General features: G+C 42.9%; 1 protein-coding gene and 1 long non-coding RNA gene across 2 annotated transcripts; one reads left to right on the forward strand and one right to left on the reverse strand.

Annotated features, from left to right (window-relative positions):
- Window positions 1-10,415: 10,415 nt before the first annotated feature.
- ERCC6 (ERCC excision repair 6, chromatin remodeling factor) lies at window positions 10,416-199,653 on the reverse strand. The gene is made up of 20 exons (XM_030203175.1): window positions 198,847-199,653; window positions 187,022-187,142; window positions 185,425-185,539; window positions 171,463-172,210; window positions 147,083-147,211; window positions 129,659-129,817; window positions 127,195-127,330; window positions 102,644-102,814; window positions 101,030-101,206; window positions 89,965-90,081; window positions 86,560-86,655; window positions 71,614-71,832; window positions 60,938-61,048; window positions 59,804-59,923; window positions 48,053-48,147; window positions 46,879-47,024; window positions 37,334-38,011; window positions 35,479-35,668; window positions 22,142-22,214; window positions 10,416-13,275 (listed from the first exon to the last, which is right to left on the reverse strand). Exons 1-20 carry the CDS (start codon window positions 199,254-199,256, stop codon window positions 12,841-12,843), a joined length of 4,446 nt encoding a protein of 1,481 aa, XP_030059035.1. The 5' UTR covers window positions 199,257-199,653; the 3' UTR covers window positions 10,416-12,840.
- LOC115470205 lies at window positions 167,978-183,410 on the forward strand. Its single transcript, XR_003942141.1, has 3 exons — window positions 167,978-167,988; window positions 174,580-174,583; window positions 183,319-183,410. It is a non-coding gene; the product is annotated as an uncharacterized LOC115470205 (long non-coding RNA).
- Window positions 199,654-288,358: the final 88,705 nt, after the last annotated feature.

Genomic DNA, 288,358 nt, shown 5'->3' on the forward strand with positions numbered 1-288,358 from the left:
TCATTTTTTTGTCATTCTGTGCATGTGTGTTGCGCTGGACTTAGATTATGTGTATTTCCTCTAGTTGCAGCCTGAGACCCTGAAGAAGCAGTGAAATGCTGGCCACCGTTGGCTCAGGGCAGCAAGTGAAGGACCGCATAGCGGAGAGCAGAGAGCAGCATCCAATGAACATTACTCAACAAAGATAAGTGCAAAAAGTATATATTGGATAGCGCGGTATGCTCCAGTGGTGATCTATGTACAGAAGACATATTGTTATTTCTTTAAAACAGCACAAATTTTTCTTAAATTTGTCTTTTGACCACAGAAAATAAAGTTTTTTTCAGATCTGTGGTATCAGGGTTTTTTTGCCTATGATGAAGAGAAGACCATTGTGTCTGCTTAAGCTCCGTAGGATTGATGTTTGATCTCGGAGCTCTTTGAGGCTTTTTCCCTGCACACAGAGTCATTTGTCATTTTTTGTGGATTGTTTGATTGTTTTGGAGATTACAAAAGCACTCCATATATAATTAGTCACAAACACATTGGGAAGATCTCAACTGTCTGTCACCACGGTACAGAACCACAGGCTGAAGTGTTATCACACTCATTTTTAAGAAAATATTCCCACATAGACAAAGGATGCTTATTTACAAAATAGATGAACAGGAAACGCATGATTAGAATGCAAGCTTATGTTTATGCTTAGATGCTGTAGATGACAAATTGCTGTGAAACTTGCTTGTCAAGCAACATTCAACAAGCGTAAGCATTTCTAAAAGTACAGAAACAAGATTAGTAAAAATGATCACTGATCTGAAAAACAAAGTTGACAGCAGCTAAGTGATAATCACCAAATTTAAACTTAGCTGGTATATGCCTATCATAATCAAACAAATCAGTACCAAAAGGGCTGACAGTTGTACTTAAAGTGAAACCATCTGCTTCAATATAGGTTCACAACACAAAATGCAATCAGTGTTAAAATGTATGGCTAAAATCTTAAAAAGATATTACTGGATTTGTGTATCCTGCAAGTTTCACACCTATTTGTCATCCAAGGCATCTAAACAGTGACACTTCAGTCTGTGGCTCTGTACCGTGGTGACAGACAGTTGAGATCTTTCCAATTTGTTTCTGACTAATTATATATGGAGTGCTTTTGTAATAATACATTTTGAACTTATATCATTGTTTTTCAGTGAAACCGTTGGTATTTAAAAAAAAAATCCCCTTGCCCATGGTTCACCATTCACTCCATTACATTACAAGAGGAGTGATTTCTGTTACAGTAGGGTCTTGAACTGGGTGGGGTTTTGTAATCACACTGATGACACAATAGCAGTATTTATGTTTTACCCTTATTGGTTTTAAAAAGTTATTGTGGCAACTTATCAGTATGACATGATTATTTCTTCTTATTATTTTTCTGTACTGATTTCTGTTCATATTTTTGGTTTATTTCATTTCATTTTCATTTAATTGAATTTATATTCTGCTTTTGTCCAAAGCAGAGAATAAAATAACATAAAACATATTCCACACAAAATCAGACGATGGACAACAATAAAAACAAGGCAAAAGGCAACCAAATAGTGATTCTACAGACATTGCAATCATAATTCAAAAACCAGCCTTTGACAACAAACGCTGTTTTCAGCAGTTAGTCACTGTCAAACGTTTCTGCTTCCTAAGAGCAACAGGTAACTTATTCCATTCTGATGGACCAGCAATGGAATATATCCTCTTCTGCGTGTATTCAAGCCGAGAGATTTGAAAATTAAGCACCTCCAGAATACAGGAGTCCTTAGACTGGACAGCTTGTCGTGGTCTATACTGTCATGCTAGTGAGAAGTGAGCCCTTGGGCCACTGCCGAGGAGCAGCAGCGGCAGGTAAATCACCCAAACAGGAGGCAAGGCAGACCACAGACAGATGGGCACAGGCCAGACTGGAGCAGCTGGACTGGAGCAGAAGCACTAAGCAGAAGCAGGAGAATAGTCCATGAATCACGCAGAGTCTTACCGGCAGGCAGCAAACCAGCAGGGAAACCAGGAACCACACAGAGTCTGTAGGCTAGCGGCAATCAATAGTAAATCAGGAATCAAGCAGAGTCTTGGGCAGGTGGCAGACAGTAGAACAAACCAGGAAACAAGCAGAGTCTTGGGCAGGCAGCAGACAGTAGAACAAACCAGGAAGCAAGCAGAGTCTTGGGCAGGCAGCAGACAGTAGAATAAACCAGGAAGCAAGCAGAGTCTTGGGCAGGCAGCAGACTGTAGAACAAACCAGGAAGCAAGCAGAGTCTTGGGCAGGCAACAGACAGCAGAATAAACCAGGAAACCAGCAAGGTCAAAAACAGGCAAAACAAGCTTTCAGAGCAGGAATCGCAACAGACCAACAAGGACAAGAACAGGACTGAAGACCTCTGTTGCCAAGGCAAAGTCTGAAAGTTCCCAGGTGCTTAATAAAGGCCACATACAAGGGAGTTCACCAGGTAAGGGTGTTGCTAAGTTCCAAAAATCCCAAGCCAGTCTGGAAGGCTGGAAGATCCGGACCGGACCGGCATGACTTCTGGAACATGGAAAACAGCAAACAGACAGTCCATCGCAGCCACCAGGTCAGACCACCAGGTGGTGAGATGAATGAGAGCATGAAACAGGGGCACAACCGTGACATATACTAGTGAAGACAATCAGGGGTCCTTTTACTAAGGTGTGCTGAAAAATGACCTGCAGTAGTGTAGGTGCAGGTTTGGGTGCACGCAGATCCATTTTTCAGTGCGCTTGTAAAAAAAAAGGCCTTTTTAAAATTTTTGCTGAAAATGGACATGCGGCAAAATAAAAATTGGCGCACGTCCATTTTGGGTCTGAGACCTTACCGCCAGCCACTGACATAGCGGTAAGATCTCACGCATTAACTGGGCAGTAATGACCTACACACATAGCTGGTGCACATCAGAAAATAAAAATTCTTTTGCGGATGCGTGTCAAAAATGAAATTACTGCAAGGGCCATGCGGGTAGCTGGGCAGTAACTCCACACTGGGCGTGCATAGGCACCTACCCGGCATAGTAAAAGGGCCCCTCAGTCAGGTATTGAGATGATTCCTGGTATAAACTCTGATGAACCACTAGCAGTTTAAATCAAGGGTAACCAGTGTAATTTCGTAAGAAAAAAGTACTCTTAATTGTTGTGGCTCTTGGGTGATCTATTTAGACTATAGTTTTATTTTAAATTTGTATGTATTTATATTTATGATGTTTTTATTCATTCAGTTTATTTTTAATTTGCAATCAAACACAAGTACTATGCCTTTTTCTGCCTTATGTCATTTCCAGTTATGTCCAAATGTTTTATTTGCCTGGTTATCATAAGTTTTGTATTTCATTAGATACTAGACTGATCAATTATTATTTTTTTTTTACAGTTTGCTTGAAAGTTTGATATTGTAACTTTGAAATTAATACAGAAAGCTTTGTACTGCTGTGACTACTATTTGGTATTTATATTCAGATTTGTTATTTTTTTTTAATTATTATTAATGTACTATTATTCACTATACATGTTAATTTATCACAATTTTAATACTTTTATTTTCATAATTCCTTACATTTTATTAAAAAAAATTTGTATTGGTCCATATGATTTTAGCATGCAATTTTAACATGTTAGTGTATTTTTATGTGTATAGATCCCTGATGCAGGCATTTACCAAAACATAGGCTTTGTCAGGTACTCAAATAAAATCTGCATTCGCTGATCCATGGCTCCTCCCTGTTGTTATATCTGCCACCCACCAAACTGTAATTCATCTATGTTTGGTTTGTGTTGTTGCTTTCTACGTGTATATTGTTCAGTGTTTATACTTAATAACGTAGGAGGATATTTACTAGTACAACTAAATTCCTCTATATACCTCCCTTACCAGACTCTTCCCCCACCCCAACCCCTGCCAAGGCACTTACAGGGTAGCACTGGTAGTCTAGCAGATGGGGTATGAGCTATCCCCCTTCTGCTCCCGTTCAATGGCCAAATGGATTATAAATGGTGGCTGTGACATCTGGCAGTAATCTTGAAATACTACCAGTAGTGGTCAATCTGTTTATTTAAACGGTAGTACTATGCGACTATAGCTAGGGATCATAACCACCATTTTGAACCCTGGAAGCTATGGGAAGGGAACAAATAGGGATCACTCCTTATCATCCACTAGGACCAGTAAGGCTATCCTGGTAAATGCCAGGGGATGTGTTGGGGTGGGGGCAAGTTCTCATTTGGGCTTTGAAGGGAATGTACTCCAAGGAGGAGTGTCTTAGATGAGTGTTTATCAGGTGAGTGGGGTTTGTCTTGTGAGATGCTGATTGGTTTAGGGGTTCTGTCTTGTGGGGTGCTGATTGAGTGAAGAGTTGGTCTTAGTAATGTACTGATTGGGTGAGCTTTGTCTTGGGGGATGCTGATCTGGTGAATTCTGCCTTGGGGAGGAGGTGGGGGGGTCTGATGATGGGGATAGGGTTTTTTTTTTTTTTTGTTACAGCGGCCATGCTGTCTGCTGTAGGTAGCATAGCTGTATTTAACACCACCTCTTGAAGGAGGGTTAAGTGCACCCATGCTATCAGTAGCCCTTCACACCTCTCCCCTTAAGTGAGAGACCCCGGACTGCAGCCGCCACAGACCGCTGATTAGGCCTTGATAGTCCAGTGTCAGGGTGGTTCTGGCTTTTCTTTCCTGGAGAGGCCATCAGCTTTGCCATGTTCATTGCTCTTCCGGTGCTTAAAAGTTTTTACGACACTCAGTACATGCTAACAGTTTTAATCCTGTATGCTTCATTTTATGAATAGTGAGGAATATCTTGACAGATTTTTACCACACTCAGCACATGTGAATGGTTTTACTTGTGTGTATTCTCTGTTTTATTAGCTGTGATTAATAAAGCTTTTTCTACATTCAGTGCCCATAAACAGTTTCTTCCCTGAATTTATTTAGATTTTGCTCATACCTTTTTCAATAGTAGCTCAAGATGTTACATTCAGGTACTCTGGATATTTCTCTGTCCCAGGAGGGATCACAATCTAAGTTTGTACCTGAGGCAATGGAAAGTTAAGTGACTTGCCCAAGGAGCAGCAGTGGGATTTGAACCGGCCACCTCTGGATTGCAAGACTGGTACTGTAACCACTAGGCCACTCCTCCACTGGATTCTATGCTGCTTTGACAATAATTTCCAGTAACTGAAACTTTTCTTCCACTTTGTACTTGAAACTGGTGTCTATTCTTTGTGAAAGTTTGCATTTCTTGTGGCGCTTTCTTCCTGGTTAAAGGTACTGTCATAACCAGGACATGAAGATAGTCTATTATCAGTGTTTTTCTGATATTCTGTAATGTTTGCTTTATTGATACAAGTTTTCCCATATTCCTTACTTGTACAAGTTAAAGTTTCTTTACTACTTTTTAGGTGCTGTATTAGCTCCTCTTTTATACTGTAATCTTTCTCATACTCAGAGCATGCAAAATGTGCCTCTTTTATACATGTTTCCTGCTGTTTTAGGTTCCCCTTTTGACTGAAAGAGTTTTCACAGTCTGTACATTTAGATGGTCTCTCTTCAGTGTCAGATCCCTCTGATGTCTCTGCTAGGAGGTCAGGTATGGGCTCACAATCCTGACAATCTTCTAGTGGACTGCATACAGCTAGTACCATAGCTATGCAATTTGCATAGGCTGTTAAAATGCACTGCTTTCGGTCTTGAGAGTCTATAGATATAACATAGCTTGTATCATTCAGGTGCCTTATGACTTTGTAAGGTCCTGCCCAATTAGCTTGAAGTTTATTCTCATGAACTGGGACTAAAACAAGTACCTGTTGGCCCTCATAAAACTCTCTATTTTGGGTCTTACGATCCTACCAGGTCTTCTGCTTAGTCTTGGGTGCCTGTAAGTTATCTCTGCCAAAGCCCCCAAGTTCTTCTAACCTCTGCCGCATATTAACTACATATTCAATTACAGGGGTATCAGAGGCATCAACTTTCCCCTCCCAATATTCTCTTATTAGGTCAAGGGGCCCTCTCACCCTCCAGCCATATAGCAATTCAAATGGTACTTCTCTGTATGCAAACAGGAGGTAGGGTATTTTTCCCAGTCTTGGTCTCCTGTTGCTACTATTTAACATGTGTTCTAATGTACCACTAAATCTCTCCACCAACCCATTAGTTTCAGGGTGATATGGTGTGATACGTACAGATTTCACTCCGCAGTGTGCCCACAGATTCTGGATCTACTCAAACTCTGTCCCTAGGTCTGAGAGTATTTCTTGTGGCTAGCCTACCTGGGAAAATATTTCTAGCAGGGCAGTGGCAATTTTCTGATTCTATGGATGATAATGCTATATATATATCTTTTCCCAGTCCGCCTAGGGACAGCTAGAGGCCCTACTATATCCACAGCTATTCTCTCAAAGGGCTCACTGCTATTAGGTAAAGGGTTCAGGGGAGCTCGGGGGGTGATCTTGGGTCTTACCCACTCTTTGGCACACATCACAGGTTCGACAATAGACAGCTATGGCTCGAGGTACTCTCATACAATAGAAGGTCTGGGTCAATCTAGTGCGTGTATGTTCCACCCCCTGATGTCCTGCTAGTGGAATATCATGTGCAATCTGTAGAAGCTGTTCTCTGTGTGCCCTGGGCACTATAAGCTGCTTGCCTGTCTCATTGGTTGGCTGACCAGCCCTCTGACTCAGGGCTTCCAGGTCAGGATCAGAGCGCTGGGCTTCCTAAAAAGCATGTCTCTATCCTATATCAGTATCCATATCTGGAAGGATCTTTGCTGGTGATTCTGACAAATCAGAGACAACAGTCTGCTCAATAGGTGTGTCATTTAAGTTAGGTTGTTCTATAATCACAACCCCGGTCACCTCTGGAACTGGTGCTGCTGGAATATTTGGCTTAGGGCCCTGGCTGCCCTTAGATACTGGCTGCTGAGGATATGGACGGCTTCTCTTTGATAACCAGGGATGGTTAGCCATAAAAATGTCTGCCAACTCATCCACTTTCTCTGGAGTATGGGGCTGGTTATCTTGAACACATTCCCTCACCTCTGGACAATGATGCAGAAACTGCTCCAGGACCATTGGGTTTTGGCAGTCTTCCAGGGTTTTAACTTCAGCTCCATTGAACCACCACTGGTGCTGGTATCTTAGCTGAATCACAAACTTGCTGTATCATCTGCCCCCTTTTGCAAAGTCCGGAAGGTTAGTCTATAGGTCTCGAGCGTAATGGCATAACTGTTCAACAAAGCTTTGTGCAGCTCCTCAAACTGGGAACACATCTCCATGGACAGTCTTTGGAACACATCAAGTGCTCTACCAGTAAGCTTTCCTCCCAGATAGTGCACCCAATCTTTCTGAGGAATCTCATTGAGGCAGCAATTTTTTTTCAAAGGCAGTTAGATATCCATCTATGTCACCTCTGGTACCATCAAACTGCGAAAACAAGTTGGGTCTGATCCGGGCTGCGGATTCTGCCTCGGGCCTTGGTGCAGGGATTGGGTTGGAGCTTTGGATGTGTGCCATGTTCATCTCTATCTTTAATTTCTGCAGCTGGAACTCCTGCTCCTCACACTGCTGTTCCCGCTCCCCTCACCACTGTCCTTCTTCCTATTTCTCTCGCCACTGTCGCTCTTCCCATTCCTCTCACGGCTGCTATTTCTGGTCCTCATCCTGCAGCTGGTCTAGCTGCTGTCGCTCTTCCCTTTCCTCCTGCTACAGCCAGTCTTTTCCGTTCCTCTCGCCGCTGTCGTTCTACCATGTAGATCTGTCAGATCTCAGCTGGTGTGGCATCTGGCCATGCCAACTCACAGGCCTCTCTGCCCACAAGGGGTCTGCTCTCACCCCAGAACTCTGCACAGGCCAGTCCTGCAGCTCCTTCTCGCTGAGAACATCTGGTTCCTCTTGTGTTAGGATAGGCATCTCCAGTGCCTGCTGGCTGCTGCCAGTCACCATCAGCACACTGCTAATCTAACACTACCAGAAAAAACTCTGAACAGGAAAGGGACCCTGTTACTGCTGCACTTGTTCACTGTGCTCTGTGTTTGGAGGTTACAAATAATAATAAAAAAAGACTCTGAACCACTCAGTGGATGGTGACTCTCAAGCCACACACTGAGTCTGAAAATCCCACCAGGCTGCCACCATAAAAGGATAAAGGTCTGTCACAAAACGCCTAGCCACCTGCCTGAGGTTACCCCGTGGCCACTTAGAGGGTCTATCCCCAGGATAGCTCAGGTCCACCTGCACCTGCTGCTTGTGCTCTACACTAGCACCCTTCTCCCACCAACTGGGTCACAACCGCCTCTGGGTGAGTCATCCCTATCAGGTTATCCCCAGTGATTTCTAGGTTACTGGGGCCACACTCCCAGTGTTCCCAAAGTTCCCAAAAAGCACTCACAGACCCAACACACAAACCACCAGGATTATTTATCAGTCCAGACAGGCACAACAAACAAACTGTGTTTATTCTCGGAACAGTGGACAAAAATGAGCAATTGGCAAACAGTAACAAGTAACTAAAAAATTAGAAAACTAAAACATTGCATACGGTTTAAACAGTACCTAGCAAGACCAGGACATATAATTGTTCACAGAGCCTTAGCAAAGAGATCTGTGTATTTCTTCTTCCAGGCTAAGACTGAAGCAACAGTCCATACTTTCTAAATGGTATACTTTAATCACTCAATTTTCTCTGTGCCGCTAACACAGAAGGATAAATAATACGTCTGGACATTTCTTGCTCATAAAGGAGCCTGCCCTGCCTGTATCCATTGTAACTATCAGCACAGAACGTAGGTATGATCAAACCAATAGAAAGGCAGTGGGGGCACATGCCTAGAAGGCAGTTCTAGTCACCAGAAGAGAGGTGATGATCTGGAAGAAGTTTTTGTGCTGTAGAAATGAAGTTTCTGTATGTGGCAAGGGGGAAGATAAATTAACCCTTTAAAAAAAATGCAACAGCTGCAGTATACATACACTGATTCACACTAACTCAGAGGTCCCGATACTCAGAAGCAACTGTGGGCGCCAGAGGCCATTAGCACCGAACTAGTGTCTGCGTTTGCTGGCGAACCATGCTTAGATGTCTCTACAGTGGGGAATAACGAGCGTACCAATGGATAACACAAATAGCATTTAAATTACATTAAAATGAGGCCATTCCCTATTCCTCCCCATGCTCAAAAACCAGCACAGCTAACTAGGGCATCCTTACTGCTCAGAGTTGGTATTAGGGTTTCCGAAGAAGCAGTGGTAAGCAATCAAGCAGCAGGTTTACAAACACTGTTCTTCAAGTACATCTTCTGTTCCACTGTCCACTCTCCCCCAACTGCAAAAACCAAAATCTGGAGAGAAAAGCAAGCACAGGTGCAGGAGCGGCGGGTCTCCTCTTCCTCTCTGTACAGCAAGTTTCTTTCGCTCATGGAGCATGAGACAGTCATGGACACAGTTAACGGGTGGGGAGAGGCCATCACAGTCTGAGTGGAGGGTGAAGGTGAATAAAACTCACAGCTTGAGAGTGAAAGAGGGGTTCAAGACTGCTTTCTGATTGGCTGCCATATGGAGGACAGAGTCAGAACGTTGAGCTGCAGATACCATAGGTAAACCTTGGGAAGTCTTTGTGCTGGTCTTGTGTGCATATGCTGGGCATGTCCCCCTTCCTTACTTTCCAATGCTCAGTGCTAACAGTGCACATAAAAGTTGTATACATTAGCGCTGAGCACTGGGAAGTTCTTTTTTGGTGGTGTATTGATGGTAAAACAGTGCTGCAGTTTTGAGCATCTGCCTACTACTGATCAAGGAATTGCACCTTTCAAACTGCCTTCCATTCTCAATGCCTCTCCTTATCACACAGAAAACACACACAAATGTAAACATACACACATGCACACACCCATCAACTATCCCTCCCTCCCTCCACACACATATTTACATGCAGAGGAGTTACAAAATATTCAATGAGCCATGCTTTCCCTACTTGCATAATTTGAAAATTTGATATGCAGTAGTTGTTAAGGTGTATGAGCTGGACCACAACTGGTTGCTCACCCGGTGATCCTGATAGGGATCAAGGCTAAATATTTTTTATTTTTGTTACATTTGTACCCCGTGCTTTCCCACTCATGGCAGGCTTACATGGGGCAATGGAGGGTTAAGTGACTTGCCCAGAGTCACAAGGAGCTGCCGGTGCCTGAAGTGGGAATCGAACTCAGTTCCTCAGGACCAAAGTCCACCACCCTAATCACTAGGCCACTAAATGTAAAAAATAGCTGAAAGACAAAAGCACATCAGTTCAGTACTAGTCAGAGATTCCTCTAATAAGGGAACATAAATTTATCATCCTAGCATATTTTGTCCAAATTGTAAACATACAGATCCATTTAGTTTCAAAACACATCCAGATTAACATTGAAAATGTGTATATGTGGGAGGAAAAACTGCATGAAATAAATAGAACTTAGGCTTTGAAAATAAAACTTTAATGTTTCCCCACTATAAAAATGTTTCTCCAAAACAGCAGTTTCACCAAAATGGTAGCCAGGATATATCATAACAGGACCACAGAGGACACAAGACATTTAAAATAGTAAACTTGCTATTTTGAGGATGAAGACACTATTAAGGATACAGACTTCTTTGTTAATTCTGGTATTCTAAAAATGCCCATGAAGGTAATGTCCAACAATGTGAAAAGGCATGTTTTTAATAAAAACTGGCATTATCTTGTGACAACATCTGATAACAAACAACAAACTCTCCATTTCTTATTGCAATAAAATATTATGTAAGTATATTCCATACTTCATACACATTGTTAGTAAACCTTCCTTCCCCTCTAGTTTTCTCTCTAAACCTAACTGAACACACTAATTCTTAATTAAGAGGTCCCCAAACATTTCAGAATGAGGATCATACTGGAGCTTTCACATAACTAATCTCCTTTGAAGTTTGTTGAATGGAGACAAGGCAAACATTTTGCTCTTTGAATGATTTCAACTGATGTGGAATGGGAGAGACAAGGGGGCAAGGGGTGTGGGCTGACAATATTTGTAGATTTACAGGAAGTGATAACCTTCCCCCACACCTGTGATATAAAGCAATATTTCCCCAGTCGGTCCTGATTTGATTTGCATACAATAGAGGCAGTATATACAAATTAATCTCATGTGTATTCATTGTGGATATCCTGAAAACCTGACTAGCAATGGGGTAACTCCAGGACTGAATTGGGAAACACTGATATAGTGTATGTGTGTGCATGGAAGAGGGAGGATGCTAACTCCCTCCCCCCTTCCCCTTCTCTCCTTTCCCATCACTTTCATTCTCTCAGCCCATCCTATCTCTCTCCCTCCTTCCTCATCACTCAATCATCTCCTCTTTTCTTCTCTTCTCACTCTCCATCCCTTGCAAATCACAATGGCATGGTCATTTGGCTTTTCATCTGCTGGCGAGGTCTGGGAAACCCTGCTAGCAGCTCTTCAAAACAGTGTGATTGACTGACTTCTTTCACTGGCAGGGTGTGGCTACCCGGTGGTGGCTCTGTACAGTTGCATGGTTGGGCAAGTTCTTTTGCTGGTAAAGGCTGTGAAACCCTGCAATGCCAGCTTTTGTGTCGCTGATAGGCATTGGGGGTGGGGGGGAAAAAGACTTCTCTATGGGCTGGATTTAGCCACAAGAAGAAAAGACTTGGGTGCCACAAAAATGGGCTCAGCGGGCCATAGTTTGGGACCCCTGACCTAGTTTGTGTTCTATAAGTTTGCTCCCAAAGAGGACAAATTGGAACTGACAGATGTATATGTTTGGCAGTGCTAGTCATTTTCTTATCTAACCTAAACATATTTTGTATTTGTTATAAAACAAATGTCTATGGGTGCACAGTCTGCTGACCTGCTGTATTCCATTGCCAATTAATATCACTTAACAGCTGCTAAAGTACAACTGTTCATTTCATGATGCCAGTTCCTCACAAACTAGAGCATCCATACCATGGGAACTGTTTTACCTGAGATGATTTGAAAATTAAAACTGAAAACACTGACTCTGATACCATTATCAATGCCACATAGTAAATTCTATACATAGATTTACATAATTTTATATCTATATATCTATTTATATCTATACATATGTCTCCTTGAAGTAAGCATATACACAGTATAGTTGTTTTCCCAGGCAGAAGAGGATCACCCCTTATCAATGTCATCATGGTTGTGTTTTTGTTTATTTTATTCCTGACAGAGCCCAAGTACCTGAGAAAGTGGAACATAGTTCTTCTAGGCCTTGGTCTAGGAATCAGTGGCCTAAACATGGATTCCATTTACAATTTAAAAAAGCATTGAGTTAGTATGGAATCCTATTACATTTATGAGGCAGAAGGTAACGCAATTTTAACTCTTTACAAATATGAAATTAGATCATTTTGCCTAAGACAAGTTCTTAAATTCATATTTACGGAGTAGTTTTAGAACTGCCTATGCTGGCAAAAAGTATGCTCGCACTTTTCACTTTGTGGACTTTTGGAATAATAGTAGGCCCATACTTTCACTTTGGAAATTAGCCCAGGAAGAATACCCACACACGTTTATATCTGCTAGTTTATGCAGATACTTTCTCTAAGTAAAAACATACTTCAGAAATATTCAAATGTATTCATGCAATTCCAAATCCTACCCTAACCCCAGTGCCAGGAATGTTTCCTGATGAAGTGAATAAAACTATACTTGAAAGGGCTCCAGGCGTGTATTTTCACCTACATGTAGAGTGGGAAATCTGATAACCATGGGAATGGCTTGGCAAATTATCCTCTTATTGGACACAAACTAGAACGTCAATGATACTCTGGCTTTAATTTCCAAACACCTTCTCTGTTGACTCCTCTGGTGAAAGTGCAAAGGTTCTGTAAAAGTTCTCGGAATACACAGGTCTGAGAAGCTGACAGTTTAGGTTTAAATTCTTGTAGCAACTCCCGAGTAGTGGCCTGCCCTTCTATTTGGGCCTGGAATGCCAGGAAGTTTCGAATATCTACTAACAATTCATCATGCTCTGTAGCTGCAGGCTTAGGCATGGTAATCTGTTGAGGGTTGGCCCCTTCCCCACTGTCAGTCCTTTGTTGAAGAAGACCGTTTCTTGCTCTTATTTTGGCTAGCAGCAAGGAGGATGAGAGACCAGCAGATGAAGGTTCTTCCACATCCATTTTTCCACTGAAATGTGCACCGAAGGTATTTTTCTTCCCACTTTCCTTTTTATTTATCATCTCAGCATCCTGTTAAAGAAACATGCATTATGTATTAAAGAAAATTTATGCTAGAAATCCACACTCAGTCTCATAAGTTTCCAGTATACAAACAAGCCGGACAAGGAGTACTGAACTCAGACTAAAGTGAGTAAATGTGTATTTCATGCTAATATATACAGTAAGTGAAAATGCAAAAGATTTTTAGGACAAGACATTTAAGGGATAATTCTATATAGTTAGGCAACAATTAAGCATCTAACTTTATGCGCAAAAACAGCAAATAATGGCAGTTAAGCGCCAAAATGAGATTGAAAAGGCAGGTAGGCACAAAAGTGCACTTAGGTGCTATTCCATAACTGGGATCTAAATGTTCTTGCGCATAACTACAAAGGGGGTGTTCACCCGAGAGGGGCACTCTATACGGCTTTCCTGCATTTATACGCATAACTGCTTCATTTAGGAACGTCTATTCCATTTACCCCGGCCACAAGTGGTTGAACCTAATGTCTAGCACATAAATGGGTACTTACACTAGTATTCTATAACAGAATATGCCCTTATAGAATACTAGCTTACAGTCCAAAGTTTTGGTGCCTAAATTTTAGCGTCCTTTGACTTCAAACTGCTGCACCCAAGACTAACTGAACCGGCTTTTCTGAAACATTATTCATTTTTAGTACACCATACGTAATAAAAATATAATCCAATCTGTTCAAGAATTATTTAAACATTAAGAAGGCAATTTCTAAATGGAGGTCTATGAGAAACTTGGGGTGGGGGGGTGGTGGGCGGGGGATAATCAAAAGCACTTATTCAGATAACAGCATTTGTCAATGACAGCCCCCATCCTATTTGGGTCAAAAGAAACAAAAACCTGGGTGGACTTCTATGAGCCTTTGTCTGCTCCAGCTAAAGCTCTCTTGTATCCAAAGTGTGCAATGTGCTTTCACCTTTATGGGCACGTGGCTTAAGAAAAAAAAAAAAAAGGTTGGAAGAACTACTGACTGGTTAAGATGGAGCTCTGACACAACCTTGGGAAAGACCTTCAGATGGGTACACAAAACAACTGTATTATTATTAAAAAACAAACAAACAAAAACAGTGCAGGGCAGATCAATTACTAGGACCTTGAACTCAGGAAGTATATGACATCAAAAGACCTTCCAGTTTACATATTTCAAGTGGCAGGTATCTAGTGGCTCAAAAGGAGCTTTCATGTAACAAAGAGAGGGAGCTAAGTACAAAAAGAGTCCAAGCAAAAAAAACAGCACAAAGGGCCTTTAAAAACACAGGGAACACAGTTCTTTCATATAAAAAATCCTTTAATAGTAGAATTTGATTGGAGGAAGACCCGACACGGGCCGTGTTTCAGTGCCACCGCACCTGCGTCAGGGGTCACACCAATGACTAAAAAACTTCAACAGACTAGTTTCAACTGTCTGATGTTTTCCAGAGTTTTCCTCCAAATGACATGCAGTGAAAGACTCACGCACACCATTAGTGTGAGTCACAAGAGGAGGGGAGGGAGAAGCAGAAGAAAGAGAAGGAAAGGGGAAGGGAAGATACACAGGGGGACCCAGAATCAGGAGAGGGAGGGAGGTAGGATCCTCTCACAGTATTTCTACACCCTGCCTTCAATCTCTAACCGCTTCACTACCCTGCTGTAAAGTTCAAGATATGACATAATAGGCTTAGATAATAAAGGAAGACGATGAAGCCTAAGGTGCTGTACTGCCATTAACCTCCTCCTCCTAACAAGCCAATATGGGCCAGCCCAAGGTGGGAAACAGGAAGAGTCAAGTTTCTGCCCCTGCCATCGATGGTGCTGATGCTCTACCTAAGTACAGATTCCATTGCTGCTATTCTCTTCACTGCTGTGATCAGAGCCACAGAAGTACATAATGCCACTGAGACTACCTCATATTCTGCTCCCTTTTAAAGGCGTTTCAGGAAGGTAATTATAAAATACAGCCTTAGAACCTTTGGTGAAAAAGTTGCTATAGAAACATAACGGCAGATAAAGGCCATATGACCCATCCAGTCTGCCTATCCTCTGTAACATCTAATTCTTCCTGTTCCTAAGCGATCCCACTTTAGTTGCCAAATTTCGGTCCATTCCTCCAGCTTCGCTAGGTCCTTCCTCATGTCATTCACATCCTCCAGGGTTTCCACCCTGTTGCAGAGTTTAGTATCATCCGCAAAGAGAAACCTTACCAGACAGTCCTTCCACAATATTGCTCACAAAGATGTTAAAAAGAGCCGGCCCTAGGACCGATCCCTGCGGTACTCCACTGACGACATCCTTTTCTTCAGAGCAAGCTCCATTTACCACTATCCTCTGTCTCCTACCATTCAACCAATTTTAAGCCCAATCCGTTACTCTAGGTCCCATACCGAGGGCACTTATTTATTTATCAGTCGCCTGTGCAGAACAGTGTCAAAGGCTTTGCTGAAATCCAAGTATACCACATCAAACGCCCCTCCCACATCCAACTGTTTGGTCATCCAGTCGAAGAAGACAGTCAGATTCATCTGACACGACCTGCCACTAGTGAAGTCATGCTGCCTCAGGTCCCGTATTCCATTTAGTTCAAGAAAGCTCACAATCCTCCTTTTTAGAAGTGTTTCCATTAGCTTACTCACCACCGAGGTCAGACTGATAGGTCTGTAATTCCCAACCTCCTTCTTACTTCTACTCTTGTGCAAAGGGACCACATTCGCCCTTCTCCAGTCCACCGGGACCACTCCAGTTTCTAAGGAAGCATTGAAGGGGTCCGTCAGCGGAGCCGACAGAACTTCTCCGAGTTCCTTAAGCATCCTCGGGTGTATCCCATCTGGCCCCATCGCTCTGTCTACTTTTAGTTTGGCAAGCTCTTCACGAACACAGTCCTCCGTAAACGGGTCTTGGTCTACCATACATCCATCCCCTTTAACCTTTGTTTTCTGCAGCCCTACCCCGGTCTTTCATTTGTGAACACAGAGCTAAAATAATTCTTAAGCAGTTCAGCTTTATCCTTATCATCTTCCACATATTTCTCTCCCTCAGCTTTGAGCCTCACAATGCTATTATGGCACTTCCTCTTGTCACTTACATATCTGAAAAAGGTCTTATCACCCAATTTTACCGTATTAGCTATCTTTTCCTCTATTTGCCGTTTCACTTTCCTGATAGCTTTTCCAGCTTCTCTTTGCTTATTTAAGTACTCTCTCCTGTCTTCATCTTTCTGAGTCGACATAACGTGCAAAGGCTAGCCTCCTTACCCTTATCTTTTTAGCTACTATATTCGAGTACCAGAGAGGCCTTCTTTTCCTCTTTTATGTAATTTTCTAACATAAAAGGCTAGTTGCCTTTAATATACAGTGGTGGAAATAAGTATTTGATCCCTTGCTGATTTTGTAAGTTTGCCCACTGACAAAGACATGAGCAGCCCATAATTGAAGGGTAGGTTATTGGTAACAGTGAGAGATAGCACATCACAAATTAAATCCGGAAAATCACATTGTGGAAAGTATATGAATTTATTTGCATTCTGCAGAGGGAAATAAGTATTTGATCCCCCACCAACCAGTAAGAGATCTGGCCCCTACAGACCAGGTAGATGCTCCAAATCAACTCGTTACCTGCATGACAGACAGCTGTCGGCAATGGTCACCTGTATGAAAGACACCTGTCCACAGACTCAGTGAATCAGTCAGACTCTAACCTCTACAAAATGGCCAAGAGCAAGGAGCTGTCTAAGGATGTCAGGGACAAGATCATACACCTGCACAAGGCTGGAATGGGCTACAAAACCATCAGTAAGACGCTGGGCGAGAAGGAGACAACTGTTGGTGCCATAGTAAGAAAATGGAAGAAGTACAAAATGACTGTCAATCGACAAAGATCTGGGGCTCCACGCAAAATCTCACCTCGTGGGGTATCCTTGATCATGAGGAAGGTTAGAAATCAGCCTACAACTACAAGGGGGGAACTTGTCAATGATCTCAAGGCAGCTGGGACCACTGTCACCACGAAAACCATTGGTAACACATTACGACATAACGGATTGCAATCCTGCAGTGCCCGCAAGGTCCCCCTGCTCCGGAAGGCACATGTGACGGCCCGTCTGAAGTTTGCCAGTGAACACCTGGATGATGCCGAGAGTGCTTGGGAGAAGGTGCTGTGGTCAGATGAGACAAAAATTGAGCTCTTTGGCATGAACTCAACTCGCCGTGTTTGGAGGAAGAGAAATGCTGCCTATGACCCAAAGAACACCGTCCCCACTGTCAAGCATGGAGGTGGAAATGTTATGTTTTGGGGGTGTTTCTCTGCTAAGGGCACAGGACTACTTCACCGCATCAATGGGAGAATGGATGGGGCCATGTACCGTACAATTCTGAGTGACAACCTCCTTCCCTCCGCCAGGGCCTTAAAAATGGGTCGTGGCTGGGTCTTCCAGCACGACAATGACCCAAATCATACAGCCAAGGCAACAAAGGAGTGGCTCAGGAAGAAGCACATTAGGGTCATGGAGTGGCCTAGCCAGTCACCAGACCTTAATCCCATTGAAAACTTATGGAGGGAGCTGAAGCTGCGAGTTGCCAAGCGACAGCCCAGAACTCTTAATGATTTAGAGATGATCTGCAAAGAGGAGTGGACCAAAATTCCTCCTGACATGTGTGCAAACCTCATCATCAACTACAGAAGACGTCTGACCGCTGTGCTTGCCAACAAGGGTTTTGCCACCAAGTATTAGGTCTTGTTTGCCAGAGGGATTAAATACTTATTTCCCTCTGCAGAATGCAAATAAATTCATATACTTTCCACAATGTGATTTTCCGGATTTAATTTGTGATGTGCTATCTCTCACTGTTACCAATAACCTACCCTTCAATTATGGGCTGCTCATGTCTTTGTCAGTGGGCAAACTTACAAAATCAGCAAGGGATCAAATACTTATTTCCACCACTGTAGCTCCTTTCAGTCTTGTCCATTGCTGTTCTACATCCTTCAGTTGTTCCCATCCTGCTAACTGTTCCTTGAGAAATTCCCCCATCTCGGCAAAGTTAGTTCCTTTGAAATCCAGGACCTTCAATCTCGAATGAGCCCTCTCTTCTGTTTTAATATTGAACCATGAAGTATAAAACAAAAAGTGAGGAGAGTGGATGAGGATACCAAAAAATTTTTTTATTCACATGAAAATTAAAAATTTAAAAACCTGATGTACATAAGAATGACCCAATCACCTCCTTTTTTGGTTTTTGCTTAATATTGAACCATACCATACGATGATCACTAGATGCCAAATGGTCTGCCACCTTGACATCAGAAACTTACTCTCCATTCGTAAGCACCAGGTCCAGAATAGCTCCATCCCGTGTCGGTTCCGTTACCCACTGCTGGAACAATTCTTCCTGTAGGGAATCTAAGATCTCTTTGCTTCTAGACAACCCCACAGCCAGGACACCCCAATCAACATCCGGCATATTGAAGTCACCTATCAGTAGTACTTCTCCTTTCCTAGCTATCTTGCGGATGTCTTCAATTAAGTCCCTGTCCATTTCCTCCGACTGTGAGGGTGGTCTGTATATCAATCAGATGTGGATACATTTTCCTTTCCCTCTTTCCAGTTTAACCCACAGCGCTTCTTCCATACCCCACGTCCTGCAGCTCTGTCACTTGGATATCATTCTTAGCATATAATGTCACACCTCCACCCTTTTTTCCTACTCTGTCCTTCCTGAATAGATTATAGCCAAGTATAGCAACATTCCAGTCATGGTTCTCCGTGACCGTCACTAAATCCAAGTCCGCTTCCATCATTGTAGCCTCAAGATCTAGAAGTTTGTTTCCAATACTACGGGCATTGGTATACAAGGCTCTCCAGATTTTACTCTTTTTATTCTCTTCTATAGAGGCATTAGATGTCCTACCTTTCTTGGGATTAATTATGGCTTTGTGGCATGTTCTACCCATCCCCATCAATTTTAGTTTAAAGCCCTCTTTAGTACTTTAGCCAGCCTGTTGCTTAAGACACTCCTTCCCTTCCTTGACAGATGGACACCATCACCACTCAGTACCTCCTGGAAAATCATCCCATGGTCTACGAAACCAAAGCACTCTCGTCGGCACCAACCACGCATTTATCTCCAAGATGCGAGCTTCTCTCATTCGACCTTTACCTTTGACAGAGAGGATCGATGAGAACACCACCTGTGCACCTAGATGCTTCATCCTCTGACCCAAAGCCATGAAGTCTTGTATGATATGTTCAGTAGGATATTTAGCTGTATCATTTGTGCCAACATGGATGAGTAGCATTGGTGCATGGTCCGTAGGCTTGATGGGTCTAGGCAATCGTTCTGCAATATCTTGGCACCACGCAGACAGCACACCTCTCTGGACAACATATCTGGCCGGCTGATGGGCGTTTCGGTACCCCTGAGAAGTGAATCTCCAACCACCACTACCTTTCGTTTTTTTGGGGTCAATTGTCTGGATGATGGCATTTTTGGTCAGTGTTTTCTCCTGTTTTTTTTTAGATGTTTCTAGCTCTTCTACCTCCAGGGCTGTGAAAGGATTGTTTAGTTGAATAGAAGGCAGAGTTGGAGGATTAATCTTGTGGGTCTTGGTGACCTGCTTCCAGCTGTGGTCTGTCTGCCCAAGATCTTCTCTCCCTTTGCTGTAAGTCCTCAATGTATTGTTGACCTGTGTCTCCGGGACAAATTTCTGGTTGTCCCAGATGTTTCTTAGTCTTGCCACTTCTTCTCTTAGTTCTTGTACTTCTTTCACGAGGGACTCCATGTATGTACATTTATCACATGAAACCAGAATCTTGTCTTGGTCTTGACAGTGGTAGAAGCAGTGGTATAAGTTTTAGGGGTTCTTTGTTTCTTTACCATAGTTCCAAATGTAGGGGCTCTGTTGTACTTGTGATAATAAAATATGTAGCCTATCACACAGCTACCAATCCAGTTTTTTCTCCTACTCCTGTTCTATGGGATATAGGGGGTAGGTAGTTAATGTGTAGTTTTAGAACTGAGAACCTGTTAAGATTTACTGTGTGGGTGGAATTCAATGTATGTATCTGACTATTTGAAATTCAGTGACTGAGCTTTTTCCTTCAGGGTATTTGTATTTTTTTCCCCTTTTTTCCCTCTCCTTTCCCTGATGTACCAGTTGGTTGGAGACCTAATTCATTAGATTAATCTTGCAAAGTAAAGTCCCAGAATAAATCTGATCCTGATCTATGGGTATAGCTGATTAATAATGATTTTTTGATTATCCTGCCAATACGGTACTGCTAACAGTGAGAGAAGCTTGATGAACAAGTTTAAGGAAGAGAAGGTAAATTGGTATCCTATGTGAAATATAACGAAAATAACAACTGACAAATATGTTAACAGAGGTCCTTTTCATCTAGAGCAGGAATGCCACTGATGCTGAGCAGAAGGCTGGGGATATACTGTGATAATGAATGGTTTACTTTTCAGAAACAGTTGTAATTTGGATGGAGTTAATTTGTAATAAGTAGTGTATTTAGGAAGTGTCAATCTTGGGGTGGGTGGGGCTTAAACGTAAAACCTGTGGAATGTGTTTCCTGTAAAATCTCTCTCTAAAGCTGTATTAAGCCACTTATCTACACAGCTGGTTGAGATTAGGGGAAGACAAGGTTAAGAAATGCACCAGAAATGCCCAAAACCACAGCTCTAAGGTAGGGGATAACCTGAAATAATACCAGAACAAGTCTTATCTGTGAGCTTTCAGCACTTCAGGCAGGAGTCAAGAGACCTTGTGGTAGCCTTCAGATCTCTCAAAGCAGAAGTTTTAGCCACACCTAAGCTATACAAAAACTGTCTACAAGAAACCAGGTGGGGGAGAGGGAGGGCTCAACACACTTTAAGGAAAAAGAAAAAAAGATCTAATACAGAGTTATAGCAGTTTTTAAATCTACTACTACTACTATTTAACATTTCTAGAGCGCTACTAGGCTATAGTGCTCAGATGAACAAATATCAAATAAAAATAATCAATAAACAAGTTAGAAAACACAGCAAAGCAGAGCACAAGTTTAGCAGAGCAGATAAAACAGGTTTTTTTTGTATAAATATAAATGCAGTGGTCCAGATGAAGGAGTTCAGCAGAACTGTGACAGCCACAGACCACATATTTGACACCCCATTTGAATGGGATGCAGCAGCGTGAACTTTTCTTTTCAACTACCTGTGGCTTCCTCTCATTCTCTAACCTCATATTTAGTCTAGAAGAGAGATTCTCATCCCAGTCCACAATGAATATGCTTGAGATAGATTTACATTCCATGGCAACAGTGCATGCAAATTTATTTCATGCATATTCATTTTGGGTAGCATGAAAACCTGACCGGATGGGTGTGTCCCGAGGACTGGGTTGAGAACCCCTGATTTAAAATCAGTACATGTGTTGCCAGGTCAGTGACAACTCTCAGTCAGGTACCACATAAGTGCAGTTCTTTCCAGTCTGGTCATAAGGTGTCACTGTTGTGTCATAGTTAGGACACCCTCTGAACTTAGGGGCTGTGAACTCTACTTTTGCAGAATTCCCAACACATGCTAGTCCAAACAGCACAAGAAATTAAAGCAACATTTCCCATGTTACAGACACTCAGCCACCATTCTAGGTGCATTTGTATTTTTTTTTTGTATAGTTGGTCATTTCTTATTACTGTAGAACAGGGGTGTAATCAGGATAACCTCAATGAATATTGATACCTACATGAATCTGGTTTTAGAAATAATGACATAAGCACTGTTTCCATTCCATGCAGATCTACAAATCTATCTCATCAACACTGCTGGGTAGTATATTTCAGGACTAGCTTCAGAAACACTGCCATAGAAAAAATGAGCAACCGAAAGAAAAGACCTCACCTACCTTGCATTTTCCTCCAGGTGATCTGGAGGAAGACTGTGTGGTAAGCAGTGCAGGATTCTTTTTTTGACCAAACCTTGAATAAGAAATGAACAGGAATTAATTACATTTTTCCTGACATGCAGCAAAAGGAAGCAGTCATTATCTTGGCTGATTAGCTTACATACATATTTTTTTTCCTAAAGGTGACATTTGCTAAAAGCAAATAAAATCATTTTAACAGCTCACATTAAAGGTCACATAAAGGAAAAAAAACCCATGAAACTTATTAAACAAAGTAGTTAATTGCATGGCGTTCGCTGACACCGAGCATTGTGTGAATTAATGCACTGACTGATTTTTAATGTGCAATATCAAAGGCACTGGCAACTTTTTAATATCAACTGCTTATTATAGACCATAAAGCTGCACTATAAAGATTCATATAGGAAAGAAGGGTTTATATTTTGAGTGGTAATAGTCATTACATCATTATGCCCCTATGCAGCAGGACATTAAATCTTCCTCCATACAGAACAGGTTCTTAAGCTCAGCTCAAAATAGAGACACTCTGGATGGACACTTGGATCTCACCCAAAAGGCAGCCGAAAGTAACGTTCCAGTTTATTTAGTCTGAAGAGTGAAATAGTAAAGAAGCAAAAATAAGCCAAAGCAGATTAGACTCTACTGTTAGTTAACCAAGGAACTCATTAACTCAGTTCTAAAGTTTTTGGTTCGAGGCAGAATACAGTAAGTCAAATTTCAAGATCTTTGTTTGAGAATACTGTCTGAAGCACTATAAGGAGTGACATCAAGTGTGGAGTCTTGTCAACCTTAAAATGCTTTGTGGTAAGATGGGCTGCTGCATCAACAATAGATCATAAATCCTTTCTAAAGGAGATTTAAAATAGTTTGCTTTTATTTAAATCAACTTATGTTAGAATTTCTTAAAAATGTTCATATTGCTATAGTGTTAATTCAACTGTCCCTTAACCTACAATCTACCTGATCAGTTTCCTATTGCCTCACCTTTGCTAATGTACATATAATTTTCCAAAACCTGGTGTCATGATATGGCTATTGTATGAAATATATCTGGGAAAGAAATGAGTACTTATACTTCTTTCATCTTTACAAATGTTCTCTTCTGCTGCTCCTTATGGTATGCTGAACTTTGGTTTTCTTGATATAGAAAAGGAAATTAACAGGTTTAAATTTCCCTTTTATTGTGAGCCACTTTGGGTAACCATTTTGGGCTAAAAAGGCAGGGTGAAGCAGCATATCTCTCATGATTATACATGAAATTACTCCACTCTTCTGAACCAGTGCATGCAAGTGTATCTTTAAAATCTGACTACTTTGCAGCCCTCTAGAATTGCAGTTTGACACCACTGCTTTACAAGGTAAGATATATAAAACAGCAGGTCACTATGACCTTTATAATATTTAGTCATCAAACTACTAAACAAAACAGGAATTATAATCTATGTAGTGCAATATCTAAACTAATTATATAAATGTAATGCACATTTTTCCATGAATAATTAAATCAACTATTAAACAAAATCAACATACAATAACGATTATATACAGTGGGGGAAATAAGTATTTGATCCCTTGCTGATTTTGTAAGTTTGCCCACTGACAAAGACATGAGCAGCCCATAATTGAAGGGTAGGTTATTGGTAACAGTGAGAGAAAGCACATCACAAATTAAATCCGGAAAATCACATTGTGGAAAGTATATGAATTTATTTGCATTCTGCAGAGGGAAATAAGTATTTAATCCCTCTGGCAAACAAGACCTAATACTTGGTGGCAAAACCCTTGTTGGCAAGCACAGCGGTCAGACGTCTTCTGTAGTTGATGATGAGGTTTGCACACATGTCAGGAGGAATTTTGGTCCACTCCTCTTTGCAGATCATCTCTAAATCATTAAGAGTTCTGGGCTGTCGCTTGGCAACTCGCAGCTTCAGCTCCCTCCATAAGTTTTCAATGGGATTAAGGTCTGGTGACTGGCTAGGCCACTCCATGACCCTAATGTGCTTCTTCCTGAGCCACTCCTTTGTTGCCTTGGCTGTATGTTTTGGGTCATTGTCGTGCTGGAAGACCCAGCCATGACCCATTTTTAAGGCCCTGGCGGAGGGAAGGAGGTTGTCACTCAGAATTGTACGGTACATGGCCCCATCCATTCTCCCATTGATGCGGTGAAGTAGTCCTGTGCCCTTAGCAGAGAAACACCCCCAAAACATAACATTTCCACCTCCATGCTTGACAGTAGGGACGGTGTTCTTTGGGTCATAGGCAGCATTTCTCTTCCTCCAAACACGGCGAGTTGAGTTCATGCCAAAGAGCTCAATTTTTGTCTCATCTGACCACAGCACCTTCTCCCAATCACTCTCGGCATCATCCAGGTGTTCACTGGCAAACTTCAGACGGGCCGTCACATGTGCCTTCCGGAGCAGGGGGACCTTGCGGGCACTGCAGGATTGCAATCCGTTATGTCGTAATGTGTTACCAATGGTTTTTGTGGTGACAGTGGTCCCAGCTGCCTTGAGATCATTGACAAGTTCCCCCCTTGTAGTTGTAGGCTGATTTCTAACCTTCCTCATGATCAAGGATACCCCACGAGGTGAGATTTTGCGTGGAGCCCCAGATCTTTGTCGAGTGACAGTCATTTTGTACTTCTTCCATTTTCTTACTATGGCACCAACAGTTGTCTCCTTCTCGCCCAGCGTCTTACTGATGGTTTTGTAGCCCATTCCAGCCTTGTGCAGGTGTATGATCTTGTCCCTGACATCCTTAGACAGCTCCTTGCTCTTGGCCATTTTGTAGAGGTTAGAGTCTGACTGATTCACTGAGTCTGTGGACAGGTGTCTTTCATACAGGTGACCATTGCCGACAGCTGTCTGTCATGCAGGTAACGAGTTGATTTGGAGCATCTACCTGGTCTGTAGGGGCCAGATCTCTTACTGGTTGGTGGGGGATCAAATACTTATTTCCCTCTGCAGAATGCAAATAAATTCATATACTTTCCACAATGTGATTTTCCGGATTTAATTTGTGATGTGCTATCTCTCACTGTTACCAATAACCTACCCTTCAATTATGGGCTGCTCATGTCTTTGTCAGTGGGCAAACTTACAAAATCAGCAAGGGATCAAATACTTATTTCCCCCACTGTATGTGCAATCTGCTCAGTTCACTAGTGTGATCACTTATATGTGTATATAGTGAATACTGGATTGGGACCATCATCGCACATCAAGGGGCTCATTTTCAAAGCACTTAGCCTTACAAAGTTCCATAGTAACCTATGGAACTTTGTAAGGCTAAGTGCTCTGAAAATACGCCTCAACGTGTTCCTCAATGCCTTCTATTAACCTTAAGGCAAACCACGGATTAAATATGTGCTGAAACCAGAACCCAGACTTTTTATAATATACCATAAACACAGCTAATGCCATGCACAGTTTAACCAACTAAAAATAGTCTGGGTTTTGTGCAGTCTATGATGTAATAAAGAGTAATGAAACTATCAATCTACTCATCTGTAATGATTGTCATAAATCCGAAAGTTGCTAGGTCTCTCAATCGCACTTGATGCAGGAACCCAAATCATTAATTTGTAAGATAATTCAAACATCCAGACCACGATAGATATCCCCCTTTCTTCAACACAGATCTTATACTTCCACATTTTGAACTGGTGATGTCTTTTGGCAGTTACCCTGAGGGTTAATAGAAAGCATTTTGGAATACTTGATATGCGACGATGGTTCCCAATCCAATATTCACTATATATACATATAAGTGATCACACTGGCGAACTGAGCACATTACACATATATAATCGTTATTGTATGTTGATTTTGTTTAATAGTTGATTTAATTATTGATGGAAAAAGGTGCATTACATTTATATAATATTTAGTCCTACCAGATAAGGCCAGATGAGTTGGTTATGTATTCATACCAACAGAAGACAGAGAAAAGAAAAGCTCAAAGCTTACTTCACTCTTTATAGGGGGTCTTCTACTGCCATCAGCTCTTCAGTATCCTACAAGATAATTTTTTTGGCTTCCAATTTACCATAACACCACAACTTCATGCAGTCAAAAACTTTACTTCATGGTCACTAAGGAACAAAATAATATTCAAAGGTATTACTAGCCAGCTTATAATTGAAAGTAATCGCCGGCTATTTCCCGACACAAATCGGGATATGGCCGGCGATTTCGCAAAAGCGGCGAAAAGCGTATAATCGAAAGCTACATTTGTGATAGCTTCGCCGCTTTCCCTTCGCCGCGCCGGCGAAAGTTTAAAGGGGCGTGTTGGCGGCGAAGCAAAGGCGGGACATGGGCAGGCTTTGGCGTGGCTACCAGATGGCCGGCTTTCGCGGATAATGGAAAAATAAATCCCGGCGATAAGCAGTATTTCGCCGGGTTTACTTGGTCCTTTTATTTTCACGACCAAGCCTCAAAAAGGTGCCCCAACTGACCAGATGACCACCGGAGAGAATGGGGGATGACCTCCCCTTACTCTCCCAGTGGTCGCCAACCCCCTCCCACACTAAAATTATTAAAATACAAACCTTTTTTGCCAGCCTGTATGCCAGCCTCAAATGGCATACCCAGCACCCTGACAGCAGTATGCAGGTCCCTGGAACAGTTGTTGTTGGTTGCAGTGGACTGCAGAAAGGCAGAGCCAGGCCCATCCCCCCCCTACCTGTTCCACTTCTGGTGGGTAATGTTGAGCCCTCCCAAACCCCCCAAAACCCACTGTACCCACATGTAAGTGCCCCCCTTCAGCCCTTAGGGCTAGGGTAATGGTGCACACTTGTGAGCAGTGGGTTTTGGAGGGGATTTAGGGGACTCAGCACACAAAGGAAGGGTGCTATGCACCTGGAAGCTAATTTGGTTGTTTATAAAAGATGTTTGAAGTGCCCCCTAGGGTGCCCGGTTGGTGTCTTGGCATGTGAGGGGGACCATTGCACTACAAATGCTGACTCCTCCCATGGCCAAATGCCTTGGATTTCGCCGGGTTTGAGATCGCCGGCAGTTTTTTCCATTATCGTGGAAAAACAAGAGTGGCGATCTCAAACCCGGCGAATTCCAAGGCATTTCGCCGGCCGGAACCGTATTATCGAAAAAAAAGATGGCCGGCCATCTTTTTTGAAAATACGGTTTCGGCCGGCTGTTGCGCCGCCGCCAAAATAGATCGCCGGCGACCTATTTCGCCGGCGACGTTCGATTATTCCCCTCTAGGTCAACTACTTTCAGGGAGGTCAATTATTTTCAGCATAGGCAACACTGTATTTGTTGCTAGTTTTCAGAACTTGTTAGATAGAGAGCTTTTGATTACCACAGCTTCCTTGGGTTCCTGGTTTGGTAGGATTAAAAGGAAAGGAAATGAACAGGTAAGTTTACATTTTACTTTACTATTCATGCCGGACCAGTCCAGATAAAGTGGGATGTACCCAAGCTCCATCCAGACTAGGAAGAAAGAAGTCATATTATAGCATTAAAGCAGGGGTGCAATGGAGGCAAAGAAAGACATGAATACAACAAGAAGCAATTGGTCTCCTGTGTAGGGATATTACAGACCTCCCTCATCTACATACTCCTACCTATGGTGAAGGTCACGAGGGCTTTATTTGAGAAAAGTTGGACCCAATACAGGAGGACTCAAGTCAAGGAACCATTGCACATAGCTTCTAGGGCAGAAAGACTATAGAACAAAAAAATGATTGTTTAGGCAGAGCCTATCTTTCTACTACTGGTGTTCCTGAACACTTCAATTCTCTCCAGTTGATGAGATCTTATAAAACAAGGATAACCTCCCGCCCAGGCGATTCCACACCATATTCTTTGCTTCCTTGGAAAGGGACAAAAGATGTCTCTGAGTCTTGGCCACCTTAAGGCCTACATCAGGCCTTTCACTCTGAGGATATCACATCTCCAAAGATCAGATGTAGTGCGAGAGACTTGTGAGGGGGAGGAGGGATGATGGAGGCTTACAAAATACATGATCCTGAGACTATCATCTCTCATTGCTCATCTGAGAGCTACCAGGTGGTCATAATGTTTAAAACAAAGGTCATCAGCTCCACTCTACTGAAGAGCCTCCCCGCTAAGGCATCATTCTCTTCTGAGAAGGTAATCTCCTCCTCTTGCCCAGCTGACTCCCTAGCCTTTCCCAGTCAGTGACATGTTTATCACCCCAAACATTGCCAAGGCCAATCTGGGGATCTTTCTTTGTAAAGACATGTATTAGGGCCAAGAAGGAACCCAAAGGCACTACCTAAATAGTACTATCCATTCTCAGGCTGCAGCAAACTCTGTGCAAAAGACAAACTGGGAAGCTTCACCTGTGGGTAGGAGATGATTCCGCACACTATTCCTGCCATTACTCTATTCACTGGGAGGGAAGGAAAGAGGATCTTCAATATGCCTGTAAGATCATCTGTTTAAATAGTAACTTGGTAGATAAGTTTGGTTTACATGTAACATCCCCATTTGTTTATCAGAGGGAAAGATGGTGGTAAAGAACCTGCCAATAAAAATGGCTGCTGATCCTGTTGCCACTGCAGGGGCCAGAACTCAACGCGGAGAATCCACCATGTCTTGTCTATGGCTGAGTGCTGACTCTCCACGGATTGCGTTCACTTATTTACAAGTCAGGTCAAACACACCAGTTGACATATTAAGCCACCATGACTTACCTGAAGCATAGTACTTCCCATTTTTTCCACAAACATACCAGAAGTGTAAGGAGAAAAGGGGAGTGTGATCGTATCAGACATGCTGACAGAGCTCAGATCTGACACAGCACCATGTGAGACTGAGATACTGTCTGTAGAAAAGTTGTGCAAACTTTGCTATCTCCCTGTTACTCTAAAATCAAGAGTGTGCTGTCAGTAGCTCCAAATTAAAAGTCACTGAAAACCACCCAGTGCTGGACCCATTGTTATAGCAGCAAACCCCAACTGAAGTGGCTCCCTATGGAAAAGGGAAATTAGTCCTAACAGGATTGCTACCCAGAGCATCCCCCAGACTTGGTCTACATTCTACATGAAATTAAGGCCTACAGCCTTTCTCAGAGCAGCCTATTCATAACTGCTGTCCCAGGCAACCTGCCTGAACCTCTGTGGACAGATGGACATAACAGATTCAGTCTGCACTGGTCTAGCATGGATGATAAGGAATAAACAACTGAAATACATACAATAATATATTTTACTTCTAATGCATTATAATACCAGGCAATAAAGTTTGGTCCTAGCATCCTGCTATGCTTCCCTCACTCTCTCACTAGTGATTCAAACAACTGAGTCAATGAAGGATCAATTGCTTTAGTAAAATCTCTCTTCCATCTCTATAGAAAACTGTGTTTTTTATTGTTCAGTTTGTTAATGCCATGCTTAGACTGGCGTAAGTATTTTCTTCAATAAAATTCTGGTAAGCAGAAGATTAAGATTTGGCAAACTTGTATAAATATAAGTTTGTAGGCAGACTTAAAGACACCTTGCTGACAAGAAACTCTATATGCATAAAATATTGCTAAATAATTTAGGAACCATAGCCTAATGGTTACATTAGTTGCCTTCAAACCAAGGCCAAGAACCAAAGATTGTAGGTTCATGCCCTACTTGTCAGGAAATACTTTTTCCACAGAAAAGGTGGTGGATGACTGGAATGCCCTCCTTGGGCACTGTGAAGAAAAGAATGCATGGGATAAAAACAGAGGAACACTATATAGAAAAAGGATAGAATCCAATTAAAGCAAAACTTAAATGACCTAATAACTGGAGTGAGCTTTGACGGAAGCTTCAGAGGTAGGGACCAATGCCTCTATGGTCCGGGTCCCATAAATGGCAAAAAAGATCAGGATCAAGGCTGGAGTGAGTGCTACTACTACTACTATTTAGCATTTCTATAGCGCTACAAGGCGTACGCAGCGCTGCACAAACATAGAAGAAAGACAGTCCCTGCTCAAAGAGCTTACAATCTAATAGACAAAAAAAAAATAAAGTAAGCAAATCAAATCAATTAATGTGAACGGGAAGGAAGAGAGGAGGGTAGGTGGAGGCGAGTGGTTACAAGTGGTTACGAGTCAAAAGCAATGTTAAAGAGGTGGGCTTTCAGTCTAGATTTAAAGGTGGCCAAGGATGGGGCAAGACGTAGGGGCTCAGGAAGTTTATTCTAGGCTTAGGGTGCAGCGAGACAGAAGGCGCGAAGTCTGGAGTTGGCAGTAGTGGAGAAGGGAACAGATAAGAAGGATTTATCCATGGAGCGGAGTGCACGGGAAGGGGTGTAGGGAAGGACGAGTGTGGAGAGATACTGGGGAGCAGCAGAGTGAGTACATTTATAGGTTAGCAGAAGTTTGAACAGGATGCGAAAACAGATAGGGAGCCAGTGAAGGGTCTTGAGGAGAGGGGTAGTAGTGCTGATGGCAACTCCAGTAGTTGGGAAGTAGGATTGATGCCAGGCACACTTCTATGATCTGTGCCCCAAAATTGGCAGGGAGAGATCAAGATTAAGAAAGATTAACTTTGTAAGTCTATGTGCTTTGAAAATGAGCACATAATTATACCAGTGTTTAATCATGAAGAAGTAGAACCTGTGCAAAGTGTCAGATTCAACTCTGGTCACCCTATGGGCAGACAGGATGGACCATGCTGCTGACATCTGCTATGTTAGGATAGTTTGGAACTGTGATATGAGATCAACAAACAGAAATTATGTACAGGGTGAGGCAAAAAAAAAAAAAAAAGTAACCCTTTGAGTTTTTTTGCCATTTTTTCAGAAACTGGAATTTCAACGTGACATTTTACAGCTTTATTTGTTGTTACTATCTACGTGTATGTGCCAAGCGAAATTAGATTATCTTTAAACACAGCATACAGACTTTTTAGCGTGACAACTCAGTAACATCAACATAGCTTAAGATAATTAAATGTTGTTTAATAGTAATACGTGAATATGAGGCCTAAATAAGTATGAAAAATTTCTCATTGAAATTCAAAGTTGCTGAATCAATGGCAATAATTTCTAGGGGGTTACTTTTTTTTGCCTCACCCTGTATATACTATGGGAACAATTCTATCAAAACAGGGTCTAACATTTAATCACGTGTTATACTTGTAAATGTTTGGAATACTAGAGAATGCATGCATATACGTGTGTACACGCCACTATTCTGGAAATATATGACTATCTTACATAGCTCCCACATTTATGCGTGAAACGTAGAGAATGCAGTAAGTTACACATGTCAGTGCCGCACTTAGGTGCTCACAATTACACTGTGATTAAGCGTGCTCGTTGAAATGTTAGGTACATTGAAACTGGGTTACGCTAGTATTCCATAATGTAATCTAGGCACCTAGCTAGGTTCAGTTATAGACTAGGTTTTTACTGTACAGCATTGGAGTGCCTAAATGGAGACACTCAGATACAGAATTGCTCTCTGTACAGACACATATGCATCTATTCATACATATAGACAGAGATATCTAAATATATAAACACATACACAAAGCACAAGACTGCAAAAGCTAAGGTAATGGACTAAAGTATCCTTTCTTTGCTGGGACAAACATGGCAGCAGGAACAGTTTGACACTCATGCTGTAAAGCCTTTAATAATACACCTTGTTAATTCAGCAGCTGTTATAAGTGATCTGCAAGTCATTCAAATCTTCTTATACACACATCCTCTAATATAACCGTCCTTACCCAGTCCACACAAAACAGCCAGCCCATCAGGTTTTCAGGATGTCTACAAACAATGTGCATGAGATAGACCAGTACATAATGAAAGTACTACATGCAAATCTCTCTCATGCTTATTCATACTGGATATCATGAAGAACAGATAGGATGACTATTATCCTGATGACTTGGTTGAGAACCACTGCTCTAATATACAGAACACATACCATAATAATCTCTTGTAAGCAAATCAGCAAGACACAGTTGTCCCCCATCTATAACTACATACATTGTTCTTTAGTGGACTAACAGATGTTGCCATATGAGTAGTAATTTTGAGCCATCTATTTTTCAGCTGGTAGTCCAGTCCTTATTGTCACAAAAATCCAAACCCCAGTAAGGGAAACCTCCCCAACTATAAACACAAAACAAAAACAGTAACCCTTCTTATACTCACAACTGGACTATTGAAATGTAGTTTATTCTGGCTGTTCAAAATTTCTTTTGAAAAGCTTACAGCCAATTCAAAAACTGCTGTTAAGACTGATATTCTCAATTCTCAAATTTGACAAAATTACACTATATTTTTTGAAACTTCATTGGTTGTCAATAGAGGCTCAAGTACAAGTCAAAGTCTATAATTTAATCTTAAAAATTCCATATGGTGATGGCTCCTTTGTATATGCTAATATTCATACAGTTGCAGGAGTAAAAAATTCCTATATATCTCGTAACTGTCTCTTACTCCATTTTCCAAGCGTTGGAAAAAGCGTTTAGTAATGTTAAATCATATAAACAACTAACTTCCTCCCTTTTTATACCAAGCCCTCTAATAAGGAATTTATTACCCACTCAAATAAGAAAAATGAGAAATTATTTACACTTAGCTTATTTGTAATAAGCATATTCTTACTAACTGCAAGTGGAAGAATGTTGATCGATTCTGTCTGCTGAAATTGTTGATTCCTAGGACTGGCCTAGTTCATTGTTTATTGTGATCCACACAGAACAGTACAAGTTTATGTGGAATAAAAGTACCCTATATTATCTTGCTAAGGATATAAAAGACTAGAAGCGAAGGTGACAAAAATTATATGGGGCCTGCGCCATAAGATATATGAGAAGAGACTGGAAGACCTGAATATGTATAGCCGAGGAAAGAAAGGAAAAGGGAGATATGATACAGATGTTTAAATACTTGAAAGGTATTAATATAAAAACAAATCTCTTCCAGAGAAGGGAAAATGGTAAAACTAGAGGACATGAGCTGAGGTTGTAAGGTGATAAGACTTAGGAGTGATGTCAGGAAATCCTTTTCATGGAGAGGGTAGTCGACACCTGGAATGCCCTCCCGAGGGAGGTGGTAGAGATCAAAACAGTGACGGAATTCAACAAGGCGTGGGATGAACACAGAGGAAGCCTATTTAAAAAATAGATGGTAGAAAACAAAATAAATTAAAAAAAAAAAACCCTTAAATGTCTTAAGGTGGGGTGGATGTGTGAGTGACACTTGGACGGCTACTCCGGCTGTGAAGAACTAAGGCCAGTGCCAGGCAGACTTTTGTAGGTCTGTGTCTGTACATGGCAATCCAGTTTAAGATAGGTTGGGAAGGGCTTGAATGGCAACTTCAGTAGCTGAAACCGAGGACAGTGCTGGGCAGACTTTTACGGTCTGGGTCCCGCAAATGACAAGATGGATTTGATAGCCTGGAGTAAGCATTGACAGCAATTCCAGTAGGTGGAACGTAAGGACAGAGCCAGACGGACTTCTACAGTCTATGTCCCAGAAATGCCAAAGAAAGACTTTTGACAAAGTATATAATATTTTATTTATTGCATTTGTATCCCACATTTTCCCACCTATTTGCAGGCTCAATGTGGCTTACAGAGTTTTGTTATGACAAAGTCATTACATGATATCAGATACAATTAGTAATGTACAGAGAATAAGTAAGGGAAGAGAGAAGGAAGGTGTTATGCAGGATGCTATTGTAGGTGGACTTTGGTAACTGGGTGGGTTGGTGGGGTAGTCTTGTAAGACTATGGGTTCTCTTTGTAGGCCTTGTTGAAGAGATGAATATCACATTCATTGCTGATTTAATCATGAATTGATAATGAGTGTGACTGTTGGGCAGACTGGATGGATATTCAGGTCTTTATCTGCCGTCATTTACTATGTCATTATGTTAGGTTATGTAATATTTTGTACAGCTGTTCTCCTTGCTTATCCCTCAAGAGCTATAAACATCTCTACAACAGAGCTTCAATTCTCCATCAGTCCAGGGCTAGGATCGCCTGGGAAACTAAACATGCGTTTGTCCAAACAGTTCATCACTGCCTCAGGTACCAACTTATAAAGTAAACCCTGGGAAGGGTCCTAGCTACTGTACCTGAATTATAAGCATATGTTTCAAAAGAAGGGTATTTAAATCCAAAATCCACAGTCTCAAGTTATTTGGACTGGCTTATGTGCACTTCTATGTTTAAAGTCCTAAGTTCTCTACACATTCTGCAATGAAAAAATTGAATTTCTGTGGCACAGCTTCAAAATAAAATATACACCTATATTGACAGGTAAACAGGAGTGAGAATATTAAACAAAAACATTTTTTTTAAAAACACTTTTTATTATACACAAAAAGACAACTAGTGAGCTATATCTATGTAATGATATTAAATTTTCTTGAGCCTTCTGTAAATTTTACCCTATTAAAATGGTCAGGGTAAAATTGCTAGGGGCCTCTCAAAAGTCAGTATTAAGATTGCAATTTTTAAACTGCCCACATTGCTGCCAAGTCTGCAGGTACCATGGCCTTTGCACCAATTTTTACTCTGAATATATTTAAGTACAAATTACCCACATGTTGTTTAAGGACCCCAATTAAGCCTCTTTTTCAAACCCCTGCTTAACTCCACCATAGGGATTCAGTGAAAAGTGCATAGATTTTGGATCACCACATACACACACTTTTGCCCTCAAGTTTAGGCAATTTTCAAATAGTTGCAATGCCATGTTATCCATGGAAATGGCCTTAAAAATTGCCCTCCCTATATTCAATACTTATATGTTGAATACACATAGAAAATAGCTTAAATTCTCTCTCACAGTTGGTTTTAGGCATTCAGGGGCCTACATGCAAAACCCACTAACATTACAGCATCTAGTTCTTAGAAAACAAAGATTTTTTCCTCTTTTATTAGTGTCACAAAAGGTCTGCCTACTCAATGTGTTTTTATGTTTAGCCCATAGGCAGTCTCTAAACATGCTCAATACAGGAACCTGATTTTGAACCATTTAGTTTCTTTTCAATGAATTCTAAATATAAAACCAGTGTTTAAGACCAAGGGGTCCTTTTATTAAACTGCACTAATGAATCAGTGTGCATTAAGTGCCATGGAGCCCATAGGTATGCAATGGGCTGTGCGGAATTTAGTGCACATTTATTAGTGTGCACTAAATCCATTAGCGCACATTAGTAAAAAGACTCCCAAAGTGTGAAAAAGAAGGAAATCTACAGAAATGAGCAGATTCTGCCATTGCAAGAAAATCCTGTACCTGCAGAATCACCAAAACCCTGAAGTCTCGTCTACTGTAAAACAGAAGGATTGAATAACATTCTCCAAGATGCATATTTCTGTATCTTACTTTACTTTAGGTGGCATATGATTGCCGGTCCAGGATGGCACACCAGAAGATGCATGTAAACACTGCTGGCGTGAGATCTTTAAGGCTTTCAAAGCATCTTGTGCCACCCTGTTGGCCTCCGCTTCCACCAACACATAATCTGGACTGGAGGCCTCCATGATGACATCGTGCTTCATGACGCTGTGTATACCTAATCAGATAGGAGGCAGAAAAGGGTAACTTCAGAGGGAATCGATGACTCTAAAAAGCTGCTGTTTTTACACATTTTATATGTGAAATAAGCACTCTGAATAATCGTAACTTCAGTGAGCATGCATCAGAAAATCACACCCTCCGGAGGCCTGAGACTGAGCTTTGAAAAATTCACAAACCACTGAACTTTCTTCTGCAACCTAACCTTGCCTTCTTGGCTGCCCATTATTTACCTAGCTAAATAGCCACAGTTATTAATGTGTGATATTAGTAAATAGGTCCCATTGCATAAAATGGAACCTACAGTAAAACAATGTGTGTTGATACATAAGCATGCACTGATGCAGTAGAGTGCTTTAATAACTCTAGCTGTAAATTTTTGCACGTGCATATATAGCTAGTTCAAGGTATCTAGTAAAAGATGGGCTTTAAACCGGCAAAGTTTAGGTGGCCAACTGCCGAAGTTCACAGGTTAAACCTTTTCGAAATCCATAAGTACAATCAATACGGTCATAGCAAAGCTGTAACTATACACGGAATTTTCAAAGACAACACAGATTTGTCGCCAACCCAACCAGTTAAGAAAGTCTACCTCTATACTTAACCACCTAACTCCCTTCTTTTTTCTCTGACTTAATCTCTGTACTTCACTAATTGTAACTGCTATCTTGGAATGACAATGTCATAACAGGACTCTGTAAGCCACATTGAGCCTGCAAATAGGTGGGATAATGTGGGATACAAATACAATAAATAAATAAATAAATAAAGGCCTTTGCTAGTAAAGTGTTCCGATTGGAGGGGCTGCCGTGGACGTCACCCATCAGTGAGAACAAGCAGCCTGCTTGTCCTCGGAGAATGTGGGATACAAATACAATAAATAAATAAATAAATTTGAGACTTCCTCTAAGAAGACAACATCCAAGTAGCACAATGTGGTCCTTTACTATCTGGATAATGGCAACAGTATTAATTTGGGCCTACCAGGAAAGCTGAATGTTTGCAGGTTATGCATAATGCAGAGGCAAGGCTTGCCCTGTGCAGTTCCAGGTGCGATGCAGCAATTCCATACAGTACAGACAAGGACTGAATTCAAATTATTGAGTAAAAGATTCTTTAGGATTCAAATAGGATAGTGGAGATGTAGGCATCAAATTATGCTGTCATCATCTGAAGCTTTTGAATTAAAGCTTCCATCCATCATGATGTGTGTTTAGTCTAATGACGACTGTATGCTTTGTGACACAGCCACAAATAATTGGAATAACTTGCCTAAAGAACTCATATGATTTCTTTAGATGAGGGCATAATCTTGGCTAAGGCTTTTTAAGAAATTAAATTAGTCTATGCTTGCTAATTTTAATTTGTAATTTGAAATATGTTGTAACCCACCTAGAACTCTGGAGGTCAAGTGGAATAAAAGATGGATTCTCTGCAAGTTATCTGATTAAGTGACCACTGTTCTCTTGAACACTCAAGAAGAACACTGTGGATAATTCTTCTAGTGGTTTAATACAGCAGCCAAATTGTATTGAACGATATCTAAGTACCAACAAATCTAATCATAAATACAACATTTAACAGGAAGAATGAGAAAATTCTACAGATATATACAATAGTTCACTTCACGTCACTGCAGCCAGATCTACAGAGTAATAATTACCTGATTTTTTGAAAAGTTTTTCTAAGACATAATCATCGCTCCTTTTCTCATTTTCTTGTTCATCATTCTTTCTGTATTGTTTTTGTTTTACCAAATGTGGGATGCTTTCACCTTCAAATGTGAAGCCTTTCTGCCGTTTGCATTTTTTGCGCTTCTCTTTGTGACTCCTGCTGTCATCTTCTGAAGGGGAGTGATGTTTCATTTTTGATTTGTGCTTCCGATGACTGCAGTCTGTTTTTTTGATATCTGAGTTGGTTGTAAGATCCTTTTCCTGTGAACTGTCCATACGGCATGTGCCACTACAATCATCTGTAGCACAACCGAGTGACATTTCAGTTTTGTCAGGCTGTGCAGGATTTATGCCATCAGTCTGCCTTGAAGTTCCTTCACTGTCATCTGGAGATGTGTTTTCCACTTCTGGATTGGTCAACAAAGTCTTAATTCCACTGTGAGTTTTAGCACTACTGGTTCCCCTCCATTCATCATTATGATCTACTTTAAGAGGTATATTCATAATGTGCTCTGAAGCTTTTTCTGTAGTGGAGGAAGCCTTTAATTTGTTATGCTTTGGTGAGTTTTGGTCAGTCTGTTGTAGGTCCTCTTTATAAATGCTGTCAGGCGGCCTTATAGCTTTACGCTTTAAATGGCGTTTTGGTGCTTTTACATCAGACCCAGTGCCTAAAAAATATATATATATATATATAAATTGTGATCTGTTACAGCTGCTCATATTGTTATTACTGATATAATGCCTAATCTGAATTTAAGTTTAATGTCCCAAATACTCATCAGTAAAATACTGATGAGTGTTTGGGACATTAAACTTGAATTACTGTGTATTGAGTCCCCACACAATAAATCTACAGTCTTATAAATTAGACTAATCTGAATTTAAAGCAGTGATTATATAATCCTGGCTTTCACATCTTTCCCACTTGAAAGTTTTTGATACATTTGCAGACTATGAAATTCAGGTCAAGGGTACTGGCTCTTAAATCTTGTCTAATTTTTCAAAATAGTTCCCTTCTACCCTCTACCCCCCGCACCTTTCAATTCCCAAACAAATGTATTTCACATCACAGTCTACAGCAGTTTCCCTATTTTATTACTTAATAACTCAGAACCCTAGGGTAAATTCTACATAGGTCGCTAAAAGTTAGGGGCCAAAAAACTAGGTGCTAAGATTGTATTCTATAATGGCAGAGTTGTACACCAAATCTGTTACAGAATACTAGCTTAAGTATGCAGTTATGCACCAAACTTTAGGCACAACCACTTATGCCATGACTGGCTGGTGAAAATGGCAGCACCTCAATGCAGCAGTTAGGCATGTAATTGCAACTATTCTACAAAGTGCATGCAAGAATAGTCAGAACTTAGGCAACCTAATTGCCGTTCTCTCCCCCTCCGTTTTGGCACCTAACTACTGTTAACTTCCATTTGAGTGCCAAATGTTAGGCACCTAACTTTTAGCAAACTATACTGAATTACCCCGCATGTGTTGTGACAGTTGTCTTCATTCTCTCTCATACCTTGGAATAACCCTAACAGATTTCACAGTGCTAAGAATCATAGTGTTAAAATGCAACCCAGCCGATATTCAGCCAGTGGCGGTCAGTGTTTTTTAAAATCTGTCACTGGCTACATTAGCCCCCAATATTCAAGGCTGGGCCATGTCTGGCTACTGAAACTAAATATCCAGGGCTAACTGAAAGGACCCTGGTTGACGGAGTTTATGTGAGTCCTGGCTGATATTCAGCCAGAGCCCAGATAAGACAGTTATATTGAGACCTGAGCGAATATTGGTCGAGACCCGCATTACTTTTTGTTTTAAGTCCCACCCTCTTTTCTACCCCCTCCTCCCAGCTCACGGGTCATAAACCACCTCCAAACCCCTGGAACGACACCCCTCATCTTGGCAGACCCCCTGGGCCTACATGATATCCCTGGTGGTTCAGTGGAGTTGATGGAGGCAGGATGAAGGCTACTTGCTCCTGCCCCTTTTGGCCGCTAAAAGAAAGTAGTTACCGCAACCTCTCACAGCAGTCTCACAGTACTTGTGTAGTACTGTGAGAGGTCGTGGCAGCCATTTTCTTTTAGTGACTGGAAGGGGCAGAAGCAAGTGGCCTTCGCTCCTGCCCTCATCTAGCCCACTGGACCCACCAGGGATATCAGGCAACTCGGGGACCTACCAAAAAGGGGGAAGGGGGGGTTTGGGAAGTCATTCGAGGGAGGAGGATTTGTGAGTCACACAGGCTGAGGGGAAGGGAAAGAAAGGAGAGAGGGGGATAGGCTTTCTCAGGTACTGGAGAGCTTAAAAAAAAAAAAAAAAAAAAAAAAAGAGTTATGTAGGTCCCAGGAGATATTAATTGCTGGAACCCTCATAGCTAGACTGGCCAAAGTTAGGACAGTTTCTGAGCTGTCCTTTCTTGGCCAATCTAGTTATGTAGGTCCCGGCATTAAATAGTGCTGGCACCTGCATAACCACCAGCTCCTCCCCAGTGCCGCCCACTGTACCTCCCCTGACCTGCCCACTTCTGACACGAGCCGTCAGACGATATTCAGCAGCATGGACTTGTTTAGTGCTGCTGAAAAGCATCGGTTAGGTGGCTCAGAACAATTTAAGTGGTTTGGAGCTTCTCCTGCCTGCTTACATTGCTCTGAATATTGGCCGGTCCCTAATGATTAAAAAAAGTAGGATACAAGAAAGGGAGTTGGGAAAGTAAGGCTGCTTACCCATAATATACGTTCTCTTTGAACAGCATGTTAAATCAGCCACACATATATGGGTGACACTGCCCTAATGGAGCCAGTTCAGACTGCGCTCTCAAAGTCTAGTAGATTCTAGAAAAAAAACTCTGGGCCTCTGCGAGTGCTACCTAGAGTGTGGTTGTTGCTCCTCCCCTCTGTCTACTCCAAAGCTTGAGCCATCGCAACCACAAGGGTAAGTAGTAGGGATTGTTTGGCTGATTTATCCTGCTGTCAAAGTAGAACTCGGGTTACAGGTAAGCAACCTTTTTCTATGGACAAGTAGAATAAGCCACATATGTAGCTCCCAGGTACAGATTAGCCTACATATTGGTAAACACATGGTAAAACAATGGCACCATTGTGTATGTTTTAATGATGCAGTCCTGTATCTTTTATCGGCAATGGACTTAAGTCTTGTAAGGTTTATGCACTTGCTGGACTGCCATGTAGCTGTAATTCAGGGAACTCAAAGCAATCACAGCAAACAGCATACCCTGGTGCCTGAGTCATTACCTCTCCACAACAGTTGATGAATTGAAAAATCTTTTACTGTGAGAGCGGAATCAGTTGTTGCTCTACTTTGTTGTATTTTCTGCTACTTCAATCTTTTTCTGTTGTATTTTCTAGGTCTGTGCTGGTATTCCTGTCCCCAGATTGTCTGTCTCTCTCCTTCAAGCTCTGTCCTAGCACACCCATTTAATGCACAGAAGTGACGTCAGACTGCTACGTTTTAAGACTGCTATCTTAGAGGTGTTGTGCCACAGCAGCACACACTAAAGGAGCAGGACATAATTCATGGGGCACCGTTTACCTTACTTTAATTTTCTTGTATGCTTGCCGAGTTTACCTTCCCATTCTAGCTTCACATTGTTGTTTTTGTACCGTCTTGGCTGTCTTTTCTTTCTGCCTTCTCTCAGTGTTTCCTTGTGCAGTACTTCCATTAAATCCACGCTATTGCTGGTCATCGTCCCTCCTGCCCCCGAAGAAGCAACGACTCTTGCAGCTCTGGCCAATATTGCTGTTATCTTCCTCTATAAAGCTCAGCCCTTTTCTGTATGAGTTTACTAATTCTCATCCCTCCCTCCCTTTAGGAATGTTGAATGTTTGCTCTGTTAGGCGTAAGACAATGCTGGATCCCAATTTAATTGTCTCATCAATTTGTGTTACTCTTTCCTTCAGAATCACGTTTGGAGCCTGGTGATGATGGGATTCATCTCTCTGCACTCCCCAATAACTGTTCCATCTTATATCAACATTGCTGAAGTAAGCCAAGGGGGAGGCTTGGCCATTATACATGACAGTTCCCTTCCTTCTTCAAGAAATCCATGATATAGATTTGGGTTACCCATAGATGTTTCTTATCTGTTAAGGCAGCTCACAACTTCTTTGTTTTTTATTTCTTTACTGCTCTCCTTCATTGTCTGCAGAATCTTGGGACTATTGATCTCACAAGTTTCTACTATGTTCCCTAATTTGTGTTTTCTAGGGGATTTCAACATACATTATGATGCCCCATCCACTTCTTGTGACACAAAACTTGTTTCCTGAAAGAAATCCTTAGGATTCTCCCAAATGCTGTCAGATATCTGCGATAGGTTGTGGCTTTAGCTTTCAGACTCCTCTCTCTGTCATGCCACTCTCTTGGACCAATCACGTCTTTCTTTAAGCTAGTTTACGTGGAGGGGCATAATCGAACGCCTATCTCCATGGGCGTCTATGTCCGAAAACGGGTACGTGAAGAGGTGGGACAGACCGTATTTTCGAAAAAATGGACGTTTTTCAGCTGGGCGTTTGTTTTTTTTAGCGATAATGGAAACTAAAAACGCCCAGCTCAAAAACGTCCTAATCAGAGCCATTTAGTCATGGGAGGGGCCATGATTCGTAGTACACTCGCCCCCCTGACATGCCAGGACACCAACTGGGAGTTCAAACATGCGTGGGATATGCATAAAGGAATCCTGTGCATAAGGAATGGATCCTCAGAAGCTTAGCTGAAATTGGGTGGTGGAGCAGGTGGGGGGAAGAGGGGTTGGTGGTTGGGAGGCTAGGATAGGGGAGGGCAGACTTATACGGTCTGTACCAGAGCCGATGATGGGAGGCGGGACTGGTGGTTGGGAGGCGGGAAATACTGCTGGGCAGACTTATACAGTCTGTGCCCTGAAAAGGACAGGTACAAATTCAAGGTAAGGTATACACATATGAGTTTGTCTTGGGCAGACTGGTTGGACCATGCAGGTCTTTTTCTGCCGTCATCTACTATGTTACACCCCAGAGGTCAGTGTGGTGGACTTCAGACAATGCTCCCACATGCATAGCTCCCTTACCACGAGTGCTGAGCACCCAACCCCCCTCCCCCAAAACCCACTATCCACAAATGTACAACACTACCATAGCTCTTAGGGGTGAAGGGGGCACCTACATGTGGGTACAGTGGGTTTTGGAGACCTCCCATATACCAGCACAAGTGTACAGGTAGGGGGGATGGGCCTGGGTCCACCTGGCTGAAGTGCACTGCGGTACCCACTAAAAGTGCTCCAGGGACCTGCATACATGCAGGCCTCTAGGACTTGTTGCTGCTATATAACATTGGCACACCAGTTGACACCTGAAGACTAATCTCTCCAAAAACATCCTTTATTGGAATAAGCACACTTACTCACAGTTAACTGCAGAACAGAGGTTGTGCCCCACTGGCAACGAGTCTCCCTGGTACTGAGATTAGCAGTAGGTCCGAGCTGGCAGAATGGTGTACAATGCCCTCTTTCAGCCACATTCAAGGTAAGAACTAAGTTCTGTAACATGGCTAACACGTGAAAGGGATCTAAAACTGGCTTACAAAAATGGCCACTACCTCATGGACTACCGGAAACAAAACAGGGCACACTCTGACCCAGTCAGCAGGGGGAAAAGCACCATGGGAGTAGAGCCTACCAACTACCAACATCATGAGCATTTGCCACAAGCTAGTGGAATCACGGAGCCCAATACCCTACACCCACCACAATGCATTGCTGATGTGACTCTGCAGTGCGCATAACAGAAAAGGTGTCACATTCACCCGAGAGCCACATCAGAACCAGGGAAAGGCTGTCAGAGGATAGAACACATTCTGCTGTCATGGAGGTGGGTATCGAATTAAAGAGACCTTAATCTTATAGTGTGGAGATAAATTCAAAACTCTAAAACATGTCTCAAACACTATTCAATTTCCTATATTTATCTATATATTTATAGATGATATCAATCACAGCAGCGACACATCTCTCAATAGCTGCATATTATATCTTAAACGGGGATCTTCAGATTTCTTTAATCACCTTCTAAGGAGGTGGGTATGGCATTTGAGGCTGGCATAGAGGCTGGAAAAAAGTTTTTAAAGTGGGGTTTTTTTTGGTGGGAGGGGGTTAGTGACCACTGGGGGAGTCTGGGGAGGTCATCCCCGATTCCCTCCAGTGGTCATCTGGTCAGTTGGGGCACTTTTTCGGAACTTGCTCGTGAAAAAAAAGGGTCCACAAAAAGTGATCCAAAATCGCGGTAAAAATGCCTTTTTTTTCGATTATCAGCTAAAGACGTCCATCTCTCCTCAGCCGATAACCAAGCCCCAGTTCCGCCTTAACCACGCCTCCGACATGCCCCATCAACTTTACCCGTTTCCGCGACGGATTGCAGTTGGAAACGCCCAAAATCGGCTTTCAATTATACCGATTTGGGCGCCCACCTCCCGATTTAGGATCGCAATATAGCCGTTTTTCTCTTCAATTATAAGAAGGATAATATTCTTACTAGTTTTCCTACACTATACTGTATGAAACACTTTAGAAATCTTAGGTCACTTGATATAGAGAAACTTGCAGAATTCTTGTCAATCCTTATTCTCAACTCTTCCTTCCTTTTCTTTTCTGCCTTTGACTGATTTGCATCCCAACTCTGTTTTGCAATTTCTCTTGATGATCATGCAACCACTTGGACTACCTCTTTCTCTGGTGCGTTTGACATTCTTTTCCTTCTAAAATCTACATCTTCTACTATTAATAATCACCATCCTTATGCCTGTCTCAAAATTCTTAAACAAGAAGCCTGGAAGGCTGAATGGATCTGGCATAAAACTAAGTTACTCTCAGCTCTGAGCCTCTGTAAAGAACATAATAAAGCCTATTTTGAAAGTGTCAGAGAGGCCAAGAAGCAGTATTCTCTTCACTTATTTCCAAATGCAGTAATCCTGCTAAGGCTTTGTTTTGTATTATATTTTCTTTAATTTCTCTTTGGCCTAGTATAAAATTTGAGCTCCTGTCACACAACTGGCATCTAAGGCTTATGTTTCTATTGCTCATTCATCGTTGGCTAATTCTAAAGTGATCTCTCTTCCTACATATGACTGTTCTGCTATCCCCTCTTTAACCTTTACATGGTCATCAGTCAATCTTATTTATTCCCTGTACATGGAAGTAGTTTTACAATCCCTTACCTCGTCCACATCATGCCTAGTTTCTATGCCAGATTCTCTACTGAAAAATTCAACACTGGGTTTCCACCTATCCATGCTTTGCCTCATTAAATGCAATCTCTGTTCTGGGATTTTTTCCATCCTGTTGGAAAGTTGCCTTAGTTCACCCTTTACAGAAAAAGCCATGCCTTGATCTGCAAGACCCTGCAAGTTATTGTCCAGTTTCTAATCTTTCAATTCATCTCCAAGCTTACAACTAAAGTGGTATTGCTGCAACCTGAATCCTTTCTGCCTAAAACACATTATCTTCATCCATGTCACTTTGGTTTTGAACCACACCATAACACTGAGACCTGTTTGCTTTCCCTTATAAATAAGGTATGTTTTTAATTTAGAAGCTGGAAAATATTTTGCTGCTCTCTCTCAATTTATCAGCAGAACTTGATTTTGTAAACCATTCTCTGCTTCTAAGTGCTTTTGACATCCTTGGGGGTACTGTTCTATATTGGTTTGAATTCTATCTTTCTGGTCACTCATTCCAGGTTGCTTTCAATGGTTGCAATTCTGTCACTTTTCCTCTGACTCTGGGTGTTCCACAAGGCTTACAATTCTAATTGAATCTGTGGGACTGAGCCCTTATCTTTTCGCAGATGACATACAAATCAAATATTCTACTGATAGTGACCTACCTGATCTTAATGTCACTTAATGAGTCTCTTACTAAGGTAAGTGATTGGCTATCATCTCATCACATGATTCTCAAACCCTTCTAAATGTCAGGCTTTGTGGCTGACTCCTCCTTCAATAGCACCAACATTTTGGGACAACTCGTTCCCCTAACAACACATCTCAAACTCCGTGCTGTTCTCTTAGATATCTAGCGCTCTTTCGAGTCGCATGCAGCTGCTGTGATTAACTATATCTTCTTCATCTGGTACTTTCTGAGGATGCTATACATACACTACTACTACTACTTAACATTTCTAAAGCGCTACTAGGGTTACGCAGCGCTGTACAATTTAACATGGAAGGACGGTCCCTGCTCAAGGAGCTTACAATCTAAAAGATCCACACACTCATTTCTAGTAAATTGGATTATTGTAATTCTCTCCTTAATGGGGCACGTAAATCAATAATTCGGCATCTTCAACTGGTCCAAACATTGCTATTCATTTACTTCATCATGCCCATCATTACGATCACGTTACACCTCTCTTTTTGCAATACCATTGGTTACCAGCTAGCTACTGGATTAAGTACAAGATATTGGTTACAGCTTATAAGGCCTTGAAGGTAGGCCTACTTGTACCACTTTTTAACACATTGATCCTGCTGGCATATAGGCACCAGTTTTGCTCAGCCGACGACAGGCTTGCAGCATTTCCACCACCATCCCAAGCCTGTTGGGAAGTCCACTAGAGACTCTGTGTTCTATATTCTTGACCCTCTCCTGTGGAAGTCTGTTCTTAAATTTATCCACTTAGATTACACCTTGACACGATTTAAGGCTACCTTGAAGACCTAATTTTTTAAGAAGGGATTTGGTGAAGGTTGATTCAGTTTTGTAAGATATGGAACCAGCACTTACCTACTTTCTTTCTGCTCTCTCTTAAATTTACTTTACTAACTATATGTTGTTGTAAACCACTTTGAAGTGTATTTGATTATCAAGGTTACGAATAAACAATATAGTTTTCAAAAGTTACTGCAAACAAATTGGAAGGACTACGGTGTCCTGAGAAGGCCCAGAGGCTCTGTTGCTGACCAAATTCATAATCAGTCTTGCGGCCAGCTCACTATGACCCTTAGGGAGGAGAGAGGTAGAATTTATTTTGGTACCTGTGAGCACTACAAGTGCCTGAGAATGCCTGTTGGAGCAACAGTATTATTGTCAGAGATCTTCAGGAAAATAAGCTGTTAAAAAAATAATAATAAAGCTTAAAGTCTTGTAACTGCATATCTAAGAGAAAACAGACCATCCTTGATTTGCTGGACAGATAAAGTCAATTGGGGGGGGGGGGGGGGGGGGGGGGGAGCTAGTACAACACAGGAGGGAGCGCTTGCATATGCTCAGACAATTTTTCTAGTCTCTTTTGGACTTTGAGAGAAGGGTCTGACCTGGCTCATCAGGTCGTCGTCACCCATATGTAAGGCTGATTTCTAACCTGCTTGTCCATAGAGAATCAGGCTTTACAGAAGAATTATTTTCAACAAACTTGCCTAAGCTTCCATGTTTCTTGGTTCACACTTCTGCGGTAATCAGATGCAAATCCAGACATGCACTGGAGTTTCTAACCAAAAAAACAACATACCCTGCTGTTCTTAGTATCACTTTTTGAAGCATACATACCTGCAAATATTGCACTTGTCTCAGTTCCTTCACCTCCATCTGGACTGCTCAGTGTAAAAAGCTCATAGAGATCATTGGACTTGAAGAAACGTCTTTGCTTAGGATCTTTGAGCACTCTGTTTGTTAAAAACTGTTTGAAGATTTGTCTGGAAATATGTCAAATACAAATTATATATTAATCTCAGAATAATATCATTTTTTACAATCCTAGTCATGGAGAATTTTTTAAAGCTAAAAATGCATTTTAATTTGAGCTTTTCTTCATAGATCCATTGTACATAATGTACTAAAGTTGTAAGCATGCAATGCATTTGTTTAGGACATGCTGGAATATGAGAGAAATAAGTGTTGTTAATTCATTCACATATTTATAGTCCACTTAAACTAAGTGGATTGTAAGAGTAACATCCATAATTTAAAAAAGTCAACAAAGCAACAGATGTCATAATGCACTATAAAGCCTTAATATACATATGTTTATTTAACACATGCTTAATATGTTGGCACCTAAAAGCTTAAGTGTTCTATCTGTAGGATGGCTGACCTTTCAACTGCAACCATCTTCAGTTATCACATTTCCACTTTATTATATGGTTAATTTTGCACATGTGTTTTCTTCCCCTCTGCCCTCTAATCTTCCTTCATCCATTTGCATCTTTTTCTCGCTGACCAGCTGTGGCTTGAAAGCTAATGGAATTGGCTACAGGAAACTTGGTAACATGCCATTCTACAATTTATAGACTCTAATTTACTGGAGGATGGGGTACAAGCAAAGTAAAGGCCACATGCCTATTCCTCATTCTGCCTACAGATTCCAAAGGTCTTATAATGGTATTAAATCATGTCCCTGCATATTGAACCCTGAGGAACAACAAGAAAGAAAGTACAGAGAGCCAAAAAGAAAACAACTTGCTTTTTAGGACTTCACTTAGAAATATCAACACATGTACAGATTTCTGCAAGATACAGTGACATATATTTTGAATCAAGGGCTTCCTCTCTCCTAGCTACCTCTCACTGAAGTTCCAATACAGGATAGGCAGTGCATATTGTAAACTAATGTGCACAAAAGTCTCAAGGGGAAAATAAGAGTGAAAACTGTTTAGTATAGGGGTAGTGCTGGTGGGAGACAACAGTGAGTTCCTTTAAATAAAGGCTCAAGGTTTGCACAGACCTGTGATAAATCTTCTCTTCAATTGTCCCTGCAGTAAGCAGTCTGTACACTGTCACCTGTTTCTTCTGGCCTATTCTCCAAGCACGTTCACGAGCCTAGAGTACATCAACACAAACTGAAATTAGCAGCAGAACTACAATCAGAAACAAAAGTGGGTCATCACTCACTTTTTCACATCTGTTTATATACAAATACAGCTTTTTAAGAATATATATTACTACCGCATATCTACACATCTAGTTTCTATTTCACATTAATAGCTTAAAGATAGCAATTCCCTGTCCTGCAGCTTTCCATCCATGTACACTGTTTTTAGGCACATTTCATAAAGAAGCATGCATGTCTGTTGTTGCGGGTCAATCATCTGTCATTCCATATACATATGTTGTTGGGCATATGTGAACAAAATTAAGTGTAGGAATAAAATCTTTACAGGAGGAAAGGGGCAGAGCTCAGTCAGGGGCAAGGAAGTCAGGCCACTGAAGACCAGCAGAACTGGTGGTGAAGTAATTTGGACCTGTTCTTCCCTGTTATACAGTATATTCAAACTTACTCGACACTCTCCTTCAACTAACATCATTTTGTTGGATACCCAATCTCTGAAAACCTTTAGGCCAGTGTCCTTCAATGTAAGTCCTGGGGGCCAATGGTAGCCCTTGGAGCCCTCTAGGGATACCCTTATCATCATTGTTTTTTTTTTTCTGCTACTCTCTGCCTCTCTAACAAAGTTCATGACAGAAAGAGGAAAGTGGATGGGAGGAAGAGCCACATATGCTTAAAGGACAAAGTATTTCTCAATAGGTGAAGAGAATGCAGTTGGAAATGCCCGCCTCCTTGAAGATATGCCCAATAAACAGTTTGAAGATGGGTTGGATGTCGTTGACACACACTGGTCAGCGGTGTCATGACCTCACATGGGAAGATATTTGACGTTACATTGGCCACCCTCCAACCTTCTGGTACCATGCTTGATTTTAAGGATAAATTACATATTACTAGATGCCATGAAGACTGGAGGGCAAAGCCCTGAACTATAAAACGATGGCCCAGTACGGCAAAACTTAGAAACCTCTGATGCAGCGGCCATATGGGTATAAGCAAGTATGCTTCCTTGAGATCGAGGGCAGTGAGAAATTCTCCCACTTGAACCAAGGCTATGACTGCTCTTAGTTTACAAAGGCACACTAGCATTTTTAGTGTGTGCTAATGATTAGCATGTGCTAAACGCTAGAGATGCCCATAGGAATGCACAGGAGTCTCTAGCGTTTAGCGCACACTTATTTTTAGAGCGTGCTACAAACACTAGTGCATCTTTGTAAAAGGATCCTTTAGTGTTTCCATGCCAAAGCAGGACACTTGAAGGCAGCAGTTTAGATCTCTGAGATCTAAGAACGGATGAAAGGAAAAACGGCACACTTGAGAGTGGGACTTCTAACCATATTGCTGACGACCCCAGATGAGAAAGGATCAGGACTGATACTCTGTCCCACACTCTCCAATAAACCTCTCCTTTTTTTTTTTTTAAAGGCTGTAGTGCTGGAAAAAAAGAGCTCCACAGCAAACAGGGGAGAGGAGAAGGAAGGGAAGAAGTAAATTTGCGGGACACCTGAGACAGGAATCTGAAGACCTCCAGATATGACTCTGCAGACTGAAGCCAACTGCAAAGCTCAACTGGAAACTAGATGACCAACTGGACCAGGAATAAATCACTCAGAACCAGAGGTTGAAAAGTGTGTCCATCCACTGCTCCAGATAGAAAATGTTGAGGTGCTGGACTGGATGCCCAGAGAGATATGTCTCAGTTCAGTTTTCAATTCTCTATCTCCACCTGCTGGTTGACGGACACTTATCCCACAGGTTCTGGAATAGTGGGAAGCTATGTAATATGGGATTTGCATTACAAGACATATGAGGAGAGACTTGCTGAACTAAACATGTATACTCCGGAGGAAAGGAGAAACAGGGGTGATATGATACAGACGTTCAAATATTTGAAAGGTATTAATCCGCAAACGAACCTTTTCAGGAGATGGGAAGGTGGTAGAACGAGAGGGCATGAAATGAGATTGAAAGGGGGCAGACTCAAGAAAAATATCAGGAAGTATTTTTTCACGGAGAGAGTAGTGGATGCTTGGATTGCCCTCCCACGGGAGGTGGTGGAAATGAAAACGGTAACAGAATTCAAACATGCGTGGGATAAGCATAAAGGAATTCTGTGCAGAAGGAATGGATCCTGAGGAGCTTAGTCAAGATCGGGAGGCGGGGCTGGTGGTTGGGAGGCGGGGATAGTGCTGGGCAGAGTTATACGGTCTGTGCCAGAGCTGGTGGTGGGAAGCAGGACTGGTGGTTGGGAGGCAGGGATAGTGCTGGGCAGACTTATACGGTCTGTGCCACAGCCGGTGGTGGGAGGCAGGGATAGTGCTGGGCAGACTTATACGGTCTGTGCCAGAGCCGGTGGTGGGAGGCGGGGCTGGTGGTTGGGAGGCGGGGATAGTGCTGGGCAGACTTATACGGTCTGTGCCCTGAAGAGCACAGGTACAAATCAAAGTAGGGTATGCACAAAAAGTAGCACATATGAGTTATCTTGTTGGGCAGACTGGATGGACCGTGCAGGTCTTTTTCTGCTGTCATCTACTATGTTACTATGTAATGGAATAGTAAAATTTTTGAAAACCAATGGATTACAGGACCCAAGGCAACAGTTTCACTAGAGGCAGATCTTGTCAGACAAATCTGATTAAATTTCTTTGACTGGGTGACCAGAGAGTTGGATCGAGGGAAAGCACTAGATGTGGTGTAATTAGATTTTAGCAAAGCCTTTGACACGGTTCTGCACAGATGATTAATAATGGAACTCATTCTGAGGAAAAGGATATTACCAGTGGTGTGCCGCAAGGTTTGGTTCCTGGGCTAGTTCATTTTATCATTTTTGTAAACGATATTGCTGAAGGCCTGTCTGGTAATGGTTGTCTCTTTGCGGATGATACCAAAATCTGAAATAGGGTAGACATCTCTCATGGTGTGGATAACATGAGAAAGGACTTAGTGAAGCTAGAGGTATGGTCTGAAATTTGGCAGCTAATATTTAATGCTACAACAATGCAGGGTCATGCATTTGGGCTGCAAAAACCAGAAGGTACGGTACAGTTTCGGAGGTGAAGAACTTTTGTGCACGAGAGAGGAGAGAAATTTGCGTGTGATCATATGTGATGATCTTAAGGAGGCCAAACAGGTAGAAAATGTGACGGTGAAAGCTAGAAGGATGCTTGGGTGCATAGGGAGAGGAATGGTGAGACCTCATTCAGAATACTGTGTACAAATGTGAAGACCACACCTTGAATATATATAAATAGGATGGAGTCGTCCAGAGGGCAGCTACTAAAACATCAATGGTCTTCCTCAAAGAGTATGGGGACACACTTAAAGATCTCAATTTGTATACTTTGGAAGAAAGGCGGGAGAGGGGAGTTTTGGTAGAGATATTTAAATACCTAAGTGGCATAAATGCACAGGAGACGAGTCTCCTTCAACTGAAAGGAAGCTCTGGAACAAGGAGATATAGGATGAAGATGAAAGGGGATAGACTCAAAGTAACCTGAGGAAATACTTCTTCACAGAAAGGGTAGCAAATTTGTGGAACGCCCTCCTGGTGGAGACAAAAACAGTACCTGAATTCAAGAGAGCTTAGACCAAGTAAATAGGATCTCTACGGGAGTGAAAGGGAGAGTAGATGGCATGGATGGGCAGACTGGGCAGGCCATATGGTCTTTATCTGCCTATTTTTTTTTTATGTTCTATATTTTGATTGCAGGTCTGCGTAACTGCTTGTTAAGGCCAATTATTGATCGTTATCACCAATTTACTCATTACTTTAGGTGACTTATACAGAATGTATGAGAATATCAGCCTTATTTTCGAAAGTGATGGGCGCCCAGATTTCGACCCAAATCGGAAGATGGGCACCCATCTCGCAAAGGCGCCCAAATCGGTATAATCAAAAGCCAATTTTAGGTGCCTGCAACTGCACTCCGTCGTGGGAACGAACAAAGTTGACTGGGGCGTGTCGGAGGCGTGGTGAAGACGGGACTGGGGCGTGTTTATCAGCCGAGCAGAGATGGGCGCCTTCGGCAGATAATCGAAAAAAAATGGCCGTTTAAGCACGAATTTAGGTCTCTTTTTTTTTTTTACCCTTTTTTTCCACAAACAAGTCCCAAAAAAGTGCCCTAAATGACCAGATGACCGCCGGAGGGAATCGGGGATGACCACCCCTGACTCCCCCACTGGTCACTAACCCCCTCCCACCAAAACAAAAACGTTAACTTTTTTTGCCAGCTTGTATGCCAGCCTCAAATGCCATACCCAGCTCCATCAGAGCAGTATGCAGGTCCTTGGAGCAGTTGTTAGTGGGTGCAGTGGACTTCAGGCAGGTGGACCCAGGTCCATCCCCCCTTACCTGTTACACTTGTGGTGGTTAATGTTGAGCCCTCCAAAACCCCGCAAAACCCACTGTACCCACATCTAGGTGCCCCCCTTCAGTGCTATGGTAATGGTGTAGAGTTGTGGGCAGTGGGTTTTGGGGGGGGGGGGATTTGGGGGGCTCAGCACCCAAGGGAAGGGAGCTATTTAACTTTTTTTTTTTTTACTTTTTACAAGTGCCCCCCCTAGGGTGCCCGGTTGGTGTCCTGGCATGTGAGGGGGACCAGTGCACTACGAATCCTGTCCCCTCCCATGACCCAATGCCTTGGATTAGTTCGTTTTTGAGCTGGGCGCCTTCGGTTTCCATTATCGCTGAAAAACGAAACCGCCCAGCTCAAATCTGCACATATCCGATGCATTTGCCGGGCACAAACTGTATTATTGAAAAAAAATGATGGGCGGCCATTTTTTTGAAAATATGGTCTGTCCTGCCCCTTCACGTACCCGTTCTCGGACATAGACGCCCATGGAGATGGGTGTTCGCGTTCGATTATGCCCCTCTATGTGTACTAAATTTATAGCATAGTAGCAGTTATACAGATGAATGTACACTTCCACGTGTTAGTGCTAGCAAAGCACTCAGTGGTATTATATAACATACGTGCACAATTACCTTAGCGCATAAATGCAAGGGAGTTCTTCACCGGGGAGGAGCAGTAGTGGGGCCAACACTTACACAAGTAACTTACAGAATAGACTAAGTTATGTGCTATAATGCTCCTTTTAGGTGTGTTCACTTAAGCCAGCCACAGACCTGGTGTACACTGCATGCCTAAAAGCCTGCCTTAGTTGGGAACCTAAATTGTGGCACCTAGTTATGGAACTACCCCTTATAACTAATTAGTTAACAAGCTGTTATCAATTATTGAGATTGACTGGCACTAATTAGGGTTTATGCACAGATCTACCTGTGAGCTATTCTATAACACTGTGCGTCAATTTGTCTTGTGTACAACTCAAAAGGGGGTGTGTCCTGGGAAAGGGCATGAGCGGGTCAGGGGCATTCCCAACATTTAGATACAGTGTTATAAAATACAAGAATTACCCGCCAAAAACAACAGTGGGACATTAGGACCTCGCAACAGCGAGGTAAAAAAACGAATTAACCAGAAACTATGTACGTACTGAGTGAGAGTGCAGCCCGAACAGAACAAAATGGGCCTAGAGGGGTGGAGTTGGATTCAAGACCTCAAATAAATTCTGCAGAACTGTCTGTCCAAACCGACCATTGCGTCGGGTATCATGCTCTAGGCAATAGCGAGATGTGAATGTGTGGACTGATGACCACGTTGCAGCCTTGCAAATGTCTTCTATATAGGCTGACCTCAAGTGGGCTACTGATGCAGCCACAGCACTGCAATACTGAAAATCATTTAACCACTCATGAATATTCTCCAGTTAGCAGCTAGGAGATAACTGGCTATATCGCACAGTATAGCTGGCTATCCCTGAACACTCTCAAATAGCCAGCTATTATAAGCGGCCACACTAGGCCACTTAAATAGCTGGAATATCTTTGGCCGGTTTAAACTTAACTGGCTATCTCCGAATATCAACTTAGCCAGTTAATTTGAAACCGGCCAAAAATAAACTGAATATTCAATGCCGGTACTGAAAATAGCCAAGCACTGAATACCTGGGCTGAGAGCCGACTGCGGGAGTTAGCCAGGTTTCCTCCCGTTGTCTGAATATCGGGCCTTATGAGCCTTGACGACCCTCAAGAGTCAGCAGAGCTTAGGTGTAAGTAAAAGAAATGCAATCTGCTTGCCAACTAGAGATTGTGCCTTTCCCGAGAGCAATCCCCATCCTGTTGGGATCAAAAGAAACAAAAAGCTGGGTGGGCTGTCTTTAGGGCCGAGTCCACTCCAAGTAAAAGGCCAATGCTTGCTTGCAGTCCAAGCTGTGTAGTGCGCCCTCAATGGGCATGAGGTTTGGGAAAAAATATTGGAAGAACGATTGGTTCAGATGGAACTCCAACACCACCTTAGGTAGGAACTTAAAAAGTGTGCGGAGTACTACTCTGTTATAACGAAATTTAGTGTAAAGTGGATCCGCTACTAGGTTCTGAAGCTCACTGACCCTGCAAGCTGAACTAACAGCCACCAAGAATATGACCTTCCAGGTCAAGTACTTCAAATTGTTAGGAATCCAGTGGCTTGAAAGGAGCTTTCATCAGCTGGGGGGGGGGGGGGGGGGGGGGGGGGGGGGGTGAACGATGAATTCCCATGACACAGGCGGAGGTTTGACAGGGAGCTTTGACAACAGTAAACCTCTGAAGAAGTGAACAACTAGAGGCTGTCCAGAGAAGGGTTTACCCTTTACACAGCGATGGAGCACTAAATGCGATGAGGTGAAACCTTACAGAGTTGGTCTTAAGACCAGACTCGGAAAGGTGTAGAAAGTATTCAAGCAAGGTGCAAGAAATAGGATCTAGGGCCCTGCCCTCACACCAGATGGCAGACCTCCTCTATTTGAAACAGTAACACCTCTTAGTTGAATCTTTCCTGGAAGCAATACCTTGGAGACACCCTCTGGAAGATGCAAGGAAGTAAATTCTAAGCTCTCAACATCCAGCTGTGAGGGCCAGGGACTAGAGGTTTGGATGCAGAAGCGATCCCTTATTCTGTGTGATGAGAGTCAGAAAACTACTACTACCTGACATTTCTAAAGCGCTACTAGGGTTACGCAGCGCTGTACAATTTAACATAGAAGGACAGTCCCTGCTCAAAGGAGCTTACAATCTAAAGGACAACTCTAATCTCCAAGGTTCTTCGGAGAATAACTCCAGAAGAAGAGGAAACCAGATCTGTCTGGGCCAATAAGGGACAATCAGAATCACGGTCTTGCTCGAGTTTCAGCGAAGTCTTTCTTATGAGAGGGATGAGAGGATAAGAATACAGAAGACCGTTCCCCCAATGAAGGAGGAAGGCATCCGAAACTCATCTGTCATGTGCCCTGACAATGGAACAGTACAGTACTGAGGAACTTTGTGGTTGAGCAGAGTGGCAACGAGATCCACCGAGGGGGTGCCACATACTTAGACCTTGTGGTTAACACTCATACTGAGTGACCCTGCTCAGTCTGTTGGCCAGGGTGTTGATTTGTCCGCTAGGTACGTGGACCTAAGAACTACCCTCTTCTGGACAGCCCAGTGCCACATCTGGATGGCCTCCTGACAAAAAGGGTATGACCCGGTACCCCCTTACTTGTTGGTGTAATACATTGCAACCTGAATGTCCGTTTGAATGAGTATGATTTGGTTGAACAGCCGATCTCTGAAAGTCTTTAGGGTGTTCCAGATTGCCTGTAGCTCTGAGGTTGATCTAAAGATCTGATTCCTGAGCTGACCAAATACCTTGGGTGTGAAGCCCATATACATCAGCTCTCCACCCCAGGCAGGATGCATCTGTCGTCAGCATCTTTTGAGGCTGAGCAATTTGGAATGGAGTCTCACAGTCAAACCAACCATCTCCGGTGTCACTCGGATGACATTCGCTAGGTCCCTGGAGCCTAGCAAATGCCATCCGCTGACACCACTGGGAAGCTAGAGTCCACTATGCCAGTCTCATGTGAAGAGGTGCCATGGGTGTGACATGCACAGTGGAGGCCATGTGGCCTAGCAACCTCAACATCTGCCCAGCCTTGACCGAACCTAAGTGGCAATTGCGGCTAAAGCGTCTGCCCACAGCACAAGGAGTTAGGCTCCTGCCTGCCATTTGTCTAAGCAGGGCTTCAATGAACTCCAATTGCTGAACTGGGAGCAGATGGGACTTGGGGTAGTTTAAAACAAACTCCAGTAGCTCCAGCACCCAAATAGGTCTCCACATGGAGCACCATCCATCGATGTGCTCTTCACCAGCCAATCATATAGCTAGGGAAACACATGGACTCCCAGTCTGTGTATCGACGCTGCAACTACTGCTAGACACATGGTGAAAACCCTGGGAGCTGACGTGAAGCCAAATGGCAACATGTGGTACTGGAAGTGGCATGTTCCCACTCAAAATCTGAGATATTTCCAGGATGTGAGTGTAGGCATCCTTTAATTCCAGAGAGCACAGACAATCTTCTTCCTGAATAATTTTTTTAGTTTGTGTTATGTTAGCAATTTTTACTGAATTGTGAATGTTTTTTGTACACCGCTTAGAATTTTGTATAATGCTGTTTATAAATAAATAAATAAAGGGAGCCCAACGAAACCATCCTGAGCTTTTCTTTGACCAGGAATTTATTTAGGGCCCTTAGGTCTAGAATGGGATGTATCCCCACTGTTTTCTTTGGCACAAGAAAATACCTGGAATAAAATCCTTTACATTCTTCCCCTGGTGGAATGGGCTCGACCACGTGGGCCTTTAGAAGGGCAGAGAGTTCTTCTGAGACTACCTCCTTGTAACGAGAGCTGAGGTGAGACGCTCTCGTGGGCAATTTGGTGGTTTGTGTCGCCAATGCAAGGCGTAACTAAGATGGACTATTTGAAGAACCCACCGGTCTGAGGTTACACGGGGCCACCTTTCCTGTAAAAAAAAATGGAATCTCCCTCCTACTGGTAGGTCATCCGGGACAGTTATTTTGACTGCGGCTATGCTTTACTGAAGCCAGTCAAAAACCCGTCCCTTGATTTGACTGGGGAGACAGCTGGGCCTTGGGCACATGCTGTTGAAGAGAACAAGTGCGCTGGGTTTGAGCCTGCTGAGGCTGGCAAGGAGCAGACCTATGCTTCTGTTAGTAGGGACTTCTCTTCGACTTGCCCCAAAACTTCCTGGATGAGGAGGGTGCAGAAGGTACCTGGTGGGAGAGACTATTAATGGTGTCAGTGTGCTTCTTGATGAGGTCAGTGACCTCCTCCACCTTATCACCAAAAAGATTACCCCCTCCCCCCGACATCTGGCATCTGTCAATCTCTGCTGGACTGCAGGGTCAAAGTCAGAGACACAACCATGAGCATCTGCACAACGCTATAATATGAGCAGAAATGCAGGACTCCAAAAAGGTATCATAAGTACCCTTGGCCAAGAACTTACGACATGCTTTCTGCTGCTTGACCATCTGGCAAAGAGATTTGGCCTGTTCTGGAGGGAAACAGTCTACCAAAGCACTCTGTGCACCAAGTTCCACAAGTAAAGGCTCGCATACAGCTGGTAAGATTGTATGCGGCAGATGAGCATAGAGGCCTGATACATTTTTTGCACAAAAGAATCCAAGGTTTGAGCTTCTCGCTGGGGGCGCTGAAGCATAGTCACTGGAAATCCTGGCTTTTTTGAGTGTGGATTCCAAAAACAAGGAATGATGAGGCAACTGATGCCTGTCAAACCCTGGGGAAATTTGGATACAATACATGGTATCAATCATTTTGGGTAGGACAGGGACTGACAGAAGAGACTCCCAGCTCTTCATCTGAACATCTTTCAGGATCTGGTGAAACGGGACTAGCCTCTCTAGGAGGAAAGTCGTAATCCAGGACCTCAAACATCTCAGCCCTCGGCCTGTCCTCCATCTCTAAACGAACTGGAATGGCAGCCGCTATTTGTCTGAAAAAATTGGGAAGGAAAGGCACTCAGGTGAAGATTTCCTCCTTTCCTCAGGAGGGGAGGGAAGGGATCAGATGGGATTCCATAGGGCCCCTCCTCCGAGAAGTACCTAGGGTCCACATCATACATCCATGAGCACTCCTCATCAGTGTCAGCAAAATACTCCTCATTGAAGGGCCGAGACCGAGCCTGCCTCGAAATAGGGGAACCACACCCCTATCTGGAGGGGCGTTAAGGCGCAGGCTCCACCCTCGTCTCTGGCAAAGCTTCCTCCACTGACATCGAGGGAGTGTCAGCATGGGTGGCTGTCGACGAAGGTATAGCAAGTGGCATCAGGGTCAGAGGCCTGGCTACAGGCCAAGGTTTTTGTGGGGCAGCAGGAAGAAGAATGGCTGGTGCAAGCACCCCAGATGATGATGAACTCTGCTGAAGGATGCCTGCCAAATGCTCATCGAGGACCTAGGGCATTGTTTGGGAAGCAGCCTGCTGAACTATTTGGGTCGGGTGCCTGATCATAACTGCATGGAGACCCTCGCATTGGCACCTCCACAATGGAAAGAGAGTGGTCTTCCTGGTGCCAACGCTTCTCGGGGACTGGATCCCTCAGTGTCCCAGTGCTCATGGAACCATTCGTCAAGGGGGATCAATGTTGATGCTTCTTGGTCTTCATCCGATGTCAGTCATCGATGCTCCTCGATGACGTTAGTCTAGAGGGTGGCTACTAAAATGGTCAGTGATCTTTGCCAAATTATATGGAGACAGACTTATTTTGGAAGAAAGGCGGGAGAGCTGAGAAATGATAGAGACATTTAAATATCTATGTGACATAAATGCACAGGAGGCAAGTCTCTTTCAATTGAAAGGAAGCTCTGGAATGAGGGGGCATAGGATGAAGATGAAAGGGGATAGACTCAGAAGTAACCTGAGGAAATATTTCTTCATGGAAACGGTGAGGAATCTGGGAATGGCCTCCTGTGGAAGTGGTGGAGATGAAAACAGTAGCTTGAGACAAGTACATAGGATCTCTAAGGGAGTGATAGGGAGAGTAGATGGCATGAATGGACAGACTGGATAGGCCACATTTTTTTTTATCTGCCTACATATTTCTATGACCAGTCACTCATCTAGACTCTGAATACTTGTGTATTCCCAGTTTGTGTAAATAAGCTTCCAAAATAGGAGTGGCCTAGTGGTTAGGGTGGTGGACTTTGGTCCTGGGGAACTGAGGAACTGAGTTCGATTCCCGGCACAGGCAGCTCCTTGTGACTCTGGGCAAGTCACTTAACCCTCCATTGCCCCGTGTAAGCCGCATTGAGCCTGCCATGAGTGGGAAAGCGCGGGGTACAAATGTAACAAAAATAAACTGATTTTAATAATAGGTTACAAATTATAAATGGTAGGTCTGCAGATTTCCTTAAAGAATGAATTTCAGGAAACAGCAACATACAAGAAGGCCCACTTCCTTGTTGGAATCAATTTAATCTTGATAACATAATTCTAGCAATGCTTTCTGTTTGAAGATCTCCATATTCTTCAGGAAATATGAAATGCAAATTCTATTTAAGGTAACTTGGACCTAGCCCCCTAAAAACCTTCAAAAATAAAATCAGTAACTTAAGAAGAACAAGCTCTCAATCATACCAGGAACTAATGTAGTTTCTTTCAGTATTGGGGTGATTCTTCCCGTTTTTCAAAACAATAGGAGGTGAAAAAATGCATCAGAAATCAATTTTCTCCCTCAGCTTACCTGTGTATCTGTACTGGGATTCCAATCAGGGTCAAAAATAATAACTCTGTTGGCTCCTGTCAGGTTTACACCTAAACCACCCACTTTGGTTGTTAGAAGAAAGACAAATATGGTGGTATCCTACAATAAACACAATGAACATTAAGTAAAATGAGATTCATTTATGAACATGTAGAACTGGAGTCCTACAAAAATGTATAGACCAAGAACAGAATTAAGTTTCTCTGAATGTACACACATTCATGCTGTGTGCAACTTGGGATCAAAAGGCAGGGCAGAGGACATAGCTGGAGACAAAGGCAAAATGCACACAGCAGGAAACTGAAGTCTGCATTTACAAACTGGAATTAAAGGCACAGTACAAGCAACAAGAACAAGTATAATCAGACCCAGAAGCATGGCATGAAAAGCAGGAACCAAAAGCAGAATGCACACAGTTACATCTGGCAATAATTACAATGACAGAAGCTGCAATGTTAAAAAGGTGACACAGCACCACATTTGGAAACTGAAGGTTTCTATCAATTTAATATACCGCCTCTCTCTCTCTCTCTCTCGAGGCGCAAATCGAGGTGGTTTACATATACTATACAGGTACTTGCACTGTCCCTAATGGGCTCACAATCTAAGTATATTGTACCTGGGGCAATGGAGGGCTAAGTGACCTGCCCAGGGTCACACGGAGCTGCCGAGGGAATTGAACCTGGTTCCCCAGGATCTTAACCCACTGCCAACCGTCAGGCAGCAGTGGGAATTGAACCCAGTTCCCCAGGATCAAAGTCCACTGCACTAACCATTAGGCCACTCCTCCACTCCTGGGCAATGTCAAGTATCTCATGAATCTAAACGCTTTCATCAATGATTTCCATCAACACAGTCTTCTTTCAGCCATTCAATATGTGGGATCTATGATTTCAGGCACACTTTCCCATCATATATTGAATCACTGAAGCCCCAGCATGACTACAGTACCAATTCTCAAGTCTGGCAGGAAAAGGTAGAGAATGTTCACAGCTTACTACGTTTCTGAGTAATAATTATTCTCCCTTTCAATAACAAGAACAGCTTAAAAGGAAAACTGGAAGTTTATAAGCTGACCCAAAAGAAGCTAAAGAAAAGAAAGCCATTTTTTACCTCATTGTATCTGGTTATCAAGGGCTGCCTTGATGCTATTGTTGTGGTACCGTCCATTTTGAGGTAGGAGTAATTTCGTTCTCTAACAAATACTTCAAGGATCTGCAACATCTGTGATGAAAAATGAGCTCAAGTGATTTGAAGGCAATTCTATAAGTGTGCTACCCATCTGTATGTACACCTATTTACCAACTATGGACTATCAAAGATACACATGTGAATGCGTGCACATATACATGTATATGCTAGTATTTTAAACATTGAACAACAAATGTTACCACCTACTTTAGAAAGATTTTAAACATGTTAAAGAAGTCATTGCACTGAACAGTTATGACCTAGAATGAAGAGCATTCAATTTGGTTAGGTGTTGGGGAACAAATTTCTGAATTTCAGGTTTCTTCTAAGAAAGTTGCTCATTTATGATGTGCCTTGACAATTTCTGCTAGCTAAAATTTTGTTAAACTATCTCTGTATATACAATAGGCAAGTTTAAAAGGATTTTGCCTGGAAAACAAAAGGAGTAACCTGAGTAAATCCTCTTGGGTGAAACATTCCCTCCCCTCGGCAAGCAAAAGAGGCAGGTATGGAAAGCCTGACTTTTCAAAGGAAAACGCCGCAGGGCATTTCTCCTTGAAAATTAACTTGCAAGATCTATAGGATACCTGGGCACTTTCAATACTGTCTCTATAGTGTTCAAACATGAAAATATAGAATGCCAACTGCAAAGAAAAGGTACACACAGGTTACAAAGCAAGGTAAATCATTATATTGTTAAAAACAAAATTGGAAAAAAACTAACTAGCATTAAAAAAAAATTAAACCTCTTTAATAAGAAAACAGGCCTTCTAAGACCACCTTACTTAACCATAAATTGGTCAGGTTGAAAGGCAAACAGAATTTCATTGAGTGGAACTTTCTTCTAATTACCAATATAGCAATCTTGAATAAGAAAGAAATAGTCTCACTAGACATCTCCAGCCAATTCTGAAGCCTAAAAAACTTTTAATCCCATGACAACTCCAAGTATCACTCTTGCATGAGCCAAGAGGTTGCTTTAAGAGCAAACTGGGCTAAAAGTACAACATTTTTCATGTAAAAACATAATGCAATAGTAAAAAAATATATATATATTTTTAGACATAGAAAAGAAACTTTCCCTAACTTTAAAGTAAGAATATATCCAGATGTGTCCAAAGTAACACAAAAGCGGCACCAAAGTTTTCTTAAGCTACGCCCTATTGTGTTCCAATTAGGGGGATTATTTTGGTTGAATTTTCTGTGTAAATGTGTTGTGAAACTTAACTCAGTGAAATATATTTTCTTTGATCCACTACACCTGAATTCCTTCTTAGACTCTAAGAAAGTAGTTACTCCACTTTCAACCTCAGCAATTGTTATGACAACTACTCTTTAATTGTAAAATTATAATCCTGTGAATCTCCCTTCAAGGAACGCGTATGTAAATTTAAATGATTTTGGCTTCTATTGTGCCTTGTCTCTCCCCCATTATTGTGGACTACTACAAGATGATTATAACTTGTTTTTCAATATTATATTAATATGTTCTTCGTTACAATATTGTGAATATAATCCTCTTATTTCTGTACAAGGTCTATTCTTGGAATTGTTAAAAGAAATATAAAGAAATAACTAAAAAAAAATATTATATATATATATATATATTTAACATGATGTCAGCAATTGTCACCCAGGAACAGCTTAACCATTCCATTAACATTTAATTTATCAATGTTACTTTCAAGTTTATTTAAGATTTGATATCCCGTCTATTGGAGACTGTTTAGACAGCTTACCAGATAAGTAATAAATTACAAATGTCAACTAAAATTAAGAAAATTAAGTACAATGACAATAGGGAAGAGGAGAAAAGAAGTAGCTGTGCTAGAGAATACCAGGCTTGTATGTGCATTACCTGAAAAATTCCAACAGTCCTTTATTTGTATTTCCGCTACAAAGATCAGGTGCTTTGGGTCAAAACAATTCATGTATTTCCTGACCTCTCCAGGGCCACACAAATGAGAAATGCCTTTTTGGCTTTTAGGCCTCAACTTTGAGCCTTGAGAGGGACATATTTCCTTCAATTTCCATATAAATGTGTTGTAAAGGTGGGGAGTAAGGTTTTTCTTTTGTTGATCTGGATCATTTAAGACATTTTTTTTTAAATTGTAGCATTTCGATTGCACCATCTGCTGATTAGATAATCTATGTATATATGTAACTGGGAGCCTTTGGAAGAAGTTTCCTATTTCTTTTTATTTATTGGGGTAGGTATTCCTCCTTCTAGTAGCGCTATAGAAATGTTTAATAGTAGTAGTAGTTTTCACTATTTTCCTTTGCCCCCCCCCTCTCGAAAATTTCCGTATATTGAAGTTGCTATGCTAACTATTCACATATATGTTTCTTCTCTAATTTTTGATTCGAATTGTTTAATTAGTTTGGAATACTAAGGCATTCTCTGTTCAAGTATTGTACTTGAGATGTATTGAAATTAATAATAATAATAAGTCCCAACCGCTAGAAAGAACTAGACAGCTAGATCCACATAAAAATAGAACAAATTAACCAAACGTATCAGTAAATAAATAGGTCTTAAGGTCATCTTGAACTTATCAAGTGACCTTTCTATACATAGGATAGTAAGCATTTCAATATGTAGGTCCAGAACACTAAAAATGTACACCCGTTTACTAAGCCGGCTAGCGGCTGCAGCGCAGCAATACCAACACAGCCCATTCAAAGTTTCTACTCTGATTTGGCAAAAAGATTGTACTACTAATCGATTATACTAAACAGAACAGTGTGTTCCACTTGTGAATCATCAAATTCTGTGATAAATAAAATAAGGTACGTCATGTTTTGGGGGGTCTTTTTGATTTAGAAGCAAAGCACACAGAAGAAGGAAGTAATAAGATGGAGTCGTTTTGAAAATATTTTCTTGGGGTCCACTTTTTACTGTTTGAATTTTGTGAATTTTTATGATATTTTAGTAAAAATTTCCCGTAAGCAACTTCAGATTTCTGCTAGTAAGAAACTCTTATTATTTTTTTTGTCTAGTATCTCTACGTAGTGCAAAAGTGTAAAAAAAAAACATTTTTGCAAGAGCCTGGTTAGCAAGAAGTGATTCTAACAGTTTGGTTTCTGCTAACGTATGACAGTTGCATATGAATTGTCCATATTAAGGTCAGTTTTTGAAGGATATACTACCATCAAGAACCCCTCCATGCCAACGACTCGGACCTGTTCTAAGGTTAAATGAAGACTTCCTTCCCTCTTTGTGTTTTGGTGTCCTGTGGGAACCAAAAGCCCCACAACAGTATCTGCTTCAGAGTCTAAGATGGATTCTTTTTCTTATTCTCTAAAGTTAACTTGTTGAGCGCTGCCATTTTTCAAAATGAGGGCACTCATAACATTTTGCTATAGCTCAGAATCCATACTAATGTTTGTAATATTGGCACATTCCATTACTGGAACATTGGAGCAATCCCCATTAGCGCTGGATATGTTTAATAGATGGTTTTGCTTTCTTTACATTTGCTACTATTGTTGGCACTTTTGGAGATTTGCATAACAGTTTTCCTAGTCCATATTATTTATCTAGCAGGCTTGGCTTAGGTTTATGATTAAGGTTAAGTGGTAAGGTTACTGATCGGGTTACTATTAGGACTAGCCTTGGGGTTGGTTTTCAAGCGTATATTTTACATGCATAACCATTGCAACAACAGACCAGCAAAAATAATCCTCAGTTCAATATCTCATCAGTAATCACAATCTTGTAATTTGTCATTTTAAAATCAATGTTTCAATATTTACTTCACAGATTTCGCTGCAACATTGCTACACACTTTGAGAGGCTGTTGCTCCTCTGTACATCCAACTAAACAAGTCACTATTGCAGTATGGAGTTTTTGATGAAAAACTGAGAACTGATGAATCTATGGTGCCATATTATGGACATCATGGTGAAAGATGTTCATTAGAGGAAAAAACAATCAAATTTGGGTATATGATCTGGCTATATTGCTCTTCCGACTGTTATCTGTACCAAAGCCAGTATTTACTGTGGCAAAAGCAGCCAGTAAATAAATCATACATAAAACATAGATAAAACATGTCACATTCTTAACTTTCACAACCTTTTTAATAGTTGTGCAAACTTGGAGACATGAAAGTATGAGCAACTGTTACTTTTCACTATGGCTGAACTGGTACTACACCACTTGAAGGAAATTAAAAAAAAAATAAATAAACTTGAGAGAGGTGCTATGAAATATACTTGCAATGGCAAAGTCTGTATAAACAGATCATCTGACAATTTGGTCACATGTACCAGTAACTTTGACACTATCAATCCAGTGAAAAAGGATCTAAAGTCACATGAAAGGGCAAAATGAGGTGAATGTGTCACAACCCCAAATGATTGCCAACTACACAAGTGGCATGGGAGATTTTGACCTCATGGGCAGGATACTGCATACTGACCATGCATCAAGGGGAAAAAAGTGATGGACCATTCTTGATAAATGCCATCAACATTGCTGCTGTTGCTGCATAGTGCCTCCGTTGTCAGTTTAGTGAACAGTTGGCCACCCTGACCACTTAGAATTTCGAAGCAGGATCACACTGGGCTTGAAGAAAAGCTTAAGACATAATCGCTTGGATGATCTAACTGCTCAAGTACCTTTGTGCATTTGTTACAAAGGAATAGACCACTACATTTCTTCTACCAGTCAAGAATGTTGCACTTAATGCAGCAAAAACACCAAGGAATGCAAAAAAAATACACCAAGAAGCTTCACATACACTGCTTTGAGGCTTTTCACACATTGCAGTAACCTGTTGCTAAGTGTTGCTTAGGAGTGGAGGAGTAGCCTAGTGGTTAGTGCAGTGGACTTTGACCCTGGGGAACTGAGTTCGATTCCCACTGCAGCTTCTTGTGACTCTGGGCAAGTCACTTAACCCTCCATTGCCCCTGGTACAAAATAAGTACCTGAATATATGTAAACCGCTTTGAATGTAGTTGCAAAAACCTCAGAAAAGCGGTATATCTTCTCATTTCCCTTTCCCTTCCCTAAGTAGAATCCAATATGTAGATGCAAACTTTCTCCTTGCATTGAAAAGCAAATGTGGGGATACTCTAACGTTCTGTTTAGAACATGCAATGAAATAATTAAAAAAATATATGACTACAAGCTTGTGTTTAATGCTTAAATATAATCTAGATGTACCACATACTTAAGTGGCCCCACTAAATTTCAACTTCTATGAATGTTGGGAAAATAAAAGTTAAGCAAACTAGGGGCCTCTTTTACCAAGCCGCGCTACCAATTCTCGATGCGGCAAATGAGAGGAAGTCCATTCAATTCCTATGGGCGTCCTCTCATTTGCCGCAAGGGACTCGCTAGCATGGCTTTGTAAAAGAAGCCCTAGGTGACTGACTAGAGCGGCAGCTTTTAAGGGGGTGGCAAATAGCAGCTACAATCAAAGTAAAACAAGCCCTGACAGTCAGACAAAATGAAAGAACCAACAGCCCATACTTTCACCAGAGGAAGAGAAGGTGCACAACTTCCAAAATCATCATTTACTTGGGCAAATAGCCATGTTATCTGGGTAAATGGGTTTGTTAATGGCTTTTGTAAATTGCCCTCATTTTGTACATAAATGGGTAAATAAACATTTAGAAGTATGATATTTCAATTATGAATTTTTACAGGATTATTCTGGGATGGGTGGTGCTGGGCTGACCAAAATTGTTCAATTTAATTTTGAAAATTGTGTTCGGGTGGGTGGGTGGGGGGGGGGGGGGGGGGGGGGGGAGAGAGATACAGGGCCTGAACATTAATTCAGAGGGGAAAAGACTGAAGGTAGAGTGTAAAAAACAAGTATTAAACTAAATATTTTATCAAATACCTGGTACTTAAGAGATACTGCTTCCAGACCTTGCTCCTTCATGTTTGATATTCAGGCTTGTTTGAAAATCGACCTCTAGGTTTCTGAAATATGTCCAGTCAAAAAAGATGTACGGACATATATGGCCATATAAATAAAAGGCAGAATTTTACAAGCGAACCAGTTTCTGACGTTCCTATCCAATCTTTATCTTTGCCAGCTAGTTTTTGCACCTATGCATTCTTCTGGTCATACCTTGGATTTGATTATTTGCCGTCAGATGTTTTCTGATTTTTCAGACTTTCGTTACCATCCTGTGCCATGGTCAGATCATATCTTTGTATCTTTTAGTCTTATCAATCCTGAATTGGGGTTCAGAGTTACCTCAGCAGAAATATTGGACAAAAGGGTTGCATTAGGCTGATCCTTCTTCTTTTCTTTCTTTCTCCTCTTTCTTTTCTGGACTATTTTGATGATCTCTCTACGAATGAGCAGGCAGATGCTTTGTATAATACTTTGTTTTTAGTTCAAGTTGCCCCCCTTGCGTTTCAGTTGTTCTTCTCAACGGACTAAACATCTATGGCATAAACAAGAGATCTGACATCTTAAACAATAGGTCCGTAGGACTTTAGCTCATTTTCAAAGCACTTAGCCTTCCAAAGTTCCATAGAAACCTATGGAACTTTGGTAGGCTAAGTGCTTTGAAAATATGCCTCTCTAGAGACTTTTAAAATTATGCAAAGATGTTTTCTTACACAGCTTCATAAGGTGAAAAAGGAGTATTTCACGAAGTTTATCAAATCCTCTGCAAACCCTTACAAACAGTTTTTTTCAGGTGTTTTCATTGTTAACACAGTCCTCTGGTCAGAAGTCAGGGGATTCAAGTACCGGTCCCCTCTGTGGACACCTTGGGGCAGTATTTTCTGGCCAAGGTGTTACTGTTGGAATCTTTATTCCCTCCCCTATCAGTTCTTTCTTCCTCTCTGCCAGATGCTGTTATGGGAATCTCTACATGGAAGGAGTTTAATATCCCCACATTTCAATGTTTTAAAAACTTTTGTCTTCCATGAACACGACTACCTCTAAGTTAGATCCGCTGCCTTCAACATGGATAAAATGTCCTAATCTTGAGCTACTGTCAGTTGCATATAAGCTAGTTTCTAACAGTCTCCCACAGTGTAGTTCCTAAAGGCTTGGAAGGCGGCAGTGGTTCGTCCACTTTTTACAAATTCCAAACTTGATCTCACAGTCCCTGCTATCATTCTGTTTTGAATTTAAGTTTTCTTTCTAAATTGGCTGAGAAGGTGATATATAACCAAATTGTAACAAATGTATTTCTATTATTCATATCCTATTGTAAGCCACACTGAGCCCGCAAAAAGGTGGGAAAATGTGGGATACAAATGCAATAAATAAATAATAAATAAATATGAACAACTTCTTTCTCAAACGGAGACTTCTCATGTTTCATATCCCCGTCAATCTGGATTTTGAGTGGGACATAGTACTGAGACTATTATGACTTCTTTATTGAGTGAAATTCGAAGCAGACTTGACAATGGGAAGGTAGCTTTAATTGTGTCATTAGGTCTATCTACTGCATTTGATCTAGTTAATCATCGAATAGATTACAGGCCATTGGAATCAGAGGTAAACTATTGGGCTGGTTTACATTGTTTCTGGAAAATCGTTCTTTTTCAGAGATTAATTGTGGAGTTCCACAGGATTTAATTTTGTCCCCTTTACTGCTTTTTTTGTTGTTTTGAGTCTTATTCCTGCTTTGATCCAGTCGTGTTTCATTTCATCTTATCAGTATGTGGCTGATATTTTGTTAATCTATTATGTGGACCTGCTGAACACTGACCTTCAGCCACCTGTTTGGATAAAGTTGTTGCCTGGTTAAAGGATCATCACTTAGTCCTTAATGAGGACAAGACTGTTTGCTGGGTGGGTGATCTTGGTTCCCTTCCAACTCTATAACCCAATTTGTTTGGTAGACAGATATCTCCTGTTTCATCTTTTCACTACTTATGAGTAATAATTGATTCCCATTTGACTTTCACTCAACACATCTATGCAGTTTAAAAAAAAGTTTTTTTCATATTGTGTCAATTACATAGTACCATAGATTCACAGACAATGAACTTTTACACACACTTTATCATGCTCACCTGACTTCCCGCCTAGATACTATATTGTAGTCAATATGGGGATTCCACAAACCACTCTTAAACATTTACAATCTCTGCAGAATACAGCAGCCTGCTTTCTTTGTCGAGCAAGGCACAGAAATATTGTAACCCCTTTATTTCTGAAGCTGTACTGGCTCCCTGTTAAATTTCAGATACAATTTAAGATCCTTATTTTGGTCTTTAAGGCAATGCATGATGACACACCAGATTATTTGGCTGTTCTGTCCCTTATGCTTCTCCTCAGATCTTGCGTTCTCTTAATGACCATAGATTGGTGTTACCTGGCCCCTCTCAAGCTGGGAATCTACACGCAATAGTGTTTTCTTCTTTTTGGTCCCCCATCTGTGGAATAATATGCCTTTAGAGTTAAAAGTGGCACTAACATGTTTTTAACTAATTTTTATTGTTTTGATGTTTTAATTTTTATGCTTGTTTGTATGATTGATTCTTGTTTTCTTTCCATTATTTCAATAGAGTTCCTTTTCTGCTATTTTGTACATCACCTAGATTTGGCAGTGTCGCAGATGGACGATTCATTAAATCTCGCAATAAACATAAACCAATTTTTAAAGAGAAAGTACAATGCATACTTCCATTTTGAAAACTGCTTAAGTAGAAAGTAGCCAGACACATCTGTGCCTCCTTTTGTGAATATTCATGTCACGTAAAACGTGCAAATTTTTGAAAATCTTAAAAGCAGGTGTATATTTATAAACTTTGCCCTGCCCTCTATGCAAGCAACACTACTCCCTACTGTGGGCTAATATTAACTGCCTCATGACATTACACAAGTCATTTACCCCCAGATTCTATAGTGGTCACCCAGATCTGCAAGCAAGCTAATTAGATAATGAACTATTATCAATTATTTGTTAACTGGCACTAATTAGGACTTACATGTGGATCTGCCTATTCATTATTCTTTAACACTGAGTGTCTAAATTGCTTCACGTGAAACTCAGAAGGGACGTGGCCAGGGGAAGAAGAATGGGTAGGTCAGGAGCATTCTGAAAATACAGGCACAGTGTAATAGAAGAGGATCATTTACGCAACCAACTGTCATTGGTTGCGCGCTGGCATTCACACCAGGTTTCAGTCCTCGCACCCAAAGCTGGATGTGGGAATCTGTGCTAAGCACTATTCTATAAAGGTTGCTTAGCACTAAGTGATCTTTATAGAACTGGTGCTTAGCAGGAATCTGTGAAAGTATTTATAATGTCCCTATCCTATCTCCTCTTTCCTACCTTTCATCCAGGGAATACATGTTTTTATCTTTAAGTCTGTGACCATTTGCCTCTCGTGGACAAAAAAAAAGGAAAACTAAACTGAAGCACTCAGAGAATAATGTTACTTCCATGGGCAAAACAGTGCTACACCCACTGAAATGGAGTTTTAGAAAATTATCCACCCAAACATAGATACAAGTGCATGTATACATTCAATATGCACATACTTTTTTTTTAAAGCTGAAACTTCAAATGACTGCATGCACTATATAGGACAAAAATATAAAAGAATTATCGTCATTAGGGCTGCACAAATAATGAATTAACAACTTAACTTGTGTTAATAATTTTACGCAATTAACTGCTTCTTTTCCTGCATCTCTCTCTCCCTTTTCTCCTCCTCTCATAGTCTGGCATCTGATTCTTTCTCCTTCTGGCATTTCCCTGTACTTCTGCAGCAGCCCCCTCCCCCGCATCTTTTGGTTTTGCTCTTTTTCTCCCGGCACCTCTTCTGACCTCTCCTCGCACTCTTGACAGCCCCCTCTCCTTCTCCCTGCCCTTGGCAGCCCTCGGAACTTGCCTTGACTGCTGCAATGAAAAGCATACTGCTTCTCACCCAGCCCACAGCCTCTCTCTGTAGAGACAGAAAGAGGAAGTTCTCTCAGAGGAGGCAGAACTTCCTGTTTCTGATGCTACTGAGAGAGGCTGCGGGTCCTTTAAGAACCAGCATGCTTTCACTGCAGCAATCAAGGCAAGTTCTGAGAGCTGTGAGGGAGCGCAGAGAGGAGGCTGCCGGAGTGTGGGAAGAAAAGATGCCGTGAGAAAAAGGAAGAGAGAAAGAAAGATGTGGATCTCGGGGTGGGGGGTTACGATGTTAAATTCCTTTTTGTTTTCCTTGTTTCTTAACCTGTGTGAAATATTGAAATATATGTCCTTTTAACTGTGTCTTACTTAGACAATTTGTAATTCTTCTCTTTTTTTTTTTTTTAATAGCTTTGAAACTAGAAAGTAGAAAAATAAATAAAAAGTGGTCAGTGGAGGAGGATGGAACCTGAACTTTCTTCAAAGAAACAAAAACATTTAGTATTATGAACATCATCTGGAGTTGGTATAGATAACACCTCTTATAAATATTTATACATATACTTTTTTACTGCAGAGGGAGCTATTCTTGGGGCAGAGTTTGGAATGCCATGCAAACCTCTGCAGATAAAACCAATACCTGAACTTTGCACCCGTTTAGCCAGTCTTAAAATTATACTCATATTGCACTGTGTGTAAGTACAGATGCATGCTGGTCTGATCCCTAGGATGAAGCGCCATTCAGATATGTTTGCTGTGCTCTTACCTGTCTAGACTGAGAAAACAGCAGCACTCTGTGCCCCTGCCTGTGCCAGATCTTCAGCAGCGACTCTACTACAATCATCTTTCCGGAACGTTTCCAGTATCCAAACTGGTCTGTTTCCGTCAACTCCTCATCAGGCACACCTTTCAGAATTTTGGGTCCACCTGAGAAGAGATCAGGATGGTTGCAGATTTTTCTCAGCGCGATGAGTCCAGGGAAAACCTAAATAAAAGAACAGAGACTTTTCTATAGTCACTAACTTTAACCAATAATGGTGTGCTAAGACATGAGAGAGGAGCAACGTTTAATATGATAAAACAAGGCCTTTGAAATTTTGTATTCAATTGCAGTTACTTAAATTGTACAGTTCACTGGGGCAGAGGTCCAAATACCTATATGTATTTTGTTCCAAAGCAATGGTTCTCAACCCAGTCCTTGGGGCACACCTATCCAGTGGGTTTTCAGAATATCCACAATGAATATGCACTGTTTCCTTTGTATGCAAATCTATCTCACACACAGTCATTGTGGATATCCTGAAAACCCGACTGGCTAGGTGTGCCCTGAGTACTAGGTTGAGAAGCACTGTAATAAAGTACTGAAGCATCAACATGTAAACTGCTTGTGAAGACTAGATTCGTTAAGATCTTATTGCCACGTTGCTGCACTGCATTCTTATCTACTGAGAATAACTGCTTTTGTATAACTGGAAATAATGCTGTATTTCAATGATTTTATCACAAAGAAACAGTTTGCTCTAGTCATTAAAATGCAGTTCTTTCACAGAGCTTAGGACTTTATTTATCAGGATGAGTTAAGGTAATAGTTCATTAATTTCCAGTGTAGTAGATCCTTCAAATTTCCCCTGTCTTTCAACATGAAGAAAGTTTTGGGGTCCCTGCTCCTAAACTGTGAGCAGAGTAAGATGATGAAATGTAGGATGGGCTGTAAGTTCCCATCCTGTGCTTTGGAGGGAACTATAAAAGATTATTAACCTGGGTCTGGGAGGATTTTTGCCAGTATTGGCAGAATGAGTTGTCAGAACCTAAGGGGCTCAAAACAGCCAAGAAGCAGCAGGCAGCTGCCTCTCTTCATGGCTTACTAGGCCCTGAACAAAAGAAAGAAGCTCCCAGGCCAATTTGGGGCCTAATCGGGGAAAAAAGGACTGAGAGGAGTGAAAAAGAACTATGGATATCCAGCTGATTTTTGCAGCAACTGTCTTATAGCAGGTTTCGAGGGATTCAGCCATGGTCTACTTGAGGACAGACAGCTGCACTGGTGTTTGGTATTCTTGAGGTCTTTAAGAAAGATACATCCCAGTAAACACCCTCCGAAGTTCACGCTGGTCTATGAGGGACTGAATCTCAGTGCATCTTGAATAGATAGTGAACAAATACAAATGCCTTATGGGAATTTTATTTTTCCCCCCTTGCGCCTTTTTTCAAATGTGGTTCTAGATGAGTGTAATTTTTGGAAAACAGGTAAAGAGCACAAAGCACAGCAAGGTACTTATCCTAGTACCCTTAAGGATTTTCAGACTCTTAAGGAGGCGTATGCCTTACTTCTATTCCCGAGGGAGGTTTAAGGGAGTCTGGGGTGCCCATTCAAGGGACCCACAAGAAAAGGAAGGAGACTGCCCTTCCAAGAGAATATGGAGTGGAAGATGATGTTTATTTGAGGATACAGGACGTAATCTACCCGACTACAACAAGTAGAGAAGAACCACCTGCTTACTTACTACTACTTATTTCTTTAGCACTACTAGATGTATGCAGCTCTGTACACAAATACGTAAAAGCCAATCCCTGCTCGACAGAGCTTACAATCTATTCAAGTCAAACAAAAATGACAAAGGAGAAATTAGATCTTACCTGCTAATTTGCTTTCCTTTAGTCCCTCCGGACCGGACCAGGATTGGACTGATGGGTTGTGCTCGCCTACCAGCAGGAGGAGACTGAGAAAAAACTCTGACTCTAGAGAGCCAATAGGAGCCCTGGCCATGTGACCTTAGCCTCAGTATTTGAATAACAAAGCAGGAAAGAAAGAAAGACCTTCTGTGCCGTATGGAATCCTAGCAGCCACAAAGCACTCGGCAATGCCAAGTATCAGAGCTCACCAGCAACTCTCACCAGAGAAGTGGTATGGCCCGATATGTATTACAGCTCACCAGCAACTCTCACTAGAGAAGTGGTATGGCTCACTTGTACTATAGCTCACCAGCAACTCTCACCAGAGAAGCGATATGGCTCACATGTAATATAGCTCACCCGCAACTCTCCCCAGAGAAGTGGTATGGCTCACATATAATATAGCTCACCCGCAACTCTCCCCAGAGAAGTGGTATGGCTCACATATAATATAGCTCACCCGCAACTCTCCCCAGAGAAGTGGTATGGCTCACATATAATATAGTTCACCCGCAACTCTCACCAGAGAAGTGGTATGGCTCACTTGTCTTATAGCTCACAAGCAACTCTCACCAGAGAAGTGGTATGGCCCACTTAAGATTTTATATATATTCCATCAACTGAGCTTACCAGCAACTCTCACCAGAAAAGTGGTAAATCATATTTAAGGTTTTATAGATATTCCAGCAACTGAGCTCAGCCACAACTCTCACCAGAGAAGTGGTATGGCGTATTTAAGGTTTTATAGATAGATTCCAGCAATTGAGCTCACCAGCAACCACCAGAGAAGTGGTATAGACCACGTAAAGTTCTGTATATATATAGTATTGTTCCACGAATCGTAAAGGAATGAATACACTTCCTACTGAATACACTTCCTACTTAATAAAAGAAGCTAAAGAGTAGAGAGAACATGGGAGGGGCCTGGTCCGGTCCGGAGGGACTAAAGGAAAGCAAATTAGCAGGTAAGATCTAATTTCTCCTTCCTTAGCGTCCCTCCGGACCGGACCAGGATTGGACTGATGGGAAGTACCAAAGCAGTAATCTGAAGGGAGGGACCTTATGAAAACTGCAGAGAAATGTTCATGCTGCATAGGCCACCTGGCGACAACTAACATGTAGTGTGTCCCAATGAGCAAAATAAAATGAAACTAGGACTAAGTTGCCAACTTACCAATGTGCACCGAGAGCACCAAAAATCGCCGTAGTAAGAAGAGAGCCCGCTTCTGAAGTTGTGGAATATGTTGTAATACGCTGTGGAACTGCCCTCTCAGTGAGAAGAGAAATAGACATTCTCATTTCCTTGATCCTTCGCGATATAGCGGGTTAGAAACAATGAAAAACTTTTACGCCTACTGGCTAGAAGGACAAAACCAATAAGAAAAAACCGATTGGGAAAGGTGAAAACTTTAAACTACAGCAGACTGAAAAGAAGTTACCAACCATAGAAGTATTCCACACATAGATCTACTTGCTGCAATGGCTACTGGGAAACACTGCTTGAAGAGGAAAACTTTATAGAAAAAGTTATGGCTACTAGAAAACAGAACTTTAAGAGTCTGTTCACCTAGTTCACCTAGCTGGTGGACGAAGCGGGAGGTACAGGTGCAGGACTCCTTTAAGAAACCGCTTTGACAGTGGATGCTGCATAAGCGTGCGGTTGTCAACAGTATCATGCATCACTGATAGAGCTGCCAAATGAACTCTAATGGATGAGTAAGACAGACAAGATTTCGCAAGATGCAGAAGATATTCCAAAACATGCAAAATGGATACTGTTTGTGGAATGAAGTGGCGAGAGGAGTACCACAGAGTGAACCGTCGCCACTTTGATTCATAGGACTTTAATGTAGATTTCTGTCTGGAAGCAATTAAAACTTGAAGTACTTCCTGCGAAAATATCAAAGATGTTGCAGACCCAGTAACCACGCCATAAGTTTGAGTGACTGGGGGTCCGGATGTAGAAGGGTGCCTTGGTTCTGCGTAAACACCTAGTGAGATGATGGAAGAAACGCATAAAGAAGGCTGAAAAACCCCTGCTGGACGTTGGCATCTGTCCCTGTCTCCGTCAAGACTGTTGCTGAACGGAAGAAGCAAGAAATGTTCGTGAGCCTGAAGGCAAAAAGAGATAGCCCTGAAGTGTCGCAGTGAGGAAGTAAGGCTGAAAAAATGAGAGTCCATTCACCTAAATGCAGGGTGACACAACTAAGAAAAAATGAGTACAAACTCAAGAGTATACTCTTAACTCCTCCTTGGCGGATGACATAACCCATTGCCATGGCAAGGACCAACATAGCTCTCTCCGCCTTGTTTGTCAGTAGGGAAAACAAAATTCACCCGAAGGTAAAACGAATTGCTGAGGTCCCCCAGAAAAAAAATATATACAAAAAAGCTTCTGCCAAAAAGTGTACTGCACGAAGCATCCCAATGACAGAACTAAGGTTCTTGAGATAACTAGATGACACTTAAATAGCGCGATTGATGACCCTGAGATTCGCAATAGGATGAAGGAAAATTCCTTCTTGGGCATTAGAAAGTAAAATTGCATTCTGCAGAATAGCGCGAGGAAATGGCCGAAGGCCCAAGGTCACCAAGAAAAATATAAACTGGGATGTTTGCAGAGGAGACAAAAGACTGTGCGCCAACCTGACTAAACAAAGAGAAAATCAGAGATATCTGATGACAGATCAAATGAGAGATCAAATGAGAGGCCTGGCTACAATCACCACACAACCTAGAGACTGTAAGAAATGCAACACCCGGTGCGTGACCTGAGAACTCTGCTGATAAGACTTTCTCCAATTAGGCAGTCGTCTAGGTAAGAATGAAATGACCCTAAGAGCGCAATGAACATCCTCTTAGATCTATAAAAGAACGGAAGAGAGAGTACTGCTGAAAATGACCGGTTAATGCATAAGCAAAAAACTAGCCATTCTCTGGATCCTGAGGAGAAGAGGAAGGGTGACCAAGGACACCAGTTAAATAGGGCTACAAACTCCAACCCTATCTCTATGGCGTTCCATAGTTGGGTAAGTTCTGAATATAGAAAGTTCTGAATATAGGAGTCCACCAGCTATGGTAGTACGCTCCGGACAGAAAAAAATTGTCCCAGTATGAACGTCTGATTCACCGGCCTGTAATTTCTTGGATCTCCCTAATCCACATACCACTAATCCACGTACCATGGTCATGCGTCCTCCCTCACTGAGATGTAGATTGTAAGCTCCTTTGAGCAGGGAACGTCCTTCTTTGTTAATTTGTACAGCGCTGCGTAACCCTAGTAGCGCTCTAGAAATGTTAAGTAGTAGTAGTAGTACCAGACTCACACCCAATAGATATGAATGTTGAGCTTGTTTCAGGTTAAAACACCGAACCTAGGCCCAGGGTCCCCGGTGTTCCTAGTGGTGAACAGCCATGGCAAATATTGTATGCGTTAGTTTGCAGAATTACTGCAAAGCCTTGCTTTTGGAGCAGAGATTTCTGTTCGATACTCTCGTGAGAGGTTTTTTTTTTTTTTTTTCTTTAATGCTGTTCTGGCTGTAGAAAGGTGGACATTTGAGCTTCCCCAGAATGGCAAAACTTATGTACCTATGCCCATTAGATATGAATGCTGGACTTGATGGACTTTAGGCCTTACCCAGCATAACCATACTTATGTACCTATGGTATAAATACACAGGAAGTGAGTGAATCCCCTTCCAATTGAAAGAACACTCTGGAGTGAAGGCGCATAGAATGAAAATGAAAAAGGACAAACTTGGAAATTACCTGTAACGAAAAAAGTGAAGTTGTGCCACAGCCACTTGGTGAAGGCAGTGTAGACAAGACTGTATCTGAATTCAAGAAAGCTTGATACAACATCAGGTCTCTAAGGAAGAGGAAGAGATAGCAGATGGTATGTATAGGCATACTGGACCAAACCAGGATGTTTATAATCTGCCAATGCTGAACTGATAGAGTAGAGACAAACACGAGTAGATGGTTTGAGGACCGTCCACTATCTTTAAGTGAAAGGATGACTTTATTCTCTAAGTGACCATATGTCCTGTAAAAACAAGAAGAAAGCTAAAATGAAATATGAGAGGTTTCAAGGCAGTTGGAAAAGAAGGGAAGACATGAATAAAGCATGCCTGCTAATGCAGCTGAGTGACTGGGAGCTTGGTAGACAGGACTGTCCCTCAGAGAATATGAAAGAGCTGATATATCCCCATGGCATCTGAACAATATACTGTATGCCTCTAGAGAAGGCTTCTTAAATTCGGAAAAAGAAAACACTGTATAACACTACAGCCATTGAGAGTGTCTGTTAAGTTCTTAAAGCGAATGCTACATACCTGTAGAAGGTATTCTCCGAGGACAGCAGGCTGATTGTTCTCACTGATGGGTTGACGTCCTCGGCAGCCCCCTCCATCGGAAAGTTTACTAGCAAAGGCCTTTGCTAGTCCTCGCGCGCCCATGCGCACTGCGCATGCGCAGCCGTCTTCCCGCCCGAAACCGGCTCGAGCCGGCCAGTCCAGTATGTAGCAAGACAATACAGTTCAAGGGAAGACTCAACTCCAAAGGGGAGGCGGGCGGGTTTGTGAGAACAATCAGCCTGCTGTCCTCGGAGAATACCTTCTACAGGTATGTAGCATTCGCTTTCTCCGAGGACAAGCAGGCTGCTTGTTCTCACTGATGGGGTATCCCTAGCCCCCAGGCTCACTCAAAACAACAACCATGGTCAATTGGGCCTCGCAACGGCGAGGACATAACAGAGATTGACCTAAAAAATTTACCAACTAACTGAGAGTGTAGCCTGGAACAGAACAAACAGGGCCCTCGGGGGGTGGAGTTGGATCCTAAAGCCCAAACAGGTTCTGAAGAACTGACTGCCCGAACCGACTGTCGCGTCGGGTATCCTGCTGCAGGCAGTAATGAGATGTGAATGTGTGGACAGATGACCACGTCGCAGCTTTGCAAATTTCTTCAATGGAGGCTGACTTCAAGTGGGCTACCGACGCAGCCATGGCTCTAACATTATGAGCCGTGACATGACCCTCAAGAGCCAGCCCCGCCTGGGCGTAAGTGAAGGAAATGCAATCTGCTAGCCAATTGGATATGGTGCGTTTTCCTACAGCCACTCCCCTCCTATTGGGATCAAAAGAAACAAACAATTGGGCGGACTGTCTGTGGGGCTGTGTCCGCTCCAGGTAGAAGGCCAATGCTCTCTTGCAGTCCAATGTGTGCATCTGACGTTCAGCAGGGCAGGAATGAGGACGGGGAAAGAATGTTGGCAAGACAATTGACTGGTTCAGATGGAACTCCGACACGACCTTTGGCAGGAACTTAGGGTGAGTGCGGAGGACTACTCTGTTATGATGAAATTTGGTATAAGGAGCCTGGGCTACCAGGGCCTGAAGCTCACTGACTCTATGAGCTGAAGTAACTGCCACCAAGAAAATGACCTTCCAGGTCAAGTACTTCAGATGGCAGGAATTCAGTGGCTCAAAAGGAGGTTTCATCAGCTGGGTGAGAACGACATTGAGATCCCATGACACTGTAGGAGGCTTGACAGGGGGCTTTGACAAAAGCAAACCTCTCATGAAGCGAACAACTAAAGGCTGTCCCGAGATCGGCTTACCTTCCACACGGTAATGGTATGCACTGATTGCACTAAGATGAACCCTTACAGAGTTAGTCTTGAGACCAGACTCAGACAAGTGCAGAAGGTATTCAAGCAGGGTCTGTGTAGGACAAGAGCGAGGATCTAGGGCCTTGCTGTCACACCAGACGGCAAACCTCCTCCAAAGAAAGAAGTAACTTTTCTTAGTGGAGTCTTTCCTGGAAGCAAGCAAGATGCGGGAGACACCCTCTGACAGACCCAAAGAGGCAAAGTCTACGCCCTCAACATCCAGGCCATGAGAGCCAGAGACTGGAGGTTGGGATGCAGAAGAGCCCCTTCGTCCTGCGTGATGAGGGTCGGAAAACACTCCAATCTCCACGGTTCTGCGGAGGATAACTCCAGAAGAAGAGGGAACCAGATCTGACGCGGCCAAAAAGGAGCAATCAGAATCATGGTGCCTCGGTCTTGCTTGAGTTTCAACAAAGTCTTCCCCACCAGAGGGATGGGAGGATAAGCATACAGCAGGCCCTCCCCCCAATCCAGGAGGAAGGCATCCGATGCCAGTCTGCCGTGGGCCTGAAGCCTGGAACAGAACTGAGGGACTTTGTGGTTTGCTCGAGATGCAAAGAGATCCACCAAGGGGGTGCCCCACTCTTGGAAGATCTGACGCACCACTCGGGAATTGAGCGACCACTCGTGAGGTTGCATAATCCTGCTCAACCTGTCGGCCAGACTGTTGTTTACGCCTGCCAGATATGTGGCTTGGAGCACCATGCCGTTCCGGCGAGCCCAGAGCCACATGCTGACGGCTTCCTGACACAGGGGGCGAGATCCGGTGCCCCCCTGCTTGTTGACGTAGTACATGGCGACCTGGTTGTCTGTCTGAATTTGGATAATTTGGTGGGACAGCCGATCTCTGAAAGCCTTCAGAGCGTTCCAGATCGCTCGCAACTCCAGAAGATTGATCTGTAGATCGCGTTCCTGGAGGGACCAGCTTCCTTGGGTGTGAAGCCCATCGACATGAGCTCCCCATCCCAGGAGGGACGCATCCGTGGTCAGCACCTTTTGTGGCTGAGGAATTTGGAAGGGACGTCCCAGAGTCAAATTGGAGCAAATCGTCCACCAATGTAGGGATTTGAGAAAACTCGTGGACAGGTGGATCACGTCCTCTAGACCCCCGGCGGCCTGATACCACTGGGAGGCTAGGGTCCATTGAGCAGATCTCATGTGAAGGCGGGCCATGGGAGTCACATGTACTGTGGAGGCCATGTGGCCCAGCAATCTCAACATCTGCCGAGCTGTGATCTGCTGGGACGCTCGCACCCGCGAGACGAGGGACAACAAGTTGTTGGCTCTCGTCTCTGGGAGATAGGCGCGAGCCGTCCGAGAATCCAGCAGAGCTCCTATGAATTCGAGTCTCTGCACTGGGAGAAGGTGGGACTTTGGATAATTGATCACAAACCCCAGTAGCTCCAGTAGGCGAATAGTCATCTGCATGGACTGCAGGGCTCCTGCCTCGGATGTGTTCTTCACCAGCCAATCGTCGAGATATGGGAACACATGCACCCCCAGCCTGCGAAGCGCCGCTGCTACCACAGCTAGGCACTTGGTGAACACCCTGGGCGCAGAGGCGAGCCCAAAGGGTAGCACACAGTACTGGAAGTGGCGTGTGCCCAACTGAAATCGCAGATACTGTCTGTGAGCTGGCAGTATCGGGATGTGTGTGTAGGCATCCTTCAAGTCCAGAGAGCATAGCCAATCGTTTTGCTGAATCATGGGGAGAAGGGTGCCCAGGGAAAGCATCCTGAACTTTTCTTTTTCGATAAATTTGTTCAGGGCCCTTAGGTCTAGGATGGGACGCATCCCCCCTGTTTTCTTTTCCACAAGGAAGTACCTGGAATAGAATCCCAGCCCTTCTTGCCCGGATGGCACGGGCTCGACCGCATTGGCGCTGAGAAGGGCGGAGAGTTCCTCTGCAAGTACCTTCTTGTGCTGGAAGCTGTAAGACTGAGCTCCCGGTGGACAATTTGGAGGTTTTGAGATCAAATTGAGGGTGTACCCCTGCCGGACTATTTGCAGAACCCACTGATCGGAGGTTATGAGAGGCCACCTTTGGTGAAAAACTTTCAACCTCCCTCCGACTGGCAGGTCGCCCGGCACGGACACTTGGATGTCGGCTATGCTCTGCTGGAGCCAGTCAAAAGCTCGCCCCTTGCTTTTGCTGGGGAGCCGCGGGGCCTTGCTGAGGCGCACGCTGCTGACGAGAGCGAGCGCGCTGGGGCTTAGCCTGGGCCGCAGGCTGTCGGGAAGGAGGATTGTACCTACGCTTGCCAGAAGAGTAGGGAACAGTCTTCCTTCCCCCGAAAAATCGTCTACCTGTAGAGGTAGAAGCTGAAGGCTGCCGGCGGGCGAATTTGTCGAATGCGGTGTCCCGCTGGTGGAGAGACTCTACCACCTGTTCGACTTTTTCACCAAAAATATTGTCCGCACGGCAAGGCGAGTCCGCAATCCGCTGCTGGATTCTATTCTCCAGGTCGGCGGCACGCAGCCATGAGAGCCTGCGCATCACCACACCTTGAGCAGCGGCCCTGGACGCAACATCAAAAGTGTCATAAACTCCTCTGGCCAGGAATTTTCTGCACGCCTTCAGCTGCCTGACCACCTCCTGAAAAGGCTTGGCTTGCTCAGGGGGAAGAGCATCAACCAAGCCCGCCAACTGCCGCACATTGTTCCGCATGTGTATGCTCGTGTAGAGCTGGTAAGACTGGATCTTGGACACGAGCATAGAGGAATGGTAGGCCTTCCTCCCAAAGGAGTCTAAGGTTCTAGCGTCCTTGCCCGGGGGCGCCGAAGCATGTTCCCTAGAACTCTTAGCCTTCTTTAGGGCCAAATCCACAACTCCAGAGTCATGAGGCAACTGAGTGCGCATCAGCTCTGGGTCCCCATGGATCCGGTACTGGGACTCGATCTTCTTGGGAATGTGGGGATTAGTTAATGGCTTGGTCCAGTTCGCAAGCAATGTCTTTTTCAGGACATGGTGCAAGGGAACAGTGGACGCTTCCTTAGGTGGAGAAGGATAGTCCAGGAGCTCAAACATTTCAGCCCTGGGCTCGTCCTCCACAACCACCGGGAAGGGGATGGCCGTAGACATCTCCCGGACAAAGGAGGCAAAAGACAGACTCTCGGGAGGAGAAAGCTGTCTCTCAGGAGAGGGAGTGGGATCAGACGGAAGACCCTCAGACTCCTCGTCAGAGAAATATCTGGGATCTTCCTCTTCCTCCCACGAGGCCTCACCCTCGGTGTCAGACACAAGTTCACGGACCTGTGTCTGCAACCTCGCCCTGCTCGACTCGGTGGAACCCCGTCCACGGTGGGGGCGTCGAGAGGTAGACTCCCTCGCCCGCATCGGCGAAGCTCCCTCCGCCGATGTAGTCGGGGAGCCTTCCTGGGAGGTGGCCGCGGTCGGCACCGCACGCGGTACCGACGTCGGGGACCTCAACCTGGGCGATGGGCCAGCCGGCGCCGCGCTCGACGGTACCGGAGGCGCAAGCACCGCCGGTACCGGAGGGGTAGGGCGCAACAGCTCTCCCAGAATCTCTGGGAGAACGGCCCGGAGGCTCTCGTTCAGAGTGGCTGCAGAAAAAGGCTGAGAGGTCGATGCAGGCGTCGACGTCAGAACCTGTTCCGGGCGAGGAGGCTGTTCCGGGCTGTCCAGAGTGGAGCGCATCGACACCTCCTGAACAGAGGGTGAGCGGTCCTCTCGGTGCCGATGCCTACTGGGTGCCGAATCCCTCGGCGACCCAGAGCTCTCGGTGCCGACACGGGGAGGAGACCGGTGTCGATGCTTCTTCGACTTCTTCCGAAGCATGTCACCGGAACTCCCCGGCACCGACGAGGAGGACGTAGAATCCATCCGTCACTTCCTCGGGGCCGAGACCGAAGAGGGTCGATCCCGGGGGGGCTGTACCGCAGGAGCCCTCAGGGTAGGAGGAGACCCACCCGAAGGCTCACCGCCACCAGCAGGGGAATGGACAGCCCTCACCTGCACTCCTGACGATGCACCTCCGTCCGACGACATCAGCAGACGAAGTCTCGGTACCACCGACGTCGATGCAGTCGCCCGATGCCTCGGCGCCGATGCAGAGGTCCGATGCCTCGATGCAGTCGATGGAGCGGCAGCCAAGGGAGATGGTCCGGACGCTGACGACGTCGATGCACTCGATGCCTCCGGTGCCGATGCCGACGAAGAGCCCGAGAACAAAACGTTCCACTGGGCTAATCTCGCTACCTGAGTCCGCCTTTGTAACAGGGAACACAGACTGCAGTTCTGAGGGCGGTGCTGGGCCCCTAGACACTGAAGACACGCAGAGTGCCTATCAGTGAGCGAGATTACCCGGGCGCACTGGGTGCACTTCTTGAAGCCGCTGGAAGGCTTCGATGTCATGGGCGGAAAAATCACGCCGGCGAAATCAAAAGCCGAAATGGCGAAAATTGAAGCACCAAATTTAGAGGGAGAAAAATCTCGACCGAGGCCAAACTAGGCCTACCCCGACAACGAAAGAAAACTTACGGGGCAAAACTTGAAAAATACGGGAAGGGCAGAAAACCCGACAGGGTCTTCCGGAACACTTCCGGAGCGCTTCCCAAACTTTTTTAGAAGAAAATACACAAAAAACACGTCGAAAAGGACGCGCGAGGTCGACTCTCTGGGGCACGAACGGCGTAACACGACCGTACCGAGCGCGGACGAAAGAAGACTGGCCGGCTCGAGCCGGTTTCGGGCGGGAAGACGGCTGCGCATGCGCAGTGCGCATGGGCGCGCGAGGACTAGCAAAGGCCTTTGCTAGTAAACTTTCCGATGGAGGGGGCTGCCGAGGACGTCAACCCATCAGTGAGAACAAGCAGCCTGCTTGTCCTCGGAGAAAACACTATATAACATCATAGGCATGGAGTAAAATGCTTGAAAGGAACTAAGATATTATGGTCAGAATTGCAAAGTACCAATCAATTGACTCTTAGACAATGTAGTCCTATTCACCAGGGAATGAGAAAGACAGAAATTTACTCTATGCCTATAGAGAAAGTTTCTAAAGTTCTTAAAACACTGTATAATACTACAGCTATTGAGGAAAATGCTTGAAATTAATTATGATATTATGATAAGATGTAGATTTTCCACCAGGCAATGAAAAATGACTGAGCACCAGAAAAAACTAGTGTTAACAGCCCCATGATACATAGAAATTTAAAAGAAGGAAAGCTTGTTATATATCCATATATGAAAGGAGCCCCCTTTCAACCAAATATTGCCTGCTGATGTGAAGAGCATTTTAGAATACGCCGTTCAGCACATACAAAAGTGCTCTATGAACTGCAGCCTTACCTTCAGCAGAGAGATCCCCGACTGATAAGATGGAGGGAGAAACAAAATGGCCGCCATTCGCTCCACTGGCCCTGTGGCGATCGTCAACAGCGCGCCCGACACCTCCGAACAAGCGGAGCCCAGTGGAACGGCGAAGAAACAACAGCCGGCGAAAAAGGCCCCGAAAAAACTGGAGGCAGCACCGGACCCGAAGAAACCTTGAAGGGAGAGCAAAATTTACACGTTCCGGCTGCGTGAACTGCGCGACACTGACCGACAGCAGCTGTTTGAACTTTTAAGCCATATCGGAAAAAACAGGTGGCCGCGCTTACGCGGTTCGCACCTTTCTTTTTTTTTTTTTCATTTGTTTAAACTGCCGCCGCCAAAACGCAAGAAAATGGAGGAAATTAAATCTGACGAGAAAAATCGCTGTTTAAAGTCACAGATACTGAATTATTTTCTTCTGTTTGTTTTTTTTTGTTTTTTTTTATAACCCCTCAATCATAATAAAACACTGGAGCTGCCTGCTCGTTAGAAGTCTGGGGAAAGAAAGGCTGCTTCTTTGAATTTCCTTTTATTTGATTTAATTCTTTTAAAGCAGCTACCTGTTAAAAGTGGCTGCCTCTCCCAAAGACGGTACACCTTTCCAGAGAAAGGGACGGCCCTTCCCTGCTAAGCCAGGGAGATGGGGAGGAAGAGGGGGTGGACTCGAGACACCCGAGTTTAACACCCCCGAGGCTGTCAAAGAAAGAAGAGAAAGGAAACCCTGTCAAGCCTCTAAATAAGATTCCAGGCACAGAAGAATTATCACAAATATCTGTAATATCTAAAGAGAAAAGGAGAGAGACTAATGGGCTCACTTCCTACCTGCTGGGAGACTGAGAAAATACTGAGGCTAAGGTCGCATGGCCAGGGCTCCTATTGGCTCTCTAGAGTCAGAGTTTTTTCTCAGTCTCCACCTGCTGGTAGGCGAGCACAACCCATCAGTCCAATCCTGGTCCGGTCCGGAGGGACGCTAAGGAATAAGGAATTGGAGAGTTTCATTTAATAGGAATGATTAAAACAACAGGTGAATAAAAGGGTTAATAATTAAAAGAAGCCTCAAAAAGCTTTGGAGTCTTATTTAGTATTGACAAAAAAAAAAAAATGTCTACATATATTAGGTGAAAGAGAAGCGATAATTGAACTATTCTCATACTGTGTACTCATTGCAATACTAAACTGTGAGCTAAAGACTCAGCCTCTTAATTTCCAAATGTTTATTACAAATAACTAAATGTAGCTGAAACCAAGAGTGCTACACTGATTTTGGTTCAATACAAACATGAAAAGTCTTTCTGCCGAATAGATAACTGAAGGCCAGAAGATTTCAAATTTGACTCTGCAACTTCATGATCCTTGAACGAGGAAGTCAATAGCCAAACCAAAGAGGAGGAGAACACAGAACTGAAAGTGCTGCCCTAAAACAGCAAAACATAGGAAGCGCTAGTGGTTCCGATGGATGGGATGTATTTTCTTAGATTCCTTCTAAGCCTATTTCCTCTTAACTTCAGTGAATGTCCCCTCATTCCAGAGTTTTCCTTCATTTGAAAAGGCTCACCTCCTATACATTATTCTGTAGATTATTTATGTGCGTGAATAAATTAGCCTATTTTATAACCTGCGTGTACTTGCAAATCCACCTGTGTCCTACTAGCAAAGTATGCACCATCATGTCACTGCACATACTTTTACGCTAGTCGGAATTTGATTAACAGGCCACATATGTATCCCCATTATGTGCAATTCTTCAACCCGATACACAACCAGAAAACTGAGAATGAAACCTGCGTATACCTGGACACATCTGTTTTCCCAACATATTTGTTCCTGAGTAGAAATTACCTCTCTCTGTTGGATTTTAGTGCTGCTAAACAGAGGTAAATTAATAAAGGGAGAGAATGTACACAACTAAATTCATTTCATTTAGTAGCTTCGGCTGATCTTCAGGTAATGGTCCCCAAAGTAAACAGGCAGTGCTATTACATATCTATCTCCACTGTCCTTTGTGACATCCTCTATTTCCTATTTCCACCAACCTGCATGTCTCCGTTCAGAATCCCGTACACTTCTTTTGAATCAATGAAGTTCTGATACACTTGACGCTGTTCGTTTGTCAAACGACAAAACAGCACCTATAGAAAAACAAAACCGTCACCTTTTACCATTATATGCTGTCAGCTCGCATATGCTTCAAAAGTTGTATGAAAGACAGAAGACACTGGAGAAGCTGAAAAGCCTACTTTTAATCTAACTGGGGAAAGGAGAGAGTAAAAGGGTTTGTCCTCGTAACTTTAGTTTTTAAAACTGAACGCCTTCAGACAGGTTAAATTTTGTTGGTAGGACAAATTTTAACCAGTTAAAATAAGAGATGAGACAGGCACGCTAGAAGCAGAGTTAACATTTACCCAGACAACACTAATATTCAGTGCTGTCTAGGCAAAGTCATCTGGTAAGTTGAGCCATCTTAGAGTTAACTGGATGGCTTAGCTGGTTAAATTTAGACAAGTATACTCTGCTGCCTAGCTTAATGAACTAAGACAATTATCCAGTTAAAGCTAAAAACAGATAATTTTAATCAGATATAGGTCCCCTGGTTTTTATATGTTTGTCACTGAGGTTGAGTATTACTATAGAGTTTTAACTCATTTGTTACACTGTACCTGGCATTTTTGTGAAAGGAGCACTTCATCCTTTTACAAAGTTATTGCTGCTGTTTCGAGGTTCTGTAGTTATATTAAACAGTTCCATGAATATAAATGGAAATAAACCAATTTAAACTGAAATTGACAAAAGTAAACAGAGTACTCTGCCATTAACAGGATTCACTATCATAGGACTTCTTAAAGCTACACTGTTCTCGCATCTAATGATGTCATAGTGCTGAATACCCATTAATACCATTACAACCCTAACAGAGATTCCAGTGTCACTATTTGATTTGTTCCAAAAATGGACACAATAGAATGGTTTTGGAAATCTGGGCTTAAATGGACAACTTTGACTGTTTAGAAACAATTTTACATTAGAAAACTCCAAGACTGTATTTATGAAGATTTATGCTTGGAGAAATTAAGGAACTTGGAGGGGCATAATCGAATGCAAAGGCCCATGTGTAAAAACGTCCATCACCGAGAACGGGTCCGTGAAGGGGCGGGCCGAACTGTATTTTCGAAAAAGATGGACGTTTATCTTTAGTTTCGAAAATATGGTTTGTGCCGGCCAAATGCATTGGATGTGGGCGTTTTTTTGAGCTGGGCGTGTTTGTTTTTCAGCGATAATCGAAACCGCTGCTGGCCATCTCAAAAACGGACCAGATCCAGGGCATTTGGTCGTGGGAGGGGCCAGCATTCGTAGTGTACTGGTCCCCCTGAGATGCCTCTGTGCCAGCCTCAAATATCATACCTAGCTCCATGACAGCAGTATGCAGGTCCCCAGAGCAATTTTAGTTTAGTTGGTGCTGCGTGGGACCCATGCAGAGAGCAAAAATCGGAAGAAAAAAAAACATGCAAATGCAGCCAGGGTTGTCCAAATTAAAACAGCAGTAATAGGGGGATTCTAACCAGCCACCTTCTGATTACAAGACCTGTGCTCTAACCACTACACTACTTATTCAGTTGCTTAGAGGTTCCTTCCCTTTCCATTAAGTCCCTCCAAGTTTCTGTCAGCCAATCACAGCTGTTTAGCTGATACTCACAGCTGTTTAGCTGACATCGGTGTCAGCTAAACAGCTGTGATTGGCTGACGAAAACTTGGAGGGACTTAATGGAAAGGGAAGGAACCTCTAAGCAACTGAATAAGTGGTGTAGTGGTTAGAGCACAGGTCTTGTAATCAGAAGGTGGCTAGTTTGAATCCCCCTATTACTATTGTTTTAATTTGGACGTCCCTGACTGCACTTGCATGTTTTTTTTCCTTCTGATTTTTGCTCTCTGCATGGGTCCCGCGCAGCACCAACTAAACTAAAATTGCACCGGGGACCTGCATACTGCTGTCATGGAGCTAGGTATGATATTTGAGGCTGGCGTAGAGGCTGGAAAAAATATTTAAACATTTTGTTTTTTAGGGTGGGAGGGGGTTAGTGACCACTGGGGGAGACAGAGGAGATCATTCCCGATTCCCTCCGGTGGTCATCTAGTCATTTAGGGCACTTTTTTGGGACCTGTTCGTGATAAAACAGGGTCCAGAAAAAGTGACCTATATTCTCGCTAAAAACGCCTTTCTTTTTTCCATTATCGGCCGAGCGCGCCCATCTCTCCTCGGCCAATAAGCATGCCCCAGTCCCGCCTTAACCACGCCTCCGACACGCCCCCATCAATTTTATTCGTTCCTGCGACGGAGTGCAGTTGAAGATGCCCAAAATCGGCTTTCGATTATACCGATTTGGGCGCTTTTGCGAAAAAAACGCCCACCTCCCGATTTAGGTCAAAATATGGGCGTTTTTCTCTTTCGAAAATAAGCTGGTTAGCCTTCTGTTTGACAACTTCACCTAGGCAGTGCAATATTCTCTCCTAAGCACACCAGCCTGCTGTCATTGCTTATATCAATGGGGATAAGAAAAGCAACAAATATACTATTTAATTCATTTTTGGCTTATGAAATACATGGTTGATTTGTTACATAAAAGTGAAGCACTTTCCATTCAATCCTTATCACTTGACTCTTCAACGTACAAGACCAAGTGAAACTCTTGGATTACAATAGGTTAATGCAGCTTACTGCTCAGTCAGTCACCTCTGCATGAGTACACCTCATGATGTTCAAAAAAACCTGATAGACAAGATCACTCCATTATCTTCGGCAAGCCCCTACTCATATGTTAGGAGACCAGTTTTCAATGGATAGTGATTGACTGTCATAGAAAACAACATTCAACTAGTTTACTCTGCTTTAAGAAAATTTCTATCCAAACACAGGAGTGACAGAATTTATGAGGGTATATATATAATCAGAAAAAAAACTTCTAACGAAAACATAATCTACTACAAAAGATTAAGAAAGCAATGGTAGCTGCTCAGGGGATGCCAAGCCTACATTGATAATATTAATACATATGCCAGTTCAAAATCTTATTTGTATTGTTATTTCTATACTCACCTCCCTTACAATGTTCTGGCTAATATCTGAATAAATATCAAATGAACTTAATTTTTAGCTGGCAATGCCCACTATTTATATACCATCCATTAACTACATGAAAGTCAGTAATGAAAGACACAGGAGTAGGATAAAGGCAATTTTCCTCTCTAATCCATGATGCACCCCACGAAATATGTAAAACCACTCTGCTGTACATAGAGAGCACTTTGAATGCTGGAAGACAGCCTAAGAGTTAAAAAAACACCTTTTCAAGAATCTGGCAAAAATCTTCAATATTACTACTTTTATTTTCACACAAATCACCTTTTCAGTTATTTGTCCTGCAGCTGCACTTACCTTTCCTTACCTGTTCATTTTTATCTGGCAACGAAAGACTCATTTTCACATCAGCTTTCATTCTCCGTAAAAGATAGGGATTTATGGTATCACGTAAAACACAGGCACACTTATAAGCAGTTTTAACCTGGGGTAGGAAAACAATGTGAAAAAAAGGCTTTGCTGGAATATTTCTGACTTTGCAAAATTCAATAGTAAAATAGCTGTAACATAAGATGGGAAACCAAAGTTCTAAAATTCTTAAGCACATGCTTTTAAATACTCTTGCATATGTTCCTCATGGGGAAATCCTGACCTCTGATATCTTTTAATTTGCTTATTTTGGACCTTAGTTTCAAGAGTTTTACTGTAAACACGGAATGGGATAAAAAGATGTTAAGTACGTTACCCTGTTAAGGCAGGGCTTCCCAAACCTGTCCTCATAATCCCATAGCCAGCTTGCTTTCAGGATATACACAGTGAATATGCATTACATAAATCTACTCAGTATATATAAATTTATAACATGCATACTGATATCCTGAAAACCCAACTACTGCTTATTTCTAAAGCACTATCAGACATACACAGAGCTGTACAGGCACCCAGACAGTCTTGGTTTCATAGAATTTATAATTAAGTCAAGACAAACAGGGGCGTGACTCTAGAGACCAAGATGGCATCTGGAAGGCGTAAGCTGTGTTGAGCTCCATGTTTGGACCAAGGTCTACCCTGAACGTACAGGGAAGAGAAAGGCAAACATGCAGATTTACTTTTCTGGTTCTAGTGACCCAACCTAACTTGTGCAGGCAACCCTTGAATCCTGTGGAGTAGGGCCACATAAAGAGGTTCCACTGGCTGAGGGCAGCCTTAATGACTCTGTGCTACATAGTTTCGATGGGGCTTTGCTAAGCCTGGCAACTCCATCCATACTGCTGCAATCTGGTGGTATCACTGCGCACCTGGTCCCAGGTGGGCAATGTGGTGCCTCAGCAAAGAAGCATCTAAAAGTGTTCATTTTTCTTCTCCGATTGCTTGCTGGTCCATTGATTCCTTTCTGTGAGTTGCAGCATTTGGAGAAACCAGCAGTAATGACATTAGATGCTCTTTGGCACGCACTCCAGCCTCTGGACAATTTTCTTCAGTTTACAAATTATAAAAACCACATGTGAAGAAACAATGTGTTTTAAGCCTGTAAAATGTATTGGATATTTTCCTGCCTAAATTAATTCTAAAGTGCATTTCTCTAGTTTGGCCAGCAGGTGTGCATGTTTCATGTTACAGCTGTTACAGAAAAGTGAATGCCCCAGGGGCGTAGCCACGGATGGGCCTGGATGGGCCCAGGCCCACCCACTTTCCCTACAGGCCCGCCCATCCACATTCTTCCTCGCTGGCTGCCTTTTCTCCCCAGGCTCCGCTTCGCTGCATCGCTCTGCATTCTTCTTCTCGCCTGTCACGCTGCACGCAGCGCTGCCATTCACACAGGCAGCTGCGCTCCCCCCTACCGCGTCTATCCGGTCCTAACAGGAAGTGCATTAGAGGACCAGATGGACATGGCAAAGGGGAGCGCAGCTGCCTGTGTGAATGGCAGCGCTGCGTGCAGCGTGAAAGGCGAGAAGAAGAAGAATGCAAGGAAGCGGAGCCTGGGGAGAAGTGTGCATATCTACATTTTGGGCTCAGCCAAGGTACCGGGCAGGCAGCGGAGCAGAGGGAGAAATCAGTTGTATATTGTGGGAGGAGAGGGGGATAGGGACAAGAGATATGGGGTGGATAGTGAAGGAGAAATGTTGCTTGGAGGGGGAGGGAGAACACAGGGAGAAATGTTGGACACAGAGGTGAAGGGGAGGGAGAGATGGTAAATGAGGGTGGAGGGGAGGAAGGGAGAGAGAGAGACAAAGGGGTAGAGGGGGGCAAGAAAGGGAGAAATCTTGTATATGGGGGTGGAGGGGAGGGAGAGATGGTGTAGGAGAAGAGAGGGAGAAATGTTGGGCATGACAGTGGATGGGAGGAAGGGAGAGATGCTGTATGGGAGGAGGAGAAAGAGATATTGGACCTGGGGCACAAAGGAGGCGGAGACAGAGATGGTGGACAGTGGGACAGAGGCAGAAATGTTGGACATGGTGCAGGAAGGAAGAGAATGCTGCATGGGAGGGATGGGGAAGACAGATATTGGATCTGGGGTACAAGGGAGGGGGAAAGAAGGATGTGGACAATGGGAGAGAAGGGGAGATGTAGGACATGGGGTTGGATGAGAGGCAGAGGAGATTCATGGGAGAGAGGGAGATATTGGATCCAGGAGCAAATGAGAATGATGGAGAGATGCCAGACAATGGGAGTGAGGGAAGAGAGAGGGAGAAATGCTGGACCATGGGGGACAGGGGAGGAGAGAAGAGAAGAGCAGGGACAGGGAGATGTTGAGCTACGAGAGCAGGGAGGGAAGAAAGAGGGAGTAGATACTGAGCTAGAAGGGTGGATGGAGGAAGATGCTGGGAATGGTGGAACCATGTGGAAGAGGGTGGCAAGGAAATGGATGAGAGGATAGTGATTACAGAGGATAGAAATATAGTAATGGGGAGTAGATTAAAGATGAAAGGGAATGGCTGGAGGAGTGAGTTGGGTAATGGGAGAGGTAGTGGGTGAGAGAAGAAGATGACGATCTGATAGGCAGCTGTAAATTAAAAAGAATGAGAAAGAGAGTAAAATTTGAGTTGACGGAGAGGCAGAAAATAAAAAAAAAGAGGAAAGAGCTAAAAAGGAATGATCAGTATGTCAGAGGTAGATGTAGTGAGGGAATAGACAGTAGAGAGGAGAAAAGACAAATGGACAGCAGTCACTTGAAGGAGAATTAGTAGACGACAGACAGGAAATTAGAAGCAACATAATGGAAAAATAAAATGTCCAGATGTCAAAGGTAGAAAAAAGCATTTTATTTTGAATGTTTAAATGGAATATGCTAGCTTTGTGAAAAGTGCATAGCAAATGTCTTTGCATTGTGTTCAGTAGAAAGGAAATGCATTTTTGTTTTTATTTCTCCAGAGTTGTAGTACATGTTAAGTTTAACTTCTTGGGGTTCTCAATTCAATTTTTGTGTAAATATTTTTATTTCTAACTTGTGATCCCTTGTTCTGTTTTTGGTGAGGGTCTGTCAGTGTGATAGTTATGGCAGGTACAAAAATCAGAAGGGAGGCAGGGAAGAGAGGGGATTGGAGAGAGTACCCTCCTTTATTTTCTGACCTGGGCCAGAGCATGTCTAACACTGGCCCTTAACTCTTGCTTTACAGCTGGTGGGGCTCCCCAAGCATCCCAGCTGAGGACCTCCTTCAAAGGCAGTCAGAACTCCCTTCTACCAAGCTCTGCAGTTGGCAACAGCATCTTTGAGTTACTGACAACTAAGGATGCAAGGGGTGCCAGCTTCGGTCGCTTAGGGATGTTGCTACTGCCTGCCAAGCTTGGTAAAAGGAAGTTCTGGCCACTTTCAGAGGAAGTCTTCAGCTGACAGAGTTTGAGGATCCTCATTAGCTAAAGTATTTATATTTTGAGGTGAAGGTAGGGCGAGGCAGAGAAACTTTTGTGCCACCCACTTTGGGCTCAGGCCCACCCAAAATTGGTTTTCTGGCTACGTCACTGGAATGCCCTCTTTTAGTTTCACTCAGTGAAGAAGTGAATCTACAGTACTGTGAGCAGTATGCTGTTAAAACTTGATGACTGGGCCCTGATTGGACTGTGAGAAGAGAGAGAAAGAGCTCTTTGTTGAAACCCTGTAAAAACAGTTATATTTGATAACTGGTGAACAGCTATATGCCCTGATCTCACCAGGTACTTTCTAGGAACTGAACACGTTTAGTTAGTGTTATAATTGATCCATATTTCAGATACTTGTTATTGTTTGCTAATTGCACTATTTTGTTCCACTGTTTATCAATAGAAATCAAACAAAATAAAACATGGAAAAGAAAATAAGATGATACCTTTTTTATTGGACATAACTTAACCCTCCATTGCCTGCCACATTGAGCCTGCCATGAGTGGGAAAGCGTGGGGTACAAATGTAACAAAAATAAATAAAATAAAATAATACATTTCTTGATTAGCTTTTGAAGGTTGCCCTTCTTCATCAGATCGGAAATCATTTCCGATCTGACGAAGGGCAACCTTCGAAAGCTGATCAAGAAATGTATTAAGTTATGACCAATAAAAAAAGGTATCATCTTATTTTCTTTTCCATGTTTTATTTTGTTTGATTTCTATTGATAACCTTTAAGAGTGGACTAACACGGCTACCACACCATTCCACTGTTCGAAATTTTATAAGGCAATAAACAATATTTAGTTTATTGCCTCTCTATCTGGATTGATAAAGAATCCTGATGGTTTGTGTGTTGAGCCTGTGAGTGCTTTCTGGGAACTGTGGGACCACTGGGAGTGTGGCCCCTGTAACCTAGAAATCACTGGGGATAATATGAGAGTGGGAGACTCACCCAGAGGCGGTTGTGATCCAGGTGGTGGGAGGAGAGTGGGTGGGAGGTGGAGTGCAAGTGGACCTGTGCTGTGCTGGGGACAGACCCTCTAAGTGGCAGCGGGGTAACCCCAGGCGGGTGGCTAGGCATTTTGTGACACCACCACATAAAGTCAAGTTTTTAGAGGAAACATGATACATCGACTCGGGAAGTCTGTTCTAGTCAAACCGCATAGCAAGATTGAAAGAGCAGCGTGTAAAGTTGACAATGGGCACACAGAGAAACTACTTATGTTTGTATATAAGCACTCCATATGTAAGTGTCCAATCAATTGCCCATTTTAATTATCTATTCAGTAATCACACCATAGCGGATATGCGCTGGAGAATTATAGATTCAACAGTAAATGGGTGGGAGGGAGGTAATTTTGAGCAGATTCTTAATTATAAGGAACAAAACTGGATTTTCAAACTTAATTCAGTCGAACCTAATGGGCTGAATAGAGAGATAGAATGGATGTCTCTGATTTGACAAGTTCCTATGATTGGTTGGTGGAACCATGTAACCTCAGCTATAAAAACTGTAAGTTAGATGCTGCGACCATCTTGGCTGAAGGGTTAGAAGGACTAGATACTCACTTTTGATACATAAAGGTAACAGACCATAGAATGGATTTGTAATGAATGGTGTGACAGTCTTATTTTTTATCTATTTTTCCACTCTTATTTTTTATATTTTTCCACTGATCCATTATTTCTTTTCAGGGGCATACCTTGATAAAGCTGAGATAGCGAAACACGTGTCGGTATGCAGCCCCGATATCTAGCCTGACAAGATATAAAGATCAATTAGAAGATAAGTAAAAGATTTTACTATATATGAATACTATTTAAAGAAATTTATTCAAGAAAGTCAAAAAATAAGAAATGTGTAGAATGTATTCTTTATCATGACCAATGATGAGAAAGGTGGGAAATATTCACCGTATGAAAAAGTGATAACGGTGTACCGCCAATAAACGGAGTACCACCTCTGATGGTCTGAAGATACCTTATGTGTCTGAATATTTATATTTGTTACAATAATAATCAAAAATATATACAGTTTGTGTACAAGTATATAAGCACTATACTGGAACAGACCAAAGATCTATCAAACCCAAAAGTGGCTAATTCAACAATAGTCAATAGAGGTCACAAGTACACAGCAGAATCCCAAAAGAGTAAATATATTCCATGCTATTTATCCTAGGAATAAGCAATGAATTTTCCCCAGTTTACCTCGGTAATGGATTTTCTTCCAAGAACTTGTCAGGACAGAGTTGGGAGGCCCTGTTGTAAGCCTCCCCTATACCACAAATGTATTTTATTCATACTGTTCGGATGGAAAGCTCTGATCTTCAAATGCTGCATACAGGTCTGATTTTCAAGCTAGCCAACAGAGAAATAAACCTGGTTCTTAGACCAAATGTGTGTCATGAATACCCTGAAAACCAAACCTGGTTCAACCATTCTGTTAGACTCAAACTGTAAAATACCTAGCCTTATTTAATGGAGTTGAGAGAAGTTAATCAGAAAGGAGTCACACTCACCAGTGTCATTGTGTCTATATAAAATGAAAGGCCTCATGTACTAAAGTGCAAAATGACTTAGCAAAATTGCATTTTGTGTCAAAATTACTGTATAACACCTAAAACCATGCAAACATGCCAAATTTCAGGCATTTTGCAAAGGAGCACCTTTATTTGAAAAATAGTGCAAAGTCCACATCATGTGAAAGCTTATATAAATTGCAATTAATGAGCTGGGATGCAAAATCAAGCAAAGCAGCTCATTAATGGCAAAAACATGAAATTAAGAGTGGGAACAAGGCTTTGCAGGTCCATTTTTGTTATGTTTCTTACATCTTACAAAAAAACTGTCAATTTGTTCTCTTTGTGCAGCAGCAGCAGCAAAACGTGAAGGGCCCTAATGGCACAAATCAGAGGCCTCCCAACTCTCCTCCAAGAAGGCCGCCAATACCTGGTGTCTAGGATTCTGCCAAACCACTCAGTCTCAATGCAGGGGATAAATTAAAAAGGGTCCCATGGAATCTACATAGGAAGCGGCTCTCTAGCCCCTCTTCTAAATGAACCCAGTGCTAGAATGCTTCAAAATACCCCCTTTCATACACAAATCCTGCACTCTTTAGGCCCTAATCCTTAAAATTAGCTGACGGCTAACCTACTTCGGATTCCCAATTTATCCAAGGAGTCCAGTAGAAAACTGGAACAGAAGTGATTGCCATTCACGCCTGCCTCAGTGGCTCCCTGTAGTCAAGAGAGCTACAGACCCCTAGCAGTAGTCTTACTGCAGTCAGAGGCTGCCATTTTGCAACAGGAAGTAGCCAGAGCAAATATGAGAAAAGATCGCTTTTGCTGCCATCACACTCTGGATTACTTGAGCAAGCTGGTATCCCAAAGGGTGGAGGCAGCATGGCCAGCCTGTAGCTAATTTTATTTAAATAGCAGGACATCTTCAAAGTTTTAGCTCTGGGGGTATGTCAGAGGGCCGCTGGACTACCATGAAACTGAGGACCCCTCTGGGAGTCAAGATACTCTTAAGTACTCATTTACGCCTGGCATTAGGGCCAATTGGACCACTAGACACCAAGGATCAAAGGCCTCTTGGGGTAGGAGGAGGGTGACCTCCAATTTGGGTCATTATGGCGTTTTAATTCTCGTTGTTGCTTTGTTTTTGTTTTTTTAACATTAATTTTTTTTTTTTTAAGTTTCACATGTTGCCACAGGCAGGAACAAAGATCTTGTACATGAGGCATTTGCATCATGTAACTAAATTTTGCAAAAATGCATACTAAGCCACAAATATTTTCATGGGTTAGTACACAAGGCTCAAAAAGCCAGTACTGGCTGAATAGAGAATAACAAAAGTATCCTTCAGTAAGGAAAAGCACACCAGCAACTGATGTATTTTACTATAGGAAGAAAAAAAATACAAGACTGCATTGAAAGGTTGTAAAAAAAAAAAAAATGTTCTTGCTTAGAAACATTCATCTTTCATTAGTGGTAGTGGTTCTTGTACCTTGAATGTTTTCATTAATTTCAGTCTGATTGGTATCAATGTCTTCTGTTTCAGAAGGCTCTGATATTAAAATCGTATTATCCTTTGTGAAATCATTCTCCCTGGGGCAACTCCCTTTTATCAATGAATCAATGTGTCTAATCCTATGTGAGACTGAAGTCATATACAACTAATCTGGAGGAACTGGAGATCAAAAGGAAACTTAGCAGGGGCTTGTCAACACTGGAAGGTAGCAGACAATGAGTGAAGATTAGTGCCCACTGGAGACTATAAAAGTTAACAGAAGTAAAACCTCCTGATTGCAAAATAAATAAATAAATAAAAAGGTCAGCCTGGTCTTAAATGGAACATCTGGCTTAGTAATGGATCACTGCTACATAAAACAGGTATTAAAGGAACATAATGGGATATAATGGGTAACAAATCTTCAATGTACTTAAAAGGGAAAAAACAGCTATGATGAATATATGTTCCAAAAATGTTTTAAAAGTCAATTATTCAGTTTAGTAACCGCTACAAATTTAAATTCTTGGAAATAATATAAAACTAAACACAATTAATATTATGAAATAACCTAATTATCTTCAATAGAATAAAAGCAAATATATCAAATAAAGAAAGTTATTTACTAGTAGTGTACAATGGAGCTCACTTTCTAAAGGGAAAAACGTTTAAAACGTGGCATAAAACAGCATTTGGACGTTTTGCTTGCCAAAACGTTCAAATCGCTATTTTCAAAACCTACTGGGAAGATGTTAATCTATGCATTTTGTCTGCAGTGCGTCCAAATAACAAGTGAGTGTGTCAGGGGCGGGATTAGGGCATTCCTAACACATGGACATGCCATAATGGAACAAAACAAAAACGTCCAAGACTAAATCTAAGACTTTTCAGCTAGACCTGATTTAATATTGTGCACTAATATTGTGCACAAAAAAGTGCACTAAATGACCAGATGACCACTAGAAGAATAAAGGAATGACCCCCTCTTACTCCCCCCAGTGTTCACTGACCCCCTTCCATCCCCCCAAAATGTGAAAGAAACAGTACATATCAGCCTCTATGCCAGTGTCCAATGTTATGGCCATTCCTATTAGAGCAGCAAGCAGGTCCCTAGAGTTACCTAGTGATCGGTGCAGTGCACTGAGAGAAGGGGACATAGGCCCATAATCTACTCTAATTGTTACGCTTGTGGTGGAACCTACTGTACCCACATATAGGTGATACTTGCAGATATAAGGGCTACTGTAGTGGTGTATAGTTTTTGGTGAGTTTTGGAGGGCTCCCCATACAATATAAGGAGATAAAGGTGAAATGTTTTACCTGGGAGTTTTTATGTAAAGCTCACTGAAGGTCCCCTAGGATGCCACACTGCTCTGCTGGAATGTTTGTGTAGCCAGTCTACTAAGAATGCCGACTCCTCCTACATCCCAATGGCTTGATTTTGTGCATTTTTCCCTTGGGATTTTTTTCCCCCAAAATGGATCAGAAAGATAAACGCACAGAGCACAAAAACATCTAGCAAGTGGCCATTAAAAAAAATTAAAAAAAGACTTTTGCTGTTTTGAAAATTTCTATGTTCACTATTCGGATTCTGGATGTTTTGAGCGTCCAATATTGGACTTAGATGTCAAATAGAAAATGCCCCTCAAAGTCTGTCATAGGACTCCAAGGGATAAAATGGTGCATACCAACCATTAGTTAATTTTAATCTAACTTAGGGGTCCGGTAAGTGACCTGACTATTGAACATTACCATGCAAATTAGAATGGAAGAGGAAGGGATCAGCTCACACCTTGTTCAGTAGTGTTATATGAACGTCTCACATGTTTACCTCGTAATATGAGCTAGTGAGAGTCTTGAGAACTCCACGGGACATTGGCTCTTTTGTTCTCACCTTAATTATGCTTTGGGAAAAATCTCCAGGCCAGTGCAAAAACATACTATATTATGGAGCCTTTAGATACCCCTACCTTTTGATAATGGTATCATAAGAACATAAGAATAGCTATACTGGGTCAGACCAATGGCCATCTATCCCAGTATCCTGCATCCAACAGTGGCCAATCCAGATCACAAGTACCTGGCAGAAACCCAACTAGTAGCAACATTCCATGCTACCAATCCCACAGCAAGCAGTGGCTTCCCCATATCTGTCTCTATAACAGACTATGGACCTTTCCTCCAGGAACATGTACAAAACGTTTTTAAACCCAGGTACGCTAACCACTTTTACTACATCCTCTGGCAAAGAGTTCCAGAGCGTAACTATTTGTTGAGTGAAAAAATATTTCTTCCTATTTGTTTTATAAGTATTTCCATGTAACTTAATTGAAAGAGTAAAACATCAATTCACTTCTACTCATTCTACACCACTCAGGATTTTGTAGACCTCAATCTTATCTCCCCTCAGCCGTCTCTTTTCCAAGCTGAAGATACCTAACCTCTTTAGCCTTTCCTCATATGAGAGGCATTCCATCTTCTTTATCATTTTGGTCGCTCTTTGAACCTTTTCTAATTCCGCTATATCTTTTTTGCAATACAGCAACCAGAACTGAATGCAATACTCAAGGTTAGGTTGCACCATTGAGTGATAGAGACATTATAGTATTATCGGTCTTAATTATCATCCTTTTCCCAATAATTCCTAGCATCCTGATTGCTTTTTTGGTCGCTGCTGCACACTGATTTCAGAGTATTGTCTACGACGACACCTAGATCTTTTTCCTGAGTGCTGACCCCCAAGGTGGACCCTAGCATCAGGTAACTATGATTTGGATAATTCTTCCCAATGTGCATTCACACTGAATAAAGCTGATCAGAAGAGATCACAGAAAGATAAATACAGAATATAACTGTAATTAAAAGCTACAAGGTCCATCTATTCCAGTACTGTTCACTGAAAGGCTTAGGGACCTCCACTGGTCTTTGTCCAGTACATAGACTCCTTCCCACTTTCTCCTCAGACTTTTGCTGGCACACCTCCATAACAGTTATTTTATTTAATACAGCTCTTGGCAAATTTGAGCAGCACATTGAAAATGCCTGTCTCTTGTGTATTACCTCAAAACTCTCAGGTCATTAAAACTTTCTACTATATTGCTTTTTGCTCACAATTATATACGTTACTTCCTTAAATTTCAACACCTAAGATTTATGGTGTACACTTTGCATTATTTTGGTGGCCCTCTATTGTTTGGACTGTCTCTATTTATTTCTAGAGCAGCAGAAGCCAACATTTTCACTAATAAATTTGTACAAAGCTACTATTACTTTACTTTATCTGTTGGTTATAGATCTGCTTTTAGAAACCTGCATTTAAAATTTTAAAACTACTGGTTAGAAAGGCTTGAAGATATAGGTCACAGGAAATTTTACCTGAGAAGAGACAATAGATTTTCAGAATTTGTCAACACTAGGAAGACTCACCAACAACAAAAATTCATCAATATCATTCCTTACTATAATTTGTTGACAAACATACTAAGATGAGTGCAACAGAATTTAAAGTTTCAAGATTTACAATTAGTCCAGAAAGTAAAGTGAGACATGCATTTACCTGAACTGGGGATGCATTTGAGTATCCTCCCATGGTGATTGGGACAGAGAACTGCTCCATGAAAACTGGCAGTGTCCCCAACTTCCCCGGAAACACGAAGTCAAAAAGAGACCAAAGCTCCTTTAAATTATTTTGCATAGGAGAGCCAGTCAAGATGATTCGATGTGGTGTGCGAAACTAATATAAAAAACATTTTTTATTAGTTTGTTGATTATAAAAAAATATGTCAATCTCAATCTCACACAGAGAAACTATATCAGATTTTACATGCATTATCATTTTCCTCCTTCAGTTACTGCTTAGCTCAGGATTTCTGGGGATTTCTTCTTTTGATAACATTTTTCTAAAACATACAGTGACCTGTCTGTACTTGACATACAACAATGGCTATTTGGTTAGTAAAAAATAAACACACACCATTGAATTTATGCAACATTTCAAATGAGCATAAGAAAAGCTGCCTACACAGACATACAGAGCAGCAGATGCACATGACTTAAAGTTAAGACAGGGCTTCCCAAACCTGTCCTAAGTACCTCATAGCTAGTAATGACATTCATAATGAATATTTACATTGTATTGTATATTTACAATGTATTGTAAGCCACACTGAACCCGCAAATAGGTGGGAAAATGTGGGATACAAATGCAATAAATAAATAAATAAAAATAAATATGCATAAAATACATTTAAATAAAGTGGGACCCCAGTATATGCAATTTACCTCATGCATATTTATTGTGACTATTCTGAAAACTTGTCTTGCAGGGTCCCTAGGAAAGATTGGGGATGCCCCATGTTAAGAGTTGGCAGCACAGAGTTTTGGTTACAAACTAAATTCATGAATCTTGCATGCACAGAGCTAAAGTTACAGTACCAAGCTACAAATATACATAAAAAAGCAGTTTACCTGCAGTTTGCAAGGTTCTTGGTGTTCCATGTCTCCCTGGAGCTAGTCTGAGATATGCATGCTCTCACTGAAACTCACTTCCTTCACACCATTACTGTACACTGCTCTGATTTGTCTATGAAGTGTGGTATATCAAAATTTTAATAAACTAAACTAGAAGAAAGTCTGGAGTTATTTCTGCTTTTCAGGGGTATATGGCATTATATTTGAACAATATAGTCCCATACGAGTATAGAATGCATTTCCACTTGACTGGCTCACATCTTTTCAAGGATTTACGTATGCAATCATTTCATCATAAAGATATGTTCTTTTCCTGATAATTTCAGCCTAGCTGGCTTGGTCTAGTGGTTGATTGGCTTCTGTGTTATACAATCTACCATGAACTGAAGTGCTACCTTTTCCAAGCAAACTTCACAGAACTTCTGTGGCTATTGTTCCAATGGACACCATTGTTCTTTCCACAGGGACACTGCATTAAAAGCATCATGTTTGCAAAGTACCTTAGGATTCTCTGCTATAAAACTCTGTTGCTCTGAAAATGCATACTTAAAATAATTATATGAAAAAAGAAATTCCAAAGACCAGTTTGTGCTGCTAACACTCATGTTTTACCGTAACCTGTTTAGATATTTTAAAATAAAGTCAGGATCTCTCGTGAGTTCTCAGCCCTTTTTGATCATTTATTGCATACGTAACATACTTGCTTGCTAGCGACTGTGATGCCAGCATGTGGGTTCCGGATTTTATGCCCCTCATCTAATATCACATAATGCCAGTCATAGTGCTGGAGATGGTCCTGCATCAGTCGGATGTAGGAATAGGAGGTAATCAGAATTCCAGAGCAGGCTCCAATTTCACGGATCAGCTTGACCTACCAACAACAGAAGTTTGATGTCAATGACAAGGAATCAAGAGATCAAAAGCTGTACGCTCAGCATCCAGCTAATGTACAGGGAAAGAATAATTTTAAAAGTTCCTGCAGGAGGATAAGGGCAAGGTGATAAGCAAGTATATTATAAGTGCAGAACAAGAAAAAAAAAAAAAAAAGATGTTCCGTTTCTACAGCTTCAGGAAATCTGTAATTACCAGTAAGAAAATGTTACATGGTACTGACACTTAGGGCATAGCTATCAATGTGGGCTACTGTTAAAACATGTCATTTTACCAATAACTTGTGCTATTTTAGCACAGGTCCCATTTTACGCAATGAGACCTAGTTACTAATAATGGGTTAGAGCAAAACAACACATCTTAATGGTAGCCCACTTTAATAGCATTCTCCCTTATTGTACTGCTGTTTAAAATGACCCTATAGAAATCTCCTGCTTGTGCTCTGAAAAATGTGCTTTATAATAATTAATTTTATACAAATCGGAGCAAAGTTTCTAAAGGATTTTTCATGCATATGTATGTCAGTATACAAGCGCAAAAGGCCTCTTATAAAATTACCTCAAGATGTGTAATTACATGCATACTTGCATGCACCTTTACAGTAGGTGTTTTCAGGGGAAGAGTTTGGGGAAAGTTGCAATTTATGGTCTAAAATTTACACTTGCTCAAAAGCAGGTGTAAATGTCAGTGACCTCAATCAAGATGCTACTTCTGCAGGATTTGCGCGAGCATTTTATAAAGACACATAGGCATATGAGTCTTGATAAAATAGGCTGCAAATAGGCGTTTTGTTTTTCCCCTTCACACAGAGTTGACTTTGTATAAAATTACACTCACATAGACACGTAGAACAAGTTTCCTAGATGCTGAAAACACTACCGTGCTAGGCTGACATGTAATACAGCTTTGGAAACATACTGAAAGATACAGGTAGAAAACAGAGGTCAATCATGGGAAAATGCAGACAGTTTAAAACTGAACAATTAGGGGAAATAAAGAACCAAAGAACATGCACTCCCCAGCCGGACTTGAACAACTCAGCAATCCGACCAATCCAAAATGTTTAACATAAAATGAACTAAAATGCTACACTGCCAACTGAGAGCTATAGTTACGAATATGTGCTATTGTTAACACATGTTATTTTACCATAGGCCCCATTTTATGTAATAGGACCTAGATACAAACTCATGTTAGTGGTAAAATAACACATTTTCATGGAAGCTCACATTAGTAACTATGGTCCCAAAGATGATTTCCCCAACTTCAGTGTTCAATTTTATTTCCACAAATCCAAAAAATACATTTGTCCAAAGTGCTCACAAAGGAGCATTACACAAAAAACAAACAAAATAAATACAATTCATTTGAAAATACTTCAAATGGAAAATGAATTTAGTTGCAGCTACATTTTATTCACATAACATTTTTTTAAATTGACAATACCACAATTTAAATAACAATTATTCATAAGAAAAAAAAAAGTTAACGGAAGCACTATAACATTTGTGGTAAAATGCAGACTTTTGCAACTATGAAATCATCAGATATCAAACTGAGCTGACTTCTGTTTGGCACACGTTGCCTCACTCCCATTAAGTATTAACCCCTTGGGTTTTTGCAACCCTAATGCAGGTCTCTATGTTGTTTTGTATTAAGGTTTAGTTGTTCCACATGTCCTCAAGCTTATCTTAGAGCACCAGGAGGACCACCAGCCAGTCTGGTTTTCAGGCTATCCCTAATGAATATGCATGAGTGAGATTTGATTATAATGGAGGTAGTAGTCATGCAAATCTCTATCATGGGGTTACCCAGAATACCCAACTGTCTGATGGTCCCCCAGGACAGGTTTGAGAATCACTGTTTTAGATCACTGCTGATTTTGTCTACTATATCTGGAGTGCCCACTCTGCTGTAGACCTTATTATCACCAAAAAGGTTAAAACGCAAAACTTCCTCCAAACCACTCTGCAATATTACAATGAAAATAATAAGCTAAAACTTCTTGTTGTACATACACATTCACTGACTGACCTGTTAGGTCCTGTGAAGACTCTGGCAATAGCCAACAAATCATGATTCAGAAAGCCTGCAACTAGAAACTACATCCTTAAATGGTACATTTCTATGACAAAAACAAAATTGTAACATTTCCTTCACTCAATCAGCAGTTTGATAACTGATCACAGTCATCAGTCTGCTGAGACCACAGGAGTACAGATATATTGGGCAATTGTTGAACTCATGGAAATAACTGTTGACACAGGCATAATTCCTGTGGGTTTAAGAGTGGGGCTGAATGAATTCTGTCCTAGTGGAGATTTCCCTTGCAAGGATTACCAAACATAGCTGACCTAGAGAAAAATCAGAAAAAAAGAATGGGGGGTACAAGACAAAAACTGCCTCTCCCCAAACCAGACTAGCATTTAAGTACAGCTAACACTGCTTAATATTTTTGTAAATAGTTATATTCTGTATGCTTCTAGAGAGATCCATAGAACTTCCTAACCTTTATCCTTCCTGTATTCAGGAATAACAAGGGATCTCATTCTATCAACCTTGTTCTATCATACACTATTACAGAAGCCTCTATCTGAACATGTAAAGACAAGTCATCTCGAGTGATTTCAAATTAAAAGCTTGTAAAATATGTAACCTACCCCAGTTTTTGCAATTAATAGGGGGATGTCTGCAATTAGCCAGACTTAGTGAACGCTGAGCTGTTGTCATTAAAAGATGTTTTGTGAAAAGTACTGCTGTTATTCTCGAAGCTCATGAGACCAATCCCTCATAGAGGGCAAACAGTGGATTGGTAGAAAACAACAGTCATAAATCACGCTGTCAGGCAGCAAGGAGAACAGAAGTGAAAAGCAGGCACATGGAGGCCATTTGCAGGGAAATGCAGCATAGAAGCATCCTAGGCAGGAATTACTGAACCTGTCATTAATTAAAATTTCTTCCAAGCTAAATCTTTAACACACATGCATTTGTGCTGACAATGGCAAAGAAAAAAAAACCCCAAACAAAAACAAAGCATAAACCAACAAAAAACTGGATCACTGCTCAATTCTGTTCTGCTGACTGAAAACTGTCTCACTACCATAGATTTTAAAGGAACTTTAAACTACAATAAAGAACAAAATTACTATCTCTTTAAGTTTAAGGTTCTTATCTATTTTACTTACCTTGTTAAACTGAAAAAAAATGTTTCAAACCAGTGGAAATGGGCTATTTGAAAACTGACTACCACCCTGTGTCAAGGTATAAGTAGAGGAAGTGTGGAAGAACACATGGTTTTCGATAAACTGTAGAGAAGGCAAGGCATAACATATCCAGGGACTTTGCAAGTCTGCAGCCTGTGTGAAAATTGCTCTCCCTCCTAAATTATATTGAGCAACAATGATCAGCGCCATTTCTGTGCTTTCAAAGCTCTGGCTTAAACCTTAAAGAGACTCCAGACCGCTCAGAATACGGCAGCTAGACTTCTTTTTTTTTTTTTTTAATCTACCCCTTTTTCAGTCACTTCCAAGTTATAAAAGGTACTCTGATTGAGCAGCTGACCACTGGAAGGATTAATGCATGGCCCCTCATGAATTTGCTGTCCCACTCTTCCTCTCTCCTGAAAAGTGAAAGCTGAAAGGAAAATCAGGCTCTGTCAGCTGCAGATATTATGGCAATTCTGAACAAAGCAGCAACCAAGTTGAAGGAGTAGCCTAGTAGTAAGTATAGTGGACTGTAAACCAAGGGACACAGAGTTACAGTGGGATTTGAACCTATTTTGTTTCCCTGAGGCTTCCTCCAGGAACAGAATACTACTACTGTACCTAAAGATATCACACCTGCAAGCCTGAAAGCTATTGAAGTTGTGCACATTCAAGTACAATGGTGGTTTTTCTGTTCCCGGAGGGATTACATTTACAAAAAAAAAAAAAAAAAAAAAAAAAAAAAAAAAGAGTGTTACAGTGGGATTTTAAACCTGTGTCCCTTGGTTTACAGTTCACTGCACTATCCACTAGGCTGCTACTCTGTTCTGCAAGGATGACTGTGTGGCCATTTTCATAAGAATGCTGCCAGACAGTCCCTGTGCCGTGTTTCCCCCCATCTATAATTTTAACTTTTCAATTTGTAAAATGGTTATTCAGGATGGACATCTCCAGTGTAAAGACATCCTTTCTCACGTATTTTCGAACAGAAAATCTGGATGTCTTTCCTGTTCGAAAATTGCTGCAAGATGGATGCTTTTTTGGACATTATGAGTGGGTCGTCCCAATTCTGACTTGGAAGTTTTTTTTTCTTAAATGTTCCTCAATGTCTTACAATGTACTGGAAAGTGGTTAAAAGATAAAGAGATACAAAGGACAATAATTTTGGCTCAGCAGAATACAAATGCTTTAAAATTTTCTCAGGGTTGAAAGGTAAATAGCAGTTTGCTCAAGGAGTTTCTACCGGGACAGGTGCTTTTTGGTATATTTCTAAATGACCACCAAGGAAAAGGATCTTAGTGTCATTGTAGATGAGGTTGAAATCCTCAGCCGTGTGTGCTACTGTGGTTAAAAAAAAAAATACAAGCAGAAGACTAGGTATTAAAATAACAAACAAACAATGAAAAATAAGAGCACAGAAAATCATGTCATCTCTACACTGATAGATGGTGTGACCATATCTTTTGAGTATTATCTGCAGTTTCAGTCACCTGATCTAAAAACACAGACAAAAAGGTTCAGAGAAGGGCAGTGAAAATGATAAAGAGGATGGAACAGTTCCTTTATGGAGAAAGGCTGAAGATATTTGGGGCTCTTCAGCTTGGAAAAGAGACTGCAGAGGGGAAATATGATATAAAATTAGTAGGGTGGAACAGCTAAACAGGGAATGGTTGGTTTCCCTTTCAAATAATAGTAAGACTAGTGAACTCTCCATGAAGCCAACAACAATTGGAGGTAAAGGTTGACTGAATTTTGGGTTTGGTTTTGGCATCGAAACCTGCTCAAAATCTGAGTTCGGGTTTCAGAGGAAAATGCAAGTGCGTTTTGGCTGAAACTAAAACTTTCCAACCAGAGTGAGTCCCCTGGCCCCTAGTTCCCCATTGCTATCCACTGCCCCCTCCCCACAGAGATGGGCCGCCCCCCCCCCCCCACCCAACCCTCAGAGAACAGAAGGTGCCACCGAACCAGCCCCCTACCCACCTAAAGGCCCTTCCTGGGCCTACCTTCAACTTCCCTGCCCCTGCTGGTTTCCCCGCAGGAACTCTCAGCAGCCATTTTGATGGAGGAATCGGCGGGGGTAGGAGCGATTGGGCTTACTCCTGCCCCAAACAGGCCACTAGGGAAGTTAAAGGTAAGCCCGGGGAGGGCTGGCGGAGGGGGCTGGCCTAGCCCAGCCTGTCCGGGCCAATCTCTGTGGGGGTGGGACAGTGGAGGCACACAGCCCCCAACAGTGGCGGAACCTAGTCTCTGCAAGGGGGGGGGGGGGGGGGTAAAGCTGGCAGCTCAGGAGGATACACTGTTTGCCTTGGGGGGGGGGGGGGGAGAGAGGAGGTTCCGTTTTTGCCATCGGCCAAAACAGAACAGCAAATTTTGGCTGCTGATTCTGTTTTGGTCTAAACAGAGAAACCCAGTTTGACTCTAATTGGGGGAAACTTTTTTCCCTCTCAACTCAAGTTGTACATTTTGTTACCAGAAGACATGATGAAAGCAGTTTAACAGCACAGGGTTTAAACAAGGCTATATAACTTTGGGGGTAATCGTCCCTGTCAAGATCCATAGAGAAGAATATATTATGTATATATATTTTTGTTACATTTGTACCCCGCGCTTTCCCACTCATGGCAGGCTCAATGCAGCGGGCAATGGAGGGTTAAGTGACTTGCCCAGAGTCACAAGGAGCTGCCTGTGCCGGGAATCGAACTCAGTTCCTCAGGACCAAAGTCCACCACCCTAACCACTAGGCCACTCCTCCACTATTTATTTATTTGATGCATTTGTAACCCATATTTTCCCACCTATTTGCAGACTCAATGTGGTTACAATAATACGTCCTGACAATCGCCAATCAAGAGTAGATAAAACAATTGGTTACATAAAGAACAAGTGTAACATAATGGATATAATCAATTCAATAAATCAGAAAACAGACAAATTATCCAATTCGATAAATCAGAAAACAGATAGATTATCTAGTAAGTACTGATGTGTTGGAGTTCCTATTATTGATTATTATGGTAAGTCTTGTTAAAAAGGTAAGTCTTTAGTGATTTTCGAAAGTTGATAAGGTCGTGAATATTTTTTAGATCAAGTGGTAATGTATTCCACAGCTGGGTGCCAATGTAAGAAAAGCAGGACGCATGAACTAATTTGTATTTTAAACCTTTACAACTAGGGAAGTGGAGTCCCAAGAATGTACGTGCTGATATTTTAGCATTCCTGGGAGGTAAATCAATAAGGTCTGACATGTATGCCGGAGCATTTCCATGAATGATTTTATGAACCAGTGTGCAAACTTTGAACACAGAACGTTCCTTAACTGGGAGCCAATGGAGCTTCTCTCTTAGGGGTTTTCCACTTTCGTATTATGACATTCCAAAAATGAGCCTAGCTGCGGTATTCTGGGCTGTCTGAAGTTTCTTGATGATATGCTCTTTACAGCCAGTATACAACGCATTGCAATAATCTAGATGGCTCAACACCATTCACTGTACCAGGTTGCGAAAAATGAGGAACATAGGAATGACACAATTCCAGATTATCCTTATTCAGGTGGGATTACCTGTACTGTGTTGTCTACATGTTAATACACGGTAATTGCTTCCAAATTAACGGTAAGGCACAGCCTTGTTAGTGCACAATAATTGCTACATTAACACCTAATACAGCTTAGTAAATGGAGCTTTACACTAATGAAACTCGCATATAATCTATTGCTCATATTATAGATCTGTGATGGTTTGCAATCTGAGATTACAAATCATCACTTCCAACTATCGCCCCCATCTCCCTCCTCCTCTTCTTATCCAAGCTACTTGAACATGCTGTTCACCACCATTGTCTTGACTTTCTTTCATCTCAAGCTGTTCTTGATCCACGTCAATCTGGCTTTCACGCTTGCTAAAGTCTCCAATGACCTGTTCGTGGCCAGATCCAAAGGCCTCCTCTATTCTATCCTCAACCTTCTCGATCTATCTGCTACTTTTCACATTACTGAAAACCATACACTCCTTGATACGCTGTCTTCACTTGGATTTCGGGGTCTGTTCTTTCTTGTATTTTTTTAATCTCTTCCATTGCACATTTAACGTATGCTCTGGTGGATCCTCCTCCACTGGTGTACTTCAAGGCTTTGTCTTGGGAACTCTTCTTTTCTCCAACTACACTTATCCCTTGGGTGCTCTGATCTCCTCCTATGGTTTTCAGTATCACCTTAATGCTGATGACTCCCAGATCTACCTCTCCATACTAGAAATTTCAACAGCAATCCAGGCCCAAGTCTCAGTCTGCCTGTCTGACATTGTTGCCTAGATATCTCACTACCACCTGAAACTAAACATGGCCAAGACTGAGCTTCTTATCTTTCCCCCTAAACCCACCTCTCCTCTTCCCACATTCTCTATCTCTGTGGATAACACTCATCCTCACTGTTTCAACAGCTCATAACCCTGAGGTCATCTTTGACTCCTTTCTCTGCACACATCCGATAGACTGCTAAACCTGTTGCTTTTTCTCTATATCACCACGAAAATCCATCCCTTCCTTTGTAAGCACACTACCAAAACCCTTGTTCACACTCTTATCACCTCATTCTTAGACTATAGCAACTTGCTTCTCACAGGTCTCCCACTAAGCCATCTCTCCCCTTCAATCTGTTCAAAATTCTACTGTACGACTTATATTCCGCCAGTGTCGCTACGCTCATATTAGCCCTCTCCTCAAGTCAATTTGTTGGCTCCCTATCCATTTCTGCATACAGTTCAATCTCCTCTTATTCACTTACAAGTGCATTCACTCTGCAGCTCCTCACTACCACTCCACTCTTCTCTCTCTTATCACTTTAAAACTGGAAGATAGATGCTATGAGTTTTGTGCTGGTGTATAAGCAGAAGTTGTATTGGAATGCAGCATTTGTGAGATTTTTTCCTGGCCAACATTTTGTGGTATTGACTTGTTCATGCTTCTTTTCTCTTGGTAATATCATTATGTAATTTCAACTGTCCCCTATCCCTGATATGTCCTGTCTGTCCTAACCCTTATCCCTTACTTGTCCTGTCTGTCTGTCATAATTAGATTGTAAGCTCTATCAAGCAGGGACTGTCTCTCCATGTTCAAGTGTGAAGCGCTGCGTACATCCGGTAGCGCTATAGAAAGTAGTAGTAGCAGTAGTCCTTACACTCCTCCCCAGGAACTCTGTTCATTGGGTAAATCTGTCCTCCACTGCCAACTCCAGACTCTGTTCCTTTAATCTTACTGCACCGTATGCCTGGAATAGACCTCCTGAGTCAGTACGTCAAGCTCCGTCTCTGGCCATATTCAGATTCAGGCTAAAAGTTCACCTTTTTGAGACTGCTTTTAACCCTTACTCACTTGTTCAGTAAATGTCTGATTTTTGATGCCCACCTTTTTTTGAGGCTGCTTTTTAAATTTCTATTCACTTGTTCAGTACCCATGTCTGTTTTATGAATCCCACCATAAGTAATTCCCTAATTCCTTATTTGTCCTGTTTGTCTGTCTTCATTAGATTGTAAGCTGTGTCAAGCAGGAACTGTCTCTTACATGTTCAGTGTACAGTGCTGCATTATAGAAATGATAAGTAGTAGCAGTAATTTAGGATCATATTATTAGATAAATAATAAACTGAAGATGTGCTATGCTGAGTCAGACCAATGATCCATCAAGTCCACTATACTGTCTGACAGTGGCCAATCCAAGTCACTCAAATGTACCCAGGAGATCCATACAGGGGCATATATTCCCTGTTGCTCATTGCCAGAAGTAAGAGGTGTTGACCTCCACCTCTGTCTAGCTAATAGCTGCTAATGGACCTGTCTCCCCAAAATGTATCCAACCATTTTTTAAACTCATCTATACTATCAGGCTTGATAACATTCTCTAGCCACATGTTCAATAGTAATAATATAGCATAGTATTATGAACTGATTATGAATGATAAAATCATGAATTTAAGACCCTTTCACTAGCAAATGATGCTATTTGTAAAAAAGAAAAGTTACTATAACATCTAAAAAAAAAAAGGCATATATTAATACAGGACCCCTTTTACTAAGGTGCGCTAATGGATTTAATGTGCGCTGATTAGCGCAACTAAATGCTAAGATACCCATAGGAATATAATGGGCAACTAAGCATTTAGTGTACCTTAGTAAGGGAGGGCTCATAGTATTTTATCAAACATTAGATGAAATCAAATGCCCATAATGCAAATGTAATACTGATTATCTTCCTCAAGATATAAATACTAGATTAAGAAACTAAAAAGGAGTCCATGACTACTATGAGGCCTGGGTACATAACCAATGATATTCATATCTACAAGCTGGATGCCATCCCCCTAATTCTATATATAGCACTCACAACTGCGCAAGCCTAATTTGTGTGCACAATGTAATTACTTAATCCTAATTAGCGCTGATAATTGGGCACTAAATCAATTATCGGTGCTAACTGGCAATAATTGGAATTTATGTGCACATCTATATTCACTATCCTATAAAGATATATGCATACATTTTTCTGCGCAGAGCCGAAGAGGGGGCGTGGTCATGAGGACATGGGTGGGTCAGGGGTGTTTCTAGTATGCAGTGTTATAGAATTTGGGGGGATTTGCGCCTAATTTAAGCACAGGGATTTACACTAGGGTTTAGTTAGTGTAAATCCTTGCGCCTAAAACTGGGCGTGGATCCCGCAGCTAAGTGCTATTCTATAAGTAGTACCCAATTTTGAGTGCCATTTATAGAATAGCACTCATTTTGGGGGTTTTGACAACCAAATTTGGTTTACAACGTAAAATACAAAGAAAGGAACGTCAATCAATTAAGAAAAGCCTCACTCACACCAAACACATAGAACATATAAACCCACAACCTCAAAATCACTCCAACCATCTTCCAAAACTCACATCAAGTCTTTTGAGATACCCCAGGGGTCAGCCACCCAGACCTAAGGCTTGCCTGAAAAAATACAATTTTAATTTTGATTTAAATTGAGCCAAAGAGATCTCCAACTGTAAAGAAAATTTTTTTTTTTTTTGTTACATTTGTACCCCGCACTTTCCCACTCATGGCAGGCTCAATGCGGCAGGCAATGGAGGGTTAAGTGACTTGCCCAGAGTCACAAGGAGCTGCCTGTGCTGGGAATCAAACTCAGTTCCTCAGGACCAAAGTCCACCACCCTAACCACTAGGCCACTCCTCAGGCCATACGTAATTGATTCCAAGCATACGGTGCACACCAAAAGTAGGCACTCCCTCATGTAACCGAAGAAACGTCTCTGCTGAGTGCTAGCGTGAGCCAACAAGGCAGAATCGGCAGAACGTAACGCTTACTGTGGGTGATAGAACTGAATGAAAGGAGCCAAATAAGCTGGCGAGCTCCTATAAAGCACTTTGGGGGAGATTCTATACATGGCGCCTAAAATATTGGCGCAGAAATCAATACCAAGAGTATTCTATAAGTGGTGATTATTCAATATCTCAGAGCCTAAAGCTACGCGCCTCCATTTACACCAACAAAAACAATTTATGCGCACTGGGCCATAATCTATAACTATGCACGTAGAATACCCACGAAACATCCATGTCCTGATCATAACCACGCCCCTTTTTGCCTGAGCATGCTAGAAGTTAGGCGCACTGCATTATAGAATGTGCTCAGCAAGTTGTGCACATAATTCTAATTGTCAATTATTGCTTGATAAGAGCTGTTATCAAAGCTGATTAGGTTGTTGTCAGTTACGCGCGTTGATATAGAATATGCTTCGATTTTGCTGCGGAGCTCTAGGCGTGCTATATAAAACCTGGGGATTTATGGGTTAATAACAAAAGTTTATATAGGGGCCTAAACTCCATGGGAAGCCAATGGTACCGGACATATAAAGGCATCACATGATCTCTCAGTCCTACTCCTCAAAACAGCCTAATATTGGCATTTTGTACACAAAAAAAGATAGCAGGCAATACCCAAATAGTATAATCCAGCTTAGAAATAACTGGAGAATGCAAAAATAGATGTAAAGTAGCTTCATCAAAACATGAGCACACCTGCCATAGTCTACGTAAAGCACAAAAACCTGAATGGATCGCCTGCAAAACCGGCTGCTTGAATTGCAATTGTGCATCCAAAATCACTCCTAAGTAATGAAATGAACCACACAAGACCACCTTTACCTTCCAAGAAACTAGGTATAACCAAAGGAGAATAAACAAATGTCCAGTTAACCAGCAGATTCTTGATTTATTGACGTTCAGTATCATACCATTATCTCCCAACCACCCAGAGATGGCCACTAAACAGTTGTTCACTGAATCAAAATTCGGCTGATGCGCATCACAATACCCTACCAGAAGAATATCATCTGCATACACATAAACTTCATGCAGGAAAGTATGAATCAACCAAACCAAGGGAGCCAAAAACAGAACAGGGGATAGGGACGATCTTTGTGGTACACCACATAACACTGGTTATAAGCATGACTTTTCTCCTCCTTCCTGGACAACATACATGCGACCATCCTGAACAACATACATGCAACCGGTCAGGAAAGAACAAAGCCAGTCTAGCATTCAGCCTGCAAATCCTAAATCAACCAACATTCTCAATAACAATAGATGATCCAATAAATCAAATGCTGAAGTAAGATCTAATGAAATAGCCAAAGCAACCTTATCTTTGTCCACCTGCCTCCTGATATTAGATAGTAAAAGAATCAGAAGTGTCTCGGTCCCATGCCCCAGTCAAAATCTAGATTGAAAGGGACTAAATGCCCCTACCTGCTCCAGATACTCGACCAGTTGGCCTACAACTACCATCTCCACTAATTTCGCTGGACTACAAAGGTTTGAGAAAGGTCTATAGTTCGGAACATATTTACTGTCCTTATTCAGATCTTTCAAAACAGGACGTATAAATGCTCTTTTCCATCCCCTCCTTAAACTCTTACATACCATGGAGTACAGTAAACATAACAATCCACGTGACCTACATCTAAGCCAGGATAAGGGGATTAAATCCTCCAACGATCCTCCACATTGGTTAGACACAATATGGGCAAACATCCCAGGTTGGGCGAGAAAAATCTTCACAAATACCCTTATCCCTCCTATCCTCCACTATAGAACTTAATAAATCTACATCCATACTTGCCTCAACTATAGCATCTTGCCCCCTACTCAGACACTAGTCCACCACCTTATCCAAAAATATTTTGCTAAAATTTCCACATTAGGCCTGGGCAGAGAATCTTGAATCCACCCCACAGGACTAAAACAACAAGGCTGTACGAGTAGGGCAGAGTTGTAAACCACTCAGTCCTGTTTTGAACAAAGGTATATCAAATGATGTAAACTATTAAACTAAATCACAAATGATGAAGGCAGATTGTAAACCACTCTGTCCTGTTTTGAAGCCCCCACTAAGTCTCTTTAATACTTCATTTTTGCAGCTCTCACCTGACTAGTATAAAACTGCTGCTACTCCCACAAAATTAACTTATCTGCAGGAAGGCTAGTTTTCCTCCACTGCTGCTCAGCCCTCTGCACATGCCGCTTCAGTAGCCCTAACTCCCCATGGTACCAAGGATGGCATTTCCCAATGCCCCCAGGACCTATCACCCTCCAGGGTACTTTCGTTTTCACAACAGCAGTCAAAGTGGAAGTCCACTCTAGAGAGCTGCACTGGGATGGAAGCAGTTCTGTGGGGTTCCCGCGGGGACGGAAGCAGTTCTGAGGGGTTCCCACGGAAGTGTAAGCTGCACCTGCACCAGCCTCTCATCTACTGAGTACCAAGTTCTTTGAGTGCTGTCTCCTCCTCTTCCTCGCTTTAACAGCACAAATGTGGAAAGTCTTCCATTAAGGAGGTGGGTAGAGACACAAATGATCATGGAATTCAAAAAAGGCATGGGATGAACACAGAGAATTTCTAATTAGAAAATGGAAGTTATCAAAAAATCTAAACTTAAATGGCTGCATGTGTCAAGTGACGCTTAGATGGTGACTCTGGCTGTGATGAACTAAGGCTGATACCAGGCAGATTTGTATGGTCTGCGTCTCATACATGGCAATCTGGTTTAGGATTGGCTGGAAAGGGCTTAGACAGCAATATCAGTGGCTGGAACATAAGGACAGTGCTGGACAGATTTTTATAGTCTGTGTCCCACAAATGAGAGGACGAATAGACTGGAGTGGGCTTCAACGGCAACTCCAGCAGTTGGAACATAAGGATAGGGCCAGATAGACTTCTATGGTCTATGGTCCAGAAACACGAAAGTAAAACCATAAAGCGAATGCTACATACCTGTAGAAGGTATTCTCCGAGGACAGCAGGCTGATTGTTCTCACTGATGGGTGACGTCCACGGCAGCCCCTCCAATCGGAACACTTTCTAGCAAAGTCCTTTGCTAGTCCTCGCGCGCCGATGCGCACCGCGCATGCACGGCCGTCTTCCCGCCCGAACCGGCTCGTGCCGGCCAGTCTCATATGTAGCAAGACAAAGAGAAGGGAAGACACAACTCCAAAGGGGAGGCGGGCGGGTTTGTGAGAACAATCAGCCTGCTGTCCTCGGAGAATACCTTCTACAGGTATGTAGCATTCGCTTTCTCCGAGGACAAGCAGGCTGCTTGTTCTCACTGATGGGGTATCCCTAGCCCCCAGGCTCACTCAAAACAACAACCATGGTCAATTGGGCCTCGCAACGGCGAGGACATAACTGAGATTGACCTAAAAAATTTACCAACTAACTGAGAGTGCAGCCTGGAACAGAACAAACATGGGCCTAGGGGGGTGGAGTTGGATTCTAAACCCCGAACAGATTCTGAAGCACTGACTGCCCGAACCGACTGTTGCGTCGGGTATCCTGCTGCAGGCAGTAATGAGATGTGAATGTGTGGACAGAAGACCACGTCGCAGCTTTGCAAATCTCTTCAATAGTGGCTGACTTCAAGTGGGCTACCGACGCTGCCATGGCTCTAACATTATGAGCCGTGACATGACCCTCAAGAGCCAGCCCAGCCTGGGCGTAAGTGAAGGAAATGCAATCTGCTAGCCAATTTGATATGGTGCGTTTTCCCACAGCCACTCCCCTCCTGTTGGGATCAAAAGAAACAAACAATTGGGCGGACTGTCTGTTGGGCTGTGTCCGCTCCAGATAGAAGGCCAATGCTCTCTTGCAGTCCAATGTGTGCAGCTGACGTTCAGCAGGGCAGGAATGAGGACGGGGAAAGAATGTTGGCAAGACAATTGACTGGTTCAGATGGAACTCCGACACAACCTTTGGCAAGAACTTAGGGTGAGTGCGGAGGACTACTCTGTTATGATGAAATTTGGTGTAAGGGGCCTGGGCTACCAGGGCCTGAAGCTCACTGACTCTATGAGCTGAAGTAACTGCCACCAAGAAAATGACCTTCCAGGTCAAGTACTTCAGATGGCAGGAGTTCAGTGGCTCAAAAGGAGGTTTCATCAGCTGGGTGAGAACGACATTGAGATCCCATGACACTGTAGGAGGCTTGACAGGGGGCTTTGACAAAAGCAAACCTCTCATGAAGCGAACAACTAAAGGCTGTCCTGAGATCGGCTTACCTTCCACACGGTAATGGTATGCACTGATTGCACTAAGGTGAACCCTTACAGAGTTGGTCTTGAGACCAGACTCAGACAAGTGCAGAAGGTATTCAAGCAGGGTCTGTGTAGGACAAGAGCGAGGATCTAGGGCCTTGCTGTCACACCAGACGGCAAACCTCCTCCACAGAAAGAAGTAACTCCTCTTAGTGGAATCTTTTCTGGAAGCAAGCAAGATGCGGGAGACACCCTCTGACAGACCCAAAGAGGCAAAGTCTACGCTCTCAACATCCAGGCCGTGAGAGCCAGGGACCGGAGGCTGGGATGCAGAAGCGCCCCTTCGTCCTGTGTGATGAGGGTCGGAAAACACTCCAATCTCCACGGTTCTTCGGAGGACAACTCCAGAAGAAGAGGGAACCAGATCTGACGCGGCCAAAAAGGAGCAATCAGAATCATGGTGCCTCGGTCTTGCTTGAGTTTCAACAAAGTCTTCCCCACCAAAGGTATGGGAGGATAAGCATACAGCAGACCCTCCCCCCAGTCCAGGAGGAAGGCACCCGATGCCAGTCTGCCGTGGGCCTGAAGCCTGGAACAGAACTGAGGGACCTTGTGGTTGGCTCGAGATGCGAAGAGATCTACCAAGGGGGTGCCCCACACCTGGAAGATCTGCCGCACTACCCGGGAATTGAGCGACCACTCGTGAGGTTGCATAATCCTGCTCAGCCTGTTGGCCAGACTGTTGTTTACGCCTGCCAGATATGTGGTTTGGAGCACCATGCCGTGACGGCGAGCCCAGAGCCACATGCTGACGGCTTCCTGACACAGGGGGCGAGATCCGGTGCCCCCCTGCTTGTTGACGTAATACATGGCAACCTGGTTGTCTGTCTGAATTTGGATAATTTGGTGGGACAGCCGATCTCTGAAAGCCTTCAGAGCATTCCAGATCGCTCGTAACTCCAGAAGATTGATCTGCAGATCGCGTTCCTGGAGGGACCAGCTTCCTTGGGTGTGAAGCCCATCGACATGAGCTCCCCATCCCAGGAGAGACGCATCCGTGGTCAGCACTTTTTGTGGCTGAGGAATTTGGAAAGGACGTCCCAGAGTCAAATTGGACCAAATCGTCCACCAATACAGGGATTTGAGAAAACTCGTGGACAGGTGGATTACGTCTTCTAGATCCCCAGCAGCCTGAAACCACTGGGAAGCTAGGGTCCATTGAGCAGATCTCATGTGAAGGCGGGCCATGGGAGTCACATGAACTGTGGAGGCCATATGGCCCAGCAACCTCAACATCTGCTGAGCTGTGATCTGCTGGGACACTCGCGCCCGCGAGACGAGGGACAACAAGTTGTTGGCTCTCGTCTCTGGGAGATAGGCGCGAGCCGTCCGAGAATCCAGCAGAGCTCCTATGAATTCGAGATTCTGCACTGGGAGAAGATGGGACTTTGGATAATTTATCACAAACCCCAGTAGCTCCAGGAGGCGAATAGTCATCTGCATGGACTGCAGGGCTCCTGCCTCGGATGTGTTCTTCACCAGACAATCGTCGAGATATGGGAACACGTGAACCCCCAGTCTGCGAAGTGCCGCTGCTACTACAGCCAAGCACTTTGTGAACACTCTGGGCGCAGAGGCGAGCCCAAAGGGTAGCACACAGTACTGGAAGTGACGTGTGCCCAGCTGAAATCGCAGATACTGTCTGTGAGCTGGCAGTATCGGGATGTGCGTGTAGGCGTCCTTCAAGTCCAGAGAGCATAGCCAATCGTTTTGCTGAATCATGGGGAGAAGGGTGCCCAGGGAAAGCATCCTGAACTTTTCTTTGACCAGATATTTGTTCAGGGCCCTTAGGTCTAGGATGGGACGCATCCCCCCTGTTTTCTTTTCCACAAGGAAGTACCTGGAATAGAATCCCAGCCCTTCTTGCCCGGATGGCACAGGCTCGACCGCATTGGCGCTGAGAAGGGCGGAGAGTTCCTCTGCAAGTACCTGCTTGTGCTGGAAGCTGTAAGACTGAGCTCCCGGTGGACAATTTGGAGGTTTTGAGGCCAAATTGAGGGTGTATCCTTGCCGGACTATTTGGAGAACCCACTGATCGGAGGTTATGAGAGGCCACCTTTGGAGAAAAGCTTTCAACCTCCCTCCGACTGGCAGGTCGCCCGGCACTGACACTTGGATGTCGGCTATGCTCTGCTGGAGCCAGTCAAAAGCTCGTCCCTTGCTTTTGCTGGGGAGCTGAGGGGCCTTGCTGAGGCGCACGCTGCTGACGAGAGCGAGCGCGCTGGGGCTTAGCCTCGGCCGCAGGCTGTCGAGAAGGAGGATTGTACCTACGCTTGCCAGAAGAGTAGGGAACAGTCTTCCTTCCCCCGAAAAATCTTCTACCTGTAGAGGTAGAGGCTGAAGGCTGCCAGCGGGAGAATTTGTCGAATGCGGTGTCCCGCTGGTGGAGCTGCTCTACCACCTGCTCGACTTTTTCTCCAAAAATATTATCCGCAAGGCAAGGCGAGTCCGCAATCCGCTGCTGGATTCTATTCTCCAGGTCGGAGGCACGCAGCCATGAGAGTCTGTGCATCACCACACCTTGAGCAGCGGCCCTGGACGCAACATCAAAGGTGTCATACACCCCTCTGGCCAGGAATTTCCTGCACGCCTTCAGCTGCCTGACCACCTCCTGAAATGGCTTGGCTTGCTCAGGGGGGAGCGTGCCCGCCAACTGCCGCACATTGTTCCGCATGTGTATGCTCGTGTAGAGCTGGTAGGACTGAATCTTGGCCACGAGCATAGAAGAATGGTAAGCCTTCCTCCCAAAGGAGTCCAAGGTTCTAGAGTCCTTGCCCGGGGGCGCCGAAGCATGTTCTCTAGAACTCTTGGCCTTCTTTAGGGCCAAATCCACAACTCCACGTGAGGCAACTGAGTGCGCATCAGCTCTGGGTCCCCATGGATCCGGTACTGGGACTCGATCTTCTTGGGAATGTGGGGATTAGTTAATGGTTTGGTCCAGTTCGCCAGCAATGTCTTTTTGAGGACATGATGCATGGGTACTGTGGACGCTTCCTTAGGTGGAGAAGGATAGTCCAGGAGCTCAAACATTTCAACCCTGGGCTCGTCCTCCACAACCACCGGGAAGGGGATGGCCGTAGACATCTCCCGGACAAAGGAAGCGAAAGACAGGCTCTCAGGAGGGGAAAGCTGTCTTTCAGGAGAGGGAGTGGGATCGGAAGGAAGACCCTCAGACTCCTCGTCAGAGAAATATCTGATGTCTTCTTCCTCTTCCCACGAGGCCTCACCATCGGTGTCAGACACAAGTTCATGGACCTGTGTCTGCAACCGTGCCCGGCTCGACTCCGTGGAACCACGGCCACGGTGGGAGCGTCGAGAGGTAGACTCCCTCGCCCGCACCGGCGAAGCTCCCTCCGCCGACGTAGTCGGGGAGCCTTCCTGGGAGGCTACCGCAGTCGGTACCGCAAGCGGCACCGATGTCGGAGACCTCACCCCGGACAATGGGCCAGCCGGCGCCTGGCTCGACGGTACCGGAGGCGCAAGCACCCCCGGTACCGGAGGGGTAGGGCGCAACAGCTCTTCCAGGATCTACTGAAGTGTGCATGTGGTGACCTCTCAGTGCACAGTGCCAGTAAATCAAAGACAAATCTTACATGTGCACACCAGAGTGTTCCAAGTTTCAACTTCCATTCCTTCCTTACCTACAGTGCTGTGGCTCAAATCCAGAGAGAGACTGAGGGAGCTGGCCAGAATTTTATTTTATGTACCATTAAATTCTTACGGGGATGGATGGGGATGGGTAAGATTCCAGTGGGGATGGGTGGGGACGGGTAAGATTCCAGCAGGGACGGGCGGGGATGGGTAAGATTTCTGTCCCCATGCAACTCTCTAGTCCACTCTGTCAACTGTTCTTCTAGTGACAAAATAGAGAACTCCTCTGGGAACTTAGCATCTAAAGGCTGTAACTTATCTAAACCTATCGCCAAAAAGTCCCTTACAAACTTTTCCTTTTCTATTCTCCTAGCATTAAGCCCCCACTGCACTTTCAGTCCAAACGGGACTAAAAAATGATCCAATAAAGAGACCGGAACCAGGGAAGTAGTCAAAATTTCACAACAAAATTCAGGCCTGAAAATATAAAAGGTCCAAAGCATGTCCCCCACTATGCGATTATATTTGCAGGGTTTTGTGATACTCTACGTTGTATGTATTTTCTACAAGGTTGTTTGTGTGTAGGTAGTAATGGTGAATGATTGGTTTTAGAAGTATGATGTATAGCTTTGTATGTTTTTTTGAAAATTAATCTTTATTAATATTTCTTTAACTGATTAGAGCACATCTTTTTTAAGTAGTTAAAATGTAATGCCAAGAAGTGCAGAGTGATGCACTTGGGGTGCAAAAATACCAAAAGAGATGTACCGGATAGGAGGGGAGAGATTGGTAGGCTTGGCTCAGGCCAGGAGGTGTTGATGCCCTGTACAAATCATTGGTAAGGCCCCATTTGGAGTACTGTGTTTAGTTTTGGAGGCCTTATCTTGCTAAGGATGTAAAAATAATTGAAGCGGTTCAGAGAAAAGCGACAAAAATGCAAGACGTACATGGAGAGACTTGCTGACCTCAACACGTATACACTGGAAGAAAGGAGAAACAGGGGCGATTTGACACAGATGTTCAAATATTTGAATGGTATTAATTTGCAAACAAACCTTTGAGAGACAGGAAAATGGTAAAACTAGAGGGCATGAATTGAAATTGAAAGGGAGACTCTGGAATAATGTCAGGATGTATTTTTTCACTGAGAGGGTGGTAGATACCTGGAATGCCCTCCCGTAGGTGGTGAAGATGAAAACGGTAACGAAATTCAAAAATGCGTGGGACAAACAAAGAAATCCTGTATAGAAGGATCAGATCCAAAGAATCTTAGGGGAGATTAGGTAGGAATACTGGTGCTGGGCTGACTTCTACAATCTATGCCCTGATGGAAGCTGAGTAGATTTGGATGGGCTGGAGTGGAGCTTTTCAGGTGCTTTGACAACAACTTCAAAAATGTTTATAACAAGGCCAGTGCCGGGCAGACTTCTATGGTCTATGCTCTAAAAATAGCAAGCATAAATCAAGAACAGGTATAAATATGATGTAATACTTCATTCCCAAATGTAATGAGTTTATATTGTTGGGCAGACAGGATGGCCATACAGGTCTTTATCTGCCGCCATCTACTATGCTACTATCCTGAAATGTCAACCCAGGTACAGGAGGCTTTCCCACGGGCACTCTCCCAGAAAACATTTGTAGCCCAAATGCCATTCTCTTTTGAACAGATAGGGACACACATGTTCAACAGGCTGAACTCCAAGCACTGGCATGTGTCACCAGTGCTTCGATCAATGCACTGGTTACCGATGGCACCTCATGTGCAATTTAAGACTGCACGGTTAATTCATCACGTATTATATTCAACATTTGTTTTGTGGTATTTTAAACAGGTGCTCGTTGTGTATCGCCTGCTGAGGGCTTTCCATGTTACTTGCAAATGAAACACTGAACACTGTGAAATATGCTTCCTCTCGAGCAGTTTCAATTGTGGGTTCAAGGACTTAGAATGACTTGCCTGGATTTTTAAGAATGTTCAGAAGTATGGAAAAGTTACATAAGGGTTTGAAAACATATTTATTTGTGAAGGCATGGGGTTGATACCTCTGTCATGGACTTGCTAAGGGTAGTTTTCTGTCTGTAATTTTCTTATTACCTTCGTGTGCTCCGCTTACTAGTACGCAGAATAGAAATTTTTAAATAAATACATACATACATATATATATACTAAAAAAACACCCTGGGTCAGATACAATAAACATTTTTCCTCACACAGAGAAAAATTTGATAAATCCTGTGCATCTTTTCACTTTGTTGGGTCAAAGACCCTGAATATACCAAACCTAAAACTATCACAGTAGACTTCCTAGCAGCAGGACAATTACTTTTCCACAGACGGGGTCAAAATGACTTATGACTATTGTTTATAGGAATACTATGCCCATCTACAAATCCTTCCTTCAGCCCTCCATTAAAAACATAGTTAACAAGAACTTAGAAATGTGGTTTTAACACAGCTCCAAGACTTTGATGGAACCAAATCACAGCAAAAGTTACCAGGATGAGTAGGACAAACATAAGAGATTTAATTAAATTAGAAATATGAAGTACACTGCTAGTGAACTGATAGGCAGATGCTCAAAACTCCGGCACTGTTCCAAACAGTGCTGGAAAAATACAGCCGGATTAGAGCGGCGAAGGAACTCACTAATGCTCAACGCTAATGAGATGCAAATTTAGGTACACTCACAGCACTGAGCGTTAGGGAATTCGGTGGGAGGATTGTGCCTGGTGCATGCGCTCAAGGGTTATGCATCAGGCACAGCTCTTGAGCGCATGCCCAGTCAAACTGGGGAGAAGGAGCCTACACCGAATTGTGGAGGCCGGACAGAAAAGGAGGACTGGGAACTGCTTCAACTAGTAATTTGGACTTCCTCCCAGCAGAAATAAATTCATTAGAGCTGGTTAAGCTGTTGGAACCATTTTTGTATAGAAATGTTGTGCCCTGGGACCCTCCTTCAACCCTCTCTTCCTCAGCTATTACAATCACCTATGGGTACACCCCTTCCCAACAAGTCACAGATCAGGAGTAAGGGGAGGGAACAGGGAAATGGCTGTGTCACAACTTCAAAAGGTTCACTCTCCTGCACCAGTACCTGGTTTCCATGTAAAGTACTCACCTACCTTGATTTCCTTAGGACCAGTTGGTAAAGTCTTGTGACCGGACACCATAATGCTAGCTCTGTGCTGGCATAGGGTTTGCAGCGGGAGGAGAGCCCTTGTTTGGTGAACCGTCCTCTGTGCATTGAGGATGAATGGCGAAATCACCTCATCAGCATACATTTGCATGCTCATTGCCAGCGAGCTCATTGGTTCACACGCTCGCCAGCTCTGAACATTCAGAACTAGCAAATGCAGGCTCTAGTCTGCAACTAATGCCCTTTAGTGCCTGTATTTGCTTCTGAACATTGGGTCCTGTGCTACAAGTACAAATATTATTACTTCTGCCCTGCATAAGTCATTTACCTAAACTGTCTGTGCATAACTGAGCTCTTGGAGGTCTTTTTGTTCTCCTTTGTCTTAATCTTAGTGTGTATGTAGTGAACATTACTATTCATCATGCCCTTCAAGCTATATCAAAGACTTAGAATTTACATAAAAATTACCTTCAATACACATGTAAAACTTCTTGTCCTTCCTTTGCCAGTAGGACCAAAACAGGGGGAACAATAGCTGAAACAGCTTCAGTGATTCACACAGCAGAAAGAGTGTATGTGATTTAATTTGAAGCAACACAGGAGGAGATTGTGGTCACAGGACCAAGCTTTTCAGGTCTTCAGTGAAGAGGATGCCAGTTAATTTAACATCAGGAAGCTATTAGTACATGTGTTTCAACACCCTACACTGTTCTATAAATGTATTGATTCTTTCACATAGTATTTAATCAAGCACTGTTAAGTACAATACTACTGTGATACTATCAAGAACCCCCAATTAATATTTAAAAAGATTATTTATTTAGAAACAGTTTGCCGATTACTGAAAAGTCCTTAAATAGCTCAGGTCAGAATTCTCAGGTCTTGTCTCTGAGTTACTGAAAATGTTTCTTGCTAAAATACACTGGGTTTCAGTTAGAGAATGACGTGGTCCCCGCCCCGTCTCCGCAAACTCTGCCCCTGTCCCCGTGAACACTGTCCCCATCCCCACCCCACCCCCGTGAACTCTGTCACCATCCATAGAAGCCTCAACAGTTGATTTTATATTTAAATCTTTTATTACAGTATAAAAATGATCAATAATAAAGCAAAAATAGAAGATACACCCCCCCATCTTCCCTCCCTCCTCCCCTGCTTTCACCAATTGATCCCCTCCCCTACATTCCCCTCCCTGACCCACTACAAGAAACACCCTTCCCTGCTTCCATTCAGCAAATATGAAGCACTTCCTATACTCTTAAGCTAGTGTTCTCTGTTTTGTTTTTTAAATCCATGGATGAATAGTAAGTCATCCACAATATCAGGATTCAGTCAAGCTCTCCTTTCTTCCACTGCTCTTCCTGCAATAGAAAATGCCCTCTCCGAAGACGTGCTGGTAGCAGGAATGCACAGGATCCCCCTCAGAGAATGCACAAGAAGTCCCGACATGCTGCTCTGAGCAGGAAACAAGCAGCGGGGAGTGGCAAAAGTCTATTTGGGTGGCAGGACTTGGCAAAAACAAAAAACAAGTGAATGGGCTGTGTCGGCATTAGCGTGGCTTTGTAAACGGGGGGGGGGGGGGGGGGGGGAGGTAAAATTGCACTTGTATGTATATGTGATATATTTATTTATTTATAAATGCTATTTCTTATATGTTGAGATGCTTTTATGATAAAGGTCTTTATCCTTTAACGATGATCTGGCTCTATATTTATATAATTGCAATTAAATTAGACAAACGTTACTTATTTTCCTCTCTTGAAAATATCATGCTGCTAGGCCATTCACCTCAGGAGGTCAGGGCATGTGCATTTTTAAAGGTAAAGTGCATGTGAATCCTTTTTTTTAATGAAAGATACTATACAAAAAAATCCAGATTATTGATATTAAACTACAATGAAGTTCTAATGATTACAGAAGCTATATTGTCTCCGATAGGGAATCAAGGAAGTGAATCCTTTGAGCAACTTGCCATTTCCTAGCCTGCTTCTCCAATCAGAAACTTTTCTGATTAGGATTCTAAATTTTTTTAAATATATTATTAAACAAACTATTACCTAACTCTACCTTACAATTATGCTTACTACCTAGTAACTCATAACTACAGTAGCTATCTGAATTTAGGAATATACAGTAGGACTCTGATTATCTGGACTATCCTCTGAAGGGGGTGGTCCGGATAATCATAAATCTGGATAATTGGACATTCCTTTTTGAAAAGAAAATATACTGAGAGTTACATGTTGAGTATTATTTTGTGTTTTCAGCTATAAATGGGAAAAAATATCAAGCTATTTGTGATATTTCTTTTACTGTATATCAGGCATAATGTGATATGATACAGAGATTATGATTTTAAAAAATGGAAAAATAAGGAACAGAAGCAATCCACATAACTGGACATCCGGATAATTGGATTTTGGATAATCGGCATTCTACTGTACATTGTTTGCTATTCTGCCTCTGGGTTTATAGGGGCAGAAGACATACCCTCTCATATGCTACATACATTACACAGTTCTCACTTAAGCATTAGGCCATCAGTTAAACTTTCTTAGAGTAATTACTTGCAAAAGGTATCACTCTATAACAAAGGCACAGCTGAAGTTCCAACTTATGGATTGGACTGACTGTCTTCCTATGGTCCATTCATAGTCCAATTGACTTGTGTTATGTCTTGAGCTCCACTAATAGGTCAGAGAACCTAAACTCATTTTGGTTTTGGTGTTACTGTGTTCACTACTACAAACAGGAGCACTGATGTAAGTCTCTTATAACAGAAAAACACATTCTCAAGTACCTTTTTACTTGTGTAAGAGCCAGTCTCGTGCAAAATTGCAACTCTAAACGGAGGCCACCATGCGTGAAATTCCTTCACCCACTGATGCATCACTGTAGCTGGACAGACAATTATGGATGGGCCCAATCCTTCATACCTTGAATAAAAAATTGTGGGGAAAGGGAACACAATAATGAATTGTGTGTCAATAAAAAAAAAGTTTTAATATCCTTCCACAGATATTCCAAATCTAAATAAAAATATCTGATTTCTGTTCTACAGATGCAGGTTATTTCATACTGACAAGTTATTAGAACAGAGTTTCTTTCTGTAGACTTACAGATATGTTGTAAAAAGAAAAAGAAATAACAAAACAAATGGAAGATGCTACTGTTGTATCCACCTATACTATGAGTGAAAACTATCATCCAAACAGCCCTGCCAGCAAGCCAGAGAGTAAATGGTGAAGGAAAAGCAAGAAGGGGATGGAAACAGCTGCAAGTCCTTTTTAATGGAGTACCATTAGCCTCCATTAAAGTCGGCAAACAGTGAAAAAATAGCCAAAGAGAATAGTGACAGCAGGGTGGTTGCTTACTGATCCCGACTGGTTCAACAGTTAAGGGAGAATACAGCTGACCATGGAAATGGATTGATACTTTAAGAAAAATCTATTTAGCACTTTCATCATGTCTTGCCAAATCTTGCTAGATCACGCTCATTGGAAATTTAATGGAGGTAGTTATCAATACACCTTTAGGAGTTCAACACAAAATGTTGAAGATTTCATAGGAATCCATTCAAGTAGAACGTTTGATGTTCTGTTTTTTTTTTAATTTGTTGCACTTTGCCATCAACTGTCCGATATAAAAAAAAGTTTTGAGAACTGATGCTTTACTGTGCAACAAGCAGTAAACAAAAGTTATAAAATGGGTTATCTACTTCCAAGCCCCAAGGAAACATGTATGAGAAATGTTATCAGAGATCTCTAATTACATTTACATACAGTCAACTTTTTAAGTGTACTTTGAATTGTTCTAAGTCTCTTATACTTATTATTAGGTAGCAGAAGAGAGGGTCCAAGGGCACAGAACCAAGGACCTTCAAGAGTGGGACAATCAGAAAGCCTTTAATAACTGACCCAACGTGGTCCCTGTTTTGGCATGTGTACCCCTACGTCAGGGGTCAAGCATGGACACAGCACTTGAAAGGCAATAATGCCTACGCGTGTCGCTAATAACCGTGGCTTAGTTGTAGGGAGTCAATCAAACAAGACAGTTTTGAGAAGTCTAACGCATCTTCCAACGCAGTATTTCACAATAGAAACTTGGCTGTTTTCAAGCACTTTGACCACAACTGACCCTTAATACAAGCGTACACATGCCGAAATACAGCCCGTGTTGGGTCAATTTATTAAAGGTTTTCTGATTGTCCCACTCTTGAAGGTCCTTGTGTGCTTCTTTCTTGCTGTCCTTGCTTATACTTATTATCACCTAACAAAATAATGTCGTCATCTCTTCTGGTCAAAAACAGATTTTTCATTTTAAAACAATGAGAAATCTTTTTCTAGACTTTTTCTTTGGGGCCTCTCAGCTAGCAATGTGTAACTTTCACTACTCAATCATCTCCCAACATGACAACAAGTAGAGAATCGGAGAAGCCAGGACGTAAATACTGTTTCTCCCACTTATACTCCTTATGATCCTGGGCAAGTCACTTCAATCTTCATCGCCTCAAGCGTGAAAACTTAGATGGTAAGCTCTCTGGGGCATGAAAATAACTGTTACACCTGACTGCAGCTTCCCTTGACCTCAGATCCAAACATCATAGTCTGAACCCTGACAATTAATTTTTGACATCCACATGGCAAACCTCTAAGACTGGTGCATGAGTGAGGCAAAGGGAAAAAAGGGGTGGCAGGTGGAGAGGGACAGAAACTAAATAAGAGTTTTCAAACAGAAACAACTAGAGGAGTACTTCCCTTCAATAACCTTTGCTCTTGCCACTTCCACTCACCACGAACAGACTTGCATTTTCCTGTTCTATGTTCATCTGGTGTCTTGCCAGAACAAATATATTTATATAAAATTTAATAAATGGAACTGACAATTTGATATCCAGTTTAAAATTCCATGTTGTGTAAGCTGTTGAGATGAAGCCATAATTGAGTTTGTAAACAATCCATTTACAGAACCCGACCTTAGACACAGTATTGACCCAAAATATCTAACGTGGCTCATCTGCGAAATGAGGCCTCGATGCTTGGAATTCATTATAAGTGTTACATGTTTAATTTCTCTTGCCCTACAGCTTCATCGTCTCTAAACAAGAAAAAAAATTTCCTTTGATGTCCCCCACTAAAAGAATTAAAGGAATATTGTAATTGAAATGTGGTTAATAATTCAGCAGACCCTCCTCCACCAGCAATCCATCTGCTGAAATATTAATCAAGCTGCAGAGACTGACAGTCTGCAGGAGAGGCACTTGCCTGTAATTTGAACCGCGTGTCCTGATCTTGCTGTAGCTTAGACCTGCCAAGAAGGCAATTATCTGGATGGTCTTGCCCAATCCCATTTCATCTCCCAGAATTCCTCCTGCCTGCTGGCAATGTAATTCCCACAGCCACCTAACACCTGTCTGCTGGTACCTACGAAAGAAAGAAAAAAAATTAGAAAGAAAAGTGCCACTGTTTGATAATCCAGGCATAATAAAAAAGTCCTCATGAATTAATCACTCCACAAGGTTCTAGCACCAGTTACGGTAATGTGCTGTGTGTTTTACGCCATCACTGTATTTACAGGGTCTTGCATTTTTCATGAGTAGAGGCATTATATGTGACAAATTTATTTTTTATGGATTGATAAAACATTTCTAATTAAACTGATAGACATGGTAATTAGAGGAGATTTTATTTCATTTATTTTTAAAGATATTACACACAGGGCAGCTTCCCAACCGCTTCAATTCATAACCTATTATCCCCTTCAGAAAGTGAACCATGCTGGCAGCCAGGGACATTGGACTGGCAGCTTGCACAGCACAGGGACATTTATCCACAAAGAGCTGGCATAACCAATGTTTCCTCTTATTTTCTGTTCTGCCACCAGAGTTCAGTTGTTTTCTTTGGGTAATGTCAATTTACAGTGTTTACAGTTCATTTTAAATAGTTTACCCAAACCACCAAAAAAAAACATTAGGTGTGCAAGAGATGCTTCTTATGCCAGCATTATTAGAATCGCAAGACATGCAGAACCTTACACTGGACACTTGTTGCTGCAAACTTCTTTAGTTCCTTTTCAGCAACACACTATTACACAGGATTTGTTACAACACTCAAACTCTACTACAGGACTTTTCAGATGCAATAAGATTACATATTCCACAATGTTGGGGCTTTCTTCAGGTTTTCTAATTCATCTGCAATTGTCTTGCTTTGAAAACGTGGCTGCACTTTTACTGGTGTCAATTTTCAAATGGAGTTAGACATTTACGAACAGTTGGTAAAGGTATAACTCCATTATCTGTAGATTTAAAACACTATACGGGCAATTCTATAGATTGGGCGCTAACACTAATGTTTAGAATACTAGCACATATGCATATAGTTGAACAAATATGGTATATGCTAGCATCTTGCATAGCACAAATTTGCAAAGGGGCATATACATGGGCAGACACAGGCGGGGCTCCCACCAATGTGCATAACTTCCATAAAATTGTAAGTTAGTCCCATTCTTGCAGCGTTTGGGTGCTCACACTTGCAACAGCCAGCAAGCTGGTAAGTGCAAGCGTCTAAATTGTTGATGCGCAAATAACAGTTTACACTAGTATTCTATAACAGAATCAAAGCACTTAAATAGAGGTAGGTGCCCACTTATATGGACAGTGCCGAGATGAAAATATGAAAAACCACTGCGACATGACCCATACAGGGCAATAACCAGCTGCTATAATGAATAAACTATAAGTTTAGTTTATGCTTGCCAGTTAGCAACAGTGCTGACCACAGTACATGTATATTCACAACAGGCATTTCAATTACTACAGTGACTGCAACCACTGAAAATAACCCCACTGTATTTGCTTTTTATTTCTGTTATCTTTGGAAAGTTAGCAAGTAAGCGCCATAAGAGAGATCTGAATTTAATTTTTAAGCTTCATACAAGGTGCTGTATTGCAACTTGTGCCAAAAATAAATCAAAATTATACAAAATTTCCTGGAGCGTACATAATGGTGTTGGTGTACTGCATGGATACTTCTATCCATGGAAGCAGTATGATGTGCCTTTTGCCTCCCTAAACACCTCAAAAACTCCATGAAGACCCAAGTGGCCCTCTTGCACCTCTCAGCCTCTCCTCTCAATCCCACAGTGGTCCAAGTTGCCCCCATGCACCACACCCTCACCCCCACAAAAACAATTACGGTGGCCAGTGTCTCTCTTGATGCTGCCACTCCCCATGATTCCCCACCAAAAAAAATCATGATCACCCAGTTCCTCCCTTGACCTCCCACCTCAACTCCCCCCCCCCAAAAAAAAATCCCTGGGGTGTAGTCAGTGTATACTAAGCAAGCTATACCAAAATGGAAGCGGCAACATAAAAATGGATCTAGCTTTAAAATGTCACTAGTAGATGGCAAATCAATCCAACATCATACAAAGATGATTCTGTTATAGCAGAAAACTGTTGTATGTCTCAACAAACGGAAATTTTAGATGCAGTATATATGTATAGAAAAATCTAGTTTCTCCTGAGAGGTCAGCTCTATTGTTTCTTCATAATGACTAGAATAAGAAGAAAAGTCTTACCTGCTAATTTTCTTTTAGTCTCAACAGACCAGTACAGGAACTTGTGGGTTGTGCCCAACAACCAGCAGATAGAGACCGAGAACACAGAACTATAAGCTGCTACCTGGACTTTTGAGAATTTTAGGGCAAGTCCCTTCTTAAAGCCCTCCTGAAGGAACACCAAAATATAGTCTAATAAAACCTGAGAGGGGGGTCTGCCTTCTGGCTTCAGTCGATAAGATGTATTGTTTCTGCCTCAATTACATAATTTTTATATTTTGTAGTGAATAGTGGTATGGACCTAGCACATATAGGGGGAAAGGGGAAAGGAAAATGGAACTTGATATACTGCCCGAGGTATTTTTGCAACTACATTCAAAGCGGTTTACATATATTCAGGTACTTATTTTGTACCAGGGGCAATGGAGGGTTAAGTGACTTGCCCAGAGTCACAAGGAGCTGCAGTGGGAATTGAACTCAGTTCCCCAGGATCACTGGCATAAGGCACTCATGGAGCATTTTATAGCCTGCACCAAGGTAGTAGACAAAAGCGAGGCCAACTCTGTATATGTCTGGCTGCTGGTCTCACCCTCTCCAACATCATCTTTTTAGTTCACAACTTTACTAGGTTTTTACAAATACCAATTAACAAGCATTCAATAAATATCATAACAAGTAATGCAGGACAGTGAGATATTTCCTCTCCTCCCTTCCCGTCCATGAAAACAACACATAAAATACCCATCCAAAATTCTAAACAGAAGGTTCTAAGCGTCGTAAGGGTGACCATAAATCCATAAATTGCTTCAGTCAACCAAAGTGTTCAGTGGCTATAGCCTCACATTTTTATATTGAACATACTGAATTCCACCAGAATTGAACACAGATTATAAAAGTTTTTACAATTTCTCAAAATGTCTTCGATAGCAATTACAATCATAATTCTATATAACTTTTCCCTCTTCTCCATTTCACGGGACAACAGAAGTTGCAACTCAAACAAAATCACAGAATAACACAGGGGTTCACTGAAGCCAATGATAGAACATGTAGAGGGGCATTTTTGAAAGAAATGTCCAACTTGTGATTTGGATGTCCTTGCAAAACGGCGAAATCCAGGGGCAGGGAAACCCATATTTTTGAAACAAGATGGATATCCACCTTTAGTTTCAAAAATACCATCAGAGACGTCCAAATCCTTCGATTTGGACGTCCCTAGACATGGACGTTTCTGACTTCCGGTGATTTTGGAAACCAAAGACATCCATGTCAAAAACGTCCAAATGCAAGCCATTTGGGGATAGGAGGAGCCAGCATTTGTACTGCACTGGTCCCCCTGACATGCCGGGACACCAACCGGGCACCCTAGGGGGCACTGCAGTGGACTTCATAAAATGCTCCCAGGAACATAGCTCCCTTACCTTGTGTGCCGAGCCCCCCAAAACCCACTATCCACAACTGTACACCAGTACCATAGCCCTTACAGATGAAGGGGGGCACCTATATATGGGTACAGTGGGTTTGTGGTGGGTTTTGGAGAGCTCGCTACTTTCCTCCACAAATGTAACAGGTATGGGGGGTATGGGCCTGGGTCCGCCTGTCTGAAGTGCACTGCAGCCACTAAAACTGCTTCTGGGACCTGCATGCGCTGTCATGGACCTGAATATGACATCTGAGGCTGGCACAACATTTTTAAAGATGTTTTTTGAGGGTGGGAGGGGATTAGTGACCACTGGGGGAGTAACGGGAGGTCATCCCCGATTCTCTCTGGTGGTCATCTGGTCATTTCGGGCACCTTTTTGTGCCTTATTCGTTAAAAAACAAGTCCGGGTGAAAACATCCATGTGTTTGTCAGGGACGTCCTTGTTTTTCGATTATGGGTCAAAGACGTCCAAGTGTTAGGAACCAAGTCCCACCTTCGCTACGCCTCCGACACGCCCCCTTGAACTTTGGACGTCCTTGCGACGGACTGCAGTTGGAGACATCCAAAATCGGGTTTCGATTATACCGATTTGGACATCTCTGGGAGAAGGACGTCCATCTTCCGATTTATGTCGAAAGATGGACATCCTTCTCTTTCAAAAATGAGTCCAATAGTAGGCCAAATTTGCTGCCAAAAGCTGTGCACCACCAGGCAATAAAAAGCATATGGTCTAATATTCCTGGCACAGATGAGCAGGACCAACAAAGGTTGGAAGTAAGAAGCTTCATTCTATGCAATCGTGCAGGAGTCCATACCACTCTATGCGCTACAAAATGCTGGATGAAAGGTGGGAGAGAGAAGGGGACAGACACTGGTTGGGAGACAGAGCGAGGAGGGGAGATGCTGGATGGAAGAGAGCAAAGAGTGAGGGCAGATGCTGGATGGAAGGGGAGCAAAGAGAGGGCAAACGCTGGAAAATAGAGACCCGTATGGGAAAGGGGTTTGCGGGAACCACGCGGAACCTGCTGGGATGGAAGCGGTTCCAGTTCTGTGGGGTTTCCGTGGGGACGGAAGCAGTTTCTGTGGGGTTCCCGTGAAAGTGTAAGCTGCACTTGCACCAGCCTCTCACATATCAAGTACCAAGTTCCTCCTCCTCCTTGCATTAACAGCACAGATGCAGAAAGTCTCCCATTAAGGAGGTGGTAGAGACACAAATGGTGATGGAAATTAAAAAGGTTAGGATGAACACAGAGAATCTCTAATTAGAAAATGGAAGTTACAAAAAAACCTAAACTTAAATGGCTGCATGTATGTGGATGTGTCAAGTGACAATTAGATGGCAACTCCGGCTGTGATGAGCTAGGACCAATACCGGGAGACTTGTATGGTCTGTCTCTCATACATGGCAATCTGGTTTAGGATGGAAAGGGAATAGACAGCAACTTCAGAGGCTGGAACATGAGGGAAAGGGGGAAATGGGGCTTGATATACCGCCTTTCTGAGGTTTTTGCAACTACATTCAAAGCGGTTTACATATATTCAGGTACTTATTTTGTACCAGGGGCAATGGAGGGTTAAGTGACTTGCTCAGAGTGACAAGGAGCTGCAGTGGGAATCGAACTCAGTTCCCTAGGATCAAAGTCCACTGCACTAACCACTAGGCTACTCCTCCAGTGCTGGACAGACTTTTACGGACTGTGTCCAACAAATGAGAAGACAAATAGGCTGGAGTGGGCTTCAACGGCAACTCCAGCAGTTGGAACATAAGGATAGGGCAGGGGCGGACTTCTATGGTTTATGTCCCAGAAATGCCAAAGAAAGACCATAATCAAGTATATAATATCATGTTCATTGTCGATTTAATCATGAATTGAAAATAAGTGTAATTATTGGCCAGACTGGATGGACCGGTCAGGTCTTTATCTGCTGGTCACTTACTATGCAACTATTAATCCTCTCTGCTCCCGGGCTGATGCGCAAACTTCAGCTCTGACACAGGCACAAGCATCAGATATCACCTGACCTACTGGCGCGTGCATATGGTGACCTCTCAGCACAAAGTGTCAGTGAATCAGAGACAAGTCTTACATGTGTGCACCAGTGTTCCAACTTCCGTTCCTTCCTTGCCTACAGTGCTGCGGCTTGAACCCAGAGAGAGACCAAGAGAGCTGACCGTAATTTTTTTTATGTACCATTATATTCCTGCGGGACTGGGTGGGGACAGGTTAAATTCTTGTAGGGATGGGTGGGGACAGTTAAATTCTGGTGGGAATGAGAAGGATTCCAGTAGGGATGAGTAAGATTTCTGTCCCCATGCAACTCTCTAAAGGGTGGATGCTGGTTGAAAGAGGGGGGGGGGGGAAGAGAGAGAGAGAGAGAAGAGGCAGACACTGGTTAGAAGAGGGGAGGGAGAGGGGGCAGATGTTGGATGGAAGGGGGAGAAATAGGGGCAGATGCTGGATGGAGGGCAGAGAGAGAGAGCACAAAGAGAGAAGGCAAATGCTGGATGAAGGGGGCAAAAAGAGAGGGCACACGCTGAATGGAAGGGGACAAAGAGAGAGGGAAAACACTGGATGGAAGGGAGCTAAGATACAGGACAGTTAGTAAGAGACTGGAGAATAGGATGAAGTAGAACAGGAGAACCAGTGTGAGGAAAAGAGATAGAAAACCATAGGTAGACAAAGTAAATAGAGGAAACTTGAAGCCTGGATAGTAAGAAAGGGAGGGGAGAACGAGAGAAACACTTGAATATAAACCTGACATATTTTGATAAGTTTATATTCAAGTATATACGGTAATCCCCTGGCATGTATACAGTGTATATAATACCATCAGTAACAGAGGTATTGAGGGAGGCAGCTGGTAGACAGTGAAGGGGTCCTTCCCCGCTGTGTTCAAAAATGCCCCTACCTGTTCCCTCCTCCCCCCCCTTTTTTTTTTTGTGCTCATACTACAGGCAAGATACAATGGAGGCAGTGCATGTCAATCTATCTCATGCATATTCACTATGGATATCATAAATATCTGACTAGCTAGGTATGTCCCGAGGACTGGGTCGAGCATTTTTGCTCTGGATGAATAAGATACAACAGAAGAACAACAGTGAAATCCAACACCAGGACAGAAACGTGGAAAGAAATGGCTGTCTCTCCTGCACTCTTCTGTGGTGACTGCACAAGCCAGGCCCACCAAAACTGTCCTCTCACTACGAGTCCACGAATGCCATTGGAAAACAGGTCCAGAGCTGCTCGCCAAGCTGCGCACCTCCTCTGCATGAGATAAAGGGGAAAGCTGGAAAGCAGAGCAGTGAGACAAAATGACTTTTCAAGAGTTGGTAGGAGGGCCACAGGCACTAGTACTCACAAGCAGCACCCCCCCCCCCCCCCCTCCAATGGGCAAATGGATGAGAAGAATGCCTAGGTCAGGAGGCTGCACAGAGAGACAAGGTTTGTAACCACATAATAAGAGGTAAAACATCCCCATTTGAGATTTTCCCACTTCTTCTCTTCTTATTCTGCTTTACCGAGGACGGAGACACTGGGGGAGGGAGGGACCGAGCACCATCGGGTGTACCCCGAAGTAGAACTTAACCTCACTACAAAGGAGAAATGTGTACTATCCCGTGCTCAACTGAAGAACACTTGAAATACCGATCCAGGAGCAAGCCTCAATCAAGTAGTACAGGAAGAACACCAAAGACCATCTTTCATCTGCTGAACACAGAGAATACTGTTTCTGCCCTATGGGGCTCAGCTTACAGTTCTCTGTCTTCACTTGCTAGTTGATGGGCACAAGCAACAATGTCCTAGACTGGTCTGCTGTGGATGCCAAGGGCAGCTTTTATTATTTCATCAATGTACATCAAGCCAAACCTGAATCACCGAGAATGCACTTTGCTACATAAAATATAAAATCAACAAAGAGGAGAAATAGAAATATAAAGAAAAATAATATTCACTAGCAAAGCATATCATAATTCCATTATAAAGGGCTAAATGGTCAAATAGAAAATCGAGGAGGAACAGGAGAATTTCCCCTCATACAAAATTATAGGGGAAAACAAACATACACACACAAGAAAACTCTTGAAGAACAGATACCAGCTATACATCATTCATATGAGATTACAAGTCTTCCTCTGGGCTAACACCTAAGCAGGACAGAATATTCTTAAAGAAACTGAAATAGTCCTAGCGTCCAAAGATTTTCAAATGAACAAGGTCTAGGAAAATACAAGTCATCCTCTCTAATGTCATTATATATTTACATGGAAACTGAAGGAAAAAAGTCCCTTCCAGTGCATCTAACTGAGCTTTACTAGGCAAAAGGATTTACATCTCAACTGTGTTGCCTTAAAAAGATTAGAAAATACCAAACAATTCTGGCCAAGAAACTATCATTTTAAAAGCAAAGATACAATCTAAGAACTAAATACAATTAGAAGCCTACCAAATATTTTTTTTTCCTTTCCATTTTCAGCCGATAACAAAAATGTGCCCGATACCGAAAATAAGACAAAAGAAAAGGCCTCGAGTCTGGTTGTGTGAATGTGAACATATATATATATTTTATTATCATCATTTTTTAAATGTCCGGAAAAAAGGGAGCCCCTGAACATTTTGCAACAACAACTTTAAACCTGCAATGAATTAATTAAAATGTTATATGTACAAAGTGACATCTATTTCAAACAATGTTATGTGGTTTCGTAGCAATCCACCTTAACGTTGAGATGTCAAACTTTAAATAACATTACCCAAAAGTTAGAGTTTCTAACACAATTAATGTCAACCTAAAATAGTCTGAAATGTTTAAATCTGATACTAAAAGTGTCCCCCTTTCACCTTTATACATTTAAGCAGTTGATCCCACCAATTTAAGTGGGAACAATAGTTAAAAGTCCAACAAGCAAATATCGTAAGCCGTAAATAATAGTTTTCTATGTTCTCCCCAAGCAAGCTACTGCACTGATACACATGCATCTGCCCTACTGAACTGAACAGCTGATCGCTTGCTACAGTAGTTGGTGGAGCACACAAGTACTTGATGGCAGCTAGTTCCAGAACTGGAAACAAACTACAATACCAATACCCAAAAATGTTGGTAGAACGGAACACACGTGGCTCTTTTAAATATGCTTCTAGCTCTTGTTCATACAGTGGCTCCCGTTCAGTTCCAGTGATGTCAGATTCTATTGGCATACTGTCATGTGCGTCCCATAATCATGGTGATGGAGATGCAGATTCAGACTGCTGGGTAGTCGATGTCCCATATCCCACTACGGTTGCATCATCCCTGGACAATCTGAATGTTGCCAATTGCAAAAATTCAGTGATTTCCACATTGGGAGCTGCTGCCTCCTGCCTGGAAAGATATGCATCTTTGAAACGAGGATCTAGAAGTTTGGCAGTGATGGTGTGAGGAGATGTTTTATGATAGGTAAAGTGATGATTTATGGCATCATGCAGCATAGCATTCATCTACAGTAGACCTTGATCATCAGAACTGTTCATGTTGCCCTGCAACACTGCATGAGTGGAACAAGAGATGAATGCATCATCTGATGATTTTTCAAGTGTTGCAGCATAAAATGGCTGCAACACTTACCACATGTTCTGCGCGTACCGATTCTGCAGAATAAATTGACAGCCCTGTGATGCTCGACCAGATGTTGTAGAATTAGGTTAAGTGCTTTTCCAGCGTATTTCCACATCCTGCAGACGTTTGTGTGCTGGTACATAAAAAGACTTTTGAAAGTCAGCAAACTTTCTGCATGTCTGCTTGCTGTGCTTGAAATGTGAAACAACCTTGCAGGCTTTCTTGATGAGAGACTCAACCGATGTTGGAACAAACAATGCATTGTAAATAACTAACTGTAGTGTGGGGCCACACAACCAATGTCACAGATCTCAGTTAAGTGTAGTGAACGGATCATAATTGCACCATTATCACAAACTCCAATGTGCACCTTTCCTTGCAGTCCCCCTTTGTGTTACAGCTTCTTGCAGTTTTGAAGCAAGGTACACACCATCATGATCCTCCTCAAGCACCACTTTGCTTAAGATCACTTTAAGCCTGTCTAATCCATGAAAGTATCCCATAAAGCTGAGCAGATCTTTGTTGGATTTGTCCACATATCAGTTGTGGAGGACACCCAACTTGCCTCCCCTAGCAGTTTCTTTACATGTTCAAAAACGGTGTTGTGTAAGTTGAAGGCATGAGTGAAGTACGGTAATACTTCTCTGACTTTAGTTTGTAGTGTTGAGGACCTGCAGGATCAGCAAAATTCAGCCACAAATGCTTCACCTTCACCAAAGAAGTATGGTAATACATCGACGATGATGACATCAGTAATTGCTTTTGTCAACGTGCTTTGCTTCTTCACTGTCATCAGCAAATGGTACTCGATGGCCCAGCGTAGTTGCAAGACTTGGCTGGATTAAAGCAGCAGGTACCATGGGTTCATCTGCAACATGGACTCTGGCTTTCTAGCATGCCACTTCAATGCGGTTTTCAGCGACCCATTTCAGTTAAGTGCTGTTGATTTCCTTGTGGCATCTAGCCAGGTGACATTTCAGTCCATGGACAGTTTGAAATCTAGGCTTGTTTCTGCCCAGAGACAAATCTTGTCACACTCCTTGCACCGGGCTTTTCCTGGCTCAGCAGCTTTTTCATAGAAATTCCAAATTGGATTTATATTCTGGGTTTATTCACCGGTGTCACTGTGCTTCACATTTCTAAGTAGTCTGCGCAAGTCCAACTGCTGCCCTGCATCAACATAAACCATATACATACTTAAAGGAAAAACTGATAATTTTAAATATTGTTACATTATTCCATATCTTAAACTTGACCAGAGAAGTCTACTATAATGGCAAAGATCTCAGCACACATGACAGGATCCTGCAATATAATTACAGCCTTCTCTTCCATCCCCCCCCCCCCCCCCCCCCCCCCCGCCATCCATACCCAAAGCCATCTACCCTACCATACCCCTCTCCCTCTCTGTAGCATAGTGTCAGTCCTGTCCTACCCCCTACCCCCACAGTCTGGCATCTTATTTCCCTCCCCTCCCTGAATCACACCAGCATTAAATATAAAACCTTCTTTTGTTTTGTTTTAATGTCCTGGATACTGCAGAGCCCATTCCTACTCAGAAACCCACCTACATTAAATATAATTTTTTTTTTTTTTTTTTTTTTTGGGGGGGGGGGGGGGGGGGAGACAGCACTGCAGAGACCACTACTACCCAAAAACCCAACAACATGAAACATACAACTTTTTAAATTTAATTTAATTTTAACCTGGGCACTGAGCCCACCCTGCCCAGAAACTCACCAACAATGACTAAACCAGAGCTACCAAGTTACCCATTCCAGGAGGGAGACCCTTTGGCCGGTCTTGGTTTTAAACTTACATCTTAAAGCAGTGCAGTATTTGTAGTCCATGATTCTATCCAGATATCGTTTTCTAACAACCACTCCTCGCTCTTTCACAACACCTACCCATAGTTTTCACTTTCACTCCCCCTGGCCCGCCCATTCCCTATCAATAGTCTCTCCTTCCTGTGTCTCCCTGTTCCCTCCTCTATATCCCCTTGCCTACTTATACAGCATAACTCCTCCCCATCTTTCACCCCCGTTCAGCCCTTCGTCCATTACCATTCCCTCTTCCTCCTCTCCCAGGCCCACTCGACTTCCAATCCCAAATCCTCTTACCTTGCTTGCAGTTACAGTGCGTACACTGGGTCGGTGTCTGTCAAGGGCTGGCAGAGTGCAGCACTCTCTTTTTCAGCAGCAGCAGTCCTCAGGCTTGCATCCTTCCTAGTCCTGGCCTCCTCATGCTGTGGAAGGTTCTGTGTTGCCGGGGGGGGGGGGGGGGGGGGAGGAGGGATGACAATAGGCAGGGGCTATGCTGGACTTGGAGTTGCAGCAGCTGAACTCCTTTTACAGCTGGCAGTGGCTGTGCTACAGCCTTCAGCTTTGCTTGCCACCCTAAATCAGCCTCCCAGTTCCTGGTGTGTCTAGAGTGGAGGGAGGGAGGGAGGGAGGGAGGGGGGCAGGCCAGGGCACCACAGAAGAGCCAGCCTCACACAAGTCATTCACTCATGGTGCATCCATCTCAGCTCTTGTGCAAAGGTGGTCAGCAGCAGGCTGCAATTTATTAGTGCAGCACTTTGGAGCCAGACTTTGAGCTGTGGTTAGAAGGGCTGCTACAGAGTGCACGAGGCAGGTTCTACACATGACACAGACATCAACACACAATGTCATAAATCAGCTGACCTCTTTGTTGCTGACTGTGAACACTGTTGGGCCTGGGGGGGGGGGGGGGGGGGAAACTGCTGCTTGGAAATGGAGATACTGTTCTCAGCCAGACGAAGCCTCTCGCTCTCTGTAACAGAAGTTCTGCCTCAGAACTTCCTGTTTCAGAGAGATGTTTCAGGCCGGATGAGAAGCAGCACTGTTTCCACTGCAAGGCAGGGAGGAGGAATGCATAGAGGAGACAGAGGGGGGGTTGCTGGAGTAGCGGGTTCTGTAACCACAGGGATCATTTTCTGCCAAACTGCAGAGAATTAAAAGACAGCTATTTTCAATGAACCGTAATTCACCGCAAACAGCTTTTCAGGTTGGTTTTGGCACCAGAACAGATACAAAAACCGATTTTCAGTCGGGATCTAATTACAATTGGACTCTAAAGCAAAGGCTGCAATCAGGGTAGCTTTAAATGACACCACTAAAGACCCCTTCAAGAATACCAGAGGTCAAATCAACCAGTCAGAAATCCCTTCGTTCTCTGAGTCTATTATTCAAAATGTAAAAGTGTGGAATATGACAGCCTTAATGGACAGGTACATCCTCCAGGGTTATTCCCTAGGTCTCCATCACTTCATGAACTGCTCCATATCACATCCCCAAATAGAATTTTTATAATAACTTTGTACAAGTAGTGAGAAATTAAAATGTGTTAAAGGAGTAATTTTACACAAACTAATTTCTTAACAACATCAACAACAAAAAAAATGGTGAAAAGCATTCTCATACTTAAATCAAAGTACTTTCAACTGTAATCTTGGCTCCAACATTTCTGATTAAATAAACTTATTAAACTTCCACAAGCCTTTTTCACTGAACACACATACCTCCCTTCCAGTTAATGACATGGTGAACTGACAGTAAGTTACTGAACGATGAGGATTATTTATTTATTTATTAAAAGGCTTACAAATATACCACCTTCCTGGCCAAAAAAGGTTGATATAATTTGATCCGCCTCCATCGCTTTTTTCCACATTGTTCTTCCCTACGACTTAAAATGACTCTTAAAGGAAGGTTACACCTGTTAAGGACCTCTTCAAGTTCAGTTCCTAGGACAGTGGTCATCATTCCCAGTCCCCACAGGCCACTAACAGATCACATTTTCAGGATAACTGTAATAAATGTGCATGAGAGAGATTTGCATAATGGAGGTAACAGGAACCAAATCTCTGTCAAGGTCTCAAATCTCTGAAAAGCTGCTCTGTTGGTGGCCTTTGAGGACCGAGACTGAAAACTAAGGCCCTAGGACACGGGTGGGCAACCACGGTCCTCGAGGGCCACAACCCAGTCAGTTTTCAAGATTTCCACAATGAATATACATCAAATCGATTTGCATGTGCTGCTTTCCATTGTATGCAAATAGATTCATGAATATTTATTGTGGAAATCTTGAAAACCCAACTGGATTGTGGCCCTCACGAACTGTGGGTACCCAACCCTGCTCTAGGAGGTATGCCTGAGTCTGAAAACAATCCAGTAATAGCACCCTACCTTAAGAAACAATGATTCAAAATGGCTATTTAATGGCGCCTTAGCATTTGAAATTCTGCATAAAAGTTGTATGTTTAAAGTTCTTGTGTCATAATATGGGGCTCATTTTCAAAGCACTTAGACTTACAAAGTTCCATAGGTTATTATGGTGCTCATTTTCAAAGCACAGACTTCCCGCAGAGGGGCATTTTCGATGTGATGTCTAAGTCCGACTTTGGACATTTTGCGAAAAACATCCAAAATTCGAATAGGAAAGAAGGTCATTTTCGAAAGAGAAAAACGTCTATCTTTTGTTTTCGAAAATACGGTTCCGAACAACATTTTGCAAAACCCACAAAATTAAGCCATTGGGATGTAGAAGGAGCCAGCATTTTTAGTAGACTGGTTCCCCTGACATCCAAGGTCAGCAATAGGAAACCCTAGAGGGCACTGCAGTGGACTTTATAAACTGCTCCCAGGTACACATCTCACCATTGCTCCCTTATCTTGTGTGCTGAGCCCCTCAAAACCCACTACCCCCAACTGTATACCACTACCATAGCCCTTACAGGTGAAAGGGGCACCTATATGTGGGTACAGTGGGTTTCTGGTGAATTTTGGAGGGCTCACAGTTTCCACCACAAGTGTAACAGGTAGGGGGAGGTAGGAGCCTGGGTTCACCTGTCTGCAGTGCACTGCACCCAACACTAGACTACTCCAGGGACCTGCATGCTGTTCTAATGGACCCGAGTATAACATCTGAGGCTGGCATAGAAGTTGGTAAGTAATGTTTTTCATCACATTTTTTGGGGGTGGGAGGGGGTTAGTGACCACTGGGGGAATAAGGGGAGACCATTTCTGTTTCCCTCCAGTGGTCGTCTATTTTTCTAGGGCACCTTTTTGTGTCTTATTCGTAATAAAAACAGGTCTAGCTAAAAACGTCGTAGTTTTAGTCCTGGACGGTTTTGTTTTGTTCCATTATGGCTGAAAAAATGTCTCTTAAGTCTTAAGAACGCCCAAGTTCCACCCTGAACACAACCCTGGCACTCCCCCTTGAGATTTGGATGGACTTCTGGCGGACTTCAGAGAGAAACATCTAAAAATAGGTTTTGAAAATGCTGATTTGGACATTTTTATGAGAAAAACGCTCTTGGCCATTTTGTAGAGGTTAGAGTCTGACTGATTCACTGAGTCTGTGGACAGGTGTCTTTCATACAGGTGACCATTGCCGACAGCTGTCTGTCATGCAGGTAACGAGTTGATTTGGAGCATCTACCTGGTCTGTAGGGGCCAGATCTCTTACTGGTTGGTGGGGGATCAAATACTTATTTCCCTCTGCAGAATGCAAATAAATTCATATACTTTCCACAATGTGATTTTCCGGATTTAATTTGTGATGTGCTATCTCTCACTGTTACCAATAACCTACCCTTCAATTATGGGCTGCTCATGTCTTTGTCAGTGGGCAAACTTACAAAATCAGCAAGGGATCAAATACTTATTTCCACCACTGTATGTGGTCTTTACGCGAAGGCGACCTGTTATAAAAATATCTCCTTCAACCCGCTGGAGTAAAAAGAAGACGCAGAGTATGGTGTTGGGGGGTAATGAAAATGGATAATGAAAATGGAAAGACACAATGCTGGAAAATTGTTAAGCTGTAAGAGTTATTAATGTTTTTGTAAGTTCCAATGTTCTCTTACACTTGTACAATTGTTCAACAAACAATAATTATCTCCTTAACTATTATATTTATTTAGTAGCAAGTTATGAATGTCTTACTTTTCTTCTATAGATGGCAAGCATCAGTGCAATACAAAGGTCTCAGTCTCAATGAAACGAGAACATGCAAGAGATGGAGATTCTTATAAAGTTATCATGTACATTTTGAACTAGAACCACAAAAATGTTAGAAAGCAACTCAGAAGGATGACTGAGAAAATGAATTATTTTATAAAGAAGCAGCAGAGCAAGAGCAAAACAAACCTGGCAGTCAGACAACAGTGACTTACATAGAAGATGAAAGGCAAAATTCCCAGGAAATGAAAAAGGAAGGCAAAGATTCAAAGTAGTATACAGTCTAATCCATAAACGAACAGCATAAACAACTTTTCTTTCTATATATAAATGGAAAGAGAAAGACTAAAAGAAGAATTCTAAGAATTAAAGAGAACTGATTTATTACAAAGACCAGAAAAAAAGCAGCTTTTTTGAACAAAAAGTTTTGCCCGATATTCACACTAGAAAGAGAATATGAAGATTAAAGGCTAAAGGCAAAAAGCAAGATCATAAAGGGACTGTGAGACAAATACACTGCCACTTACTGAGGAGATAATATTCAGGGTACTGGCATAACTGAACATTGATGAGGCTACTGGACTGTCTGCACTTTCCATCTAGTGTTTCAGCACTGTTCTGCCTTTCTAATGAGTCTTAGTTATATAGGAGTCGATACTGAAAGCAAATTAAACAGCCAGAAATGGCTTCTGGCCGTTTAAATTGCTAGTCCAGGGCTAACTAGGCATGCTAAGCAGCACTTGAATTTCCATTTTCCAGGGATAACCCTGGCAGCAGTGGGCAAATGACCGAAAATCTACACAATAATATTTTATACAGGCGTTACTTTTGTTTTCTTTGAATGATTATCTAATATAACAATTCGCACCTCCAATGTTCTGAAGCTGACTCCGTGGCAGCATGGCAGTGAAGTTGTGTAGTGATCGTAGGGTTCGTAATCGCACTCCCGATCACTGCCCCGCCCTCGAGGGAACTCTGTGGCTTCGCTTCTGTTTCTGCAGTTCCTGTGGTCCCGCCCTTCTGCAAACAGGAAATGAGGGCAGGACCAGAGGAACAGCTGAAACAAGCGGCATCTGTACTTGCTGCACTTCAGTGTTGCCGGATGAGCAGGAGTTAAAACTTTTTAAACAGCAGCTGCCATGTACAAAGGGTGGGGCACACGCACATGTCCTCCTTGCTGTCGAAGGCCACAGAGACAGAGGGAGGGAGGCGCTGGCTGGCGGAAATGGGAGGGGGGCGCGGACATCGGATAGGGGGGGCCCGGATAGAGGGGGTCCTGAGACGAGAGGGAGGAGGGGGTGCTGTGACGACAGGGGGGAAGGGGGGTCCTGAGACGAGGGGGGAGAGGAGGGGGGAGAACATTAATGGCAGAAGGTCATTACCTTGCTAGCGACCGTTTCATTTCAATGAGAAACGGGCTTTTTTTTTTTTTTTTTTTACTAGTTTTAAATATATTGTAACCTACCTAGGCCCTTCTGCTTGCTCCAAATTTCATCCCCCCCCCCCCCCCCCCCCCCCCATTTAATTTTACTCTGGAGACCATTTAGACATTCTGATTGGCAGTATATCAAATAAAGGTGAACTACAACTAGGACCTGATGGGTGTACATCCCAGAATACTGAAAGGGCTCGAGAAGGTGCTGACTCTGCTCCTCACAACTTTATTCAACTTATCCCTGGAAATGAGAGAAGGGCTCGACAGACTGGAAAAAAAGCAAGGGTGGGAACAAAGCAGAAAACTATGGACCCATCAGTCTTAACATTAATGTTGGGCACACTAATGAGGTTGGATAAAAGCAGGGTGGCTCAGCTTGAAGGCATTCCCAATATACCTAAAGAAAGCCTCTGTTCACATATGAACCCCCTGGGCTTCTCTGGCCCAAAAGCTTCCCACTCTCTTTCTGCAAGGACTGAAGACAAATAAAAGTCAAACAATTTGTCATCAATAGGTTTTGGGGGTTTTTTTTTGTTGACCTTTAGCTCTACACATCCACACAGCCTACCAAAGCAACAACTCTATGTTTTCGGGATTAGAAATAGGGGCGGTCTGAACCCCTTTGGTCAGTAAATCACTGAAAGTGAAAATCAGAAATTTTAAAATGAGAAAAGAAGGTACATACTTGAACAATTTTCTCCAGAGGAAAGCAGGCACTTTGAACCCCTCATCAAATTCGGCATCACTTTCCTCAGATTCGTCCCTTACCATCTGGCGCTCCTCTTCTTCCTTTACTTGCTTTTTCCTCCACTTCCTACAAAGAAAAGAAAAACAGATCTCAACTATGATCTTTACAAAGTATGAAAGCACACTTTATATGCATGAAATCATATCTCCTGTGGCAAAAAGATAGCATGTCCCATCAGCAGTCCATATATTTTTTTAAATTATTTTTTAATCAGTTCACCAAATGAACAAATTTCACATACATTACCAACATAAATTCGATTGTGAACTTTAACTAACAAGTAGTCCCCACTCCCTTGAATTTCTGTATACCTAGAGCCTATCAAGTGTTTTCAACTCAACCAATAAACTAATCAATATAGAGTGTCCAACCTACCCAGGGGACCACAGCTTCTGACTGCAACACTGACCATTTCAAATATCTCCCCCCCACAAAACGCAACGGAAGCTTTACTATTCTACCCTACAAGGCACTCAAATGCACAAGGACCCCCAGCCCCCACTTCCCTCCCCTCCCTGCTTCATTGTTGTGCATCCCCTACTGTACATCATGACCCCCCTCACCCATCCCCAAGTCTGTCATTAACTAACATTCTTTATGCTGAGGTTAATGGCTTAAAACACCCTCATTTTCTAATTATAAAAAATGCAAAATGCACCATCAAATTTAAGACTATAAAGAATATACAGTACAAGTCAAAAAATTTGAGTTTTGGATTCTCAGGCAGTTCTTTTATGTTTCAATGATTTTTATTGACAGCATATCAAGTACAATAACAACTCTTTGGAAATTACATGGTAAGTCTGTGCTGTCTAACATTTTTATCTATGAACGTCCCCCCTTTCCCCCCCCTTTCCCCCACCCAGCCTACCCCCCTCCCCCTTTCCCTTTTAACTAAAATACAACAATGACATCATCAAGGAAGAGTATTGAGTTTAAGTTTAATTGGCAAGTAAGTTTCTCTTGGCTGACGGTTGCAGCGTATTCCAGAGTCTGCCCCATGTCTGTCGCAACCGCCTTCTGTCTTCTAGGTTCTGGGCGGAGACCGCGCATCTTTCCAGTTTAGATAAGTCAATCATCAATATTCTCCATTGGGTGATATTCGGTCCATTCCGGTCCATCCACCCATTTAAGATCACCTTTTTTCCAATCATAATCGCACGTTGCAGAAATCCACGGTATCCCGGCATCGCCGGCTTGGCATATTTGTATATTCCAAATAAGAGTAAGGGCTGTAGCTCTATCCTTCTGTGCCAGCATGTCCAGATTGCTTCAAGCACTTGTTTCCAGAAATGTTGCACTCTCTGACAGGCCCAAAACATATGTCCCAGAGTGGCCTTTGGCGCATCACACTTTAGGCAATTTCCAGTTGCTCCATACCCTGCTTTCTGGGCTCTGTGTGGTGAGATATGTAAACGGAGCACAAATTTGTATTGTAATTCCCAGTATCGCGTGAATGGCGATGTGTTGAGTATAGAAGTCAAATAATTTTGTATCATATTGTCTGTCACCTCCGCTGACAAATCTGCGGACCAGTCCTGTGCCCTCTTCTTGTAGTCTATGTCCTCTGTTGTGTCCAATAAATTCAGGCAGTTCTTTTAAAATTCAAATTTAAAGAAGAATAAAGAGATTAACCAGCAAATGTTGTTGATTTATTCATTAACAAATAGAGAACACAGGAAAAACATATTGCAAAACCTCAAATTTAAAAAAAAATGGGTACAGAATGCAGCATCTGTGTCTTCTTCCCCATCCAATGTCTCTCTTCCCCAGAGGAGGGGGGCCAGAAGCCTGAGCCCAAAAGAGGAGACCCAGGCCAAGGCCCCCCATGGCTACGCCTCTCCCTTCCCTCCCCTCAGCTCTCTCTCACTCCCCGGTGTACAATACTATACCTTTTCAGAAGTCTTCCATGCTGCAGCGCCAGCAGCGGCCTTACTCACAGGCTGCCTCCGGCCTGCACCAGGTCTCTTCCTCTCTGACCTGTCATGCCCCTTTTGATACAACTTCCTGTTTTCGGAAGGGCGGAACAGGTCAGAGCATAAAGGCCCCGTACAGGCCAGCGGCAACCCATAAGGCCGTCGCTGGCACTGCAGCAGGAATACTTCTGAAAAGGTACAGTATTGTACACTGGGGACTGAGAGTGAGCCACAGGCAGGGCCAGGAGAAGAGGGAGAGATGACGGACCATGGTTGCAGGTAGTATAGTCCAGAATCTCAGGCAATCCATATACCACAATTTTTAGGGGTCCAAATTCTCGGGAGGTCTGGATTTCCAGCACCTGGATTTTTGGACTCCTACTATAAATATATTGAAGATCCCTTTTAATGTGGATTTTGAGGTTCAAGATATTTGACCATTTATAAATGAATCTTCATTATGAAATAATAATTTTTTTAAAACCTGAGGTCCAACCCGTGACTGTGTTATAATCAGTCCCACGTTACATAGGATCTTCAATGTGAATGAATTTCCTCCTCCACTGCAGCATATACTGGGTACAGTGTTCTTGTATTTTGGATGATGATCTGGGAGCATGGAGGATCAGCCCTCCCCACTTCAGAGCCTCTGTTTAAGACCAAAAGCAATTCACTGTGCTCTTTGGTCCCAAGAGCCTTTTCACATGCTTCCCATGTTGAGGTGTGTAATCCACTTTAGGAAAAAAGAGAAAAGCATACAGAGGGAGCAGAGCATGTGTGAAACAAGGGACAGGTAAAGAACACAACAAATGATAATGCTGTGTGCCTGCCTGCACATGTGCTTGGCTCCACTGCTGCTTAAGAGAGCACCACAGAATGGGTGGCTATTAATATTTCATATCATTTTTCATTAAAGCAGGGCCTACATAAATTCCGGCTGCTACACATGCGACTTGTGTTTCCTCATATCCATATTTTATTGCTTAAATCCCATCACAAACCCGTTAAAACTCTCATTTGTCTTTATGAATCATGCATAGAGCATGAAACCCAGTGCTGCTTAACCGATCTGTGGAAACAAAGCAAATACAGCAATCATATTGCCTTAGCCTGGGATGCAAAGGAGGCAGTAACGACTTGTTACCATACCATAATAGCTGTAGGGTGGCAGATAACGGGAGGACAGAGATTCTCAACAAGCAAACTGAGTGACATGTAGTCACAATAGAGGGGCAGGGACTACAACGTGCGTATAACTGCTCAGTTAGAACATCCAGGGGTGGCTGAGTAATTTTCATTATCGAGCATGAAAAAGGACAGGTACATGGGTGCAATCTCATTAATACATACAGCAATAGAGTTTATAATTATATGGTGTTATAGTCAAGACAAAGCATACTTTAGTAAAAACTCCTGTCTCCTCTTTCCTCGATTGCTTTAATGCACTGCTGCTCTCTTCCAGTAGATGGCAGCAATTGTGTTTCTAAGCCTCCAGAGATGTTTTACTGGCTGTAAGGCACTGGAGTGGTGCTAGCATACCTTATTATGCCTATAAACAAGGACGCAGCTGGTGGGGAGGACCAGAAACAGAATGAAGTGAAGCAATGCAGTATACAGGGACAAAAAAGAAATACACACTTTGGATCTGAAATGTGGGTATAATTGGGGTACCCTTTCTCCAACGAGTTATATGATCTCTCTTACCTGCTCCTCCACAATCAACCTTCCGGTGACCACTTACGCTTCTTAAATGTTACTTTTTCCATCTCTTTTCTAACCTTTATTCAATTCTTTTCTTCTTCATTCTATCTGCATGTTTCTCCTCCCCATCCAGCTATCTCATTTCTCTTACTTCAAATCAAGCCACAACAGAGGCACACAATAGGACTAATGTTTTACAATATACATGGCGACAACTCCTCTCCATTCCCTGAAAGTGTTTTAAAAAAGAAAGGAAGCATAAAAAAAACAGGAGAGGAGAAGCAGCTGCACTAGCTGCAGACATATGTCCTGATTGTGTCCTTCCAGTGCTCTGTCTCTCCTCCTCCAAGTATGAGGGGAGGTAGTTCACTGTTCCTCAGCTATTCTATACTGGTCATTGGTCAAAAAAAGTCAGCAGATCCTGCAACAACCTTGGACAGCTGCACCTTTACTGTGAGCAGCAGCACTCAACTCAGGTCTAGAGCTGCTGTTTTAGAATTCAGTTGTATGCCAGCAAGTTTCACTTCGCTTGAGACTACCATCTCCTCTTCTCTGTCCATCTGCACTCCCCAAGGAAGTTGACGGAGCTTGAAGAGTTTTGTGGAGAACTGCCTAATATTAACAAATCTAGCTAGGAAAAGTTGATGGTGACTTATGCCTACAAGTTCACAACTATAATTGCCAATAAAGGTGTTTTCCACCAAGCACTGATGATGGGGGGGGGGGGGGGGGGGGGGGAGGAGAGAGAAGCAGATAAAGACTCATCCAATAGTTACTTAGTTTTGTGTTTCTGTTGTATTATTATATGCTTTTGTATACATGTTACGTGGAAATTTAAATGTGTGTAAGCCTGCTGCATAGACAACAAATCTGATAAAACATTTAAAGTTGCATAGGCTTAAAATAGTATCTTACGATGTGTGTTTGTTTCAATCTTTTGCATACTCAGATGTTACAAAGTTAACTGTACAAAGGTCAGGGACACAGAACCATTCACCTGTAGGCAATCGGCTCAGATCAGAAGTCATTAGCATCTGAAACTGTTGGGAGGCCTATGGAGAATGGGTGTGCAGTCTTAGTTTCTCAGTGGAGAGTTGCCCATATCATCAGTGTAGGCAAATTTAGGCATGGAGACTCAAATGTCTTCTCATCAAGGAAATTGATGGTGCCAAACTGTTAAACAGAATTTAGTGTAGAAGTGAACTAAAATTCAGCAACAAATTTAAAATGGTTCAAAACGGCTTCTTTTCCTCTTATCATAGTTCTATCTACTCCTTATAACCATATGGGTTACTATTTCTTTTGGATCCCCTATTTAGTCTTGTTTCAATTTTGCCTGTCTTCTCCCTCCCCAAGCTTCTTCCTCATTTCCTTTTTCAGTCTTACCGCGTCACTATTCGCTTATTTATGTTTTCTATCCTGAAAGTCCTCTTCTCTCGCCCTGATGCCACCATTTTCCTCCTCTCACACTTGTTGCACATTTTTCTCACTTCCCATATTATCTCTTCCTCAGTTCTTGCCTTGCAAATTAATTCCACCATCATCAACAAAAGATTATGGGCGACTGGATAACTGCTCTCATTTCAGTTTGTACATCAGTAATGGATCTCCTCCTACTCCTGGTGGCAGTGGGCTCCTCCGTGCCCACAGATCACTTCTTACTCATAGTATCAGATCTCTTCCACTCAAGTGTCACCAGTTGTAAGGAGGTCAGATTTGTGTGGGGAGGGGGTGGGGGAAGCTAATTCATGCCAATTTGAGGGAAGGTAGAGAAAGTCTTCTCCTTTCAACTCCACTGACGCATCTGTCACACATGTACACTCATCACTTTCTCTCATGCCCCGCCCCCAGGCCCAACATCGTCAGCTTCAACCCTCTCTCTGTTCAGTTGTAGCCGCAGCAGGAAGATACAATAAACACGTTTTGAAACTTTTGGATTGTGCCATTTCTCCTTATTGTCTTCCTTTACATTTTTTCTTGATCTTTCTTCAGTTTCATTATTGTTTTCTTTAATCTTATTTAGATCTATTTTCATTGTTGTATTTTTTTCCTTTTGGCACCATTTTATCTCAGCATTTCTTCTAGATTCCTCCACTTTATCTTCCATTTGCTTATCCCTAGTTTCTGTTTGTGTCCCGTTTTCATGTTTAGTTTCTCCTCCTTATACCGTTTCATTCTTTTCTCCCTCCCCTCCTGCATGCACACGCCCGTTCCTCTTTTCCACTCTATAACTCTCCATATTCCCAAATCCTTCACCTCATCAGCTTCCCTTCATCTCTCCCCATTTCTACCCTTTCCACTCATCTTTCAGCTCTTCTTCATTTCTTCTCATCATCCTCCCTCTCCCTTCATCTCCACATTCCCCATCTCTTTCCTTCCTCTCTTCACACCCTTCCTGTCCCAGACACATGCTCTCCTTATCTCTGCTCCGGGCACATTTTCTCTCCTGGTACTCTTAGCCAATCTCCACCCACTGGCACACACACACACTCTCTCTCTCCCCCTCGACTCCTAGCACACTCTCTTGCCTTCTCCTCACCCCCTAGAACTCTCTCTCCCATCACCTTCTCAGCTTTTGCAGAGACCCCACCCCTCTGACACCTCTTCTGGAGGCGTCATGGCTTTTCAGTTCCAAGGAGCCTTCAACACAACTCCTACGATGGCTACTGCACACATCCTCTACTAACTACACTGCTATTCAACCTCCAGTTGCCCAAACCATTACAGGTGTGGAGTCACTAGCTTGCATAAACATGCCCTCCTTGTGGTTCCGTGGTTGACACCATTTCCAGGCCCTCTGATATATCACATGCAAAGACTTTCTCTCTCATCTGAGTTGTAAAAGAAAAAAAAACATTTAAGGACTGTCACCAAACTTGTGTTGGTTTTATTCTTTTGCATGGATCCTTTACCTGTACTATTTGAACTGGAATTCTTTTTTTCCTTTTATGATTTTTATTGTACATCTCCTGGCCTTGGCTTGTTCCAAATCTGTTGATTGTTTATAATAAACTACAAATTATGCCCATGCCAAACCTACATCATAAAACACGTTTGATACTTGGAAAGATACTTCCTGCACCGATAAGTTGTTCTTGCAGGAAAAACTGTACTGTTCTTGCTCTATTCTATCTGTTTTGCAGAAAAGTGACAGATTTCAACATGAAACACTGACTCCTTTCCCAGGCACCTCTTTAAGACATCTTGTCATTAACGGGGAAACGGTTAGCACAAAAGCTTTAAACTCCTCTAGAAATATAACAACAGTTTTTTCTTGCCAGACACTTAAGGATCCTTTACGAAGCTGCACTAGGCGCTAACCCACGCCTAATGCAGGACATGCTACAGCATTCTGCATTAGCATGCGCAAAACACACAATATTAAAATTTTTTTTTGAGGGGGCATATCAGGGGCATAAATTGTGATAAACAGCTAGGGCACCGATACTGCCACTGCACTAACTGGCTAGCATGTCCATAATGTGGGAGCCCTCAGCGTCTCCTATAAATAGGAGGCACTAAGTGCTGCCTCATTAATTTTTTTAAATGGCCTCATGCTTGTAAACGCTAACATAAGCGCATAGTTAGAAATGTAACAAATAGAAAAAAAAGCCCTTTTAGATGGCTCCACTAGAAGTGGGCTTAGCATGCAGGAAAAGTCCGCATAGGATGTACAAAGCCCATTTAATAGGGCAGATTAGTAAAAGGGCCTCTTAGAGACCAATTTTATAACAGTGTGCCAAAGGGAGGAAGGAACATAGATCGAGCCTATTTTATAAAGGCACTATTGACCTAATTCTATAAATGGCTTTAAAAATTGTGTGCAGTTGGGCGTGTGCAAATTAACTGAACAAGCCAATTACCGCTAATCAGGTGTTACCAATCAATTATTGGAATTGGCATCAATTAAATTGGCAAATACACTTACACATATATCACATAAAAGTAGGTGTTCCTTGGGGGGGGGGGGGGGGGGGGGGGGGGGGGGGGGAGGGAAGCAGGATGTGAATAGGGAAGCCAGTGTTCAAATCCCATCTCACTGATTAAATTCATCATCCACTGCCTTAAATACAATTCTGGCTACAAGTCCACTTGGGCAAGAAAATATGTCTACCTGAATGTAACTTAATAGAGAACATAGATCGAGCCTATTTTATAAAGGCACTATTGACCTAATTCTATAAATGGCTTTAAAAATTGTGTGCAGTTGGGCGTGTGCAAATTAACTGAACAAGCCAATTACCGCTAATCAGGTGTTACCAATCAATTATTGGAATTGGCATCAATTAAAATTTACGTGCATGTAGGATCCGTGCATAAATTTTACAAGCATTTCCACAACAGAGTGTGGCCATGAGAAGGTCATGGGCAGATCGAGGGGCATTCTGCAGTTCATGTGCGCTGTTACAGAATAAAAAGGATCCGAGGATTTACACCAGGGTTTAGTTGGTGTAAATCATCACACCTAAAGTTAGGCGTGGATCCTGGTGATAAGTGCTATTCTATAAATAGCGCCTAACTTTGAGCACCATTTACAGAATAGTGCTTAGTGACTTTTCAGCACCATTTAGAGAACCGAGTCCTATGTGTGCCTTTATAAAATATAGGGCTGCATTCAAATTTAAATTTTTATTCTCGTGATTAATGTCAGGGAATAGCCAGCTGTTCATGGGGGGAGGGGGGGGCACAGGGATGGACTAGGCGCATTTCTTCTCCCTCACCTGCACCCCACTTTAGATATATTTTTGCTGGTGAGGATGCAGAAACCAGTTGAAGAAATCCACTTCCAAAGCATCCCCCTTCCTCCTTGTGCTGCCTCCAGTCGTCAATGCCGGCGCTCTCCGATGCATTCACCCATTTTCTCACGTGCACCCCTGTGCCTTCACCATTCTCTCTTAAATGGGCCTCCCCTCCTGCGTTCTCCCTCAATTCTCCCCTCCCACATGCGTTCTCTCTCAATTCTCCCTCACCCGCCACCCATATTTCCACATCCCTCTTAAATTATTTGCAGTTAGTCTTTGCCAGCAGTGGCAGTGTATTGAAATGCTGCCTGGGCCTGCACTGGGCCTTTCCCTCTGACCCAGTGCCCCCTTCTGCAAAAACAGCAAGCTGCAGGGCAAAAGTTCACTGCAAACAACAAGATAAACCGGGGAGAACCAAGCCACCTGTGGTCGGTGAGGGAGGGGAGAAAGAGATGCAAGACTGGGCGTGAAGCCTTAATAAAATAAACACAAAAGCTCCCACTCAGGAGGCAGGAGACACTTAGTATATACATGAGCAGGTAGAAATTGGCAAATACACTTACACATATATCACATAAAAGTAGGTGTTCCTTGGGGGGGGGGGGGGGGGGGGGGGGGGGAGGGAAGCAGGATGTGAATAGGGAAGCCAGTGTTCAAATCCCATCTCACTGATTAAATTCATCATCCACTGCCTTAAATACAATTCTGGCTACAAGTCCACTTGGGCAAGAAAATATGTCTACCTGAATGTAACTTAATATGATCTCAGATTTAAGTAAGACAAAAAATAAGTTTTAAAATCCAAATCCAGGTACCATATTTTCAAGAGCGAGTTATAACACAGAAAAAGAGCAAAAAACTGGACAGGACACTATGAGGATCGTTTTCAAAGCACTTAGACTTATAAAGTTCCATAGGTTACTATGGACCCCTTTTACAAAGTAGCTTAAGTTCAGCGTGGGCTTACCGCTTGCTAAACAGGAAGTACCGCCTGGATACTGAAGCAGCCCAGCAGTACTTCCCACCCCCAGATCAATGGGTGGTGGTAAAGGCTCCCCCTGAAATGGCTGAGTGGCAAGCGCTTTAAATGCAACACGGCCATTTCCTGCAGAAAAGGAAGACTACCCTTTTACTAACTGTGGTAAAAGGGGGCCTCGGCGTGCATCAAAAACACACGCCGACACCAGCACAGGCCCCCATTTGCCACAACTTGGTAAAAGGGACCTATCTAAATCTCAGTGCTCTGAAAACATGCCTCATCACCTTTTATACAAAAAAGGGCAGTCATTGGTGTTCATTTGTGAGTACTTATGCAGTTTTATATGTACCTGCAAATCACTTGTCTGTGCGTATAATTCCAAATTAACATAAATACACTTGATAAAAAAAAGTTTGTATGTGCATAAACTCACAAATGTGTGAAAACTATTTCAAATTAGACTAACTGAACCCTTTTTTTTTTGGTCCAGCACATCTATATATGTAATATAATATGAGGAAAGTTAGATTTTTTTTGTTACTGAAGCCTTGAGATCTGCCAAAACATTTTAGGTAAGCCAATAAGCTTTTTTAAAATTTAAGAGCTCAGGACCCATGTCTTGATCCTTCCAGTATTTATTTTATTTACTTATTTATTAGGATTTATTTACTGCCTTTTTGAAGGAATTCATTCAAGGCAGTATACAATAAGAATAAATCAAATATGAGCAATAAGCAATTACAGCAGTAAAAATATTCAAATAACAATACAAAGTATGTCATAGTATACTACTTACAATGCCAACACAATACATAATATAACGTTTTAATCGACAGTGTAGGGTATAAGTAAAGATTTATTTTTGTTATATTTGTACCCCGCGCTTTCCCACTCAGGCAGGCTCAATGCGGCTTACATGGGGCAATGGAGGGTTAAGTGACTTGCCCAGAGTCACAAGGAGCTGCCTGTGCCTGAAGTGGGAATTGAACTCCGTTCCTCAGGTCCCCAGGACCAAAGTCCACCACCCTAACCACTAGGCCACTCCTCCACTCTGGAACATACAGATAGGTAAGAGAGTAAGAGGAGTTAGAAAATAAAGTGACTCGTTTAAAGAAAGGTGTGTCTTTGGTGAACTTACACTTTCCTAATGCATGACCTGGTAGCGAGTTAACCTTTGACAGCAACATCAATCGCCTCACAGTTAAATAAGTTCTTTCACTGGATTACATTCAGCAAACTCGCTCATGTCTCAGTTACAGCAAAGGAGGAATCAAGTACCAGCATCAGCAGCTTAATGAGAAACATTTGATCGCATACACATGCAGGCACCACACTGAGCATTTAATATTGCTTGCATTCTTGTACAGCAATACGTTTTTGATTTTAAACAGTTAAGAATCCCTAAAAGGTTCTTCTCATTTACTAGATTGAAGTATTGAGTATTTCACTTTCTTTCTCTGTGTTTTTATAGCCTATCTGGTGGGGTTTAATTGATACATCCTAGCTGATGAAATTCAAGCTGTCAGGCACAGGGGCGCATCATGCTGTAAATTGAGATTGATACAGACAATTATACACTGGAGCTTGGAATGAAAGGTGTGTTCAGAGAGTGAGAACAAAAATCTGTCTTCATTTACGTCTTAGTATTGTTATTTTAAAGAGCAGCCGCATGATCTTTTTTATAAGGACAACGTCAAGAAAAATAAGAGTCTTACCCTTTTGTTTGTAAACACAAGCCTATACGCTTCTGTTGTGCAAAGTGATAAAAATGTATAGTTTCCAATATTATGACAACATTTCTTCCTATATATGACCTTATTTCAGAACAATAAATATATGCCCTTATAAACTTCATTTCTTTCTGATGGATTTTGTCTATTCACTGAAATTTCTCCAACTGTTGTCAGTATACAATGGGGCTCATTTTCAAAATAGAAAAACATCCAAAAAGTGGCACAAATCTGCATTTGGACATTTTGCTCACAAAAATGTCCAAACTGCTATTTTCAAAACCAATTTTTAGACACTTTTCTATGAAGTTCATCAGAGGAGCATTCAAATCACCAAGGGACATGTCAGGAGCATGTTAAGGGCGGGATATGGGCATTCCTAACACTTGGACGTTTTTCTGCCACAATGGAACAAAACAAAAACATCCAGGGCTCTAAGTTGGACATTTTGGTAAAGACTTGTTTTAGTAATGAATAACCCACAAAAAGGGTCTTAAACGATCAGAAGACCACCGGAGGGAATCAGAGATGACCCCCCTCCCACCATCCAAAAAATGCGATTAAAAACACTACTTACCAACCTCTATGCCAGCCTCAGATGTTATACCCAGGTCCATTAGAGCAGCATGCAGGTGCCTGGAGTAGTCTAGTGGTGGGTGCAGTGCACTGTAGACAGGTGGACCCAGGCCCATACCTACCTATCCGTTACACTTGTGGTGGAAACTGTGAGCCCTCCAAAACTCACCAGAAATCTACTGTACCCACATATAGGTGCCCCCTTCACCCATAAGGGTTATTGTAGTGGAGTACAGTTGGGGGTCGTGTTTTTTTTTTTTTTTTTTTTTTGGGGGGGGGGGGGGGGGGCTCAGAAGCCAAGATCAGGGAGCAACTGTGAGATGAGTACCTGAGAGCATTTGTTTGAAGTCCACAGCAGTGAACCACTGATCTCCTGGTACGTCTGTGCGGCCAGTCTACTAAGAATGCTGGCTCCTCCTAAATCCCAACGGCTTGATTTTATACATTTTTCACTTGGAACTTTTTTTTTTTTTTTGTCGAAAATGGACCAAGAAGATAAAGCACAAAAACATCTAGCAAATAGCTATTTTTGGAAAAAAAAAAAAAAAAAAAAAAAAAAACATTTTTCTGTTTTGAAAATGGCTATGTTACCCACTTGAATTTTGGATGTTTTTAGCAAAATGTTCAAAGTTGGACTTAGATGTCATATTGAAAATGCCCCTTAATGACATCTACCTATATTCATCCTAATTTATTAATCTAACCACCCAGAAGTTTAGAAATCTCATGAGTCTGAAATGCATACACGTCAGTAGCTTATCGTTCCATGTGCCTTCTAGTCACATCAGTAAGACCAAAGTCTATTCTCTTTTCTCACTTTTAATTGAGTAGATTCTGAAATCAGAACTCTTGACAATTCTCATCGGCATAAGGAACACATTGTAAGTAGTGTATTATGCCATACTTTGTATTGTTATTTGAATATTTGTACTGCTGTACTTGTCTATTGCTTATGTTTGATTTATTCTTACTGTACACCGCCTTGAGTGAATTCTTTCAAAATGGAAGCAAATAAATCCTAATAAATAAATAAATAAATAAATAATGGGGCACCCAGGCAAAAGAATGAAGATGACGTTGACTTCTAGCTGAACTAACCTGCTTCCCCTCAGGCTGTGCACTAAGATGTTGGCAGTTGCCAAGTCCTACTTGTACAAGGTGGGTACGACAATGGATACAGCAGAAATGTTGGCACAATGACAAATATCTCTCTATATAAAACGCACCTCCAACGTTCGAATGAAGCCTCTGTTAGCCAAAAGTGAAGGGGGTGAGATCGCATTGTGTCTGCCCCGCCCACGCGTCAAACGTGATGACGTCGAGGGCGGAGCAATGACACTCATCCAATCGCAACGCTCGGCAGCGAAGCATCAGGGAAGGAGGCGGCGCTCTCAACGTCTAGCCTTCCCTTCGCTGTGTTCCGCCTTCTTCTGACGTCAAGGATGACGTCAAAAGAAGGCGGAACACAGCGAAGGGAAGGCTAGACGTCGGGAGCACCGCCTCCTTCCCTGACGCTTCGCTGCCGGAACCACGGAGGTACATTTAAAAACAAGAAAAAAAAATAAAAACCATGTTGGGGGGAGCGAAGAGGGTGGCCACAAAAGAAAAACAATGGGAGCGGGAGGGCAGGGGAGAAACGACACCATGGATGCGAAGGGGGGGGGGGGGAAGAAGAGGGCGGCCCAGGCTGGGACATGGGAGAGAGAGGAGCATGGATGCAAGGGGGGGTCATGGAAGGGAGATAGGGGACTTGCTGGAAAAGGATGAATGGAGGCGGCAGGGGACAGAGGAGCATGGATGGGCATGGATTGGGAGGGCAGGGCTCAGGGAGAGAGGGCAATTGCTGGAAAGGGATGAATGGAGGGGGCAGGGGACAGAGGAGCATGGATGGGCATGGATTGGGAGGGCAGGGCTCAGGGAGAGAGGGAAATTGCTGGATAGGGATGAATAGAGGGGGACAGATGGGCATGGATGGATATGGATTGCAGGGCAGGCCTCAGGGAGACAGGGCAATTGCTGGATAGGGAAAAATGGAGGGGCCAGGTGACAGATGAGCATGGATGGGCATGGATTGGAAGGGCAGGACTCAGGGAGACGGGAATTGCTGAATAGGGATGAATGGAGGGGACAGATGGCCATGGATGGATATGGATTGCAGGGCAGGCCTCAGGCAGAGAGGGGAAATGCTGGATAGGGAAAAATGGAGGGGCCAGGTGACAGATGAGCATGGATGGGCATGGATTGGAAGGGCAGGACTCAGGGAGAGGGGAATTGCTGGATAGGGATGAATGGAGGGCACAGATGGCCATGGATGCATATGGATTGCAGGGCAGGCCTCAGGCAGAGAGGGGAATTGCTGGATAGGGATGAATGGAGGGGCCAGGTGAAACAGGAGCATGGATTGGAAGGGCAGGACTCAGGGAGAGGGGAATTGCTGGATAGGGATGAATGGAGGGGACAGATGGCCATGGATGGATATGGATTGCAGGGCAGGCCTCAGGCAGAGAGGGGAAATGCTGGATAGGGAAAAATGGAGGGGCCAGGTGACAAAGGAGCATGGATTGGAAGGGCAGGACTCATGGAGAAGGGAATTGCTGGATAGGGATGAATGGAAGGGACAGATGGCCATGGATGCATATGGATTGCAGGGCAGGCCTCAGGGAGACAGCGGAATTGCTGGTTAGGGATGAATGGAGGGGCCAGGTGACAGATGAGCATGGATGGGCATGGATTGGAAGGGCAGGACTCAGGGAGAGGGGAATTGCTGGATAGGGATGAATGGAGGGCACACATGGGCATGGATGCATATGGATTGCAGGGCAGGCCTCAGGCAGACAGGGGAATTGTGGATAGGGATGAATGGAGGAGCCAGGTGACAGAGGTGCATGGATTGGAAGGGCAGGACTCAGGGTGAGGGGAATTGCTGGATAGGGATGAATGGAGGGGACAGATGGCCATGGATGGATATGGATTGCAGGCCAGGCCTCAGGCAGAGAGGGGAAATGCTGGATAGGGAAAAATGGAGGGGCCAGGTGACAAAGGAGCATGGATGGGCATGGATTGGAAGGGCAGGACTCAGGGAGAGGGGAATTGCTGGATAGGGATGAATGGAGGGGACAGATGGCCATGGATGCATATGGATTGCAGGGCAGGCCTCAGGGAGACAGCGGAATTGCTGGATAGGGATGAATGGAGGGGCCAGGTGACAGAGGAGCATGGATTGGACTCACACTTTCACTCTGACTCTCACTCACTCTCACATACACTCTCCCAAACACACACACTCCGAGGAAAACCTTGCTAGCGCCCGTTTCATTTCTGTCAGAAACGGGCCTTTTTTACTAGTAGTTAAATATACAAGAGAGCCACTTTGGAGGCTGAAGCAGATCACAGTGAGAGCATGGTAGGGAATTCAGGTTGGAAGATTAACTGACCCTTCTGAGTTCCTGCTAACACGAAGAAACATACTAGATTAATGAAGGACTACGCTCTGGCAAAAGAGGCACGTGAGAACCTAGCATAAATGCACAAACATACAGACTAACAAGGTGACCTCTGACAGAAGTGGTAGCTATAGGCGCGGTAAAGCCAACCAGGAGAAACATACAAAAACTCTCACTGTGGGGAGGGCGGAAGCTTTAGCCATCACAAAATTCTCTAAGAAACAGAGCCATCTGCAGACACAAAAACTGCTTTTCTTAGGGGTTCATTTAGCAAGCTGTAGTAAAAATTGACCTTAGAGCGCCCTTATGCGGGTCTGTCCAGCATGCTAAGGGCATTTTTAACGCTGCCAGAAAATGGGCAATTTTTCAAATTAATGGCCATACACTAATTAATGTTTAGCGGGCAAGTCAGAAGGAACAAAACTACAAAGTATCGCCAGGAAGAAAGGTGTATCAGGGCACAAATCGAACAATCAGGTGGATTCAGAAGTTGGAGAAAGCAATGTTTTATTCACAACCCAACACAGCCCGTGTTTCGGCTATCACCTGCATCAGGGGTCAGTCACGGACCATGTCGGGTTGTGAATAAAACATTGCTTTCTCCGACTTCTGAATCCACCTGATTGCTTGACACAAACTTTTCCACACACTAATGTTGCCATTAGCGTGCAGCCACCAAAAATTAGCACGTGAGCCCTTACTGCCACCTATTTTGTAGGCGGTAAGGACTCAGGCACTAATCCTGTGCAGCAACATAGCTGCACTACCTGACCGGCAGAGTCACGCCCAATCTCTGCCCCCACTGAAAATTTAGCGCATTATTTGCACATGCATATTTAGAACTTATCAACATGTCCTGTAGTAAGCCCGTGCTAACACAGCTTAGTAAAAGCAGTCCTTAATGAATTTAAAATTGGATTTATATTAACCCCCTAAAACTAGGCTAACGTGATGTGACCACAATGGTCAATATTTTTTAAACTATGTACTGAAGCAAGCATGCGAACAAGAATGACCCATTCAATAACGAAAACATAAAAAAGCACACATATTTTTCTTTAATGCATCATTTGAAAACAGATCATTAATTGGGAACATGGAAAATAAGCCATTTTCCAGCTGTGGTAATTACAGCCTAAGAATATGGAGAAAGCCCGCATAAGAGAACACTAAAGCCATTTCATACTGTAGCTTAGTAAAAGGACCCCTTAGAGTTTTGTAAGGCCAGAAAGATGAACACAAATCCCCCCCACCCCCCACCCTTAACACCCAGGTCCAAACAAGTAGTTCGCTAACACTTATACAGGATTCAGAGGAGGTGTAAATACTGATGAGATTTTTTTTTTTTTTAATATATGTGCCATCTCCTTGTAAAATGGGATGTACATTTATCTACAGCATGCCCAGAACTATTCCCTTGATATCTGTTCATGCTAAGTATATACATGTCTAAGCAGTGACTTTTCTAAAATGGCTATTTACATGTGTAGTCTTAAATTAACAGAGAGCTTTTTAACTTGCTATTAAAATCTAATCACTATCCAGCCACTACTAAGTCCGTTCACTCATGAAGATATCAGAATAGAGGGGGGGGAAAAAAACCCCACTTCAGAAGCTCAGTATTCTGTCCTGCTTTCAACTCGCTGGACTAGCGGCTGAGCAGCTTCCTCGTAAGTCTTTTTAAAAAGCCCTCCTTTCTTTTAATGCTTCATGATTATAATTACCAATCCTTTTCCATACATTTTTCTGGCTATTTTTAATATAAGATTAAAAAACATTTCCAATCCAGAACTTCTGTAAAGATTGTATGCAACGGGCACTTATCTTTATCTCACTTCCAGTTCGTTCTACAGTGTGTCGCCATTTCACTCTAGGCTTCTTCAGGAGCAATGCCCGTACTCAGCACAAACAGTACCCATACAACCATTCACTTATTTTCACACCCTGCCTTTTGGCCTTGAAAAAATACACAATAAACAGAATACAAATACATAAAATATAAATCAAATATACACACAATTCATATTAAAAGCTCAGACATATATTAAATGCCATTGAGGGAGGGGGCCCCACAAATACAAAAATGCCTATGGGCCCACTGAAGTCATAACACGGCCCTGCTCACATCTTATTTTTAAAGTATAGAGCCCGGGAAGCAATGTCGTAATGACAGATTGTTTGGGATTCTGTATTTCTGTTAATGAAAAGAAAAGATACAGTATGTGTTACTGTTTTGAAACTTCATAGATGAAAAAACAGAATCTGAATGAATGCAACTTCATTTCTTGGAATTCAGCTAATGGGATTCCTTAATGTTAGGAAGCATTGCTGTAGAAATTCTATGGCTGGGTGGCCTTTGGTGACAATAAAAAGGAGAATATAACCATCATTTTTCAGCATGACATGGTGAATTGGCCATCAGATTGCATAAGTGGTATTAAATTGTGTTTACCACTAGTACTTTATCTGCAGTGCCATTATTTTATCTAGATTCTTTAAGAGGACTTATGCATTTAATCGCTTTAGAGTTTCATTTAAATATGAAAGTCTTAAATATGTCACCAATATTTCTCGATAAAGGAAGCCTTTTGTGGATCAGGCTGAATACTGAATAGTTAATGTTCCGTTTTATTTAAAAGTTATACGTGGGTAGCTTTCTAAAAATCACACCTGCCATTCTACAAGTTACCTTTTGTTTAAAGCAGGAGTGCTATAACTATTTTAGTTCCTGAGAATTTCAATAAGATAACCTTTGGAAGGAACTTTCTTCAGCTTGTCTGGTTTTTCACTCTTAGTGTTGGGTAGTTACTCTATCAGATGCAAAATCTATATTATCACTAATCAAGGGGAGTGGACTTGAAAGGTCTACCGTTAACTTAGCTCCTTATTAAATGACTCCTCGTGTACAAAATGCAGCACTCAGACATGTATTTGCCAGCTCATACACATGTAACAGTCAGCATATATACAGGCAACACACTGCAAGAAGCCAGTCTAGCTTTTTTTTTTTTTTTTTTTTTTTTTTTAAGAGCTGTTCCTGCTGAACATGCTGGCAAGTGCCTGTGTACTCCTGCATATCCCTGTAAAAAGAATCCGGGACACCATGAATGTCCTCACTTGGATGCCCCTTTTCTACCCTAGATGTCTTATACAAGACGAGGCTTTAAGGGATTATGTTTTTAATGTGGGCTACCGTAAAGATAGGATATTTTAGCACTAGGTCTCATTTTATGCAATGAGACCCTGTGCTAAAATAAACTGACCTGTGGTAAATAACCTGACTTCATGGTAGCCCATATTGATAACTTTCCCCCTAAATGTTCTAAAATTCCTCATTTTTGAAACACAACTGTTCCGTTGCCAAATGACTTGCATGAAACCCAGTTAAAGTGACAAAAAGGATCTCTCAGGAAAAGAAGCCTTCATATTGATAAATAATAAAAAGATACTTTGTTATTATTATTTAGTTGTTGTGCAACAATTCTGGCATTTATTTTTGTTTGCTCCTTCCACATCAAAGAGCAGAAAACCAGAACAGATAAGGCCACAAATAACAGAAGAGTATTGCATGAAAATTCTAACACACAGGACTGTGCCACCTGTCTGCAGCAATCATCAGGGACCAGCAGACCTTAAAATGTTCCTTATTTCTCACTTTTTCTTTGCCAGACATTTCCCACACTGAGAAAGATCTAGGGACAGCCAAGCAAAAAACCAACCACTTGGACAGCTGCAGCTGAAAAACAGCAGCAATTGTAGCTCTGAAACGATAGATCTGTTTCCTAAGTACTGGACTGTGGCTTTCCAGATGCTGAAACTGCTGGGCTGGGAAGTCAGACATGAAACTGTATTCCAGAAGTAATTATTATTGAGAATTCAAATATTCAGCTATGATTTTACTGCCCAAACCGTGTACTCTGTGCTAGAAGTTTTTAAATAGCTGACTCGGTGGTCTCCATTTCATCTGCACTACTTCCAGAGTTAAGTTAGCAAGTCACTTACTACTAGTACATATCTTTTGTATAGCACTACAAGACATACAAGCACTGTACACATTACATGCAGGTACCTTCTCTGTCCCAAGTGCGCTCACAATCTAAGGGTTTTCTTTTGTTTTTTTAATGGAATGGTAGGTTAAATGACTTGCCTAGGGTCACAAAGAACTGCAGTGGGAATCAAACCCAGTTCCCCAGGATCTCAGCTCACTGAAGTAACTGTTAGGTTACCCCTCCACTCCTTGATGAGGAAATGGAATGTTCTATCTATATTGCTGTGATAAGAAAGCAAATGCAATTTAACATTATTCATTACTGTTAATTTAGGGCCTATTTTAGTTGAACAATATATACTAAATCAAACTATTATAATATTGTTCACGGTATTTTGTTGTTTTATATCATTTGTGACATGTACTTTGGGAGTTGTCTTCTAAGTGACTTCCATGGTATAATGGAGTTATATAGGTAGAAATCAACTCTTATAAAACTGCATGCTGCATATGTATGTTTGTGCAGCGCTGCGTATGCCTTGTAGCGCTATAGAAATGCTAAATAGTAGTAGTAGTAGTAATGTATGTAGAAGTATGCCTAGGAATCAAACTCACACACACACCATTTTTTTGTGCTTAACATGAACATTTCTGTAAACATAGATGGGAAGTTTGGAACATATACACCTAATTTCCAATTTGTAAAAGAACACATGTATAAAATCAAATTGCATCTGGGTTTGGGCAGATGTAACGTATGCACGCATAAGCCTATCTTATATGGATAAGTATGTGTGTACCTTCCCATTAAAAAAACAAACAAAAAAAAGGACATCAAGTAAGCATTGGCCCTCCAGGTCAGCTCTAGGTGCCTTTCCATGCTGTACCCTAATAGGAACATCATGTCAGTGGAATGACAGATAACAAATCAAAATAAATTACAATCCTTTAAAACTATAGCTGGTAGTGCATCTATACGCCTTTTTAAAAGATGTCAACTCTTGCTGATCTGTGCAGAAAGTCGAAAAAATGAGAGGTGATTTACAAAAATTAGCCAAAGTTATTAAATGTTTGGCAGCTAAGCCTTAATGTGAATAAATGTACAGTGATGCTGATGACATTTAACGCGAACAAGTGGAAAGTGATGCATGTGGAAAAGAGGAACCCAAACTATAGCTATGTGATGCGGGTTGCACAATAGGAATCACCACTCAGGAAAAGCATCTAGGTGTTGGTGGCGGCTAAGGAATTATTAGGAAAGGAATGGAAAACAAAAATGAGAATGTTATAATGCCTTTGTATCACTCCATGGTGCGACTACACCTCGAATACTGTGTGCAATTCTGGTCACCGCATCTCAAAAAAAGATACAGCAGAATTAGAAAAGGTACAGAGAACGGTGACCAAAATGATAAAGCGGACGGGACGACTTCCCTATGAGGAAATGCTAAAGCAGCTAGGGCTCTTCAGCTTGGAGAAGAGACAGCTGAGGGGAGATATGATAGAGATCTATAAAATACTGATTGTAGTGAAATAGGTAGACATGAATCATTTGTTTACTCTTTCCAAAAATACTAGGTACTATGACCTGATTGGGCACTGTTGGAAACAGGATACTGGGCTTGATGGACTTTCAGTCTGTCCCAGTATGGCAACATTTATGTTCTTATGTTCATTTGTGGTGCAGAGACCCAATGCAGTCATATGCAATAGGAAAGTACAGGTTGATGATGTGCATGGACCAGAAAAGGGACCTCAAGATAATAGTGTCTGAGGATCTCAAGGTGGCAAAACAATATGATAAGGTGGTAGTCAAGGGCAGAAGGATGCTTGGCTGCATAGACAGAAGCATAACCAGCAGAAAGTAAGCGATGACAATGCCCCTGAATAAAACCACATTTGGAGTACTATGTTCACTTTTGGAGGCCATATCTTGTTGAGGACGTAAAAAGACTTATAACAGTAACCAAAATGATATCGTGTATGAGAAGAGATTTGAAGACTTGAATATGTATACCCAGGAGAAGAGGAATAGGAGAAATATGATACAGACATGGAACATCTGCTCCGATGCCCTCTACTGTATTTCCCATTGTGAACTGCATTTGTTGAAATGTCTGATGATGTGCTATATACCCCCTCCCCCCCTCCCGTCTCCACTGCCATGTGAGGTCTGATGTTTGGCAACAAGCAACACAAAACATTTTTGGTGCCTATGTTATGTATACTGTGCACATTCTGCAGCAGGACATGTTTATCCACTCCTACCCTAGCTGAGAGAACATTTAATCCTTTCTTTAGTCACCTTATTTTCTAATTCTTCTTACTCTCTTACCTATGTATATGTTTCATCTTTGTTATACCCTATGCTGTCTATTAAAATGTTCTATGCCATACTTTGTATTGTTATTTGAATATTTTTTACTGCTATAACTGTCTACTGTTTATGTTTGATTTATTCTTACTGTAAACCGCCTATGATATACTTACAAATGTGTGGTATATCAAAACCTTTAAATAAATAAAAATCAACCAACCAACCTTTTACAAAAACAGAGAAACTATAGGACACGAAATGAAGCTCCAAGGGTGTGTGTGGAGGGGGGGGGAGGAGGGGGGAACTGAAAAGCAACATCAGGAAATACTTTTTTCATGGAGAGGGTGGTGGATACTACGAATGCTCTTCTACAGGAGGCTATGTGGATGAAAAAAAAATAATGGAATCCAAAAAGATATAGGACTTACACAAAGGATTCCTATATGGGAAGAGGATGGAACAAAAGTATAGAGTATTTCTATTCAAAATAAACATGACATGAATAAAAGAAAAGAAAAGAGAGAGAACAGAGAAGGGATAACAACCTACATGAAGAAGAAGACTGGATAGACCATGCTGGTCTGCGTCTGCCATCATTTACTGCACTACTGTGAATATTTTACTATGACATTAGCATAACCTGATAATAAGATATACAAACTGTTCAGTTTTGTAAGTTCTTTAAATGACCCTCCTACAGCCTCTTATAATAGTTCGTAGATCATTACATAAACATCTGAAGAAAAAGTAGAAGTACAAAACTCAGATAGTGCTACCTCTCCCCCCCCCCCCCCCCAAACAAAAAAAAGGGCATCAGTTTATAACTGTGTTACATGAAGGGAACGAGAGGGTAGGTCACAAGATCTAGCTTTGGGTCAGGTGACTTGTATTCCCTTGTTGGACTTTCAACAGATATAAAAGAATTTACTTGATTTAACTGCTATTTGTAATTGCAGTGGTTCTGCAGATGTGATTCCAGCATAGGTACAGAAGTGTGGGAATCACTGGTTTAACGTATACTGCCATTAATATATTCCTCTCTGTGAAAGTGTTTTTCTTGGAAAATGAGTCAGTAGTGGTATGTCCAATTTCTGATTAAAATGGCCTAAACAGGCTACGACCCAATTTACATTTTGGGCCCTGTTTACTAAGATGCACTAGGAATATTATGGGCATCTACATGGTTAGTGCGTGCTAATGCTTACAGCACGCTAAAAATACTCTAGCGCTGATTAGTAAACAGGGCCCTTACTGTATTTATTAAATTTACTGTATTTGAGAAAATTAATGATATACATAGTGGCTGAGTTCCACTTTTGCTATCATCCATGAAGGGATCCAAAAAGTTACCCAGCTTACAGGCCACCATCTCTGTCACTCAGCCTAACTAGAGTTGTCACACACTGCCATGAAGAAAGAAAGAAAGAAAGAAAGAAAGAAAGAAAGAGAAAGAAAGAAAGAAAGAAAGAAAGAAGAAAGAAAGAAAGAAAGAAAGAAAGAAAGAAAGAAAGAAAGAAAGAAAGAAAGAAAGAAAGAAAGAAAGAAGAAAGAAAGAAAGAAAGAAGAAAGAAAGAAAGAAAGAAAGAAAGAAAGAAAGAAAGAAAGAAAAATGTTTTACGGAGCCTATAGGTAAATGAGCCAAAGAACCTTACTGGACGAATATCATCATCATCCTCACAGGTCATCCCGGTGGCTGTCAACATTGGCATGCAGAGTTTTCTTGTTCAATTCTTGTATTAGGTTTTATACACTCTAGATCAAGTAGCAGAGGAGGTGTCAGGTCATCAACTGAGGGGGGTGATACTTGGTGGCTAGATTTAAACATTCCTAATACAGGGCCCTAGAACCTCACCTTATCCATGGCTCCCAGCCTCAGAACCAATGAAGCGACAACTAAGGGGGTCATTTACTAAGCCGTGGTAGCGTTTTTAGCTCACAGTACAAATCAGCTGGTGGTAAACACCGAGACACCTATAGGAATATAATGGGCATCTCAGCGTTTACCACCAGCTTATTTCTACTGCGAGCTAAAAATGCTACTGCAGCTTAGCAAAAAAAAAAAAAAAAAAACCAACCAACCCTAATTTAGCAACAGTGGTAAGAAGGGACTACTGAAATAGTTTAAGAAAAATAGAAATCTATGGATATTTGTAGTAGTTCCAAAGGAGCTGGAAAGAAATAGAGAAAGGAGAATCTAGCGGATCAAAAAGAAAACCGTGTGTGCATAGGTCACACCTAAAAAAGATTTGTTGTTATCAACAAAATGTTCTCTGTAAAAGAGATCTCAGCATACTTTAGAAGTTTAAACAGCTTAACCTCCCTCCTCCACCCCCAATTTCTATTGGCACCTGATTTATAATTGCAATAAAGATTTCCACTGCAACAACTATAGGGTGTTAAGGCCCGAGGATTTGCCCTGGGCACCAATGGCCCTTTTTGTACTAATAAAGGACTGGAGTATTGTGCCCTAGCAATACATTATTTTGACTGCCATAAAAACTAGCTATGACTGGGGATTTTCCACCGGCTCAGTCTAGCATTATTTTAAAGCTTTTTCCAGGGAACTTAGGGCTCAAGAAAGTGGTCAGATTAATATCTTTGTTACAGCTAGTAACAGAGGTGTCAATTACATAGCCATATGCTCACTGAGAACCAGCTAGCTACCAATAACTCATCTTATACAGGCCAATGACCACTTTTAAAGAGGAAAATACCAATCTTGCTCAATAACTGAGCAAAGTAAAACAATAATCTACACATAAGAGGCTCTGCATCCTTTGCTCAATTCAATAAGTTATTCTTTCCCCAAGAGTTTTCTAATTCAATGCACTCTCATGTATATCCTGGAAATTAGGGAGAAGTTACACAAATTCACAGCACGCCTTCCATCTTTAGCAACAAAATTAGTAACCCTGCTGCACCAACCTTAATCTCCGTTTATAGATATCTTCATCCCCATCATCCTTGCAACTCTGAAATTTGCGCTTTCCTGTCGTCTCTTCCTCATCATCTTCTGAGCTGGGGTAAAAATCATCATCTTCCTCATCATATTCTTTTAATTCTCTTTTGAAAACTGTCTTTGCCGTATTTCTTCTGGGCAGCGGTTTCAGTTCATAGTCAGAGAGATCATCCTTCTCATAAAAAGCTCCGTCGTCATCCTCCTCGCCCTCCTCCAGGTTGAGGACCTCCTCATCTGGCACATAGTCCGACTCTTCATTTTCACTTTCATCGCCTTGCAATACCTTTGGTTTCTTTGGAGGAGCAAATTTTTTCTCTTTTGGAGCTCCTACTTTAAACTGGGTACGAAGGGCATTGGTCTGAAGTTTTCGCATATGCTTTTTCAAGCGCTTATCGATTTTGGATGAGACTCGACTTTTCAAGCTCTTTTTCTTCCTGTCCACCTGTGTACTCTGGCACTGAGCAGCGTCCTTTGGCTTTTTCTTTGCTCTCTTTTGAAGGATGGATTTCTTCCGCTCAGCAGCTATCTGAGCTTGGTCCGCCAGATACTTCTCAAAATCAGAAGTTTCATTAAGTATCAACTTGCGTGGCTTTTTGACTTCTTTCTGAAGAATTTTTGTGCCAAAAGGGGTCATCTGTCCAGTACGGATAAGCTCATCCCACTCAGTTTCTTGGAATGGCATAAGCATACTACCAAGTGAGGATGGGCCAGGCTCTGCAAAAATAGATTTTCGTATCAGTATCAAATTTGTACTTAGTATAAATACTATTTAATAAAATTTCTCAGGTGTCAAATGAGGAAAGATTTTAGAATAGTCATTAAGTATGAAATTAAATTGTATGTGCATTAGACACCTGGTAAGCACCTTTCTTTCAACTGCACAGTTCTAAAATATTACAATACTACAAGTTGCTTCTAATTAAGTTATTTAACAAAAGTGAATGAATTACACAGCTACAATCCATCTCCATTTTCAGTATTAATAACACCAATAAAAGGAGTAAAAGATAACACCATCTTCTAAGACTTAACTGTGCTTTGTGCTAAATGCAGAGCAATATGACAAAATGGGGGCTATTTTAGAAGCCCTAGTTGCAATTTCCACTTGGAAATACCAGAATGTACACATATACATTTCATACACATGTAAAAACCAATTTCAGAAAGCAGCTACGGTATTTACACATGGAAATCCACACTATATAGAGTTTTCAAGAGAATGTAGGTCTGGAGAGACTTGAGCAGGATTAAAGCTACATATCTATTCCCCACTTTACAAACAGAATATACACATACAGGGGAAAAGTTCAATATTGGCATACACTTGCTAAAAGACACATGTAAGTGCTCTTTGGGACAGGACTTTAAATGAGGGATTAAGGGAGTTCTTCTCTTTAATCCCATGTAGTTTTTGTCCATTTCCAAAATGAAAGCATATTAAAATTATGGTCTCATTACTTAATTTGGTGGAACTTATTCAGGTAGGTTTGTAAAATGGGGCAACTACCTGTGGAGGGGCCTACACTTTCACTACTGAGCTACCGGGTCTGAGTGGTTCATTTTTTCAACATGTACATAAAATGGCTGCTCCTGCTGCAGGTAGTTCAGAAAAGACTCTATGTTGGCAGATCCTTTCCTAAAACACCACCGGAACTGTGCCCATCCTAAACTGGACATCTCAGGTTCAGTCTCTACACAGAAAGATAGAACTTCATGTCTACTATTACCATAGCTCTCAACGGATAAGTTCTGTTCTTGCCAAGATTAAAAACCATAAGCGAATTATCAAATGCTGTATTCTATGTTTTGCAAAATCTGGCACACAAGCTGAATGTAGTAAAAATACATAAATACCCAAAATATTTTTATAAGCTGCAAAATGTTATGCTGGGCCCCAATTCTAATGGATTTGCTCCGACTGCTTTGATCCAGTTAAGATGCAAAGTGTTCTGGATATTAACTTATGAATTAGCACACAAACTGCCCCAGTTTGTCTCTTAAATTCCTATATCCCTCATTGCTGTAACTAGTAAGTAAGTACAGTGGCTCTGATGTCCGCTCTACAAACCATAAAATGTCCCTGAAGGACCACTACAAATATAATTATTTATACAGAGCTGTCAGTTTATATGCTTGCATGCAACATAAATCAGTGACGCCAAGTACCCGCCACGCTAATAGCTGGCAATCAAAGTTTTATCAGTATGGCATCTGAGTGATTTGATTAAAGCCATGCAGTAGAGGTGGGATCCAAAATGAGTGTTACAGTTTTCTGTGCTAATCATTATGCTGTCTTCAACTCTATTCAAACAAATCTCAATATAAAAATACAGAAGGGTCTCAAAAAATGTAATGCGTATTGTATTTTCTTTTATGATGGATCATCATGCAGATGAGATTACTGGAGAATAGACATTTTGCTCTCAAAATTAAGCTACAATCATCAGTCCAAAACTTATACTTGATTTAATATAAAAGCTTATTGTGCTGCCTTCAGTCACAGTGTAGATTTCAATTTCAAAATATTTCAATGAATGACTGAAAAGAAGCAATACTTAGCTCATGAATGAATGAATGAATGAAGTAATCCCCATAGATCACAGCATCTATACAATCACTTTTTGAACTGGACTGTGAATCAGGGTGGGACACTTTTGAAAAAGCAAATTAATATTACGCTCAAGTGCAAAGAGGTTTTTATTGATAATTCATCCTTATATACATTGAATCTTCAAATTCAATACAATTCCTCCATAAAGCCTTTGACTGCTCAGAATTGGAAACAAGAACAAAAAAAAAAAACACCTTATCTTAAAAACAAAATTTCAACCAGAGGCTCCAATTAGAACAAACTTCTAGGATATTCAACCAATGGCATAAGGGTCAAGCAAACAGCAACCAATCAGAGGAGCAATTGCCATTCAACTTCCTCATTCAATTCCTTAGGTTGAATGGACCGCAATTTATGAATCCAAAATTGTTCACAGAAATTTAAATATTTCTTATGATGTCCCTCATGCGTGAGATTTTCACCTTATCCATTACCCTTCATTTTATATCTTTAGTGGAATGAGCTGCTTCAGGCCAGTGTGCTACTAAGAAAGAAGTCTCCTTTTCTGCACAAGTCCTGCGCAGATCTTCATTCAATCACAATCGTAGCGGTCGAATTAGTCCTTCCCACATAAACAAGCAGACGGGGCAAAGAACATCATAAATCACATAAGAGTCACAAGTGGTGTTACTCCATTTCAATTTTGTGTGTCAAAAATTCCCCCAAGTTTTTACCACAGATGCACCAGGAATGGAGTTCAGTTATCGATCATGTGCTCATTGTAGCTTGTTCGACTGCACTATAGAGGGTCCCAAATAGTAATGTCCTTCAACGGGATATAGAGTAACAACTCGAGGTAACACCATGTTAGCAGGATTTGTACAGAAATGGAGGCTGCTCCTTTGGTAGTGCACTGGAGTAAAGTGGCTCATTCCAATGAAGAAATAAAATGGAGTGTAATAGATGCGGTGAAAATCTTATCGCGCAGGGGACATTGTAAGAAATGTAATTTCTGTGAACAATTTTGAATTCATAAATAACGGTCCATTCAACCCAATGGACTGGATGAGGGGGTAAGACTAGCAATCACTCTTCTGATTGGTTGCTCTTCATTTGACCCCTATCCCATTGGTTGGATATCATAGAACTTTGATTGTACTGGATGCCTTTGGCGCCATTTTTCTCCTTTACAATGCTAAGCAGTCAAGGGCTTTATGGAGGAATTACACTGAATTTTAAAAGGTTCAATGTTTATAAAGATGAATTATCAAGGAGTCACGTGACGCGATGCACGAGAGCGGTCGCTAAACACTTCGCTCCGTGCCTCCTCCCGCATTCATCTGGGCTAAAACCCTTAAACACAAAAGAAAAACATTCCATTTTGATACACAACATCTTATCGCACTGCTGGGAAGCGGCGATTGACGGTTAGAGTTGACGATGGCGGCGAAAACTTTGAGAAAAGACAAAGACAGAAGCAGAATCGGGCAAGACAAAATGGCGTCCCCCGCGAGTCCTCCAGGCTCGTCAGTTAGCTCCGCATGGACAGCTGAAATAGTCGGAGAGGTAACAGCAGCTCTGGAAGGAATATTGGACAGGAAATTACAGGGGCTGGAACACAAGCTGGAGGGGATAAAAGACAACATGTCCCAACTCACCCAAGACATGGCAGGATTCCAACAGAGAACAGGAGCATTGGAAGACCAGGTATCAGCTATTGAACAAAACTACGCCAAGCTATTAAAGCTGGTCGAGACACAGGCCGAAAAACTGGAAGACTTAGAGAACCGGTCACGTCGCAATAACTTGTGTTTTGTGGGGATATCAGAAGAATTGAGTGACAGAGATCTACGCTCCTTCTTGGAAGACTGGCATGTGAAAGAGCTGAAATTGCCTGCCGCCATGGGGCCTTTGACAATAGAGCGAGCGCACCGGGTGGGGCCCAAGCGCCAGAACGAAAACAGACCACGAGTTGTAATATGCCGTGTGCTCAATTTTGCCCAGAAAGCAGCGATTATGCAAGCGGTTCGGAGTGGAGATGGACTGCATTATAAAAATCAAAAGATCCTTTGCTTTCAAGATTACTCAGTCGCAGTGGCGGCGCAATGAAAAACTTTCTCGCCGATATGCTCAACACTGGTAAATCACAAAGTTAAATTCGCGCTGATGTATCCAGCTAAATTGAAAATATTTCACCAGACAGGCACAAAGATTTGTGAAACGATAACAGAGGCTCAGCAGTATGTTCGCCAAATATTAAATACAGGTGATGAATGACTCTAGTAAGAGAGCGGACCGGAATGGTTATGTTCTGCAAATAAGGAAACGGATTTTACTATAAACTCTAAAGTCCAAGGAACTGGTCTACTGGGGGAAAGCTGTGGAACACGGCTAAGGACTATGTAAAACTATATAAAACTATCACTAATATACAAGCGGAACTAGTGATTTACCCCCTAAAAAACAACAGTTTAAATGAGCCATGAATGGCCGTGGACCTTGCCAGCAAAGATCGCTGCTGAGAAAGGCAGGACGGGACGAAAGGAGCTGACTAAGGCACATTCTTCACTGACGTGACTGACTGCAGTGAACTTGAGCAAAAAAAAAAAAAAAATGTAAGTTGGTGTTAAGTGCCATAACTACATGATGGTGAGAGAAGGACTTGGCCAACTACAGATTTTGGATGCTGATTTGCGACTGAGCTTCGCTAAGTTGGAAAGGTTTATAGTTCTTTCTCAGTATGACTCTAACTAAGGAAAATGCAGGCATAAAATGTGAAGATTAGACTGTTAAATACTGTATGTTAAAGTTAAAGTTCGTTAAATGGTATACAGTTATGTTGAAGGTTTAATGTATGGAACAGCGTAAGTAATATAAAGGGTTAATGTTAGGGGTGGGGAGGGCATAATTGATATAGGAACCTGGAGGAGGGAGGAACACAGTTTGAATTGGAATCTTCAAGGGGAAAAAAAAAAAAAATCCCTTGTCACCCACGCTTATAGCGGCATGCTGGGAGGGGCGTAGATGTGGCTAGTTCCCTAAGAATAGGGACGAAGAGAAAGGGGGAGGGCAGGGGCTGGGGGGGGAGGGTTGAGGGGTTGGGGAAGGGGAGACTATATGGGCATCTTAGGAGATTTTTGGGAGGGGAGGGTTTCACTCAGGCCGTAACCAAAGTCATTGCTCAGCACCACAAAGTAAATGGGGGGCGCCATGTGCTGGGGTGGCGCCCCCATGGAGATAAAGAGCTACAACAGTGTAATAAGGACCACAGACACACAGGTGATGACTAAAATTATAACTTGGAATGTGGGTGGCATAGGTTCACCAGTGAAGAGATCCAAGATATTGCGTTACTTACAGAGAATTGGTGCGGATGTAGCTCTACTACAGGAGACACATTTGTCGGACATCGAGCACATGAAATTGCAGAAATGGTGGGTGGGGGATTGCATTAGTTCGCCAGCAAAAGGGAGGAAAGGGGGAGTAGCCATATTGATTAGGAAAGGAGTAGCTGGACAAATAAGTGACATTACCAAAGACCCTGAGGGCAGACAAATCTTCTGTAAAGTATCCTTGGGTAGGAGACAAATTTTGATGGGCAGCATTTATGCGCCAAATCAACTAGATAATAGATTTTACAAGAACATTATTGATCTGTTGTTAAAAGAAGATGATATCCCAATGATCCTGGGAGGAGATTTTAATATGGTGTGGGACCCGCAAATGGATAAATCGCTTGCTACCCCCGCGCCTCCTTGGTGGAAGTCGAGGGGACTCCCGAACTTAGGTTCGTTGCTAGATCTTTTGGACATATGGAGGGTTTTTCACCCACAGGAGAGGGACTATACACATTTGTCTAGGGCCCACAACACGCAATCAAGGATTGATTACCTCTTGGTGTCTCGATCCCTGATAACAGATATACAAGACACACAGATTGGCCCATATGCGATATCAGACCATGCAGAGGTATGGGCAATTCTGAACTGTGGGGGACCGGGCACAAAACATAGACAATGGGTATTTCCTAGCTATTTAGCTCAGAACACACGGTTTCATGAACATTTACTGAAGACTTGGAGAGACTATAAAAGCCATAATGAACATTCTGTATTAGACATAGGGACGTACTGGGAGGCGGCGAAAGCCGTGATAAGGGGAGAGATTATCAGTTTTGTAAGCCAGTTTAAAAAGACGAGGGACAGAGAAATATTGAGTTTAGATAAACAAATTCTGACATTGAGGAAGAAACTTGGGGAATTGCCCTCCCCACAATTGAAAACGGACCTCATAGCGGCTCAGGTGAGCTTGAACTCCCTTATACATGAGAGGGAGAAGAAGTCACAGGACTACTATCGGTTTCAATTATACAAATATGGCAGCAAGGGAGGGCGGATGTTAGCTAGATTGATAGCCCGGAAACAAGCCTCAAGAACAGTTACAGCGCTAAAAGATAAGGCTGGAAAGCTGTGTCACACAGATAAGGAGATTAGAGAGATTTTCCATGAATTCTATCAGAAGTTATATAAGGCAGAAGAAGACTCGGGCCTTGCAACCAAGGCCTACCTAGAAGGAGTGGATCACCCAGTACTTAGAGACAAAGACCAGACAGATTTGAACGCCCCCATTACAGTAGATGAAGTACATTGGGCAATTACCAGCAGTCAAATGGGGAAAGCTCCGGGACCAGATGGTATGAGAGCGGAATGTTATAAACTGCTGGGTGAAGAGATTGAACCAACAATAGCGGAAGTTTTTAACAGCTGGGTCGATAAAAGCTCGCTACCTAAGCAGCTAAACATAGCCCAAATTATTTTAATACCAAAGCCTAAAAGGGACGTGGTTTTGGCAGAATCTTATCGACCAATCTCCCTGTTGAATTGTGAATTGAAATTGTTTGCAAAATTTTTGGCCGACCGCCTGGGTAGAGTACTACCAAAGATTATCCATGAGGGACAGGTGGGGTTTGTAAAGGGGCGATCAATCTCCAAGAACTTAAGGAAGATACTAGCAGCATTGGAATTTACGGGCACGAGAGTAGAACCCACATTAATGATAAGTTTTGACGCAGAGAAAGCTTTTGATCGTGTAAAATGGGAATATTTGTTTGAAACCCTTAGAGCATATGGGATCACAGGGTGGTTTGAAAGAGTGATCAAAACATTATACCTAGACCCCACGGCACGAATTATGGTAAATGAGGGAATTTCTGCAGAGTTTGCGATAGGGAGAGGCACCCGGCAGGGGTGCCCATTATCACCACTATTGTTTGCTATATACTTGGACCCGCTGATCAGAGACATATACTCCATGTCGACAGTGAGAGGAGTAAAGATCAATAAACAGGAGTTTAAATTGGGCGCGTTTGCAGATGACCTGCTGGTAATTCTTACGAACCCAGCGGAGTCACTGAATGCGCTATTGGAAATATTTCAGGAGTTTGGTGATTACGCTGGGTTCAAGTTAAATCTGGAAAAATCAGAGGCGCTGGGCAGGAACATCAACACAAATGAGATAGGACAGGGACACTTTCCCCTCAGGTGGGCGGAGGGTAAATTCAGATATCTAGGAATTATGTTGACACCCAAAACTGAGGATCTTTATGGAACTAATGTTCAAGTCTTACTGAACTCGACTAAACAACAGTTAGAGAGTTGGAAATGATTACAACTGCCTTTAATAGGGAGAATATGCTTAATTCGAATGATTATTCTCCCCAGGTGGCTTTATGTCTTGCAAACAATTCCCATTTGCTTATTACGTAAAGACCTTCGAGTGCTTAATAGAATGGTAGTGAAATTTTGTTGGGCAAACAAGAAAGCAAAGATGAAGTCCCAATGGATGGTGGGGGGTTGGCAACAAGGAGGGCTGGGACTGCCAGATCTAGAGCAATACAATATGGCGTGTCTGTTAAGATATGTCAAAGACTGGATTTTTGATACCGCCTATTATACACCTCTCGAATTGGAAGAAGCCCTGTTCGCCCCAATGCGTCCACAGGCTTTGGTACAAATAGAGAGAATGCAAGTACCTGTAGAATACCGACACAGCCTGCTGCTGGGCCCTCTGAGAAAAGCATGGAAATTTATGGGTAAAAGATTAGGTATAGGGGAAGGAGGGACAGAATTACTACCGATAAGGGGGAATCCACTATTTGAGGCAGGCAGGGATAATGCAGTTTTTCTTCGCTGGGAAGAGAGGGGACTGATAACTTTAGAGGACATTATTGGGGAAACAGGGGAGATTCGGACGTTAGAACAGCTGGTGAGGGCAGAAGAATTGCAATGGGGAGACACATACGCCTATTGTCAATTAAAACACTTTGTTAAATCTATGAACAAAGAAAGACTTTCACAGAAATTAGGAGCTAAGATTAAACAGTTTTTTGAAAAAATCTCAGACACAAATCCCTCCATTTCAGGACTTTATAGGGCCCTGTGGGAAGGAAGGCCACCAAAAGATCTGACCCATCTAAAAGAACGTTGGGAAAAGGATCTTGGAATCAACCTAGTAACTTGGGACATTACTAAGGAAGTGCAGAGGATTCCCAGATTGTTAAGTGGAGCACAATATAGAGAATGCGCATACCGATTCATTCATAGAGCTTATATGACTCAAGCACAGCTGGCGAGGCTTGGGGGGACCCAATCGGCGCTTTGTAGGAGGTGTGGGGGAGCAGAAAATACCTTTTATCATGGATTTTGGAGTTGTAGGAAACTTAAAGCATTTTGGGGGAAAATTGCCCAGTATTTGACTACAATTATGGGACAACGGGTAGCATGCACACCAGAGCACTTGCTGTTGAACCTCCCAGGATCAGGTAGAGGAATGATATCAAGGGGCAATATACTATTTGGTAAACTGACACAACTGGCGAAGAAATGCATTCTATTATACTGGACGACAGAAACAGGACCTGAATTTTGGCACTGGCGGAATCTGATCCACCAACTGGTGATGTGGGAGGCAAAAGAAGCCAGAAGTGGCCCCAAAAAACGTATTAAATTTTTGAAGATCTGGGGCAGATACTTGGATTCTTTGACACCTAGGAGTAGGAACTTAATACTTAAGGTGCTGTAGCTAAGGTAAAGGTCTGGAGGGTACTGGCAAGAGTGAGACTGGGGGAGGGAGGAGGGGAGGCGGGGGGGGGGGGGGGGGGGGGAGATGATTCACTGCAGAAATGTAAACTCTTTGTTGATAAGAGGTAGCCAAACGGTAAAACATAGTATGTTATAAATCACAAACTCAATCTACTTAAAGCTAAGGGAGAATGATAGAGATGGTTGGGGGAAAGTATAAAACCAGGAATCCCTCATTTGGGTACACAATGTCTGGACCTGAAGTGAAAATTGTCAAGGCATGTTTTTGACTATGAGAATGGATATTGAGTTTGTAAAAGAGGGTTGGGGGGGTGGGTACTAGGGGAGGGGGGAATAAAAGAAAACGAACATAAGCAATAAAATCTGTTTGTAATATTTTATTGTTGTTCAATAAAAATGTTTAAAACTAAAAAAGATAAAAAAAAAAAAAAAGATGAATTATCAAAAATCTTTTTTTTTTTTTTTTTACAGCTAAGAGCATAATATTAATTTGCTTTTTCAGAAGCATCCAACCCTGATGCAGAGACCAACTTGAAACACAGTCATGCTGGTGTTATGATCTATGGGGATTACTTCATTCATGAGCTAACTATTGCTTCTTTTCGATCATTAATTGAAATATTTTGAAACTGAAATATACATTGTATATTAAGACACCACAATAACCTCGTCCATTAAATGAAGTATAATCAGCTTTGGAAATTAAGAACTAGGTAGACCAATGATTACAACTTTATTTTGAAGACAAAATTTTCTATTCCAATAATCTCTCCTGTATGAGGTTCACCATAAAAGAAGAAATACAATACACATTAGTATTTTTATGAGACCTTTCTGCGTTTTTAATACAGAGATGTATGCTTGTTTTAGGTTCATCTCTTTGGGACTTTTTTTTATGTCTTCCAGTCTACTACATTTGCTACTTTGCTCTTTTAATGCATGTAAAAAAACAGGTCCCCAAACAACTGAGATTATCTGTGCATTTAATATAATGTAAAATTATTGTTTTGAAAGGAGGGAATCAGTATGGGCTGCACATCACAACAGAACCACCTTTCAGTGAGTTACGGTGTAAAAACTGCTCACCTGAGCACTCTATAAATCACAATTCCCCCTAAAATTTCAAGTGGCAATGTGCGACGTCTTAATCTTATTTCTTTTTCTTACTAATATGTGCCACCACAAAAATAAAGTGCTGGTACTCCTCTCTCGCAAACATTTCAATAAATCAGTTTCTCGTTAATAATTATAGTGCACTCTCAGTTCAGTGACAATCCAACTGCTTCAATCAAAGACATCTAAAAAAAAAAAAAAAAAAGCATCAATAAAGTTCAAGATCAGCAGAGGCAGATACTTATCTGACAGAGCACCCGGTTTCAGAAAAACCTTCCTCAGGGAAGGATGGTGCAGTATGAGCCCATGATTTCAGGCAGAAATATGATCTTCCATCTGCTGCAAATTTGGAAGATCATACTGCTGCCTGAAATCATAGGCTCATACTGCACCATTCGTCCCTGAGGAAGGTTTTTCTGAAACCGGGTGCTCTGTCAGATAAGTATCTGCCTCTGCTAATCTTGAACTTTATTGGCGCTTTTTTTTTTTTAGATGTATTTGATTGTTGAAGCAGTTGGATTGTCACTGAACTGAGAGTGCACTATAATTATTAACGAGAGACTGATTTATTGAAATGTTTGCGAGAGAGGAGTACCAGCACTTTATTTTTGTGGTGGCACATATTAGTAAAAATAAGAAAAAGAATTAAGATTAGTAAGACATCGCAAATTGCAACGTCAAATTTTAGGGGAAATTGTGATGTATAGAGTGCTCAGGCGAGCCACTCCTTACGGAATAACTCACTGAAAGCTGGTTCTGCTGAGATATGCAGCCCATACTGTGTTCCCCTTTTTACCAACAATAACTTTACATTATATTAAATGCACAGATAATCTCAGATGTTTGGAGACTTTGGTTTTGTTTATTTTTGTTTTTTTTGGGGGGGGGGGGGGGTTTGAGTAGTTTACCTTTACTTTGTGGAGTTTTTCTGTAGTGAATTCTTTTAATGCCTCTAGCATTGTCACACGTACAAATTAGGAAAAATAACTGAAGACATATTACATAGATGGTCATTTACATATAGTGTAGGTGCATGCAAATACTCCAGCGTTTTTAAGCTTGTGATTTTCAAAACCCTAAGGGCCCTGTTTACTAAGCCGCACTGTATGTGCGCAAACTTTTTTGCGTGCGCTAACGATAGAGAAACCCATTATATTCCTGTGGATGTCTCTATCATTAGTGCATGCTAAAAACACTGCACACCTATAGTGCGGCTTAGTAAACAGGGCCCTAAGCTTCAGGAAGGTAACATTTAAACATGGCAGAGAAATGCCGTTAAAGTAGCAGAAACATGTTTTACAAACTCAAACTAAACATTGGAGATTTTCATTCCCCACTGCCATCAGTTTCTCTTGTGTTAGGGTTGTACTTGTTTGTACAACGCATAAAACTGAATTTTTAACAAATTCCTGAATTGCTCTGGAGAATGATTGTGTGATGTTTGACATGACATCAGCTCTGCCTACCCCTTCAAAAATGATGGTTTAATTAAAGCATTTGTGAAAGACGACATATTGGATAGCATATGGTTGGAATAAGCTTTTCATGGCATTGGCCCTGGAGATGGAGACAGTGGGATGAAAAGTCCCATGATATGTTTCATATTTCAGGAACACAAAATAATATTAAAGTAGTGGCACCCGACTATAGGCTCTGAAGCAGTCAACACAAAACCTCTTTTGCCTCCTATGTTTCTTTTTTGTCTTGAATACTGTGATAACACAAGCAACAATATTCTTATGATAATTAAAAACACAAAAGACAACCTTTTTTTTTTTTTTTTTACTGCCACTGGACAAATATCTAATCAGATTTGAAGAAATAAAATCTTTAAAAAAAAAATCAAGCAAACAAAAAGGGTAATTAAATGACCAAAAGCTGTCATTATATAGGATGTTTCTCTGCTCCCTGCCACTCAACAGCAAGTATTTCCAGAGATGAAAAGAACCATCGACTACTAATGCAAAAAAAGAGACAACTGAGACCCATGGCTTCAATTCTGGTCAACAGGCTACTTTCAAATTCTTTTTAAACTGGTTTCCACCATCACTCATTTATAATAATTTAACAAATAATCACAAATAGTCAAATAGTCTGGAATAAGTATATGGCTCTTGTCCTCCATTCAGGCCACAATACAAAATGAATTGATGAGCTGTTTTGACTATAAAGGCTGCACATTACAGCAGACATTCACCACTATAACAAATAATACATAAGAATTACAATAAACTAGATTCTTATCCCTTAAGGGAAGTATGCTATGCCATGGTATGCTTTTGCAAGGCACTTCTACTGTAGTCTAGTCACTAAAGTTAGACAAAACATCTAAAGTAGGAATCTGTGAGGTTTTGAAAGCTTACACACACACAGACACACGATCTGTTTTGGCAGCCTTGAAGAAAGGTATCACAACCTCCAAAGGCTCTAGATTCTGCATCCTTCAGTGAACTGCACTTATGCAGTAGAGAATATATTATGGATCTACTACAACCCCCCCCCCCCCCCACCAAAAAAAAAAGGGTGCTCTGTTTCAACCTTTTCAATTCATACACTATTTTACAATTTTGTTCTAGTTTTTAATAAAAGTGAACAAAACATGCCTTTAATAAACCAAAACTAACAATTTCATCTTATTTCCTCACAGTTTGCTGAATACTTTTCCTGGTTTTCTTTCTACTTTTTCTTCTTTCTTACGCCTTCTCATTTCATCTCATTTCATCCCATTACACACACCATGGATCTTTGACTTCCATCTCTGCTCCCTCACTTTCTCAACTTCCAGCTTCTCCCCCTTTCCTGCTCTCAGATGCATCCAAGACCCCTACCTTATGCATTTGTCACTGAAGCAGCGTCCTCCATCTTCCCTTTTCAGTCTTGTTGCAGCTTCATTGTTTTTCTCATCTCAGTTTCTTGTTTCCCTTTCCCAGCCTCCTCAGTCTCCCCCCTCCTCTGTGTTTCCCTCCCAGAAGGATGTGGTTAGCAGTATGCTCTGCAAGGATGATGGAACAAGGACTTGTGTGCGCATGCATGCAGGCTCACCACTCTTGAAATGGTCTCGCCACCGACTCCTCTATTTACAGTACTTGTTATTAGTTTTCAGAATCAGCTTGCAGACACTGTTGATGAATAAACCAAGGCACGACAAGTGGATAAGGACTTACCTGCATCATTGTTCCCATCGCTCTCCAAGTCCTCATCAGGGATTTCAATCTCAGTCTTCCCAAGAACAACTTGAAGACGTTTCTGTTTAGCTTTAATCTTTTTTAATTGCTGTTCCTTCAGTGTCATGAATGCAAAAAAAACACAATTGAAAATGTGTAAGAAAATGTAAGTAGCGATGCTGATAACATACTATATCTGTGAACGTAGCAGAACCTCCAACTAACAATGCGCCCAAGTTTTCCTGAGGACGTCCTCGCAGGACGTCCTGGCGAAGAGGCAGGGAAACCCGTATTATCGAAACAAGATGGGCGGCCATCTTTCGTTTCGATAATACGGTTGGGGACGCCCAAATGTCAACATTTAACTCGTCCTTAGAGATGGTCGTCCCCGGTTTTCGGCAATAATGGAAACCGGGGATGCCCATCTCAGAAACGACCAAATCCAAGCCATTTGGTCGTGGGAGGAGCCAGCATTCGTAGTGCACTGGTCACCCTCACGTGCCAGCACACCAACCGGGCACCCTAGGGGGCACTGCAGTAGACTTCAGAAATTGCTCCCAGGTACATAGCTCCTTTACCTTGTGTGCTGAGCCCCCCAAAACCTACTCGCCACAACTGTACAACGCTACCATAGCCCTAAGGGGTGAGGGGGGGCACCTAGATGTGGGTACAGTGGGTTTCTGGTGGGTTTTGAAGGGCTCACATTTACCACCAGAAGTGTAACAGGTAGGGGGGGATGGGCCTGGGTTCGCCTGCCTGAAGCGCACTGCACCCACTAAAACTGTTCCAGGGACCTCCATACTGCTGTCAGGGAGCTGGGTATGACATTTGAGGCGGGCAAAAAATATTTTTAAAGTTTTTTTTTTCAGGGTGGGAGGGGGTTAGTGACCACTGGGGGAGTAAGAAGAGATCATCCCCAATTCCCTCCAGTGGTCATCTGGTCAGGTCGGGCACCTTTTTGAGGCTTGGTCGCAAGAAAAAATGGACCAAGTAAAGTCAGCCAAGTGCTCGTCAGGGACGCCCTTCTTTTTTCCATTATCGTCCGAGGACGCCCATGTGTTAAGCACGCCCCAGTCCCGCCTTCGCTATGCTTCCGACATGCCCCCATGACCTTTGATCGTCCCTGAGACGGAAAGTAGTTGAGGATGCCCAAAATCGGCTTTCAATTTTGCCGATTTGGGCGACCCTGGGAGAAGGAAGCCCATGTTCCGATTTGTGTCAAAAGATGGGCATCCTTCTCTTTCGAAAATAAGCCCAAATGCCTTCTCTAACATACTATAAGAGACAGCGGGAGGGAGAAATGGACTGATGGAAAGCAGTCTACTAAAATCAGAAATTAACATTACGTGCCAACATTTTCCCAGTTATTCTTAGAGGAAAAGTCACTGCACATTTGTCTGGTACAAAATTACTATATCAAATTCTTTAGTGATTGGTTTTCCACATATTACATATTGCTCCTACATATCATACATGTAGTCTCTGTTTTTAAACCAGCACAAACAAAATAGCTACATATTAGTTTTATTAAAACAATTTATATAAATTTGGTTTCCTGGCAATCTACATCTGAAATTGAAAGGAACTGCCTAATTACCTTGTTGTGCTTTTGTCGTTTTACAGAATCAAGTTTTCTGTTGATCTCTTTGCTGTTCGTAGCTTGAGGTGTGAGCTGTTCAATGATCTTATTGATGTGCTTTAAAGATGTTGTACATGACCTTCAAATAAAACAGAGATCCATTAGTTGACTCTATGAGAATCAAAGCAGTTCTAGCAAAAAAAAAACTGCAGAAAAACTCAGCTGGCCACTAGAACAAAACATGACCAATTTCTCTTCTGCATTAGGATACCAAAGGGCCTATAAACACTAAACAGTGTTAGGTGTTTGACATGATTTTAATACGTGGTAACATGGAGCTCAATGTTAATACACTGTGTTAAACACCTAACACAAAATGTCACAGAAGGTGGTAGGGAAGGGGCAGGTGATCTTAACACATTTTCTGTGGTATCTGCCATGTTAACAGTAGGTAGAGCACCTACATCTTTAGAAGATATAGAGGGGCATAATCGAACGCGAAAGCCCATCTCCATGGGCATCTATGTCCGAGAACGGGTACGTGAAGGGGCGGGACCGTATTTTCGAAAGAAATGGGCGCCCATCTTTTTTTTCGATAATACGATTTGTGCCAGCCAAATGCATCGGATGTGTGTGGATTTGAGCTGGGCGGTTTCGTTTTTCAACGATAATGGAAACCGAAGGCGACCAGCTCAAAAATGAACAAATCCAAGGCATTTGGTCGTGGGAGGGGCCAGGATTCTCAGTGCACTGGTCCCCCTTCACATGCCAGGACACCAACCGGGCACCCTAGGGGGCACTTGTACCAATTAAAAAAAAAAAAAAGTAAAATACCTCCCAAGTCCATAGCTCCCTTCCTTTGGGTGCTGAGCCCCTCAAATCCCCCCCCCCCCAAAAAAAACCCACTGTCCACAACTCTACATCATTACCATAGCCCTTATGGCTGAAGGGGGGCACCTAGATGTGGGTACAGTGAGTTTTTTTTTGGGGGGGGGGGGGTTGGAGGGCTCCCATTTACCACCACAAGTGTAACAGGTAGGGGGATGGGCCTGGGTCCACCTGGGTGAAGTCCACTGCACCCACTAACAACTGCTCCAGGGACCTGCATACTGCTGTGATGGAGCTGGGTATGGCATTTGAGGCTGGCATACAGGCTGGAAAAAGAAGTTGTTAAAGTTGTTTTTTTTTTTTTGGTGGGAGGGGGTTAGTGACCACTGGGGGAGTCAGGGGTGCTGATCCCCGATTCCCTCTGGTGGTCATCTGGTCATTTAGGGCACTTTTTTGGGCCTTGTTCGTGAAAAAAAAGGGTCCAAAAAAGTGACCCAAATTCACGGTAAAAACGCCTTTCTTTTTTTCGATTATCGGCCGAGGGCGCCCATCTCTCCTCGGCCGATAAACACGCCCCCAGTCCTGCCTTCACCACGCCTCCGACACGCCCCCGTCAACTTTGTTCGTTCCCGCGACGGAGTGCAGTTGAAGACGCCCAAAATCGGCTTTCGATTATATCGATTTGGGCGCCTTTGCGACATGGGCGCCCATCTCCCGATTTGGGTCGAAATACGTGCGCCCATTACTTTCGAAAATAAGGCCAATAGTTTGCTGTATGACATAGTGGCCACAAAATCAACACACAGTACCGACGACTGTTGGGGATGTTCCTGACACTTGGAGGCAATTACTATGGATGTTTGCAGCTACCGCAGGTTAATGTGCGTTAACTGCTAAACCTTACTGTGGTTTTGTAAATAGGGGCCATGACTTCCAAGGAGTTCACATAAAGAAGCCTCAGGAAGCTTCTCCTATGACCACCACTATGAATTTAAGAAAATAAATGCTGCTGTCTGTATAGGAAACCAATATATGCAATGTCTATATACATCATATTCAAATTTGATAAAATGCTCCAAGTCCTCAAAAACAAAAATAAAGAAGATTTTTACAAACAAGGAAGAAGGGACTGCATGGTAAATACCATACTACAAAGTCCATACTTTATTTTTATTTCTTCAAAGTTCATTTTCTAAATTTGTTGATAAACACAATCTCAACATCAACAAAAACAGTTCTAACTCACTGTGAGCTCACAACTCCACATATGTAATTATATATTAATCATAAAAAATGTATCTGGCTATATGAAGCACTGCAATCTCAAATTTCCCCACTAATTCACAAATAGCTGAAAATGTCTTTGCCACAAACCTTTAAACAAATAAAAAAACAAAAATAAAAAAAAGCTCCATTAGCTAGAAATACACAAGACTAGGCTAAAAGAAGAAACTGTATACTCTTCCTTCTCAAATTTATTCTGATTAATATAGTACAGTCCTGATTATCCGACCTAAACAGGACCGACCTGTCGTGTCGGATAACAAGGAAAACACTGCATAAACCCTTCAAACAATGCATAAACAAAGGCACAAAAATCCCAGTTTTCAAAAATTTTTCTAAAGCAAAGATGTTTAATAAAAATAAATGCAATGACATCACTGGGGTCTGTCGGATATACTAGTCACATAATTACCTTACCTGGAGACCCCAATTTATTAAAAACTAGTAAAAAAGGCCCGTTTCTGAGACCAATGAAACAGGCGCTAGCAAGATGTTGATCGTAGTGTTTGAGAGAGTGTGTGTGAGAGTGACTGTGTGAGAGAGAATGACAGAGTGAATCTTTCTGTATAGAGGGGGTTGGGGGAGGGAGTATGTGTGTGTGTGTGAGTGAGAAAGAGAGATGCTGTATGTATGTTGGTGTGGTTTTTTTGGGGGGAGTTTGTGAGTTGAATGAGCAATTATTGTGCCATTTTTGTGTTGGGGGTTTGTTGGGGGGAGGGTAATGTTCAAATGAATTGTATGGGGGGGGGGTTGTGTAAGGGTTTGGGGGTCAGAGGGTGTATGCGGGTGAAGTCACATGGGGTCTGTAGGTGTGTGTTGGTGTGTCAGAGAGTCAGATATTGTACTTCACTGTTACTGTTTCTATATAGAGGGGGTTGGGGAGGGAGTATGTGTCTGTGAGTGAGCAAGACAGATAATGTGTGTCCATGGCAGTGTGTGTATGTTGGTTTGGGGGAGTTAACAGTTTGATTGGGCAGTGTGTGAGTTGCATGTGCAATTGTAGCTGCCATTTTTGTTTTGGGGGTTTGTTGGGGGGAGGGTACTGTTGTTCCAGTGAATTGTATGTGTGTGTGTTGTTTGTGTAGGAGTTGGGAGTGCAGAGGGTGTTTGTGGGTGATTGTGGTGCTAAGGTGTGTGTGTGTGTAGAGAGAGATGAAGGTTTTAGCAGTAATCAGGTTTGTGTATGATCCCGTTTTTGAGGAAGGCTGGTACGTTTTTTTGGGGTGGGGGGGTGAGTCACATACCGACAGCAAGAGCATGGGCATCCAAAAGGTTTAGTTCTTTCAGCGATGTTCCTGCGTGTTATGTGTGGTTCCGTTGCCTTGCATTGTTAGGTTTGTGCATTGTTCAGGTTTGTACATGATCCCGTTTTTGAGGGGGTGGGGTGAGTCACATACCGAGAGCAGGAGCATGGGCATCCACAAGGTTTTCTTGTTTCACCGATGTTCCTGCGTCTTATGTGTGGTCCCATTGCCTTGCATTATTGCAGCTCATCGATTGGTCCTTCGTGCGTGTTGTGTAGCAACGTTTGCAGGTGGAACGGGTGAGCAATTAGTGTCAGTGGTCCGCCCTCGATGCCATGACGTTTGGCGCGAAGGCGGGGCACACAGTCATGGTGGAATTCTGATCCACACAATGACGGAAGTTGGAGATTAGGAATTTGGCTTCATTAGAACGTTGGAGTTGTGAATTATGTCCGGAAGGGGCGTGGCTGAGGGCGGGTCTATGACTGAGGGTGAGTGGTGCTGACAGCCTAGCCTAAGAAGAGTAGACTCAGTGCTTCACTGAACTTTGGAGGTGAGAATTATTTATATAGATAAAAATTCTCTTTTCCATAATATAGTGAAGATACTTACCTGTAGCAGGTATTCTTCAAGGACAGCAGGGCTTATATTCTCACAACTGGGTGATGCTGAACCATGTTGCCCAGTCCGGGACTTATGACTAGCATAAGTACAGGTTTGTGGAGCACGAGACATTTCATTCTGCATGCGCGAGTGCCTTCCTACCCGCCGCAAGAGCACGGTCTCCTCAGTTATATACACAGCAAAAAAGTAAAAATAAGAAAGGAGACTATACAGGGGACTCCAAGGGGAGGTGGGAGGGATTGTGAAAATATAAGTACTGCTGTCCTCAGGGAATGCCTGCTACAGCTAAGTATCTTCGCTTTTTCCGAGGAAAAGCAGGCCTATTTATTTTCACAAGTGGGTAATCCCTAGAATCCAGGCTCACCGAAAACAACAAACATTGGTAAATTGGGCCTCGCAATGGTGAGGACATATCTCAGATTCACCTGAAACTATATACAAACTGAGTAAGAGTGCAGCCTGGAACAGAATAAAATGGGCCTAGAGGGGTGCAACACAACCTAGAGATGGGAATAACTAGTGAGGTAACAATGAGGCATATTTTCAAAGCACTTAGCCTCCCAAAGTTCCATAGAAACCTATGGAACTTAGCCTCCCAAAGTTCCATAGAAACCTATGGAACTTAGCCTCCCAAAGTGCTTTGAAAATATGGCTCTAAATTTGCCAATGACACACAGTTATTCAAAGTTGTTAAATCGTAAGAGGATTGTGAAAAATTACAAGAGGACCTTATGAGACTGGGTGTCTAAATGGCAGATGACGTTTAATGTGAGCAATTGCAAAGTGATGCATGTGGGAAAGAGGAACCCGAATTATAGCTACGTAATGCAAGGTTCCACGTTAGGAGTCACCAACCAAGAAAGGGATCTAGGTGTCGTCGTTGATGATACGTTGAAACCTTCTGCTCAGTGTGCTGCTGCGGCTAAGAAAGCAAATAGAATGATAGGTATTATTAGGAAACGAATGGAAAACAAAAATGAGGACGTTATAATGCTTTTGTATCGCTCCATGGTGCGACTGCACCTCGAATATTGTGTTTAATTCTGGTCACCGCATCTGAAAAAAAAGATATAGTAGAATTAGAAAAGGTGCAGTGAAGGGTGACGAAAATGACATAGGGGATGGGTTGACTTCCCTATGAGGAAAGGCTAAAGTGACTAGGGCTCTTCAGCTTGGAGAAAAGACAGCTGAGGGGAGATATGATAGAGATCTATAAAATAATGAGTGGAGTGGAATGGGTAGACGTGAAGCGTCTGTTTACTCATTCCAAAAATACTAGGACTAGGGGGCATGTAATGAAGCTACAAAGTAGTAAATTTAAAACGAATCGGAGAAAATGTTTCTTCACTCATGTGTAATTAAACTCTGGAATTCGTTGCCAGAGAATGTGGTAAAGGTGGTTAGCTTAGCATGGTTTAAAAAAAGGTTTGGGCAGCTTCCTAAAGGAAAAGTCCATAGACCCCTAATAAAATGGACTTGGGGAAAATCCACTGCTTATTTCTGGGATAAACAGTATAAAATATTTCATACTTTTTTGGGATCTTGCTAGGTATTTGTGACCTGAATTGGCCACTGTTGGAAACAGGATGCTGGGCTTGATGAACCTTTGGTCTGTACCACTACAGCAATACTTATGTATTTATGTCTGCCCGAACTGACTATCGCGTCGGGTATCCTGCTCCAAGCAGTAATGAGATGTGAATGGGTGAATTGAAGACCACGTCGCAGCCTTGCAAATTTCTTCAATGAAGGCTGACTGCAAGTGGGCTACTGACGCAGCCATGGTATGACCCTCTAGGGTGAGCCCAGCCTGGGCATACATGAAGGAAATGCAATCTGCCAGCAGCCAATTAGAGATGGTGTGTTTCCCAATGGCGACCCCCATCCTATTGGGATCAAAAGAAATAAAAAGAAGGCGGACTGTCTGCGAGGCCTGGTCCACTCCATGTAATAGGCCAATGCTGTCTTGCAATCCAAGATGTGAAAGGCACTCTCGGCAGGATGGGCATGAAGTCAGGGAATGAATGTTGGCAAGACAATCGACTGGTTCAGATGGAACTTAGGGTGAATGCTGAGGACTACTCTGTTGTGATGGAACATAGTATAAGGTGCATCCACTACTAAGGCTTCAAGCTCACTGACTCTACGAGCAGAAGTAACAGCCACCAAGAAAATGACCTTCCAGGTCAAGTACTTCAGATGGCAGGAGTCCAGTGGCTCGAAAGGAGTTTTCATCAGCTGGGTGAGAATGACGTTGAGGTCCCATGACACTTGTGGAGGTTTGACAGGGGGCTTTGACAAAAGCAAACCTCTCAAATTGAACTAGAGGCTGTCGAGAGATGGGCTTACCTTCTACACAATAATGATAAGCACTAATTGCACTGAGGTGACCCCTTACAGAGTTGGTCTTAAGACCAGACTCAGAGAAGTGTAGAAGGAATTCAAGCAGGAACTGTGTAGGGCAAGCAAGGGGATCTAGGACCTTGCTCTCACAACAGACGGCAAACCTCCTCCATCTGAAAGAATAACACCTTTTAACTGAATCTTTCCTGGAAGCCAGCAAGCCCCGAGAGACACTATCCGAAAGACCAAAAGAAGCAAATTCTACGCTGTCAACATCCAAGCTATGAGAGCCAGAGATCAAAGGTTGGGATGTAGAAGAGATCCCTCGTTCCAAGTTAAGAGGGTTGGAAAACATTCCAATCTCCACGGTTCTTTGGAGGATAAAGCCAGAAGTAGAGGGACCAGATATGCTGAGGCCAGTACGGTGTGATCAGAATCATGGTTCCTTGTTCTTACTTGAGTTTCAGCAGTCTTCCCCACAAGAGGTATGGGAGGATATGCATAGAGCAGACCTATCTCCCAATGGAGAAGGAAGGCATCTGATGATTGTCTGCCATAGGTCTGAAGCCTGAATAAAACTGAGGGACTTTGTGATTGTTTTGATTGGCAAAGAGATCCACAAGGGAGGTTCCCCACACTCGGAAGATCTTGCGGAAAACAGTCATGCTGAGAGACCACTCATGCGGTTGCATCACTACTACTACTACTTAACATTTCTAAAGCGCTACTAGGGTTACGCAGCGCTGTACAATTTAACATGGAAGGACAGTCCCCTGCTCAAGGAGCTTACAATCTAAAAGACAGGTGTACAATCTAAAAGACAGGTGTAGAGACAATCTGATAGGGCATACTATATTTCTCGAAAGGTTAGGTGCCGAAGGCAGCATTGAAGAGGTGAGTTTTAAGCAGAGATTTGAAGATGGGTAGGGAGGGGGCTTGGTGTAGGGGTTGAGGAAGATTGTTCCAGGCATAGGGTGAGGCAAGGCAGAATGAGCGGAGCCTGGAGTTGGCAGTGGTGGAGAAGGGTACTGAAAGGAGGGATTTGTCCTGAGAGCGGAGGTTACGGGCGGGAACATAGGGGGAGATGAGGGTAGAGAGGTAGTGAGGAGCCGCAGACCGGGTGCATTTGTAGGTAAGGAGTAGAAGCTTGAATTGTATGCGGTATCTGATCAGAAGCCAGTGAAGTGACTTGAGGAGAGGGGTGATATGAGTATATCGGTTCTGGCGGAATATAAGACGTGCGGCAGCGTTCTGAACGGATTGAAGGGGGGATAGATGGCTGAGTGGGAGGCCGGTGAGGAGTAAGTTGCAGTAGTCAAGGCGAGAGGTAATGAGAGCGTGGACGAAAGTTCGTGTGGTGTGCTCAGAGAGGAAAGGGCGGATTTTGCTGATGTTGAAGAGGAAGAAGCGACAGGTCTTGGCAGTCTGTTGGATATGCGCAGAGAAGGAGAGGGAGGAGTTGAAGATGACTCTGAGGTTGCGGGCAGATGGGACGGGGAGGATGAGGGTGTTATCAACTGAGATAGAGAAGGGAGGAAGAGGAGAAGTGGGTTTAGGTGGAAAGATGAGGAGCTCGGTTTTGGACATGTTCAGCTTCAGGTGGCGGTTGGACATCCAGGCAGCAATGTCAGATAAGCAGGCCGATACCTTGACCTGGGTCTCGGCGGTGATGTCTGGTGTGGAGAGATATAGCTGGGTGTCATCAGCATAAAGATGATACTGAAAACCATGAGATGAGATCAGTGAGCCTAGGGAAGAGGTGTAGATTGAGAAGAGAAGGGGTCCAAGGACAGATCCCTGGGGAACTCCAACAGATAGTGGGATGGGAGTGGAGGAAGATCCATGAGAGTGTACCCTGAAGGTGCGGTGGAAGAGATAAAAGGAGAACCAGGAGAGGACAGAGCCTTGGAACCCAAAAGAGGACAGTGTGGCAAGAAGTAAATCATGATTGACAGTGTCAAACGCAGCGGATAGATCGAGGAGGATGAGGATGGAATAATGGCCTCTGGATTTGGCGAGGAGCAGGTCGTTGAAGACTTTAGAGAGTGCTGTTTCCGTCGAGTGAAGAGTGCGAAAACCGGATTGAAGTGGATCGAGGATGGCATGAGGAGAGAAAATCAAAGCAGCGACTGTGAACGGAACGCTCGAGTATTTTGGAAAGGAAGGGTAGGAGAGAGATGGGGCGGTAGTTGGAGGGGCAGGTAGGGTCAAGTGATGGTTTTTTTTAGGAGAGGTGTGACTACGGCGTGCTTGAAGGTGTCACCCTGCTCAGTCTGTCAGCCAGGCTACTGTTTTTGCCTGCTAGATAAGTGGCTCGTAGGTATATGCTGTGATGGCGAGCCCAATGCCACATCCGGATGGCCTCCTTACACAAAGGGCATGATCAGGTGCCCCCCTGCTTGTTGACAGCAACCTCGTTGTCTGTTTAAATTAGCACAATTTGGTGAGATAGTCATTCTCTGAAAGCCTTTAGAGTGTTGCAGATCACCCAGAGCTGAGGAAATTGATCTCAAGATTCGTTTCCTGGGAGTACCAAACACCGGGATTCCCAGGGGGATCTCCTCCAGGTCTGCAGGGATCCCGCAGGGATGGACCCAGGTCCTGTGGGATTCCAGCAGAAGTGCCTTCCCTCCCCTGAGCATAAGGTGTCCTCCCAGCACATACCTCAACATACCCTGCTGGTCTACTAGCTTCTTCAAGGCAGGAAAGATCCCCATTCTTTCCAGCTTGCTGCCGTGGCACTGATCCTCTCCTCTCCACTTTTTTTAAATGGCTGCTGAGACTTCCAGCGGTGGCCTCATGAGACTTCTGTGGAAGTCTTGCGAGGCTACCACTGGAAGTCTCGGCAGACATTTTGAAAAAGCGGAACCAGCGAGAGGATCAGCAGCAGCGGGTAGGAAAGAGTGGGGATCTATCCGGCCCCGAAGAAGCCACTAGACCACTAGGGTGCCTTGAGGTATGTGCCAGGAGGGCACCCAGGGCCGGAGGGGAGGTGGATGGATGAAGTCTGAATAATAAAAAGTTGAAGCTATTTAGGTTAATCTCTGTTTTCCCTTCCTCGTGCAGCCATCATCGTCGTACACTCAAAATAAAGCAAGCAAACCAAACTGCTGCATACATACTGTCGTCCTTTATTGTTGGTGGCATTTTTATTTAATCTCACTTATATTTTCATAAACACGCCAGATGTGCAGCATACAAATGTACACAGAGGAAGTATAATAACGGAATAGCTTTTCATAGATAGAGTAGTAATTTGTTATAAATCATAATCAGTGTGTCATTTGGAGGAGCTGAGTATAGGGACACCCTACCACTGTTATATTCGTGCAGAGATTTTTTTTTCTCCTGGTAAAGGGCCACTAAAACAGACATCATGTTACAAAAATCAGGTGCTCAACATTCAGAGTTTCTATCTAATTTACATATTTATAACATTTATATCCAATATTAAACATGAATTAGGTTGAAACCTGGGAGCATTTAAAATCTTTTTTTCTTCCTGTGCCTACATCAAAAGAAAAAAAAGATGGCATGTGGGAGATCCTTTTGTTTTGTGGCTTGCAGTGGTATATTATAAAAATGAACTTGCCACCAAGTTCATACAAAGTTAATTATGTTCAGTAGAAAATAAATCTGTTGCCTCAGGCTGCTTGCTATGTGAATATTCCATCACTGTTTCATACTTGCTACCAAGTATTACATATTAAGGGCATTTGCTTTAAACTTTATTTTAATTTGTTTATCCAGTCCTTACATGCACCTGGTCTTGCTTTTTAAACCCAAAGGTGAATTCTAAGGGTGGTTGAACAATTAGGAATAAACTGTGTTGTTTCTGACTTCTTGTTTTGGACTGTTTTGGGCCCTGCTGATCTGTACATCTGCTGTCTCGAATTTTGGAAGATGGAAATCAGAAAATAAAAATTAAGCTTTGGAGGTACTCCGCTTCCATGATATAACTGAATTCTATTACTCTGTCTCGCTGTACTTTCAAATGTAAGCCACACTGAACCCGAGTTTGCTTGGGATAATATGGGATATAAATGTAAAAGTAAAAAAAAAAACCCAACAACAACCTTTATCCTCCACCTTTTAAGACACTGCCTATCCAGCTGGATGGTGATGGCACAAGGAAAGCAAGTTTGGTCCAGTGAAGACTAACTCAAAATAACCTGTTCCTTAGCTGGGCTCTAGTATTACCAAATTGACCCTACCATGTCTCTGTGGTTTTGTTCCACTAATAAGTTGGCTGGAGTCACTGGGGATCACTTTCAAAGCACTTAGACTTACTTACAAAGTTCGACAGATTGGTATGTAACTTTATAAGTCTAAGTGCTTTGAAAATATGCCTTTATATAACTTTGTTAGTCTAAGTATTTTGAAAACACAGCTCACTGTTGTCCCACAAGTTTTTAACTTTTCTTGGGTATCCAAGTAATTTATTTGTGGGTTTTATATTAGGGTAGAAAGTAATCTTGTATTTTGCTCCCTACAGTAGATAATCCTTTTTTTTACTTTTATTTCTTCTGTGCTGTACTGCTTACGGAGAATGTGATTTCTCAGTGTTTCCTTTTGTAATTTTGGTCCTTTATTCTGTAATTGGTGAGAATTGGTCTGTGTTCTGTGAATGACCATGATGAGAGATTCTACTGTCATGTAATTTGTGTGTGAATCCATAGGAGTCTGATTTGTTTGGCTTTTCCAATAGGAAGCATATTGTGGTTCTGTATATTAACCACATTTTTAAAGGTACATTTACTGATATATGTGTGTTCAAAATTGGTGCTGTAAAGCTTGCAGCATAGGCTCCAAGAAGCTTCTTTGCAGGATTTTGTGTTACTTCACAAAGTAATTTGGAAGACAATCCTTTATTTATCTGCTCCTTCGTAAGGAGAAGGGGTGGAAGGAATAGTCAGGAACTTAAACTGGTTCATGTCAGCTTCAGACAGGAGAGAAAGCAGTAGAACCAGAGAAAGGGACAAGATGACATTTTATTAATACAGCTTAATAAGGCATTTTACATTTCTTATAAAGTTGAAGGATATGTGCCTTTGCAGTAATTATTTTCCAGGATACTGCAAGTCTACTAATGGTAAAGTTTAAGTTATGGGATAATGCAACTTCATTAAAAAATGTCAGTGCTTCCTAGGTTTCCATAAGTGTGCGTGTTGTTTATGTTGATGCAGGACATATTTTTTACTTAGAAATCCATTATCAAGTGCACTCTAAGGCATCAGGAGTAAGACAAGCACTACTCATGCCTATATTGCCCAGTGCCCCTCATGTTAACCCTGCCTCCCCCCCCCCCCAAAAAAAAAATAGGTCTGGCTATACCCCTGTGAAGCCCTCGGAAATTAATCTTATGCCCAGGTTCCAACTATTCCACAGCTGCTCCAAGGTCTCCATTTTTCTAATGAATTGATTTAGGAGTTACAATATCACAACATAACACTTATTTTAAACTGACTTGTAAACTCAGCATAATTACATGTAATTTAAAAAAAAAAAAGTTACACCTACCGTAAATCATCAAAGAGATGTTGGTACTCCCTTTCTGCTTCAGCAACATTTGCTGCTTTGTTAGCTTCACAAATGGCATTATCCACCTGTTGAAGGACACCTTGCTCCAGCACTTCCTGATCATACACATCGACACCCAAACCTTTGAGCTCAGAAGCCTGAGAACTGTCATCCACAGATTGGATCTGTTGTCTGTTAATGTGAAGCACTGAATGCCCTTTTTTGGGTCCTTCAACAGCGAAGGACATGAATGGTGTGTTATCAGTAATGCTTGATTCAGTACAATTGTGACCACTTTCAGCAGGTCCAGTTTCTGACTCCTCATTCCCGACTCCATGCTCACCACTTATAAAAGTAGAACAGCCCTGGCCGTAAGAGTCCTCCAGGATCTGGGAACTGTCCACTGGCATTGTCTGCACAGAAATCAAAAACACAAGATTGGCTTCAGCAGTCCATTAATTACTAAACACAGAGTAAGGCCAGATAAGGGACAAAACAAAAAAGAAAACGTGCCATTTAAGCGCCGGTTTTCCGCCGGCCGCCGATCACAAGTTGCGCAACTGCTGTCAAGGTGTTGATGGACGGGAAGGGGTCTCCAACCTACGACTCGCAGCCAAAGCCGGTACACTTTCTCCTGGGCACCACTGCTGCTACCCCCTCCCATAAGTCCAGCATCTCCCCACTCCTTGGCAACCCCCACCCCTCGCGGGATCGGCATATATTCCTTCTGTTCTGTTGCCCCCACCCCCGGGTCCTTCTAAGGTGCTGCTATTCTCCCACGGCACCAGCGATTATCTCAGAGACGGCCTCTCGCGGGTCCCGAAGCCTTCCCTTAGCCATCCTCTTTCTAACGCAACTTCCTGTTTCCGGCGTAGACGGAATGAACTCTGACGCCGTAGGAAGGCTTCGTGAACTGGAACGCAAAGAGGTTAACTTTAGAACAGGAGACGGCCTGATCCTATGGACTGAAGCCAGTAAAGTAGAGCTTGCTGCCGCTTTAGTTCGGCCAAAACAATAGTAACCGCTATTGAAAACAATAGGAAAAGCTAATTTAAAAATAACGAACTGCCTTTGCGTGGTCCATCTGTAAAAAGTCTATAAAGTTGTTCTAGTTGGCTATAGAAATGATTTTGTAGTAGTAGGTACTGCCTTAAAAAGTGAAGAATAAAGGATTATATATATTTGTTTAGTTTTAACAGCTTTTTTATGTATTTGAAAGCTTCCTAAATCTAGATATGCCATTATGTTGATGAACCATCAACAAAGTTTGAATTTTATGCAATAATCTACAGGCAACATCTTCAGGTGTTTATTTGGAACATTTTCAGTAGTAGGTCAAGGTGAGTTACATTCAGGTACACTGGGTATTTCCTCTGTCCCTGGAGGGTTTATAATCTACTTTTGTACCTGAGGCAATGAAGGATAAAGTGATTTGCCCAAGATCACAAGGAGCAGTAGTAGGATTTGAACCAGGCACCTCTGGACGTCAAGATTGGTGCTCTAACCACTAGGCCACTCAGGGAATAACATGGTGGTTTTTAGACAATCCATATAATAGGCGTACCACAGAATTTTGTAGAATCTGCATTCACTGTATACAGGAAGCAGGCAAACCCAAATCTATAATAAAACTCACCCTCAACGTTCTGAGGACACTGACGTCAGTGAAGCCAAGCTCTGACTTCCTTCAAAAAGGTTTGAAGGTTCGTGGTGGTGAAGCCACCAAAACAGTGGCGTAGCCAGAAGACAATTTTTGGGTGGGCCAGCGGGTTGGATGGGTGGGCACTACAACCCCAACCCCCCCCCCCCCCCACACACACACACGCAGCGCGCAGCACATTTAAAGTTATCGGCGCTGCCTCCACTCACCTCCCACCGTGGCGCTGCCTCCTCTCCTGCACTTCATGGTCTCCGTCTCCCACCCCCGCGGCAGCGCTCTATTGGCGCTGACAGATGCGGCGCGACGACGTCCTCCGGGACCTTCCCTCTGCCGCGTACAATCCACCCTGCGTAAACAGGAAGTTGAATCAACGCGGCAGAGGGAAGGCCCCGGAGCAGGAGGACGTCGCGCCAGGTCTGTCAGCTGTCAGGCAGGCAGCGCTGATAGCAAATTGAAAGCGCTGCCATGAGGGTGGGAGACAGAGACCGCGAAGTGCAGGAGAGGAGGCAGCGCTACGGCGGGGGTGGGAGAAGGTGAGGATGGGCCTGAGACGAAACTGGGTGGGCCTGGGCCCATCCAGGCCCACCCGTAGCTACGCCCCTGCACCAAAATCGCTCCAGGCCCCGCCCTCGAGGGCGGAGCAATGGCAGAACAACGAAGGGGTTGGCAGGGAGGGAGACGGGGGGAAAATCGCTCCAGGCCCCGCCCTCAAGGGCGGAGCAATGGCAGAACAATGAAGGGATTGGCAGGGAGCGAGGCTGGGAGGCGGGTGGCAAATCGCTCCGGGCCACGCTCTCGCATCAAACGTCATGACGTTGGAGGCGGAGCAATGGCAGAACAATGAAGGGGTTGGCCAGAGAGGGAGGAGGGGGGTGTTGGCGACGAAAACCTTGCTAGCGCCCGTTTCATTTGCTCTGAAACGGGCTTCTTTTACTAGTAAGCAATATTACAATAATCCAAACCACTTAATATCATACTTTGTAGAATCTTCTGAAAATCCTGAATGTGGTAGCAATGGACGTACTTGAAATATTAGTTTTTGATCATTGTCTACACCTGAAACTTAAAAAATAAAGAATCAAAATAAATCACAAAATGTCAAACCTGATTGGATACTTTCACAGTAGTCCCAGATAACATAATATCCATGGGAAAATCAAATGAAGGATCAGACACAACTAGAAGCAATACATCTTAGAAACGAAATACCATCAAATATCAACTGCATCCGTGTTATTGCTGCAGGAACTGACACTGTCAACGGTAAGAAACGCTGAATATCATCCACATAAATGCATCATGATATTCCAAATGTCCAAAAAGGATTATATAAAGGAAGCAAATACAAATTAAACAACATCGCAGACAGTGGTGACCCCTGTGGCGCTCCTGTACACAAGGATCGAACTATAGAAAATTGTTCACTTCCTTTTCAAAAAATACCTGGTTGAAATTCTTAAATACCCACAAGCTGCAATCCCACCGGTCAATAAACTGTATTATCTTCCTGTTTCAAAAATAACTGATAATAAAGTTTCTCAAGAAATTGATACTTTGAATATTTCAGAGCTTCTAGAAGATTCATTATCGGAGGTTAAGGATCGACGGACTTTGCTCATCTCTTTTGTCTTCGAACAGGATTTAAATTCTTTGATGAAAGTATACTTTAAAAATTCTTCAAAAACTTTCTGTGGACAAAAGATTTGGGTATTCCCAGATGTTGTAAAGACTACTCAAGAACGACGTAAAGCCTTTTTGGCTTTTAGAGAAGAGGTTAGGGCGATGGGAGCCTCATTTCTATTGGCATAGCCCTGCAAATGTTGTGTGAAATACCAGGGTAACAAATATGTTTTTCTTGACCCGAGCCATTTGAAATCATTTATAGAAGCTAAGAAAATTATTAAATAGACTGCATATTAAAGACGGAGTTTAAAATAGTCAGTTTAAGGTCAGGCCATTTGCAGTTTTGGTATATGTTTTCTAAATATACTCCTATTAAGTGTTCTTCGCCCCCTGTAATGTATTGTGGTCTGAGAAGGCTTAAGAAAGCTTTAGCTTTTTCCTTTTCCTTGTAAAACTAACATGTAATGTAATATCTGCCGCTTTTCAGTTTTATAAGTGCAACTTGTAAATGATAAAAATTTAAATAAATAAAAAAAAGAAAATTGTTCACTTAAACATACCTCTTGTCTCCTACCAGATAAATACGACTGAAACCAATCATCCACAGTTCCCACAAGGCCACATTCACACAAACACTGCAACAATATTTGATGAGCTTATTTGGCAAATGCAACAGAGATGTTGAGAAAAACAAGGAAGTAACTAGTTTGCTCATCCAACCCCAGGCGTACCTCATCCAGAGTAGCAGCAGCTAACCCCTTAGTGTTATGGACCTTGTGGAAACCATACTGAAATGGATCCAGAATAGAAACTCTAAATCTTTGAGTTAGCAAAAAACAATCTTCTCAATAATTTTTGCCAACAATGGCAATGGAGATGCAGTGTGAAAACTGAAGATAACATCAAAACAATGTTGCATTCTTCTGCACTGGGCATATGGTAGCTATCTTAAATTCATCTAGAAAAACCTCATGTTTCAATATCATGTTAACAAAAGATGTCAAGGCTGGTACTGCAAGGCTTTCCATATCCTGCAATACAAAAGGATTATATACATCCACTGAAGACCCTGAAGGATGATATAACTTCAAATTAGACTTCATTTCTAACTGACCTACCATCTCAAATACGTTCCAAGTTTCCTCAGTCCCCTCAATGTAGTCCTCCAAAGAGATATTATCTGGGAAGGACCCCATGATAGCTTGAATCTTGAACTTAAAAAATATCACAAAATCATCAGGAGAAAAGGAAGTGCTAAATTCCAAAGGCTTCACATCTCGTGTCAGCGAACAAACAGTAGTATAAAGCTCTTTAAGACACGGGCTGCACATACTGCAGCAGGACATGTGTATCCACTCTTACCCTAGCTAAGATAATATTTAACCATCTCTCTGAACTCACGTGCACCTTTCATTAAGTTAGTCGCCTTATTTTCTAACTCCTCTTACTCTCTTACCTATCTATATGTTCCATCTTTGCTTATACCCTTCACTGTCAATTAAAATGTTCTATTACATATTGTGTTGACATTGTAAGTAGTTTACTATGCCATACATTGTATTGTTATTTGAATATTTTTACTGCTGTAATTACCTGTTCATGTTTTATTCTATTGTACACCACCTTTGTGAATTCCTTCTAAAAGATAGTAAATAAATCATAATAAATAATAACTTAGTGAGTCCCAGATCCACTTCTGATAATACAACCCTCACTCTCTAGGTACTACTAACTTGTACTCATTCATCTTTATCTGCTAAGAATCAAAACTATCCATGTCTTTCTTTCTCCACTCTCGCTCTGTCTGGCAAAGTTCATGACACAATTGCCTGAAACCCGATGTAAACCATGGCAAGTACCTATCAACATCCTTAATTTTCATCACTTTCTTAGGTGCAACAGTATCCAAAACTAAAGTAAATATAGAGTTCCAATGTGCCACCACATTGTAGTGATGAAAAGATGATGCAATGTGCTGATTTGAGCTGGTGGTTATGTTTAATGGAATAAAACGTACCTCATGAGTAAAATCCAACCACTTTTGTCACCCAGAGGCTGAAGTTCCTGGATTAGGAGTGGAACTCTGAACTTGAAGGTGTAACATATTCCAGCATTGCCTCCCAAAACCCAACACATTTCCTAATGAGTACCACCACTGTTTCTTGCGTTTTCCCCTGATTAGATACACCACTTGGTTAACCTTCATACTATTATAGTTTCTAGGACTTTCCCTTTTTCCTGTTCTCACATCTTTTTCTTTTATTGTGCTATTTTCCCATTTACATACATTCTTTTTTTAGAACATATGTTTTTATACATAAATGCTGTATTGTACTTTATTGTAGACTTATAGCCTTATTTACTAGGCCGCACTGGAGGTGCGCTAACAATAGAGACACCCATCATATTCCTATGGGTGTCTCTAGAGTTAGTGCGTGCTAATTTTTAGCACACGCTAAAATGTTTGCGCGCCTACAGCGCGGCTTAGTAAACAGGGCCCTTGATTTGGTATATTTCTTCCTCGCCCAACCTTGCGATTTCACCCTCAAGCTACAATCATATACAGGTTAACGTCATGTGATATACTTTTAATATGTTTGTACCCTACATTTTTTGCACAAGCACATCTTGTTAACTGACTCAGTACTTTATAGCTTACACTGCTTTTTTAGATGGCTCTTTTGTGACTCCCTGCTGTCATTAGTCTTTATATGCAGGATGCAACGAACAAACCTTAAAGAAACTCCAGACCGCTCAAAACACGGCAGCTAGGCTTATATTTGGAAAAAAAACGATTTGAAAGCGCAAAACCCCTCCGTGAAAAACGGCACTGGCTCCCAATCAAAGAACGCATTGCCTTCAAAATCTGCACCCTGGTCTACAAAATTATCTACGGTGAAGTCCCGGGATACATGACAGACTTGATCAACCTACCAACTAGAAACACATCAGAATCAACACGATCACATCTAAATCTGCACTACCCAAGCTGTAAAGGTCTTAAATACAGATCGACTTACGCATCCAGCTTTTCCTACATAAGCACACAATTGTGGAACGCATTACCAAAAGCTTTGAAAACGACGTACGACCACCTAAACTTCCAGAAATCACTAAAAACTCACCTTTTTCAAAAAGGCATACCCCACGATCCACCTTAAATGCCTGATCCCTGCAACACAACAAACCTAAAGTACATAATGGACAAAACTCAACTCTTCCGTTGTACATTTCTCTAATGTGGCTATGCCACACAAACTTTATTTTACCACTACATTGCCTTGTATTTGTTCTCACCAGAGCCTGCATGCGCCTCTCCGGTACTATGTAAGCCACATTGAGCCTACCAATAAGTGGGAAATTGTGGGATACAAATGTAACAAATAAATCTGTATACATGTTTTTACACTATATTTTCATGTTGTATTTATGAGTTTTTATTGTGGTTTTTAGACTCCTGAGGCAGGCATTGTTGCCGAAACACAGTGCTGTATCAAGTTCAACCTTATTGGCAAAAATAGACAGTATTGGGTAATTCAATAAAATAGGTGCTAATATTTATACACAAGTTAAGAGGCTCATTTTCGAAACAGAAAAACATCCAAAAAGTAGCACAACGTGGCATTTGGACATTTTTTCTCCAAAAAGACATTTTACTATGCAGTTCGTCTGAAGTGCATCCAAATCACAAGGAGGCGTGTGGGGAGCAGGATTTTGGAAGCCCAGGCCAGATGCATTCCACATATTTGCAAAGGTGGAAAGAAGAGAAAACATCAGCCAGCATGGTTAAAAGATGAAGTAAAAGAGGCCATTACAGCTAAAAAATTGTTCTTCAAAGAGTGGAAAAAGGACCCAAATGAAAATAAGAAGCAACATAAGCACTGGCAAGTCAGGTGCAAAGCATTAATAAAGAAGGCTAAAAGAGAATATGCAGAGGCTAAAACTCACATTAACAACTTTTTCAGGTACATCAGAAGCAGAAAGCCTGCAAAAGAATCCGTGGGACTGTTAGATCATGAAGGTGCAAAAGGGACGCTCAGGGAGGACGAAGCCATAGTGGAGAAACTGAACAAATTCTTTGCTTCTGTCTTTACGGAAGAAGATGTAAGAGATCTGCCTGTTTGGGAAATGGTGTTCAAGGGTGATGATGCGGAGGAACTGGAAGAAATCTCGGTGAACCTAGAAGATGTACTGAGCCAAATTGACAAATTAAAGAGTAGTAAATCACCTGGACCTGATGTCATATTTCCAAGGGTACTCAAAGAACTCAAGCATGAAATTGCTGATCTGCTGTTACTAATATGTAGCCTGTCGTTAAAATCGTCCATAGTACTTGAAGATTGGAGGGTGGCCAATGTGATGCTGATTTTTAAAAAGGGTTCTAGAGGTGATGGGAAATTATAGACCAGTAAGCCTGACATCGGTGCTGGGCAAAAAAGTGGAAACTATTATAAAGAATAAAATTACAGAACATATAGACAAATATTGTTTAATGGGACAGAGTTAGCATGGGTTCAGCCGAGGAAAGTGTTGCCTCACCAATTTGCTTCATTTCTTTGAAGGTGTGAATAAACATGTGGATAAAGGTGAGCCAGTTGGTATGTATCTAGATTTTCAGAAAACTTTTGATAAAGTTCCTCATGAGAGACTCCTGAGAAAATTAAAGAGTCATGAGATAGGAGGCAAGGTTCTGGTGTGGATTAGGAATTGGTTACTGGACAGAAAACAGAGGGTAGGTTTAAATGGTCATTTCTCTCAATGGAGGAAGGTGAACAGTGGAGTGCCGCAGGGATCTGTACTGGGACCGGTGCTATTTAACATATTTATAAATGATCTGGAAATCGGAACGAGTGAGGTGATTAAATTTGCAGATGATACAAAACTATTCAAGGTTGTTAAAATGTGTGGACTGTGAAATATTGCAGGATGACTTTAGTGAATTGGAAGACTGGGCATCCAAACGGCAGATTAAATTTTAATGTGGACAAAAGCAAGGTAATGCACATTGGAAGGAATAATCCAAATCATAGTTACCTGATAGGGTCCACCTTGGGAATCAGCACTCAAGAAAAAGATCTGGGTGTCGTTATAGATAATATGCTGAAATCTGCTCAGTGTGCAGCGGCGGCCAAAAAAGCAAACAGGATGCTAGGAATTATTAGGAAAGGGATGGTGACTAAGACCAAAAATACCACTTCAGGCACAGGCAGCTCCTTGTGACTCTGGGCAAGTCACTTAACCCTCCATTGCCCCATGTAAGCCGCATTGAGCCTGCCATGAGTGGGAAAGCGCGGTGTACAAATGTAACAACAACAACAACAAAAAAGCCTCTGTATCGCTCCATGGTGCATCTGCATCTTGACTATTGCGTTTAGTTCTGGTCGCCATATCTCAAAAAAGATATAACGGAATTAGAAAAGGTTCAAAGAAGAGCAACCAAAATGATAAGGGGGATGGAACACCTCTCATATGAGGAAAGGCTGAAGAGGTTAGGGCTCTTCAGCTTGGAAAAGAGAAGGATGTGGGAGATATAATTGAGGTCTACAAAATTCTGAGTGGTGTAGAACAAGTAGAACTAAATCGATTTTTTACTCGTTCCAAAAGTACAAAGACTAGGGAACACTCAAGAAAGTTACATGGAAATAATTTTTTACTCAACAAATAGTTAAGCTCTAGAACTCTTTGCCGGAGGAGGTGGTAACAGTGGTTAATGTATCTGGGTTTTAAAAAGGTTTGGGCAAATTCCTGGAGGAAAAGTCCATAGTCTGCTGTTCAGACAGATATAGGAAGCAGCTGCTTGCCCTGGGATTTGTAGTATGGAGTGTTGCCACAATTTGGGTTTCTGCCAGCTCCTTGTGACCTGGCTTGGCCACTGTTTGAGAAACAGAATACTGGGCTAGATGGACCGTTGGTCTGACTCAGTAGGGCTACTCTTATGTTCTTATGATTTGGGCATTCCTAACACTTGGATGTTTTTTCCATAATGGAACAAAGCAAAAATGTCCAGGGCTAAAAGTTGGATGTTTTGGGCTAGACCTGTTTTTAATCATGACTAAGGGCTCCTTTTACAATGCATGTCAAATGCAACAAAGCCCATAGTAATTGAATAGGCTTTATCACATTTGCCGCTCCAGAATCACTAGCATGGCTTTGTAACAGGAGCCATAAGTCAAAAAGTTGGCACAAATGACCACTGAAGGGATTAAGGCCTGATCCCCCTAACTCCCCCAGTGGCCACTGACTCCATCCCACCCCCCAAAGATGCAAAAGAAACAGCATACCAGCCTCTATGGCAGCATCATATGTTATGACCATTCCTATTAGAGCAGCAAGCAGGTCCCTGGAATAGCCTAGCAGTTGATGCAGTGCACTGTAGAGAAGGGGACCCAGGCCCATAACCCACTCTAAACTATTACATTTGTGTTGAAAAGTGTGAGCCCTCCAAAAGCCTGCTGTGCTTACGTAAAAGTGGAGTGGAGGAGTAGCTTAGTGGTTAGAGCACCAATCTTGATATCCAGAGGTGCCTAGTTCAAATCTCACTGCTGCTGCTTGTGATCTTGGGTAAGTCACTTACTCCTCCATTGCCTTGGGTACAAAATTAGATTGTGAGTCCTGCAGGGAGAGGGAAATATCCAGTGTATCTAAATGTAACTCGCCTTGAGCTACTACTGAAAAAGGTGTGAACAAAACCAAATAAAATATTTTTTTAATATATGCATATATAACACTTGCAGGCATAAGGGCTATTGTAGTGGGTGTACAGTGGATTTGGAGGACCATACAACAGTGGAGTTGTGTACTTGGTACATTTATGTGAGTCCACTGCCGTGCCCCCTCTAGGATACCCCACTGCTCTGCTGGGATATCTGTGTGGCCAGTCTACTAAGATTGTTGGCTCCTCCTACATCCCAGTGGCTTGATTTTGTATGTTTTTCACATGGACTTTTTTTTTGAAAAATGGTCCAAAAAGTCGCACTGAGCACAACAACATCTAGCAAATAACCATTTTCAGAAAAAAATAGACATTTTTCAGGTTCAAAAAAGGTTATGTTCGCTACTGGATGTTTGGACATTTTCCGCAAAACGTCCAAAGTCAGATTTAGACATCATATTGAAAATGCCCTTCCACACATATAAATGTTTAGAATATTAGCATATATATGTCCAAACATCCAGTAGCGAACATAACCTTTTTTGAACCTGAAAAATGTCTATTTTTATATATATACACCAATATTCTGAAAATCAAGATCAAGCAAGTTTTGCTCTTCTGCTTCATGACAGGTTTCTGTGTTCCCTGAGCTTACCTTAGTACACCTACATTATGGTTTGACAGATGTACCACCCTAGTCAAACTCCCCATCTGCCACTGTCATTAGAGTGTGTTGTTCCTGGCATGTGCTGATGGGTGCTTGGAGCCAGAAGCGAGAGCCCCTTGGGGCTCTCCCCCCTCCCCCCCACCTCAACAATCTATATTTGCCAGCTATTCTGTACATACATGTCATACATAGGGGCAGAGTGTGGTTGGGGCTCAGTGCTTACCATACAGAATACTATACAGATGAATCTCCTGCATTTAGGTGCACACATTTACACCAGCTCTATGGCTGGCATAAGTGGGCATGCCTAAATACTAGGTGCATATGTTTCAGGTTATGCTAGGATTATGTAACAGGAAGTAGGCACCTGTTTTGTAGAGCAGGCTTCTACCAGACACTCTGTATAGAGCTGCCCTGCAAATGCTTTGAGGAAATTTTTCAAAGGCACTTCCACACGAAAACAGGGTTTTATATGTATGTTTGTGTTTATTGAGGTACATTATATACTGCCTTTCAAAATAGATATTGTGAATTTTTAAAATTGCCCAACATATAGGTGTATTCATTCCTAGGTATAGGGTAGGGAGGTAGGGCTGAAAGTTCACACACATTGTTGCATTGTTCAGTTTTCATAGAAACAAATATCTGCCCTCATAGCAGCTGGAAATCTGCATGTATTTTTGGAGGCAATTTTCAAAAGTGGCATACCTATGGATTTTACATACAGGAATATTTTTTAGCTCCCTTCCCCCCCCCCCCCCCCCCCCCCCTCCAAAGTGCTTAGAGTTCCTGGAATTTTGTACAAACCAATAAAGACAGCCGGAACTTTTAGTTGGACTCAATTTCCTAAGTTATATTTGTAGCTTGCAATTAATAGCTAAGATGATCATGAACTAATTGTCATCGGTGGATTGGGATATGTGTCCTTTGAGGACTGAACATGTTTTCTTTTAATTACAGAAATACTATCTTAAATCTGAGTATTGTGTAGGTTATAACAGTGGCTCTTTTAAAGGCATTTTACCCTAAAGAACTAATGCTCATTACCAGTAACACTGTGCAGTGAAATGTGCATTGATTTGCTCACATTTAATGGAAATGAATTTGTTATTTATGGACTTACCTTCTAACTTCCCAGAAATTGCAGTGGTAGTAAATATCAAGCACATTGAAATGAACATTCAATCAATATTTATCAGTTATACTTTTCTCAACATTATGATGTCTGAGAATGAATCTCTATTTAGATAGTTCATATATAAAAGCCTTATAATATGATGATAGTAGCAGCATTTTATAACTAGTCCTTGTTTTAAACAAGCTGTGGGTGAAAGAAGAAAATGCCTTGAAGAATCAGTTGAAATTAAGCAACATGCTGAATTATAAGGCAAACCTTTAAGAGACAATCAAATCTGTAGAAACATTGTACACTCATATGCTGTGGACTAAGCTTCCATAATAGAGGTCAGGTCCTAGGTAACTGAAAGTAAAGATTCACTGGGTTTTACAGGGAGAAAAAAAACTAGAATGCATATTTATGTATATATAACACAACTTCTAGACCACTCTATCCCTAATTCTATGCGGTTTACAAAAAATATTCATAATCAAAAGCAAAACAGTACATATAATACAACAACAAATAAATCAGTATAAGTTTAAAATAAACAAAATAATGCTCAAAAATAAACATCAGTCTGAGATAAATAAGTCTTAAGCAATTTTCAAAATTGAACATAACTTTCTACCTTTCGCAGCTCAGCAGGGAGACTGTTCCAGATGTTGACAGAAAATGATGTTTATGTTCCTGATAATGGTCATTGGACAATTAGAATTAGAATAATAAGAGAAGTGTAGCTGTAGAGGCATTTGTGTTTATAAATAGTTGTTATTAAGGATGGGCAAACATTGTTACAATAGATAACACTTGGTTAGTGTCTTGAAATGAATTTGTTAGGCACATAGCCTGGGATTCTATATATCACGCTTTAAATTACACATGGAAATCGAAACATATTCTGTAACAATGCGCGTGACTTAATTGGTTAACTTGTTAATCAGCACTGTCATTTGGATGTTAAACAATTATCAGCACTAATTGGCATTAAGATTTACACACACAACTCGCTAAGGGCCCTGTTTACTAGGCCGCGCTGTAGGCGTGCTAATACTAGAGACACCCATAGGAATATATGGGTGTCTCTAGCATTAGCGTGCGCTAAAAACACTAGCTCGCTGTGGTACGGGGCCCTAAGTGTATTCTGTAATGTGGTATGCGGAAATTCTAAGGGCCCTGTTTGCAAAGGCGCGCTAGCGTTTTTAGCGTATGCTAAAAATTAGCACTTGCTTACCATGTAGATGCCCATAATATTCCTATGGGCATCTACATGGTTAACGCGCGCTAAAAAAAGCTATTGCAGACCTTGGAGCAATAGCCTACTACATGGAGCGGACAAGGCCCCACAGACAGTCCACCCAACTTTTTGTTTCTTTGATCCCAACAGGATGGGGGTCGCCATTGGGAAACATACAGTATCAAATTGGCTGGCAGATTGCATTTCTTTCATTTATGCCCAGGCTAGACTGACACAGGAGGGTCATATCAAGGCTCCCAATGTCATAGCCATGGCTGTGTAAGTAGCTTACTTGCAGTCAGCCTCCATTGAAAAAATTACAAGGCTGCGATGTGATCTTCAGTCCACACATTCACATCTCATTACTGCCTCAAGCAGGATACCCGACGCAATGGTCGATTCGGGCAGACAGTGCTACAGAATCTGTTTGAGGTCTAGAATCCAACTCCACCCCCCATGCCCATTTTATTTTGTTCCAGGCTGCACTCTCAGTTGTATATAGTTTCAGGTTAATCTGCGTTATGTACTTGCCGTTACAGGTCCAGTTGACCAAAGTTTGTTGTTTTCAGTGAGCTTGGATGCTAGGGATACCCCACTTTCAGTAATGCAGGGACATAAAGGTTAACATAAAATAAACAAGGATACATAAGGATACATAGTTAAGTATTTTAGAGTTCAATATCTTTTCTTTGATACGGAACACCTATGATTTTTTCCTTTAATCCAGGAAGCTCTTTAACAGTCCCCATGTTAAGGGTTTAGGGGGCAAGAGTATTGGTTATACTTAGGTTGTAGAAGTAGTTTCATCTACAATCTTTATTTGTGATTAGGTAGGAGGGTTTTTCTTCCTTATATCTCATTTTCTTTTCTTCTCCCCTGGGTGTAATGTGTTAGCAGATCATTATGTATTAGTGAGGTATTATTGTAACTACCATGTTTCTTTATTTCCTTAGTGTGTATTTTCTGGGATGTTTCTCCTAATTATGTTTCTTATTTGCAACTGTTGATTGCAAAATATTTGTTTATTTATAGAAAGAAAAAAAAAAAGAAACTGTGTCCCAACCTGGATTTCCTATTTCCCATATAGAGGCACTTTGCAAAACGGGCTTTAAGCCTCTGGTAAAAGCATATTAGGTACATATACATTATCCCCTAGTGACATCGCTGAGGAAAAGTATGTATTAAGTTTGTCCAATAAAAAGATATCGCCTTATGTATCCTTGTTTATTTTATGTTAACCTTTATGTCCCTGCATTACTGAAAGACAAAACCAAAAATATTTATGTCTGCAAGAGCCACGCCTGTCTTCAAGCTCCAGTTTTGCTTGTTAGTTCCAGTCCAGTAATCCATGTTCATGTTTTGAAACCTATCAGTAGGTTTCACCACAGTTACCCTTGGAAACCCAGACCTCCCATGGGGACCATGGGAACCTTGAGGGGGAGGTCGTGACTCCACCTTTCAGTCTCACCTTGTCTTCTGGTGGTCAGCTTCAGCATTGTTGCCTCTGCTGCCACTTCCTGTGTTCCAAGCCTCACTCTGGTGTTCAGTGTGTTTCAAACCTCTTTCCTGTAATGCTTCCACATCCTTTGTGTTCCAAGTCTCTTTCCTGTAGTCATGACATCATCATTGAAGGCCCTCATAAGGAAGCTGAGGACATTCATTCAGGGCCTTTGCAAAGCCAAAGGTCTCCAGGTTTGTCGGTATGCTTGTATAGCAATTCTGCCCTGTTTCCTAATTGGTGTTCTTGTTTAGCACTTCTGTCTTGTTTCCTAGTTAGTGTGCCTGTGTGGCACTTCTGCCTTGTCTGTGTGCTAGGGTTAGCACTTCTGCTTTAGTTCTTCTGTTTGTGTGCTAGGGTTAGCACGTGTGCCTGAGTTCTTCTGTTTGTCTGTGTGCTGTTGTTAGCACTTCTGTCTTGATTATTGCCTGTTTGTTCTGTTGTGTTTGTTGGCCGTGTGGCCCAGCCTTGAGCTCTGCCAGCACTTCTGCCTTAGTTCTTCCACGTGTCTGTGTGCTAGTGTTAGCACTTTTGTCTTGGTTAGTGTCTATTCTGTTGTTTGCGTGGCCGTGTGGCCTTGCCTAGAGCTCTGCCTAGTCTGCCTTGGCTAGGGCTCTGCCTAGTCTGCCTTGCCAAGGGCTCTGCCTAGTTTGCCTGGCCAAGGGCTCTGCCTAATCTGCCTCACCTTGAGCTCTGCCAAGTCTGCCTCGGCTAGAGCTCTACCTAGTTTCTTCTTCCTTCTGCTGTTGTGTTTGGGTTCCCGCTCGGCCTTGCGGCCCGCATGAGAGAGCTCTGTATGCATCGGTTCCAGGTCAGCCTTGCGGCCTGCTTAAGTGTTTTCTGGCTTTACTTAGTTCTGTCTCTGTGTTCCCTGCCTAACCCAGTCCTGGTTTGTGTCTTAGTGCAGCCTGTGTGCTCTGTGCACTTCTGGTCTGTTTCTGTCTATGTGCTTATTGTGCCTCTAGTCTGCTCCAGTCCTGTTTGTTTAGTCCAGGCCTGGTTGGAGGGTTTTGGCTGCTGCTGCCGCTCGTCGTCAGCAGCCCAAGAGCTCATGTTGTTCCTGAGTCTGTGACAGTTTGCTTAGAGCCTGAGACCATGACACACCCTCATCTGATTTCCCTTGTCAGCCTTTTTCTATTAGATAGATTGAGGCATTTTTAGCCATTATTCCATTTTTTTTCACATGTGTAAGGCCTGTGACTGTTGTGTGTGGTCCTCCCCCCCCCCCCCCCCCCCCCCCCATAGCCACTTTAGTTAGGTTTTTTGGGTATTTCTAAGTTTCCTTTTTTTTTTTTTTTTGACCCTCAGTATGTCTAGGGCACCCAGTCAGGTTTTTTTTTTTTAATCATTGAGTCATTTAATTTTCCTGAGGCTATTTTTTCCAAATATGTCCCAGAAAAATGTCTCCAGTCGCTTTAAGAAGTGTTTCTGATGCACCAGGACTATATTCATAACAGATACTCATTTTTGGTGCCTGCAATGCCTGGGACCCTATCATGATCCTTCTTATTATCTTCTGTGTTCTCAGATAGTAAAGAGGGGAATTTATGGTCAATCAAATTATGGCACTGATAAGTCCAGTCAAACAACATTGGCATTGGAAACATGAGTCTTCAGGGCTCTCACTGATGCATCAACACTGAGAGTGTCTCAATCACTCTCAATTTTGAGAATCAGTAGAGGCCATTGGTACTCATCATTATCCGATCCCCTCCTGAGGAAGGGAAAGGTTTCATCCTCATCAACACCAAGGGATACCTAACATCAGGCAGAAGCCAGGACACACCAACATCAAGCCCTTTTGGAGCACAGCACCAAGTGCCCCTGATGAAATGACTTCTCATCCTGTATTGTATCAAAAGAGATGTGACAGCCTTCTCAGAGCTGAGACTTAACTCCTGATACACCTCAGGTAATTCAGGAGGAGGTAGTCCCTCTGACTATGATGCCCCTACCTTTGTTGATGGTAGCCTTCAAGGAGTAGCTCATGATACATTTGAGGAACACATTGAGCACTTCTATTAGCATGAAGCCATGCTTAGACGAGATTGGGTGATGGAGCTGGTGGTTGGGAGGCAGGGCTAGTGCTAGGCAGACTTCTATGGTCTGTGCCCTGAAAATGACAGATATAAATCAAGGTAAGGTATACACAAAAAGTTGCACATATGAGTTTATCTTGTTGGGCAGACTGGATGGACCGTGCAGGTCTTTTTCTGCCATCATCTACTGTGTTACTATGTTCAATGGTGTTGATGCTAAGGCTTGAGGTGGTTTAACTGTTTCTCAAAGCTTGACTCCAAGGCCTCAAAGGGCTTTGATATCAGTGTCAACCACACTGGTGCCAATCTCTATTCTTTCAAGATAGGAAGCTTCCCTGATGTATCAAAGATCCACAGTGTCATGACACCCTAGCCCAGGCCTGTTCAAGAGGTCAATTGTGGTAGGTCCCAAATGGAACTCACTGCCTTATCATTTGAGAGTTTTTAGGAACTTGGCAGAATATTAAAAAGCTTTAGAATCTGTGTTGTTTCAGTGGGCATTTGATCTTGCTGTAGTTTGATTTGCTCACAATGTCTAGAATATGCTTATGCTGGCTATTAGCAGAATATGTCTTGTAATAAGCCCTTCAGCATCCAGACCACAGTGCTCCTCAGGCAATACTTCAATCCCCCCCCCCTACTTGCCACAATTTATGGCAGAGGTGCGGCTCTGGTGTTGCAGACCAGTGTATTCCAGACCCAAGTTTCCCACAGACCTGATAGTCCACACTTTTTAAGGCAATTAACCTAATGTTTCCCACAACAAGTGGCATTCCTATGTTGGCAGCCACCCAGGGCGGATCGCCCGGCGCATCACCTCCACCCCCCCCCCCCCCCCTTGGCACATCACCTCATGGGGGTGCAGGGAGCAGTTGCACAGCTGTCGGCTCCACCGGTTTCCTGCCCTGGAACGGCTAGTAACATCAGAGGAAGCAGGGGAACCAATGGAGCCGACAGCCGCATGGCTGCTCCCTGCACCCCCTTGCAGCATGCACCCGAGGCAGACCGCCCCCACCGCCCCGCCCTTGGTACGCCACTGCCCACAACAGGACCAAACTGAAATAAAACAACTTTATTTCTTTTAACATAAGCACTTCTATTACAGTACCTTGGCTTATCCTGTCCCTTTCAATTGCACACATAAACAGGGTTTCTTCTGTCCCCCTTCCAAACTAACACCCAGCGAAGGGCTTCCTAGGTGGACAAGCTAATTAGACAGGCAGCCTCACTGTTCACTCCTGTTCTTATACTTCCACCCAGCCCACTCTGCATATAATGCAAATACTTCACTTTACACAGGTGGGGCTCTTAACTTTCTAGCCCTAAGATCTTTCTCTCCTGGTACCTTTCTCCCTCCTAGGAACTGGGTGGCCTTCAGCCAATTAATCAGGCCTCAGCCCCAAACACCTTCCTTATTCCCAACTCGGAAGGTGGGTTGCCTGGCCTGTGTGGATAAGGGCTATCAGCTTTCCCAGCCCTACTTCAGCACACACCTAGCTAGCTGCACAGCTCCCTTCCCCCACTGTCTTACCAGGCTCTCAGGGAAAGCTGTGGGTCCACACTCCAGCCAGCTAACAAGGACAACTATTCGTTTTTCACTCTCCGTACCAGCCTTCTGCCTCTCCCTGGATAGCACCTGCTGCAGGCTTCCCTGCCCTTCATGGCACTTATCCTTTGGGCAGGCAACTCTCTCTTGCCCTGGAAACTGGACCTTCCCTTCACTGGGCTCCTTCCTTTCCTCCTGCATGTAAGGAATCCAACCCTTCCTTCACGGTGGACCTCTCTTCTCTTTGCATGATTGCTACTTTTAACCAGAGTGTGCTTTCCAGCCACACACACACTCTCTCTCTCTCTCTCTGGTTGCTGGGTAAACCACACACTCAGGCTACCTTGATTACAAGCCTGACCTGCTGAAGGAATTCCCCTCCCCCAGCTCAGCTTGTGCAGGGATTTCTCCTTCTTATGAGGTAAGTGCTGAAGATTCATGTCTTTCCCCCTTGTTCTAGCATGTACAAACACTACCACAGTCTGTATTACAGTAGGGACATCTATAGGGTTCCTGCCTTAATGTTTTCTTTTGCTTCTGCTCTTTCTATATTCCTTTTCAGCAGGTTTAAATTGGCACTTTTTGGCACTCCCCTGCATTTTCTCCCTATCAAGAAGAGCTGACAGTCTCTTCATGTCACAGTCTAAGTGTGGGTTTTGCTTCGAATGTCATAAGATTGTGAATGTAATTTTGCTTTTGTTATGCTTATATTATTATTTTGGAATTGTGTATGTTTTATTGGAAACTGCTTAAAATTGTAGATAAAACAGTATATAAGAATTAAATACATTTAAAAAAATAATACTTCTGTGAATCAGAATCAGAGTGCTCTTAAGCATCTGAAAAAGAGCCAGGGGTTTTCTCGGAGGAGTCCATCAGATCCATCTCCACCACATTAGAGGCATAAATCTCCCCAGAGTTTATTAGGAGATGGCAAAAGTCATCCCATTGTCACAACTGTCAGGAATGGTGAGCCCTTGGACCAAAGCTGGAGCTTTGGCAGACAAATCACCTGGGCTGGCACAGGCAGGAATCAGAACAGACTGGACTAGGATAAACTAACAGACTCAACAAGGCAGGACAGAGGTAACAAAACACAATGGACAACACAAGAACCGGATCCAGACGAGGCAAGGAAAAGAAGGCAAGGGCCAGAACTGGAACCCAGACAGGACAAGGCAAGACTCTGAACTGGATTAAAACTGGGACTGGGACCCAGAAATGCAAGACAAGGCAAAACACAGAACTAGATTAAAACTGGGTCCAGAAAAGGGCAGGACAAGGCAAGGACTGGATCCAGACAGGACTAGACTGAAAGAGACAAGACAAAGCACAACTAGACAGGCAAGACAGGGTAGGAGCCAGGCAACAAGAATGACAGAAGCAAGACAATAAACAAGGCAGGGACAGAATTCAGGATTCTCAAACAGGCTTGGCTGGAACAGGATTCAGGATTCTCAAACAGGCTTGGCTGGAACAGGATTCAGGATTCTCAAACAGGATTCAGGATTCTCAAGCAGGCTTGGCTGGAACCGGATTCTGGAAAGGGCTTGGCTTGGCTAGAACCGGATTCTGGAATGGGCTTGGCTTGACTGGAACCAGATTCTGGAACGGGCTTGGCTTGGCTTGACTGGAACTGGATTCTGGAACAGGCTTGGCTTGACTGGAACAGGATACTGAAAGGGACTTGGCTTGGCTGGAACAGGATACTTGGCTTAGCAGGGAACTGGGACAGAACTAGCTCAAACATAGAGCAGGAGCAGAACCTGGCTCAAACACACACAGGAACAGAACTTGGCAGAAACAGAGCTCAAGAGCCAGGGAGCAAACATGGCAAGCAAAGGAGTAAGCAGACTAAGGGAAGACAAAGAAGCAATGTGCTTACCAGCACCCACAGCTGGATAGCAGTGAAATAATCAGGTATGATGCTGGCTTCTACAGACTCAGAATAAACAGACAAGAACCACACACACAGGAAACAGAACAGGGAATACAGAAACAGAGCTTGGCTAATCACAGAGGTTGGCTTAAACAGAGTTTAACTATAGCAAGAGTCAAAAGCAGGGCTAGACTAAAAGCAGGAGCCAAGGGTAGAGTTAAACAAATACAGACACCAAGGGCAGGGTGTGGCTCTCAGGATCAAGGTATAAAAGTAAACACACAGAAACAAAGCAAGCATTGAAACACAAGACTCAAAGAAACACAGAACAGACCTTCAGGAGCAAGATACTCAGGAACAAAGCCAAGCAGAGAAATGCTCTAAACAGGTAACACAAGATTTTGAGACCTCTTGCAAAGGCAACATAGGAAAGCTCCCTGGGTCCTTATAAAGGAGTAGGCTGATGATGTCACAAGTAGGAAATGAAGCAGAAGCAGGGAGACCAAAGCGAGGCTTGGCTACCAGGAAGAACAAGAACAGGAAATAAAGCAGAAGCAGGGAGACCATTGGTGCCGACTCCATGAGTGCTGTGGGTGCTCGAGCACCCCCAATATTTCCCCGCCAGAACCGGAAGTTCCCCAGGAGCCAGCCCGCTGCCCGACCTCTTCTCCCACTCCCACAACAGTCCTTCACCTGCCCCTCACCTTCCTGCATGCCGTCCATAACTTAAGTCATCTTACCGGGGTCCCAGCGGCAGCAGTAGTGAAAGGCGAGCACGAGCAGGCTCGGCGAGTTGGCGCTTCAGCCTGCCTTCTCGTTGCTCTCAGCTTTGCCTCTGGTCCCGCCCTCAGGCAAAGCTGAGTGCAACGAGAAGGGAAGGCAGGCTGAAGCGCCGACTCGCCGAGCCTGCTCGTGCTCACCTTTCACTACTGCTGCCGCCGGGACCCCGTTAAGATGACTTTTAAGTTATGGGCGGCATGCAGGAAGGTGAGGGGCAGGTGAAGGACTGTTGTGGGAGTGGAAGAAGAGGTTGGGCTGGAACTCGAGTCGGAGGGTGGGATTGGGGTCTGGAACTCTGAGGAAGGAGGGTGGGATTGAGGTCTGGAACTCTGAGGAGAGGGGGGGCCTGGAACTCTGAGGAGAGGGGGGCAAAGGGGGGGAGAGGGAGAAATGCACCACCTGTAAAAAAAAAAATGAAGCACCCCCAATCATTTTGAAAAGTTGGCTCCTTTGAGGGAGACGAAAGCGAGGCTTGGCTAACAGGAAATGAAGCAGAAGCAGGGAGACCAAAGCAAGGCTTGGCTTACAGGAAGAGCAACAATAGGAAAAAAGGCAGACTGGAGAGGTCACAGAGAAACAATAGATCTGAACATAAGGGCACGGCCATAACAGTGATACGCATATTTTTTTCAGAGATGAAGAAGGAACCCAGGGCAGAAACATTGAACATCCTCCTATTCCTTGAGCATTCAAAGGAAGCTGTCACAGTGTCCTTTCACAGAATCCTGAAGGAAGTACAAATAAGAATGGGGGTTACCCCTCCTCCGTTGTATCTTATCTTAATAAGAAGGTTGAATCTATGTATATAGCTCAAAAGGTGCTGGGATTAAAGAAGCTACAGCATCCTCACCATTTTATGGTGATCAAATCTGCTCTCAAAAGAACCAAGAGCATGAAAACTCATTCCTCTGTGACCCCAGGAACAGAAGTGAGAACCTTGGAATTTTGAGGAAGAAATTCTTTCAGAATGCTATGTTTACCTCCCGCATACCATCCTACCAGCTCTCGCAAAGCATTGTTTGCAGTGTGGTGAAATTTGCTAACACACTCCCTAGAGAGTGTTAATCCATTCGTGATCCCTTGAGCCTAGGCCAAGGCTTAGGAAGGATCTTGACCAAGGCCTAGGGTGGACCAAACAGGCGCTATGCAAACCCACAGCCACAAATCCCCGCACACTCAGGACACTTAACCAGCACCAGCAGAAAAGGGAGATAGACCACTCAGGTGGGCCGAACAGCCGAATGGGAACCCACTCATACAGAGTCCAAGTGTACGGGCCTCACGGCCGATCTGGAACCGAGTCACACACTAGGGAAGAGAAAAAGAACAACGAGGGTCCCAGGAGGGACTGAAGCACATGCAGCACACACAGCGCTAGCTAGACACAAGGGAAGGGAGACAGACAAGAAGCTGGCAGGTACAGGCTACAACCAGGAGAAGAGAAAGCCAAGGACAGAATGGGACACAGACTCTATAGGAGTGAAGCTCCACAGGAACACTCTAGGCTGTATCATACAGCACACAAATACGCTAGGCTGTGCCACACAACACCCAAGGGAAAAGGTGATAAGATAGATATGAGGTACATAGAAAATAAGGGTGACATTCTTAAGGAAAATTGCACATAAAGTTAGAAAAATTGAAGGAATGAGTGTATAAACCAGTCTTGTTAGTATGTGCAGCCAGTGTTAGTCCTTATGGGCCGGATTCTATATAAGGCATGGTGAGTAGTACATGTTAAATTGTGCGTGTAGCCAATTGAGTAATAAGCCAATCAGTGATGATAATTGTGTTGGAATAATGTATTGTATTTTACATGCATTGCCTGTCACCAATTTTTTCTCTGTGATTACTCTGTGACCTCTGATGTAAATTGCTTAGAGAGGTCACACCCATGCAACTTCCTGTGGGGGTTAGGCACAGCACATGGTGCTCATGATCTCTCCTAAGCTGAGAGGATCTATGGTGGTGTGAGCATCCATTACCATCTAAGCACATGGAAAGAGCTGATAATCCAAATGTATAGTATTATGTATATATAAGCCTGTCTGAATATAATCTAACTACAAACTGTGAGTAAACAGATGTTTTGTTACTTCAACTTTGAAGTGACTCAGCAGTGAATTATTCTGGGGTGTATGAGAGAGATGAAGAAAAGAAATTAACATTTCTAAAGCTGAAGCTGTGTGTATAAAATCTGCTAATTATTTACTACAAATAATCCAACAAATTGGACAATAGCAACCAATTATCATCACTAATTGGCAATAGTTGGAATTTACTTGTGCTTCTTTTTAGGTGTATTCCAACACGCATAGATAAAAAGGGGGCATGGCCATGGGAGGAGTGTTGACCTGTACTTGAATTTATGCTCCTAGTTATAGAATTTGGAGGAATGCACTTACATTTAGGCATGGGTATTTACACCAGATTTTCAGTGGCTTAAATGGCTGCGCCTAAATGTAGGTGTGTTCCACGGTCCTATGTGTTATTCTACATGCCACGCTAACTTTAGGCTTGGTATAGCACTAGGTGTGTTAATTGAATGCATCTAGATTTTAGATGCCGTTAAAGGCTTGGGAGAAAAACAAAGCTTTTATCTGCTTCCTGAGGTAGACATAGTTGCATTAAATGAAGCCTTTCTGTGAGTGCATTCTGGAGTGTAAGGGCTACTCTGGAGAATGCTCATTGGAGAGAGTCATATCGCATGATTTTACAGATTGTTTCAGTAGGCCTCTGTGCAGCATTATAGATAACCTGTTCACTTGAGCAATCAGTTTTTTTAGTTTGCTGAGTATGTAGTATTTCTTGGTCTGAACCTTCCTTTTAATGCTTAAAATTGTGATTATCGTTAGTTCAGCATCTAAGTACTCATTGCTTGCCTCTTTAGAATAGTCTGATGTACAGAGGGGTCTATGAATGTTTATAAAGCAGCTACTAGCTAAAAGTTGTTGGCTGCATGCAGCATGGAACCTGGCACTGTATTGCTACAGCTCTGAACACAGCTGTCATGTTTGGATACAGACCTAGATGGCAACAGAGGAATCAAGCAAGCAGATGCTGAAGGAAGCTCTAATGGGATAACTACTTGGAAGGAAACTAACTATATGTGGTGCCTCTTAACGGTAATTTGAAATCAGTAGCTTCAGTTTTTGTTAAAAGAATTAAAGGGAAAGCAACTTAGGTTTGTGTACTGTTCTATATAATTAGATACAATGTTAAACTGTACATAGATCTCCCCCCCCCCCCCCCCAACTAGAATATAACCCTCACTCCCTGGCAGCCTCCACCCTCCGACATCCCCCCTGACTCTTACTTGAGTATTGTTCGGGGTCGGGGGGGGGGGGGGGGATCAAAATGGCTCCTCTGACCCCTAGTGGTAGTCTTATGGTACTGCTAAGGGTGAAGCTGCCAAACAAGAAGCACATGAGGCCCTCTATTTGGTTGCTGCAGTCAGAAACCTAAAATATTCCTGACTGCAGTAATGTAGAGCTCCGGATGTTCTTACTGTGGCATTGTTACATTGTTTAATCTTAGAATCACTGTTCCCTCTGGATGTGGCACATATTTGTCTGTGTCTTTCTAGGTATTTTACAAAACGCATCACATTCATCAGAGCCTTTTCTAAATTACAGGTGGAAGTGAGCATGCCCCAACATCTCAATCCCCTTCTCCACAACCTATGTAAAATTAGCCTTTTAACTTGTCATGCAGTATTTTGCAATCTAATTTGAAACATGAGGAAATAAACATTTTTTAAAAGACCGCAAGGTGTGTAGGGGTATTTTCCTGCTATTTCACCTTTGCTAGTCTGAGGCCTGTCCAAGCCTGAACCATCTTTTATTAACTAATATGGATTCTACAGCCTGTGCCCTGAATATTTCTGAAACCATCAGAAACCATATTTTCTACAAAGGAAAATTACTTCTTGGTATACCCATGATGACTTCATCCAAGGACACGCTGTTTACTGCTAGCTAGCCTCCAGTTATCTCCTGGGAAGAGCGGAGGAACTTACCTCACAGAAGACAAATGTCTTCGGGAGTATATGTGAATCAAGAGGGAGGTTGTTACCAGAAGCCTCATGACTGATAAGACTTTCTTTGCTGCTATCACAAGGCCTTGCATTATCCCACCATGAATTCTGCTGCACAGAATTATACCATTTGTGATTGATTCATAGGTATCACCTGACTCAGAAAGATGCCAATGTTGGACTCAGAGGAAGAAGGGAAGGGAGAAGAACAGAAGACTAGTTGGTAGATACTGTCACGCTTCACACAAAACACTGAATAGTGAGCCCTTGGGCTACTGCCGAGGGCGGCAGCGGCAGGAGGAACACCCACCAGAACAGAAGCCACAGCAGGGAGCAGGAAGATAGTCCATGAACCCAGCAGAACAAAGGCCAGGCAAACAAAGTCAAGGTCCAGCTCCAGGCATGGGTTCCAAGGCAGGTGGCAAACAAAGTCCAGGTCCAGGCAAAGGTTCAAAGGCAGGCGGCAAACAAAGTCCAGGTCCAGGCAAAGGTTCAAAGGCAGGCGGCAAACAAAGTCACAGTCCAGGTCCAGGCAAAGGTTCAAAGGCAGAAACTGAAAGTAGCAGGGAAAGTACAGCAACAAACAAGCGCAGAAGACACACCTCTGAGGACCTCTGTTGCAAGGCAAACTAGAAACACTTCCAGGTGGTTAATAAAGGCCAACAGCCAGGGAGTTCACCAGGTACGGAAACAGCTGAGTTCCAAAAAGTCTCGAGACCAACTGGCAGGCTAGAAAATCTGGACGGGACCGGCATGACTTCTGGAACCGGGAAAACCATCAACAGACAGTCCATTGCGACCACCAGGTCTGACCACCAGGGGGCGAGATGAATGAGAGCATGATACCAGGGCAGAGTCATAACAGTACCTCCCTCTCAAGGCCCCCCCCCCCCGGACCTCTCGGGTGATCTAGGTCACTATGGATATCTCTGATGGCATCTGTTGTTGAGTTTGAGCGAGTGATCCATAATCCCTGTACTAGGCATGGGTCGTGAGACAGTCGATTGTAGACCAGACTGGAGCTTGTACACTGAGTTGGCCCGAGTTCCCAGCACTGAAGCAGGGCTACCCGCCATGATTCGCTGGGGACTCCTCTGTGAGCCCTGAGACTTCCGAACATCATGGCGGTCCTGAGCCTTAAGACCTGAATCCTGTCCTCGAGAAGAGGTATAGGATAACCTGCCCCGAGGGGTCTTCTTAGCGCTCCTGATGGCGAAACTCTGGGGTTTGGACGCCTTGCCAACTCCAGCTTGGAACTGGCTGATAGGAGGCGCCATGCAGATACAGTGCAGACCCATTTTAGCAACATCCGAGTTCTGGGACTGTGAGTCACTAATATCAGTCCAGGCATCTGATTCTTGATCTTGCCGTTCGCTGTCCATCTCACCATGATCCGACACGAGGCAATCCTTCCTGCAGGACTCACCCCAGTCCAAGATTTCACCCTTCTCCCAGTCTAGGATTGTATTGTGGCTCTGTAACCACAGTAGACCCAACACAATGGGTTGCACGGCTGACTGGAGGACGTAAAAGGAAATGTCTTCTCTGTGATCCCCAATACATAAGCTCACCGGACCCGTCTGGGTGTTTACATAACCTTGAATGCGTCCATAAACTGAAAAAAGCAGCATGGTCTTAGGTAGTTCTTGTGTAGAAATGTTCAGTTGATGAACCAGGGCCTCGGCTATAAAGTTTCCACTGGCCCCGGAGTCCAGGAAAACTTCAGTCGGTTCCCTCTTGTGACCCAGATCGAGCATAGCTGGCACCAAGAATTGAGTACATAGAGTACCAGGAGATAGACTTACTATAGTGCCTGCTGTCAAACCCTGATCCAGGGTTGCCGGTTTAAGAGGGCACCTGGCCGTATAATGTCCAGTATCACCACAATACAGACAAAGGTTGAGACTCTGACGTCTCTGTTTCTCCTGCATGGTGAGGGAAGTGTGTCCTAATTGCATGGGTTCTGCGGGTGGTAGTGGAGAAGCCTCCTGGCCTTTAGACACCGGGGGCACAGCCTGAAGACTAGGTGTTTTGGTTCCCACCCTTTCTGTGGAGCGCCGTTCTTGGTTACGCTCCTGGAACCGAATATCAATTGTAGTGCAGAGTCTAATCAGGTCATCCAATCCCGTAGGAAGATCACGTCCAGCTAGCTCATCCTTAATTTGGGGCGCCAAACCCTGCCAAAAGGTCGTGACCAGGCTCTCATTATTCCAAGTTAACTCAGAAGCCAGGGTGTGGAACTGAATGGCATAGTCGCCCAAAGTCTGCGTTCCCTGCTTTAATCTCAAAAGTGCTGATGTTGCGGAGGTAACTTTCCCAGGCTCCTCAAACAATCGCCTAAATTGATCCAGGAAATTGCGGAGGTCATGGGTCACTGGGTCATTCTTCTCCCACAAAGGGGACGCCCAGGCCACAGCCTGTCCAGACAATAGCGACATAATATAGGCTATCTGAGTTCTTTCAGTAGGAAAGTCCCGAGCTTGAAGCTCAAAAATTATAGCACACTGATTGAGAAAACCCCTACAGTCTTTAGGATTCCCATCATATCTTGGGGGTGACTTCAGACGGATACCTGGCCTTACCAGAGCTGCTGCCAGTCCTGAGTCTGAATCTGGAGGAGCCACCCCGGAAGATGTCCTAGGTCCTGGGGGGTTAAGGTGCACATATTGGCTTAACAACTGTACCTGTGCATTCACTTCGTTATAGAGCTTATAAAGGTGTGCTATCGCACCGGCGGGTGATTCTTCCGAGCTCATGGCCTTGCAATCTGTCACGCTTCACATGAAACACTGAATAGTGAGCCCTTGGGCTACTGCCGAGGGCGGCAGCGGCAGGAGGAACACCCACCGGAACAGAAGCCACAGCAGGGAGCAGGAAGATAGTCCACGAACCCAGCAGTACCGGGGCCAGGCAAACAAAGTCAAGGCCCAGCTCCAGGCACGGGTTCCAAGGCAGGTGGCAAACAAAGTCAAAGTCCAGGTCCAGGCAAAGGTTCAAAGGCAGGCGGCAAGCAAAGTCCAGGTCCAGGCAAAGGTTCAAAGGCAGGTGGCAAACAAAGTCAAAGTCCAGGTCCAGGCAAACGTTCAAAGGCAGGCGGTAAACAAAGTCAAAGTCCAGGTCCAGTCCGTAAATAGGATAGTAACAGGCATATTATGTTCTCTTCTTTTTTTTTCTATCTTATGTATTAATGAGAATAAGTTTTCCTGGAATTTTACCTTGTTTCTCCTCTCAAATGGTGGACTTGAAAGGGACGAGATAAAGTAATTTCTTTAGAATTTGAATTTCCTATGAAAATTATGTATAATTTCTTCCATTTTTTCCATTACAAGTGTTCTTGTAATAATTTGTTAAAACTTATAAATAAAATAATTTTAAAAAGTCCAGGTCCAGGCAAAGGTTCAAAGGCAGGCGGCAAACAAAGTCAAAGTCCAGGTCCCGGCAAAGGTTCAAAGGCAGAAACTGAAAGTAGCAGGGAAAGCACAGCAACAAACAACCGCAGAAGACACACCTCTGAGGACCTCTGTTGCAAGGCAAACTAGAAACACTTCCAGGTGGTTAATAAAGGCCAACAGCCAGGGAGTTCACCAGGTACAGAAACAGCTGAGTTCTAAAAAGTCTCGAGACCAACTGGCAGGCTAGAAAATCCGGACGGGACCGGCATGACTTCTGGAACCGGGAAAACCATCAACAGACAGTCCATTGCGACCACCAGGTCTGACCACCAGGGGGCGAGATGAATGAGAGCATGATACCGGGGCAGAGTCACAACAGATACATTGCTCTGAGAGGTGCTAGAGAGAGACTAATTTTCTAAACACACCAGTGGACTGAATTCCTTGTAATAAAGCTGACAAGGTCAGTTCCGCTGTAGCACTAAGGCCTTACCCGAAAGACTGTGTAATCAGCATACAGAGTAAAGACCTTGGATTTTATTCCTGGACTGAGATAGACTCGCATAGTCTCATGCTAGAGTCTCAATGGAGGAATCCGATTCTTCACCATGGGAACTTTACAATAAGGACTGCAGGGTAAGAGGAAGCAGGATTTACTACTTATAGTTTATGGTATAGTTAGTCCACGGTTTTGTGTGTGAAAGACTGGTTTGTTTCAAGATCTGTGGTCTGTAGGATAAACTAGCTGTTAAGTGTATAATTTGCACAATATATATTTTAGTTGTGTAGTCTCATACATATAGTTTTATTTTTCTTCTTAGATATTAAATATCTTTATTAGTGATGATCTAGATTTTTGTAGTGCACATATATATTTTTGTAACTTGCTTTGCATTTGCATATTGGTATTTTTATATCTATAATAAATAATATAGTCCCATTTGTGGCATTTTTCCTTTCTTTGGTAGTCAGTCTGGTAGAAACCTTAGGCCAAATAAGAGGTACACTCATCCCCTAGAAACGTGTCCAAAATAATTGCTGTTTAGTAATTTTATGCCAGCCCAAGTACCTTAGCCTACAGGTGATGAGAAGGGAGGGACTGTGGTGGGGAGAAGGGGAAGAGATGCCCTGACCCTGTACTAGCAATGTGGGTGGGGAGATTGGGGGGGATCAGGGGCTCCCTCCTTAATTTCTGCCATGGGCCCCACCATGTCTAAAACTGACCCTGAACTTAAGGATTTACACCAAGTAAACCCTGGTGTAAATCTTCACATCTAAATTAGGCACGGAGCCCCCCTTATTCTATAAATGCATAAATAAATTATAGGAATGCTCCTGATCTGCCCATGACGCTCCCATGGCTGTGCCCCTTCTCGCAGCCGCATTTAAAGTTTATGTGCGGATTTCCATGATTAAAAAACATGCATACATTTCAATTAATGCCAATTAGTGCCAATAATTGATTATTAGCACCCAATTATTGGCACTAATTGGCTCATTATCCAATTAAATTGCACACGTGCCCAAATTTGCGCATGAAATTTTAAGTGCTATTTATAGAATTTCAGGCAATATGGAGGCTTATATACAAATAAACCTAGAAGAAAAATTGTGTGCAAAGTTTTAACCATGAAAAATTTTGCAAAAATGGTAACCAAATTGAAGGTTTTTTTTTTCTTTTCCAAAATCCAGCCTTTGAAGAAAATTTTGCTCAAAGTTTTATCAAGTATTAAATAGTTAATGAGCTGCTTTGCATGATTTGCATCACAGCAACTAATTTTCCTCTTGTCAAAGGAGAACAGTTTTTGTAAATATTTTATGTGCTAAAAGGTTAAATATTTGCCATTATGGAGGATAATTTTATAACAGGTCATCAAAGTAAAGACGGTGCATATACTGCATCTATGCCTTAAGAAAATAGCCCTTTGAAAAACTGCCACACAAAGTTACACTTAATTCTGAGGCATGAATAAGTTTATGCAGGTAGGTAGTTCGTATCAGTGCTTATGGGGGTAAGTCTCAGAATGTCTAATGTTAGACAACTAAAGTGTTTGTGCTAAGTATGAATCTATAATGCCAATTATGCACATAATTACTGTTATAGAATACTGTACAGTCTCGATTATCTTTTGCTGATCTGACCGACTGGCATATCCGACAGACCCCTGGAGATGTCACTTGGCTTCTCTTTCCATTTTCCAAACCCGGGACCCTACTTTATCACCGTTGTGAGCCGGGACCCAGCTTTTACTGCCTTTGATTGAGGGGTTGCCGTTGTTTTCCGTATTATCCAAATTTTTATTTATCCGACAATGGGTTGGTCCCATTTAGGTCAGATAATCAAGACTTTACTATATTAGCGTAAGTCCACCATTACTTGCCTAACTTTAGGTACATGTACTTGCTAGATCAATGGCTAATATAAATGCTTGCACCTAACTGACAGTATTCTATTACTTAGCACATAAGTGCTAGGCATACTCCTAACTTGTCCATGCCCCCCCCCCCCCCCCCCCTCACATCTTCCTAGCAGTTTCACATTAAGGGGTCCTTTTACTAAGGTGCACTAACGATTAATGTGCGCTAAGTGATAAGGCCCCCCCTAGGAATATAATGGGTGTTTTATCATTTAGTGCATACTAATCATTAGCATGCGCTAAATCCATTAGTGCACCTTAGTAAAAGGACCCCTAGAGAGTTACACACCAAGGTTATAAAATACCAACTAAATGTGGTTTACGTTCATAATTGTAAATTCATGCCAACTGGCACCAACTAACTCCAATTATGGTCAGTTGTTGATAATGTCAATCACCCTGGGATTCTATATATGCCACCGTGTGGAAATCAAAGAGTATTCTCTAAGAATGTGTGTAACTTAATTGGTTAGCTAGCTAATCAGTGCTGTTAATTGGATGTTAACAAGCAATTATCAGCACTAATTGGCATTAAGGTTTACACACACAACTCGCTAAGTGTGTGTAAATACAGAAGTGTATTCTGTAAAGTGGTGCACCTAAATTCTAAGTCGCATTGTTGAAAAGGGGTGTGGCCATGGATGGGGCATGGGTGTTTCTAAAAGCTATGCATGTTGTTATAGAATACACCCGCTCTGGACCTAATTTAGGCATCAGGATTTTTAGCAAATAAAACATGACATAAATAGCTGCGATGTCATGTGGATAGGAGCTCAGAGAATGTTTGCAAATCCACAACCTGGCACTTAAAAGTCATCATCCAAAATGAGTAGATGATAGTGCTTGAGGCAAGTAAAGCTTTAAACTAGGGGAAACAGTGAGGGGGAATAAGGAAAAAACAACTTAGGCAGCCATTTGTCTCATGATGTCATTTGCTCCTCCTTGCCAAAAAAATATCTTTGACCTGGTGAAAACTCTTTGACGTTTTCATCCCTGGCCTGAGGGGATTTTCCCCCCTCTAGTTTCCCACTACCACCACAATGATTGTTGGCCAGCTTTGCTTATATTAATGTTTATTATTCTAAATATAAAATTTAGAGCCAATCTAGCAAAAAGATTTAGTCAGGGCAACTCACAGAAAAACATACGTGGAGGGGCATAATCGAAAGGGGCGCCCAAGTTTTCCTGAGGACATGCTCGCAGGATGTCCTGGCAAAGGGGCGGGGAAACCCATATTATCGAAACAAGATGGGTGTCCATCTTTAGTTTCGATAATACGGTTGGGGACGCCCAAATTACAAAATTTAGGTCAACCTTAGAGATGGTCGTCCCTGATTTTGGGCGATAATGGAAACCAAGGACACCCATCTCAGAAATGACCAAATCCAAGCACTTTGGTCATGGGAGGAGCCAGCATTCGTAGTGCACTGGTCTCCCTGACATACCAAGACACCAGCCGGGCACCGTAGGGAACACTGCAATGGACTTCATAAATTGCTCCTAGGTGCATAGCTCCCTTACCTTGTGTGCTGACCCCCCCCCCAAAAAAAAACCCCCCAAAACCCACTCCCCACAACTGTACACCACTACCATAGCCCTTATGGGTGAAGGGGGGCACCTAGATGTGGGTACAGTGGGTTTGTGGTGGGTTTTGAAGGGCTCACATTTACCACCACAACAGGTAGGGGGGGATGGGCCTGAGTCCACCTGCCTGAAGTGCACTGCACCCACTAAAACTGCTCCAGGGATCTGCATACTGCTGTCATAGAGCTGGGTATGATATTTGAGTCTGGCATAGAGGCTGGAAAAAATATTTTAAAAAAACTTTTGAGGGTGGGAGGGTATTAGTGACCACTGGGGGAGTAAGGGGAGGTCATCCCTGATTCCCTCCGGTGGTCATCTGGTCATTTAGGGCACCTTTTTGTAGCTTGGTCATAAGAAAAAAAGGACCAGGTAAAGTCATCCACGTTTTCGTCAGGGACGCCCTTCTTTTTTCCATTATCGGTCGAGGATGCCCAAGTGTTAGGCACGTCCCAGTCCTGTCTTCGCTATGCCTCCAACACGCCCCCATGAACTTTGGTCGTCCCCACGGTGGAAAGTATTTGAGGACGCCCAAAATCGTCTTTCGATTATGCCGATTTGGGCGACCCTGTGTCAAGTCCCTCACCTCCAGTCCGGCTGGATGCTCCAGTGGCACGGGAACGCCCGGTGTTGTAGCAAGTCTGGCATCCCTTCCAGCGACGCTGTGCTCACATTGGTGTTCCCGGCATTCCGCCGGTCCCGTGCACACCACTGCCCTTCCGGCGCTCCGTCTTGCAGGCTACCTCGGGTCGTAGCCACACCCCCTACTCCGTGGAGATTGGTCTCCTCCGCTGGCAGGCTACTCCTTCTCTCTCCCTCACCGCCATTGGTCCTTTGCTGTCCTCCCCAGCTGGTGCCTGCTGACGTCAGACGCCAGCACTATTTCAAAGAAGTTCCTCCTATGCTGCATTGCTTTGGCTTCTAATCGGTAATCATTCCTCTGCTCTGTATGCGTTTGTTCTTCTGATTCCTGACCCTGCTAGTTCCTGGACTACTCTCTTGTCTGCTGCCAGCCTGTACGACCCTGTCTGGACCCGGTCTACTCTCTTGTCTGCTGCCTGCCTGTGACACGTTGCCTGGACCTGGTCTACTTTCTTGTCTGCTGCCTGCTTGTAACATGTTGCCTGGGCCTGGTCTACTCTCTAGTCTGCTACCTGCCCGTGGTCCGTGTCCTGTACTTGGATCCGTTCCCTCTGCTTTCCATCAGCAGGCCCTTCGTGGCACCCTGCCTCTGGTCTATCCGTGTAAGTCCTGTTGGCCGCCCGCACCTGGGGGCTCAACCCCCGGGGAACGGCGGTCACCACAGGTGAACTTCGGGGTTGCTCAGCCGCCAAGCAGAATCCAGGGACGAAGTCCTCGCACCCGGAACCACTGCTCGGCACAGGGACTCACAAAGCTGACACCCTGTGAGAAGAACGCCCATCTTGCGATTTGTGTCGAAAGATGGGCACCCTTCTCTTTCGAAAATAAGCCTGATAGTGTACAAAATATACAAAGAATATACAAAATACTCTACTAACAGCAGAACTCTGAATAATACCATTTAGTTCTCAAAAGCTTCGACAAATAGATTGGCCTTTAAGCCTTTCTGGAACCTCAGATAAGTGGACACCAATCATAATAAATCAGGCAAAGAGTTTCATAGTCTAGGTCCAGCAACCAATCACATCCTATCCCTTGCAGTAGCTGATCTCACAACCTGTAAGTCCATGATAGCTAAAAATTTCATCCTGACTGACTTATTCCTCATCATTCAATGTCCTAAACTGTTTGTCTTCAACACAGCTAACTTGAAGACAAACAGTTGGAGAAGATCACAAATTTATTTATTTATTTATTTGTTGCATTTGTATCCCACATTTTCCCACCTATTTGCAGGCTCAATGTGGCTTACATAGTATGGTAATGGTGTTTGCCAATTCTGGTATAAACAGTTACACAGTGATGTTATGGTAGAATAAGGTTCATATTGGACAAAACATATGAGGGAATAGTAAAGGGGAACAGTTAAGTTATGTCCATTATGTTCTTTGGTTTCGTAGTGTTGCAGGGTTCAGGTATTTAAGTAGGGTCGGTGGGGTATGCCTTTTTGAACAAGTAAGTTTTTAGTGATTTCTGGAAGTTTAGGTGGTTATAGGTTGTTTTCACAGCTTTTGGTAGTGTGTTCCATAGTTGTGTGCTTATGTAGGAAAATCTGGATGCATAAGTTGATTTGTATTTGAGTCCTTTGCAGCTTGGGGTAGTGGAGGTTTAAATATGTTCGTGTTGATCCGGTTGTATTTCTGATTGGTAGGTCGATGAGGTCTGTCATGTATCCTGGGGCCTCGCCGTACATAATCTTATGAACCAGGGTGCAGATCTTGAAAGCAGTACATTCTTTGATTGGGAGCCAGTGCAATTTTTCACAGAGGAGCTTTGCACTTTCAAATCGTGTTTTTCCAAATATAAGCCTGGCTGCCGTGTTTTGAGCAATCTGAAGTTTCTTTATGAGTTGTTCTTTGCATCCCGCATAAATTCCATTGCAGTAACCTAGGTGGCTTAGTACCATTGATTGTATCAAGTTCCGAAATGTTTCCCTCAGGAAGAATGGTTTTACGCGTTTGAGTTTCCACATTGAGTGGAACATTTTCTTAGTTGTGGCTTTCATGTGGCTCTAGTGTTAGGTTGCGGTTGATTGTAACACCGAGGAGTTTTAGGCTGTCCGAGATAACAGAAAACCTGGAGAAGTTGTGTAACTCTGTTGAAAACCTGCAATTATGGTCTCTGTAGTAAATGGCATCCTTGTAGCAATACCAAATGACCTGGAATGACAAGTGAACACACTGAGCATTAACATTACCATCTGTCAACTACAGAAGGATACAATGTTTGAACCTGCCCACATCCTGCGCCAGTATTTCTGAATATCCCAAGTTCTTGGGAAGTTCTTCATATTTAGAGCACCAAACCCAGCCAAGAGTATCTGGCAGGCTGTGTGAAGCTACAATAATAAGAAAGATTTGAAAACTGAAATTGAGCAGCTATTTTATTATATATATATACAGTGGGGGAAATAAGTATTTGATCCCTTGCTGATTTTGTAAGTTTGCCCACTGACAAAGACATGAGCAGCCCATAATTGAAGGGTAGGTTATTGGTAACAGTGAGAGATAGCACATCACAAATTAAATCCGGAAAATCACATTGTGGAAAGTATATGAATTTATTTGCATTCTGCAGAGGGAAATAAGTATTTGATCCCCCACCAACCAGTAAGAGATCTGGCCCCTACAGACCAGGTAGATGCTCCAAATCAACTCGTTACCTGCATGACAGACAGCTGTCGGCAATGGTCACCTGTATGAAAGACACCTGTCCACAGACTCAGTGAATCAGTCAGACTCTAACCTCTACAAAATGGCCAAGAGCAAGGAGCTGTCTAAGGATGTCAGGGACAAGATCATACACCTGCACAAGGCTGGAATGGGCTACAAAACCATCAGTAAGACGCTGGGCGAGAAGGAGACAACTGTTGGTGCCATAGTAAGAAAATGGAAGAAGTACAAAATGACTGTCAATCGACAAAGATCTGGGGCTCCACGCAAAATCTCACCTCGTGGGGTATCCTTGATCATGAGGAAGGTTAGAAATCAGCCTACAACTACAAGGGGGGAACTTGTCAATGATCTCAAGGCAGCTGGGACCACTGTCACCACGAAAACCATTGGTAACACATTACGACATAACGGATTGCAATCCTGCAGTGCCCGCAAGGTCCCCCTGCTCCGGAAGGCACATGTGACGGCCCGTCTGAAGTTTGCCAGTGAACACCTGGATGATGCCGAGAGTGATTGGGAGAAGGTGCTGTGGTCAGATGAGACAAAAATTGAGCTCTTTGGCATGAACTCAACTCGCCGTGTTTGGAGGAAGAGAAATGCTGCCTATGACCCAAAGAACACCGTCCCCACTGTCAAGCATGGAGGTGGAAATGTTATGTTTTGGGGGTGTTTCTCTGCTAAGGGCACAGGACTACTTCACCGCATCAATGGGAGAATGGATGGGGCCATGTACCGTACAATTCTGAGTGACAACCTCCTTCCCTCCGCCAGGGCCTTAAAAATGGGTCGTGGCTGGGTCTTCCAGCACGACAATGACCCAAAACATACAGCCAAGGCAACAAAGGAGTGGCTCAGGAAGAAGCACATTAGGGTCATGGAGTGGCCTAGCCAGTCACCAGACCTTAATCCCATTGAAAACTTATGGAGGGAGCTGAAGCTGCGAGTTGCCAAGCGACAGCCCAGAACTCTTAATGATTTAGAGATGATCTGCAAAGAGGAGTGGACCAAAATTCCTCCTGACATGTGTGCAAACCTCATCATCAACTACAGAAGACGTCTGACCGCTGTGCTTGCCAACAAGGGTTTTGCCACCAAGTATTAGGTCTTGTTTGCCAGAGGGATCAAATACTTATTTCCCTCTGCAGAATGCAAATAAATTCATATACTTTCCACAATGTGATTTTCCGGATTTAATTTGTGATGTGCTATCTCTCACTGTTACCAATAACCTACCCTTCAATTATGGGCTGCTCATGTCTTTGTCAGTGGGCAAACTTACAAAATCAGCAAGGGATCAAATACTTATTTCCCCCACTGTACATACAGTGCACTTCATTTGAGTGCACATCGGATAAGCACATGCTCTGTTTAACTGCATGCTGTACTTCGGTCCCGTTTTTGGCACCATCAATTTCTAAGGGGACAAACTTCGGTTTAGCGTACCACTGATAAGTGCAAGATTCGCTTATATGGGGCAGTAAATTTGTAATCTCGTTGGTTAACTGCCACAGGCAGAATAAGCAAAAGAATGTTGTTAGAGTGTACACTGGAGTCGTCGTCGTCGCGCAACTGTAAGACTTTAACACTGGCTGAACGAATAGAAGTTCTTAAAAAATTAGAAAACAAACAAAGACAAACATCTATTGCTAAAGAATATGGTGTCAATCCCAGTCAAATTTCACGTATCTTGAAGCAGAAATATCAGCTACTGGAAGACTGGCAAAACAATACAAATCCACACAGGAAACAAAAACAGGCGGGAAAAGCTGAGGATGTAGAAGATGCTCTTCTTTGGTGGTTTTCTCCAGTCAGGAGCAGACAGTTTCCTGTCAGTTGTCCACTGTTTATGGAGAAAGCTAATCAGCTAGCTGAAAGTCTTGGACTAACTGAATTCAAAGCCATTGTTGGATGGTTGGAAAGATTGAAGGATAGGAACAACATAAAATTCAAGAAACAGCATGGTGAAAAACAAGACACTGATTGGGTTGTTTCAGTTCTTCCTACTATCTTGAACGAGTTTGCAACACATGACATTTTCAATGATGACGAAAACGGTCTCTACTGGCGAGCGATTCCTGATGGAACACTTGCATTCAAAGAAGCCAAAACTACAAGAAGTAAAACGTCGGACTGACTGATGATCCTACTTTGCTGCAATATGGATGGGAGTAAGAAGTTGGAACCATTCGTCATTGGAAAGAGCAAACAGCCCCGTTGCTTCAAGAATGTTAAGCGAATTCCTGTGTCATACGAGGCTAACACAAATTCATGGATGACTGGGGAAATTTGGAAGCAGTGGCTAAAGAAATTAGACACTAGAATGTGGGCACAAAAGCGTCAGATTTTGTTGCTTTGTGATAATTGTGCTGCACACAGTGATGATGTCAGGCTGTCTAACGTCAAGATGGTCTTCCTGCCACCAAACACTACCTCTCTGATCCAACCTATGGATCAGGGCATAATAGCAAATTTCAAACAACATTATTGGGCTCTTATGCTATGTCGTCTGATGAGCGTTATGGATGACCAGACTGGCAAGTTTAAACGTGCTGTTGAACTGGCTCGTGATCTATCACTGTTGGATTCCATACATATGCAGAAAGAAGCCTGGAATCATGTTACACAGGCAACCATTGTGAACTACTACAAGTGGGCAAGCTTTGTTAAGGATGTGGATAGGGATGAAACAAATGCAGCTGTTGCAAACGCATCAGATGAGCAGGCTATTGACATCCCAGCCGGTGTTACTGAAGAGGAGTTTCATCACTACGTAGCTGTTGATTATGATCTACAAACAGCTGACGATAGCACTGATGTCGAGATATGCGCCTACACGCAGGCAACGGCTGGTGATGAAACAGATGATGAAATTAGCAGCGAGGCACATGCTGACGAAATTCAACAACCACCTGTCACTTTTGCAAGAGCGCTGGAGAGTGTCAACACCGTGCGGGCCTATCTGGAGGCCACTGGATGTCAGTGCTATGACAGTTTTTACCGTCTGGCAGTCGTAGTGAATGGAATTCACAGACACAAGAGTGTACAGAGGACTATGACTGATTACTTCAAGTAAGCCAAGCAAGCCTAAGGTCAGTTAACGGAGACTGTATAGCGTCAGTTAACGGAGACTGTATACTGTACGTATAATAAACAGTACTGTACATATGTTTATCAGATGTCAATCTTCTTTGGGTCACAACGGTTAAGTGCACGCTCCGGTTAACTGCATGTATTTCTTTGGTCCCAGACCCTTGCACTTAAGCGGATTGCACTATATATATATATATATATATATATATATATATATATATATATATATATATATATAATAAAAAAGCGCTATTCTATAAGCTGCACTAAGGGGGCTTTTACTAAGCCGTGGTAGCGTTTTTAACTTGTGGTAGAAATCAGCTGGTGGTAAACATTGAGATGCCCATTATATTTCTATGGCCATCTCGGCATTTACTGCCAGCTGATTTCTACCGCAAGCTAAAAACGCTACTGTAGCTTAGTAAAAGACCCCCTTAAAGTTAGGCATGGTTTACAGAATTGCACTTATGCCTGGGAATCGTGCCTAACTTTAGGTGTGGCCATTTGCACCAAATGAAACATGGTGCAAATGTACCACCTAAATTACAAAAGTAACCCCCTTCATTCTATAGCAATGCACATAAATGTTAGGAACATCCCGTTCTGCCTATGACCCTCCATTTCCGCACCCCCTTTTTCAACTTGTGTGTAAAATTTAGGCGCAGATATTACACCTAAATTTACATGCATAAATGCTTATTAAATCTAATTAGTGCCAATAATTGGTTAAGCCTATTAATGGCACTAATTAGCTCATTATTCAATTAAATTGCATGTACAAATTGGGTGCACACCCAAATCTGCACACACAATTTTTAGCAACTTTTATAGAATTAGGGGAATAATGTTCATTTTGTTCTCTAAGGGGTCCTTTTACTAAGGTGCACTGAAAAATGGCCTGCGGTAGTGTAGACGCGTGTTTTCGGTGCGCACAGAATTATTTTTTAGCATACCTACAAAAAATGCCGTTTTTTGCTGAAAACAGACATGCGGCAAAATGAAAATTGCCGCACATCTATTTTGGGTCTGAGACCTTACCGCAAGCCATTGACCTAGCGGTAAGGTCTGACGCAGTAACCAGGGAGTAATGGTTTACACGAATCAAATGCTACTTGACGCACATAGCTACTGTGCGCCAGAAAATATTTTTCAGAAGCGCGCCAAAATTGAAATTATCACACGGGCCACACAGTAACTCTAATTTGGCATGCTTTGGGCACGTGTAGGTGCCCTCACGGCTTAGTAAAAGGGCCCCACAATATTTTATTTGTACCCCTGTTTTTTGTGGTATCTATTTTATATCTGTACCCTCTAAATGCCCTGATAGTACACTTTCTCCAATCTAACATGTGTAAATTAATGATTTTTTAGCATGCAAACTCAACTTTGTGAATTTTTCCACACTTTAGTACATTGGCATCCAAATTTGGCCTACAGTTCTGGTTACAAGGCTTCAATGAAGCCTTGCAGTATCTGAAGTTTAATACTACACAGTCTTTGGAAAACCTGCTAGCTGCTGACACTAATGCAGTGCTTTTTGAGATGTGTTTTGTTAAACTGTTAAAAGAAAATTGCACTGGGAAAGCTAGAAATGTGCATCTTTTGATGTTTTGTGCTGTGTTTGAAGCGGCACTGTAGTTATACAAGATCTCTGGTTAGAGGAAGAGTGATTCCTCAAGGTGCAGTTTAAGACTTCCTGATTTGTGCTGGCAAATTGTTAATCAGTCCATGACAGCATAAATAAAATTAAAGGGTTTAATTAAAAACTAATGAATGAGCAAGTGGAGAATATATGTTCTGCTGGCAGAGCCTTTGTGCTCTAAATAATTAAAGTGTCACACAAAATGAGATGTTCTAGCAGAAGTGTTGGAGTTGCAAAAAAAATAAAGCTAAACACACAGTGTTTTTTTTTAATTAGAAGTTTTTCATTCTTTTCAAGTCAAGTACATTTAAATACAAAATGTAAATGCCTTGAAAAATATGCTTTTGTATAAGTGTCATTAAATAATAATAATCATGATCATATGTATTTTTGTTTAAAGATCTAAAGTTTTGGATATACTAATTGCATCCAAAGAATATGGAATTATTAATAGTGCCTAATAATTAAGTAAGTAACACTGGCCTGAAAGGTTCATTGAAAATGTGTCCTATGGGGCTGGCCTGATGGACCAGTGGCATTGCTATGTGCGGCTGTAGAAAAGACCGGCTGAGTTCTGGACCTAGATTCTGATTCTTGGGCTGACCAAAACTGGAGATGCTGCAGGGTCCCTGGGAGAATACTTGCTTATCAGTCTACATTCTAGCACAACCTACTGGATGGAGTGGAGTTTACTTTAATGAGCTGTAAAGGGAGCTGGGCTCCATGCTTCTTGGTCAAGAACCATTGTTTTCACAGCTTGACCACAGGGAGGGAGGGGATATGTCAGGGAAATCCTGAGTGACCTGTGAGTGAAGGCTCATGGTGCTTAAAAGGAGTGCTGAAACCAGAAGCTGCTAGATTAAAAAAAATGGGATGGGTAAAAAATATATCTTGTGTACCTGCAATTGCAACATTTGTTATGTTTTCAGGGATGAAATTTAAACACTAGCCTCCTTTGACTAGAGCACGTCCATTGGTAATTAATAAGAATGTTTGATTAGAGGGCATATTTCTATAATAAAATGATGATGATAATATAATTTTCAAAATACCTGTAGTTTACAGGTCTATAGGTGGTTTAGAGAAACAGACAGCATTGCTGAAGAAAGGTAATAGTGCTTTCTTGATTTTCCCTCTCTGGTTTACTTCCCCTCTTATCCCACCCCATTACCCCTTTTTGCTTTTTATTACTTCAACGTTTATTTTCCAAATTTAATAGTTCCTCTTATTAATTAATTATATTGTAAACCGCTTTGTTATATTTATTATCAGAAGCAGTATATCAAAACTTTGACTAAACTAAAACAGGAAATTTTACTTTTAATGCCAGGACTTACGATAAGAAACTAGCTCTCTAAGCTTCTCACTTCACACACTCAAGATATTTCTTCTTTTTGAAAATTCTATATGTGACCCTGTCTTTAGGTGCGTGCATAACTAGTGTTAAGGAAGGGAGGTGTCACTGTAGAACAAATACAAAGTACAATGGGAAATGATGTGTGCAAGCTGATATAACTGGAAAAGAAGCAACAATGTCTCACAAACCCCCCCTGCTCTATACCTAGCTTTATATTTCCAGTCCTCACACAGAAAGTAAATTGATACGCAGTGCTCATCAGCCCTTCCAATCCAGTTCCCCCCATTCACCACACTGGAGAATAGAGGCCGACCAGATTTCAGTTTCAGCTCCGGAACTAGCCCAAAATCTGTATTTGGCCTTGCTTCAGTTTTGGCTGAAAATGCTTGCCCATTTTTTGGCTTATACTGAAACTTTAGGCTGTGTTCCTCCCAACTCAAACAAGAGGAGCTTTGTGTCCCTCCTCCTCCTTCTCCCTCTCTCCCCCGAAACAGGAGAGGCTCCCTTCCCAGGCCTACCTTGAATCCTGGTGGTCTAATGGCCTAATCAGGGCAGGAGCGATCCTCAGTCACTCCTGCCCACGCTGTCTCCGCTATTAAAATGACTGCCGCAATTTCAGCAGCAGTCTCACAAGATTGCAACTGAGGGTCACAGCAGACATTTTGTGATTGTTGCCAGCCTAGGCAGGAGTGACTGTGAATTGCTCCTGCCCTAACTGCGCCACTAGACTAGGGAGGCCCACAGGGTCTACAGATGAATCCAGGAGGGGTAGAGGTGATGGTTCCTCCTGTCCAGGGGGGGGGGGCAGAACGAGGGTCAGATGGATGGTTCCTCCTATTCTGTGGGGGGGGGGGGGGGGGGTAGTGGAGAGGAGGAAGGATTCGCCATCTGTTCAGGGACAAAGTGGTGCCAAGTTGAGACCTAGTGCCAATTCAGGCTAGTAGTGGCCAGTTTCGGTTTTAGCTGTGGTTTTGGCTAAAACCAAGTAGCAAATTTTGGCCGTAGATTTGCTTTCGGTCAAACCTGAAAAAATACAGTTTCATTCGCCATTGTCAAGTTTCTTAGGTGGGTGAGCCCTTGGGCCGTCACCGGTCATCAGTGGTGTGGAGGGTCCCAGCTGACAGCAGACAAATCACTTCCAGCAAAGGATAGGCACCCAGGTGCTCTGAAAAGAGCACTTGGGGGCATGCCCAGTGGAACCGGGACCTAAGATGGCCCTGAAGAGGGCCTTTGGAGGAAGGCCCAGCAGAACTGGGAACTGGGGTGACTCTGAAAAAAGCCCTTGGGGGCAGGCCCGGCAGAACCGGGACATGAGATAGAGACAGAAACCAAGGCTGGAAAGTAGGACCAAGGCTGGAGACTGGAACCAAGGCTGGAAACTGGTACAAAGGATGGAGCAGTAGACAGTGGAACAGTGAGGCTAGGACTACAGACAGGAACAAATCCAGATGACCTGTTGCAGAGGCAGTGCTGGGGAGTTCAGCACTGCACTAAATAGGCCCTGGTTGATGATGTCATTGCTGGACCCCCAGGCTGGTAACATAGTAACATAGTAAATGATGGCAGATAAAGACCTGTACGGTCCATCCAGTCTGCCCAACAAGATAAACTCATTTTACATGGTATGTGATACTTTAAATGTATACCCGAGTTTGATTTGTCCTTGCCTTTCTCAGGACACAGACCATAGAAGTCTGCCCAGTACTGTTCTTGTAATAAGTTCTGAAGCTAACATCGAAGCCCCTTAAAATTTACACTCCAGCCCATCCCTATCTATTCAGTCACGATCAGGGCGTAGACCATAGAAGTCTGCGCAGCTCCCATGTTGTTCCAATTACCGGCGTCACCACTGGCCCTTAAAATTACAGGCTGCAAAATGCGCTCATGCCTAAGGAAGGGGATGATTGGTAGCAGTTGGGTGGCACCTTGGGGTGCTGAGGAAGTCTTGCAGCAGGCCTGCCACCCTGCAAGCAGAGCTGAAGCCTCAAGGGAAACTGCAAAGCTGCTGCTGGCACTTCCCCAGAAGCAAGAAGTGAGTCGGGGTATTAGCAGGAGTCCCAGTGGTGGTCACAGTTCCATCATGATAGTACCCCCTCCTCAAAGGGCTTCCCATTTCGGTCTGGGATTGGGTTTGTGAGGAGACAGGCAATGGAATCTTCATATGCACAAAGGAGCGTAAACCTTGTTTACTGGTTCCTAGGAGTTTTCTTTGGGACCATACCCTTTCCAGAAATAAGATACTGGAACCTGGCCCACACCCTCCTGGAATCTAGGACTGTATGAACTTCGTATTCAGTGTCTGGGTCCGTGGCCATGAGATTCGGTGTAGGTGGTGCTCGACCCTTCTGTCTTAGGATCAGTGGTTTGAGAAGGGGCACATAGAACATGTCATGAGCTTGCAAGGTGGCAGGTAGCCTCTGCTGATAGGTAACTGACCCTACCTGATGGATAATGGGGTATGGCCCAATAAATCAAGGCGTGAACTTGATGCATCGGGTTGTAGGAGCAAAGTAAATGCTACAGAATGCACTATGAAGCACTACATGCCACTATATAGCAAAGCTGTATGGAAATATGGTGACTGGCATTATTCACCTAACCTGACTTTGTGAAATACAGACTCTGGCTAATTTCATCTTTCAGTGCTGGGGCCTGGAGCTCGTTAGGCTCAGGTTTGCTTGCAGTCAGCAAACATTCTAAAAACAGCTCAAGGACTGCAGAATTCCCCTTTGGTAATTGGGATGACACATTGACTGGACAGACAGTTTGATAACTGCACATTGTTTACTGAAATCAGCTAGTTTTCAGTAGACACAGAAACCCTGCCATATCTTGCATGTGGCATATTGTTATGCTTTTCCATGTCAAAACATATGAAGTCAATAGCTTACCGTTCAGACAAGGAGGGTTGTAATACCTAGGAAAAGAGTTTAAGAAGTCTTTATGAAATCATGATTTTATCTGGTTGTTATCTGGCAGTGACACAGCCTGATCCAAGCGAGCCACACTATGAAGGCATCATCTGCTCATTAAAGGTGGCTCTACTGTTTGCCGGGCCTGCTTCTATCTACTGAAGCCTGCTGTTTGCCTGCCTACTGAGGTCAGCTCCAGTCTGCATCACCATCCACAAAGAGAGAGAGCGTGACTGACAGTCCTGCATCCCTGCTTCTGCATTTGGCCCTGTCCATGCTCCTGGTGCCACTCCTGTGATCACCCCGAGACAACTCAAGCTCCCTGATCAACTCTGCTTCTGTGAGAGTGAAGGAGCCATACATCATCTGTCAGGTCATAGCTACCTTTTTCCTAGTGCATGGGATTAGGAGTCCTAATTAGTTCAGGACATAGTATATATAGTGTATGCTATATTTACCTTGCTTTGACATGTACATAAACACTCACTGTTCACCATCATCTTGGGTAATTTAGCATAAGTTCATTATCTCTACTTTACACTATATTCCTTACTGCCAATATAATAAATTAGCTTTTATATTTTTATAATACCTGAGCCTTGTGTTTGGTTCTTTTCAGTGGTTATTTTATGCTATGAGCTTCGATCCTGCTGTTAGAGGGACTTCTAATTACACCTCAGAGTGCTACCTTTTAGTTTGTTACCTGTGTATACGTTTCCTCATTGCCTGTTCTCTAGCTGAGGCAAGGAGATCTGTTTAGCCCTACAGAGTCTTAAGGCGCAGGTTCTGTGTGGATAACCAGATCAGGTCTCCTGGGCAGAATTGGGGAGCAGAGTATCTCTTCTTATCTACTTGCCATTTATACTTTTCAGTGGCTTGTACCAAGAGTTCCTGAGTTGTTTTCTAGACACTAGAGAGAGACTTGGTGGCAGCTTCTGTGGCCGCACAGTAGACATTACAGGTACCAGCTAAGGTACCTTTGGGTACCACCCAAAGACCACCTTGAAAGGGGAAGCCCTGAGCATCCATTCACATGGTTGTTGTAGCAGAAATAAGCCCAGGGCAATAGTTGTGACCAGTCATTCTGTTGAGACGATATGTAGCTTTGTAAGAAGGACTTCAGGATCTAATTGGCCCTCAGTCTGGCCATTAGTTTGGGGATGATAGCCCGAGGAAGAACTTAACTTGATCTGCAAAGTGCCACACAGGGTCTTCCAGAATCTGGATGTGAACTGCACTCCCCTGTAAAAAACAATGGAAGGCCGTGGAGCTGGAGGATCTCCTTGAAAAAGTGTCAGGCCAGTGCAGGTTTGGAGGGTATTTATTTATTGCATTTGTATCCCACATTTCCCCACCTATTTGCAGGCTCAATGTGCCTTACAGAGATTTGTTATGACATTGTCATTCCAGGATATCAGATACAATTAGTAATGCACAGAGATTAAGTATGGGAAGAGAAAAAGGAGACTGGGTAGGGGAATGAAGTGGGCTATTTTAGAGATCCTGTCCGGTTAGCTTAGCAGGGTTTTAAAAAGGTTTGGACGGCTTCATAATTACATAAGTAATGCCACACTGGGACAGACCAAAGGTCCATCAAGCATAGCATCCTGTTTCCAACAGTGGCCAATCCAGGTCATAAATACCTGGCAAGATCCCAAAAAAGCTCAATACATTTTATGCTGCTTATCCCAGAAATAAACAGGTCTAACCAAAGAGTTCTTTTTTTTTGCCCTGAGCATTTTTACAATATTCCATTATCACAGAAAAGCATCCAAATTGTAAGCCCACCCTAGTCCCACTCAAAACACACTTCCAACATGCCCCCTTGAGCTTTAGATGAACTGCATAGAAAAATAAGTTTAAAAAATAGGAATTTTGTCATTTTACTAAAAAAAAAATTCCATAAGTACATATATAAGTACATAAGTAATGCCACACTGGGAAAGGACCAAGGATCCATCGAACCCAGCATCCTGTCCATGACAGCGGCCAATCCAGGCCAAGGGCCATCTGTTGCTTTGTGCCGTTTTTTGGACATTTTTCTCTTTCAAAAATGAGCCCATAGGTTTTTAGAAGGTGTTTTGACAAAGTGCCTAATAAGTGACTTCTGAGAAAATTGGAAAGTCATGAAACACCAGAGCCGGTGGTGGGAAGCGGGACTGGTGGTTGGGAGGCAGGGATAGTGCTGGGCAGACTTATACGGTCTGTGCCAGAGCCGGTGGTGGGAGGCGGGGATAGTTCTGGGCAGACTTATACGGTCTGTGCCAGAGCCGGTGGTTGGGAGGCGGGCCTGGTGGTTGGGAGGCGGGGATAGTGCTGGGCAGACTTATACGGTCTGTGCCCTGAAGATCACAGGTACAAATCAAAGTAGGGTATACACAAAAAGTAGCACATATGAGTTATCTTGTTGGGCAGACTGGATGGACCATGCAGGTCTTTTTCTGCCGTCATCTATTATGTTACTATATATCCATGAGAGGAAGTAGCTAGGTGAACTCTAGTTCTCCTTAAGACACATCCTCCCTGGGCTTCCTTAACAGAGCTAGGATGGGGAAGCGTAGTTAGGAGGAAATCACCCAAATTAGGAAGAATAAAACTCTTGAGTTGGGCAAAGTCAGGAAGGTTCCAGGAGGAGCCATGGGAAACCTCCAAGACCCTGGCAGCTATAACTGAGAAACTGAGTCACGGCAGCGGTGCTTGCGATGCAAAAGAGCAAAGCAGAGACAGGATAGTGGCAGTGGGTGGGTCCTTCAAGGGAGGACTGTAGTGTGTGAGAAAGGGGGGTTGTAGCATGCAGAAGGGGGATGCCGACGATGGTTTCAACTGTGGCGCTGGGTGTGGCAGGTTTTGGCACAGTATAAGACACTCATCACAATCACAGGGCCAAACACCCAGGTGAAACCTTGAATATTGTCTGAGGTTCAACAAAAAGACAAGATAAGATTGGCAAATTCAAGCTATGCTTGTTAATGATTGGTCCAGAATCCATCCTTCCTCCCTCCCTCCCTCCCTCCCTCCATTTCAAATAAAACAATAAAGAAAGAAAAAAAGAAAGTAAAGAAAAAAAAATCCCTCTGAAAATCAAAAATGAAGCAGTTATGGAATGAAACAGAACACTACATTATTAATCTTTGCATAGTTTTCAAATGACAACACATCCCTAAAATAAAATCCCTAAAAACGAAAAGCTCGGCATAAGATGTTTGCTTTTCCAAAATGAAAGTGTATTGTTAACAATTTTGTATTGCTTACCTCTGGAAGTTTAACAAAAAAGAGCTTTCTGTATCCTCTACTATGGATGTGCTTTCATTTATGTTTTGAAGGACAACATATAAGAAAACTAGTGGACTTTAGAGGCTTATAGCCTATTTATTTCTGTTTAAAGAAATGAGAGATCTGCATGAAATAACATATTTTTATTATTTTGACTTATAAGAACCACTTGTCCCTGAAACATGCTCAAAACATAATAATCCATTTGTACACAAGAAATGAGGTGAAGATGTGATTCTATGTGCCCCAATGAAAGGAGAGTTTAATTTTTCTTCCAGTCTTTATAACACCAGGCTTCCCAAGGCTGATTACAGCAACAGTTAAGATGAAACCATCAGTAAAGAAGATATCATCACTGAAATTTGGCCATGTATTACTGTATTGTATAGAACAGCGTAGAAAAAGGAGCACAAAATATACTCTTTATTAGTGCTGTTTCCACTAGCGACAATATTTTTTTAAGCAGTTTTAGTGATATTCAATTTTATTTCATGGTATTTATATCTAAATATGGGACGCTTTCAAATAAATTAAAAAGCTGTTGAGTTAAAAAAAAACACCTTTAAGGCACTGGGCTCAAAAAGGGGGCAGGGTGGGAGAAAGGGGGAGGGAGAAGAGAGGAAAGAACATGCTGGACTGGGGGGGGGGAGCACGCCAACTGATAGTTTGCACCAGAGACCCTAACACCGGCCCTCTGATTGAATGTTATTAGTGAAAAGAAAACATTGCACCTATAATTCAATAACATTTTATGCTTAACCTCATGTTAACTGCTAAGCCTATATGATAACCGTTTGGGATGTTCCCAGCACCTTCCTATACAGTTAGGGGAGAATTCTATAAATGGTACTAAAAATTAGGCACTAGAAGTGGAAGAGTAGCCTAGTGGTTAGTGCAGTGGGTTTTGATCCTAGTGACCTGGTTTGACTCCCACTACAGCTCCTTGTGTCCTTGGGTAAGTCACTTAACCCTCCCCCCCCCCCCCCCCGAAAGTACCAGTATATAATGTGTGCAGTGCTATGTACATCTAGTAGCGCTATAGAAATGATTAAATAGTAACAGAAAAAATTGGCACTAAGCAATATTCTAAAAAGGATGTGCACCCTTTATAGATAGAATGTAGTGCCAATTCCCACACCAGACTTACGCCTGCTGAAACCTGGTGTAAATGCTGGGGCCCAAGTTAGGTACTCTGAGCCAGTGGCATAGCCAGACCTTGGCGGGAGGGGGGTCCAGAGCCCAAAGTGTGGGGGGGGGGGCACATTTTAGCCCGCTGTTGCACAGACTGTTTACTTAGAAATCCATCATCCAGTGCACTCTAAGACATTATTAAGGAGTATCCCAAGAAACACTACTCACACCTAGTGCCCACCCATATTAGCTCTGGGCCCACCCAAAATGTCAGGTCTGGCTACGCCACTGGTCTTTATAAAACCCTAGGGATAAACCAGCTTCAGTCTGGTTCAGGCAGTCCTGTTGATCCCTAGGTCTGCTTAAGTATTTCTTTGTGTTCAAGGACTGTGCACAGAAACAAGTTCCATTTGTTTTGGGGTTGTTTTTGAACTTTTCTTGATTTGCAGGCTTTGGTAATAAAAAATGTTTTAAGTGTGCAAATCAACTTTGAGTGAATTGTTTCGTAGGATAACACACATTAACAAACGCACATTTCTACCGTGCATTGGACTGGATCATCTTGGCTATGACCCTTGCATGTTTACTCTAAATTATTGTTACATTTGTTTCTGACTCGATTTAAAAGTCATCTACTGCAGTCTAGACTGCAATCTTCAGTGCACAGTACTGAATCCAAAAAGCATGCATCTTTCTGGCTGGCTTTTAGCTTGGATTCTGAGCTTAGCCTTCCACCTTCCTATGAATGCTTCAGCACACTCTCTGGCAGTTCCCAGGTTTCTGGCACTTGAACATTCCTTACTATAGAGGGTGACCAAAACCAAATCTGTGGCTGAAGCTCACCAGTTTCAGCCCAAATCAGGGCAGTATGGCCCTACCCCAACAACAAGCGGGCCCCTGGCCCCCAGCCCTCCCAATAGAAAGCAGGCCACATGGCCCTCCTGACAGAAAACTGGCATCCTGTGCCCCGTCCCAGCAGACAAAAAAATGTCTGACGCCCTTCTACTACCTGTAGGCCCTCCTCAGGTCTACCTTACAAGCCCTGATGGTCTAGTGGCCTAGTCATCAGGAGCAATCCCCAGCTGCTCCTGCTCATCCTAGTTCCAATCTCAAAATGGCTGCTGTGACCACCTGTAGGTAGAGCTGGCAGCCACTTTGAATGCGGAGCTGGCATGTGCAGGAGCAACTGGGGATCGCTCCTATCCTGACTAAGCAACTAGACCACCAGAGCTTCTAAAGTAGGCCCAGGAAGGGCCTATGGGTGATGGGAGGGCAGTGGGTTATTTTTTTTTTTTTAAGGATTGGGGTGGCCTGCATTTTGTCGGGTGGTGGGAATGTGGTGCTTTGGATTGGCGGGGGGGGGGGGGGGGGGGGGGGGGGAGTTTTGATTTCAGCTGAAACCAAAACCTGGCCAAATCCAGATTTTGGACCAGTTTTGCCATTGAAGCTGAAAACAAAATTTGGTCAGCCTCTACCTCACTGGGCTTGGTTCAGGTTCCTTGTATTATAGTTTCTGTCCACATTTGTAGCCAGAGGTCACAGAAGCCATTTTGAGATTGTAGCAGGCATGGACAGGAGCAACTAGATGTTGTGGCAGCCATTTTCAAAGTGGAGCTGGCATGAGGAAGAACAATTAGGGATCACCCCTACCTTGACTTAACCACTAGAACAACAGGAACTGTATGGTAGGCCCCAGGGGGCCCTTCTGGTGAGTAGAGGAGGTCTGGGAAGGGAATGTAATCCTGTTTGGGAGGGAAGGGGTGTAGCCTACTACTACTACTATTTAGCATTTCTATAGCGCTACAAGGCATACGCAGCGCTGTACAAACATAGAAGAAAGACAGTCCCTGCTCAAAGAGCTTACAATCTAATAGACAAAAAATAAATAAAGTAAGCAAATCAAATCAAATTAATGTGAACGGGAAGGAAGAGAGGAGGGTAGGTGGAGGCGAGTGGTTACAAGTGGTTACGAGTCAAAAGCAATGTTAAAGAGGTGGGTTTTCAGTCTAGATTTAAAGGTGGCCAAGGATGGGGCAAGACGTAGGGGCTCAGGAAGTTTATTCCAGGCGTAGGGTGCAGCGAGATAGAAGGCGCGAAGTCTGGAGTTGGCAGTAGTGGAGAAGGGAACAGATAAGAAGGATTTATCCATGGAGCGGAGTGCACGGGAAGGGGTGTAGGGAAGGACGAGTGTGGAGAGATACTGGGGAGCAGCAGAGTGAATACATTTATAGGTTAGTAGAAGAAGTTTGAACAGGATGCGAAAACGGATAGGGAGCCAGTGAAGGGTCTTGAGGAGAGGGGTAGTATGAGTAAAGCGACCCTGGCGGAAGATGAGACGGGCAGCAGAGTTTTGAACCGACTGGAGAGGGGAGAGGTGACTAAGTGGGAGGCCAGCAAGAAGCAGATTGCAGTAGTCTAAACGAGAGGTGACAAGGGTGTGGATGAGGGTTTTGGTAGAGTGCTCGGAAAGAAAGGGGCGGATTTTACGGATGTTGTAAAGAAAGAAACGACAGGTCTTGGCGGTCTGCTGGATATGAGCAGAGAAGGAGCAGAGAAGGAGAGAGAAGAGTCAAAGATGACCCCAAGGTTTCGAGCTGAGGAGACAGGGAGAATGAGAGAGCCATCAACAGAAATAGAAAACGGGGGGAGCGGGGAGGTGGGTTTGGGGGGGAAAATGAGAAGCTCGGTTTTGGTCATATTTAATTTCAGGTGGCGTTGAGACATCCAGACAGCAATGTCAGACAAGCACGCTGAAACTTTGGTTTGGATGCAAGGTGAGATATCAGGGGTAGAAAGGTAGATTTGGGAGTCATCAGCATAGAGGTGGTAGGAAAAGCCATGGGATGAGATTAATGAACCAAGGGAAGAAGTGTAGATAGAAAAGAGGAGGGGACCAAGAACAGAACCCTGAGGTACACCGACAGGCAGAGGGATAGAAGTAGAAGAGGATCCACCAGAGTGAACACTAAAGGTGCGGAGGGAGAGGTAGGAAGAGAACCAGGAAAGGACAGAGCCCTGGAATCCAAGTGAGGACAGGGTATCGAGAAGTATGCTGTGATCGACAGTGTCAAAAGCAGCGGAAAGATCAAGAAGAATGAGGATGGAATATTGACCTCTGGATTTAGCCAGTAATAGGTCATTGGAGACTTTAGTAAGCGCAGTTTCAGTTGAGTGGAGAGGGCGAAAACCAGATTGTAGTGGGTCAAGAATAGCATGTGAGGAGAGAAAATCAAGGCAGCGGCGGTGAACAGCACGCTCAAGTAATTTGGAGAGAAAAGGAAGGAGGGAGATGGGTCGGTAATTAGAGGGACAAGTAGGGTCAAGTGAAGGCTTCTTAAGGAGAGGTGTGACCACAGCATGTTTAAAGGAAGCAGGGACAGTCGCAGTGGAAAGTGAGAGGTTGAGAATGTGACAGATAAAAGGAATAAGAGTAGGAGAGATGGCATTAAGAAGGTGGGTGGGAATGGGATCAGAGGAACAGGTGGTACATTTTGAGGAAGAAAGGAGAAGTGTAGTTTCCTCAATAGTAACTTCAGGAAAGGAGGAAAGGGAATGAGGGGAAGGAGAGAGAGGGGAACGGACTAGTGGAGGGAGAGCTGGTGAGGTAGAGAAAGCAAGGTTTATCTTTTGAACCTTGTTGTGAAAGAATTCAGCAAGGGTCTGAGGAGATAATGAAGGGGGAGTTGGGGGAGGGGGCACCTTGAGGAGAGAGTTCAATGTGGTGAAGAGAAGTCGAGGATTAGAGCCAAGAGAGTTGGTCAGTTGGATATAATAATCCTGTTTGGCACGTAAAAGAGCAGATTGGAAGGAGGTCAGCATGAACTTAAAGTGTAAGAAATCAGCAAGGGCCCGAGATTTCCGCCAGAGGCGTTCGGCGGAGCGGGTACAGGAACGTAGATAGCGGATATTAGAAGTCAGCCAAGGTTGGGGTTTTGTACGCCTTACAGGGCGGGTCATCAAAGGTGCAAGAGTGTCTAAGGCAGAGGATAGAGTATTGTTGTAAGAAGAAACAGCCTGGATTAACAACCATTGGATAATCTGGAACATTGGTAAACAGGTTGGATAATTGAGACTGCTGTATTTAATGAACGTATGTCTGTGTTTTGCATGTGACTGAAGTGTAATATTCTGTTTGTATGCAGTTTCTATGTAGAAAACTGTACCAGCCCCACTTGTTCTGTTTTACCAGTAGGAGATATACTGGTGTTCTAGGGCTCAATGTCATATTTGTAGTGCTGCCTATTCATAGGTAAGGATCCTGCTGCTTGTATGCTGCTTGCATGGTTAGGGTGGTGGACTTTGGTCCTGAGGAACTGAGTTCAATTCCCACTTCAGGCACAGGCAGCTCCTTGTGACTCTGGGCAAGTCACTTAACCCTCCATTGCCCCATGTAAGCCGCATTGAGCCTGCCTGAGTGGGAAAGCGCGGGGTACAAATATAACAAAAATAAATGATACAAATCAGTGCTACTATTTTATGGTAGGTTTTCTATGTGGATGTTGTTAGGATTTTTTTCGGGACCTGCATTTTTTCACAGTGTGCCTGGTAGTGCAGAAATTATTATTTTGTATGGTGACTTCCATGGAAAAATGTCCTAGTTCTGATCAGCAGCTGTTGGTGAGGGGACGTAAGGTTTTTGTGGCTACACAATATGTTTACATTTAACTCATAGTAACATAGCAAATGACGGCAGATAAAGACCTGTACGGTCCATCCAGTCTGCCCAACAAGATAAACTCATTTTACATGGTATGTGGTACTTTATATGTATACCTGAGTGTGATTTGTCCTTGCCTTTCTCAGGGCACAGAACGTAGAAGTCTGCCCAGTACGGTTCTTGTACTAAGGTCTGAAGCTAACATCGAAGCCCTTAAAATTTACACTCCAGCCCATCCCTATCTATTCAGTCACGATCAAGGCGTAGACCGTAGAAGTCTGCTCCAATTACCGGCTTTGCCACCCAATCTCTGCTAAAATTCCACGGAACCATTCCTTCTGAACAGGATTCCTTTGTGTTTATCCCACGCATGTTTGAATTCCATTACTGTTTTCATCTCCACCACCTCCCATGGGAGGGCATTCCACATATCCCCCCCCCCCCCCCCCCCCCCCCGTGAACTCATTAGAGTTTCATACTGTGTCAGACTGAAGGTCATGAATGGGAAGGGGAAGGGCTTTGATATGCTGCCTTTCTGTGGTACAGTCTAAGTAGTTTACATATTATATATACAGGTACTTTTTCTGTCCCTAGTGGGCACACAATCTAATTTTCTTTGTACCTAGAGCAATGGAGGATTAAGTAATTTCCCAGGTAGGATTCCTGCTGCTTGCATGATAGAAATCAGTGCTACTATTTTATGGTAGGTTTTCTATGTGGCTGTCACAAGGGGACCCAGTAGGAATCAAAACCAGTTCCACTGGTTCTCAGTCTATGATACTAACCTTTAGGCAACTGAGCCACTCCAGCCTGTCACATTGTCTGTCTGGTGTGTCTTGACTATAAAAAGGTTAACATCCACTGCTGTAGAGTAAAGGTTCTCTTTTCTTTTGCTGTTTAATCTTCCAGGAGGGTGTTTTCTTGTTATTCTCCTTCAGACTTTTTTGCAGTTGCTGTAATACCTGTTTTTCTTAAATTATCTCTGACCTATATACGGTGTTGGATTGCCTTTGACAGACTAAGATCTGCTTGCATTTTTACCTTCTAGGATAACTCTATTCAAAATCCAAGTTATAAATCTACTCCTGATATACAGTGCAATCCGCTTAAGTGCAAGGGTCTGGGACCAAAGAAATACATGCAGTTAACCGGAGCGTGCACTTAACCGTTGTGACCCAAAGAAGCTTGACATCTGATAAACATATGTACAGTACTGTTTATTATTATACATACAGTATACAGTCTCCGTTAACTGACGTTAGGCTTACTTGAAGTAATCGGTTATAGTCCTCTGCACACTATTGGGTCTGTGATTTCCTAGACTACGTCTGCCAGACGGTAAAAACTGTCATAGCACTGACATCCAGTGACCTCCAGATAGGCCCGCAAGGTTTTGAGACTCTCCTGCGCTCTTGCAAAAGTGACAGGAGGAGGTTGTTGAATTTCGTCAGCATATGCCTTGCTGCTCATTCATCATCTGTTTCATCATCAGCCGTTGTTGCCTGCGTGTAGGCGCATATCTCGACATCAGTGCTGTCTTCAGCTGTTTTTAGATTGTAATCAACAGCTACATAGCGATGAAACTCCTCTTCAATAACACCGGCTGGGATGTCAATAACCTGTTCATCTGATGTGTTTGCAACAGCTGCATCTGTTTTGTCCCTATCCACATCCTTAACAAAGCTTGCCCGCTTGTAGCAGTTCACAATGGTTGCCTGTGTAACATGATTCCAGGCTTCTTTCTGCATATGTAGGGAATCCAACAGTGATAGATTACAAGCCAGTTCAACAGCACGTTTAAACTTGCCAGTCTGGTCATCCATAACGCTCATCAGACGACATAGCACAAGAGCCCGATAATGTTGTTTGAAATTGGCTATTATGCCCTGATCCATAGGTTGGATCAGAGAGGTAGTGTTTGGTGGCAGGAAGACCACCTTGACGTTAGACAGCCTGACATCATCCCTGTGTGCAGCACAATTATGACAAAGCAACAAAATCTGATGCTTTTGTGCCCGTATTCTAGTGTCTAACTTCTTTAACCACTGCTTCCAAATTTCCCCAGTCATCAATGAATTTGTGTTAGCCTCGTATGACACAGGAAGTCGCTTAACTTTCTTGAAGCAACGGGGCTGTTTGCTCTTTCCAATGACGAGGGGTTCCAACTTCTCACTCCCATCCATATTGCAGAAAAGGAGGATCGTCAGTCGGTCCTTCGACGTTTTACCTCCAGTAGTTTCGGCATATTTGAATGCAAGTGTTCCATCAGGAATCGCTCACCAGTAGAGACTGTTTTCGTCAGCATTGAAAATGTCACGAGGTGCAAACTCATTCAAGATGGTAGGAAGAACTGAAATAACCCAATTTTCAGCACCAAAGTCATCAGCGTCTTGTTTCTCACCATGCTGTTTCTTGAATTTTATGTTGCTCCTCTCCTTCCATCTTTCCAACCATCCAACAATGGCTTTGAATTCAGTTAGTCCAAGACTTTCAGCTAGCTGGTTAGCTTTCTCCATAAGCAGTGGATCACTGACAGGAAACTGTCTGCTCCTGACTCGAGAAAACCACCGAAGAAGAGAATCTTCTACCTCCTCAGCTTTTCCTGCCTGTTTTTGTTTCCTGTGTGGATTTGTATTGTTTTGCCAGTCTTCCAGAAGCTGATCTTTCTGCTTCAAGACATGTGAAATTTGACTGGGATTGACACCATATTCTTTAGCAATAGATGCTTGACTTTGTTTGTTTTCTAATTTTTTAAGAACTTCTATTCGTTCAGCCAGTGTTAAAGTCTTACAGTTGCACGACTGTGACCCCAGTGTACACTCTAACAACATTCTTTCGCTTATTCTGCCTGTGGAAGTTAAAGGGGTAGTAAATTTGAAATTTCGTTGGTTGTCACGCACCAATCGGCTTCCAAATTCCGTGCGTGCACTTATGCGGAGTCTTTCCTGCAGAGGAGCGGTCTTAAACCATGCATATAAGCGAATCTTGCACTTATCAGTGGTGCGCTAAACCGAAGTTTGTCCCCAAAGAAACTGATGGCGCCAAAAATGGGACTGATGTACGGCATGCAGTTAAACAGAGCATGCGCTTATCCAACGTGCACTTAAACGGAGTGCACTGTACTTGATTTTTTGAATCTTTAACCGCAAAAGTGGCTGAAAGTTCATGTAGAAACCAGAGTTGTAGGCCTCTGCTGTCTCCTGGTTTTTCTCTGCCCGCTGATATATTTGAAATATGCACATTTGTTTTAGGCTTTGTTTTATTGGAACACTTGGTTTGCCACTCTTCAGTGATGCACCTGCACAGTTTATCAACATCATTACAAAATTATAACAATTTTTCTCTGCCTCTGCAGCAGAGGTGAATGAGTTATGTGTTCTTGGCCTCACTGCCCATTCCATTAATCATTGATTAATCCTGGATTTCATACAATCAGGCATTCAGTTGCATGGCAGTCCTGAAGTAGGCAAAAGCACTGTATCCAGTCAGACGTTGTGCTGGCCTGTTGAAGGGTTCAATTTTCTCCTTTTCATCAAGTCAGACTTAATTCATATCTGACATTAAGTGATGGGCATTGTCCATTCAGTCACAGAAGAGACTGGAGATGGTCTGGTAAAACAAGACATGTTACAGATAATAAGGTGGCTGTAGGTTTCTCAGTCATCCTTTTCTGCCTTTCTCCTAGCGCCCCCCAGTGGTACAGCATACATTTGCAATCTAATTCTATCATAACAGCAGATACTTTGTAGACACCGGCCTGGGGAATTTCCCTTTGGAAATGTGGGTTGGCAGGATGCAGGTGCTATCTATTCACACTGAAGTAAGCATGGGGATTTCAAAATGAAATTCCTACAAAGTGCATTTCATCTCCTGGCTTGTCCCTGCCAACTTTCATCACATTAAGAGAGGAGGCAATTTTCAAAATCCATTTTTGACTCTAAGCATAAGCTTATCCACTTTAAAATCTCAGAAAATTGCCTACTTAGGACTGAGTTCTGTATATGGTGCGGATAAAAATTAGTGCCATTTATAGAATAGTGTCTGATGCCAGAATCTACACTCAATTTTGGAGGTGAGGATTTACAGTAAGTAAAACCTGGTGTAAATTATTGAGCCTAAGTTAGGCACGGACCTCCCTTACTCTATAAAACTGCACGCATATTCCAGGAACACCCACAATCTGCCCATGCCCCTCCCATGGCCACACCCCTTTTTTGGTTCCACACGTAAAAGTTATGCTCAGATCCCAGTACCTAAAGATGCTCGTGTAAATTTAATTTATATGCAAAGCCCCTCATTTTACCATATCAGCCCCTCTTTTAATCAAGTTGCATTGGCTTCCTATAAATGCGAGAGTCACCTTTAAACTGTATGCTTGTTTATCAAATTTTATTCAGTCTTCTACCAGATTATATGCAACACTTGAGCAATTACCATCATGCAATACCCATCCTGCGTCGAGAGACTATCATTTCTCCATTTTCCAAATTGTAAGAATCTCTATTACAAATCAATTCATGATGCCAGTTTCTCATACCGAGCTACTAAACAATGGAATTCCCTCCAAAAATCAATTAGGTGTATTTCTGATTACCTAAAATTTCATAAAATGTTGAAAGCGTTTTTATTTAATGAATTCCTTGCCACTGTTGACCATTGTAATTCTCTTAGCTAGTTTGTTATACCTCTTATTGTTTTTTTTTACTTTTGTTTAATCCCTTTTGTACTTTGCTTTAAAGTTTGATGTAAGCCACATTGATAACGAACTTGTTTGTGATAATGTGGGGTATAAATGCTACAAATAAATAAATTAATTAATTAATGTCAACTTGGTCTGATAATTGATTTAGCACCCAATTATCGTCACTATTTAGCTCATTTGTCGATTAAAACATGCAAATTGGGCATGCACCCAAATTTCCATGTGCAATTTTTAGCACCATATATAGAATTAGGGCGCTAATGGTGAATTACAAAATGGAGAAAATGGAGTAGGTATGAACTTTAGTGAAGAAAAGGCAGATTATAATTTTGTTTTGTTATTGCAGTTGTCACAATTAACTAAGCAAGGACACACCATCCCAGCAGGACAGGGCCGGCTCAACCAATGGACCAAATATGGCACTGGTTTGGAGCGCCGGTGAGAAAGGGTGCCAAAATCTCATTAATCATCTCTCCCTCTCTCTCTCTTCGCTTTTTTCTGCAGGTGGGGGAAGAGGGGAGGAACAGATGCCAGACCATGATTCTGGATTTTGGTGCCCTTTATCACTATGTGTGTGTGTGTTGTAGGGAGGGGGAGAAGGAGAAGAACTTCAAAGAGAGGGGGAGCTATCGGATCTCAGGTGGGGAGAGGTTGTCCAATGTAAAAGTTGGCTCAGGGCACCACAGTCCCTTGAGCCGGCCCTGCAGCTGAACAAGTGTAAAAGCCTGCCTATCACAACTAGTTGAAGATAGAGGTGTTGATGCCCCTCTACAAGTCGTTGGTGAGGCCCTACTTGGAGTACTGTGTTCAATTTTGGAGGCCGTATCTTACTAAAGATGTAAAAAGACTGGAAGCGGTGTAAAGAAAAGCTACAAAATTGGTATGGGATTTGCATTGCAAACCGTATGAGGAGAGCCTACTTGCCGACCTGAACATGTATACCTTGAAGGAAAGGAAAAACAGTGGTGACATGATACAGACGTTCAAATATTTGAAAGGTATTAATCTGCAAATGAACCTTTTCTGGGGACGGAAAGGTGGCAGAACTAGAGGACATGAATTGAGGTTGAAGCGGGGCAAACTCAGGAGGAATGCCAGGAAGTATTTTTTCACGGAAAGGGTGGTAGATACGTGGAATGCCCTCCCGTGGGAGGTGGTGGAGATGAATACAGTAATGAAATCCAAACATGCATGGGATAAACACAAAGGAATCCTGTTTAAAAGGAATGGAACTATGGAATCTTAGCGGAGATTGGGTGGCAACTCCGGTAATTGGAGAGTAAAACCAGTGCTGGGCGGATTTCTACGGTCTGTGCCCTGATCATGGCTGAATAGATATGGATGGGCTGGAGTGTAAATTTTAAGGGGCTTCCACATTAACTTCAGAACTTTTAGTACAGGAACAGTGCTGGACAGACTTTTACAGTCTGTGCCCTGAGAAAAGCAGGGCCAAATTAAACTCAGGTACACATATGAAGTATCACATACCATGTAAAATGAGCTTATCTTGTTGGGCAGACTGGATGGATGTTCAGGTCTTTAACTGCCATCATTTACTATGTTACTATCGGGCTCATTTTCAAATGAGAAAAATGTCCAAAAAGTGGCATAATTCTGCATTTGGACGTTTTTCTCACAAAAATCAGCATTTTTGAAACATATTTTTAGATGTTTTTCTCTGAAGTCCACCAGAAGTGCATCCAAATCTCAAGGGGGAGTGCCAGGGGTGTGCTCAGGGTGGAACTTGGATGTTCCTAAGATTTTAGACATTTTTCAGCCATAATGGAACAAGAAAAAGCCGTCCAGGCTGTTTTTATTACGGATAAGGCACAAAAAGGTGCCCTAAATAACCAGATGACCCCTGGAGGGAATCAGGAATGACCTCCCCTTATTCCCCCAGTGGTCACTAACCCCCTTCCACCCCCCCAAAAATGTGATGAAAAACATTACTTACCAACCTCTATGCCAGCCTCAGATGTTATACTCAGGTCCATTAGAACAGCATGCAGATCCCTGGAGTAATCTAGTGTTGGGTGCAGTGCACTGCAGACAGGTGAACCCAGGCTCCTACCTCCCCCTACCTGTTACACTTGTGGAGGAAACTGTAAGCCCTCCAAAACTCACCAGAAACGCCCTGTACCCGCATATAGGTGCCCCCTTCACCTGTAAGGGCTATGGTAGTAGTGTACAGTTGGGGGTAGTGGGTTTTGGTAGTTTGTTGCTGTGACCTAACCCCGCTGCAGGAAGCACTCCCAGCATGTCAGGGCAAAGAGTTTCCTGCTCACGTCTCAGCTCAGCTGCCGGCATGAACTGCGGCCTCCGATTTTCGGGACTCAGGGATGTTTCAACCTCAAGTTGGGGGAGCGGGTCACCTCCCACTGCTCCCTCCAACAGCGATGAGTCCAGTCCCGAAGAGAGTCCAAAGGCAGCGAAGCGTTCCATAGGTCCCACCACAGGTATCGCAGGTGTAGCAGGGCCAACACACTGCCCACCTCTCCTTTTAGGCATAAAGGAAAAATGTGTCTAAATTCCAAAGAGTAAAGGTAAGGGTCAGACCAGCTTGATTGCGTTCCCTTCATACAGCCGTCTTGTCCTCCTGGGCGGTAGTTCTAATTTTATGTGCGTTATACACACATAGGCACCTATGTGCCTCAGTAAAAGGGCCTCTAAATTTTAACTGCCAGACCCTTGATCATTCTTCTAACATTTGGAGATCCCTTCTCATGGTTTCTGCTCCCTCCACGGTATCCATTCTATTGGCTATCTTCATGTCATCTGCAAAAAGGCAAACTTTTCCTTCTAATCCTTCAGCAATGTCTCTCACAAATATATTAAATAGAATTGGCCCCAGCACCGACACCTGAGGCACTCCACTACTCAGCTTATTTTCTTCCTAGCGGATTCCATTTACTACCACCCTCTGCTGCCTATTGGTTAACTGGTTCCCAATCCAGTTCACCACTTTGGGTCCTAAGTTCAGTCCTCTCAGCTTATTCATGATTCTTCTGTGAGGGACCATATCAAAGGCTTTGCTTAAATCCAAGCAGATTACATCTAGAGCGGATCCTTTATCCAATTGTTTGGTCACCCATAGTCAACTACCTGCAAAATATTTAAATTGTACACTAATGAGCTGCAGTGATGCAAATTCATGGAACATAGCTCATTAATTTGTATTTTTGGGACCTTCATTCAGAAAGTAACTATTCTTCAGCAAGTGTAGTTTCTTTTCTGGCTCATGAAATAACAGAACACTTGAGACTAAATGAATGAAATGAAAAACAAAGCTTTGTGCATCTCTACAATTTTTCTAGAAACAGACAAAATGATGGTAGATAATGTCCATATGGCCTATTCATACCAACGTCTAATCTGTACTATCTTTCTTTTCCCTTAGAGATTCTCTTTGCTCATCCCATGCTTTCATGAATTCAGATGCAATCCTTGTCTCCACTACCTCTACTGGGAGACCATTCCACACATTCACCACTCTTTCTGTGAAGTATTTTCTTAGATTACTCCTGAGTCTATCCCCTTTCACCTTCATCCTATGCATCCTGGATGCAGAGCTTCCTTTTAATTGAAAACGGCCTACTTCCTGTGCATGTATTTTTTTTGTTGTTGTTACATTTGTACCCCGCGCTTTCCCACTCATGGCAGGCTCAATGCGGCTTACAAGGGGCAATGGAGGGTTAAGTGACTTGACCAGAGTCACAAGGAGCTGCCTGTGCCGGGAATCGAACTCAGTTCATCAGTTCCCCAGGACCAAAGTCCACCACCCTAACCACTAGGCCACTCCTCCACTCCACACACAATGGTATTTAAATTTCTCTATCATATCTCCCCTCTCCTGCCTCTCTTCCAAAGAATACTATATGAGATATTTAAGTCTGTCTTCATCAGTGCTTTTTTTGTGCCAGTACATGCCGGTACAGCATACCGGCACCTTTTTCGTGAGGTCCGGCTCACCTGCCTGCTCCTTTCCGTTCGTGCACCCATGCTCCCTGCTTTGAAATCTTTAATTTACCCAAAGTTGCAGCAGACAGGCAGGCACTGGCAGGCACGCTTGCCTTCTCGTCACTTCCCTTCCCTCTCAGCACGTCCCGCCTTCCTCTGATGTAATTTCCTTTCCGTGAGGGCGGGACGTGCTGAGAGGGAAGGGAAGCGACAAGGAGGCAAGCCTGCCTGCCAGTGCCTGCCTGCCTGCTGCTTTTACTGCCGCTTCGCCACGACTTCGGGTAAACTAAAGATTTCAAGGCAGGGAGCATGGGTGCATGAAAGGAAAGTTGGGGGGGGGAGCTGAGGGAGGGCTGGGGTTTGAATGAATTGCTGGACATGGAGGAGAGGGGAGGAGAATTGCTGGACATGGAGGGGACGGGAGGGCAGGGGAGAGAGGAGAATCGCTGGACATGGATAGGAGGGGAGGGCAGAGGAGAGAGGAGACATGCTGGACATGGATGGGAGGGGAGGGCAGTGAAGAGAGGAGAATCGCTGGACATGGATGAGAGGGGAGGGGAGGGCAGGGGAGAAGAGAATTGCTGGACATGGATAGCAGGGGAGGACAGGGGGAAGAGGAGAATCGCTGGACATGGATGAGAGGGGAGGGCAGGAAAGAGAGGAGACATGCTGGACATGGAGGGGAGGGCAGGGAAGAGAGAATTGCTGGACATGGATGGGAGGGGAGGGCAGGGGAGAGAGGAAAATCGCTGGACATGGATGGGAAGGGAGGACAGGGGGCAGAGGAGAATCACTGCACATGGATGAGAGGGGAGGGCAAGGGACAGAGGAGACATACTGGACATGGAGGGGAGGTCAGCGAAGAGAGATTTGCTGTACATGAATTGAAGGAGAGGGCAGGGGAGAGAGGAGAGTCGCTGGACATGGGAGGGCAGGGGAGAGAAGAGACATGCTGGACATGGATGGAGGGGAGGGAAGACAGGAAGGAGATGCACATGGATGGGAGTGGATGGCAGAAGATAGAGGAGAATTGCTGGACATGGATGGATGGAGGAGTTGGCGGGGAGAGAGGAGAAATGCTGGACTTGGATGGAGGAGAGGGGAGAGAGAATTATTGCTTTATATGGATATAGGGGAGGGAAGAGAGAGTAGAAATGCTGGACATGGATGGAGAGGAGGAGAGAGGAGAAGTGCTAGACATGGATGGAGGGGAGGAAAGAAAAAAGAAGAAGATGCACATGGATGGAGATGAGGGAAAGGGAAGAGAGGAGAAAAACTGCACATGGATGGAGAAAATAGGGAAAAGCTGGATCCAAGTTATACCTCCTCCAGTCAATTCCACGGAGGAGGACTCAGCTTTTACTTATGGATGTAGGGCAAGAAATGAAGAAGAAAGGAGGAAAGGAAAGAAATAAATGGAAAGGAAGCCCTGAAAACGGAGTTAAGAGAACAGATAGAGAGCAGCAGAATCAGAGACTGGGACCAATATGGAAAGAAAAACAAAGTCACCAGACAACTAAGGTAGAAAAAAATCATTTTTTTTTTCATTTTAGTGTATGGAATATGTCCAATTTGAGAATTTACATCTGCTGTCTTATTTTGCACTGGTATACTGGAGCTGTAACAGCTTACAGAAATTATTTATAATGAAAAAAATCACTTAATTTTTTTCTCTTATACTATTATAATATTTTCAATGATGTCTGTTTATATCGCCATGGCTGGTATAAGGGGTGTGGCTAATGTGGGTGTGGCTATAATAGGGGTGGGGCCATATGTGGTGACCCCCGCCCACAACGAGTACCGGCACCTTTTTTTCTACAAAAAAAAGCACTGGTTTTCATACACTTTATGATAAAGACACTGACCAATTTTAGTAGCTGCCACTCCATCCTATTTATATCTTTCTGAAGTTGTGGTCTCCAGAATTTATATGAGGTCTCACCGAGACTTACACAGAGGCACTATCACCTCCTTTTTCTTGCTGGCCATTCCACTTTTTATGGACCCAAGCATCCTTCTGGCTTTTGCCATCTTTTTTCTTTCTTTTTATTTTACCACTTTAAGATCATCAGATACAATCACCTCTAAGTCCCACTCTTCTTTTGTGCATGACTGTGCATTATTTAACATTAAATCTTAGTTGGCAAAATTTAGACCATGAATCAAGATTTGCTAGGTGCCTCATGTTGTCCACATCATCAGAAGTGTTTACCCTATTGCAGGTTTTTGACATTATCTATGAAGAGGCATATCTTATCAGACAGCCTTTCCACAATTTTCAAAGGTTACAGGTAAATGGATTTCCACAGAAAGCTCCCCTTTGAAAACTGGCCTAGGCCCTTTTTGAAGAGCATGAGTGGTACTGGGGGTAGAATGGGCAGGGCATGGCAAATGCAATGGAGCCTATTCAATTTGCCATGGGTTAGTAAAAGGGGCCCAGAGATTCCTGTTTGAAATCCTTATGCTTACACTCTCCTGCTTTTCCCCACATTTATTGCACCTGTAAAGGATACAGTGAAAAGTTTCCCTGCAGCACTGGCTGGATGACAAATGTTGAAAGTGGAATTTCTTGGTGAGTTTCCCTTTTGAAATCTGCTTGGAGCACCCATTGTTCTGCAAGCTGAGCATGACAGCGGTAAACAACCCCTTTGAGTGGGTACCTGAGACAGTAAGAGATAAGTGTTTTCCCATAGTCACGGTAAGCATCAGTGGGAAAAGCAGAACTGGAACCCAGATTGCCTGGTTCCAATGCAGAGCGGCCAAGTTACCCATTCCAGGAGGGAGACTTTTTGGCCAGTCGTGGATTTCTGCAAACCTCATACTAGTGCATTATGGGACCTACAGCACTGAGTTCAATGGATAAAATCATGGACTAACAATACTACACTGCTTTGGGATATAAGTTTAAAACCAGGACCAGACAAAAAGTCCCTCCTGGAATGGGTAACTTGACAGCTCTGCCAGAGTACTTATTCTTACAATTAGTCCATCTACTTTTCTAATCTTCAGCTTGGTTTATATACACCATGAAAGTCTGATAAAAATCAGATCAGTTTCAAACTGGCGGAACAGAGGTGATAAATTAAGTCTATCTAGTCTTTCTGTCCGAACCATTTTTGAAGCTACTACAAACTTTAAAGACAATGGATTTTTGACATGCTAAGGGAATATGTGGAAGCACTTGCAGGTAACTTGTAGCAATGAAACAAGAGCTTTTCAGGTTCCTGCATCACATGATTTGCCTCATGTGACTCATTCACCAAACACTGGTAAGTTGAGTCATAAATAGATGGGTTCCCTAGCTGGTTTCTGCTGCAGCTCAGCAAATTTCTAAATATGATTTATATATATTTTAGGGAAGCTGACTTGAGGTTATCCTTTCTCTTTCTTAATTAACTGGCAAAACTCTCAGCTGAGTTAGCAGTATCAAGGCTAATTCAAATCACTGGCCATCTGTAGCCTGAGCTTGTAGTGATACCTATTCTAAAGGCAATAAGGCTGGGATTTTATTTGAAATCAATGGGAAGTTCTAGAAAAATTTCCCTTTTCTTTTCAATGCATGTTTAATACAATATAAAAGAAAAACAAACAAGATTTCTTTCATTTTCATTTGTTTATTTATTTTTAATTAAGCCAAACCTACCAAAGAAAACCCCCTCAAAAAACAAGCCAAAACAAAACCAGGCTCTCCCTGATCTCCTCCCCTACCCCTCTTATCATAGCAATTTCTTTCTATTGAGCCAGGAGAGATCCCCCATTTTGTACATCAAAAATTAACATACCAGCAGGCAGAAGTGACACTCAGGGAGGACAAGGACATAGTGGAAAGGCTAAACAAATTCTTTGCTTCAGTCTTTACTGAGGAGGATGTAAGAGATCTATCTGTGCCAGAAATGGCATTCAAGGGTGATGATACAGTAGAACTGAAACAGATCTTGGTGAACCTAGAAGTCATACTGAGCCAAATTGACAAGTCAAAAAGTAGTAAATCACCTGGATCAGATGGTCTAAACCCCAGGGTACTGAAAGAACTCTAAAATGAAATTGCTGATTTGCTTTAGGTGATCTGTAACCAGTCATTAACATTGTCTGTTGTACCTGAAGGGTGGCCAATGTAACGCCAATTTTTTTAAAGGGTTCCAGGAGTAAAATGTCTGATGTCAGTTCTGGGCAAAATGATAGAAACAATATAAAATAAAATTACCAAACACAGACAAACATAATTTAATGGGACAGAGTGAACATGGGTTCAGCTAAGGGAAATCTTGCCTCACCAATTTGCTTCATTTCTTTGAAGGCATGAACAAACATGTGGATAAAGATGAGCCAGTTGATGTAGTGTCTCTAGATTTTCAGAAAACTTTTGACAAAGCCCCTCATGAGAGACTCCTGAGAGAATTAAAAACCCAAAGGATAGGAGACAGTGTTCTGTTGTGGATTTGGAACTGGTTAATCAATAGAAAACAGAGGGTAGGTGTCACAAAACGCCTAGTCACCCACCTGGGGCTACCCACAGCCACTTAGAGGGTCTATCCCCAGCAGATCTCAGGTCCACCTGCCGCTTGTGCTCTACACTAGCACCCTCCTTCCACCGACTACTACTACTACTGACTGGGTCCCAACCACCTCTGGGAGAGTCTCTCCATTCTCAAATTATTCCCAGTGATTTCAAGATTACTGGTTCTACACTCCTAGTGGTCCCACAGTTCTTAGAAAGCACTCACTGACCCAACACCCAAACCACCAGGATTTTTAGTCAGTCCAGACAAGCAGAGGTAATAAACTAAAAATGTTTATTGTCATGAAACATTAGAACAAGGAACAGAAAAGGTGCAATCAGCAAACAGTATCAAGTAACTGAATATGGATCAATTATAAAACTAACTAAACATTTGTTTACTATCTAAATAGCACCTGGGGAGACCAGGACATATAGCTGCTCACAGGTTATCAAATATAACTGTTCACAGGGCCTCAGCAAAGAGATCTTTCTCTCTTTTCTCCCTGGCTAAGACTGGAGAAAAACGCTAGTACATCCTAGATGAATTGAGCTCCTGGACCAATCAGATCCCAGGAGAACAAGTTTTCAAAAGTATACTGCAAGACTAAAGAAAGAACAGTCATTCCTCTGTAACAGCTTTAAAGTAAGGAAACACCACCTGCTAGCCAATAGGAGAAATACACTTCAAGAATTAAGGCAGTTTTACAGGCTTAAAAACCCACTGTTTTATCACAGTAGGGTTAAATGGCCATTTGTCTCAGTGGAGGAAGGTGAATAGTGGAATGCCCCAGGGATCTATACTGGGACTGGTGCTATTTAACATATTTATAAATGATGTGGAGATGGGAATAATGCGATGAATAAATCTGTAGATGACACAAAATTATTCAAAGCTGTTTCTTTTTTCAAGCCTTTCTTACAACAAAAATAGAGAAAAGTAGCAGTCACTGCCTTCACCAGAGTGGTATCAACTGAGCAGCACTTTCTGTGGTCTGTTACTTAGGGGCCTCTGAAGGTTTTCTCCCATTGTATGTCTGGAGAAAATGCTTAGTAAATAGGGCTCTTACCTGTTTCAAAAGTGTTGTTTGATTTTTAAAAAAAATTGAATTATAAGCCTAGTGTTCTCTCTTTTCAAAAGAACCCATGATCTAGTGTGCCAACTCTCTGGTTTTTAACTGGACAGTTAGTTTTGTTGCTACTTGTATTGTCTGCTTTGTCATAAGAGCAGGAAAAAGAGTACCTGCATTCATTCATTCATTCATTCTTTCTCTCTGCTCTCTGCGGCTGCTTTTGTGCCTGTCTCTACTCTTACCTCTCCCGAATGCTTCATTGATTTTCTTTTTCAACTGTAGGGTGCTCAATAGCTACAGAGAACCAGATGGTTCAAATAGGTCTGTGAACTGGAAGAGGGAGAAGTGGAGTGAGCAGTCATAGCAGATGCAGAGAACTACACTGATTGTTAGCACTGAAATGTGCAAGAGGGAGGCAAGGATGAAAAAACAAAAACTCAGAGATGTGGGAGCATGAGGTGGGAAGGAGGTGCCTCATGAAAAGGAGAAACCTGATTGGAGAGGCATTGCCTGATAACAGAGAGGTGCTGAATAGTGAGGGGGAGGGGGGAAGAAGAGAACACTATAGATACTACCAAGCCCAGAACAAGCTATGCTTTCCCATGTCTATCTCAATAGCAGACCACGGACTTTCCTCCAGGAACTTATCCAAACCCAGAAACACTAACTACTGTTACCACATCCTCCTGCAATGAGTTCCAGAGCTTAACAATCATTGAGTTAAAACAAATAGGATGTTTTAGTTTTAAACAATTTTATTGATGACCTATCACAAACAATTCAATATTCATACGCTATGTTCAAGATACATCAGCAAACAAATGAACAACTTGTAATCATAACATAGGTGGTAGCCATCACTTTTCTCTTTTGTTTCCCCCCTCCTTACTCCCAGCTATTTCTCCCTTATCCGTACCTCTATATTCCTCCCCGCAACCCCCCTTCTACCCTTCCTTACCCCTCTAATATTCCTCCCCCCTGTAACCTCCCTCCCCCCTTTGTCCACTCCCCTTCCAGGCAGCTACATATCTCCAATAGCCCAGGGAAATTGACCTATTCACTGTCCAAGACCCTTAGCTAACTTCGCTGGGTCCAAGCTCAGTCGATTAAGGCTGGAACTTTGGGCCCTAGGGGCCAAAGCATTAATATATGATTCCCATATTAAATAGAATTTACGCTGTGTTTTGGGTTTATAATATGAATCTCTCAGCTCCATTAGTAGCAATGCATGCCACCTGTTGCGCCATTGCCAAAACGACGGTGCCTCTAAATGTATCCAGTTAACTAAAATACATTTTTTACAAATAGGTTGTTTTAAAAGTATTTCCATGTAACTTCATTGAGTGTCCCCTAATCATAGGCGTAGTTTGACTGTTTCATTTGGGGGGGCAAAGGAAGGGGTGGGGCATATTAGCATATTCATTTGCATATATGTATATGCAAATTATGCTAATATGGAGGAAGGAAAGGAGCAAGAGCTGGCTTTTTTGGGAATAACCAGTGTTCGTTTGCCGATGGATAGCCACTGAATCAGAGAGACAGCGGGTTTGGCGACAGGCAGTGGTGTGCTGGTAAATGTTTAACAACAGGCTCTCCCCCCCGGTCCCCCTTTGCGCCCCCCCCCCAAATTGCAGAGCTGGCTATAGCCGGGGAGAGAGCCTGGGGGGTGGGGTATAAATAAGTAAATATAAACTTTTAATGTTGAGCACCTGATTCTCAAAGTGAACATATTCCAAACACTATAATGAAAATAAAATGATTTTTTTCTACCTTTGTTGTCTGGTGACTGTTTTTCTGATCATGCTGGTCCAGTATCTGATTCTGCTGCTACTCCGTTTCCAGGGCTTCCTTTCCATTTATTTCTTTCCTCCTTTCTTCTTCATTTCTGGTCCTCAGCTTCTGCCTATTTTCTTCATCCACGTGCAGTTTTTCTCCTCTCTTCCTTTTCCCTCATCTCATCTCCTTCCTCACTCTTTCCTCCCCTCCATCCATGTCTAGCATTTCTTTTCTCTACCCTGCCCTCCATCCACCCATATCCAGCGACCCTTCTCTCCCTTTGCCCTGCAAGCACCCATACCCAGCGACCCTCCTTTCCCCTGCCCCCATGCCCAGTGGCCCTCCTTTCCCCTGCCCTCCATCCACCCATGTCCAGCAGTGACCCTCCTCTCCCCTGCCCCCATGCCCAGTGGCCCTCCTTTCCCCTGCCCTCCATCCACCCATGTCCAGCAGTGACCCTCCTCTCCCCTGTCCCCATGCCCAGTGGCCATCCTTTCCCCTGCCCTCCATCCACCCAGTGGCCCTCCTTTCCCCTGCCCTCCATCCACCCAGTCCAGTAGTGACCCTCCTCTCCCCTGTCCCCATGCCCAGTGGCCCTCCTTTCCCCTGCCCTCCATCCACCCAGTGGCCTTCCTTTCCCCTGCCCTCCATCCACTCAGTCCAGCAGTGACCCTCCACTTCCCTGTCCCCATGCCCAGTGGCCCTCCTTTCCCCTGCCCTCCATCCACCCAGTCCAGCAGTGACCCTCTTCTCCCCCCTGTCCCCATGCCCAGTGGCCCTCCTTTCCCCTCCCTCCATCCACCCAGTCCAGCAGTGACCCTCCTCTCCCCTGTCCCCATGCCCAGTGGCCCTCCTTTCCCCTGCCCTCCATCCACCCAGTCCAGCAGTGACCTTCCTGTCCCCATGCCCAGTGGCCCTCCTTTCCCCTGCCCTCCATCCACCCAGTCCAGTAGTGACCCTCCTCTCCCCCCTGTCCCCATGCCCAGTGGCCCTCCTTTCCCCTGCCTGTCCTCCATCCACCCAGTCCAGCAGTGACCCTCCTCTCCCCTGCCCTCCCTTCATCCCACCCTCTCCCCGTTCCTTCTCCCCCCCCCCCCCCCCCCGCAGCAAGCCAGTTCTCCTCCCTCCGGATCCGTCCCTCACCAACTTCATCTTCGAATTCTTCGCCTGCCCGCTAGCGCTGACTCTTCCCTGCCGGTTCACGCTTCAAAATGGCCGCCGAGACTTCAGCAGAAGTCTTGCGAGGCCGTCTCTGAAAGTCTCAGTGGCCATTTTTAAAGCGCGAACCAGCAGGGGAGAGAGCGCTAGCGCCTAGCGGGCAGGCAAAGGATTCGAAGATCAGGTCGGTGAGGGACAGATACGGAGGGAGGGATGAGAGCCGGCTTACGGGGGGGCCAGGGGGGGAGGAGAAGGAACGGTGAGAGGGCGGGGCGAAGGGAGAGCTGCCTGTTGCCGGCCCTGCGTTTGGGGGGGCATACAAACAGTAATGTTTGTACTTTTTGAAAGAGGAAAAAAAATCAATGAATAAATTAACTTTTATTCGTTCTACAACACTCAGGATTCTGTAGACCTCAATCATATCTCTCCTTAATCATCTCTTTTCCAAGCTGAAGAGCCCTAACCTCTTTAGCCTTTCCTCATATGAGAAGAGTTCCATTCCCTTTATAATTTTGGATGCTGTTCTTTGAACTTCTTCTAATTCCGCTATATCTTTTTTGAGATACATTGACCAGAATTGAATGCAATACTCAAGGTGAGGTCGCACCATGGAGCGATTCAGAGGCATTATAGTATTCCTGGTCTTATTTAACATCCCTTTTCTAATAATTCTTAGTATCCTGTTTTTTGTTGGCTGCCACCACACACTGGGCAGAAGATTTTAGCTTATTGTCTCCATTTATATCTAAATCTTTTTCATGGTTGCTGACCCCTAATGTGGACCCTAGCATCAGGTAACTATATTCTTCCCAAATGTGCATCACTTTGCATTTGTCTGCATTAAATTTCATCTGCCATTTGGATGCCAGTTTTCCAATTTCCTACGGTGTTCCTGCAATTTTTCAGAGTCCACAAGTTTTTAATAACTAACTTTTAATAGTTATGTATCATCTGCAAATTTAACCACCTCGCTTATTGTTCCAATTTCCAGATCATTTATAAATATGTTAAATAGCACCAGTCCCAGTACAGATCCCTGAGACACTCCACTATTCACCCTACTCCATTGAGAAAAATGGTCATTTAACCCTATCCTCTGTTTTCTGTCCAATAGCCAGTTCCTAATCCACAACAGAACATTGTCTCCTATCCCATGTCACCACAAGGGGGGTTCTGTCCGTGGCTTTCTTTTCCTTGTACTGCATCCTTCAAACAGAAAGGCTATAACCCCAAAATAATCTCCAAGAATATTGCCTTCTCCCTCAAAATACCCAGGGAAAATCTGCTACAGTAAAAGGAAAAGAAAGCCACCCCCCTTGTAGTGACATACAACCCAGAGCTGGTAAAACTAAGGAAAATCATAAGAGATCTGCAGCCACTACTCCAGGAGGATGAATTACTGAAAGAGATATTCCCATCCCCACCAGTGCTGGCCTTCCGACATCCTCCCAATTTAAAACACAAGCTAATGAGAAGCAAGCTCTCAACAGAGACCCAAAAAAGAAGCGAATGGCACACATACTTGTCCAGCTGCAAACTATGCCAAACCATTTCACAAGACCCCACAGTCATTCACAAAGGAAAAATATTCAACATAAAGGAATCCTTTACATGTTCATCTTCCAATGTAGTATATGTCATCCAGTGTAAAAAAATGTGACGAAGGGTGCAATATTGGAGAAACAATCCAGATGCTGAAGAGGAGATTTAATTTACATAAACATCATATGAAAAATGCCAGTGCCAACCAGGATGTTACCTCTATGGGACAGCAATTTACACAACCAGAACACTGTGCCAATGATTTTATGGTGAGAATACTGAAAGGGAACTTTAAAACAATACAGGAATGCAAGACTTTTGAAGTCAAAATGATTAAATATTTTGACACCCATCAGACAGGACTTAACAAAGATCTGGGTTTTCTAGCCCATTATAAACCATAAAATTGTACTGCTTTGTCACCCTCTGATCACCATGCATATCTCCCTGTCCCTTATCCTCTCAGCCCTCCCTGCTTCTCACCTAACCCACCCCTCCCTCATCCTTTCAGACGGTCACTGAAATACTTTGATGTTTCACTTATATATGCTGTTACTTATCAAAATTTGCTTATTTCTGATCTGACAAAGAAGGGCTACCTTTGAAAGCTAATCAATCAAATGTATTAAGTTTGTCCAATAAAAAAGGTATCATCTTATTTTCTTTTCTATGTTTTATTTTATTCTATTTCTATTGATCCACCAAAGAAAAAGTGAGGGAACCACATCTATATAAATAAAATCCCCCCTCAGACGTTCTGAAGCTCACTCCATCTGTCCTGAACTCCTGTCCTCCTGGTAGGCTAGGCTATTCGGACTACTCACCCTCAGTCTCAGCCACGCCCATCTGGGCCGTAGGCCACGCCCCATCTGCACATAAAAAGCACCCTCAACGTTCTAAAGCACACTCTGAGGCTTCAGCAGTTCGTATGTTCGAAGCTCTGTAACCATTTTTAAGCACACTACATCTCTGCCCCGCCCTGACCTATCAGAGAAGGGAGGAGTGTCACAGCTGCACCGCTCTGACCTATCAAAGGGAACTGAAACAGGAAAAGGGAGGAGCGTCACACCGAATGACGGACCTATCAGAGGGAAGTCAAATAGAAGAAGGGAGGAGCGTCAGAGGCCAAGGGGACGGCCGTATCTACGTCTCATAGGTTTCCTTGCTTTCTTTTCAGTGTATTGCAGCTGCAGCCACTTAGGTAAGTCTAGCAAGCCTGTCAGCTACTGAATACAGAAAGCAAAAGATAGCATGTGGGAACTTGCTCCATTTTGTTCTCTGGAATGCAGTGATTATTATACAAATGGTCTTGCTTTCATTATTTTGGTAGGGGCTGCCTTCATGACTGTCCACAGTCCCCCCAGTCCTGACACCTGACAGGGGGGACAGGGAAGGACACTCACTGTCTCACATACGCAATCGCACACACTCATTCTCACATACACACACGCACTCTCACAGACACACTCACACCCACTCTCTGTCACACACACACACTTGCACATTCTCACTATCACACAGTCACTCTCACAGACACTCTCTCAAACATACACACTCCGCGCAAAACCTTGCTAGCGCCCGTTTCATTTCAGCCAGAAACGGGCCTTTTTTACTAGTATTCAATATGTGATTTTTACTCACATATTGAATATGTGGTAAAGTTTGTATATAGTAAACAGCAATAAATTATGGGTTTCAAATCATATTTGACATTTCAAGCAATGACCTCTTTTATGGTGTCCATTGTCCTGTCCTCACTTGGTTCATGTAATGCAGTTCTTTTGGACCTGGCAAAACTATGGATTCATCAGCTGCAGCTGCCCAAAATTCTGCTGCTAGGGTATTATTGGACAAATTACATCAAGAGAGAATCTCCCCCTTGTTGGCGGAATTACATTGGCTACCAATTTTGTCAAAGATAACATTTAAAATTCTGTTGTTGACCTTTAATCAGTGGTGTGCTGGTAAATGTTTAACAATAGGCTCTCTCCCCCGTCCACCTCTGCACCCCTCCCCGTCCACATCTGCGCCCCTCGTCCACCTCTGCGCCCCCCCCCCCCCAAATTGCAGAGCAGGTTATAGCCAGGGAGAGAGCCTGGGGGGGGGGGGGGCAATCTAATTCATGTTTAATGTGAGATAAAATGCCATAAATAAGTAAATAAAAATAAACTTTTAATGTTGAGCACCTGATTCTCAAAGTGGACATTTTCCAAACACTATAATGAAAATAAAATGATCTTTTCTATCTTTGTTGTCTGGTGACTTTGTTTTTCTGATCATGCCGGCCCAGTATCCGATTCTGCTGCTATCTGTCCTCTTAACTCCATTTCCAGGGCTTCCTTTCCATTTATTTCTTTTCTTTCCTCCTTTCTTCTTCATTTCTGGTCCTCCGCAGACTTGACTGTCCAGTGGATCCAGCTTCAGCCTATTTTCTCCATCCATGTGCAGTTATTCTCCTCTCTTCCTTTTTCCCTCTTCTCATCTCATTCCTCACTCTTCCCTCCCTTCCATCCATGTCCAGCATTTCTTCTCTCTCCCTTCCCTCTCCTCCATCCATGTCCAGCAACCCTCCTCTCCCCCTGCCCTGCCCTCCATGCACCCATGTCCAGCAGCAACCCTCCTCTCCCCTGCTCTCCATCCTCCCATGTCCAGCAACCCTCCTCTCCCCTCCATCCACCCATGTCCAGCAACCCTCCTCTCCCCCTGCCCTCCATCCACCGATGTCCAGCGACCCTCCTCTCCCCCCTGCCCTGCATCCACCCATGTCCAGCAACCCTCCTCTCCCCCTGCCCTGCATCCACCCGTGTCCAGCAACCCTCCTCTCCTCTCCCCCTGCCCTGCATCCACCCGTGTCCAGCAACCCTCCTCTCCTCTCCCCTGCCCTCCATCCACCCATGCCAGCAACCCTCCTCTCCCCTGCCCTCCATCCACCATGTCCAGCAACCCTCCTCTCCTCCCTGCCCTCCATGCTCCATCCACCCATGTCCAGCGGCCCTCCTCTCCCCCCTCCACTGTATCCACCCATGTCCAGCAACCCTCCTCTCTCCTCCATCCACCCATGTCCAGCAACCCTCGTCTCTCCCTGCCATCCCCTCCATGATCCACCCATGTCCAGCAACCCTCGTCTCCCCCTGCCATCCCCTCCATGATCCACCCATGTCCAGCAACCCTCGTCTCCCCCTGCCATCCCCTCCATGATCCACCCATGTCCAGCAACCCTCGTCTCCCCCTGTCCTCCTCCCCTCCCTCTGCCTTCTTCCAGCCCCCCCCCCCCCCGCTGCCCCGGTTGTCCATCATCCGTCTTCTCTGTGCTGCCCGACAGACCTGGTTTCCTTCCTGCGCCGCTGCTTGCCTTAAAAAATTTTATTTTCCTTGGAGGCGTGCCAGCGTTGAAGTGAAAGCAGCAGGCTTAGCTCGGTTTCAGCCTTGCGTTCCCTTCCCTCGCATCATGGCTCCGCCCTCACACAAACAGGAAATACGTCAGAAGAGGGCGGAGCCATGATGCGAGGGAAGTGAACGCAAGGCTGAAACCGAGCTAAGCCTGCTGCTTTCCCTTCAACGCCGGCGCGCCTCCAAGGAAAATAACATTTTTAAAGGCAAGCAGCGGCGCAGGAAGGAAACCAGGTCTGTCGGGGAGCACAGGGAAGACGGATGATGGACGACCGGGGCAGCGGGGGAGCAGAGGCGAGCCGGCTCGCACTGGCCAACAACCGGCTCGCAAGATGCCAGTAAATTTAACAAGCGGCTCTTGCGAGCCGGTGCGAACCGGCTCCAGCACACCACTGCCTTTAATGCAGTGAGAAATGACTAAATATCTAAATAGGAGGTTGAAAAATGAGATGCCTCTTGACATCTTTTAAGATCTGGCCAAGAAATTTTATTGGAGATTCCAACAGTTAAAGAAGTGAAAGGAGAAAGAGTGGGATCAAGAATGTTCTCTGTAATGGCCCCTGTTTGGTAGAATATTTTCCCAAGGGAACTTCATCTGGAAAATAATCTTGGTTCAAGCTGTGGGTAGGTTTTTGTATAATTTTTGGTTTTGAGTTAGTGATTTTTGTGTTAATAATTTCTTGATTTTATGTGTGTTTTTATGTAAACTGATCAATCATTTATTTATATTGTATAGTGGCATATAAAGAATTTTAACAAACATAAACATATCAATAATACATATATTTTGTGCTATAATTAAGAGACTGCCTCATAAAGCAAGCTAAGGATTTGCCCAAGACCCAGGCAGTTACTGCTGAAACATCTAGATGTCAGAAGTTCCTCTTTAAAGCTGCTAGTTTGCTTAAAACCAGTGGGTGAACTCCTAACACCTTTCAGCTTCATTTTGCAATGAATGGACAACATTAAGCACATGAATGGAACTTCACTCTGTTTAATTCATCTTGAATTTCTCTTCAAAATTAGGTCAATGTTTCCTTAAATATTGACTACCACCAGCTGAGTTAGACCCAGATATTTAGTTCCAGAATATAACCAGGCACCAGCACTGAACAACCAGGTCACCTGGACGTTATGCAGGTATCGCCGATATTCAGTGCCGTATATACATAGCGAACTGGGCAAAGTTAGGACTGCATTTTGTGTGGACCAACATTTTTGGTTCTCTTTGCCGACACCAGCAATGAATATCACAAGTGCCTGCATAACTACTAGCTTCACTCTGACTCTGCCCTCAGACCATTCCATCACTAACCAGAGAGTGTCGTGGTGGTCTCAGCTGATATTCAGTAGCACTGTCTGAGTAATTCTGGGATTGTTCATTTCTCTGCAATAAGAAGGAAGATGATTATACTACCTTAAGCTTGGGAGGAGGCCTATCAGGGTGGTTTCCATATAGTTAAATATAATATGATATATTGAAAGGAACTACAATATGTTATATGACAGATGAAACAGGGAGTGAGAGGGAGAGAGGAAGAAAGAGGGGAGGGGAAAGAAAGAGGATTAGAAAGTGAGTTTGGTGGTTACCCCCGTTATCAATAGTCCAGGTCGGCAGAGGGCACGGTGAAATTTAGTGACCAAATGCATCCAGGAATAGGAAGGTTTTCAGGTCAGATTTAAATTTAGTGATCAATTGCTCTAATCTAAGAGAGAGGGGAATGGCATTGTGCAATATAGAATCAAAACAAATATGATAGAATAATGGGATATTGAAGAGGTTGTGTTGTGAGGAATACAAAGATCTGGAGGAGGTATAGGGAATCAGTGATCTGATAGGTAGAGGGGAGTGCCAGAGTGAAATACTTTGAAGGTTAGTAAGAGGATTTTGTAGGAAATTTGGTGGGATATTTGGAAGTTAGTGTTCTTCTTGGAGGAGGGAAGTGACATGATCGCATTTTCATGATCCAGTTAGAAAGTTTATAACAACGTTTTGGACGATTAGAAGGTGGCAAATGCTGTTGGCATGAGTGTCATGTAAGAGGGCATTGTAGTAGTCCAATTTTGAAATTATGAGGGAGTGGATGAGGATTCAGAGAGTGGGTTTGGAGAGAAGGTAGTGTATGGGGTAGATAAATTTCAGTTGAAAAAAGCAAGTTTTGGTGACATTGGAGATGTGGCATTGGTAGGTCATGGTGTCTTCTAAAGTCACCCCTAAAACTTGTATAGATGGTGTAAAAACAACTGGAATACATACCATAAGTATAGGGGCAGGGAATAGGGGTGGGCTAGGATGTCTAGTAGGAGCCCTTTTGTTTCTTCTGGGTTGACTTACAGGTGCTGGTCTTGTAGTCAAGATGAATATTGATCTAATTTGGTGTTTAGGTTTGTGATCTCTTGGGAGCTGTTCTGGCTATGGCTAGTAAGGATTTGGATGTCATCATCATAAACAAATGGTGTAAGACCTATGTCCCTTTTTACTAAGTGGCGGTAAGCCCAACGCAGGCTTACTGTTGGCTAATCAGGAAGTACCGCCGGACTACTGTAGCAGCCCCGCAGTACTTCCCATCCCTAGCACGGTGTCATATCCGGTGCTACAAAAATATATTTATTTTTGTAGCATCGGAGTGTATCCTGTGGTAATCAAGTAGTGCCGCTCGCTACCCGGCTACCATCAGGTTAGCGCAGAATCCCTTACCGCCACCTTAGTTTGCCACCCTTACCCTCACCTTCTCTGGTTTGTACTTGTAAAGGAAATAAATTCCATGGGAAGGGCAATATTTTTTAATGTAATGCTGATGCAGTAAGGGGCTCTTTTACTAAGCCACATAGGCGCCTATGCGTGCCGAACATGCACCAAATTGGAGTTACTGCCCTGTTACCACATGGCCCTTGTGGTAATTTCAATTTTGATGTGCGTCCGCTACACGCGTCTTAAAAATATTTTTATATTCTGGTGTGCATAGCAGACGCATGCCAAGTGGCATTTGACACGCATAGCTCATTACCACCCAATTCTTTGCCGCTAGTCAATGGCTGGCGGTAGGTCTCAGACCCAAAATGGACGCGCGGCAATTTTGATTTTGCCGCATGTCCATTTTCGGCAAAAAAGGCCTTTTTTACAGGCGCACTAAAAAATGGATCAGCGTGCGCCCAAAACCTGTACCTACACTTACACTACCGCAAGCCATTTTTCAGCGTGCCTTTCTAAACGGACCCCTAAATGATTGTCTGCCAAGATTCCTGTGATTGGAATATGATATCTTGTACCTAGTTACTGCATGTTCTATCTAGCTCAGGTGTCAGGCACTAAGGCTGAAGGTTTTCTTGTACTGGTTTAAAGGCATGGAACATCCCACTCAGGGAGAGTCACTACTGAAAGATAAGATATTCAGAAACATTGTTAATATATGACTATTTACTCATGCCTTTTATAATCATATGTACTACTATTATTGGGTCAATTTGCTGCTCAGATCATCAAGTAGAATAAAGAAGGCAAGAGTCCCTTTATAAAAATCTGGCAATATATCACTGATCATCTAAGAATCAACAGTTTGGTGTATCCCCTCACCCCTCCGTCTCTTTCAGCACTGTGCTTTTACAGGATTGTTTCAGAGGGAGAGGGATTGATTATGATTGTTGTGTTTAATTATCAAAATTTCAAGGTGGCTTCTGTGGTCCTGAGTTATTCAGTACTGAATGCTTCTATAGTGGGCAAGAATAAAAAAACATGTTTCCGAAATGATTTTTAGTTGATGTCCAAAACATTTCAGATCTCAGAGATAGCGCTATCTGGCACAGCCCATCTTTTGTTTGCCTCATTCCTTTCAGGTCGTACCTTTTTGGTTACTCTCTCATCATCTTCTTCATCTGTATAGACTCCTGAATATGGAGTACCTCAGGGCTCCATAATAGTGCCCCTTCAGTTAATATCTTTTAAGCCCCCTTGCTATTCTTTTTCAAGAATGCTCTAACACATCCTATTGATATAATGATGATATTCTATTAATCTCTCCATAACATCAATCATATCTTGAAACTGTTTCTTATTACCATCATCTTATTCTGAACCCTACTAGATCAATAGCATTGTGGATCACAGATCGTTCTCTCCATCTCTCATTGGCTCCCAACAATTCATGGTTTGCCGCTAACTATTGTTGATTCTTCTCAGTATGTATCAAGGGGTGTATCTAAACTATCAAAACAATATTTCTCTCATTGCCATATTGATTTTATATGGCAACAAGAGAAATATTGTTTTGACTACCGCATTTGTTGAGGGTTAAAGAGCATTTTAATAGACGCTATACCTTTAGTACCTCTTCTCTTCTTGGTTGGAAAACCGTAGTCCAACCTTGCTCCGTTTGACTGTTTTTTTAGTCTTCACATAGGATGGCTTGTCTCCTTTTTGTCCATGCCTATATTCGATGCCTAAATTGAGGCTCCCACTTATAGAATTGCCCCTATAACTCGCTCTGGAGGTCATTTACTAAAGTTAAGGCATGCTAATACTATTAATACATGTTATTTACCACAGGGCCCATTGCTTATAAATTTAGTAATTTGCATGCTTCTGGACTGAATCTGGGAGCCAGTTTTTATAGAGGTAGATAAGCACAACATTTTCCTCCTAATTCGATAAAAACTGGCAAAAAATTCCGCACGCAAATTTGGACACCCGCCCAATTGACACATGCAGATTTGGTGCTCGCCCAATTGTGCACACAATTTAATTAAATAACAAGCTAATAAGCACCAATAATTGGCTTAACAAGCAATTATTGGTACTAATTACATTTAATTGAACTTTTACTATGTAAATTTAGGAGTGGGATCTGGTACCTAATTTTACGCGATGATATGAAAAAGGGGGCACAGGAAAGGGTAGGGTCATGGGTGGAATGGAGGCATTCCTAGCATTTATGCGCATTGTTATAAGGGATACGCTCCTAATTTAGGAGTGTAAATTTGCACTGCACTTCAGTTGGTGCAAATGGCCATGCCTAAAGTTAGGCGCGATTCCCAGGCATTAGTGCTGTTCTATAAACCACACCTACTTTAAGGCGCAGCTTATAGAATAGCACTTTTTTTTGCACCAATTTTTGGGTGCCATCTATAGGAGCTTTGTCTTTATTCTGGACTCCTTAAGTAGGAGCCTTATTACAAAATCAGGCCCTTAAATACCATGTTATATTTTATAAAGTAATTTTATCATATATGTCCCTCTATGACTTCAAGCTCAGAGGGGACCTCTCTGCCACTTACCCTGTATACTGTCCCTGGCTTTGCTCTCCTCTTCCAGCTCCACTGCTAGGGTGTTCAGTTATGGTCTGTGAAAAGTTGGGAGAGTGTACCGAGACCAAAGCTTTCAGTTTCCTGAGATGACCATTTTTTGCAGCAAAAACATATGATCTTTTCTGTAGAGTACACAATTTTGAAATATCAATTAAACTAAGTTGCAGCTTAAGTATCTGCAAGGGAAAGCCAAGATTTTGTTTTGCAAGCAGATATGAGCTGTGCGCTCAGTGTGGTCGTCAAAGTAAAGTTACTGTATTATCAATAATTAATTTCATAAAGAGGGCCTTTTAAGTGAAAGAAATCAAAGTAATGCAATTTTCTGGATGTAGAGGGGGAAAAAAAAACAATCCTAACCCTGTTCAGTAGACTTCACCGAAACAATTTAAAAAGCACAAAAAGCACCAACCTCAGCAAGTTCAGAAAGTGAAAGCAATTTGAACCTGGAGAGCTGCAAAGCAATTCCTACACAACAGGTATAAACAAACCTAAACTGACGCTTTTTACACAAATGGTTATAAATAAAAGCAAAATTTTTGTCAAAGCAATAGTGTAAAGTTAACATATTGGCCCCTTGGTGTCATTTGAAGAAAATTAATGTGGAGGGCCAAAGAGATGGCGTCTGCAATATGCAATGCTCTGGAGACAGCCCTGGGAGCTTGTTCCTGGTGCAGGAGAAATAAGTGCTCCTGCTGAATCTTAGGGGAGAGATAAGACATGTGCATAAGTAAGATTAATCAGTAAAGCTAGCATCTACCTAATGAGTCATTTTTTGACATCATACAACTTGAAAAACACAAGGCTCTTGCATGTCAAATTTGTGCTATCTCTGAAAAAAAAAATCAGCAGTAAACTAGCTCCCAAATAAAGACATCTACTGAGAACAAATAAGACCTCTCCTTCTCTTAAAATATAGGTTTGCATGTATCTTCTGTACCATACCCTGAATTGCTGCTGGACAGATAAATAATGACCCTTTTTGGGAATACTCATTCTGTGCTTTTGGGGATTCAGTCTATTAAATCATAAAGATGAATTAACAGCTCAAAAAATAAACTTGTTCACCTTTTGAAACCATTCACACGGGAAGCTGCTAGGTTTTCATCTTCATCTGCCAAGAGAATAAAGAAACCTGTGATCTGGATTTTTTAATGAGATCATAAAGAAGTGACAGGAAAGGATATACTAAGGGTAGCCTCCATCTTGCATCTGGGGAAAATTTGTTTGGACATCTGGCTGAGTGTGTACCGCAAGAAAAAGATCTGGGGGTCATTCTGTTATGTCCCTAAACAGGAAAAGTAATGCAGTGCAGCATTCCATGAGCTAAGCCAGAAATGCATTTTCACATAGGCAGATTCCATCTCTTTTGTATAAAATCTGTTGTTTTTCTCCCTCTCAAAGGATACATGTTTGTCCTCTTAAGGCATAGTGCAGCCCTTTTACAAAGGCGTACCAAAAAGTGGCCTACAGTAGTGTGGGCCCGTGTACTGGATGCACGCTGGACCATTTCTCCACCGCGTCTGGAAAAAGGTTTTTTGGGGGGAGGGGAGCTGGGAAATGGACGTGCGGCAAAATGAGAAACAATGCGCATCTATTTATGGTCTGAGCCCTTAATGCCACCCATTGACTAACGGTGAGGGCTCACACGTTACCCACGTGTTAACCATCCAGCGTGCACCAACTGCTGATTACCACTGGGAATGCCCCATGATAGAAAATAGAAAATGATTTTCTACCGCGTGTTTTCAGCATGTGCCAAATTCAGAATTATCACCAGGGGCAGCACATGCCAAATCGGCAGTAATACCGATCTGGCGTGCGCTGGACATGCGTAGGCCTTTACATGCCTTTGTTAAAGGGCCCCAATATTTGCAAGGATTTAAAAATTATGCATCTATAACTCTTGAGCAACTGAGAGAGGGGTGAACCCTGTGTTTTAGGGGTTCATGGTAGTAATGTCCCATATTAGAATGTTTAGTGTTACCATATTTGCGGAGACAAAAAAAAGAGGACACAAAAAATAAAAATAGTTGCTACCTGTGTTAAAAGAAATTTAATTGTAGCAAATGTGTCAATGGCTTTTAGTTAATGATACACATCAAACAGTGACTGACTACATACAGCAGTAGACAATAATCTACTTTTCAAAAAATTGCGGATTTGAGTTTGATTGAATCTGAGCCCAAATGTACCTATCAGAAAAGAGGATATCTCTCAACAGCTTTGGATGGCTTCTGAGATACATGTGAAAGTCTTTGCATGACATATGCTTAAAGTTTGTGCTGCACGAACAACATTCTTCTGACAGATTCAACCAGCTGGGAAACAGAGAGGAGATCACAATGCCTTTTTCTCTCTTTGGTACCCCGATGTGCCCAGACTGACTAATAAGGCCACTGGTGGTTTCTCCCATTATGTGAGCAGATGTGTTAGTCATAGGGACATATAAGAAAAAAGAGGATATTTACCTAAAATTAAATAAAAAAAAACCCCAAAAACCTGGAGGACATATCTGAAGAAGTCTTAAAGGAGGATGTAGGTAACCCTTAAGAATCTAGAGCAGGGGATCTTAACTTAAGGAGTCCATGAGTTGGGGCCAAATATGAGATGGACTCAGATCAATTGAGAAATCTCCACAGCATAGGATCCAAGTCAATGTGTACAGGAGTTTTTGAGGACCGATGCATGAAAAAGTAACCAATATAAAGCAGAACACAATAAACAATTGTCTGCATGGTTTGGTTACTGAGGTCCTTTTCCCCGTTATAAACTAAATTAACATATTATTGGTTTGATTATATGCAATTGAAGCACTTACAGAGATAGTAGCTCTTATGAGCCTGTTTAAACACATTGACTTGGATCCTATGCTGTGGAGGTCCATGAACTGGGTCCAAAATGATTATTTTAGGCCCGATATTCAAAAGGATTTATGCTCCTAGAGTTATGCTTCTAAATTTGCCTCTTTGAAAATTTACTGAAAATTGTCGCGCGTCCATTTTGGGTCTGAGACCTTACCACCAGCCATTGACCTAGTGGTAAAGTCTCATGTGGTAACTGGGCGATAATGACCTATGCGCGTCAAATGTGTGTCTGACACGCGCGTCTGAAAATAAAAATTATTTTTCAGACACGCGTATCGGATGCACGCCAAAAATGAATTTACCGCAAGAGCCACACAGTAGCCGGGCAGTAACTCCATTTTGGCTTGTGTTGGGCATGCATAGATGCTTACCCGGCTTAGTAAAAGGGCCCCTGGATTCCTCTACGACCAAGTTGCTTTGGTTTATAATCCCAATTTCATCCTTCACTAGCAGTTTAGCTTTGAATGCAACTGAATCATTCCTCGGCATCTACACTTATGTGCTATGTATACGTGTCAGAAAGGCACCAAAATTGGCAGATTCAGTAAATCACAGCCAAAGTTAGGTGCCCTTTTACTAAGCATCAGTAAGCCCAATTCGGGCTTATCGCTTGCTGTTCCGGAACTGCTGCTGGGCTACCCCCTGCGCACACCATTTTCAGTGCTACAAAAATGTGCTTACCCATTGGTATTAGGCAGTGCTGAGCATTGCCCGGTTATTGCTGGGTTAGTGTGGAAGCCAATACCGCCACCGCAATGGGTGATGGTAAGTGCTCCCCCTGAAATGGTTGCATGGCAAGTGGTTCATTTGCTGCATGGCCATTTCTTTTTGACCAAAAAAAACAGCCTTTTACCCGCTGCGGTAAGAGGGGGCCTCAGCGTGCATCAAAAACACGTGCTGACAGTAAGTGCAGCCCCCTTTTACCACAGCTTAGTAAAAACCTTTTAGGCACCAGAAAAAAAAATTGGTGATAAGCACTATTCAATAAAGGGTGCGTTTTATTGAATACAACTTAGCGCCGGATTCCTGCACCTAACTTTTAGGTGCTAGACTTACGCCAGCTGAAACTTGATTTAATTGTGACATCCAACTTGGCTGCAGAAAGGGCAGTATTCTGTAACAGCGACCCCAACTGTTGGGAATGCCACTGACCCTCCCATGCCCCTTCCAGAACATGCCCTCTTTTCGGTTGTGTGCCAGAAGATGTAGGTTTGGTTCTTTATAGAATCACACATAGGCAGTTTGTGTGCTCAATTTCAATTAGTGTCAAATAATGGCTCTTAACAGATTAGTTGTGTGCATACTCCCAATCACACGCAAATTTGGGGCACCCAATTATAGGTGCCCTTTATAAAATCTGGGGGTATGTTGCTATTATAGAAAGCCTAAGTACTACAGTGTATAACTGCAAAGGGGGTGTAGCATGGATGGCTATGGGCATTCTGCAACTTATTGTGTGTAACTTACACTATATTATAATGTACACGCTTTGCATGGTGAACTTAGGTATGCCCATTTACACCTGTATGGTTGCACCTAAATCTTGGGACACCAATTCGGGTTTGCACTAAGATTCAATTAACAGCATCTTGCTGCACAGAGACCATTATTTTGATTGTTACATTTGTACCCCACATTTCCCACCTATTGCAGGCTCAATGTGGCTTACATAGTACGTAGGGGCGTTTGCCAATTCGGTTGATAACAAATACAAAGTTATATTGAGGTCAGATGAGGTAGGTGTCGATCAGACGTCATGGGGTCGAGGAAGTGAAGATTTATAATTGTCCAGTACGATCATTAGTTATGCTGTGTTGCTGGTGTGAGGATTTACGTTGGATCTGTTGCGATAGGCCTTTTTGAAGAGGTGAGTTTTTAGGTGATTTCCTGAAGTTTACGTGGTCATCGATTGTTCTCACAGCATTTGGGAGTCCATCCATAGTTGTGCGCTTATGTAGGAGAAGCCTTAGATGCGTAAGTTGTTTTGTATCTTAAGGCCTTTACAATATTGGGTAATGTAGGGTGAGGTATGATCGTGATGACCTGATTCTGTTTCTGGTTGGTAGATCTTGAGGTCTGTCATGTAGCCTGGGACTACACCGTAGATAATTTTGTGGACCAAAGTGCAGATTTTGAAGATGATCTGTTCTTTTATTGGGAGCCAGTGCACTTTCTCGTAGGAGTTTGCTCGGATTGTAGCAATAGTATGCCAAAATTATAGAATTTCCTCATCTGAGTTTAGCACTCATAAATCGAGGCAAACTGCTGTCTTTGTGGTTCTGTTTGGTCTCTTAGCTATGTGAGCACCAGCACTAAATAGTTGCCTTCACTCAAATAGCTGCCAGCTCCTCTCTGGCTCTGTCCTCAGAACTCTCCCTCTCAAGCCCACTTCAAAAGATGGCTGGACAGAGCTGATATTCAGCTGCACTGGACCAATTAGTGCTGCTGAGTTTCAGCAAGCTGGTGCACAGAGCAAGATTTAAGTGGGCAGGAGTCCTAAACTATTTGAATATTGATGCGGAAAAATATTGTCCTGCTCATTTTCATGCAGATGGACATCTTAAAATAGCCTATTAAAAAAGGTCATCTGCTAAAAAACGTCCAAATCCTGATTTTAGAAAGTCAGAATTTCAAATGGAAAGAAAGTGCACATCTAAAAAGAAGGATGGTTGTATGTAGACCTGTTTCAAGTCATGTCCAAGTTATAAAGATGTGCTCTAATTGAGCAGCTGTCCACTGAGGGATTAAGGCATGACCTCTCCTTAATCCCTTAGAGATTGTTCTCCCTTTCCTCTCCCCTGAAATTGAACCTAGAAAGGAAAACCAGGCTCTATGTGAGCTGTAGGTACTAGGACCATTCTGAATAAAAACAATAAGCAGGTCGGAGGATTAGCCTTGTGATTAGTGCAGTGGACTGTGAACCAGCGACCCAGGTTCAAGTTCCACTTCAAGTTCTTCTTCTTCTTTTTAAATAATTCTGAGCCTCCAGAAAACAGAAACTACCTACTGTACCTAGATATATAAGACACCTGAAAATACAGTAGGTATTTCTCAAGTCCTGGAGGGATCACATTTACAAAAAAAAAAAAAAGTTATAATGGAGTTATTGAGTCCCTTGATTTGCAGTCCACTACACTAACATAGTAACATAGTAGATGACGGCAGAAAAAGACCTGCACGGTCCATCCAGTCTGCCCAACAAGATAAACTCATGTGTGCTACTTCTTGTGTATACCTTACCTTGATTTGTATCTGCCAGTTTCAGGGCACAGACCGTAGAAGTCTTGCCCAGCACTAGCCCCGCCTCCCAATCTCAGCTAAGCTTCTGAGGATCCATTCCTTCTGAACAGGATTCCTTTATGTTTATCCCATGCATGCTTGAATTCCGCTACTGTTTTCATCTCCACCACCTCCCGTGGGAGGGCATTCCAAGCATCCACCACTCTCTCCATGAAAAAATACATCCTGACATTTTTCTTGAGTCTGCCCCCCCTTCAATCTCATATCATGTCCTCCAGTTCTACCGCCTTCCCATCTACGGAAAAGTTTCGTTTGCGGATTAATACCTTTCAAATATTGAACGTCTGTATCATATCACCCCTGTTTCTCCTTTCCTCCAGGGTATACATGTTCAGGTCCGCAAGTCTCTCCTCATACGTCTTGTAACGCAAATCTCATACCATTCTCATAGCTTTTCTTTGCACCGCTTCAATTCTTTTTACATCCTTAGCAAGGTACGGCCTCCAAAAGTGAACACAATACTCCAGGTGGGGCCTCACCAATGACTTATTCAGGGGCATCAATACCTCCTTTCTTCTGCTGGTCACACCTCTCTCTATACAGCCTAGCAACCTTCTTGCTACAGCCACCGCCTTGTCACACTGTTTCGTCGCCTTCAGATCCTCAGATACTATCACCCCAATCCACTCCTAACCACTAGATCGCTCCTTTGTTCTGCAGGGACCTTTGTGTAGCCATATTTTTGAAAATGATGCCAGAAGACTTTCATGTCCCCGGGTTTTTCTTGGTTAAAAGATGGACATTTCACTGGAAAATGGATTGTTTCCTTTATAGACTTTCCCTCTAATATCCCTCCCTTCTTTTCCCTCCCACCCTAAGTTCTCCTAGTCGTATGCATTCAAAGGGACTCGTGCAGCATGCTCTCTTAATTGAAATAAATAAATAAATACAAAAAATGTCAGTATTTACATATATACAACTGCACTACATTTTGATTACTAAGGTCATGTGGCTTGATGGAACCAAAATCTATGGCTCGAAATTCTTTGGCGACAATCATTATTTTGTTGACTGCTTGCCAGCATTAAACCCAGAAATTCAAAGTTAGGCCAAGTCCGAGTACCATGCTGTAATTTTCTCTGATTCTATGTTTCTATGGATAGAAAAATTAAAAATGATTATACAGCTCCAGGGTTAGATGATATTCCTGTACCTGTTTTTAAACAAGATCCAAAGGAAGATATAAAACAAAAGACATATAATTGCCATATGTGGTCAGACCAAAAGTCGATCAAGCATAGTACCATGCTTCTAACAATGACCAAGCCAGGTTACAAATATCTGGTAAAATCCCCAAAAGTAGCAAGAGTCCATGCTATCTACCCCTAGGGATAAGCAGTGGTTTTACTTGGGTTTATCTTAAAAACAGTTTAGGACTTTACCTCCAGGAAGTTGTCCAAACCATTTTTTTTTTTTTTTTTATTATTTTATTTATGAATTTTACAATTACATTCCAAAGCTGTACTTTGTCAAGAAAAAAAAGGCAATCAAACTTAATAAGGAAATATAGTTTGAGAATAATTCTCATCAAAACAGTGTCATTTTTGTAGTCCTCAAGTAAGGGGGAGACTTTAACAATCTTACAAGAGGATAAGAATATCAGGTAACATATAAATTTAAATCAAGAAAGGCATCCGGGTTATCACTACTAAAAAAAAAAAAAATAATTAAAGCCCATTACATTGAATCCTGTGGTGGTTTTGGTAACCTTGCATTTAAAAAAGATCGCAATTGCAAAACATCAAAGAAATGATATGTCTTATTTTCATATAGCACTATGCATTTACAGGGAAATCGAAGCTGAAACTTAGCTCCCACTTGTAAAGTCTCTTGCCTCTCATCAAAAACTTTTTTCGACGCTCTTGTGTGGTCCTTGACACATCTGGGAAGATTGAATTTTCTCTCCCATAAAAACAACAGATGAAATTTGTCTTAGATATTGCCTCAGATCGCTTCTTTATCAGTAAGGAATACAAAAGATACTAGTAAGGTAGACCTAAATTCTACCTTTCTTGTGACGGTTCCTAGCAAGGCTGAAACATACCAAATTTTCTACAATAGTATTTCCCACAGCTTTATCTTTTCCTTTAACATCTCGAGAAGGTATAAGTAAAAGTTTTTGTATGGGAGGAAAATTTGTCTCAGGATATTTAAATACATCTTTTAAGAACTTATGAAACAATTCTCTTAGTGGAATAAATTTAACACAGGGAAAGTTCAAGAATCTCAAATTTAAATTTCTGAATCCATTCTCTAAGTTCTCAATCTTCCTGTGCGTCAGATCTGCGTTTTGAAGCAATTTAGAGTCTTGTTCTTTTAATTGTAAAATAGAAGATTCACATTGTTTCAAATTATTCGCTTGGGAAGCCAGTTCAGACTGAAGCATTTCTGTTTTTAAAGTGTTAGTTTGCAAAGTAGAAACTAAGGAAAAACATATTTTATGCA

The sequence above is a fragment of the Microcaecilia unicolor genome, chromosome 5 (genome assembly GCF_901765095.1).
Source record: "Microcaecilia unicolor chromosome 5, aMicUni1.1, whole genome shotgun sequence".
Classification (NCBI taxonomy): domain Eukaryota; kingdom Metazoa; phylum Chordata; class Amphibia; order Gymnophiona; family Siphonopidae; genus Microcaecilia; species Microcaecilia unicolor.

Coding starts and splice junctions, on each gene's coding strand:
- ERCC6 (XM_030203175.1), bottom strand. CDS start 199,256: ATGCCAGTGGACAGTTCCCAGATCCTGGAGGACTCTTACGGCCAGGGC. Junction 185,540..187,021: donor AACGACAAAAGCACAACAAG/GTAATTAGGCAG, acceptor ATGACACTGAAG/GAACAGCAATTAAAAAAGAT. Junction 13,276..22,141: donor CACCTGGAGGAAAATGCAAG/GTAGGTGAGGTC, acceptor TTTCTTTAACAG/GATGCTGAGATGATAAATAA.